The sequence below is a fragment of the Oryctolagus cuniculus genome, chromosome 3, assembly GCF_964237555.1.
Source record: "Oryctolagus cuniculus chromosome 3, mOryCun1.1, whole genome shotgun sequence".
Lineage (NCBI taxonomy): Eukaryota > Metazoa > Chordata > Mammalia > Lagomorpha > Leporidae > Oryctolagus > Oryctolagus cuniculus.
This window is the reverse complement of record NC_091434.1, coordinates 36,171,244-36,459,601: the sequence shown is the minus strand read 5'-3', so window position 1 is coordinate 36,459,601 and position 288,358 is coordinate 36,171,244. Positions and strand designations below refer to the sequence as shown.

At 43.9% G+C, this 288,358-nt stretch overlaps 2 protein-coding genes, 1 long non-coding RNA gene and 1 pseudogene across 7 annotated transcripts in view; 2 read left to right on the top strand and 2 right to left on the bottom strand.

The window, feature by feature from the left end:
* The first annotated feature begins 109,104 nt into the window (after positions 1 to 109,104).
* Positions 109,105 to 141,169, top strand: CD28 (CD28 molecule). Of its 2 annotated transcripts, none has more exons than XM_017342615.3 (4): positions 109,105 to 109,206; positions 127,457 to 127,811; positions 130,593 to 130,717; positions 136,290 to 141,169. In XM_017342615.3, the coding sequence occupies exons 1-4, from the start codon at positions 109,105 to 109,107 to the stop codon at positions 136,416 to 136,418; spliced, it is 711 nt and encodes a 236-aa protein (XP_017198104.1). In that variant the 3' UTR covers positions 136,419 to 141,169.
* On the bottom strand, positions 124,343 to 264,134 carry LOC138848941 (uncharacterized). Of its 3 annotated transcripts, none has more exons than XR_011387154.1 (5): positions 261,997 to 264,134; positions 244,846 to 244,915; positions 142,190 to 142,427; positions 136,149 to 136,283; positions 124,343 to 124,704 (listed from the first exon to the last, which is right to left on the bottom strand). It is a non-coding gene; the product is annotated as an uncharacterized lncRNA (long non-coding RNA). The 3 variants fall into 3 exon arrangements; XR_011387151.1 differs by lacking the exon at positions 124,343 to 124,704 and adding an exon at positions 125,984 to 126,334; XR_011387153.1 differs by lacking the exon at positions 124,343 to 124,704 and adding an exon at positions 126,392 to 126,991.
* On the bottom strand, positions 151,839 to 153,786 carry LOC127491573 (membrane-spanning 4-domains subfamily A member 4A-like; annotated as a pseudogene).
* Positions 264,135 to 287,629: 23,495 nt separating the features above from the next.
* CTLA4 (cytotoxic T-lymphocyte associated protein 4) overlaps positions 287,630 to 288,358 on the top strand; it is a 7,125-nt gene continuing 6,396 nt past the window's right edge. The window contains exon 1 of one of the 2 annotated variants that reach the window (XM_008258924.4): positions 287,630 to 287,891. In XM_008258924.4, coding sequence (XP_008257146.2) covers positions 287,783 to 287,891 — 109 coding nt within the window. In that variant the 5' untranslated portion in view covers positions 287,630 to 287,782. 2 annotated transcript variants of the gene reach the window in all.

The window sequence follows — 288,358 nt, the reverse complement described above, 5'->3', positions numbered from 1 at the left end:
GACCCAAGTCCTTGGGCCCCTGCACCCACATGGGAGACCGGGAGGAAGCTCCTGGCTTCAGATTGGCACAGCTCCGGCCATTGCGGCCATCTGGGGGAGTGAACCAGCAGATGGAAGACCTCTCTCTGTCTCTACCTCTCTCTGTAACCCTTTCAAATAAATAAAATAAATCTTAAAAAATATTAGAGTTTGGGAGAAGGTTGGAAAGAATCTCCTTTTGGGGGAGAAATAAACTGTGTAACTGCAAAGCTTCACTGACTAGAACAGAATAATAGAAATGTGCTAACCAGTAGAATTTTGAAACAAACAAACAAACAAACAAAAGCCCTGCAGAACTGAAGTGTCTTTTGAAAAAGCAATGAATTTATTCAATTTTGCACAACAGTTTTCTGTAACATTTTGGGAAGGAGGAACCTTGCGCTTCCTCTTACTGTGTTAGTTACAGTGTTATGGTTCAAATAGGGAAAAAAAGGCACGGCCACAGGAATGGCTGTTTTGCTACACCTAATCCAGACAGATTTGAATTCTAGTGCTTGCACGGTGGTGTGTGTGTGTCTCTGTGTTATGTTTAATGGCTTAGCAGCTTCTACTGACTATACAGTGACATCACTGTCCCTGTTAAAGCCATCATCTCTTCTGGATCACTGGTTATCACCAGCAGAAATACGGCAGAAGAGTTGGAGGACTTAACTGATGGCTAAGTGAGGTCAGCCCATCGTGGACAAGCCTGCCTATGTCATTCCCCTTCGCACCTCAGTGCCCAGCACCTGTAGACCCTCAATAAAATAATGGGTGAATAAACAGTACTCCTCCTAAAAATGACAATAATTATGATTGTACTCCACTACTGGGGTAACAGCTGTGTGTTGCTACAAGGTGAGTAAAATAAGAACTGACCTCTCTGTGCGGTTTAACTGCATGGAATGCTGTCAGTGGTGATATTTAGAGAATGTCTTTCCTTTATTTCTGAGATCATAAAGCCATGAAGTGCCCCTGGACTTTGAATAGACAGTAGAATAGTTTCTGTTAGCTAGGTGGCCAGGGACTTCCACCTCTGTAAAAAATTTGGAAAAGCAAATATCCCATATGGAGGTTGGCAAGGACACTCTAAGCATTTTGGTTACTTGTAGGGTCTGGAAATAGACCAAGTGTAAAATTTCCACATGGGACTTTCCTGTGGTCTCAGGTTGAGACTCCAAAACAGAGCACTGTAGGGGACAAGTACCTCCACATTCTGCTGAAAGGAGCTACACTTAAAATAGCGCTAGCAAGAGGTGCCCAAAATGGTTTGCACAGTCCGATCCCTCACCCTCCTCCAACAAGAGAGTTCTTGGGAGAATCTTTTTAAAATAACAGTTTTATTGAGATGTACCTCACATATCATCAAAATAACGATTTTGAAGTATACACTTGTGCAACCATCGCTACAATCTAGTTTTATTTATTTTTACTTATCTGGAAATACAGAGAGACAAAAACAGATAGAGATCTCCCATCTGCTGGTTTATGCCCCAAATACCTGCAATAACCAGGGCTGGGTCAGACGGAAGCCAGGAGCTCAGAACGCAGTTTGAGTCCTCCATGTGGGTGGCAGGGACCCAAGTACTTGAGCCATCATCTGCTGCCTCCCGGGGTGCACTTTAGCTAGAAGCTGGAATTGGGAGAACTGGGACCCAAACCCAGGCAGTGTGATATGGGCTATCAGGGTGTCCCAAGCGGCGTATTTAACCACTGCACCAAATGCCGGCCCCCACAATCTATTTTTGAATATTTTTAATCACTCTTGCAAGAAACTGTGCCCGTTCCCAGGCACTCCCTATTCTCTTCTCTCAACCCCTGGTGGTTACTAATCTGCTCTCTGTCTCTATGGATTGGCTTTCTGGGGACATTTTATTTGGCTGGAATCTGTGGTCCTACATGTCTGGCTTCTTTCACTTAGAATAACATTTTCAAGGTTCATGCCTGTCCTACAGTGCTTCACCCCTTCTCACGGCTGAATGAACATTCTCAGTGTGCCCACGCCACGTTTCGGTTATCCAGTCATCTGCTGGTGCGCATTTGGACTACTTCCACTTTCGGACTACAGTAAAGAACGCTGCTGTGTAGAACACATGCGTAGGTTTTCTGTGTGGTCTTGGGGGAATTTGACCTCTGTTCCCTGGAGTTTATAAGCAAAGAATATGGAGTCTGCTCCTTGCCTAGATGAGGAGCTGCCTGGAGGTGCCCCTCAGAGCCAGCAGACTAGTGGGCAAAAGCTACAATTCTATAGTGAGTGAGGTAGAGGTTGTGTTTCATGAAGACGGGCGGAGATACCATGGAAGGTGTAATAACTACCAAGAATATCGTCTGTGTGGAAGACGGAAGAGCTAGGGAATCATCAGTGGTTAACAGGAGGTTGCCATCTACCTGAGGGAACAGGAATGTATTTGGATTCTCATGGAGTTGAGAGCTTTTCTAGAGACCACGCATAATCCCTGACCTAAGAGTCTGTGGGGGCTGGCGCCACAGCTCAATAGGCTAATCCTCCGCCTTGCAGCGCTGGCACACCAGGTTCTAGTCCCAGTCGCGGCGCCGGATTCTGTCCCGGTTGCCCCTCTTCCAGGCCAGCTCTCTGCTGTGGCCAGGGAGTGCAGTGGAGGATGGCCCAAGTGCTTGGGCCCTGCACCTGCCTGGAAGACCAGGAGAAGCACCTGGCTCCTGCCTTCGGATCAGCGCGATGCGCCAGCCGCAACACGCCGGCCGCGGTGGCCATTGGAGGGTGAACCAACAGCAAAGGAACACCTTTCTCTCTGTCTCTCTCTCTCACTGTCCACTCTGCCTGTCAAAGATAAAAAAAAAAATTAAAAAAAAAAAGAGTCTGTGGGTATTTAAACATGTGCTTCACAGAGAACACGATAGCTCCATAAAGCAGCGTTAGCTAAATAACCAAGACCTTTCTGCTTCTTTCCTTCTCTTCTCTCCTTTACCCTTCAACTGGGGTGGAACAACGAACAACAGAGTGACGGGGATGCGGCTGGGGAAGGACTGTGTCCCACCTCCCCACTGTGGGGTACTGGGACCTGGTCTAGAATGTGGGAAAGAAAGATTCAAAGACAAGTATAGAGTGGAATCTGAATGTGAAAGATTGAACCTGTGCAATACCTCGAAATAAGTCTAAAGCGCTTCCCTGATGATACTCTACAGAGTTCAGCCCAATTAATAAATAATAATTTATTAATAAATTAATAAATAAATAATAATAAGCACTCTGGCAGAAGTGCTCTGCAGAAGTGCCAGAGTGCTTAGGGCTTCTTCGGACCCCAGAACCACGGCAGAGGTGCTTTGCTGAGTGGGGCTGCCCATCCAAGGACCTTGCCTCCTTTATCACTAATGTAGGTGTCATCTGTTTGCAGGTGATAGTGTTGGGTCCAGAAGCGAGCACATGACTCACTCAAGCAAGGCCAAAGCATCCTTGTCCACAGAGGACAGGGAGGGCAGAAGATTTCCCTCTCCGGAGATCAGGAACTGTGAACACCATGTGCACCTGCTGCTTCCAGGATTATCTTTCCTTCTATGTGGAGAGAGTCTGCTGGAGAATGAAGCCAACACAGAGAGAAGTGAGCTGAGGGACAGACAAGGACCCACTGAATTTGTGATTACAGAGTTTGATGAAGGGAAAAAAATCCAAAGATTTTTGTTTCTTTTTAAATTCTTGAGCCACTAATACATGGAGTTGAGTTATTCATACTGCTTAGTTCTTGGCATATATAACTAGTTGTCTGTGAAAGAGGCCAAATGAAGTCTATCATTTTAAAAAGTATTATTCCTCAGAAGGGGCCATTAAAGAAGGAGGTACCTTTCTCTGAAGGGAGGAGAGAACTTCCACTTTGATTATGGCCTTGTCTAAATAATGTCAGAGTTTGTGAACTCAAGAGGCTTCTAAAGACTTGGCAGCTCATAACAAGAGCCTTGGGTGATTACTGACATCATAAATAAGAGTGTCAATTGTTAAATCAACAACAATTTAAAAAAATTAAAAAAGAACCAAGAAAATAAAAAAAGAAAAAAGTATTATTCTTCTTTAATTCTCATTTTTTCTTTCATATTTCTTCCACGAAAGGCATCTAGTTAAATGGAATTATGTATCTTCAAAGGAACATACAAATCCAAGAACATAACATTGGCATCACTTTGTGTATGTATGCATTTGTTTTCAAAGTTTATTTATTTTAAAGGCAGAGCATGAGAGAGAGAGAGAGAGAGAGAGAGAGAGAGAGAGAGAAAGTGAGAGAGATATTCTTCCATCTTTTCATTCCTCCCCCAAATGCCTGCAATAGCAGGGGCTGGACCAGGCCAAAGTCAGGAGCTCAGGGCTCCATCTGTGTCTCCCATGTTGGTGGCAGGGACTCAACCAGTTGAGCATCACCTGCTGTCTCCCAGGATCCCGTCAGCAGGAAGCTGGATCTCTGGGACTCAAACCAGGCACTCAGATACAGACTGCGGGCGTCCCCCGCGGCAGCTTACTCTACTTTACTACCATACCCACCCTGTATGAGTTTTTAGTGGAAGTAAATGACACTGTACTGTAGACTTCACTAGGATTCTTCCTTTCTTTTGTTTTTAACCTAATACTGCATTTTGGAGTTCTCACCACATTACTATACATAATTCATTGGCTTGACTATTGAGTTTGTTGGAGTTCCTGTGTTAACTCAACTTCCCTGCTACCATAAAAATGCAGCATTGACATCTCCATGCGTATCTGTGGATACACCCAGAAGTAAAGATGCTGAAATTAACTTCTGGATGTTTTAGTTACTGCAGAAATCAGTGTATTCTCTTTTCTTGCTTAAGCCGCTCAGCAACAGTTTACGACACTTGGAACCAAAGGACTCCTGGGCAAATCTTTGACTGTGGGAGTGAGGGACACCATGTCCCACCTGCTGGGCTGTCACTAACTCGCTTTGGAGAGGCCTCCATCCGTGCTGTTAAACTCAGGAAAGAGTGCCATCACTCCTGTTTTGCGCCACGGATAACGTGAATCTGTAGGTATTGTTTTAGTTAAAAGTATTTTCATAAAAAAAAAATCCAGGGCTGGAATTGTAGTGAAGCAAGTTAAGCCACCACCTGCAAGGCTGGCATCCTGTAAGAGTGCTGGTTCTAGTCCTGGCTGCTCTACTTATGATTCAGCTACCTGATAATACACCTGGAGAAAGCAGTGGAAGATGACCAAGTGCTTGGACCCCTGCCACCCATGTAGGAGACCCTGAGGAGTTCCAGGCTCCTGGCTTCAACCTGGCCCAGCCCTAGCTGTTGTGGACATTTGGGGAGAGAACCAGTGCATGGAAGATCTCTCTCTCTCTCTCTCTCTCTCTCTCTTACTCTCTCGCTCTCTTTCTCTCCCCCATCTCTCTATAAATCTACCTTTCAAATAAATAAATAAATCTTTACACAAAACTTTAAAAATCTATCTCAAATGCTCAGAACACATTGGAACTGCAATTATGTTTGCAACTCTCTAGAAACGGAAATATCTATTAAAGCTAAAAATACTTTACTAGATCAATCATCTTAATAATAACATCTGATTAAAACAATCTTTTCTCACCACAAGAATGCCAGTTATGAAAGCCCGGTTAGGGAGATTTCCTGCTGTGCACAGATCTTTCTCCAAGTGTTTTTGTTTATTGAACATTTGGGGACTTTTCGGAAGCCTTCCAGTGACGTGCTGGCTCTGAAACCCCTAATCCACACACGAGGACCAGTCAGCTGATGCGGCTAAGGTACAATTCTCTATTCCTTGACAATTAGCTGATGGTAATAAGATGAAATTCAGCAGATACAAGTTCAATGAACAGAAAGAAAACTTGTCCTTGATGCTAGCCATGACATTAAATGTTTTCAGGAAAGGGTAGGTCTGCTTTGGTACAGTTCATGTGAAAAAGATGTCGAGGCTATGGGTGTGTTAGGGCAGGGCCCATGGAAAATCTTTCTGCTCAGCTTTGCAGTGAAGGAAAATGCCTCTAACAAAACAAGTCTACTAAAAGAAAAAAACAGAAAACATAGAGAGGTGTTAATTGATCTTAATCTCTAGCAACATCTAAAAAGACCGTGAGAAGCACCAAAGCAATCACAGGGCAGCAAAGGGAGCCATTGCCCTGTGCTCAGCCTGGGGTCTGGAGGGCGTGGATTTTGCCATCTCTGGGGAATTCTTCTGAGCACCAGGCTTGAAAGAGACAAAGGCTTATGAGAAACTTCTAGATATGGACAATTGGCAGGGGAAAAGAAAAATCTAGGAACTTTCATTCCAGCAAAGAACAAAGGAACACCAGTTAGTTATATTCAAATATCTCTGGGACTTACACATAAAGAGTGGTAATGCTGGGGCTGGTGCTGGGGTGCAGTGGGTTCACACCCTGGCCTGAAGCACAGGCATCCCATATGGGTGCAGGTTCTAGTCCCGGCTGCTCCTCTTCTGATCCAGCTCTCTGCTATGGCCTGGGAAGACAGTGGAGGATGGCCCAAGTCCTTGAGCCCCTGCACCCATGTGGGAGATCCAGAAGAAGCTCCTGGCTCCTGGCTTCGGATGAACGCAGCTCTGGCCATTGCAGCTATCTGGGGAGTGAACCAGTGGATGGAAGACCTCTCTACCTCTCTCTGTAACTCTTTCAAATACATAAAATAAATCTTTAAAATAAAAAAAGATTGGTAATGCTTTACCTTATATAGAATCTCATAATGTTAAAAAATGCCTTTATTTTTATTATTTAATTGGATTCTTAAAATGGCCATGGGAGGTAGACCAGGTGGTCATTGCTCTCATTTTATTTATTTATTTATTTATTTTTTAAAGACTTATTTTGGCTGGCGCTGCGGCTCACTAGGCTAATCCTCCGCCTGTGATGCCAGCACTCCAGGTTCTAGTCCTGGTTGGGGCACCGGATTCTGTCCTGGTTGCTCCTCTTCCAGTCCAGCTCTCTGCTGTGGCCCAGGAGTGCAGTGGAGGATGGCCCAAGTGCTTGGGCCCTGTACCTGCGTGGGAGACCAGGAGGAAGCACCTGGCTCCTGGCTTCAGATAGGTACAGCGCACCGGCTGTAACGCGCCAGCCGTAGCAGCCACTTGGGGGGTGAACTAACGGAAAAAGGAAGACCTTCCTCTCTCTCTCTCTCTCTCTCTCTCTCTCTCTCTCTCTCTCACTGTCTAACACTGCCTGTAAAAAAAAAAAAAGAGACTTATTTTATTTAGTTGAAAGACAGAGTTATATAGAGAGGTAGAAGACAGAGAGAGAAAGAGAGAGAGAGAGAGAGAGAGAGAGAGAGAGAGGTCTTCCATCAGCTGGTTCACTCTCCAAATGTCTTTAATGGCCGGAGCTGGGCCATTCTGAAGACAAGAGCCAGGAGCAGCTTCTGGTCTTCCACGTGGGTGCAGGGGCACAAGCACTCGGGCCATCCTCCACTGCTTTCCCAGGCACATTAGCAGGGAGCTGGATTGGAAGTAGAGCAGCTGGGGCTCGAACTGGCGCCCATACCAGTGCTGCAGGGTGGGACTTTAACTTGCTTTGTACCATAGTGCGGGTCCCTGCTCTGATTTTATAAATGAGGAAGTTGAAATTCAAAGTGGTGAATTTCACTTTGCTCAAGTAACATGGCAATCAAAGGGGCTGCTAGCACTGGAGCGCAGATCTCCTGACCTGTGCTTGCTATTCTTTCAATGACCTTATATAGAATCATAGAATCATAGAGCATAGAATCAGATGTTCTATGCTCCTGTGGAAGGCAGACCTAAGGCAATGGGTGTCAGCAAGCAGAAGACAGCAAATTCAATATAAAGAAGATTAAAAAAAAAAAAAAAACAAACCAGTAAGTGTTTTCCAACAATGGAACTGGGTAGCCACCCAAAGTGGTGACCCTGTAGCCATGAGAGGAGGATTTAAGTGAGAGAAGGGCACAGGGTCCCAGGCAGGAAATCTGAAATTGTTCAGCATGTTTTTCAGGGGATGCTTTGGGAAAGCTTATCCCGAGACAGAGCAGGAAGGGGCACCGGACCAAGGAAAGCTGTAGAAACCAGTGTGTGGGTCCGGCGCTGTGGTGTAGTGGGTAAAGCCACTGCGTGTGTGCAATGCTGGCATCCCATATGGGCAACAGCTTGTGTCCTGGCTGCTCCACTTCCAATGCAGCTCCTTGATGGCCCAAGTGCTTGGACCCCTGCCATCCACGAGGGAGAACTGGATGAAGCTCCTGGTGCCTGGCTTTGGCCTGGCTAAGCTCTGGCCCTTGAGATCATTTTGGGAGTGAACCAGCAGATGGAATATCTCTGTATCTCCCTCTCTCTCTGGAACTCTGCCTTTCAAATAAGTAAGTAAGTAAGTAAGTAAATAAATCTTAATCCACCTTGCCATCATCCCAAACACAGCTTTCCTCTCAGCCACTCCCCAAGCACACGGTCCCATCATGGCTGCATGGCCCCTGTGAATGGTGGTCTTCCAGTGGCAGTCAGATAACGGTCCTCCAGGGATACGGTAGACCAGACCCCTGTGTGGAAAAAGACATGAGACAATCCTCTTTGTTTCCTTAACGGGTGCTGTATTTGTCCGGGGCTGAGAGGGAGACAAACATATAAGCATGCTGGGGACCCGCTATGTTTTCATTTGTTGCTTTGCTAGTTGAGATCTGAAAACAGCATTTCATCTGAAAAACTACTGCACAGACTGCCGGCAGGTTAACGGCGCACTGATACATTTATGCCAGTCTTATTTCTGCTTCTCCCCTACTCCTGGTACAACGGTGTTGAAGGCTCTTGCACGTCAGCCATATTCCTTAACACAGGATGCACAGAGAGACAAAGAAGTAGAGAATAATCCTGAGAAATCAGGCTTCGGGAGCTGAGCCTGCTGCACTGAGGGTAAGGCCAGCATCAATTATTGCAGAGACCACAGAATCTGGTGTTTGTGTGGCCTTGGGTATCTTTCTTCTTGCTGTGCCTGGAGCTCAAGAGGCGACCGAGGTTAGTAACTATGGAGACCGGAGTATTCGCCACCGACAGGATCAGAACAGGCTTGCTCAAGCCAGCAGAGCATCTGCTGAACGCACAGGAAGGGGACCTGGGGAATCCAGGAATTAATGAAACTGAGCCATCCGAGGAGCGTCCTTAATGACGGCGACTAAGAGCAAAGCGGAGCGAGAAAGGCTTGCAGAGATCCGGAGCCTGCTGCTGCCTGGCACCTCCTGTCTCCGCTTACCCTGTTTCTGCTTCTGGAATGCCCTTTCACACCTAGGAGGGGCTCACGACGCCAGTCCAAAGCCTACCGCATACACAGAGCTTCCCAGCAAAAGCAGCGTTTCCCTTCTCCCTTTTCTGACTGTGTCAGACAGTTTCCGTGCTGTGCCTGTTTGCAGCGGACTACAGTGGGCTGACCAGTTGAAATACTGCTCCTAGGGCTGTCCCACAAGGCTATGCGTATTGTGTGCTGCTCACGGGCACCGGACTAATGGGTCCAGTGGGGGCCTCAGATGGAACTCATGTTTCTCTTTCCATGCCTGTAGTCCACCTAGAGGAAGCTTCGGGTGCCTTTTCTCACAAAGCACCAAATGGGTCAGTGGAGGCCCTGACTGTCCCCAAGGTACGACCCTTGGGGTCACGATATATCCCCTATGAGTCTGTACAGCCCTTGAGGGCAGGAGCCTGTTGGAGTCTCGTCTCCTGCATTTCCCATGGGGCCTTGGGCTCCTTAAATGGTTGTTCACTTGGCTTGAACACCACAAGGAACAGAAAGCAAAGGTGAAAGCAAAGGAGAGAGAAGGCCTTGGGAAGCAAGCAGAAGCTGCAGAGTTGGAAAAGAGAGACTGTCTATTGACCCTGCTTTTTTCCTGCGTCCCAAGGGCAGATTGGTTTTCCACAGCATTTCTGGGCTCTCAATGTCTAGTTCGGTGCAAGGCAATTGGAAACCATGGAGAAGGTCACCTTGGAAAGCTAAGGGGCTGGGTTTGTGGGGCTATATGCTTAGCAACATCAGATTCCTGCTGGTGGCCAGGCCTAGGTTGGGAGTCTGAGTGGTGACTACAGAGCTCAATGTGACCCTGGGGTTACAGAAGTTACAGTACCATCTTTCGGAGGTGATCCGACCTGTCTCACTGGATCCTGTGGCAAAAATCCCAAGGCCACCCTTCCATTCCTACACAACATCCCCTTCACATTTGAGTGAAGTTTCCCTTTGTCATCACTCGGGCACAGCTTTGTCTCCTGCCGACCACACCTTCCGCTGGGGCCTACCTCAGATGCCTGCGTCAGTCAGGCCTGGCTGACCTCCTCACATTCACTTTCTCTTTTTTTTTTTTTCAGAGTCAAGGTCAACCATGCATGTGATTTAAGAAGAAATCAGACTGCCTCATTGTTTCCTCCCCCAAACTTCCCCTACCTCAAACCCCAAACCAAAAATACCATCAACTCACCACTCTGGAGGAAGTCACTGGGGGAGCCGGAACATGCCTGAGGAGTGACTGCGCAACACCAGTTGCAAAAAGAAAGAATGAAAAACTCATTAGAAGTATGGAAATCTAAGAATTTTTTTTTTCAGTAGGAAAACTGGATCCATTACTGAAGCTAAGACTTATCAGCTGGGGCGGATTCTGGGTGCTCAGAGGAAGTGGAAAGTGTTGCCAATGGAACTGTTCTAAGGAAGAATTCTGTCCCCTCCTTCTTTGACCTGAGCACAGACCTCATTAGTTAATGTCTTTCACATCTGGGTAGAAATAACACAAATCAAACGTGGTAGGAAGCGGCAGAAACAGATGGGGTTTTACTGAGTAGCACAAAAGCTCCGTACCCTCCATTAGATTCTTTAGGTTTAAATACACGTGAGATCCACAGACAACAAAAAGGAAGATGCCTTGAAGTCGACATTGCACAACAACTCAGAATGTCTGGCTTCTGGTGTGGGATGGCAAAGGAATTCTTTCAACTCAGTAGTTTTTCTAAGTAGTAGTTTTTCGACTTTGGAGACTGAAGTAGACTGCTGGGACCTTGGACAAGTCACTCAATGTATCCAAAGTCCAGTTAAATCATTTGTGAAATGGGGAACATAATAACATCATACAGGGTTACTATGAGGCTCAAATGAGATGATCCACATAAAACAGGTGTTTAGCAGAGTGCAGAGAACATGGGCTCAATAAACATTCGCTGTCATTACGGTTTAGCCCAATGATTAAGCTTGCAGATTCCAGTGCCAGCACGTCTGTCTCTGGATCCTGCCTTAGCTACTTACTGGCTCCGCAGCTTTCAGCTAGTTACCTAATTTCTCTGTTCCTCCATTTCCTCAACTGTTAAATGGGGGAGAACTGCCAACTACCTGCATTGTTACTGTGAGAATGAATTAAGCTTGTAGGATTCTGCTAGGCATACAGTGAGTATTATTAACTATTTTCAATATTCTATAATTAGGACTCTGTGGAGCCAATGGTTTCCCTGTCTTTTCCTCTTTCATACCCCAAGTTTTGGAATTTTCAAACCGTATGGGTCATAATCTCTTAAAATTTGAGCTACTAGAAAAGCCTCAATTCACAACACCCTCGAGATACCATTCCCTTCCTTCTGGGGGCACATTCAGTGGGGGAACCAGAAACCTGCTCTGAGCAAGAGTCCTGACAGCTGCTGTCTCCTGGCTGCCCTTTGTCCTGCTTAGCCCTGAGGGCTCAGGGATGGCTCAAGGATCTTGTGGAACCATTGAAATGCCAGGGCCTCTTCTTAACCCAGTCCTTGAGGAAGCCCCACTGGCTCAGAGAGGACTCCAGACCGTAGAACAGAGCAGAGCTCCAGCCCCATTTGCTAACTTCTGACAGCGTTGGTATCTGGAATTGAACTCCATTCTGTCTGATTTTTGATTGAAAGTTTCGTCTTCTTTCGACTTCCTCTTTTCCAGCCATTTCCTATTCCTTATTCTCATCTGTGAAGGTATAATTTTATATGTCAACTAAGGAACACCCAGCTTGCAGGTAAACATTTTCTGGTGTCGTCTCTGAGGGTGCTTCGGGAAGAGATTGGCATGTGGATCAGTAGTCCGAGTGAAGGCCAGCCCTCACTAATGTGTGTGTGTGTGGGGGGTGTCATCCTGTCCATTGAGGGCCAGAATACGCTAGTCCCCTTTATGTACAGTTTCACTGTGGTTTCAGTTACCAACGGTCAGCTGTAGATTAGAAATATGAAATGGAAAGTTCTAGAGATACACAATTCATAAATTCTAAATTACATGCTGTTCTGGGTAGTGGGATGAAATATCACATTATCTCGCTCCATCCTCCCTGGGACAGGAGTCATCCCACCATTTCATTATATCCAGGCTGTATATGCTACCCTTCTGTTGTTAGTATTAGTTATTATTGTTAATCTCTTACTGTACCTACTTTATAAATTAAACCTTATCTTAGGAAAGTATGTGTAATGAGATAAACAGTATCTATAGTGTTTGTCATTTCAGGTATTCACTGGGGTCATAGAATATATTCTCTGCAGATGAGCGAACAAAAAGCCAGAGGAAAGTCAAATTTGCTCTCTCTCTTTTTGAAATAGCAAATCCATCTTCTCTGGCCCTCGGGTCAGAACTCCTGGTTCTCAGACTCAAAGTGAATCATGGCACCAGTTTCCCTAGTTCTGCTTTCAGATGGCACATCCTGGCCTCCACCATCACACGAGCCAATTCCCATGACAGAGCTCCTCTTTTAGATTTATAGCTATCTTACTGGCTTTGTCTCTGAAGAAACTGACAAACACATCATCCTTTTCAAGGCCTCCATCCAGACAGAGTGTTTCGCCTTAAAATGTTTTGCCAACTTGAAAATAAGAGATTTGATTTCTCTGAAGAGATTTGGGGCATTGAGACATTTTGGAAATTCTAATTACAAAATAATCCTGGCAGCAATAATTATAACGATGGTGGCAGCACCCGCTGGCAAGGCATGTGCTATGCCCTTGAGTTACAGAACTGCACTCAACTGTCCCAGCAGCCTTTGCAGGTGGGCACTCCCGTCATTATTTATATATCAGAGACTTGCACAGGAGCCTTCATGGAGGCCGTGTTGGAGCTGGGATTTGACCCTAGGCTGTGTGTCTTCTGACACTGAGCAGGGAGTCAGTCACCTTGCCTACTGTACTGGAGAAAGTCAAGCTTTGGGGAAACCCCTGGGAGCAAAGCCAGGAGTTCTCCTTGCCTTTCTGTCTGCACATTTTCCAGTCCTTCTGCACAGAGGGCCACAAACACAGACCAGGTGGCAGAGGGCCTGGACCGAGGCTCCATGCCACAGAAAGAGCAGTGAAATGACCGTTTCTGGCACCTCAGCGTGAGGACTGCCGGGTCCTGTGATCACCAGGGCCTCTGCTCAATCAGATCCAGCCCTCTGTGGAGTGGGGCTCCCAGGCTCCTTCTCCACCTACGCGGATGATTTATACCAAATGAGTTTTCCAAGGCGAATTAGGCCACAGGTTGTGTTCTGTATGTGTTCAACTAAATGACCCCAGGATGGATTTGAAACAGTATACAACCCAGAGATTTCATAGGATATCAGTCTTCCTTGTTTTTGGCCAGGCACCCAAGATGAGTACTTAAAACACTTAAAATTCATGCTATCCTGCAAAGAGCAATTAGCCCTTGAACTACAAGAGGGCTTCAAAAAGCTCACAGAAAAATGGAAATTAAAAGATAAATTAATTTTGGTACAAAAATGTTGTAATCCATGCACACAAGGAGTCTTCAACATGTTCATGGAAAATATGTATTATGAGAAACTTATGCACAGATTTTAGATGTTTTTTGCACTAAAATAAATTTATCTTTAAATTCCATTTCCATGAATTTTGAAGTACCTTCCTACAAGAAAAAAAAAATTGTGCTCTATTTTGCTGCATCTTGTGATATCCTCCGTGGGTTCTGTTGACAGGTGCAAGAGGTCCAGATGGGAAGCTTATTTGATTTTCCTGTGGAAGAAAGCAAATGGGAAGGGTGAAGCACACAGGAAATGGTGAGACGCAGAGGTGAGCTAGCAGCTTAGGAGAGGTTGTGAAACTTCCAGATGTTAACTTCAGATAATGAATACCGAAACAGAACTCATAAGCCATGTTAAATACACATAATACACATAATAAGCCAGTAATCTGTAAAGCACATTAAAGAAGGAGGCTAAATGAAATATATGATTTTCATGATAAATAAAAAGAGAGAATGTTGCCTACAGATAAAAAGGAATGGAGAGATCAAGTTCTGAATATGCCACATCTGGGCTGATAGCTGTGCCATCCCTAAACTGGCCGTCCATTGGTGACATCCATTCTGGTCTCCCATGTCCTCGCTCCAAGAAATCCACATAAAACCCAGAGCTGTCAGCAGACCAGTGGGGAAGCCACAGCTGTGGGCAGCATACTTGCTCCTGAATTTCTCTGAAACAAGTTTTGGTCATTGGTCCAGGGAACCTTCTCTCTGGAGTTCCTTTGCTGTAGCCTCATCACCTTATCTCTGGTCCACATAACCACTCCCTCAACTTGGAAAGCTGATATGGAGAGATGGGGGGAGAGAGAGAGAGAGAGAGAGAGGTGTGAAATTGCCCACCTTGGGACCAATGTGGTGTGTCCTTCTGCCTACTTACATCTTATTCTAAGTGTGTTCATTTACCTTGTTTCTTGCCCTTTGCTCTTCATGGTGTATTTTACATTGGTGTACTAAGCCATGAAATTGAGGACATTCAGTTTTGAGGCGTTCAACCTTTGCCCCAAGGTAAGTTCCCACTTGGCATCCATTATTGGATCGTTTGCATTTCAGTCTTTACACTAGTGTATTTTCACGAGTGTGAGCGTCTGTTTCCTTGCATAAGACACCAACAGTGGAGGCTTTCACTCCATCCAAGGACCTGGGGAAGAGCTGTGCCAAGAGAGATTGGAATGGAGGCAAAGCTAATTTTGGAGAGCTCCAATGTGTGTTGAAAAAGAAAGCAATCAAATAAATGTGTTGTATCACATCCTGAATGTGGTCTCAGGCCCTCTGCCAGGTAGTCAGTGAGCATTTTTTATGAATTTGATTTTTTTCCATTAGGAAAATTACCAAACCTCTGAATTAACCAGAATAGCACAAGAGAACAGCACGGGCTCTCTCTCATTCATTCAGAGTATAAGTCCAGGGGTTGGCAGGAGGGAGGGAAGAAAGAATGATGGTTTATAAAATGGGTCTATAAATAACAAGTGATATTAATAACTCTGGATGACTTAGTAGCTCACACTGAGTAACCTCCTTGGTATATCATTTATGTCTCATGTGTTTTTGTTAATACAACATATTTTCCCCTCTCTGGTCACAATATTTGACTGCTCATTTACTGGGTTTGGACTACAAACTTCTTGCCACCATGAGTCAGTCACATGGCTCTATACATGAAATATAGATTACAAAAGAAAACACTCCCCACACATTTATAAAATGGTTTCCAGCTGGTCTTAAGAGTGTCTCCAGTTCCCCCTGGATGTAAGCGTTTATCTGCTAATGCCTATCACTTGGGACTTTCCCTGTTCAGTTTTGAAAGTGGAAACATGGGGAGTAAAGCCAATGTCTTAAGAGATGAACGTTTGGGAAACATAAAATTTGGTGGGCTAAACATTGCACTTCTGTAAGGAGGAAGTTGTAAGCACTACATATAGTGCGACTGTGCCTCCCCACCCCACCAAACAAGCATAAAGCAACAGCCGACGTGTGAGGGATTGCAGGGCACGGTCCCTTTGTGATCAGGAGGAATGAGGTTGGGTATTCAGAAGGGTGAAAAGTGTAGGGGTGTGTGTGTGATAAGTCCCCAGTGACACATAAACCGCCACAGAGGCCCTTAGGTTTCTGAGTGGAATCCCATGGGAAATTGTGCGACAAAGAGAAAAGTTCCCATCAGGTAGCGTAGGTACCCCGGGCCCACCGCAGATGCCCCTGTGTGTGAGCGGCTCTGCAGGCATTCGTGCTGTGACAGGTGCCTCGCCCGTGGAGGGGGCTTCCTGGTGGACTTGCCAGTAGGAAAGGAGTTAGCGATTCATCTCTTCCTCACACCTAAAGGAACACGGAGGTCCCTGTGCCTGAATTTCTAGGGTCAGATAAATATTCACTCCTTCCTGTTGCACAACATGGTCTTCCTGCCTGTGGTGCAGAACAGTTACAGGGTTCATTCAAGGCAACCCAACTTTGGACGTCAACAAGAAAAATGGTGGCATTGCCAGAGACGCCTGGTGGCAAATCACCCTCAACATGATACAGCATTGGGTATAAAGCAATGGAGTCTGGAGAAACTCTCCAACCTCTAACTTGGCTTCTAAAAGTCCTCTGAGTTCAGTGTGGCCATCAGTCACAGGACTAGCTTTGCTCTGTTTTAACTGTCTTTGACCAAAATGAGTGAGGTGGGGTTCTTTGAATAGATGGCAGTAGGGGATGTCTCCTGTTTTCTTACTAATGGGCAGTGAAGTAAGATTGGTATCAGGAAGGCTTCCTGAAAAGATTGCATGACCTCCGTGGGTCCCCAGATCCTTAGCAAGAACCTTCCAGCTGCTTCACCACTACTACTCCTCGGTGAACTGCAAATCATGGCAGTATTTCTCAAACAGGGGTCCCGACACACGAGGTGCTTACACTGCTAATAGTTTTGTTTTGTTTTAACCATTGTATATGGCTAAAAAAAAAAAAAAAAAAAAAAGGGAGGGGTGGAAAGTTCTGGGTGAAACAATTTCAAGTAATTTCTAATTTTTTTAACTTTTATTTAGTAAATACAAATTTCCAAAGTACAGTTTATGGATTACAATGGCTTTTCCCCCACCCATAACTTCCCTCCCACCCGCAACCCTCCCATCTCCCGCTCCCTCTCCCATTCCATTCACATCAAGATTCATTTTCAATTATCTTTATATACAGAAGATCAATTTAGTATATATTAAGAAAAGATTTCATCAGTTTGCACCCACACAGAACATAAAGCGTAAAATACTGTTTGAGTACTAGTTATAGCATTAATTCACATTGAACATTAAGGAAAGAGATTCTACATGAGGAGTAAGTGCACAGTAACTCCTGTTGTTGACTTAACAAATTGACACTCTTGTTTATGGCATCAGAAATCTCCCTAGACTCTAGTCATGAGTTGCCAAGGCTATGGAAGCCTTTTGAGTTCGCTGACTTCGATCTTATTTAGACAAGGTCATAGTCAAAGTGGAAGTTCTCTCCTCTCTTCAGAGAAAGGTACCTTCTTCTTCCAAGTAATTTCTAATTTTTAAAAATTTTTTAAAAATGTCCTAATTTTTTATTTATTTGACAGGTAGAGTTATAGACAGTGAGAGAGAGAGACAGAGCAGAGGCCTTCCATCCACTGGTTCACTCCCCAAATGGCCGCTACAGCCTGCGCTGCGCCGATCCGAAGCCAGGAGCCTGGTGCTTCTTCCTGGTCCCCCATGCGGGTGCAGGGGCCAAACACTTGACCCTCCCGGGTCAAGTAATTTCTTTCTGCAGGAAATTTCAGAGTGAACGGTTTGCACAACACAATTTGGGGAACATCAGATAACGGCGAGAAGCTGTACAGAGGTGGCCTGTGCCAGGGCATCTGTGGATACCAGTGGTTAAGCCTTGCCACTGGGTGACCCCAGGTGTTCCTGTGGCTCAGCTGTGAAAAAAAAGGGGGGAGACAAAACTGAAAAAATGCAGGAGTACACAGAAAATAAACATTTGTGCTTCACATCACTCAGAAGTAATAATTTTTAGGTTGTAATGTGTTTCCTTCTGGTCGTTTTACATTGTGGATGTGTATACATACTTTATGATTGTTAACCATATTAATATATCAGGACATTGCATTTTAAACGGAATACTTCATCCGCATGTACTGAAAAGGATAAACTATAGTACTTGCGTACTTTTTTTGCTGTTACTATTTCGATTATTCCAGTTTTTCTCCCCTGTGAAAAAATAACATGTCAGTGGCACATCTAAGAAATCGGACTCACGGGAAATAGTCAGAAGGAAGCCATGTTTTTTATCTTTCAAACTTTGGACCTCTGAAAATTCATCCAGGGGACAAAAGTGTTTCCCTGACACGGAATGAAAACTGAGCGCTAGGACTTTTCTCATTGCAAAGTTGCTCCACGTCTCATGAGCTCCGCTCAGAAATAAAAATGTCTGCTCCAAAATAAGAACCCCTCTGTTCACCTTGGCTTGAGGAGAAGGCTCCTCCCGTGGCGGTGCAGGTGCAGGCTGTGGTCAGCTCCTTGCTTACCTCTCCCCGACTCAGCCGCCACTGATTCCGAGCTGAGGTAGAGCAGGGAGGGGACCGGCGCTCGCGCAATGGGCCGGCCTTTTGCTGCTGAATCCTTCTCAGGCGCGCTCCTGGATGGTGGGTTGGTTGCTCTCCTGCGGGCCGCGTATTTTCCTGCCGCCCATTCTATACAAGTTCTGTCATTGCCAACCACACTGCGTGGGGCAGCATCTCTCTCTCTTTTAAGATGTATTTGTTTATTTGAGAAGCAGCGTTACAGAGAGAGAGGGAGAGGGAGATCTTCCATCCACTGGTTCACTCCCCAAATGACCACAACATCTGGAGCTGAGCCAATCCGAAGCCAGGGGCTTCTTCCCAGTCTCCCACGCAGGTTTAGCAGCCCAAGCAGTTGGGCCATCTTCCACTGCTTTCCCAGGCCACAGCAGAGATGCTGGATCAGACGTGGAGCAGCTGGGACTCCGACCAGGGCCCGTATCAGATGCTGGCGCCGCAGGCAGGGGCTTACCCTACTGTACTACAGTGCTGGCCCCAGGGCAGCATCTCTTTGTAACAGGACCCCAGGCAGGTCGCTCTCCAGGCCCTATAGGGTCCGGACGCAGTTCCTAGGATGTACATACTTCCGGTCCACTAGCTCACTTCCCAGACTGAACCCCCTCTCCTGCTCCCTTTGAATTCCTTTTTTTTTTTTTTTTTTTTTTTTTTTTACAGGCAGAGTGGACAGAGAGAGAGAGAGAGAGAGAGAGAGAGAAAGGTCTTCCTTTGTTGTTGGTTCACCCTCTAATGGCCACCGCGGCCGGCGTGCTGCGTTGATCCGAAGGCAGGAGCCAGGTACTTATCCTGGTCTCCCATGCGGGTGCAGGGCCCAAGCACTTGGGCCATCCTCCACTGCACTCCCAGGCCACAGCAGAGAGCTGGCCTGGAAGAGGGGCAACCGGGACAGAATCTGGAGCCCCGACTGGGACTAGAACCCGGTGTGCCGGCGCCGCAAGGTGGAGGATTAGCCTAGTGAGCCGCTGTGCCGGCCTCCCTTTGAATTCTAATTCTAGGGCTGGAACCCAAAGGGGAGCACAATGCCCCCTTTGTGGAGGGGGAGGCACACACAGAACAGTTTCTTCCCCCCAGATCGTCTCCGAAAGCCCTCTCCTTGGGGTGGGTCCCTGAATCCCACTTCAGAGTGCCTGTGTTTGGTTCTTAACTCTGGATTCCTGCGTCCAGGTCCGGCAAATGCAGATCCTGAGAAGGAGCCCTGATGGCTCCGGTAGCTGGGTTCCTGCCACCCACGTGGGAGACCCAGACTGTGGCTCAGCCCTTGCTACAGTGGGCATTTTGGGAGTGACCAGTAGATAGGAACACCCTCTCTCTGTTTCTTTTTTTTTTTTCTTTTTAAAATATTTATTTATTTATTTGAAAGTCAGAGTTACACAGAGAGAGGAGAGGCAGAGAGAGAGAGAGAGGTCTTTCATCCACTAGTTCACTCCCCACAATAGTCGGAGCTGCTGATCCAAAGCCAGGAACCAGGAGCTTCTTCCGGGTCTCCCACGTGGGTGCTGGGGCGCAATGCCAGGAGATGCTTCCGGGTCTCCCACGTGGGTGCTGGGGCCCAAGGACCTGGGCCATCTTCCACTGCTTTCCCCGGCCATAGCAGAGAGCTGGATCAGAAGTGGGGCAGCAGAGACTCAAACTGGCGTCCATATGGGATGCCGGCACTGCAGGCGGCGGCTTTTCCTGCTACAGCACAGTGCTGGCCCCACCTCTCTCTATTTCTCTCTTTGCCTCTCAAATACATACATACATACATACATACAACCCCTCTTTCTTCCCACTCTCTCTGTCCTTTCATATCTTCAATAGGAGTCAGGAGTGCAAGACTGTGGGAGTTTGGTTTGGTGCTTACGGTGCCATTTGGGATGCTCATATTCCATACTGGAGTGCCTGGTTCAAGTTCGGCTCCGCTTCCAAATCCAGCTTCCTGCTATCATTCACCCTGGAGAGCAGTGGTGGCTGAGCAAGTGGTTGGGGCCCTGCTATCCACATGGGAGATCAGGATTGAGTTCTGAGCTCCTGACTTTGGCCTGGACCAGCTCCAGCTGTGGTGAACATCTGGGGAACCAACCAGTGGATACCTAAGTTCTGTTTCTCTGCCTTTCAAATAAGTAAAGCAAATAAAGCTTAAGAAAAGGAATTAAACCAATTTTCAGTTACAACTTCCAAAATTTTGTATTTGGATTTATGCCTCCTTTCTTTGTTTTTGTACCTCAGTTGAAATTTCAGTTTTAATTCCTGTTACAAAAAAATTAAATATGTCTTTGCATTTCTCTTAGGAGTGTGATTTACCATAGGATGGTGCGCTAGAAGGGGATTCACTGACATGAAGGAGCTGGAAAGAGTATTTTCAGGTTAAACTCAGGGTTGCTTTTCTCAGCCTAGAGACTGAGGGGAACAACAGGTTGTTTTGGAGAAGCTAGACCCTGTGTTCAACGGTGCCAGTCCTGGAGCTTTGCTAGAATTTGCCTACCTGTGTAGTGCTAATAGTTTGAAGCTCTTCACACTATAGTCCTTCTAAGTGACACTTGGATACAAAGGAGCAAGGCCCATGTTTGTAATGGCAATAGGACTCTTCTATGCAGATGGATGCGCTTCCTAATGATATGAGCATGTGCCAGGCTGCACCATAGCTCTGTTAATACATATTAATTCATTTAGACCTCATATCAACTCCAACAAGGCACTATTATTACTTCCATTTTACAGATGAGGAGGTTGAGACACAATGAAGTTGCTTGCTCATCTGCTAAGTGGCACAGCTGAGCGTTGAACCCAGGCAGCCTGTCTCTGGATCTCTCCAGCATGGTGTGTGTCTAACCAGTCCACAGTTCTGCCTGACATTCTCTGTTGGGATTGTCCATAGAGCTTTGTTTCCTTCCCAAAAGGAAGAATGGAAACATATTAAAAAAATCAGCCTGATTTCCAAGGGCAACAGACTTGAATGGACAAAAAACAGCTTGCAATCTGTTTGGGTGGGTACTGGCTTACTCTTGGTAGCTCCCGTGTTTGCTTCTCTTCCCCTTGATGGAGAAGGGGACCCATAGCTCAGCCATGCTTGGTGCATAACCGATGTTCAGTAAATGTCATTGTATGACTGACTGAATGATATAATGTCTATGTAGTGAATGACCGAAATGCCTGCTATGTTTTCTATTTCATTATTGTTTTTAATTATCAAAGCCATAGTCAAAGGCAGTGCCATTGCACCTGTGTTACAAATGCAGAAGCCATACAGCCAGTGAGCCACATCATCTGTTGCAGACCAATGCCTGGCACGCTCTTCTGCTCACCTACTGGCTGCCTCCTCACTGTTCTAAGAATAGCAGTCAGTATTAGCTTATATATTTCCCTTTAAAATAGCCCCTTTCCGAGACTTAGCCAGTTTATTCTCATTTAAAATCCATCTTGCTATTGAAAATATTTACTTGTCTCCCAACTGACTGTTCACGTTCTTTTCATTAAAATTAAGCCAGAGTAATTTCTACATAATTCAGAACACTATTGGCTTTGTTGGAGAACCCGTTCTTGCATTTTTCTCATATGACATCTTTTTGGATTAATTATTCCATTCTCTTATATCTTTTTTCTGAGCACAAGTCCAGCAGCTCTATGAGAATCCTGGGAAGAATTTCTTTCTCATGCCTTCTGGGGATGAAGTCCCACCTCCAGTATTGAAAGAATAAATGTGGCTGGCGCCACGCTCACTAGGCTAATTCTCTGCCTGCGGCGAAGGCACTCCAGGTTCTAGTCCCGGTTGGGGCACCAGATTCTGTCCTGGTTACTCCTCTTCCAGACCAGTTCTCTGCTGTGGCCTGGGAAGGCAGTGGAGGATGGCCCAAGTGCTTGGGCCCTTGCACCCGCATGGGAGATCAGGAGGAAGCACCTGGCTCCTGGCTTCAGATTGGCACAGCGTGCCGGCTGTAGCGGCCATCTGGGGTGTGAACCAATGGAAAGAAGACCTTTCTCTCTGTCTCTCTCTCTCTGTCTAACTCTGCCTGTCAAAAAAAAAAAAAAAAATGCTCTGATCTGGTGTCAGGGACCTAAATCTTCATCCTATCCTGCTTCTCACTAGAGTGGGAAAGTATTCTAATTGCTCCTGACTCCAATTTCTTTTTATATGACTTGGTCAGGGAAAGTGTTAGAGTCGCCCAGGGCAGACATCACTAATCACTCCAGGATCTCTCCCTGCTGACTCAGTGCAGATCTGTTATCGGCTTTGATGGATTCAAAGGAGCTGGCACCTAACTGAAAGTCTGTTGCTGTCTTTGGCAAATATAGCACTCAGCTTCTACCCAGGCCCGCTCTCCACATTGTGGGGTCCAGAACAAGAGTACCAGTGGTACGTATGCAACCCTGAATCCATTGATTGATGGATGATAAGCAAAATATGGTATATAAACACAATGGAATATGATTCAACCTTAAAAAGAAAGGAAATTCTGATATAAGTTACAAAAAGGATGCACTTTAAGGACATCATATTAATTGAAATAAGCCAGTCAAAAAAGGACCAATACTCTATGGTTCCAGTTATCTCAGGTACTTTGAGCAAACTCATAGGGACAGAGAAGAGAAGAGTGGTTACCAGGGGTTGAGGGGAGAAAGGAATGGGAGTTATTATTCAATGGGTAAAGAGTTTCAGTTTTACAAAACGAAAAGAATTCTGTGTTCAGATAGCATAACAGTGTCCACTCAATGACCTTGAACAGTATACCTAAAAATGGCTTATCTGGAATGGGTTATGTTATGTCTATTCTACCACAATTAGAAAAAAGCAAAAAACAAAGTTATATTAAAAACCTGACAATGTTAAACTCTATACTTCTATACTAACATAAAGAAGCCAAAAGAAAGATATTTTTATTCAAAAAGACTATATGTCCACATAACAAGCTGTTAAATACTATGTTTTACTTCCCTACCTTGAAAAATTATATTTTTCATGATAAACTGGATTTCCAGGTTTGAATTTCAAATTATGCTATTACTTAGAGTTCCATGTTGGAGTTCCATGCATGTTGGGATACGACTGCATGTGGACAAACAGTCACTGGCCACAGTCTATCCCATTTGCTTCTTGTACCTGGATGAAGCTCATAGTATGAGGGTCCTCACTGCAAGCTGGTCAACACCTCAACCTGCATGGCAAACCTCTGTCCACACTTCTATGAACAGATACACCTGCCACGTCTTGGGCCTGGGTGTGAGTGCCTGGTGGTGCATTTCACCTGCAGGATTCAGACAAGAGGGCTGTGTAAGGACTCGGAAGGCTTGGGGCCTTTCGGGCAGAGTATCCTGGGGTGCTGGTCTTGAGGATGTTGTATCTGGCCACACAGTCTTTTTTTTTTTTCACAGGCAGAGTGGACAGTGAGAGAGAGAGACAGAGAGAAAGGTCTTCCTTTGCCGTTGGTTCACCCTCCAATGGCCGCTGCAGCTGGCGCGCTGCGGCCAGCGCAGCGCGCTGATCCAAAGGCAGGAGCCAGGTGCTTCTCCTGGTCTCCCATGGGGTGCAGGGCCCAAGCACTTGGGCCATCCTCCACTGCACTCCCTGGCCACAGCAGAGAGCTGGCCTGGAAGAGAGGCAACCTGGACAGAATCCAGCGCCCCAACCGGGACTAGAACCCGGTGTGCCGGCGCCGCTAGGTGGAGGATTAGCCTAGTGAGCCACGGTGCTGGCCCAGGCCACACAGTCCTTGCACACTGCTCACTGGATGAGAACAGGCATACCCAGAAGACAGCTGGAGGAGGCTCCTGATAGCATAAGGTTTCTCTTGTCTGACTGTCCTTCCTTCTCTAGACACTATCAAGGGTGAGCTCAGCATTTTCACTAGTGGCAATTTCAGACCATCTAAATGCTGTCTACCACTGTGTTTGTATTCGTTAAGAAATCAAAGGTGAGTGTGGTGTCAACAACATTTGCAGCAAAAAAGTCTTGTAAATGAAAGACTGGGGAGTGTCCTTTGGAATCGGAAACTGGAGGCCACAGGTGGGATTACATTCAAGAGATTCCCATTGGAGAGGGTTGAGAGGTGATGGTGAAGAAGTGGAGGCAGAGAGAGAGGAGTGTAACTTTTTCTAGAAGCTTAGCTGAGATGGGGAAGCAAGGGAACAGGCAGTGGCTACACTGGGATTTGGAGTCAAGCACTGTTTTCAACAGAAGTCCTTAAAGAATGTTGGGGTTCTTTAAAGACTCATTAAAGAATGCAGAGGGGGAAGGACAGGAAATACAGGACGACGGTGCAAGCAGAGGACTGGGCTGAAGAGCACAGGTGGTGGGATGATTCATTTTCTGAGGCTGGAGATAGTGGCAGATACGGGCGAGACTGTAACTGGGATGCTGAGGCACACTGAGACTTATTTTCCTACGAAGTGACAAAACCACATACTGAGGATGTAGGGAGAAGAACGCAGCTTGGGGATTTAAGGAGAGTATTAATATTTTGGAGGAGCCAAGCGCTTAAGAGAATGAGGGAGATTGCTGATCCACTTGGTCAGAATAATTGTCTAGTGCCACAAGGGCAAAGCTAAGTTTGTTGAGTATAAACATTGAATGGTAAAAATCTACAAGGTTATGTGAATTCTCCCCTTCCCCCCCACCCTAATCCAACTCCAGAAGTTAGCAGCTCGGGTAGTAGACAGAGAAGATCATCTGTGAGAAACAGCCCTGGGTGGGAGTCTTGGTGCTTGTGTGCCAAGTGGTTAGAAGAACAGGTGTGTAAGGCCGGCGCCGCGGCTCACTAGGCTAATCCTCCACCTTGCGGCGCCGGCACATCGGGTTCTAGTCCCGGTCGGGGCGCCGGATTCTGTCCCGGTTGCCCCTCTTCCAGGCCAGCTCTCTGCTGTGGCCAGGGAGTGCAGTGGAGGATGGCCCAGGTGCTTGGGCCCTGCACCCCATGGGAGACCAGGATAAGTACCTGGCTCCTGCCTTCGGATCAGCGCAGCGCGCCGGCCGCGGCGGCCATTGGAGGGTGAACCAACGGCAAAGGAAGACCTTTCTCTCTGTCTCTCTCTCTCACTGTCCACTCTGCCTGTCAAAAAAAAACCCAAAAAAAACAAAAAAACAAACAAGCAAAAAAACAGGTTTGTAAGAGAGTGCAGGTAACACAGTAGAGCAGGGGATCCTATAGCAATGGGCTATAGGCTTGGAGGTTGGATAGGGGTAGAAGTGATGCCAGGAAGGGCTGATTCACTCTGATGGGTTGGAGAGGTCAAGTCAGAGCAGCGGTAACTAGAGGTTGTATAGGAGAGAACTGGATGGAAAGGAGAATCCTGGACATTGTTGCTCAAGATTTCATAGGAGAGCAGTTGCATAACCAGAGTGAGATTTGCGGTGATGAGGCCCTGGGAGTGAGTGACTGAGGGGCGATGGAGGAGGTCATGGATGTTCGCTATCCAGGTTGGTTAGATTTTACACATTGTAGTTAAAGGATAACCCAGGGCTTGCAGAAAAGAGGAAATCTGATAACACCATGGGAGAATAAGCCTCTGGCCATGGCATCCAGGCTGTCTCGGTTTCTGTCACTTTCAGTCTCCTGATCACGTCCTCAGACACTTGGAAGACTCTGATGTGAAAGCAGGAAGTTACAGTTTGGAATAAACTTTGGGGATTTCAGGGAATGCCGATCTGCCTTCCAAATTCAGGAGAGTGAACAGTCTCCCTCAAGAGAGTACCACAGGGGAAGAAACGGTCCTGTAGGGGGAATTGGGTTTCAGCTAAGGCCTGGCAGGGGTGGGAGTGCTGTCCAAGGAGCTGGAAAGAAGCTATTGCCCTTGAGTGTTCCAGAGGGCATTGCAAACATATGGGAGGAGGTGGAAGGTTAACAGTAAGGAATGGAAATGTAGATTAGAGTTGGTGCCAGGTTGATTAGATTTCATACCCAGTAATTAAGGAGAACACAGGGCTTAAAGAAAAGAGAAAACCTGATCACACCATAGAAAACCCTTTTCTTATTTAAGACACAGCCTTCTGGGCATTCTATCAAAATTTCATTTGTAGGGGCCGGCGTTGTGGCACAGCGGGTTAAACTGTGACCTGTGATATCAGCATCCCATATAGGTGCTGTTTGTATCCCGGCTCCTCCACTTCTAATTCAGTTCCCTGATAATGTGCCTGGAAAAACAGCAGACCCGGATGGAGTTTCAGGCTCCTGGCTTCGGCCTGGCCCAGCCCGGGCCATTGCGGCATTTGGGGAATAGACCAGCGGATGGAAGCTCTTTCTCTCTTTCCATGGCTCTGCCTTTCAAATAAATAAATGAATATGTAAAAAAATTTCATTTGTATCATTTCTGGAGGGATGTATATGGTGAGAGTGAGGGAGATGATTACATATTGGCTCATGGTCAAGGTTAGCAGGGATGCATACAGGTTCCAAACGGGACAGTGTGCTGGGTTATACTGCCCTGGAGTTGGTCAGGCTGGGGAGTTGGGCTGGTACTGTCTACAGAGCCTCCACAGCCTGGACATTGGGAATGCTGAGTTGCAAAAGACTCAGCTCGGGGTGGGTATTTGGCCTTGTGGGTAAGATGTAGTTAAGACACCTGCATCTCATATCAGAGTGCCGGGGTTCAAGCCCCAGCTCTCGTCCTGATTCCAGTGTACGCCTAATGAGCACCCAGTAAGGCAGCATGTGATGGCTCAAGTAACTGGGTTCCCACCATCAGTGGGAGACAGGGATTGAGTCCCCAGCTCCTAGCTTTAGCCCTGGCCCAGCCTTGGCCCTTGTGGGCATTTGGGAAGTGAACCAGAGTGTGGGAGCTCTCTGCCTCTCAAATTAAAAAAAAAAAGACTGTTTTATGAGGATGGCTTATTGGCTTATTGCACTGGGAAGAAGGATTGGGGAAAAGGAGAGGGAAGATAACCCGTGTTTATTAAGGATCTGTTTTAGGCACTTTGCATACTCTCATTGGATTTTTTCATTACAATCTTACAAAAGAAAAGTATCATTATCTTCAGTTTACAAACGATGTGTCAACTCACCTGTACCATAATGTGAATTTCTATATATGTGCAGATTTTTCTTCCCAAATTCCCAAACCAGACAGGCATATATAGAAAATAAAAAAATACACAGTAATAAAAAGGCAAGTCAATAAGCATAGAGCCTTCACAGCTGTCTTTTGTTTCTCAATATTTTCTTATACTTTCCTGTTTTCTTTGTTTAATCTTGGCTCAGGCGCCCGTTTTGTCATTTGACAGGATTCAAAGTGCTATTTCTAACCTTCGCTGGTAAAAATATTCAAATCATATGCTGTAAAGAGTAATTCATTTTAGATTGATTCCCTCTGGGGAGGCAGCTTTGATGAACCATATTAGAATCACACGGATTCTGGTTCTGGTCTTTGCTACTGACTAAATATGGGAACCTGGCAACACGCTCCGCTTCTCCGGGTTCTTATCTTGTAAGCGGGAGGAATGATAGACCTGCGCTGCTTACTTTGCAGGATTCATGTGTGAGTCAAAGGGCTATAGGGCTATAAAACACCAGGCAGGGGGTGAGGCCTGGTGTTCTGAGACAGAGAAAATCTGAACCACAAGCCTCCATCTGAAATGTTTAGAGTCAGGTATGTTTGGGAATGATGACCGCTTTCAGAAGGAAGAGTGGTGTCCATGTTGCCTATTATTCAACACGCCATTAAGGTCTGAAACAGCATCCTCTTCTCCCACAAGACATGACTATCCCCATTAAGAGAGCTAAGGATCATAAATAGTCTCATTTTTGGTTACACTGGTATAGTAGATTGAATAATGGCCACCCAAAGATATCAGGTCCCAGTCCCTGGAATGTATAGGAACAGGTGGTTGTGGGGAGCAATCCGGACTAGACTAAGTTACTCGAATTAGGACTTATTCTATGCATCTGCTCTCCCACAATATGGCACTGGGAGAGAAGTAAACAGCTTCCGCACAGCTGCCTCCAGTTCAACCAATTAACTGTAGGACTTGCTCCTGATTGGAGAGCAGCGTACTCGGCGTGTGGGCAGCCGAGTTGGGATTGGCAGAGAAGGACTATAAAGGAGGAGAGAGACGGCATGCACCAGGAACATCTATGGGGAACATCTAAGGGAACCCGTGCAGCCCCCAGAGAGCCGGCCGGCGGTGTGCCGCTCCCCTGCGGAAGTGGGGAATGTGGCCAGGGGGAACTGCCCTTCCACGGAGGTGGAAGGGATAGTAGCCAACCCGGGAAGAACCAGCAGCAAACCCGGGGAGGGCCGAGCAGACTGAAAGAACAGCGCAGGGTCCTGTGTTGCTCCTCCACGAAGAGGGGGAGCGACATAATGGTGCCGTGACTCGGATATGAAGCCTAGGCAGGGTTTAGTGTCGTTCCCCCACGAAGACGGGGAGCGACATAATGGTGCCGTGACTCGGATAGAAAACCTAGGACGGATAGGAAACCTAGCTCGGATAGGAAACCTAGGAGGGAAGAAATGACTCGGATAGGAAACCTAGGACGGATAGGAAACTTAGGAGGGAAGAAACGGGAAGAACTGGGAAATTACCGGAGAGAGAGATTAGCAAACAGCCTAGGGAAAAGCCGGACGAAAAAGGAGCCGGAAGAAGCTATTGAAAGCCTAGGCATAGACTCGGATACGGACTACGGGGGGAAGCTGGGAGGAATCTCTAAGGTCGAAAGCGAAAGTGAAAGCTAGAACAAACAGACTCGGACGCGGACTGTGGGGAGAGGCCAGGAGAAATGAGGGAGGAATATCGTTGGAGGAAAGCTTGGGGAAACATACCGGGTAGAGAAAAATGTTAGGGAAATTGAAGCCGCGGGGGGCAGGCCGAGGCGGAAACGAAAGCCACTTTGGGGTTCTCAAGTTAGCCCGGGAATAGGGGGCGAAAAGTTGAAACCAGAAGCTGAGACGTAAGCCAGATTGGGATCCGTCTGATTAGCCCGGGGAGCAAAGGACGGGAAGCCAAATCGTGGGGCGGAGACGTACGCTGGGTTGAATTCGCCAGGCTAGCCCGGGGAACTTAGATTGAATCCTAGTGGCGGAGACGCAAGCTACGCTGTGTTACTCGCGGAAGCCGCCGCGTGCAGAGAGAGCACGGGGCGTGAATAGATAGGGAACGCTGGCGTAGGCCGTGGTTCAGACGCGAAAGGGTTAAGCGTGGAGACCGCGGACCGCGCAAAGCCGGGAAGCCGCGCAGAGAGGCGCGCGGGCTGAAGCGGCGCAGAGCCGGGAACCCGCCGGCGGGGCGAGGTGCCGGAAAGCCGCAGGGATAAGAGAAACAGAAGTTTGGAAGTGAAGTAAAAGAGAAATGGGAATGCTGGAAGATAGAAGTGAAATGGGAGAGGTAGGAATGCCCGGAGATAGAGAAATAGAGAAAAATAAGGCCTCCCCTCAACATGCCAATTAGAAGGCTTGGATTCGGTCTGCCTGATTTAAGGCGGTAAGCGCCAGCAAAGCTCGACCAGAGTATGAGCTGCAGGTCACCGAAGATAGGCACGAACCAACACTAATAAGTCTCCCCCACAATAAGGCAATGAGAAGGCTTGGATTCGGTTTGCCTGATAGGTTTTGTAAACACCTGCAGGCAGTTCTAGCAGAGCAGAGTATGCGCTGCAGGGCACCGAACACAGGCACGCATCAGCGCCTAAAAACCTCCTCACAACATGGCGAAGAGAGGACCCGGATTCGGTTTTCCTGATTGATAGGACTTGTAAGAGCCTGTGGCATCTCTAGCAAGTAGAGCAGAGTGTGTGCCGCGGGACACCGAAGACAGGCGCGTATCAACGCTAAAAAATAAAAAGAAAGGGGGATCTGTGGGGAGCAATCCGGACTAGACTAAGTTACTCGAATTAGGACTTATTCTATGCATCTGCTCTCCCACAATATGGCGCTGGGAGAGAAGTAAACAGCTTCCGCACAGCTGCCTCCAGTTCAACCAATTAACTGTAGGACTTGCTCCTGATTGGAGAGCAGCGTACTCGGCGTGTGGGCAGCCGAGTTGGGATTGGCAGAGAAGGACTATAAAGGAGGAGAGAGACGGCATGCACCAGGAACATCTATGGGGAACATCTAAGGGAACCCGTGCAGCCCCCAGAGAGCCGGCCGGCGGTGTGCCGCTCCCCTGCGGAAGTGGGGAATGTGGCCAGGGGGAACTGCCCTTCCACGGAGGTGGAAGGGATAGTAGCCAACCCGGGAAGAACCAGCAGCAAACCCGGGGAGGGCCGAGCAGACTGAAAGAACAGCGCAGGGTCCTGTGTTGCTCCTCCACGAAGAGGGGGAGCGACATAATGGTGCCGTGACTCGGATATGAAGCCTAGGCAGGGTTTAGTGTCGTTCCCCCACGAAGACGGGGAGCGACATAATGGTGCCGTGACTCGGATATGAAGCCTAGGCAGGGTTTAGTGTCGTTCCCCCACGAAGACGGGGAGCGACAGGTGGTCTTTGCAGATGTGATTGAGTTAAGGAGGTTGACAGGTGAGGTTATCCCAGATGATAACCTGGGCTATATTGCATATATTCTTACAGCAGGTAGAGATTTGACATATAAAGAAGAGGAAAAAGCAATGTGACCACAGACATAGACTGGAGTGACGTGGCCCCAAGTCAAGGAATGCTGGTAGCCAGCAGAAGCTGGAGGAGGTACGGGCTGGATTCTCCTCTACAGCCTCAAGAGTTAAGGGCATTGTGAAACTGATTTTGGACTTCCGGCCTGCAGGACTATAACAGCATGCATTTCTATCATTTTAAGTCACAAAGTTTGCAGCAATCACTGGAAACTAGCACAGTCAGGTTTTGCTGCCAAACAAGTTATGAAACAAATGTTGTCTTCAGATTTTTTGGACACATATCTAGGACTGGTATCAAAGTGTTTTTTGAAGTGGTGCTTGTGCAATCTTTCTCATTCACAGAGAAAGAGAATGGAGGGTAGGAGCCTAGAACTTCTGCCAGCATTGCTTATGGTGGCAAGATGGACACTGGGTCATGTTGGAAAAGGCAGGTGGGTGGGCCTCCCCAGTAGCAAAATTTGAGCTGGGAGAGTAGGGTGTTTTACCCACAGGGTATAGAAGTATCCAGCCTCCGTGATTCAGGAAGAAGCTGGTTACTCCACAGAGAGGTGACACTCAACAAGAGTACAGGGAAATAACAGGGATCAGGTGAGATTCAGGGCAGGGCCAGGGCATCAGAGGACATTGGCAGTAGATAAGGTTATCACTGTGGATCGAAGGAATTCTTACAATGAATTCTTACATTGGAATTTAAACTCCAAGGTGATGGCATTAACAGCGGGCTTTCAGGAAATGATCAGGCCATGAGCCCGAGGGGTTAATGTCCTTAAAAACAAGGATATGGAGAACAGCTTTGACCCTCCATCTCTTCTGCCATATAAGGACGCTTCAAAATGGCGCCATGTTGGAAGCAGACTGGGCCCACACCAGACACCAAACCTCCTAGTGCCTGTCCTGTATTTCTTAGCCCCTAGAACTATGAGAAAGAAATTTCTGTGGTCTACAAATTAGCTAGTCTATTTTGTTATAGCAGTGTAAACGGACTGAGACAGTACAAAAGAAGCAAAACATAGGAGCTGATACAGAAATGCACTTGTATGACTGTGTGTGTGTGTGTGTGTGTGTGTGCATGTCACTCTGGCTAGGGTGCTTGTATGAGGCAGGTGTTTATTACAGAACATTGAGACGTGAGGTGACAATGATGATTTAGGGAGAATTCAGACTTTGCCAGGATCCTGGACCAGATCAGTAGCAAAACAAACTAGAGGGGGCCCTACAAGGAAGTGAATTGTCAGGACACTGGGAGCTGGGGCCATTATTGAAGCACTTGTCCTGGCTGGAATGACAGGGAGATGTGGCTAATACTCAGCTCAACAAGGGGGGCTGAGCCCCAGAGTTCTTAGTTCTTGACACCTAGCTTGACCAGGTAAGTAGGATATAAGGTGGGAAAATGAATAGGCAGCCACAGGCCAATGAAGGGGAAGTGTGTGTATATGTATATGTGAACTGCTGATATTGTCAAAGCCTTTGTGTTTGTGTTTTGTTTTGTTTTACATCTAACTTTCTGATGATCAAATGGACCTTGTATTGTAGACAGCATGGTGGTGTAGCGAGTAAGCCGCTGCCTGCAATGCTGGCATCCCATATGGGCACCAGTTTGAGTCCTGGCTGCTCTACTTCTGATCCAGTTCCCTGCTAATGGCCTAGGAAAAGCAGCAGAAAATGGCCCAAGTGCTTGGGCCTCTGCCACCCACATGGGAGGTGCTGCAGAAGTTCCTGGCTCCTGGCTTTGGCTTGGCTGAGGTGGCCACCTGGGTGGTGAACCAGTGCACTGAAGTTCTCACTCGCGCTTTCTCTGCAACTCTGCCTTTTAAATCAAATAAATTTTTAAAAATACATGGACCTTATATTGACAACTGTCAATGATGAAACTAGTTTAAATTTTCACTTAAGTTTATTTGAAGGCTATTTTAAAAATGATGACATAACCCAAATAACCCAAGGCCTGGTTGAGTAAACTACAGGCATCGATGCAACCGGATATTTTATAGCCATTAAAATTATGTATATAAAGAGTTTCTAAAGGCCTGAGATGATGTTTATGCTATAATGCGGTGTGAAAAATGCAGGGCACATAAGGAAACAAAATGAAAACTATGCATGAATATATAGAAGGAAATCCATCAAAATGTTAATACAGTGATAGCCTTTGGCTGGTGAGAGAGGCTTTGAATTTTTAAAAATGTAGGGGCTGGTGTTGTGGTATAGCAGGTTAGACTGCTGCCTGCAACACTAGCATCTCATGTGGGCACTGGTTCGAAACCCAGCTGTTTCGCTTCTGCTCCAACTCTCTGTTAAGGTGCCTGGGAAAGCAGCAGCAGATGGCCCAAGTGCTTGGGCCCCTGTCCTCACATGAGGGACCTGGAAGAAGCTCCAGACTCCTGGTTTCGGCCTGGCACAGTCCCAGGTGTGGCCACCTGGGGAGTGAACCAGTGGATGGAAGATCTATGTTTCCCCCTCTCTCTAACTCTGCCTTTAAAATAATAAAATAATCCTTAAATTTTTTTTTAAAAAGCATCTATTGTCTCTGTTTTCCAAATTATCTGTGCATCGCTTTTCTTTTTAGTTATTTTTCCATTTTATATGTATTACATGTCACAGGAAGGACCCAATAAATTCTTTCTGAAAGAGCTTACATTTTCTCAAATTTTATTTATGTATTTTTGTTTATTTGAAAGGCAGAGACACAGAGAGAGGGAGGGGACACACACACACACACACACACTCACATACACTCACACAGATCCATTTTCCATCCCTGGTTTACTCTGCCAACACCAGCAACAGCTGAAGCTGGTCCAGGCTAAGCCAGAAGCCTGTACTTGAACTCAGTCACCCTGATAGGGTATGCAGGCATACCAAGCAGAACCCTAACTATTGGGCCAAATTCCTACTGAACATCTTACTTTAAGATCTGACTACTTGCACCTGCGCTGTGGTGTAACAGGTTAAGCCTCTGCCTGCGGTGCCGGCATCCCATATGGGCACTGGTTCACGTCCCAGCTGTTCCTCTTCTGATCCAGCTCTCTGCTAATAGCCTGGGAAAGCAGTGGAGGATGGCCCAAGTGTTTGGGCCCCTGCACCCACATGGGAGATCCGGAAGGAGCTTTTCTGGCTTCGGATTGGTGCAGCTCCAGCCATTGTGAGCATTTGGGGAGTGAACCAGCAGACGGAAGACCAATCTGACTGTCTGTAACTCTGCCTCTCAAATAAATCAATCTTAAAAAAAAAAAAGTTGGACTTCTCTGCTTCTGATCCAGCTCATGCACACCTTTGGAGGCAGCAGTGATGTTTAAGTGGTTGAGTCTCTGCCACTCATGTGGGAAACCAGGGCTGAGTTCTGGGCTCACGGTTTCACCCCAGCTCATCCCCAGCTGATGCAGGCATTTGTGGAGTGAATTAATGGATAGAAGATCAATCTCTCTCTGTCTTTCAAATAAACAAAAATAAATAAGCATACCATCAAAATGACATTGTAGAGGGAAAAACCAATGATGAGACAAGGAATCTGGATTTAAAACATTTTGTGTTTCAGAGGGCAAAGATATCTACAAAGAAAAATGACATTGCATTAACGGTTGGAAATCTGTGAGCTCTAAATATAATGACAAAAAAGGGAAAAAAACCATATTCCCAACCCACAGAATTCAAGCCCCCGGAGAAACTGACTTAGTATTTTTCTTCTTCCCTGAAGCCAAACTGGCAAGAAAGCCCAGGCTGGGGAACAGTTCGTGGAGGAGATCCCGATGCACTCTGACTCGATTTCATTCTGTGCAGGACCCTGGTGCTGCGGGTGCTTTTAGGGAAGGGTGTGGAGAAGAGACGCCGTGGCTGTTTTCCCAGCCTGCAGAGCTCCTCCCGGGACCGAGTCTGTCAAGACTTCCCCCAGGGGCTAGCTCCTCTCAGAACCCCAAGCTGGAGCAAGTGGCCTCCTGCACCCTGGGGACCCTGTGCAGGCCCCTTCCCTGGGCGTGTTGCATGACGTCACTCCACAGAGAGGTTGCAAGAGCGTCCAAGCAGAGAGACTGTACTTTATTTCAGTGCTCGTCCCAACACCGAGCAGAGCCCCTGGCAGATAGCAGGGCCGAATAAATGTGTAAGGGAGCTGAGTCATTCTCCCGAAGTGTGAGAGAAATTGTTTTAATTGCCACCCAAACAAGTTCTAGCCAGCTCTCTGTAGCCACAGATTTCACATTCACGGGTTCAACCAACCTTGGATTGAAATATTTTTGAAGTGTCTGTGTTGAACATGTGCAGATATTTTTTCTTGTTATTCCCTGCTAATACAGCATAGCAACTATTCACCCAGCATTTATATTGTATTGGGTATTATAAGTAACATAGGGGTGATTTCAGGCACGCTGGAGGATGTGCCTGGGTTGTAGACAAACACTGCGCTATTTTTATCTAAGAGATTTGAGCATCCATGGGTTTCGGTGGCCACAGAGGATCCTGGAACCATACCCCAAACCGAGACTGTGGGACAACTGCTTGAGTCCCTGCCATCCATGTGGGAGGCTGGGTCTGGTTCCGGGCTCATGGTTTTGGCATGGTCCAATCTCAGCTGTTGCAGGCAACTGGGGAGTGAATCAATGGATGGAAGATCTTTATGTCTCTATTTCTCTGCCTTTCAAGGAGGTAAAAATAAATAAGCACCCAGTCAACATACTACTATGTATGTAAAAAAAAAAACTTGAAAAAATGAATCTGGATTTAAAACCTTTTGTGTTTCAAAGGGTAAGAGTGCCTACAAAGAAAAAAATGGCATTGTGTTAACACTTGTGATTCTGTATGGCTTAATAAAAACTTATTCAGTCACAATTCTGGATGCTAGCAGTCCAAAATCAACGTATCGGTAAAGGTGGGTTCCTTCTGGAAGGTTCCAAGGGAGAGGCTTCTCTCAGCTTCTGCTGGTTGTCAGCAATGCTGAGCGTTGCTTGACCTGCAGCTGTACCACCAGACCTTCTCTCTTCACGTGGCATTCTTCCTCCATGTCTATCCACATTCTCCTCCTCTTATAAGCACACTTGCTGTGTTGGATTTGGGGCCCACCCAGATCCAGGTTCACCTTATCTTAGCTTGACTACACCCACAAAGACCTTATTTCCAAATAAGTCTCATCTGCAGGTACCAAGGCTAAGAGGTACACATGTCTTTTTGGGGGGACACAATTCACCCAAACCCACTACAGAAACTAGAGTTATTGATAGATGCTATGTAGTATGGTCTACATCCTGAGTAGGTGGCAACAGCAGGCTGATCACCCTGCATAATAGAATGACTGGCAGGGAGGCCATTTGAGAAGGAATCAGCCCTCCGCGGGCGGGAACAGGTGATTGTTTCAACCTGGGGTACGTGAGGTACAGCTGGGCAGGGATGCGGCGAACGAAGCAGGTAGACACTGAAAACAGGAAGGGAAGAAACTGCATCTCAGAAACTGAGCCCTGGTGCCAGGCATGGGGAGACAGGAATCTGAGCGGAGAAGAAGAACCGTTTGCCAAAGGCTAGGCTATCAAATATTTTCTTTCTTTCTTGTCCTAGTGGTTTTTTTTTTTTTTTTTTTTTTTTTTTTTTTTTTTTTTTTTTGACAGGCAGAGTTAGACAGTGAGAGAGACAGAGATAGAGGTCTTCCTTCCATTGGTTCACCCCCCAAATGGCTGCCATGGCCGGTGCTGCGCTGATCTGAAGCTAGGAGCCAGGTGCTTCTCCTGGTCTCCCATGGGGTGAAGGGCCAAAGCACTTGGGCCATCCTCCACTGCACTCTCGGGCCACAGCAGAGAGCTGGACTGGAAGAGGAGCAACCGGGACAGAACCGGCACCCCAACCGGGACTAGAACCCGGAGTGCCGGCACCGCAGGCGGAGGATTAGCCTAGTGAGCCACGGCGCCAGCCATCCTAGCATGTTTAACAACTGCATTTTTGGTGGTCATTGGTTCACAGCCTGCAACTAATTCCAAATACATATATATCAGGGGTTGGATGTCAAATGAAGCAGGTAGGAAAGAAAGGTAAGGATTTTTCTCTTAGGGAGTGTAAAAATAAATATGTGTTGGTTCTACGTATAAAAGGATTGTTGAGAAACAAACTGAACTACACGATTGTCCTAATGGTCATTAAGCATCTGACAAAGAAAGCCCAGAAGAATTGGTAGAATGTTTGGCAGAGATCCAATTCAGATAAGTGGCTATATGGCAAATTTTATATGTGAAATATGGCCCTGGGGTTGAAGAGTGAAAGAAGACATGCTATCATTTTTCTTTGAAACTAGAATTTTTAAAGCATTTATTACTCATTAGAAAGAGTAATTAATAGTAACAAATTGGAAATTATCTCAGTAAATGAGTGCCCTAAGGTGGAACAGTTCCCATACACTATTCTTTTGTGAGAATAATTTTTCCTGAAATCGCGCGAAAACTGTCCACTGCTTATTGTCAAAGTATGACAGAACCTTCCCATTTCTTTGGGAAGAGACTTCAACTCTTATGTTTGTAATCTCTTACTATAAATTATTTATCCAAGCTGATGACGATTTTCAGACTTGCATATCAGAGGGGCTAAGGAAAAATTAATGAGTTGAAATGCTGTTGCTTTGATTAGGAGCGTGTCATTTGAGTTGTGTCCAGTGAAGTAAGCAAGTTGTAGGCCAAGGAGAAGGCAGCATGCAGGCAGCCTGACCCCACAGATGGGGGAGACCTCGGATATGGAGGCATCAAAATCCAAGGGAAGAATGCTTCCAGGCTCCTGAACAGGAGGAGGTCGGGATTTGCAAAGGCCTAGCTGGGCCTTGTCAAGTGCTGCGATGGTCTCCAGATATTCCATGCATGCCACGGGTATGTTTTGATAACCAAGCATATCTTTTGTAACCCAGGCCAAAAGGAAAACTATGTGTCCTACTGAAGGAGCTGGACTAGATTGTGATATGGACTCAGGGCATTCCAGCCTCCAAGATATTTCAGATCCAAGATGTTTTCCTCTTGAGCAAGAGTTCAGGAAAAGTTTATAGCGACTTCATGATTGGCTTCAACCGAACACTTCAGCACCCTTTTATTCGAGGTATTAACTTACTTGACCTTGCATTTGTACAAGAAACTGGCTGAGGGGAAGGAGGCAGCATGAAAACAGATTTAAAAAATCTGGTTTTGAGCTATGCCTGGCATGCTAAAATATTGAATCCTTCAAAACTTGGCATTTAGTGGTGGGTGGATTTAAATAGAGGATGACCGGCTGGCTAATTACATGTTGCCAACATTTCCCTCTGGCCACTTACTGGATGAGGCCTGTTTATGTCAAAGGCTGACTCTGGACTCTGTCCTCCGGCCCCTTTCAAGATTGAGAAATGGAATGCACGGGCATTTTACATAACACGAACTGTTCTGGCGTGGCCAGGAGCACTAACGGCCTCATTCTCTTGGAGACCCAGGCAAGGCAGGTGGAAAGGGTTCAGGACAGGCTGCAGGTTCCGAACAACTAAAATCCCAGCTTCCCGCCCTCTCCACTTCCTGTTAGAAGATAAGGACTTCTTCTTAATTAAAATCTTGCAAAGCCAAAAGCTGTGGATGGCAAATTGCAAGGCCAGACTTTTCTGCATGACCTCCAGAAGTCAACATCCAGAAGTCCCATCTGCCTTCAACCCTCGTTGAGCTTTTGGTTAAAGCGATGATTGAGCCAGCTGGGGTTGGAGTATGAGGTGAGATCTGGCCCTTCTCATTGGGTGAGCACAAAAACAAAAATCTCCAGGGGCTTGTGTCCAAAAGGAGCCGAGTATGAGGGCAAGTCTTCAAAAAGTTGACAGGAAATGGGTAGTATCTTTCAATTACATTTCCCCACAGACTTTTTGACGTTCCTTTGCATAAACTTGATGGAATCTTGAAGATAATGATGTGCAAAGGTAGAAGGGAGAGGAACATATGTGTGCTAAGATGTATCACCAGAGTCCATCTCTCAGAAGCCTGGTAGACATAGAGGCAAACTCTACAGTAGGAATTGCAAACTCAAATGTGTCCAGGTGGATAGTCTAAGTATGAAGAGCTACGAGATGATGGTGTAAATGTGACGGGGTACAAGACAAAAGGGAACAGTGGGGACTCTGTCAAATTGCAGAGCACATATCCAGTGTAAATGTGTTTAAATAAAAAAAGTAAGAATACTAGGCTGACCAAACAAAATATACTGCAAGCTGTATTTTGATTGAGGGCTACAAATTTGTGCCTGCTATCTTGTAAGAGCTTAAAATTAAAGGTCTGAGTTTTGGGCTATATTTACTTGTCAGAAGTAGTTTACAGGGACAAGTGTTTGGCTCAGTGGTTAAGATGCCACTTGGGCTGCACGCATTCCATATCAGAGTGTCTGTTTTTGTCCTGGCTGTACTTTCAATCCAATTTCCTGTTAATGTGCATCCTGGGAGGCAGCAGGTGATGGCCAAAGTACTTGGGTCCCTGCCACCCACATGGGAGTCCCAGATTAAGTACTTGGCTCTGGACTTCAGCCTGGCCCAGCCCCAGTCCCAACTGTTGCAGTCATCCAGGAAAAGAACCAGTAGATGGAAACTCTCCCTGTGTCTCTCTATCTATCTCTCTGCCCTTCAAATAAAAATACATATGTAAGTAAATAATAGTAGAAAAGTCCTTCTCTTGAAGGCCGAATTCGAGGAAAGAAAAAACGGGGTGGGGGGAGGGGTGTCCAAAAGTGCCTTATACAACGGAAACTATCTTGCAAACTTTGTCATGATCAAAAATTATGTAGATTTTCTTCTTGTCCTTTTCCTATTGTCTTGAAATGAAGGACACGCTCTTGGGAGGAAGATGTTCATCTTGGAAGTTGTCTAGAGGGCTTCCCTTGGCTTCCCCCATGAATGGCAAGGGATAAACACAGGGAGAGGCCCCCTGCAGCCCGGCCCCACCCTGGGGGTTATCAGCCCAGCGCTTTGCGCCTCTCCCCAAACCCAGGCCTGCTAGGCTCCCTGCCACGTCCTCCCCAGGCCCCAGTGGCACCATAAAGGAAGCAAACCATCATAACAGAGAGTTTTAAGTCAGCTTTGTGAATGAGGCCGGAAGTTTTTGCTGATCAAAAGGATAGATTACTTTGTTGCTTTGTATAAATAAATCAGAATAAATTCCTCTTAAAGTAGATGCCACAATAGGAAAAAATTTGCATGGCTAAGATTTACAGCTGGGATAGCATTTATCCAAGTACATGACTACTGTGTTTTAAAAATCCTTTAGGGCTCAAGCCTTATTTTTAGACCTCTCACCTTAGACGCTCTCTCTAAACTCAACAAGATATTATTTAAAAAAAAAAACAGCCTTAATACACAGTATATATATATATGAGAACATCTAAGAAGAAACACAGTGGCCAATCCATGCCACAGATTTGGCTTAACTCTGTTAGTGCTAGTGAGTTTTTCAGGATCTGCTGGGACCAGGTTGGATTTTTTTTTTTTTTAAGATTTATTTATTTATTTGAAAGTCAGAGTTGGAGAGAGGGAGGGAGCCTGCAAATGGCTGCACCAGCCGGTCTGGGCCAGGCCAAAGGCAGGAGCCAGGAGCTTTATCTGGGTCTCCGACATGGGTGGCAGGGGCCCATGCACTTGAGTCATCTGCTGCTGCTTTTCCAGGCACATTAGCAGGGAGCTGGATCTGAAGTGGAGCAGCCGGGACTCTAACCGGCACTGATGTCGTAGGCAGTGGCTTAACCAGCTACGTCACACTGCTGCTCCCAGCCTGGGAATTCTGTGCAAGCCTTTCCTCTGGCTAGACCACACTTACAGGATCCTCCGCCCCAGTCAGACACAGACTTCCATACTCCAGGCTGCCAGAGCAAAAAACAACACTAGCAAACAGTTCCTAATCACTTACGCCATATCTAGTAGCGTGTGCATGGTAAGTGAAATGGAAAACTGTTTCAGGAGGGTAATTGGAAGATTGGAATAATAGCTTAGAACCACTGGAGAAGGAGTTTTTCAGGCTAGACTGAGGAGTTTGGAAGTAGGAGACCACTGAAAGTTTTGAGCGGGAAAGTGAAATGATGAAAGAGACTTTTTGAAAAGCTGAACTTGGCTCTGCAAGGTGGTGCAGAGGAAGGAGAGACTTGAGGTGGAAATCGACGTAGTAAGCCCAAGGGTTAAACCATCTAAACTCTTGAAAGTGACAGCTGGACACCGAGTTATAATGAGGAATGGCTAACGTTAAACGCATGCTCTCTGTGTGCCAGCTACTGTTGGTAAGTGCAGTATATGCATTAATTAATGTTTGCAGCAGCATCTTGAGGTTGATGTTATCAAATATTACTCTTTGTCAGAAAGGGAAATTAAGGTTCAATTTCACTCAAGGTGGTGGAAAATTTTGCTCAGTATTACCTGGGTAGAAAAGTCAGAGCTGGGCTCCAAACGCAGGTAGTTTGGCTCCAAGGCACTGGCCTTCAGCCATGCTCCACACGGCCTTTCAACAACTTGGAGCTCAAAGCATTGGTCCCTCCTCCTCCTCCTCCCTTTGCCATTGTGATAGGGTTGGAACCCAGGCTGAGACTGTAGATACCACCCTGCCTCATCAAATATTATGCTTGTACAGAGGCATCTAAGGAGACTTGTGAGCAAAGAAGTGGATGAAGATGAGGCACAAGCACTGTGAAAATATTCTTCTCCAGTGGGACAGGTGTTTGGCACAGAGGTTAAGATGCTGCTTGAGACTCCATCTCAGAGTGCCTGGGTTCGAATTCTGGCTCCACTCCCGACTGTAACTTCCTGCTAATGCACAGTGTGGGAGGCTGCAGCTGACAGCTCACGTGGTTGTGTTCCTGCCACCCGTGTAGTGTCGCAGATCGGATTCTGGGCTCCTGGCTTCTCCTGGCCTCGCCCTAGCTGTTGCAGACATTTGGGGAGCGAACCAGCAGATGGAAATATCTTTCTCTCTTTGTCTCTGCCTTCCAAATAAATGAAAAATGAAGCGAAGCAATTCCCACGACTGCTCGCCACATTCCAGCAGAGGCAGGAAGGAAATCCAGGTCTTCCTAGCTGCCGCTTTGTGGCGATGGTAATGATGCTACCCACCTGGCCTTGCTGGCCTGGGCTCAGTGGTTTTAGGATGCATTTACTTTCAAAATGGGAGGTTTGGGGCTAACTTGATGTTCAATCCTTTGTGTTTAATTGGCATGCGTTAGTCACCATGAGATGAAGAAAACTTGTGAACTCAAACTGACTCCATATTTTTCTGAAAGCTATTGTGAATGATTCCCAAGTATTCTGAGCTTGTAGATGATACAAACTCATGTAGCTTTGTAAGAAAAAAGCCTAGAGTAGTTGTTTGCTGTTAAAATTTCTTTTAAAACTTGTTCTTACAAATTAAAAGCCCAATGCAGGATCACCCAGAAGGTGGCCTAATTAGATCATGCTTAAATCAAGGTAATTCCTTATAGATTGCAGAGAACAATTTATAGTTCTTTCTCATTATTACACTTCCCTGAACAAAGATTAGCTATTAACTCAGAGAATATTAATTTTGGTTTGGGCTTTAGATTTATAATGTTCACTTTTTTTTTACACTACCTAATAAAAAACATCGTGGTGTTAAAGAAATTCTGTGGCAGACAAACAGAGAATAGCTTAACTGTAGACGTGACCTATTTTTGTGTGGACATCACATCACGCAACAGGGGAACTTAATACACACGTATTTGATCCAACATCAGTTTCAGCAAACATTTCTTGAGGACCTGCATAAAACCAAATCTGTGTGATGAGCTTTTATTTTAGGCTGGATTCTTTATGCTGAATTACATCAGAAGAGGTTGTTTACTGTTTTAGCAGAATGGCCTCTGCTCAGGCCTAGCCATCCCCTACTGCATCAGCAGATCAACCTATTGATTAACTGTTGAGTCTATTTTTAAGTTTAAACTTTGGCCAGGCACTGATTGAGATGGATTTATTTCTGCATGCAAGCAGATTACAGAGACAAGCCGCCTTAAAAAGACTATTGAGAAATCTTGAAACCATTTTGTTTAGAAAGTTCAACAAATGTCTTTATTCCATGAGATGAACATGTCAATCAGAGCAGCTACATAATAAATTTCTCTAGCTGTCAACATCTAAATAGACATGGATAAATGTCTCAAGTGCCTCTAAAAATGTTACTGAGATCTGTAAGGTTAAGGTTATTAGAAAACTCATAACGCAAGTTTTAAAAATCTCAAGTAGTCCTTATTTGATTTAGTATGGGCCTAGCTTTAGTCAGAATTGTAAAAGTAGGACATTTTTTTAACAGTACAGAAAGTTCATCTAATCCTTGAGGAAAAGTTTAACATTTGGGTCACTCTTCCTAATAATATTGGGTTTGTAGGACTGATATTGATTGAGAACTGAACATTCCATTTCTGCTTAAGAGTTTTAAAAATTGATTTCAGAGAATCAATTTTTAAAAGCCAACCTTCTCTAAATGCACATTTCTTATTAAATTTTATTTTATGGTATTTTCCTTAATACTTTGTCCACAGATGGGAGAGTATTTTTTTCCTGTTTAAACCATGTTTCTTTCAAGGTTTTATTGCTAGGTTTTGGGCCCATGAAATATTGAAAACGACCCCTCCTTTTTTTGCTTTTAAATATGCTAATCTCATGTGGTGGACAAACATCTTGCATTAAAAGACACAAATGGTATTGAGAGCCGCACCACGCCCCCCTCACCCCCACCCCTCCGGCAGCAGTTCTGTGGGACCTTCCAGTCCTTTTTCTAGGTGTCTACGTGCACCTGCAGCTCCGTCACCATACGATCATCAATGTGGGGGTAAATTAAGAGGGGAAGCACTGGCCGGCGCCGCGGCTCACTAGGCTAATCCTCCGCCTAGCAGCGCCGGCACGCCGGGTTCTAGTCCCGGTTGGGGCGCCGGATTCTGTCCCGGTTGCCCCTCTTCCAGGCCAGCTCTCTGCTGTGGCCAGGGAGTGCAGTGGAGGATGGCCCAGGTGCTTGGGCTCTGCACCCCATGGGAGACCAGGAGAAGCACCTGGCTCCTGGCTCCTGCCATCGGATCAGCGCGGTGCGCGGGCCGCAGCGCGCCGGCTCTGGCGGCCATTGGAGGGTGAACCAACAGCAAAGGAAGACCTTTCTCTCTGTCTCTCTCTCTCACTGTCTACTCTGCCTGTCAAAAAAAAAAAGAGGGGAAGCACTACCAATTAAACAAATACACCTCATTAGGGGATTTTCTCTGACCGTATTTCTCCTGTCCACCGTTGGATAATTGTTGCTTCGCGTCCAGGAGAATGTAGGAGACGTGTGCTACATTCTGTCAGGACCGCACAATAATTTGTTGCTGTGGTACATTATTACTTTTCCAATCAGGAAGAACAGGGATCTTGAAAAACTCATTACCGTGACCTTGACCTTCAACCACGCCTCATTTTCCTTGCCTTCCTGTTTGCCTTCTCTCCGCTATTCTCTTTTGCTTTTACTCTTTCTTTTCTTCCCTTTGTTTCCTTTCCCAAGTCTGCCAGGCAGCCACGATTGTCGTGGGCTGAGGAGGTAAGCCACAGGGAAGCCCCACAGTCACACGTGCGCGGTGGTGACACGCAAATGCTAGTGAGCACTGGTTTCAGGGCAGTGTGGACAGGACGCTCTGTAGGCAGATACACTCGTGTTTGAATCTCGCACTTGCTCGGTGACCACTGGCAAATTATTTAATCTCCCTTGCGGCGCCGGCACACCGGGTTCTAGTCCCGGACGGGGCGCCGGATTCTGTCCCGGTTGCCCCTCTTCCAGGCCAGCTCTCTGCTGTGGTCAGGGAGTGCAGTGGAGGATGGCCCAAGTGCTTGGGCCCTGCACCCCATGGGAGACCACGAGAAGCACCTGGCTCCTACTTTCGGATCAGCGCGGTGCGCCGGCCACAGCGCGCCAGCCGCGGCGGCCATTGGAGGGTGAACCAACGGTAAAGGAAGACCTTTCTCTCTGTTTCTCTCTCTCACTGTCCACTCTGCCTGTCAAAAAAAAAAAAAAAAAATAATAAAATAAAATTATTTAATCTCAGGATTTTAATAAAATGGGAATAAGAAGATCCTATTATTATGGCTCCCATGGCTGCTGTGAGAAATAATAAAAGGACGTCACATTTCCCAGCACTATCTTCCCAATAAACCATGGTGGTTCTCACCGTAGTGTCCGCAACACTCGCCTTGTGGCTGGTGTGGGGCGACAGGGAGCGTGTCAGTACCCTTGATGGGTGGAGTGGCTTCTGGGAGGGCGCATCCCGCCATGGTGAAACTTCTGGGAGAAAGCAGAGAAAGGAGGGATGAAATATGAAGAGCCCCAGACAATGCATCGGGTAAGTAAGACATCTTGAATTAGACGAAAAGCTCAAAAGCATAAGCGCAAAAAAGGCGACGGGACAACATCAACATGCTGAGACACAAGGTGGGGAAAGCTGCACTTCAACTTGGACCCGGCAGCCATGATAGAATTAGTTCAGTAAGGGCCGTGTATTTCTAAAGCTAATAAAGTCGTGGGACATACAGAAGGCAAGCGGCAGGAAGTGGTCTGTCAGCTTTTCCCCGCACTGGTCTCACCCCAGCCGTGGCTACTTTGTGTCTCCCCTTTAAGGAATATGTGGGGAGCTGGCAGAGCTCCAGAGAAGAGCAGAAATGTAATTATGGCTTGGAAAAGAAGGACGGTGAAGAAGGGCCAAAAAGATGTGGGGTCATTTAGCTTAGCGAATATAGGCCCAGCTGATCTGAAGGGTCACTGTAAGAAATCATTGGTTGTTTCCCATCCCCACACGTAAGGGGAGCACAGCAAAGGAAGCTGCTTGCATCACCCTGGAGAAGGGAAGGCTCTGGACTGCGGGAACTGGGGACAAGGATGTCTCAAGGCTCATGCTGGTACCTGAGAAAGAAAAAGTATGGGGCCCTCATAGTGGCACAGAGGTTAAACCGCTGCCTGTGATGCCAGCTTCCCAGATGTGCACCAGTTCAAGTCCTTGCTGCTCCACGGCTCCCTGCTAATGCACCTGGGAAAGCAGAGGAAGGCGGCCCAAGTACTTGGGCCCCTGACACCAATGTGGGAGACGGAGATCAAGTTCCAGGATCCTGGCTTCAGCCAGGCCCAGCCCCAGCCATTGTGGCCATTTGGGGAGTGAATCAGCAGATGGAAGGTCACTTTCTCCCTCTCGCTCTGTAACTCTGCCTTTCAAATAAATAAAATAAATCCTTCAAAAAAGAGGGTTAAAGTACAGCCACCACTTGCCCACCCATTGACGTTTACCCACAAAGGAAGAATGGAGTTGATACTCAAATATCAGCTTTTATATTATTTGGAAAACAAGCCTATTACTCTTTGAAATAATAACAATAAATAATAAAAATTAGTTCGAAGATATACAGGCAAATTTAGTAGGGACAGAAATTTCTGAGAGCAGGCCTTGCTCCCTTTGCCTGGTTTTGGCCGGTTGCCAGGTAAAGTCACCCGGCTCTCTGAAGCTGCACTCACCCACTGCATATCCGCGGAGACCACCTCTGATTATGGCTTTTAGGATAGACTACAGAGCTGGCATCCATATGATTGCACGGCAAGGCTGTAATAATCTGAAGCCACAGGGCTCCCTGCCTTTCATTGCAGCTCTCTGGCTGCAGGTAGGGACGGTGGGGCCCTCGTGGATCAGGAGGAGGAGTTTCAGCTCAGGATGGGGAGAGGAAGCAGGTGGTCCCTCAGCGCTTCCCACTGGGATTCTAGTTTTGGTGGCCGGAGATGGACTTCAATTTATTTTCTTCCTTTGCCAAGTGAGGACCCCTTTGACTCAAAGACAAAGAGCTGTACCTACGATATTCTTCTTCCTCTTCTTTCCCTTTCCCATCTCTCTATTATCATTTCTGTCATTGATTCTCAATTACATCAGTAACACAGAACAATTTATCAGGAATTTTCCGCGTTAGTGTATACAGCAGTCTCTCCCTTATTGCTTTTTTTTTTTTAATTTCAATTACCTGCAGTCAACTAGGGTCCAAAAATATTGAATGGAAAACTCCAGAAATAAAGTTGGAAGTCTTAAGTTGCAGGCAGGGAATAACTCTCATGCTAGCTTGCCCCATCCTTCCCTGGGAATGTGACTCATCCCTTTAATAGTGATCCATGCTATGTGTTCCCCACCCTTTAGTCACTTAGTAGTCAATCATAGTTATCAGGTCCAATGTCAAGCTATCACCATGTTTGCCTATAAGTTCAGAACCATCCACAGTTTGAGGCATTACTGGAGGTGTGGAACATATCCCCCACTGGGGGTCTTGAAATGTATATCCCACATATAATACGGAATTATTATACAACTCTACTTAGTTCAACTACTGATTTTTTTATTCCTTGGAACAGATATACTGTCATTTCCTTGTCATATAATTTAAAAATACTTCAGAGTAGTGTTAATGGTGGAAGTCAGATTAATGGCGACTCTCGAAGGGTAGTGATTGGAGGTGGCCTGCAGGAATATTCTGGGTGCTGTAAATGTTCTATACTGTGTCTCTGAGCAGTGAATACAAAAAAAAAAAAAATGGTTTCATCTGTTTCCTTTACTGAATGCAAACTACACTGCAATTCAAAAGTTTTAAAAAGTGAATGAAAATCATTGAACTCAAAAGATATTATAAAGTAGTGGGCTCTGTTTCTTTATTATGAATGACTCTATGAAATGGATGCTTTTATCCTATTTTAGAAAATGAGACAGACTCAAATACAAAGAAAGAAAACTGCTCAGATCTCCCCACACTCGGTAAGTAACTGGGATGGGATTTAAAATGAGATCATTCTGACCCTCATGTTCTAACTCTGATTCTGAAGACAGACTGTTGAAAAAAGTGACGTCCAGAGGTTGTCTGAAGCGATCAAGCTCATGCTCTGGACAAGCGGCTCCCAGGCCACCAGGCTCCCGTCCACTGTTCTGCTCAACAACCCACTTCCCCTCCACTTAATTTTCAAGATATTCAACAAAGTCATTCTTTCCTACATCCCAGAATATAAGTGAGGGTTTACTGTTGGAGAAACTTCTAGAAATTTCCTGCAATGAGTCATATATTTAACTTGCACTAAAGGGTGAAATATTTGAGAGTCCGAGAACATTTTTTTTTCCATTTTGACTCTGGGCAACATGAAAATTACATGCTTTTATAGGAAATGATTTGGTTTCTAACCTCAGATATGTGTATGAGGTTTAAGGATTTTCTTTATTTTGGAAATTGTGAATGATATATCATTGATTTGAAGGGTGGTAAGAATGGTTCAAGTTGCCAGAGAGGCGGCTCTGGGACGATTTAGGAAAATTCATGATAAAAGTATGAGTTGCACAAACCTCTCTCTAGTTTTTCTTATAAAGACTGGCCTTCCCTTTTCTGGCTATTTCCCCTCAATTTAACTTATAAGAAAAGTCTCAAGTCCCTGTTTTCTACAGTTTCTATTAAAAAAAAATTTTTTTCTTTCATTTCACCTCCCCCCCCGCCCCAACCCCACGATGCTCTTTTTTCCACTTCTCGTTGCCGAGTTGTATATATTTTCATGACATCTCCACTCCTGGCATGAGACTGTTTACATCAAATCCATTTAAGCATATTTTAGAAAATGATAATTGTGCTCTCTTAGGAATGACAGGAATGCAGCAAGAACCCATACTCCTGACCTAATCAGTTCGCTCCCATAATTGGAATAAATTCTGTTCTGAAATATCCACTATTGAGGACTGCACAACTTTCCAGCCCTCAAGAGCATACTTCCTGGAAGTGCAAATAATAGAACTGTAGATGGGAGCCGTAGAATACAACTAATTTTGTATTTGTAGCAGAGGAAGTCATATTTTGTAGCAGAGGAAATCATATCCCAAGCATCTTTTGCAAATTGGTTTCTTCCATCAATGAGCAGTGATGCATGTCTTTCTATTCTTAATTAAATGAATTTGTAATAGCTATGTCCTTAGTTGAACTGGGTTTAGAAGTATGTATTAGAAGGCATGCAAAGCTGGGAGTGCTTTCTGGACTTTCTTGGTATTTAGTTTGTAAACACAGAATCACTACTCAAGAAAGAAGAAAAGGAGAACAAAAGTTCAGCATGTTTTTTTCAGCTGCTTGGGCTCTTTGGCATGAAACCAGGTTAAACGTTAGCAGAATCATCATAGAAAAGCCCTAGGAGTGAATGATATTTTATTCCTTGTTGCCGCTAGGGTAGATCTAAATAAAAAGCAAAGACTGACATTTTCCTTGCTGGAGTATGCATTATGTGTTAAAGGAAACCTTTTGCTCTTTGACTGTTGGTTTGCATGGAAGAGTAAGATAGCCAAGCCTAACTTCATGTCTCAAACTTTGAGGTGGTTGTGAATTTCTGACAATGACAAATGCACAAAGCAAGTTCGAATCTATTATCTGATGAAGAAAATGCTTTGTTCAAGGTGAGTTACTGCTAATTCAATAGAAATATATTTTGAAATTTTATTTCTGGAATATATCACTTTATAATATGCAAGTCTAAAAGGAAGTATGTTCCCTTTCCTCAACAAATTTATGCTGTTTTCTTGTTTTTCTGTCCAGATTACAAAAATAATAGATTGGTACAGAAGATGCAAGCAATACAGAAAAGTATTTAAAAAGTAAGTTATATTCCAATATGGCGGAATAGGGAGGGAGCTTGCTGCTCTAGACTAGGGGAAGATAGTTAGGAAAAAGTGGAGAGGGTGCAACCTCAGGGAAGAGCTAGTTCCTCTGCAAACGGCAGAGGAAACTCCATGCAAATTAGAGGGACACTGTGGATCTATGTGGAGGATGTGAACACGCACAGTTCAGGACCCCAGCAGCTGAGAGCCTCAGCACCAGCTTTGGAGAGTGAGTTGAGACCAGACTGCAGCAGCCCAAGCCACTGGTGATAAAATTGCAGGAAGAGCCTGGCATAGGTCCGACTTGGAGCCTTGTAGGGGATGGTGTACCTTGCCAACCTAGAGGAAAAAAACAGGGGCATGTTTCTCTCTCCCCGACCACCCAGCACCAGCATCCTGTCATTAGCCGAGAGAGGGAAGCCACCATTTTGGACTTATGTAACAGCTGCACCAGCTTGTGTCTGAGAGCCCAGCAACCAGCTGAGAGGAGTTGCCTGAGTCTGGCTGGGAGAACTGACAGGGGGCTGGGTGCTCATGACTGTGGGAGCCTTGTGTGCTAAGGACTGTGGCTGCATGGGAGGGCACAGGGTGTGGCTTGGTCTCTGGACAGTCACTGTGGGTGGCTCCATACACTCAAGGCTCCCTGATTTCCTGGTGAGGGTAATTGCTTTGGGATCCGTGCTCACACTGAGGTATGCAGGGATCCTTTGTATGGTTCTTGTGGCAGCACAGATGCATATTGTACCCACTGGAGCTAGTGCCCAGACATTGGTCTCCTTGGAGGAGAGGGGGTGGACATGAGACTATGCCAACAGAGCAGATCAAACTTCTCTGATTAAAAAAAAAAAAGAAGAGGTTTACCATGCCCAACTTGGGTGTCACCTTGGACACTCTCCTCACCCTGGAGCACTGAGCAGAATTCTCTGGCTACACCCAGTTCATGCCTCTGGGTATTTACTGAAAGAGTGGACACTCAACTAAGCCACAGAGGCATAGTCTAAATATAAAAGCCATCAAAGGGAAAAAAAAAATACCAGCAAGTATTTCCACAAACGCCTAAAAATAGATGTACCAATTCAAGAAACAAGAATAAGGAAGACAACATGATGCCCCCAAAGGAACACTACAACACTTCAGTACTAGAATGTGAAGATGAGAGATTGAAGAAATGCCAGAAACAGAATTTAAAAAAAATTATCAAAGGATTACTTAGAAGTAATCATTAGCAAATCCATGAATTAGAGAAATTCATACATGAAACATATGAAAATTTTCCAATGAAATTGAGATTTTAAAGATAAATCAAGGGGCCAGTGCTGTGGTGTAGTGGGTAAAGCCTCCACCTGCAGTGCTGGCATCCCATATGGGTGCCAGTTCCAGTTCCAGCTGCTCCACATCCAATCCAGCTCTCAGCTATGGCCTGGGAAAGCAGTGGAGGATGGCCCAAGTCCTTGGACCACTGAAATCATGTGGGAAACCTGGCACAAGCTCCTTGCTGCTGGCTTCGGATTGGCTCAGCTCTAGCCATTGCAGCCATCTGGGAGAGTGAACCAGCTCATGGAAGACCTCTCTCTCTATCTCTCTTTCTCTCTCGGTCTCTGGCTCACTGAAACTCTGCCTTTCAAAGAAAATAAATCAATCTTTTAAAAAAGAGATCAAAATGAAATATTGGAAATGAAGAATTCAATAGATCAAATAAAAACTGTGGTGAAAAACCTTAACAACTGACTTGGTGAATAGGAAGAAAGAAGATCCAAGTTAGAAGACAAATCTCTGGAAATTTTATAGTTAGAGCAAAAGAAAGAAGATATTAGAAAACTAAAAAACTGTGTTGGAGATTTATGGGATACTATCAAGCGACCCAGCATATAGGTCTTAGAGGAGTTCCTGAAGGTGTGGAAATAGGGAATGTGTTAGAAGGCCTTTTTAGTGAAATAATAACAGAAAATTTCCCTAATTTGGAGAATGAAAGGGACATCCAAACACAGGAAGCACATAAAATTAATAGACATGATCAGAAAAGATCTTCACCATGACACACTGTAGTCAAACTCACTACAGTAAAACATAAAGAAAAGATTCTATAATGTGCGTGACAGAAATGTCAGATTACTTTCAGAGATCGATCTTCAATTAGAGTCACAGCAGGTTTTTCATCAGAAACCCTACAGGCTAGGAGAGAATGGGAGATATATTCCAAGTCTTAAGAGAAAAAAACTGTCAATCCAGAATATGTATCCTGCAAAACTCTCATTTATGAATGAAGATGAAATAAAGACCTTCCATAACAGAAATTGAAGGAACTTGTCACCACTCATTCAGCCTTACAAAAGATGCTTAAGGATGTGCTACACACAGAAACACAGAAACACATAAACATGGTCATCTTTATAAAAGAATATGAAGACAGAAAATCTCCCAGTAAAAGTACAAAGGAAATCCAAAGTAACAATAGGAATACTTATGGAAAAATGGCAGGGCAAAATCGTTACTTACCAATAGTCACCTTGAATGTAAATGGCCTCAACTCTCCAGTTAAAAGATAGACTGGCCAGCCGGCACCGTGGCTCACTTTGTTAATCCTCTGCCTGTGGCACCAGCATTCCATATGGGCGTTGGTTCTAGTCCCAGCTGTTCCTCTTCCAGTCCAGCTCTCTCCTGTGGCCTGGGAGGGCAGTGGAGGGCGTGGGAGACCAGCAGGAAGCACCTGGCTCCTGGCTTCGGATCAGCTCAGTGCTGGCCGTAGCAGCCATTTGGGGAGTGAACCAATGGAAGGAAGACCTTTCGCTCTGTCTGTCTCACTGTCTGTAACTCTACCTGTCAAATAAATAAATAAATAAAACATAAAAAAAAGACTGAATGGATTAAAAAACAAGACCTGGGGCCAGTGCTATGGCATAGTGGGTAAAGGTGTTGCTTGTAGTGCCAACATCCCACGTGGGTGCTGGTTCGAGTCCTGGCTGTTCCACTTCCCATCCAGCTCTCTTCTATGGCCTGGGAAAGCAGTAGAAGATGGCCCAAGTCCTTGGGTTCCTGCACCTGTGTGGGAGACCCAGAAGAATCTCCTGGCTCTTGGCTTCGGACTGGCACAACTCTGGCCATTGTGGCCAATTGGGGGAGTGAACCATCAGATAGAAGACCTCTCTCTCTCTCTCTCTCTCTCTGCCTTTCCTTCTCTCTGTGTGTAACTCTGAATTTCAAATAATAAATAAATCTTTAAAAAAAGATCCATCTATTTGCTGCCTACAAGAAACACATCTCACCAACAAAGATACACACAGACCTGAAAGTGAAAGGATGGAAAAAGATATTCAATACTAACAGAAACCAAAATAGAGCTGGTGTAGCCATCCTAATATCAGGCAAAATAGACTTTATCACAAAAGCTGCTGAAAGAGACAAAGAAGGGCACTAATACTGATTAAGGGATCAACTTAATAGGAAGAAGTGACTATAATAAACGTATATGCACCCAATTATAGGGCACCTGGCTATTGAAAAGAAGTGTTAATGGATCTAAAGGGAAACATAGACTTCAATACAACAGTAATAGGGGACTTCAATACCCCACTTTCAGCAATGGACAGATCAACCAGACAGAAAGTTATCACGGAAACAACAGTTAATCAATACTATAGACCAAATGGATACCTACAAAAGATACCTACAAAACTTTTTTATCCTACAGTTACAGAATATACATTCCTCTCCCCAGTGCCTGGAACTTTCTCTATAATAGACCACATGCTAGGCCATAAAAAGAAGAAATCCTGTCGTTTGCAACAAAATGGATGAAACTGGAAAACAACATACTTAGTCAAATAAGCCAGTCCCCAAAGGACAATACTATATGTTCTCCCTGATCTATGGTAACTAGTAGAACACCTAAAAGGTAAACTATAGAAGTGAAATTGACCCTTTGAGATGTGAAGACTTTGAACAACTTTTGTCTTGACTGTTGAGGAACAGTTTTTTTTTCATACTATTTGTTGACTTCTTTACTTAGTATAGAGTTAATCTTATGTATACAAAGTTAATTAAAAACAGATCTTAGTAAAAAATCAGGATGGGAATAGGAGAGGGAGGAGGAAGGAAGGTAGGAGTATGGGTAAGGTGGGAAGAATCACTATGTTCCTAAAAGTTGTATTTATTAAATGAATGAAATTTGTTTACCTTAAATAAAAGGTTTCTGGTAAAAAAAAGTTATCCTGCTTCCTGACCAGTGTTAACTCTTTGGAAACCATCTTTCCAGATCTCTCTTCACGCATTTAGTGTACATTTAGTACATACATACTAGAGTTCTTCAAAAAGCTTGTGGAGCGGCCAGTGCTGTGGTGTAGTGGGCTAAGCCTTTGCTTAGCATCCCATATGGGTGCTGGTTTGTGTCTGGGCTCCTCCTCTTCTGATCCAGCTCTCTGCTAATGGCCCCGGGAAAGCAGTGGAAAATGACCCAAGTGCTTAGGCCCCTGCACTTATGTGGGAGACCTGGAAGAAGCTCCTGGCTCCTGACTTTGGAAGGGCTCAGCTCCTGCCATTGTGGCCATTTGGGGAGTGAACCAGTGGATGGAAGACTTTTTTCTCTGCCTTTCCCTCTCTCAGTCTGTAATTCTACTTCTTAAATAAACAAAATCTTAAAAACAAAGTTCATGGAAATATACTTATCTTTTTTCTTAAAATTTAAATATTTTGACATATAAAAATTGTACATATTTATGGAGTAGCATGTGATGCTTGGATATATATATATATATATATATATACATTGTGTAAAATTCAATCAGTGTAAATATATCCATCTCCTCAAACATTTAATCTTTTTTTTAAGATTTATTTATTTATTTGGAAATCAAAATTACACAGAGAGAAGAGAGGGAGGAAGGGAGGGAGAGAGAGAGCAAGGGAGAGAGAGGTCTTCTATCTGCTGGTTCACTCCCCAATTGGCCACATGGCCAGAGCTGTGCCGATCCGAAGCCAGCAGCAAGGAGCTTCTTCCAGATCTTCCATGAGGGTGCAGGGGCCCAAGGACTTGGGCCATCCTCTACTGCTTTCCCAGGCCATAGCAGAGAGCTGGATGGGAAGTGGAGCTGCTGAGTCTCGAATCAGTGCCCATATGGGATGCTGACGCTTCAGGCCAGGGCATTAACTTGCTGCGCCACAGCACCAGCCCCATATTTAATGTTTCTTGATGGTAAAACACTCAAAATTCTTTTAGTTTTGTTTAGATAGGAAATATACAGCACATTATTTACATCAACCTACCGTGTAAATGAATCCTCGAATTTTTTACTCTTGAGATAACTTAGTGTCTATTAATCAATCTCACATTATATTAAAAAATTTGTAATCTATTTTTATGTATTTGAAAGGCAGAGAGAGAGAGAGAGGGAGAGATTTTCTATCTAAAAGTTCATTCCCAAATACCTGCAACAACTAGGATGGGCCAAGCCAGGCCAGGCCAGAGCCAGGAGTCTGGAACTCAGTAGAGGTCTCCATCACGGAAGGCAGCGACCTAATGCCTGAGCCATCACCAGATGTCTCCCGGGATGTGCATTAGTAGGAAGCCTGAATTGAAGCGGAGCAGGACGCAAACCCAGGCACTGCAGGATGGAATGCTGCCGTCCCAAGCGACATCTTAACTGCTGTACAAGTATCTGTCCTTCATATTGACTTGAAATTCCATTTTTCTTCCAACTTTTGGAAATAGCTTCATATATATTTTTTCATGTAAGACATCATACTCTTTGGTACTTTTTTTAAAAAAAGATTTATTTATTTACTTGAAATTCAGAGTTACACAGAAGCAGAAAGAGAGAGAGAGAGAGAGGTCTTCCATCTGCTGGTTCACTCCCCAGATTGCTGCAACGGCTGGAACTGCGCCAATCTGAAGCCAGGAGCCAGGAGATTCTTCCAGGTCTCCCACACAGGTGCAGTTCTTGGGCCATCTCCTACTGCTTTCCCAGGCATAGCAGAGAGCTGGATCAGAAGAGGAGCAGCCAGGTCTTGAACTGGCGTCCATATGGGATGCTGGCACCATAGGCGGCAACTTTACCCACTATGCCACAGTGCCGGCCCCTGGTATTTTTTTATTCAACAATCTACAATGGAGAGTTTATTTCCTTTAATGAGTATTCTGTTCAACAGTTGCAAATGAGCCCATTTTATGAATGTACCAGAATTTATGTAACCCTCAACTGGTAGACATTGATTGTCCTCCATTTATTGTAATAAGTGAAGACTGAATTAACAATTCCTATACATAAATCTGCACCTCAAGAGCTTACCAGTTAAGTAGATAAATTCCTATAAATCTATGTGATTGGTTTGTTTTCCAAAAACTTAACTTTACTCATTTTTATTGTTACCAACATTTCAGAATACAGAAGTAGATTTTTTTCACTGACTTGAAAATCGTCAAATATTCAAAATTAATATACAGTGCATTAATTTTGGAAAACACTATTAAATGTTCTTGGTGAGATTAAAATTGATGCCATATTAATGATTAATAGGTAAAACAATCTTTCCAGCTGTTTGTTAAGCAATTGGAATAAAATTCCCTCTTGCTCTGTGTTCTTACATACAATACTTTGGGTCTATTTCTCTTGTGGCACTTATTTTTAATTACATTCTTAGGTGCCTCCAATGAAAGCATTAGCTCCCAGAAGGCACGACTACACGGCACCCCTGCAAAGATTTCACAGATTGTATTTGTCCCTCAGCAAAGTTGGTGGGTGAAGAAATAGTCACAAAATTTTCCATTTGCTTCTCTCCTTTTAGCAGTTTCCACCGCTATTTTCCTTAGCTTTTGGAATATTTAAGTATAATATTTGCTCAGAGCAAACAAACTCGGAGCCTGGGAGGGCGTGTTGTGTAATGGATGTTAAATCTGCCTGATTTAACTCCTGGCTTTCTGATTTATTATATCAGTGAAGCTGGACAAATTGTTTGATTCCTTTAAGTCCTAATATCCTCCAATGTGAAATGAAAATAGAGATTCTACATCAGACAGTGTTGTACAGAGTAGAGGAGATCATGTTTTCAAGCCTCTAGCAAGGTACCTACTGTAACCCTTGATAAATGATAGCTGCGACTTATTTCCTCAAAGGTACAGACATCCTAATGTGACTATTTCTTGCCTTCCATTCTGGTTAACACGTCAACTTCTCGATTGAAGGCAAGAAGCAGCTAAAAGTTCATAGATATAAGGGGCTGGCGCTCTCAATCAAAGCAATTTGGAACATACGTCAATTGATAAACATTAGGTCTTTGAGCTTTCAAAACTGAAAGAAGTACTCAGGGTTTTGAAACAGGTGAAGAATAGAATTGGACTAGGTTGTTGTAACCATTAACAGACTTCATTAGGGTAAAAAATTACTTTTAGGCAGCCTCTACCCTAAAGTATGACCTTGTGGAAATCCATGGAATAAAAACAAGTAAAAATGTTCGAAGTTGTAGCGAAGTGACCTTGGTGTTCGGTCTCCAATCTTTAGCCTGTTGTGTCCCATGTTTGCTTTTGTACTGAAGCATACATGCCCAAGGTGATTTTTGGGGGGGTAAGGACAGAGTTTTAAACATGTGAGCCCATCTTGTGGACCAGCTAGCTGTTTGCAGCAGGTTTCTGAATTTGAGCTGGCCATGGCTCCGAGAAATGCAACAGCACCTGTGTGTCTTGCCGCCAAGACTGGCTTTCCTCTTCTTGAATTGCTTGCCCATCAAGCCAGGTATAAGCAACAAGCGCTCTTGTAAAAACCTGCAGAGCAGGAGATAATGACGAGTTCTGCACACAAGTGTTTTCATACGTGGGTCATAGACAGACTTTCCCATAGTCTGGGAAAGGCAGAATTTTTCAGAAGAGGAGCAAACTGTGAATAATATCTTCCTCGTGAGAACAAAACTACACTTCACTCCTTTCCTCCACGGACACCAGCTCCTGCTTCATTTCTTGGTCAGCCCCAGCAGAAGCACAATGCTATTTTATGGAGGCCAATGACAAATACGGCAGCCCTACAGTTGCCATCAGTGTGAAGGCCTGCACTCGGCTCTGGCTCTTGGCAGGCGAAGGTCTGTGTCATTGAGCGTATCTAACTTCTGACACAGGCCCCTTCGCGTTTAGGCATTCTGTATGCTTTCAGGACACCTTTTCAAAACGTTGTTTTTGCAGCTCGGCCTTAGATGCGGCAGTTGGCTTTTGTATGTAGCCAGTTTTCTTAACAGGGTGTGGACGTTCAGAGTGTCTAGGAGCCACTGCAAGTGGAAGTACCACCCACCGCCGAGGCCAAGCTCTTACCCAAGCTCTCGTAAAAGCAGTTTGGCATGCAGAAGGCCCTTTGGTTCCTTTGTCAAAGGAAACCTGTAATTGTAAAATTCCTCCTTGATTTCAGTGTTCACATGGACCTAAACAAAGTTCTCTGATTTTTTTTTTTCTGGTTATGTGGTATGTGGTCATTCTGATGTTGTTTTGAAGAAGTTATGGGTAGTTAAGCGAACAACCAAGGGAAATGTCTAAGATCTAAACATTTGCACACTTCAGATTGTTGTCTACTAAAAAAGAAATGATTTTTTTTTTCCAGAACCTTCTGACCCTATGCCTCCCGCCTGTCTCTTGTTACTATCATGGACTTTTGCCCCAGGAGACTGTGTCTCTCCATAAAGCTTTTGCAATCCTTACTTCCTGAATGGGAACCACCCAGGTGCTTCCACGTGCTGCCTGCCACGTGCACAGGTGTGCTAGCTGCTGTGTGCTGTAGTTCTGCAGCCCAGATAGGGACGTGCTAGGAGCAGAGAGGGAAGGAATCTGTCGCTACAGGTGCAGCGGTGTAGCAGGCCTTTGGTCTAGCGGCAAAGCTGAGCCTAGCAAGTTCAAGTCCACTCATTCTCCTTCAGCAAACTGACAGGACAGACATGCTGCTGAGACTGCCCTCCTTTCTGCCGAGACTAGGGGTGGATGATGATGGAAGAAGGGAGTATTTGGTTATGCAAACATCTTTTAAGTGCTCCGTGAGTCAGTACTGTGCCAAGTGTCCCACATGCATTACCTCTCTTCATCTTGCAATAACCAACAGGTAGACACATCTCAATCTCCATTTTGCAACGGAGGAAAACTGAGCCTTTGGGGAGGTTAAGCAATCTGCCCAAAGTCACGAAGGAGTTAAGAGGTCAAGCTTGCACTTTATCCTGATGTGACTAAGCCTGGCTCTTAATCACTGCGCTATACTGCCTCCCTGTGTTGGTGTATCTTTTATCTTCCACACCATGGAAGGGCAGAAGTAGAAGAGAAGAAACCTGCTATGTGCCTGGAATAACTTGTGTGCTTGTCATTATACTTGCATTAAATTGGGGGCACATTGGATTGCCGAGCTATAGATGAACCAACGAGGGAACTGAACTAGGCTCAAACAAACGTAATTCAAGCTGCTTGATCTCTGAGGTATGACGTAATTTATCACTTGCCGCTGGCTGCTCTGGCTCTGGCTTGCTGAAGCGATCTTTTGTTTTGCAGGAACAGTTGTCACTGAGGACTACCAGCTGCAGGCTACAATCCCCAACATTACCTTCTCCCCACAATTTCCCGGCCTGGCAAGTACTGTACTTTTGAATGAATATGATTGACAGAGATGAGTGCTCACATTTATTTCTCTTATAAAATTTATTGAAGCAGAAACTTCTCTGAGACAGGCCCTAGTGTTGTCCTTTGGCTCAGATCCAAACCTTCAGAGGAAAAGAACGCTGCCAATAATGTTTGGTTGAAACAGAGGCAAAGTGACAGGAACACTTCTAGGAATTTTGGGCATTCTCATGCCCGTAGTCTTCTGTTTTTGGCACTCCAAGGGATCACTACATCTCAAAGCAAGGTCTACAGAGAATTCTGGGACCCTATAATGTCTCTGATAGAGAGCTCAGATTTAAGGTTGGTCTGATTTGCTTTCAGGATGCAGAGTCCATCCTTAAACTAAGCCTTCTCCTGATTCCATATTCCATATGCAGGAGTACCCTCAGGTAACCACAACCAGAATAAATCTGTGTCTACTCCCCAGGTCTTCCATGAAAGTACGTAGCTTCCTGTTATACCAGAGCAGCTCCATGTTCTGTGTTTGTATCAAGCTTTCAAGTGCTGTAACTGCTGGCCACATGATGGAAAGACCTCACAGAATCAACACTACACCAGCTCCATTATGATAAACCGGCATCTCACAGTGCCCAGAAAAGTAGCTGTAGCAAGGGCCTGGCCCACATGCTCGCCTTTCATTTATACATTCACAAAACCAAAGGTTTACGTGTTTCAGGAACCACACACTCCTTCAGTGTCGCTGGTCTACCATTATGCCACATGTCTTTCTCTTTTGCCAGATGAATTCTGACAGACCTTATGTGACAGCATGTATTCTCAGTTGCAGCAAAAACACATTTTATGGAATTTGTTTTGTAAAGGGGTGCCAGGGAGTACTGTGTGAAAACCACTGCTACACCTGAACAGTAAATCACAAGAAAAAGAAGAGCAGGATGGGAAAAGGAGAAACGCAGCTGAGCGTGCTTGCTCCAGGGTCCTATGGCAGCATCTCAGAGTGGACCTTTACCCTTGACCTTGTGGGCTGACAACACCGGGTCGCTTTCCCTTTTGGTGACCCTCAGAGGTGGCTGCTTTGGGGGAGATATGGACATGGTAGCTTGGGGAAGCCTGGATTGTATGCCATTAATTTCAGGGGATTCTTATAATCTGGCAATCTAGAGGTGAATATGAGGAAAACAGCACTGAATCCACCTACTGAAAAGCTAGCTCCAGTTTGGCATTAAAGGATCAGGTTAGCAAGTTCCTGCCTTACCTTTGGAGAACTTTGTGGTATTATTATTCCATGTTCAGAATTGCCCAAGTGGTTCCAGGGAGATTAGGCAAGTCTATTTGTTCTCATGCACATTAATTTAGGAATTTGGCAACTTTCTTTCCTTTTTTTTTAAAGCAAATATCTAAAGCTGATCCCTTTAAAATAATGCAGAAGTCATTTTCCTTAAGTCTCTTAGAATCTCAGGCAAATGTAAATCCTGAGCAGTTTTGAGAAATGGGCCAGAAAGAGAAAGATGAGTAAAACCCAACAAATTTAATTTGGGTTTATCTTGTGCCTAATGCTTACAGGTAGTAGGTCACAGCCCACCTGAATCAAATATTTGTTGCTATCGATGGAATTAACCTTCTAGTCTCTGGGGACAAAACAGACATGACCAATCCAGTCCTACTGATACTGATTGAAATTCTAGTGGGAGGGAAAATGATAAGTTTACAAATCAATACACCACATGCCAGATGGGGAGGAAACAGAGGGACGGGGTGAGGAGGGAGCCAGGAGTGCTAACTCATAACACGGATTTAGCGAAGGATTTCTGGTGAGCTGACTTTTGATCAGGGAATTACTGAGCCTGTGGCATCTGCGACAAGTATATTCCAGGCTGCAGAATACCACAGGCAAAGAAACTGAGGGGGCAGCGTGGTGGCATTACTCCAGGGCAGCAAGAAGATCATCGTGGCAAAGGGAACTGGTAGGTGAGAAGATGGGTGGGGGAAGGGCAGCACAAGGATGTAGTGGGTAAAGCTGCCACCTGCCATGTGTCCTGGCTGCTCCACCTCCAATCCAGCTCCCTGCTAACGGCCTGACAAAAAGCAACAGAAGATGGCCCAAGTGTTTGGGTCCCTGCTACGCATGTGGCAAACTGGATAAAGCTGCTGGCTTTGGCCTGGCTCAGTCCCAGCTGTTAGGGTCATGTGGGGAGTGAATGAGTGGACGGCAGATCCCTCTCTCCCTCTGTCTCTGTAACTCTCTCAAATAAAGAAAACCGTAAAGATAAGAGAGAGAGATGGGGAGCAAATCATGTTGGTCCTTGGAGACCACTGTAAGAACTTGGCACAATGGGGCTGGTGCTGTGGCACAGCGGGTTAAAGCCCTGGCCTGAAGCACTGGCATCCCACATGGGCGCTGGTTCTAGTCCCGGCAGCTCCTCTTCCAATCCAGCTCTCTGCTGTGGCCTGGGATAGCGGTGGAAGATGCCCAAGTCCTTGGGCCCCTGTGGGAGACCCAGAGGAAGCTCCTGGCTTCGGATCAGCGCAGCTCCGGCCATTGCGGCCATCTGGGGAGTGAACCAGCGGATGGAAGACCTATCTCTCTCCATCTCTACCTCTCTCTCTGTAACTCTGACTTTCAAATAAACAAAATAAATCTTTTATCCTGAACAGGAGGAATCCGCTGGGGAGTCTGAAGCCGAGGAGTGACACGATCAGGCTTACTGTGCAGGAACACAGCAGCAGGGAGGGTGGGTAGGAGGCTGCTTGATAACCCAGGTGAGAGCTGATAGCGGTCTGGGCCACGGTACTAGAGGTGGCGGTGATGAGAAGAGGTCAGGCACTAGCTGTGCTTTGAAGACAGAATTGACAAGATTTGCTACTGGACTGAATGTGGAATGTGAAAGACAGGGGTCCAAGATGACTAAAGGGGCTTCACCACCTGACGCCAGCAGAAAGACTACTTCTAGGAGAGGACTCCTTTTATGAACATTTAATTATGTGAAACACAGAGAGACTGATCTTACGTCGGTTGACTCACAATCCAAATGCCTAAAACAGCAAGATCTGGGCCAGGCCAGAGGAGTGTGTCCTGTGAGTGGTATACAGACTTGAGTCCTTGAATCATCACTTGCTGCCCTCCAGGATGTGAATTAACAGGAAGCTGGAACTGGAGTGGAGCTGGAATGCAAATTCAGGCACCTTGCTATGGGAGGCAGGTGTCCCAAGTGGTGTCTTAACCACTGTGCCAAATGCTCCGCCTTGGGAATAATTTCTATGTGGGAATTGCCGTTGGGCTCATGGGGAGCAGGAGTGATGGCGTAAGGAGGCAGGATATGCACAGAACAGAGATCTATTTGTTAAATTATGAAGTGTTGGGGGGAAATAAAATCTATGTATTTGTTCACCCTCCCTTTCAAAGTTAGAATTAGCCTGGCCAAATAAATGTAAAGGAAGTGGTGTTTAGGCAGGAAAAAGGAGTTGCTATTTTACATAACAATCGTATAGAACTGTGCATTAGAAGGTGAAATAGATGGAAAATACATTTAGCAGTGAAGAGGGTTTAGGAAACGCAGAGCTGGTATAGATCTGGCTACACACACACACACACACACACACATTTACATACCTTATTATTATGTAAATTAGGGACTAAGTTACGTGCTACCAAACTTGATTACCGACCTTATTATGTTAATGGCTAGTGGGAATTTAATAATACATAAGAGATAACTCCCACACTCAAGAGTTTACAGTCAGCAGAAAGAACAACATGCGTAAGCCCAAAAATTCAGAGTTTATAGGGCACTACGGTAAATGGATGGTGTGGACAGCCCTTCCCAGTTTCCACAGCTTGTGTCCTGTCCCTCTTTGTAACTCCCTTCCGCTCTGGCCCTGGGCTCATCTGCGTGACTTGTGTTGGCCCCCGGAATGCTAGCGAATGGGGGACAAACGGAGGCTTGAAAGCACATGCTTTTTCCCCTGAGCTCGGCATGACTGGGCGTGTTCTCTTTCTCATCTCGCTCCTGTCACCAGAACGTGCCTGTGCTGACCTCCAGAAGACGCACGAGAGACAAGTGGGGAGGATGCAGGGACACCCTGAGTGCGTTGACAGCCAGCTGCCTCCCAAACACGGGAGCAGTCGGCCGGGATGAGAATGCACACTGACTGCACACCCATCTTCGCCTGGACAACTCTCCTTCTCTCCAGACCCTGCTCTGGGCTTGCTCCTGGAGAAAGTCATCCTGGTGTCCCAGGCTGGGGGCCGTGCTCCTACCCTGTGCTGCTGTGAGCATCCCAAGCTCAGATTCCAATGAACTGTGTGTTTAGCATTGCCTCTCTCTCTCTCTCTCTCTCTCTCTCTCTCTCTCTCTCGTGCAGAAACTTCTAGAAGGCAGGGACTGTGTTGTGTGTTCTCTATATCCTGAACATGGTATTTGGCACAAAATAGAATATCCACACACACCTGTGAGCTTATTAAAATATTTCTTTACCAAAATGTCACAGAGTTCAAAGTCTAATCGAGAAGGAAGAAATTCCTAAGAAAATGGGGAAAGCTTCATAGAAAAGGCAGAATCTGAAATGCACCTTACTTTTAATGGGTGAAGAGGATTTGAGAGGGAGAACATTTCAAGAAGTAGCAGCCCTGAACAATGGCAAGGGGGTACTCTGGGGGTTGAAGCATCCAGGTTTATGGTAGTGAAGGATCTATGAGCAGGTGCAATAGGAGACAGGGCCATTTCGTGGGGCTTGCTAAGGTATCTGGCATCATGTTACAGAGGGGTGACAGTGAATCAGAAAGTCTGTCATTTCAAGGGTTACTTTGGAAGCCGGATGTAGGGGTCAGAAAGGAGACTGGATATGTAGAATCATTTCTTGGCGGTGGTGAGAGTGGAAACATGTAAGAAGAATACACAGGACATATTCGCTAAATGTAGGAGTCAGAAAATGGAAGATGATTGAAGCTTTTTTCTCCTTGAGTCTGGGAAAGAGGATCAGGCTAGAGAGGAAAGTTGAATCTGGACATACTGAAATGAGATGTGTATTCACGGAGACCTCTAGCAGGCAGTGAGAAATACAGAGCTGAAACTGAGGTCAGGACTGGCGTATTTGTACATCATTGCTTAGAGAGAAAATGCAGAGGAACAGGGCCCAGGGACACGAGAAGCCAAGATAGTTCCATGCATAATACCTCTACTTCCAGAACAAGAAGACAAAGTGGAGCTTGCAAGGAAAACAGTGGTAGGAAAAACTGGAGTCAGGAGGAAGCAGTGGTTAGTGCAAAGGAGTTTTTTAGAATGGGATGTGGCATGAGTTCCAGGTAGAAAGAGAAGCTGATGGGTTGAGGAGGGGATGGTGGATTTGACCATGAAGGCTCAGGATGGGTGTTTGGTGTAGGGGTTAAGATGACACTTGGGGTACCCACATCCCATCTTGGAATGTCCGTGTTTGAGTCCTGGCTCTACTCCCAATTCCAACTCCCTCCTAACATAGACCTGGAGAGTCAGCAGGTGATGGCTCAAGCAAGTGAGTCCCTGCTACCCACCTGGGAGGTGTGGATTGAGTTCCAGGCTCCTGGCTTTCACCTGGCCCAGCCCTGGCTGTCATGGGCATTTGAGGCATGAACCAGTAGATGGGAGATGTCTTTCTGTGTCTCTAGTACATTTAAAAATTTTACAAAGATGTCAGTGTCTTAGAGAAAGGAATCTTCAGGTATATAGTTAATGGACTTTGAAGCCAAATTTCAAGGATTTGGGATAAATGAGGAAGCAGAGGCAGAGAATATAGATTCTAAGAGATTCATAAAGAGGAGGAGAGCTTACGTAGTAGCTGAAGTTGAGTGGAGACATTTGTAGGATTTGGGCATGTGTGTAGATAAATGGGAAGTGAAGGTGAGACTCTAAAGCTCCCAGGGATCAGGGCCGCCTCCTCAGTGCCATCATCCTACATGGGCGCGTGTTCGAGACCCAGCTGCTCCACTTCCCATCCAGCTCTCTGCTATGACCTGAGGAAGCAGCGGAAGATGGTCCAAGTCCTTGGGACCCTGCACCCACGTGGGAGAATGGGAAGAAGTTCCTGGCTTTGGATCAGCCCAGCTCCTGCCATTGAGGCCATTTGGGGAGTTAACCAGCAGATGGAAGACCTCTGACCTCTGTTTCTGTTTCCGCCTCTCTGTAACTTTGCCTTTCAAATAAATCAATTTTTTTTTTTTTTTTTAAATCAAGCTCCCAGGGATGCTGAGAGAAGGTGGAAGTAAGAGCATGGAAGAAAGGGGTTTGCTTTTAGGAGGCAGAACTGCACTTTTCCTCCAAGGTGGGAAGTAGGTAGGAGCATTTATCTTTTACCATCTCATGGAGGCCCCATGGTGTCACAGGTCCATATTTGGACTGTAGTCAAAAGGGATCACACTAGATGATCAACCACTTGACATGGCTTGGCAATTGACATTTTAAAATTTTTTATCTTAGAGGTGAAAATCATCTACCATCAATGTGAGGATACTTCAAGAACCTACTTGTTTATATGGCCAAGAAATGTTAAACGGCTAAGAAATAAGGCCCCAAGCTGATGGCCACAGTTTTCTGAAGGACGCGAAACCAGGCAGATGATATCTATGAAATGCTTGTTTCAGCTTTTCTTCTGTCTCCAAAATTTGGAGGTAACGGGATTGAGTAGTACTTGTAGCGTAATGCAGACACAATCTTTCTGTGCTCTTTCGGCTTTATTTGGCATTAGTACTTCATAAAATAGAAGAACATTTCCCAGCTGGTTTAAAAAATAGACCCACTATGAATATAAATATTTACTTGCTCATGTAATTGTCTGTGGTAAATGCAAACACATGGAACTATTTGTGCTAAGATGGTAGAAATTCACAGAAAATTTAAAAGTGGATCCATCAAATTTCTCTTCAGTGTAATGTTTTTACAATAAGCAAAAGAATCGCCAGAACTGCTCTTTGAACCAAGTCTTTATGTAAGGACCAGTTGAACAGGGATTTCATACACTGCTCTGCTGGTTTGGTTTAAGCTCGCTCCCGCGCGCTAAGTGTGCCTTAGGAAAGTCACACTACAGTATTCGGGTGTCCTAATATTACTTTGACGGGAGATTGCCAAGATGTGGATGCAAGAGGTTAGGGCCAACAGGGCGCTTGCAGGTGGCCAGACGTTCTTGGGGTGCTTGCACGTCCTCTGGGCAGGAAGTGCACGGCCATCCCCGCCTCCTCCCGTCCTTTTCTCTTCCGCCCTGCACAGACTGCTGCTGCTGTTCCACAGGGACCCGCCAGAGCCCCGGCTGGCTCCTGAGAACCTACTTTGATCGCTGCCGGGCCAAGTGACCCCACTCTCTTGGGTCACGTCTCGCTTTGAGGGTGTCCAGTTCCCAGCGGCGTCTGGACAAAGCGGAAACGTGTCCCTGCACTCACGGTCCCGGTGCCTCATGGGTTCCAACGCACCCCATTGAAGAGGAGGCCTTACAAGTCAGAGCTTTGAAAGCATTTTCTTTTGAATGGTTTGTGCTTTACAAACCCCTCAAGGCAAACGCCTTTACTCCTGGAGCCCCAATAAAGAACTGAAGAAGAGACGGCTTCTTTGATGAGGAAATACCTTGATGCCTAAAGCAGATGACACAAGTAACCTGTCCCCCTAAATACCACGACTTCATCTGTTTAACTTCAAATCCTTTGTAGAATCAGCAAAATGAGGAGAGAAGGGAGAGAGAGGTGGGTTTATTTTGTGTGTGTGTGTGTGTGTGTGTGCCCCCGCTGCACTGTCTTCAAAACACATGAAGGTATGGAAATTCTTCCTGGGGCATCTGCAATTCCTAGTAAAAAATCTCAAGGAAATCTACTTTTTATTTAAATGTGTATTTTATTTGAAATGCAGCGATACAGAGGGACAAAGACAGATAACTCCCATCCATAGGTTTACTCCCCAAATGCTTTCAACAGCTGGGGCGAGGCCAGGCCAAAGCCAGGACTGTGGAACTCCATCTGGCTCTCCCAGGTGGGGGCAGGGACCCAAGAATTTAGACCACCGATCTGCTGCCTTCCCAGTCGCATGAGCAGGAGGCTGGATCAGAAGTTGAGTAGCTGAGACTCCTACTGGCACTCCAACATGGGACGCAGGCATCTGTACAGCCCACTGCCCCACAATGCCTGCTCCAGGATGTGGGTGTCTTAACAGGCTTTTGTTTTTAGAAAACTTTTATTTAATAAATATAAATTTCAAAAGTACAACTTTTGGATTATAGTGGTTTTTCCCACCATAACCTCCCTCCCACCTGCAAACCATCCCATCTCCTACTCCCTCTCCCATCCCATTCTTCATCAAGATTCATCTTTAATTATCTTTATATACAGAAGATCAACTTAGTATATACTAAGTAAAGATTTCAACAGTTTGCACCCACACAGACACACAAAGTATAAAGTACTGTTTGAAGACTATTTTTACCGTTAATTCTCATAGCACAACACATTAAGGACAGAGGGGCAGTAAGTGCACAGTGACTCCTTTAACTGCTGAGATAAATGATCACCCTGGAAATCTACTTTTTAGTAAAAAGACAGTACTCATGAAGCTAAGGCAGATAGAAATTCTACTTCCTGGGGAATTCTGAGGGGCAGACTTCTTAATGGGGTGTCACTTAGGTGTTGAAAGAAAAATTGGTGCATCACTCAAATATAATGTATCCACTCTTCTGTACTTTTTTAAAAAGTTTATTTATTTGAAAGTTACAGAGAGGGGTAGAGACATAGAGAGAAAGGTCTTCCATCGGCTTGTTTACTTCCCAAATGACCTCAATGGCCGGAGTTGGGCTGATCTGAAGCCAGGAGCCAGGAACTTCCTCTGGGTCTCCCACAATGGTGCAGGGGCCCAGGGATTTTGGACTTCCTCTGCTGCTTTCCAAGGTGCAATAGCAGAGAACTGGATGAGAAGTGGGGCAGACGGGACCTGAACCGGCGCCCATATGAGATGCCGGCGCTGCAGGACAGGGCTTTAGCTCACTGCGCCACAGTGCCGGCCCTTTTTGTACCTCTTTTGAAGAGCCGATTCTGACACTAAAGGAGGGACTTCCCATTTTTCTCTGAAGGTTCCCAGCCCTAGGCCTCTGTTTCCACCAGTTCTTATGGGCCCTGTTATTCCTGCAGACAATCGTGGCCATTAAGCCCTTTCTCCCCATGTCCAGGTACAGGGAGGTGAGACCTCCGTCATGACCCACGCCTTCAGGTACTGTGACAGAGTATGATCACCAATAAGCTAATCCTGATGGCTTCTTTTCCATCATCAAGTTCTGATGGCTTTGGGGGTACGCATTCTTGGTATTTTGACTTTTTTGTGTGTTGAACGATGTATACCCACATCCACACCTATCAGAGTCTGTTACTCCGTTAGATACGTGAATGATTCTTCGACACCCTTGGATAAAGCTCCAGCTCTTCGCATGCCTGCAATCCTTTTGCCCTCTTCTTTGGCTGATCTTTTCTCTCTTTATGGGTGCTGCTCAGCACCCATCATCTACAGGAAGTGTCTGAGGTCCCAGAATGTACACAGGACATTTCATTTCTGTTCCCGTATCACTTAAAATAGAATCATTCATGGATTCCACAAATATTTATTGTGCACTTATACTTATTAAAGTAACTCTATGAGCTTCACCGTGTCAGGGCTTTCTGCTATAAAAGAGACCTTGATAAATATTTGTTCAATTAAATATATATTTAGTTTTAGGAAAAGGTTTATTTGGTTACTCATGAATGAAATTGCTTTTGGAGAGGCAAAGCGATGTGACAAAAGAATAAAGACCCCACTGGCATTACAATAACTTCAGAATAACTTATTATAGCTGGTGGCCAAGAGCCCATATTTCAGTCAAACTGGCCAAGTTATTACGCTGGCTCCTGTGTTGGCTGGCTTAGTGCCATCTGGTCCAATATCCACTCTTGTGTCTCATAGCTAAGACAGAGATCGTAACACTGGCTGGATTCCAAGGTTATTGAGAGGATTAAATGAGGAAAGTCCAAGAGTGTGCTGTAAATTTCACAGTGCCATACATATTTATTCAGATTATTAGCCCTCAATTTCACCATCCATTGAGCTTCTCAAACTTTAGTGTACATAGAAATCACCTGGGGACCTTGTTTCAAATGCAGTTCCTGATGTGGTGGGGCTGGGGTGGAGCCCAGATTCTGCATTGCTAACTAATGTCATCAGGAGTGCTAATGTCATGGCCCACAGACTTCACTTTGGTCTCGGCTAGAGTTGTGGTTCTCAGATCTTTCAGATCATCACCGTCTCCTGGCAGGCTTGTTAAAACATGATTGCTGGGCCCTGCACCTGCAGCTCCTGCTGTCAGAGGTGGGAGTGGGGCTGAGAACGTTCCTTGCCAGCAAGCTCCCAGGTGATGCTAATGTTGCGGATCTGGGAACCACTGATCTAGAAAACAGAAGATTTGTTTTACTTGGAGAGTAAATTACATTGCTGTTCTACAGGAAACAGGAATTGGAGGCTTAAGACTTGGCCTCTGACTCAGATTTTAGTTCTGGTGCCTAAACACATTTAATATAATTATTTTTAATTGCCTTATTTCAGAGGCAGAGAGAGAAAGGGAGTTAGACAGAGACAGCCAGCCAGTTTCCCTTTGCTGGCTCAGTCCCCAAGTGCCTACAATGGCTGGGACTCAGCCAGGCTTTCAATCCAGGTCTCCCACCAAGGTGGCAAGGACCCAGCTGATGTGGGCAATGCATATATTAATTTCCACTCCAGGTTCTTGTCTCCTGCAGAGGTAAAAATACTATGCAGAGGTTGGTATTGTATGCAAATAGGAACAGAATGTATTTAACAGTGAGGGAATAAACACACATTCACACGTAAGTGTGGGCTGCCTCCCCACACTGAGAAATTCCCAACAGGAGTGGGCCAAACAGTTGCCCTTAAGAGAGAGAGAGAGGAAAAAAACCCCTTGAAAACAGTACCTCTGAGTGAGGACAGGAGCGATCCTTCCAAGACCAGCCTGTGGAAAGAGAAAAGGAGGGCTGCACCTCAACCGCATCCATGGCAGAAGTTCTCCCGCCATCCGCCTCTTTTTTGTAAGGAAGGGGGTGGCACCCTAACGGAATAAACAACCAGGGTGGGGTCTGAGCATGTGCCCTGGGCCTGAATGTGACAGGTGCATCCTGGGAAGGTGGGCATACCAACCTGGCAGTTAAAGAGATAGCATCACTTTCAGGGATGCAAGAGTTCCAGCTTGCCTAAGTTTTAACTAACTGCCTAGTTACACCAGGTCACACCTACTTGAGCCATCACCTGCTGCGTGCCAGGGTGTGCATTAGCAGGAAGCTGGAATCAGGAGTGGAGCACTTGGATATGGGACCTGAGCATGCTAAATTGCCTCTTAACTGCTTGGCCAAATACCTGCTCCTAATTATCATTTTTAACAATAATGGGCTCTACTGTGTCCTTTATGGGCTTTGGTTGGTTTACAGTTTACAGCTGCAGTCACAATCTAACCCTTATCTGGGACTCTGGCAAGGATTACCCTGACAGTCAATGAGATTTTGGCTCTTGAACAGGTAATTTTTATCATTTGAAGGCAAAGAAGAGAAGGAAAATATCTTGGTAAGGTTCTCATTAAGTATATTGAACTTTGGCCCATATTTTGATAGCTTTTGCCATAAGAAATAAGCACACTAGAATAATTCTCTTCATGGACTACATGTTGGTACATTTCTGGGTTGGTATAGAAACACTTGGGTGACCGGCATGGATTATGTGACTCCTCAAGGGCTTAGAGCAAATCATTAAAAATAAGGACAGGAGGTCCAATGGTTCTGTAATTAAATCAAACATCAAAAAGAGGCAATATCAAACTATGCCAAACTGAATCTTCCTAGGCTTATTGGTAGTCTCCACTCTCTAGAGGGAGAGACATTGGCACATTCTGGAAGATCAGTCATCCTCCTTGTCAGCCTGGGACTCCTTCATTTGACAGGAGAAAAGTGAAGCGCGGATGGAAAAAGCACACTTTATCCTAAAAATGGATCAACTGTTTGTATTCAATGTTTACTGCCATTGCTCCCCTGTAGAACCACGCGCTATGCTTTGGAAGTGAATTCAAGGGTGGTTCTTAGCCCCAGGATATTCCTATTTTAAGAGAGGAGAGGATTTCTGTCGATAGTTGTACTAGAATCTGAACAGAATAACTGACCCATTAACCACGAACACTACCATGTGAGGAGGGAATACAGAGGAAATAGTGACTGGTTTTGCTGGAAGACATTGGAGAAGGCTTGAGGAGGATGTGGCATGTGGGATGAGACTTTAAAAATGAAAAGGATTTCACAGGTGGGCGTTCGACACCGCTTGGACACCTGCATCCCAGACTGGAGTGCCTGAGTTCACGTTCGGGACTCCAGTGTCCTGCTTAGGCACACCCTGCAGTGAAGCAGGTGATGGCTCGGATACTTGGGTTCCTGCCACCCACGTGGGAGATCCAGATGGAGCTCCTGGTTCCTGGCTGCAGCCTGGTCTAGCCTGAGCTGTTGTGGGCATTTGGGAGGTGAACTAGCAGGTGGAAGATCTCTCTCTCTATCTTTTGAATGAATAAAATAAAAAAAAATGAAAGGATTTCAGTAGATGCAGGCCCACTAAGGAGTTTATAGTCATTATTGTACTGAACCTGAAATTAAAGTTTGCATTAATGTGCCTTTATAACATTGTAAGGATTATGGCCCCTCAACTTAGTGGTGTAGGATGTGGAAATATAGAAATGGAGTTTGCCAAAGGAAATATTATTACGTTTTGTTACATGAAAGGTCAATGGTTGCTTAGATGTTTTTAGATTTCTGTGCTCTGACTGTCCTGAGAGCCAGTACAACTTTAGTTGCTGATCAGATGTCTCATCTGTTGATTGCCACCCCCCACCTGCATATTTCAAAAATAGAATTCAAGGGCAACTATAAAGACTGGCAACTTCTGTAGATACATGTCTACATGTGACATCACTGTGAATTATTTCTTTACATCTTGCAGAGCTCTCTAGATTCTTTAAGAGTTGGACAAGATAAAACAAAGAAATAATAACTCATTTAAATGTACATATAAATTTGATGGACCCAAGCTTATTTCTTTGCTCTCAGTGCCGACATACTTGCTTTAGGGCTCTACCGGACTGTTATGAACTTGACCGTTCCATTTCCTCACCTGAGCTAACCTAGGCCTGTAACCTATCCTTTTGACCTTTCTCTCCCTTTTAGTTTCCTGACCTTTCGTCCTTTTTTGCACTCATGCACTAAGACTTCCACCCTACGTCAACCCAACATCCAAGTCAACAGATTTGATCCCTTGACTACAAATATGTGTTATCATGTTTAGGTACATTTCTTGTATGTCAGCTGTGGGGAGCAACTGGGAGCAACTCGGACTAGACTAAGTTACTGGAATTAAGACTTATTCTATGCATCTGCTCTCCCACAATATGGCGCTGAGAAGGGAAACAGCTTCTACACAGCTGCCTCCAGTTCAACCAATAAACTGTAGGACTTGCTCCTGATTGGAGGAGAGCAGCGTACTCGGCGTGTGGGTAGCAGAGTTGGGATTGGAGGAGGAGGACTATAAAGGAGGAGAGAGACGGCATGCACGAGGAACATCTAAGGGGAACATCCAGCTGAAGGAACACCTGTGCAGCCCCCGAGAGAGCCGGCCGGCGGTGTGCCGCTCCCCCGCGGAAGTGGGGAAAGTGGCAGGGGGAACCGCCCTTCCACGGAGGTGGAAGGGATGGTAGCCAACCCGGGAAGGACCAGCAGCAAACCCTGGGAGGGCCGAGCAGACAGAAGAACAGCGCAGGGTCCTGTGTCATTCCTCCACGAAGAGGGGGAGCGACAGTCAGCATTTAATTTTTTTAATCCAATATGAAGATAACTGATTTTTAAATCGATGAATGTAACTTGTTTATACTTATTGTGATTACTGATTTATTTGGGCATATTTTATCACCTTTTTGGGGGAGTGATTTTAGGTTTTTCTGTGTTTTTTTTTCCCACCTTCTTACTTAGCATAATGAATTTTTCTTTAGAAATGTTTCTTCTCCTTTCACAGTAGTACATTATTTTTCATGCTCCCTTGGCTACCTTTCCATTTTTAAGATACCTGTTTAACAAGGTTTAACACTAACAAACATTTTTGTTTTCCCTCACAATGTAAGTACTATAGAATACTTGAACTATTGACAACCCCAACCCACATTTCACACACTGCTGTCTAGAATTTTAGTTCCACCTTGCTTTTAGCCCCAATTAGTTATTATTATTTAAGTACAATTTTAATTTCACATACATGCATAGAAAACACACAAATTGTAATTATGTAACACAGAATATTTTCAAAAAGGGAACGTAAGTCATCTAACAATCACCCGGATAGAGAAATAGTACCCGTGCCTGTGGGGAGCAACTGGGAGCAACTCGGACTAGACTAAGTTACTGGAATTAAGACTTATTCTATGCATCTGCTCTCCCACAATATGGCGCTGGGAGAGGAGGAAACAGCTTCTACACAGCTGCCTCCAGTTCAACCAATAAACAGCAGGACCTGCTCCTGATTGGAGGAGAGCAGCGTACTCGGCGTGTGGGTAGCAGAGTTGGGATTGGCGGAGGAGGACTATAAAGGAGGAGAGAGACGGCATGCACGAGGAACATCTAAGGGGAACATCCAGCTGAAGGAACACCTGTGCAGCCCCCGAGAGAGCCGGCCGGCGGTGTGCCGCTCCCCCGCGGAAGTGGGGAAAGTGGTAGGGGGAACCGCCCTTCCACGGAGGTGGAAGGGACGGTAGCCAACCCGGGAAGTGTGGGGAGCAACTTGGACTAGACTAAGTTACTGGAATTAAGGCTTATTCTATGCATCTGCTCTCCCACAATATGGCGCTGAGAAGGGAGTAACCAGCTTCTATACAGCTGCCTCTCGCCAACTTGATTGACTGAGCTGCAGGAGCTGATCTTGCTCCTGATTGGAGGAGAGCAGCGTACTCGGTGTGTGGGTAGCAGAGTTGGGATTGGTGGAAGAGGACTATAAAGGAGGAGAGAGAGAACATGCACCAGGAACATCTAAGGGGAACACCTGTGCAGCCCCCGAGAGAGCCGGCCGGCGGTGTGCCGCTCCCCTGCGGAAGTGGGGAATGTGGCCAGGGGGAACCGCCCTTCCACGGAGGTGGAAGGGACAGTAGCCAACCCGGGAAGAACCAGCAGCAAACCCGGGGAGGGCCGAGCAGACGAAAGAACAGCGCAGGGTCCAGTGTCGTTCCTCCACGAAGAGGGGGAGCGACAGGGAAGAACCAGCAGCAAACCCTGGGAGGGCCGAGCAGACAAAAGAACAGCGCAGGGTCCTGTGTCGTTCCTCCGCAAAGACGGGGAGTGACAGTGCCTTTGACGCTCTGCTTATGACCCATCTCAGTCACTATGCCTCCCTAAAGTAACCATTACCCTAATTTCTCCCATGTTTTGAACCTTATATGGATTCTTATGTTTGGCTTCTTTTCCTCAACATTATTTTTGTGAGATTAAGCCACATGTTTGGCATTACAGTAGTTTGTTCATTACCATTGCTAGAAAACATGCTGTTGTATGAATATATTCAAATATACCTTATTTATTTTTTTTAAAAAAGTTTTATTTGAGGGGGCTGGCGCTGTGGTGCAGTGGATTAAGGCCCTGACCCGAAGCGCCAGCATCCCATATGGGCGTTGGTACTAGTCCCAGCGCTCCTCTTCTCTTCCAGCTCTCTGCTATGGCCTGGGATAGAAGTAGAAGATGGCCCAAGTCCTTGGGCCCCTTCACCCGCGTGGGAGACCCAGAGGAAGCTCCTGGCTCCTGGCTTTGGATTGGCACAGCTCCGGCCATTGCGGCCATCTGGGGAGTGAACCATCGGACAGAAGACCTCTCTCTCTGGCTCTCCTCTCTCTGTGTAACTCTGAATTTCAAATAAATAAGTAAATCTTTATAAAAAAAAAGATTTATAAGATTGCATGTACCAATGCCATCTCACTAGTCCAAGTGATCAATTTGAGTTCACAATTGATCACACTGATAGGTCTAAGAGTCAAAGGGATCACACAAACAAGACTAGTGTCCTTGAATACTAACTGATAGAATAAAAAAGGGAGAGAACGATCCAACATGGGAAGTGGGATACACAGCAGACTCATAGAATGGCAGATGTCCTAAACAGCACTCTGGCCTCAGAATCAGCCCTTAAGGCATTTGGATCTGGCTGAAGAGCCCATGAGAGTATTTTAGGCATGGAAAGCCAAGATACTCTGGCAAAAAAAAAAAATAAAATAAAATAAAATAAAATAAAACAAACCCACCACCACCACCACCACCAAAAAACAACAAAAAAACACACACCTAAATGAAAGATCTCCGTGAGTGAGATCCCAGTAGAAAGAATGGGTCATCAAAGAAGGAGGTACCTTTCTCTGAAGGGAGGAGAGAACTTCCACTTTGACTATGACCTTGTCTACCTTGTCTAAATAAGATCAAAGTCAGCGAACTCAAGAGGCTTCCATAGCCTTGCCAACTCATGACTAGAACCTAGAGAGATTTTTGACGCCATAAACAAGAGTGTCAAATTATTAAGTCAACAACAGGAGTCACTGTGCACTTACTTCTCATGTGGGATCTGTCCTTAATGTGTTGTCCAATGTGAAGTAATGCTATAACTAGTACTGAAACAGTATTTTACACTTTATGTTCTGTGTGGGTGCAAACTGATGAACTCTTTACTTAATATATACTAAATCGATCTTCTGTATATAAAGAGAATTGAAAATGAATCTTGATGTGAATGGAATGGGAGAGGGAGCAGGAGATGGGAGGGGTGCAGTGTGGGAGGGAAGTTATGGGGGGAAAAGCCATTGTAATCCATAAACTGTACTTTGGAAAATTATATTTACTAAATAAAAGTTTTAAAAAAAGATTTATTTGAAAGAGTTGCAGAAATACACACACACACACAGACTTATCTTCCATCTCCTTGTTTACTTCCCAAATGGCTGCAATTGGCATGGCTGTGCCAGGCCAAAGAAACTCATCTAGGTCTCCCATCTGGGTGCAGGGGCCCAAGTACTTGGGCTATTCTTCTGCTTTCCTAGGCACATTAGCAGGGAGCTGGATCAGAAGTGGAGCAGTCAGAATTTGAACTGGCATCCATATGAGGTGCTAGTGTAGCAGGCGGTGGCTTAACCCACTGTGCCATAACACCAGCCACTCTATTCTTCAATTGATGGACATTTAACTTGACTGTAGTTTGTCTATTAAAAATAGTCTATGATGATCATATTGAATGTGTCTTTTGTACTCTTTCTGGGCACATGCTTTTAGGCACACGTTCATATGTACCCATTTCCGTTGGGTATACCTAGGGGTGGAATTGCTGTATCGTAAGACACAACCATTTATATCTTACCAATAGTGCATGAGAATTTCTGCTTTGTGAAATACCTGATCAAATTCTTTCAGTGGTTTTTACTTGCTAAGCATTAGCTCATTTTTAGATAGGACTCATTTTTCCTGTGGAAATCCGTGTGTCTTGAGTCGTGATAAAGTACTAATGACTTCTGCACTTGCTTTTTTGGGAACTCGAAGTGTCAAGAATTTGGGCTTGGGATTCACAGTCACGGCACATAGCGACTGTACAGTTTGGACCTCATGCCTGGAAAGGACACAGACCAGGTAAATTCATTTCTCACTGGAGGAGTTTTTTCACCTTCCCCCAAAGATTGAGGCGGACAGCGCCCTTGCCTGTTGTGTCTTTGCGACAGTTTCTAGAGCTCGTCTTGATCCATACTTCGCTGTGGAAGGAAGTGTTTGATGTCCATGCTGTCCCATGGGGTAGCCTCTGGTGCTCTGTGACCCACATGTGATTCCTGAGTACTTGAAATGTAAGACTGAGAAACTGAATTTTAAGGTTTAATAGGTAACATATACTTATGTAGTCATAGAAAGCTAGCGGCTGTCATACTGCATAGCAGTTCCAGGCTGGTTTTAATAGACTGTGTAATTCATTGAGGATCCAGGCTCCATACAGCAGCGGTAGTCACAGCCTTTCTCTTTGAGCAGCCTTGGCCATGTCTCCTTCCTGAAACTCCCAACTCCAGCCCCAGCAAGGTAGCTTTATACCCCGACCGCCACAGCGTCTCTCAGAGTTGGCCTTACTTTCGTTGTTCTCTAAGCTGAGCTATGTATTGAATACTTATTCTTTTTCTTTGTAGTGTGAACTTTGGTCTGTTTTTCAAGTGGATAATAAGAAGCATAAATAGTACCAGAAGCAAGTCATTCAGAGATGCTCTAACTCCTGCCATAACATGAAACTCCTCCCTTAAATGGGAGTTATATTAACTTTAAGAAACTAAGAGAAACACCCATTTCTCTCTCTTTCTTTTTTTGAGAATACAAATACAAGCACTTTATTTTAAAAAGCAAACGCAAAAGATCAGTGTAAATCCAGAAGTGTTTAAATGCTTCCATTTTGGAAAATTCAGTTAAGAACCTATTTAAGTTTGGTTCCTGAAGCTAATGCCTCACTAGTCTCCACTAAGGAAAACAAATCCTAAAAATTAACATGGTTTTCAGTAGAGAAATACCTATTTCTTTTTTTTCTAAAGATGTATTAATTTATTTGAAAGGCAGAGTTACAGAGAGGCAGAGGCAGAGGGAGAGACAGAGATCCTCCATCTGCTAGTTCAGTTCCCAAATCGCCACAACGGCCAGAGGTGGGCCGGTCCAAAGCCAGGAGGCAGGAGCCTCTTGCAGGTCCCCCTTTGAGGGTGCAGGGGCCCAAGGACTTGGGCCATCTTCCACTTTCTCGGGCACATTAGCAGGAAGCTGGATTGGAACTGGTGCCCATATGGGATGCCCGCACTGTAGGAGGTAGCGTTACCTGCTACACCACAGTGCTGGCCCCAAGAAATCCCTATTTCTACATGGAATAAGAACCAACAGAGCAGTCCAAGACATCTCAGTTATATTCGTTGTACAATTAGTATTTAATGGCATACCATCTTACCTATTTATTGCAACTAAAATACCAAATACATATTTAACATACTTTTAAAAATTTCCACTTTCACTTTTAGTAATCATTTCAGTTGTATCTGTGTGTGTCTATGTGTGTGTGAAAAGGGTACTAAGAGAGACTGAAACTTTCCCCCACTAATCCCGTGTCTACTTCCGGCCAATATTATGAGGACCATCACTAGCCCTCCTAACTGTATTTTCCTATTTCCTCCAAGGGTCATGTGAAAGACTGTGGGTAATTCGGGAAAGATATTTCTACAATGAGAAAAAATAAAAAACCAATCCCATATTTAAATCCATTCAAGTCTCTTCCTGACATCCAGGCTGTATCTAGGACACATCTGGACATTTGGAAACATCCAGATTTGATTGACTTTTATGGTTTTCAGTAAAATATTCAGTAAGTAAAAAAATAAGGGACGTATACCCATCAAGCAAACTTCCTAAAGAGTCAACAGCATTTCAGTGGGGCTGCCATCCCCATGGCACAGCCTCTGTTTCTTGCCCCAAGTCAGACTTGTCCCATGTTGGTGGGGGAGGCTGACATTCAAAGGCTGTGGTCTCTGAGGCTGCGACAAGCAATGCTGTGACTTAAAATATCTCTCTCTCTCTCTCTGGCTGCCAGATGGCCGTGGGAAGCCCCAGACACAGGCTCCATTGACTTCAGAACTTGGTGCCGTGGGACTGCAGGCTCTTTCAGGGATTTTCCTAAATTTGTTTGTAAATATATGAAGCGCTTCCAGCCTTAAACTAGACTCTTGCTCTCCGCTGCCCCCTCCCTTTAGGGAAAGCAGAGGGTAACAATTCATCTTGGGTACAGAAAGTAGAGAACATTAATATTTACTCTCTGAAAGAAATCTCCTCTCTCAGCCTGAATTCTTTAGAAATTGCGTGCCTATGAAATCCCATAGGGAAGAAAACCCATAGAGAAGCTACTCTGGGAGTTTACACGTAGGTTCAGCTCCTGGGACATTCTAAGGAAGCAGCCTCAGATACACTTTTTAGGTCCAATCTCCCTACGTACAGATGCAAAAAAAAAAAAAAATGCAATTGACTTCTACTGACTGAATGATAATATCTTGAAAAGTTAGAAGAAAGATAATCATGAAGGAAAAGGCAAATGACATTATTTAAGGAGGGGAATTTCTTTTCCACTTGTAGAATGGAAAATGCAACAAATTGGCTTGAAAACAGAAAAATAGATACATTGAAAGGGAGACTTAATTCATAAAATATTTATCTAGAACCTGGTATGTGCCAGAGAAAGCTCTAGGCTCTGGCGAGAGAAGAGCCAGTGGACTAGACAGACATGTTCTGTGACCTCACAGACTTCCTAGTGCAGTGGTAAGGCACAGCAGGGGACACAGCCCAATGTGTGCATGTGTGTGATCAGAGATTTCGCTGAAGGAGTGATGTTTAAAGCAAGATCTGAATGGGGTTAGATGGGCAAAGTTTCCAACCTAGCTTGGTTTCATTTGCAATGATCTTGTAAATAAAACAAAACAAAACAAAATTCAGTTCTAAGTCATTTATTTTTCCCTTCCCTTAGATACTTGTTTACTTGAGATAGAATTCTGACTTCAACAGGAGACAACTGGACTGCTAGCTCTCTCCTTTCCCCTTGTGTAGGTGTTTATCATTTCTTGTATTTTGCTGTATTATGTTTTAATAATTGTTTATGTCTGTGTCTCTCTATGGATTGTGAACCACTTAAATTCAGGGACTATTCTTACTAGTTTCTCTTCAGGTACAACATAGCTCTAGGATGAATAAATAAAGTAATCAAGATAGATGAATAAAAGCAACAGATGTTTTCACAACCTCCTTTTGCATTGAGAAAACTGTCACATCAAAATAGCTTTCCTGGGCCGGGGCTGTGGTGCGGCGGGTTAATGCCCTGTCCTGAAGTGCCAGCATCCCACATGGGTGTCGGTTCTAGTCCCAGCTGCTCCTCTTCCAATCCAGCTCTCTGCTATGGCCTGGGAAAGCAGTAAAAGATGGCCCAAGTCCTTGGGCCCCTGCACCCACGTGAGAGACCCAGAAGAAGCTCCTGGCTCCTGGCTTAGGATCGGTGCAGTTCCGGCCATCTGGGGAGTGAACCAGTTGATGGAAGACCTCTCTCTCTCTGTGTCTCTACCTCTTTCTGTAACTCTTTCAAATAAATAAAATAAATCTTAAAAAAAAAACAGCCTTCCTTCCATCCAATCTGGTCCATCCTTCAACACAGGTGTAGAGCATTTACTGTGTACAGGTCCTTGGTTTGTCACAGGATGGAATAGAGAGCAAAATACACACGACCCTGTTTCTTGTGGAGTGTATGGTCTGATGAAGAAAGATTGACATTACGTAAATTATCATTCAAGAACAGGATTCTCAATTCTAACAATGGAAATAATGTAGGTAAAAATGGAAATAAAAGATTTGAGCTAAAACGGCAGGAAAATGTAAAGTTTTCCCAGATTTTTGGATGGCCATAAGAAATGCATCTGGCATTTTCCTCTTATGTCCCCTGTTATCCTCCAGCAATGAATGCTTTCATTTAAGAAACACGCATTTACAATTAAAATTTAAATTTAAAACATTTAAGAGTTCTGTAGGGAAACAGCCTAAAATAATATTTATCCCTGATTTTTAACTGCTTGGTTTGGCTTGATTGCCTTTTTTTTTTTTTTTTTTTTTTTTTTAAGCACCAAATAATCATCAGTGGTGCTTGGATTTCCCTCTAAGTTGTTTCCCTGTTGTCAACGTATTATCTGGTGAGTCCGAATCCAATTTTACATGAAAGTTTTGGAGCTCTGAAACATTACCAACATCCATAATCAGGGGTGTGTATCTTTGCTCATTAAGAATATGAAATGATTGATAGGTAGAAAAGAAAAGCAACAAATGTCAGGAAGCCTACTTTTTTGGAAATTATGAAATAATTGTACAGAACACACCAATTTTTTTTTCTTGATCCAGATCTCAGAAAATCACTTACTATGACTTTTCACTTGAAGGCAAACACTGACAGAGCAAACTGATGTTAGTATAGCAGAGTAGTCCACTGCGATTGGTGTCTTGTGGCTCCCTGTGGAATGGCTGAAGTTTCCTTCCCCTCCATATCGGTTTCTCCCCTTTCCTTCCTTTCTTCTGAATGCTATCAAGTGGACCTCTGAGCTGTACTGCTAATATTAATGACAAACATGCTATTGCCAGCAAACAAGTATGGAGGTGAGAGGGTGCACGGAACGGTGTGATAACACTGGATCGTGTTATTCACAGATGTTGTATTTCTTAGGTCAAACAAGCTGCCAATAATTGAAAAGGGCAAGGCTTATTTGCTACTGTTCCAATTTTGCTTATTTGCTGATCATGTGGTCCCTTATATCTTAGACTGATGTTGAATTGCTTATCATTTTAATAAAAATGAGAGCTGCACTGGTCAGAATAAAGATAGCAAGTTAAGAAAGATGGAATAAAAAACCCAAACCCAGAAGTATGGTCACTATTGATAGCTTTACCACTCAAATAAACTACTTTTGCAAATGAATGTCCCATCTGTCTTTACTTTGTCAGCCAGAGAGAAACAGCCAAAACAGAAACGTGTAGCTTCTGATCCAGCTCCCTGCTAATGTGCCTGGAAAAGCAGCGCAAGATGACCTGTGTACTTGGGCCCCTGCAAGACACATAAGAGGCCTGGGTGGAGTTCCATGCTCCCGCTTTCAGCCTGACCCAGTACTAGCCGTTGCAGCCAGCTGGGGAGTGCACCAGTGGGTGGAAGATCCCATCCTCTGTCTCTCCCTTGCTCTCTGCCACTCTGCCTTTCAAACAAGTAATAAAGTAAACATTAGAAAATAGATATAATAAAAAGAAATATGATACTTCATATATACTTCATATACTTTAAATTATGCATTCTCAATAGGGGAGACATTACCCCAAAGAGGTGAAAATTGTGTGTGTGCCATCTTATTTTTAATATTTAAAGCACAGATATATGTACAACACATAGATATGTAGCATATCTATCATATTTAAAAAATGTATGGGAGTTCAATTAGCAAAAAAATATTTGAAGAGATTTTTTTAGGAGGAGGGCAATAATGAAAACAAATGAGTGAGAAATGCTCCACTTAATGATATTTTTGTGCTGTGTAGAGGAGATCACTGACTTCTGGGTAAAGCTACTTAATCTTTAAGCGCTTGGTATTTGTGGGCACCACCAAGTAGGAAAGGACCATGGTGGGGTGAAGCCAAAAGAACAGCATGGCTACGAAACAATGGAGGGTTGAGGCAAACTGGCAGACTTCTGAAAAGTTTTATTGTAAATACAATAAACATAGGCCCAAGCAAATTATTTATTGTGGAAATAAAGAAATGCTAGGAGGTAATTTTTTTGCTTACTCAGAGATTTTAATTTACAGAATCTATAGTTATCAGGTATACACGTACAATAGACATTTTCTTAACTGCCTTGCTAGATTAAAAGAGGTTCTTTATAGCTTCTGGCATTCATCCTGGCTGTGTTCCAGGGCATTTGAAATGCTCGCGCCTAGTAGGCCGCTCACCAAGGTAATCCATGCTCCTGTTCTCTCCAGTTGAGTTCCATGCTTACCAAAAAATTACCTTGGTTTGTTCCCCAGCCTGTCTATACTAGCTGTGTTTGTTATTGTGCTTGGTCATTATTTAATGAAACAGCAGGTAAGTCTATGAATGCAAAAGAGGTTTTTCATTTTACAAAATCCAAATTGAAGCCTTTAGAAAGAGACAATAAAGCGAAAAGTGAAAAAGCAAGCAAACGAACCTAAATCCTTGGTCCTCCAATAAAGTGGGGTCACTATTTACATTGAGAGTAGTGGCTGTGTGTTTGTCCCTCACATTGAAGCACACACAGGGAGCACGGAGAGCTTTGGATTTAGCTGGGCTTGGGGTCTTCTGGAGGAGCAGGGAAGAGACATGGAAGGGACGGGGTGTTAAGGTGTGTACCAGCTGGAGAACGTAGTGATGGATATCGGACTTCAGGCTGGGTGGAGAGGATGACAACACCACAAGGGTGTGAGTGAGAAGATGGGAGGCTTAGCTGACTGGAGGTAACAGTCATTAGAAATACTGGAGGTGGTGGTTAGAGATTGGAATCCTTGAAATTACGATTCTGAGGGGGTGCAGTTACTGGTAATGACAGAATGGGATGGGGTGATTGAAACTGTTGTGGACACCTCCGTAGGGGTGAGTGAAGGACATGAGAGGACAGGCTACTGGAAGGATATTGAAGTCACTGAGAATGAGCCCAGGAATAGGGTTGGAAGGAGACAGGGTGAAATGGCTCAAAGAACAGTGTCTTGCTGTTCAGTAAGTGGCAAGTCGGTGAGTTGCGGAGGTCCGCGGAGGACAAAGGACAGAGTGTGCTGGCGTGGTTGGGGAAAGTGTTTTGGAGGAAATGGGATTCCTCCGAGTGCTGAAGGCTGAAGGGTCAGGTTGGGACAGAAGGAGAGGACGGGGCTTTCACACTGTGGATCAGAGAATGAGCAAAGGACAAGTGGCAGGATGAGGCGCGGGTGTGCTTCTGTTGCCAGTGAGTTTATGTGAGGTATGCCAGTGAGGTATGGCAGGTCTGTATTGTGAAAAGTGTGGGATGCTGGACTGAGGGGTTTGTTTTTTGTTTTTCTCTCTTTTTTTTTTTTTTCCCTGTAGAAAATCTTGTTTAGTTGCTGTCTTCCGTAATTCTCTCAATGTGCTATCTTGACTGATGCTATCCTTTGAGCCTATGAAAAGTTTCAGGCTGTGAGAAACTGCCAATATTTGTAAACATAGGTAAATAGTCAAACACATTACATTGCAAAAGGGCAGATGGAAACAGATTAGAAAGTTAGGAGACAAACATTGAGTCTGCACCCAACTTCACTTAGAGGCTGCATTCTCAGAAACTGGTGTCTTGTAGACCTCTGATGTCGCGGAACCCTGATCTTTCATCCCTTCATCTTAGAATGTCACTCCTTCAAACGTGCGATTACCCCCTCCACCCCGAGAGAACTAAAAGTTAACTGAGTTAATTCTGCCACTTTTCACTTCCTTTTAACTTTCCATTTACTATTTACTGACCCAGGAAGAGATACAGCACTAGAACCTGCTGCTAGGGACCGTTTGACCAGGGTCTTCTATCTAGTTGGCTAGAACAATGTGAAAAGCCAGGTTATCAGAAGGCTGCTAGGGGAGGTGTAATTAGAACAGGGGCAACTTTTTGGGATGTGAAAAATGTTACCTGACATCAGGCTACATATGCCTGACGTGACCGTCTTGAAAAGAGTCTTCCTGTTAGATTTTAATAGTCATGTAAAAATTGTACATGTTTATGGGGTATTGTGCAATATTTTTGTACATGGATATATTGTGTAATGTCTAACCTGGGCAAATATGTTTGTTTCTTCATACATTTAGTGTTTCTTTATGGTGAAAGTAACCAAAATCCTACTTTCTAGTTTTTTTTCCTTAAATAGAGAAAAACACATTACACTATCTATAGTTACCCAACTGTGCAACAGGACCCCAGAGCGTCTTATTTATGTCTAATGGTAACCTAGAGCCTGTTAATCAACCAGTTACTCCTCCACTCTTTCAACAAGGCTCTGGCTGGGAGAGATGGCTCACTCAGAGCTTTCCTTGCAGAGACTTTAGCAGAGACTTTTCACAGGAGTGTGGCCAGGGATAGGGAGCTAGCAAAGATGATGGAGTGCCTAGGAGACTAGCGATACCAGAAAGCTGTCATTGTCCATAGGAGAAGGGCCTGTGTTAGAGAATACAGCAAGATCCATAGCCATGGGAAGTGGCCATCCGACAGGAGCGTGGCCCCAAGTAGTAGAATGCAGCTACTGCCCAAATCTAGCCAGTCAGAGGAAGAACACACAGAATAAGTACTCAGGTCTTTCTTCCACCCTCCAGTCTCTTCCAGGTGGGTTCTACCAACGGGGCAAGAGAGCCCAGATGGTGCAGTCCAAAATGGTCAACTCCAAAGGCATAGCAGAGTGGAGGAAAGCAGAACAGATCTAGAGAGGTAAAAAGAGAACAACCAGTACCCTCCTTCAGAATTCCACATACATCCCCGTTCCCAAGATCAGCACTTCATTAAAATTCTGAAAAACTGAAAATCTGAAAAAATTCTTGTTGCTGCTAAGCTAGTGTCAGAGGTTTGGAGAGAGCCTGATAAATATAACATACTGGGAATAATTCAATTGAAGGCAGGTAGTTGCCTAAGTATCATATTCATGGTTGATCAGGTTAGAATGGCAGGGATAGCTTTGTGTGAGGGTTTACCAATCTACCAACTGAGCCCAGAACTGCTGTCTTTTGTCTCAGATGGCACAGCCTCAGAGCTTGCTTCTGGAGGCAAGCAGAGAATGTTTGCTGTCTATGGGCAAACTGCTTCCTGCCCCAACAAGACGGGGAGGAAACAAGCAGGTGTACCCACCAGGGCAAGGCAGGACATGTAGACTGCGGCTCATGTCAAATGAGGACAGTTTATGCCCAAGAGAAGATGGGTGAGGCCAGGTCTCAGTGGCCTGGTTACGAGGCAGAGAAGTCTTTCCCCTGTTTCAGAGCAGAGTGAATTTGGGGCAACAGAGGGCAAACGGTCTTTTCCTCCAGCACAGGTTTTTATTCTTCGGTTTACTGAACTTTTACACTTTGAGGAGCGAGGCACACGATGGATGCTGGGAACACAGAGGAATAGGTTGCCACTGATCTCTCGATGGAGTGAGGAAGAACAGCTAAGAGTTCCTGAAGGTGTTCCTTATGCTGGAATGTGTTTCCCATTCGTTTGTCACAAAGTATTCACAGCCAGCAGCATAGACAGACACTGTTAGAGCAGAGGAAGAAACTGAGGCCTGGCAAGGTTAAGAGACTTGCGCCAGGTCAGAGACTAGCGAGTGGCAGAGCTGGGACCCAATCCCAGCAGTGGGCTCCAGAGCTAGAGTTCTTAACTCCTTCCCAGGTCATAGGCCAGTGCTGGAGGCAGGCCAGCGAGCAGACAAGGACGGTGTAACACACGAGGTAAGTGCTAACGGAGGGCCAAGGGAGCAGAGGGAGGAGTGACTTAACAGTCTGTGTGTGTTTGCGGAGGTTCCCTTGCCTGCTGCCAGAAAGGAACATAGCCGAGTCTCTTTATTATTACTATACATGGATTCAGATATAGAGGTCAACTCGTGTTGCCCTGCTGTCCCTCCCAAACATAACAACCCTTTAAATAATTTCTTCCTGACATCCTGGACCCTCTCCAAGTGTTCTGTTCCAGCTTTTGGATAAGGCAGAAACAGGAAGAGGATGTCCTAATGTTCCCCATTGAGAGACCCAAGTTGGCACTTGTAATAGATTTTTAAAGAAAATTATTGTTAAGATTTTCTTGTCCTATGTGTGTGTGGGTGTATGAATGTGTACTGACTATACTTGCATATAATCACAAAATAGACTGCTTAACTGGTTAAATCATAGCATTTCTATAGTTTGCTTTTCTATGTCAAAAGATGATTTTGTTTTTTCTTAAAGTAGAATTAATATTTCTTACTTCAAATGCTTTTTTTTGCTGTGACTTAGTCATCATTTAATAGTAATATATCACTGTTTCTACTAATAGCACAAAACAACCTCCCTTCTCCATTTCATCTGTTTAGGTAGAAATTATTTCAATTTGGTTCCCTTCAATGACTCATGTGTCAGCTTACCCTAGAGAGGGTGTACTGTCAAACCTTCAGTTTTTATATGACTTAGTGTCAGAGTATCATTGAGCTTGTTTGGCCAGACTGGACACTGTAAACAGGTGCTTTCTGCCACTGCCAAGGGATGGCCTATTCATGCCAGGATATTGAGCACATCCTGCGGCTTGGTGTAAACACCAGGTGGGATTCTAATCCATTCAGCACAGAGTCCTTCATTCTTTATTGCGTAGTGAATGAAAATCTCTGGGAAGTCCCTGCTCAGGAATTAGTTATAGCTTTCGGTGTCCGCGAGTCTCACTCCAAAATGACCCAGAAGAGGGCTGGATCAAATATTTCAAGCTTCCTCTAGATACAACCTACTTCTTGGAGTGACTTGAGAAACTCACAGAGTCCCAAGCTGGCCCACAGCTCCTTTCTTGGATCAGGTTACTCGTGGAGGGTTTCACGGTTGGAGAAATTTGCCCTTTGTTTTCCAAACTGAAACCACCTAGGAACTTTGAGTCTCCCACCTGTTATTAGATCATTCTTCTCCTACAGTGAAGAGAAGACAAAGTGATTCCTGCCACCTGGGGCTAACCTCTGGGTCTCCTTTGGTCTGCGGGATAAAAGGTGACACTTTCAGCCCCAAGCAGAGCCATCATTAGGAGCGTTTCCCAGGAGGAGGGACAGCCCTGCCTGCTGAGCTGGTCAGGTGCTGCCACACAGAGGTGCAGTGTCTGTGGCTCTGTCTCCCAGCCTTTCTTTCCGTAGGCATATCAGTGTGTCCTGCCGGCAGGGATGGTCAGAGAAGTGGACTGATTACTGCAAAATCTTTGCAGGAAAATAGGCCACGTCTTCCAAAAACTTAATCCATCATTCAAAGGCATCATCTGTAGCTAACTCCTGGCTGTCCCCCAGTATTGGTTCCCCCTCTCTCACTTTTTCCTGAAGTAATGGAATTCCCCAAGTGCCACTGTGAACAGCCATGAAGTTCTGTTGTGCACGCGACTACGTTTTGGCCAAGGAGATACAAACAGACATGATGCCATTGTGCCTTTAAAGGGATGAGGAGGGCGATATGGGTCCTGGCCCCGTACAGGTCCAAGCATGGTAGAGCTACCTGCCAGAAGGCACCTGGGTTCCTGACGCTCAAGCTGCCACAACAGCATAATTCTAGATTACGAGCCAGGAAGAATCATCCGTTGTGTTTAAACTCCATGCTCCAGGGCATCCACCTAGATGCCGCCTTTGGGGGACTCCACAGGGAAAGAAAGGGCTGGGACACTAGGCCTCAGCCAGAACAGGGAGCAGATAGCTGGACTTTCCATCGAGACTGGAAACTCCTGTGCCCAACTGCCACCTCCTCCCTTGGACGCTGGCGCTCTTCTCTGGCAGGCCCCATAATTGACGTTTGGAAGAGCCGGAGCTTCTTTCTCAGACATGACTACAGTGTTTGAATTTGTTGCTATGGAATTTCCATATTCTATCTTAGGAAAGAAACTGAATTTTAATTTGATGCTGCATTCTTCTTTAGCCAGAAACACAGGGAAACCACTGTTTGCTATGGCATTTTGGCAGAAGCCTGGAGTGTGGCCTGGCTCTGGGAACCCACAATCCAAGAATAAGGCACCATTTACGTCCGAAATTGTTGCATTTGGATCGAAACTAGGTTCAGCTAGGCTTGTGAAGCCACTGTCCTACAGGGTCAAAAAGAGCTTATTTTTCAAGTCAGTGTGTTTCACTGTTTACTGGCGACTACCAAAATAATTATTTCCTGTGCGGGTCAGTAGGAGTGAGGTAATCCTAAGAAAAATGTTCCATTGTGCTTACTGGGCAGGGCAGTGCAAGCGCTCCGGACCTCGCCTTAAAGCAACAGCAATTGCGTTCAATGGTCAAGTCTGCTTCATTTGCCCCTGGGAGGGAGTCATTTTCCAGTTGATATTTTCAGGATCTTTTGAGAGACAGCCCGTGTGAATGTCTGTGCACACACACACACACCACATTATTTATGCGTGCCCTCACCGTGTTGGTCCATTGACACAATTCTGCAGAAATTTTAGAAAGGTAATTCCATGTGAGGCAAGATAATGCTCTCTGCTTATGTCAATGTCAAAGTAGAAACTTACTTTGCTCAGATGGGTACTGGTTTACTTGTCTGTCTTGAGCCACTTGAAGGTCTGCTTTATTTGCCTTTGTCTTGCCTGCCTATATTAACAGGCTGATCACCAAGTGTCATTCTCACTAATCATTCATTCAATGAATGAATGGCTTGTGGAGAAAGTGAATTCCAGGGAGATGAGTACTCCCCCCAGATTGACTTTTCTTGGTATCACAACACTGAGATGAGAGAGTTTGCCAGAAGGAACCCTAGCCAACCAGGGCTGGACCATCCCTCAGGTGCCAAACTCCACGGTTCTGGAGATGAAATACCTCTGTTTCATCGCACCAGCCTCTGTGGAATTAGCAGGCCTCGAATGATCCACACCAGCTGTTAGATACTGGCACAGTAAGGTAGAGCGAATTGTGGCAGCTGGATCAACAGGTGACAGACAATCGAACTAGGCCAAATGGGCTACCACGTGTGGCCCACACAACAGGGAGATGCTTTTGACCATACACTGTCTGATTCTCCACCTTGCTCATTTTCCACAACTGCTCTGGGCCAGAACCTAGAAGTGTACATTTCAGATTACACAGCTGTTTATTATAAAATGGAACGTTCATTACTGATTATTCTACTAACCAGATTTTTACTGAGTGCCTGCTAGGTGCCAGGCAGCCAATGGTGCTGGAACGCAGAGGTGAATAAGCCAGTCTGGGTTCCTACGCTTCCAATGGAGGAGAGAAATACAAATAAACACAGAAAATAATGACAAATTTGAGCCAGTTATGAAAAAGAAACTGGTGATTGAGGTAAGGAGCGAATGGAAGCATATGGGAGTAACTGTTGGAGGAGGAGCAGGTCTCAGGAAGAGGGAAGGGACCGAAGTTCCAGGCAGAGGAAAGAACTCGTGCTAAAGACGAGGCCTGAAAGAAATTGGTGGTGCAGGGCATGGAGCAAAGGCTCATGCGTCAGTGGCCAAGTGAACGAGGGACAGAGTGCCCTCCGTGTCCTCCGGGAAATCCACCATCAAGGATGGATGGGTGGTGGATGCGGCGTGTTTGCAGAGCACCAGGGGGCTTGGCACTGTCTCCCACAGCAAGAGGCCTCGCTCTGGCCAGGGTCCGCCCTCTGTAAGTTTAAGGTCTCCTCCCAGGCACTACGCGGCCTCCTCTGCAGAGTAACAGGGAGCAGCCCGGAGAGTCGGACTCCATCTAAAATGCAGCAGGAACACAAGACCTGGAGAGGTGACACTGTAGGCTTCTGATTCTGGCCCAAGCATCAGGAGGAAGAGAGGAAACTGGGGTTGGGAGTGGCCGTCCACACCCAGCCAGTACCTGGAACTGGAGGCTAAGACCTCCCATTGAGGTCGACAGTGCTATTCGTGCTTTCTACCCTTTTATCTTCCAGGATATAAACCATCTGGGAAGTGCCTTCCTTTATGGCTGTCATTAAGATGCTGTCAGATTCCAGCGCAGAGACAGGTGCAGTGCAGTGGTGTGTGTGTCTGTGTTTGTGATCTACATGGAGGTAGATGAGACACGGTTGGCAGCCAGATGCACTGACTTACTCAGCGGTGCCTAGTGTGGGGTCATAGACTTGGCTGGGAAACAATTACATCTTCATCCTCACTGTCCTCTCTAATTGAAATGCCATATTATTTAAGCGACAAAACAGTCATTTTAACAGCACGAGTGACTTTGTCATCAATAGAAATCACAGACATGTTCATATCGCATTATAATTGCTGCAGGCATCTGAAGATATTTCTTGGGTTTACCACTGTTTCACAATTACAGTAGTGATCACACCACCACTGGATCTTGCTATTTAATATAATAAAATATACTCATTTCCGCGTCATGGATATTTGTTGTTAAAAAGTATTTGGGGGCCTGCACCATGGCACAGTAGGTTAATCCTCCACCTGCGGTGCTGGCATCCCATAAGAGGGCCAGTTCTAGTCCCGGCTTCTCCTCTTCTGATCCAGTTCTCTGCTATGGCCTGGGAAAGCAGTAGATGGCTCAAGCACTTGGGCCCCTGCACCCACGTGGGAGACCTGGAAGAAGCTCCTAGCTCCTGGCTTCGGATAGGCTCAGCTCTGGCCGTTGCGTCCATTTGGGGAGTGCACCAGCAGATGGAAGACCTTTCTCTCTGTCTCTCTCTCTCACTCTCTGTAATTCGACCTCTCAAATAAATAAGATCTTTAAAAATATATATTTGAAGACTGCATTTCAATACTTTTGATTTTCTTTGAAATCTCACATGTCGCTCCCCCTCTTCGCGGAGGAACGACACAGGACACTGCGCTGTTCTTTTGTCTGCTCGGCCCTCCCCGGGTTTGCTGCTGGTTCTTCCCGGGTTGGCTGCCGATCCTTCCACCTCCGTGGAAGGGCGGCTCCCCCTGCCACTTTCCCCACTTCCGCGGGGGAGCGGCACACCGCCGGCCGGCTCTCTCGGGGGCTGCTCAGGTGTTCCTTCAGGTGTTCCCTTTAGATGTTCCTGGTGCATGTTGTCTCTCTCCTCCTTTATAGTCCTCTTCCACCAATCCCAACTCTGCTACCCACACGCCAAGTATGCTGCCCTCCTCCAATCAGGAGCAGGATCAGCTCCTGCAGGTCATCACTCAAGTTGGCGAGAGGCAGCTGCGTAGAAGTTGTTTACTCCCTTCTCAGCGCCATATTGTGGGAGAGCAGATGCATAGAATAAGTCTTAATTCCAGTAACTTAGTCTAGTCCGAGTTGCTCCCCACAATTCCCCCTTTCTTTTTATTTTTTGGCGTTGATACGCGCCTGTCTTCTGTGCCCCGCGGCGCACACTCTGCTCTGCTTGCTAGAGTTGCCCACAGGTGCTTACAAGCCCTACCAATCAAGCAAACCGAATCCGGGTCCTCTCTTCGCCATGTTGTGAGGAGGTTTTTAGGCGCTGATGCGTGCCTGTGTTCGGTGCCCTGCAGTGCATGCTCTGCTCGAGCTGCCTGCAAGTGCTTATCGCCTTAATCAGGCAGACCGAATCCGAGCTCTCTCATTGCCGTATTGTGGGGAGACTTATTGGTGTTGATAACGTGCCTGTCTTTGGTGACCTGCGGCGCATAAGCTGCTAGCCACCCGCAGGTGCTCACCGCCTCACTAATCAGGCAGACCGAATCCGAGCTCTCTCATTGCCATGTTGTGGGGAGACTTATTGGTGTTGATAACGTGCCTGTCTTCGGTGACCTGCAGCGGATAAGCTGCTAGCCGCCTGCAGGTGCTCATCACCTTACTAATCAGGCAGACCGAATCCGAGCCCTCTCATTGCCATGTTGTGGGGAGGCCTTATTTTTCTCTATTTCTCTATCTCTGGGCATTCCTATTTCTCCTATTTTACTTCTATCTGCCAGCATTCCTATTTCTCTCATTTTATTTCTAAATTTCTGTTTCTCTTATCCCCGTGGCTTCCCGGCGCCTGCCCCGAGGCTGCTTCTTGGCGCCTCGCCCTGCGGCAGCTTCCTGGCTCTGCGCGGCTTCAGCCTGCACTTCTCTCATCTGCACGGCTTCCTGGCTTTGCGCGCGCTCCGGTGGTCTCAGCGCCCTTCGAGCCCGCACCATGACCTCCGTGCCAGCCCCGCACTTCCTATCTACTCGCGCCCCGTGCGCTCTCTCCGTTTGTGCCCCACGCGCTTTCTGTGTGCTCGGTGGCTTCCGTGAATCACAGCCTAGCTCACGTTTCCGCCATCGGTTGGTTTAGTTTTCAGTCTAAGTTCCCCGGGCTAACCTGACGAAATCCAACCTAGCTTACGTCTCCGCCTTTCGGTTTGGCTTCCCGTCTTTTGCTCCCCGGGCTAATCTGACGGATTCCAACCTAGCTTACGTCTCCGCTTCTGGTTTTAGCTTTTCGCCTTTTGCTCCCCGGGCTGACTTGACGAATCCCAACCTAGCTTACGTCTCCGCTTCGGCCTGCCCCCGCGACTTCATCCTCCCTAACATTTTTCTCTACCCGGTATATTTCCTAACTTTTCTTCCAACAATATTCCCCTCTCATTTCTCCTGGCTTCTCCCCACAGTCCGTATCCGAGTCTAAGTTTCTTCTAGCTTTCACTTTCGCTTTCAACCATAGATTTCTCCTAACTTCCCCGCCATAGTCCGTATCCGAGTCTGTTTCTTCCAGCTTCACTTTCGCTTTCAATCTAACTTCTTCTGGCACTTTTTCCATCTGGCTTTTCCCTAGGCTCTTCCCTAGTCTCTCTCTCCGCTATTTTCCCACTTCTTCCCGCTTCTTCCCTCCTAGGTTTCCTATCCGAGTCACGGCACCATTATCCCTCCTAGGCTTCATATCCGAGTCACGGCACCATTATCCCTCCTAGGCTTCATATCAGAGTCACGGCACCATTATGTCGCTCCCCCTCTTCGCGGAGGAATGACACAGGACCCTGTGCTGTTCTTTTGTCTGCTTGGCCCTCCCCGGGTTGGCTGCTGGTCCTTCCCGGGTTGGCTGCCGATCCTTCCACCTCCGTGGAAGGGCGGCTCCCCCTGCCACTTTCCCCACTTCCGCGGGGGAGCGGCACACCGCCGGCCGGCTCTCTCGGGGGCTGCTCAGGTGTTCCTTCAGGTGTTCCCTTTAGATGTTCCTGGTGCATGTTGTCTCTCTCCTCCTTTATAGTCCTCTTCCACCAATCCCAACTCTGCTACCCACACGCCAAGTATGCTGCCCTCCTCCAATCAGGAGCAGGATCAGCTCCTGCAGGTCATCACTCAAGTTGGCGAGAGGCAGCTGCGTAGAAGTTGTTTACTCCCTTCTCAGCGCCATATTGTGGGAGAGCAGATGCATAGAATAAGTCTTAATTCCAGTAACTTAGTCTAGTCTCAGTTGCTCCCCACACTCACATACTTTGTTTTATGCATTTTAAAACATAGTTGTGAGAAAGACTCGTTAGGCCTCCTGATCATCAGAGTGTCCCTGATACAAGAAAGAGGAAGGACTGTCAGACTTACTGCACAGCCTTGCCGGTTGGATAGAACAGGGGCACTGGGGACAAAATGCCAACACATCTGCTTTCACATTCTGAGTAGCAAAAGGAAAATGCAATAAAAACTTGTTAATCCCTGCTTTGCACAGGACCATGTACATATTTTTGACCGCTTCATAGGTCAGTTCAAAGACTGAATTCCTGAGAGATAAAATGTGAGTGACGGATCTAAAGAGATTGGAAAGAGATCTGAGAGTACAAGCCCACACTCTTGGGTACCAATTGTGCATCTCCTCCAACTTCCCCTAAGGAGAGATTTGGGGAAGGAAAGAGCATCAGTTTCTAGAAACGCTGCACTGCAGGGCCTGGAAAAAGTGCACCCAACCAGCCTGAGCCCTCCCTCTACCCCTGGGGAGGGGGGAGCCCTCTGGGAGGGCATCTGCAAGCACCATTCAAATCCTCAGCCAGTGTGCACCCCTCGGCTCCTCACCCAGTCACCTTAGGGATGCTCTTTCCAGGAAGCCTGCCTGTCTCAGTGGGGACACAGCACCAACAGCAAGCCCCGAGAAGCTGAGCCGGGTTCCCAAATGCATGGGGCACATGCTGAGACCAGCACTGTACCTTCACTGGCCTAGGCTGAAACGAAAGGGCTCCCATTTCCTCATCTTGCAGGGAAGGAGGTGAGAAAGGGAGAAGAGATGTTCGTGCAGTTCTTCAAAGGTTTTACAAATTGAATTTGAAGCTTAAAAGGCCATTCGCTCACGCCTGGCAGCCTCCATCACACAAATCAAATGATGGTTTCTGACAACACTTCTCCCAGTGGCTCACGGGGCCGAGTGGAAGCTCATTCTGAAGCCATGGTTTCATGGCAAACAGAAAAGAAGTTGTCAGCTTTCCCAAGATCACAATCTCAGAGCCAGGATAAGTGTGCTTGGCTCCTTTTCTGCTACTTACCAGGTCCCCTTGTCTATAAAATGGACACATACCCGTGGTTCCTACATAGCGCTTTTATGAGATGTTGTGTTGAATTGAAAAATGCCTGATCAGGGAGGGACTTCAGCCTAGCCATTAAGACACCTGGCTCCCACATTGGAGCACAGGGGTTTGACTCCAAGCCCTGGCTCCTAACTCCAGACCCTGGGAGGCAGTGGTGATGGTAAAGTAGTCGGGTTCCTGCTGCTCACAAGGGAGACCTGCGTTGAATTTCTGTGAATCAGCAGATGGGATGCTCTCTCTGTCTTTTGTCTTTTTCTATCTCTTGCAAAAACAAACAAACAAACAAACAAAAACAAAACAAACACAAGAACCAAAAATGACTAAAAAATGTACCTGATGAATGTTAGTTCGTGACTGCTGTTAACTTCTGTTTTCCAAAACAGAAGGGTGATGGTCTCAGAGGAAGATTCCGTTTGTTGAATGAATGCTAAAGTGTCACTCTGTGTCCTGGGCCGCTTCTCATCTGCTCTGTTTTTCCCTTGCAGATGTTCAGCCTTTCTCTGGATGACTTATCCAGTGCCCGAGCGTGAAGATACGCTTGCATCTCTCCCACCTTGACAACAACCCTCTCCCCTCGGCCTCATGTCTTTTTCCGGCTTCTGCTGCCTCCTGTCTCCACCTTTGGGACTTGCCTTCCTACAGAGTGCCAGGGTTGTGCTCTGAGCCATGTGGTAGCTTTGTGGTAAAGACTCTGTCCCCACAGGTGGGGGCTGTGGTTTCCCAGCAATGCCTGTGCCTGGTGGGTAAGTCTACCTAATTCTGGGGTGCTCATGTGGCCACGTGTCTTAGCCAAATTCTCCCCACATCCTCTACCAGTGATGGTCTCATTGCCATCAGCTTGACTCCTCTTTCTTAGTCTCTCTTACGTGATTTAGAACTGAATTAGCAAGTAGAAAGGAGTAATTTATTGACCTCCTCAAACCCACGCAATGGAGCAATGCCAAGATTTAAGGGACAAGTGGCGCAGAGCAGCCGGCCATCTGACCTGGATTTATGGTTTCACCATAATCCTGATCTACAGTCGTCCCCCGAGTGCCATTTCCTAAGCCCCCCATCCTCTTCCCAGGCTCCCATTTAACTGCTGTGAGATCTCGGGAATCCTGGTGAACGCAGCGGTTCAGGCAGCTGAGATCAATCATCGGAGCTGCGAGGTGAGATTAAGCCCTTTGGGAACTCCAGCTCTGCTCTTCTGCTGTGTCTGGAATCTGTGGCAGCAGCCTGGACCCGGGTGCTGCGCTGTGGGGAGCAGCTCGGACTAGACTGTTACTGGAATTAAGACTTATTCTATGCATCTGCTCTCCCACAATATGGCGCTGGGAGAGAAGTAAACAGCTTCCGCACAGCTGCCTCCAGTTCAACCAATTAACTGTAGGACTTGCTCCTGATTGGAGGAGAGCAGCGTACTCGGCGTGTGGGCAGCCGAGTTGGGATTGGCGGAGGAGGACTATAAAGGAGGAGAGAGACGGAATGCACCAGGAACATCTATGGGGAACATCTAGCTGAGGGAACACCTGTGCAGCCCCCGAGAAGAGCCGGCCGGTGGTGTGCCGCTCCCCTGCGGAAGTGGGGAATGCGGCCAGGGGGAACTGCCCTTCCACGGAGGTGGAAGGGATAGTAGCCAACCCGGGAAGAACCAGCAGCAAACCTGGGGAGGGCCGAGCAGACGAAAGAACAGCGCAGGGTCCTGTGTCGTTCCTCCACGAAGAGGGGGAGCGACACTGCGCCACATTGTGAGGCTCCTCCTCGGGCTCACTGCAGAGAGCGCACCGTTTTGTGTGGCATCCAAGGCTCTTCATCTCCAGCCCCCGACTACCCGTCACCTCCTGCACCTTTTCCTCAGTGTCCTATCTCTTCCAGCCACACGGGGAGCCTTGCGGTTCCCTGAGCAAATGCTGTGCTTGCAGGCTTTTGTAAGCAGCGTCTACTTTGCCGGGAAGGGAAGTCCTTTTCTTCCCGCCATGGCTGGCCTGGCTAGTTTTGCTACTCATAGCGTCCCTGTCCTGAGAAGCTTCTCGGACAAGTTCTTCCTCAGTGTGTCTTCCAGGAATGAGCTCCCTGGGTCAAGGGGCCTGCCTTAGTACCCGCTGCAAGCTCATGGTGAAGCATCACCTTCTGGGCAAGGTCACGGTCACTGAACACAGGTTTGTCGGGTGAACGAGTGCTATTTGCCCTTACCCTTGTTAGAAGCAAGTGAAACAATTCGACTTTTCTAGAAGACTCCTAGAAAGCACAGGGCTTAGCAAATCTACGTTTATTTCACACAGTGATCAACAATGTAAGAAGCTAGCATAGATTAGATTCTTGAAGGAGATGAGATTTTCCTGTGTCCCCAGTCCCCCATTCTGGCCCCTCAGTGAAGAGAAGGGTGAGCCAGACTTTTGTCACTCTAGTAAAGACTTGTAGTATAGACGAAGCTGAATTTGGTAAGAACAAGGTTAGTCTGGGATTTTCCTCAAGACCATGTGCACAACATATCATATGTACTGTGGTGTTGTGGGCTATTTCTCAGTGGATCCTTAGACAAATCCTAGCTGTGTCATGACCTTGCCTTGCTGTCGTCTCTTTGTTCTTACTCTTTGCTGTTATTGTGACTATAAAGTCTCAGCTTCGGTTCTGTGTTGTATCTGCCCAAGTTCCTTCCCGCAACCCTCTAATATTTCTGGGAGAAAGCACACATTCTTCAGTTTTATCACCCGTTCCTAGGGGACATTAGGAAAGGTTTTGTGTACCTGTGTATATGTTCAGATGTGGAAGAATGGCCACTTAGGGAGAAAGAAAAGTATTGCTTTTTCTAAAATTAAAAGGAAAAATAAAGGATTAAAAAAAGTGGCCCTGTATCTGGCACATAAAAAAATGCCTACTAAATGTCATTCAATAATTATTAGCATTATTGTTAGCCACAGTAGGATCCGGTGCTTGAAAGTGGATTGGATTTCTACCAGGACCAAAGAAAATGTGAGGCCTTCACACTTCTGGCTCTACCTTCCCCATAGGAAGCAGAGATTGTACATATATTAGCTGGAGTTCACCCAAGTTACTTTCGGGACAAACAGGATAAAGCGGTTGGAACAGGGGTCAACAGCTGTTCCTCCTCTGTGACATTCCAGAGATGTGGACAGATGGATTCAGATTGACCTTCCTTAGACAGCGAGTGTGGGAACTGGTGCAGAAGGAGAGGGGGAAGGGAGACTCAGCAAGGGGGAGGACAAGAGGGTTCCCAGGAGGGCCCAGTAACATGAGAAACCAGGAGAGCAATGTGGAAGTTAGCAGTTCTGTTTCCTGGAGGTGCTGCCCTGAACAGCATGTGAGCGAATGAAGGCCCTGAAAATTCTTCCAGCAGGAGGAAACCAAGGATGACAGTTTTCCCAAGGCTGGGACAAGACTGCAGTCCCTGAAGGGGTCAGGGGTTGCCTCCTTACCATTCCAATGATTGCACAGTTGGGAATAGAAGAAGGTCAAATCAGGTTCAATACAAGATGTGGAGTGAGATACATTCCTTACCTTGCCCTCCCCAAATTCAGTCATATTTAATTAACATTCCCATTTCCAGAAAATATCCAAGTGTCCCAGGGGTTAAAAAAAGATCTCTTGGACATAGGGCCCTTAAAACCTTTGTGTCATGCCAGCAACAAGCAGGCAGCTGGTCTTCTGTAGGACAAGAAGAACATGACTCAGGGAAGCCATTAGGTTTTCAGAAAAAATTATAAGGACTGTAGACTTTGCTGATAATAATCTCTGTGGGCCCTAAGACCCTATCATAATGACTTGGCTGGGCTCTGCCTGGTAGTCTTTCTTGATCTTTAATGCTGATGGTCCTGCAATTGCCACTCCCTTTCTGCCTTTTTTCAGATGATCAAGTGAGTGCATCTTTTGTTAGGGAAGCATCCTAAAGCTCAGATCAGCATTGCTTGGCTGCATGATATAGTCTTTCTGCTGACAGCACACAAATTTCTGGTCTGCTCAGGATTAATTCCTCTACAATGATGTCAAGAATACACAAACTCTGCTTCTTCTCTTGATTGAGTCTGCAGGAATATGAGGCCAGCAGAGAGATAATGAGAACTACATTTCCCCTTAAAGGAAGGCTTTGCAATTCACATGTAGAATTCTAGCCAAATCATTACGAAGACTTTTATGAAGGTTTTGGTGACCTTCAGTTGAAGCTGGAGGTCAGATGTACCAATAAAGAAGATGTATGTCTCTTTAAAAACCCTGCTCCTATTCACTGTACTATTGTTCATATAGCTAAGCTGACACTCATGTCTAGAGCTTACTTTTCCATGTCAGACCTAGTTGAGTTCAAAGCCCTGCTTTGCTATTTACTAAGTCATTGTGGGCAACTTATTTAATCTCTCTAAGCTTTAGTTGCCTTATCTGTAAAATGAAGATAGTAATAGCATCAACCTCCCAGGGTTGCAGTGAGGGTTAAATGAGATATGCACAATCTGGGAGCAGGAAGCATATAACAAGTATTAACTATTGCTGTTATAACTTGTGAGTGACAGACCTGCCTCTCTAAGTGGTCAAAGGTTTTTAGATCTTAAGATCTGAAAGTTTGAATCTACTAGAAGAAAACACAGGGCAGATGTTTCAGGACATTGAGGTGGGCAAAGATTTTTTGGCTCAGACCATAAGAGCACAAGAAATGAAAGCAAAAAATAGACAAATGGAGCTTCGTCAGACTAGGGAGTTTTTGCACAGCTAATGAAACAATCAACAGAGTGAAGACACAACCTACAGAATGGGAAAAAATAAAGGCAAATTATGTACCTAACAAGGGATTAATAAGCAAGATGTAAAAGGAACTCAAACAACTCAATAGCAAAAACACCAAATGATAAATTAAAAAATGGGCAGTAGATTTAAACAGACATTTTCCAAAGGAAGACCTATGGATGGCCAACAGGTGCATGAGAAGAACTCAGTATCACCAGTTGTCAGGGAGATGCAAATCAAAACCACAGTGAGATAGCACTTCATTCAGTTGGAACGGCTGTTACCAAAAAGAATATAGTAAGTGTTCATGCGGATGTGAAGAAAAGGGAACCTCTGTAGACTGTTGGTGAGGGTGTAAACTAGTATGGCCATCGTGGAAAACAGCATGGCAGCCCGCCCTCCTCAATAAAGGTAGAACAACCATCTGATCCAGCAGTCTCACTGATGAATATATAAATTCACTCTGTTGAAGAGACACCTGCTCTCCCATGTTTATTGCAGCTCTATTCAGAATGGCCCAGAAATAGAAAGAACCCAAGTATCTATCCACTGATGAATGGACAAAGAAACTGTGGTACAAATAAAGGATGGAATACTATTCAGCCATAAAAAGGATCAAATGTTGTCATGTGCAGCAGCACGGAATGGAACTGAAGGACATTATGTTAACTGAAATAAACCAAGTACAGAAATACAAATACTGAAAATCTCACTCATATGTGGAGCATAAGAAAGTTAATCACACAAAAATTGAGTGTCTAGTGGTGGTTTCGGAGGCTGGGGTGGGCAGGAGAGGAGAAGGATGGGGGGGAAGTTATTTAACAGGTGTAAGTTACAAATAGATATGAGTAAGAACTTCTGGGGCTCTAATGCACAGCAGGGAAACTATAGATAGTGACAATGTATACTATATTCTTCTCAAAAATTAGAAGAAAGTCTTTGAATGTTTCACCATAAAGAAATGTTAAATGTTTGAGGAGACAGATAAATTTACCCTGGTTGGACATTACACAGTGTATACCCATAGAGAAACATTGCATGGTACCTCATAAATATGTACAATTTTTATGTCAAAAAATAAGAAGGAACAAAACTGAAAAAATATCTTAAAGTAATTGTTTTAAATTCCTTTTCATCAAATTTTTCATGTCATCCTTGATAAAGCTCCACTGTTTGTTTTTTGTAACACTTGTTTACTCAGTGGGATTAGTCAATTGATACAGCAGTTTCTTCTTTTTATTTCTTTTAGGCTTAGCATAATTTTTTGTCTCAGGTTCTGGACTTGCTGGTTTGTGACAATATATACCATGTTTTTTTTTTTGAATAAATTTTTCATACCAACATCTGGTTCAGTGAGAGAATTTCAGAAGTCTTTATTTTTCCACATTCATCATGCAAGCATTTGAACCTCTGTAAGGAAGAGCTTTGGGGAAAATCAGAAATGAAAATGAAAAGCACATTTCTAGGTGGAATTTAGATCAAAGAAGATAGCATCCTGGTTACCTGGGAGATAGCCACAGGGCTTGTTGTCGATTAGCTTGACAACTATAATTCTGGAATATTCTTCAGTGAAACTTGTAGTTTACACTGGTAAATATTGTTGAAGGACCATGTATCAAGGAGGAATACTATGTTAATGTCTAAATCAGTGTTTGGTGGCACTGAAGCTGTAAAGTGAAATCAATCCACATAAATATATTCAGTGACTCATTCTTATCAAGCCAACAAACATTTATTCAGTCTCTACAAGAAGTGTGAAATGGAGATTCATTCAGTCTTATTTCTGTCTTATGGGTGAGGGAGATTCACACATATGTGGGATAAGAACAACGTACTCAGTGAGTTATTTTCATTTCTATTTTGTGCACAAGGAACTGAGGCTATGAGTTCCTGAGATCACATAGCTAAAAACTGGCCCAAGTAGGATTAATCTTTAGGACTTCTCGTCCTGTGATTTTAGCCACTGGAATTCCCAAGTCAATGACCTGGCCTCTTCTGCATTTAAAGTAGTGGACTGAGTCTTGGTTTGCACTCAGTGTAGGAAACACCATCATCTCCCAAGGGCCAGGTGTGAGAGCTGGAGGGGTCAGGAGAGAGAGAAGTGAGCCATTAGGCTTGGCTCTGGCCTTGGCTGAAAGAAGAATGGGTGGTAAAGACCCATTTGAGTCTCCTACATTGTTGAGCCTGGCTCAGGGCAGGGGAACAGACAGCAATACAGACTTGAAGTCCTAGCTCGTGACAAGATGTGTTCTGAACTGTGTCCTCTCCTTGGAAAGTCAGGCACAGCAAGATTACCCTGGTTGGAGTGTCAGGAAAAGAAACCTACGCTTGCAGCCATATAGCTTGGGGGCGGGGCTGGAGAGCCAACAGAGGAGTATTGCATTCCTTTAGTAAATACTGAGCACTCACTACGTGCTAGGCACAGGGAATGTAGCTATAAAAGAAAAAGACATGGATTCTACCCTCATCCTGTCTGTAGGCCACGGGGGAGGGGCACAGACATTGAGCTGGTGATGGCACAGACACGTCTCTAGTTAGCTTTCTAGACTGCTGTACGGACTGCAGAGAGACCTGCTTCCAATAGGTCAGAAGTGGAGAGTGGGGCCGGCGCAGTGGGTAAAGCTGCCTCTTGGGACACCTGCATCCCACATGGGAAGTGGACTGAGTCCAGTCTGCTCCACTTCTGATCCAGCTCCCTACCAATGTGCCTGGGAAGGCAGCAGAAGATGCCCCAAGAGCTTGGGCCCCTGCACTCTCTCCAATGGGAGACCCAGATGAAGCTACTGACTCCTGGCTTTGGCCTGACCCAGCCCTGGCTGTTGTGGCCATATGGGGAGTGAACCAGCAGATGGAAGACCTCTCCCCACCCCCTTTCTCTGTAGCTCTTTCAAATAAATAAATATTAAAACAAAAGAGGCCAGTAGTGATGGTGGCTGGTGACAGCATCTCTAAGGAGGGTTTATTCACTAATACTGACAAGATGAGTGGCATTTACTGAGATGACATAGAAACTTCTTCCCATCCACAGGGAACTAGTGTGGAGTCCTGAGATGCATTTTCACTGACTAGTGTCTTATGTCCAGGCTTACTCCCTATTATGTTTGCAACAGCCGACAGAATTTGGTCATTTGTATATTTTCTCCAACAAGTCATGGAGTTGGGATTTTGTGTTTTGTGGTAGATTAAGGTTGGTTGTTTCATCATGATGCATGTGGTCTTGAATTTCTGGAACACGTGTGGATTTAAGGAATCTGGAATTTCTCCAGAAAAATAAAAGGTATATTTTTAGGAAGTACAGTTTAATTATGCCTTCCAGGTGTCATTTGGGCCACATCTCCTTTTCCTAAGTGGCTCCAGTCTCTTGGGCTCTAATGAGATGCTGTGCTAAGATGTCGTGGGGCCCGGCGCCGTGGCTCGCTTGGCTAATCCTCCACCTGCGGCGCTGGCATCCCATATGAGCACCGGGTTCTAGTCCTGATTGCTCCTCTCCCAGTCCAGCTCTTTGCTGTGGCCCAGGAGGGAAGTGAAGGATGGTTCAAGTGCTTGGGCTCCTGCACCCGCATGGAGACCAGGAGGAAGTGCCTGGCTCCTGGCTTCGCATCGGTGCAGCACGCCGGCCCTGGCGGCCATTTGGGAGTGAACCAATGGAAGGAAGACCTTTCTCTCTCTCTCTTTCTCACTGTCTGTAACTCTACCTGTCAAATAAATAAATAAATAAATCTTTAAAAAAAAATGTCGTGTAATGGTGGGGCCAGCATTGTGGTAAAGCCTCCATCTGCAGTGCTGGCATCCTATATGGGCGCCAGTTCAAGTCCCAGCTGCTCCTCTTCTGATCCAGCTCTCTGCTATGGCCTGGGAGAGCAGTGGAGGATGGCCCAGGTACTTGGGCTCCCGTACCCACGTAGGAGACCCAGAGGAAGCTCCTGATTCCTGACTTGGATCGATGCAGCGCTGGCTGTTGTGGCCATGTGGGGAATGAACCAGCAGACGGAATACCTTTCTGTGTCTCCCTCTCTCTGTAACTCTACCTCTCAAATAAATATTGAAAACGAGAAAGTTCTAGATTTAGGCTTCCTGCCTTCTCTGCTTTGTAAGACTTCTTAACCCTCACTTGAAATCAGTTTTCTCATCTGCAAACTGGGGATAACAACAGCATCTTCCTCCCAGAATGTGCGGATATTCACTGAGATTTGGATTACAAAGCACTTGGCACGTAGATGTTACAGTTATTTTGATACATAAATTAGAACATAAATACATATATTAGTACATAAAATACTTTTTTTTTAATAATTGGCGGTATAGGATGGCACCAGTACCCTGTGCACTGGGGCTTAACTTTCCTTATTTCATCTCTGTCATTTCCACTCCTTAGCATGTGTGAATATTATTGACTTTCAAGAGCAAATGTGAAAGGACTCAAATAAAATAACTTGCTTCTTTGGTGTAATATACATTTTTTTTAAAGGAAGACAAATGGCAAAGTTTAGGTAGTGGGGTTGGTCAAACAACGAAAACAATTACACTTAATTATTGTTTTGTGGATTTATCTAAGGAGGAGGAACAGCTTCCTTCTCTGCAAGATAAAGAGCTAGGTCATGGGGCCAGCGCTGTGGCGTAGTGGGTAAAGCCGCTGCCTGCAGTGCCAGCGACACATATGGGTGCCAGTTCAAGACCCGGCTGCTCCACTTCCGATCCAGTTCTCTGCTATGGCCTTGGAAAACAGTAGAAGATGACCCAAGTGCTTGGGCCCATGCACCCATGTGGGAGACCCAGAAGAAGCTCCTGGCTCTTGGCTTCGGATTGGCATAGTTCTGGCCGTGTGGCCAATTGGGGAGTGAACCAGTGGATGGAAGACCTCGCTCTCTCTCTCTCTCTGCCTCTCCTTCTCTCTCTGTGTAACTTTGACTTTCAAGTAAAATAAATAAATCTTTTTAAAAAAAGAGGCCAAGTAACTGTACTTTTTCTTTTCCATCCAAGTTTGATTCAGGTAAGCATTATCACACACAAATGCTTTTCAAAAAGTTCATTGGAAATGCATGGATTTCAATTTTTTGCCCGCCAAAATAAACTTTTCTTTTCATTCCATTTCCCATAAACCTTTTTGAAACACCCTCTTACATAATATTAATTAGATGCTATACAATCTTCTTTAATATGCATGAAGGCAGTGTTTAAAATATTTACTTACTTATTTGGGGGAAGAGAGATAAAGACAGAGAACGTGCTGCCATCCACTGATTCACTCCCCAAATGCCCATAACAGCTGGTGGGCTGAAGCTGGGAGCCTGGCACTCAAACCAGGTCTCTCATGTGGATGGCAGGAACTCAGTTACCTGAACCCTCACTCAAGTTGTCTCTTAAGGACTTCACTAGCAGGAAACTGGAGTTAGGAACCAGGAGTGGGTATCAAATATGGGCGCTCCAACAGAGGATGCAGGTGTCTTAACTGCATGTCCAAATGCCGTCCCTGGAGATGGTTATTAACTCAGTCCTTACCCTTGTGCTATCAGTCACAGGAAATTGTGGGAAGTCTTTGCTTCTACAGTCCAGGTTCTCAGGTTATATAATGAGTCTCAGAGCCTCTCACGCTAGAAGTGGGTATTCTGGTAGCTCTAGAAGAGAAGCGACCTTTTAAGGTCACCCTGCCATCTTCAAATTGACCTGAAGTCCAGCATTATGGCACAGGTGGTTAATCTCCCACTTCTCATGCTGGCATCCTATATTGGCTTCTCTGCTTCTGATCTATCTCCCTGCTAATGCACCTGGGAAACCAGCAGAGGATGGCCCAAAACATGGGCCCCTGTCACTCATGTGGGAGACCCAGGTGGAGGTCCTAGTTCCTGACTTCAGCCTGGACCACACATGGTTGTTGTGCCCATTTGGAGAGTGAATCAGTGCATGGGAGATCTCTCATTATCTCTCTCCCTCTCTCTTGCTGTCACTCTGCCTTTCAAATAGAGAAATAAATCTTCAAATAATTTTGTAAACAAAAATATAGATTTCCCCACTGGACAGAAGGTCTGAACGGGGAATGCTCAGTCAAGTTCTAGAAGTGGATCTTCTCCAGGACTGGAGGCACAACTTGGTTACCTATCTGTAGTTCAACTGTACAAGTAAATCATTGGCAAGAACAAATTACTCCAAAGAGCAAAAGGATATGTTAGTAGGGGACGGTCACAGAGACAGTGTTTGTGAGGAAACTGAAATGTGGACAAAACAAATCTTGCAGGAGAGAAATACTTTTGATCCATCATTTATGAGATCAGGAGAAAGGGACATGAAGGCCAGTCTCACCGATAGCTAAGTCATCAAGGATGCTCATTATAGCATTTTAAACAGAACAAATAGGTAACACACTGAGCAATTGCTAGATGATTTATAAGATGGGAACATGGAATAATATGCATCAATTATACATCATGTTTATAAAGAATGCTTAAATTAGTGGGAAATGTTCAAGATACAACAGATAATAGTATATGTTATTTAAAGCTAGAAGTAAAATACGATATTAAATATGTAAAAATTGGGGCTGGCGCCGTGTCTCACTTGCCTAATCCTCTGCCTGTGGGGCCGGCATCCCATATGGGCGCTGGGTTCTAGTCCCAGTTGCTCCTCCTCCAGTCCAGCTCTCTGCTGTGGCCCCGGAAGGCAGTGGAGGATGGCCCAAGTGCTTGGGCCCTGCACCCCATGGGAGACCAGGAAGAAGCACCTGGCTCCTGGCTTCGGATCGGCACAGTGCCAGCCGTGGCGGCGATTTGGGGAGTGAACTAATGGAAGGAAGACCTTCTCTCTCTGTCTCTCTCTTACTGTCTATAACTCTACCTGCCAAATTAAAAAAAAATAAGTAAAAATATTGGTAGAGAAACATGGAAGTCACTGGACAGGAATATTGACAGTGTTACTATTGGGATTGTAAGATTATGGATGATTTTTTTTTTCATTTTTTAAACCTTTATTTATTAAATATAAATTTCGAAAGTACAACTTTTGGATTATAGCAGCTTTTGCCCCCATAACCTCCCTCCCACATGCAACCATCCCATCTCCCACTCTCTCTCCCTTCCCATTCTTCATCAGGATTCATTTTCAATTATCTTTATAAACAGATCAATTTGGTATATACTAACTAAAGATTTCAACAGTTTGCACCCACACAGATATATAAAGTACTATTTGAGTATTATTTTTACTGTTAATTTGTATAGTACAACACATTGAGGACAGAGATCCTACATGGGAAGCAAGTGTACAGTGACTCCCATTGTTGATTTAACAATTGAAACTCTTATTTATGGATGAATCTTTTTTTTTAATTTTTTTTGACAGAGTGGACAGTGAGAGAGTGAGAGACAGAGAGATAGAGAGACAGAGAGAAAGGTCTTCCTTTGCCGTTGGTTCACCCTCCAATAGCCGCCGCGGCTGGCGCGCTGCAGCCGGCACACCGCGCTGATCCGAAGGCAGGAGCCAGGTGCTTCTCCTGGTCTCCCATGGGGTGCAGGGCCCAAGGACTTGGGCCATCCTCCACTGCACTCCCAGGCCATAGCAGAGAGCTGGCCTGGAAGAGGGGCAACCGGGACAGAATCCGGCACCCCATCCGGGACTAGAACCTGGTGTGCCAGCACCGCTAGGTGGAGGATTAGCCTGTTGAGCCGCGGCGCCGGCCTGAATCTTGTTTTAATGTTTATACTTGTCTATCTAAAATTTCTTTTTTTTTTTTAAGATTTTTTATTTATTTGAAAGAGTTAAACAGAGAGAGGAGAGGCAGAGAGAGAGAGAGAGAGGGATAGAGAGAGGTCTTCCATCTGATGGTTCACTCCCCAATTGGCTGCAATGGCTGGAGCTGCACCAATCTGAAGCCAGGAGCCAGGAGCTTCTGGGTTTTCCATGCAGGTGCAGGGGCCCAAGGACTTGGGCCATCTTCTGCTTTCCCAGGCCATAGCAGAGAGCTGGATTGGAAGAGGAGCAGCCAGGTCTCAAACCGGCACCCATGTGGGGATGCCAGCGCTTCAGGCCAGGGCGTTAACCCACTGCACCACAGTGACAGCCCCTAAAATTTCTATATTAAATATGTTTTGTGTTTATAGTTGGAGTAAAAAGTAATACAGGTTATCTTTTAAACAGGACATCACAAAACCTCAAATGAGTGTAATTTTATAAATTTTAGATTATCAGGAATGGAGAAAAAAATTGGGGGAAAAGTTTGAGAAAGGCATCAAGTACAAAACTCTGACCCTGGTTGCCCAAAGAGGAGAGTGGAGTTGGCCATGTCAGTGGAATGGCATCATTAGCAAGGGCTTTGAGGTGGAGAGGGATGCAGAGCAGGGGTGCAGAGGAGAGTTCTGGGAGTTCCTGCTATGGAGCCTCTTTTCATGGTTCATTAACCTTAGACAATTCCCTGAGGGACATGAGATGGTGGGGGGCTGGGTTGTCCTATTGTCCCTGAAGAACAATGACGCTGCTATATTAATTAATTAATTAATTTGAAAGGCAGAGTTCCAGAGAGGCAGAGGCCGAGAAAGAGAAATGTCTTCCATTCACTGGTTCACTCCCCAAATGGCCACAACAGCCAGAACTGGGCCGATCCAAAGCCAGGAGCCTGGATTTTCTTCTGGATCTCCCATGTGGGTACAGGAGCCTAAGCACTTGGGCCATCTTCTGCTGCTTTGCAAGACACACTAGCAGAGAGTTGGAGTGGAAGTGGAGAAGCAGGGACTGGAATGGGTGCCCATATGGGATGCCATATACTTTTTGAAGCTTTTTTTTATGCTTTTTGACCTTCCCATCGCTTAAAGAAGTTCCTCTAGACACTCAGACAGCTGTATGCTTGCAGGTGGGATGTGTTTTGCAAAGTTCTTAGAACTGAGTTGGAGGAGTCTTGGCATAAACTGAACACTGTGGGCTCTGTGCTCCATAAGACCACTTAATGGTCGGTCCCGAGGCTCAACAGGCTAATCCTCCACCTAGCGGCGCCGGCACACCAGGTTCTAGTCCCGGTCGGGGCGCTGGATTCTGTCCCGGTTGCCCCTCTTCCAGGCCAGCTCTCTGCTGTGGCCAGGGAGTGCGGTGGAGGTTGGCCCAAGTGCTTGGGCCCTGCACCCCATGGGAGACCAGGAGAAGCACCTGGCTCCTGCCTTGGATCAGCGCGGTGCGCCGGCTGCAGCGCGCCAGCCGTGGCGGCCATTGGAGGGAAGACCTTTCTCTCTGTCTCTCTCTCTCACTGTCCACTCTGCCTGTCAAAAAAAAAAAAAAACAAAAACCAAAAAACAAAAAACAAAAAAAAACAAAAACACACACACACACACATTCGACTCCTACTATTTCTGTCTCCTTCAAACATTTTTGCAGATCTCTCCACACTGCTCAGTATCATTCTCATTGTTGTCTTTGTGACCAAGTCTATCATCACCCTATGAAAATCTCTCCTTTGCAGAGGCTTTGTCCTTCTTAGAACACCCTGTGCGTCTGCTCTTAAGCACCCATTTTTCACATCTCTGAAAACCATCATCCACAGGGAATAATTCTCATGAGCCCATCACATAGTAAATGACACCCTCTTTTAGTGATAAGAAAAGGCTTGACTTAAAAGAAGAAATAAAAGTCTACAGTCATCAAAACAATGTAATATCCTGTGTGAAAAGTTGCAGTCACGATGCCTTGTGGTTTGAGTCCCTTGATCATGTGCCCTAAGGGAAGTAGGTTGGTGGTGGCCCTGGATGACCGAGATTCTCAGGCTGTGGCGGGCACGTCTTCAGTTCACCTCACACTTTGGGTTCCTCGGGAAGGAGGGGCTGGAGCCCTGGCCCACCGTTAGGACGATGATTGTCAGGCTGCTCTTGGCTTTCAACTTCTTCCCCTCAATTCAAGGAACAGGTAAACAACTTGGATTTGTCTTCTCCTCTAAGTTTTTCTCTGTAGGGCTTGTGATCCATGTGCTTTACTTTAAAGTTCAGATGGCCTGTGAAATGTGGACATTTGAAGTGTGGTTCTGCTCTAATACGGTAACTTGTTATTTAGAGACCCGTTGATTCTCAGACCACAGCATAGTATTTTTAATAGAAATCCCTTAGAAATAAATAACATTTATTTTGCTACTAGTTGATAGTGTTTCAGGACTTTTGACTTATATACCACATTTTTTTTTTTTTTTTAATTTAAGAAAACTGCTCTAAGTAGGTTGGTTCTGAAAGCTCTGAATTTAGACTGCTTGGGTTCATATCACAGATCCAATTCTTACTAGCCCGGTCTTAGGTGAGTATTCAAACTCTTTAAATCTCAATTTTTTTAATCTTTAAAATGGGAATGATAATAAGTTCATTTCAACAACACTGCAAGGATAAAACAAAACAATCTATGTGAAATGCTTAGCTCGGTAAGTGCTTGGTTAGCATTATAAACGTTAGTTGTAATTACAATGTTTATCTTAATTTAATACGTATACAAATAAATCCTGGTGTCTCCATGGACGCTATTACAAATACTAATAAATTAGCTTTCATTTACTATTGGCTGAAATATATCATCTCGGATTAAAATTCTTTAAGTTCCCAAAGTTGATGAGGAGGAGGAAGGTGCATTTACACTTACAGAGCACTTGATTTGAGTTGCATTCAGTTTCCACAATTAGGAGGTAGGTATTCCAGCCAATCCCATTTTGGATGAATCAAGAGAGCAGGAAAATTAAATATTTTGCTCAAGGATATAGCGGTACCAGTTATTGGTCCCAACTGCCTGTCTGCTGTCTCTCTTAACTATTATGCTATTTCACCTAATGTGATGTGGTTTGTAATTCCATAGGCCCAGAGAAATCCAAGGTTAAATCATCTTCAGAAAATCAATTTATAAGAGAAGAGCTTGTTCCTTTCGGGGCAGGAATAAGACGTTTGGTCAACTTGTTCTCAGAGTGAGAAACGGGTCCCACTTGGCTCAAAACTTGGACTGATAGGGTCAAAGGCATGTTTAAATAAGAATAGTTATTTCCCTCTGAAAGACTTGTTAAAAAGTAGGTATCCTCAATGTTCTTTCTTATTTGTAGTTTGGTGGTGCAGAGTGTGTTATTATTTGCTTTTGTCCTTGGAATTAGGTGCATATACTGCAGTCAGTATAACTTCCCAACGTGGTACAATGGTTACATATGAGAGCACTTCAGGCAGTTCTTGGGAGTATGACATTAAAAGATGAGTTTATTTGGTGCAAAGTTTTTTGAAATCCATGCATTCAAAGGGCTCTCAAAGAGTTCACAAAAAATGTGGACTATGAGCAAATTATGCATGGTTTTCAAAATTATTTTGCACCAACATATATTTATTATTAATTCAATTTTCCACGAACTTTGAAATACCCTCATATATATCAATTTATTTTGCTGTGTGATGTGCCGATGAATATAAATTCGCGTATATTTATAAAAGGTGTTGATCCAATGAAAGACATGAGGTGGTGATGAGATAAGTTATGCCCCAAGATCTGGAACCAAGCACTTAGAATTACTCGATGCATTTTTTAAAAAAATTAAAATTTATTTTAAAGGGTCCTTAAGCTTTAGAGATCTTTAAAAATCCCTTTTAAAGCATATTTAACATTTTATAATTATTAGACTACAGAGGGAAACTTCACTCTGGCTAAAAACTATTTAAGATTGGTAATTATAGCAAAATGCCTTTCTGATATGTTATCTGCCATTGGTCCCTTCACTCTCTTTTGAAGATTTCTTGTATAAGACTCAAAGCTTTATATTTCTCCTTTAAAGTGCTTATTAAAAGAGAGGTAGCTACTAAGGCAATTGGAGAGCTCACACAGGCAGAACATTTGTTTTCGACTTTGAGATGTTTACTTTTCAAAGGCCAACCCTTGTCTAATAGCACTTCGGACCCGAGGTTAAGTGGCCATTTATGAACTGGGAAAGGAACAGGGGTCGGGGGGCGATGTGGAACTGCCTCTTCCAGGGGGCAGGCATTTGGCACAGCGTTTAAGACGCCACTTGGAACCCTCGCGTCCGTATCAGAGTGGCTGCGTTCATGTTCCAGCCTCGCTCCCGATTCCAGCTTCCTGCTGATGTGCATGCTGGGAAGCGGCAGGTGAAGGGTCAAGTTGTGCGGCCCTTGCCACCCACGTGGGGACCCAGTTTGAGTTCCAGGCTCCTGGCTTCAGTTGGGCCCAGCCTTTCAAATACATTAATTATACCAAAATGTCTTTCACAGTAAGAAAACTGTGAGAAAGAAAATCATTACAACACACAAAAATGCATAATCCATTCTAACCCAATAGTGCCAAGGCAACCATGTGCTACTCAGTCCTCTCTCTGTATTCACCTGCTGTGAAGATAAGGAAATTGTCCTCCCTAGGACTGTGACAAACAATTACTGTGCCCGTGTTGAGATGTGTGCGTTATGTCTGTGTGTGCATGGAGAACCATCTCGTTTCCACTCATTTAATACTTTTAACCTACTGGCTCACAACATAGCTTAAAATTCTTATTCTGTGAAGCCTAGCCTGATTCTTCATGATTTGGATTATGCCATAAAAAGTTCTTTATGGTTCCATTAAAGAAATACAATTTAGGAAGAGTGAGGAAACGCTATCTTGGACAAGTTATTTTTTTTCTTGAAGTTTTCCTGGTCTATAAATTTATTTTATTTTTCAGAGTTTTTTTTTTTTAAGATTTATTTATGTATAAGTCAGAATTAGAGCGAGGGAAAGACAGTGAGAGAGAGAGAGAGAGATCTTCCATCTCCTGGTTCACTCCCCAAATGGAAGCAATGGTTGGAGCCAGGCCATGTTGAAGCCAGAAGCCTAGAGCTTTTTCCAGGCCTCCCACATAGATGCAGGGGCCCAACCGCTTGGACCACCTTTTGCTGCTTTCCCCAGCACATTAGGAGAGAGCTATACAGAAGTGGAGCAGCCAGGACTCAAACCAGTGCCCATATGGGATACCAGCACTGCAGGCAGTGGCTTAACTCACTGTGCCACAGAGCCGGCCCCACAGTCATTTTCAAACCAGTAATCTAATCTGTCTTTTCTCCTCATGAGTAAATAAAATCTGTAGCATGTATTCTTTATTTTATGAGTATTATTATTTTGCTTTTGTTTTTGAAAACTATCGTGTAACAGTTTTTCACTGAGATGCCCAATGAATTCATGAACAATCAGGTAAACTTTTTTTATGATTCACTTTTTTCCCCAAAGAAACCTTTTATTTAAGGAGTACAAGTTTCCTAAGTACAACTTTAGGAATACAGTGATTCTTCCCACCATACCCCCCTCCCCACCTCTCCTCCCTCACATTCCCAGTTGGACAAGTTCTTTGCTAACATTGTGTGCCTTCAACTGGATTAAATACTAGTAGAACCGATATCCACAGAAAGGACTTGGTTGGATTTTGGAATCTGAATTCAGACTGGAACTGTGGACTCTTGAAAGGGAAGCAATTTGTGACTGATGACAGAAGGAGTATGCACATAACACATGGGCTTCATCAGACACGTTTTTTCAGTCCATACGGGGTATTTTTCAGTAAGCAAATCCTGTAGTACAAAGATAAAAATGCAGGCCATAGCATTCATTTTTCCTCGCGAGCATGTCTTCTCCTTCCTCCCCGAACCTCAGCAAGCAGACTGTCAGCATGGCCACTTTGGGCACGACTGATTTCTCCAATGCTGCTGCATCCCCCTGAGCACTTTGGAGAGCAGTACAGCAGGCAGGAAAACGATGGGCATTTAATAAAACGTCATCAGCAAAGCAAAGCAATTAAAAACCTGATTTTTATTTCAGCCTTTAGCAAATGACTCCTCTGCGGTAGCTGTATACAGAGAGAAGCAATTTACTTCCCTGGCTAAGTGTTGTTCAGGAGCTGGGTTTGGGGCAGTAAGGTGAGAAGATGAATATTGAAAAATGCGATGTAACCCATAGGAAGTATTTATGTGGCTTCTTAGGCATTGCAGCCAAGTTACTAGCTGTTAAAGTATCGACTGGATGTTTTGTCACTTCAAGCAAAGTTGATAGATATTTAAAAAATATAGACATTGCTTAAGAATTTGCTTAATTCCACATGCCCTCAGTTGCATGTGCTAATGCATATATATATAGTTACATAGTTGTAACACACTTCTATGCTCTAAGCTAAAAACTTCTTTGCAAAGCAACCATTGCAGCAAGGACTTTACAGCAAGCACTGTAACATCAATATCAATATATCAATTCCAGGAAGCACAATGAGTCATTGCTACAAAAAGGTTAAAATTAGGAATGAGTGTGTGGTCGCAACTCGGAGGCTCTCACATCCAGAGCTCTTCTCTAGGTGGGGAGGAGTTCTTGCTGCCTCCCCTCCTTTAGAAAAGGCCACCCTCCTTTTTAATGTCTTCTTTTTCTCATGAGTGGAGAAACGTCATATGATTGCCATTTGGCTTTTATCTCGTGTGGCTATCATCCTCCAAGTATTTCCTGCATGCAGTGTGCTGACATTTGCAAAATGAAATTTTTTATGTCACCAACATCCCAGAAGAAAATTCCATTTGTGGTTTATCATCTCTAAGACAATAGCTTTTTGCTGATGAGCACAGGCATTGACGAGGCTACAGACTCCCCTTCTGACTCTTGTCTAAAACTCGGAGGGCAGGCACTCCCGCAAAAAGCACGACTATTTCACAGCAGGTCACTGCAAAGGATAAACTATTTTTCTCCTTTTCATCTTAGCCAACGCTTTGTTTTCCTTTTTCTTTGAGAAGTGCACTTACAGAGGCTGGAACTTTTCTTCTCAGTAGATAGTTTTGCTGAACAGTGGGGAAAAACATGACATCTGGCTGGCTTTGTGATCGCCTGAAGGGGCCTCTCATTTTCTAAGCCGTGTTAATGTATCTCTGTCTCTTTCATGGTGGTTTCTTGGACATGTTTTGGTCAATGGAATGGTTTTAGCACCAAAAATAAATAAATAAATAAATAAAAACCACATTCAGAATTTTCAGAGTGAGAAACATTAATGAAAATTATTCCTTGAAGCTGCAGGAAAGGTAACCCAGGCCCATGGAGAACTGATTGCAAAGTGGGTGTCTAACTCTTCCTTGTGGCTCACTTTGCTGGTCTGAGCACCTGAAGAGAGGTGTGCTGGGGGGGATGAACAACTTCTGAATCACTTGGCAGAGGCTCTGCAAAAGAGTCTGGACTTTTTTTGGCCTTAGCATTTCAGTGTTAGTTTAGTCTGTGTGCCATCAGGCAGTTTCTGTGTGTTTTCTGTTTTCATGGTTGGAAGCCAGCCTGCAACGTGGTGGAGAATTTCTTACGAAACTTCGAATTGCTCCTTTATCTAGGCATCACCATCACTGTCATCTTTTTCTCTGTTATCATCTTCATCATGTAGGGTTAATGGTTCCTGGTGATGTCATTCAGAACAATCCACTCACAGTTCACTTTGGCCACTGATCTACTCATGAGCCCCTTTCTGCAGCATCTAAGTCACAAAGAAATCTGAATCGTTGACACGTCCTCGTGTTAACACTGATGCAGATTTCCTTATTGAGAACTTAGGTAGGTGTTTGAATTTTTTTTTTTTCTTCACTTGCTGAGAAGATGCAAGGTTGTACTTTTCATAGCTTAGGGATTCTTGGCACTTGGTGGAGTCTCAGCCTAGGTGTATTTGCAGCTTCTGTGTGACCTGATGCCATTCTTTGATACTGAGCACGCACAGTAATGAGGCCACCTCATTTCAGATCAGCTGGCTTTCATTCCTGACCCACCGACTCTATCCCACGGCCAGTGGGTGAGGATGGGCATACGTGATGAGAATGCTTCCTTTTACCATGAGACATGTAGGGCACTGAAAGTGGGTGTTAGCAGGTTCCGGTCACTTGCTCCTTGCTTGTGCTTCAGTAAGACAGGTCCTCATGTGTATACTCATTCAACGGGTATCTATTAACTATTTTCTATGATTTCTATTTTCTAGATTCTGTGATGGCTAAAAAAAACCCACTTTGAACTTTTAGACAAAAAATGTTGAGAATTGTGAAGTCTTCCTATAAATCTATTTTTTAAATTCAGGACATTATAAATACTACTCTATCCACACAAGTTAATTTTTGGAAAGCAGTTATAAGCAGAAGCATCTACAGAATTGTTGACTGCAACCACAGATGTTCAGAGATAAGAAGGAAACTCAGACCTCTGTCAATTTACAATGAGGAAATTGTGTTGATGTTTCCTAGAAGCTGATAGAATGATGACATTGAACCTGTCTCAGAATTTTGCATAAGATGAAGCATCTCTGACTTTCCATTTCTCAAGAACCAAGTACTTCAGGTGCCATGATTTATTTGCTGAATGAGTGCATGAGTGTGACGGGAGAAGTGAGAATATCAAAGAACGATTATCTGACATCCCAAAAGTTCTTTTAGAAAGTACTCATTGATCACTTTGGTAACTCTTGTCTCTTGGAAACTAAAGTCTTGGATGTTTGCTAACATGGGACTTCTTGCTAGGGAACTGCTTGACCTCTGAGTTGCTTTCTGTCAGGCTGCATGTAGCACTATATTTTATAACAGGGCAAGGACAAGTGTCCTCTACACTACAGTGACTGCCAAGGTTAAGGGCAGTGCTTACGGCTCGTGTAGGCCCAAAGCCACTGGTTTAGTAAGTCATTAGTCAGGCCTCCACATACATTGTTACTTATAATCATTTGTCCTTATTTGAACAAAAGCCTCCTTACATTTTAACATCATACTTTCTTGAAAAGAATGAGTGTGCATGGTCTAATGGGCAACTGTGATACAGTCTTGGATGGTGGTCATCGCTTAGCCTGTCTCTCTAGGCAGAAGTTGTGCTTTTGTCATGTGGTCTCTATTATACAACCCTTTCCTCTGGTTCTGGTAGCTTCCTGTCCCTTCCCCGCCTCAGACCTAAGAGTGGTCATAACTCTGCCGCCACAAGCCACTGCCTATGCTGCCTGTGGTTTTGCTATCTTCACACCTCTGTCAATAAACCCTCCTACGATTGCCCAATAATGAGTGCTCCATACGCTTTCTCTTGGGATCCTGAATGAGACATCAGACTTGTATATGCATGCATTTTTTTTTGAGAGAGAGATGTTCCTAAAATTTTCATTCCTTGTGAAAACGGGGGAATTTCAAGACAACAAGCAACCAGAAAACTAGATGAAGTGGCCACACGGCTATCTAGAAACTGTAACCTGCATTTTATTTTCTTTATTTTAATGTGAGTTTCTAAGAGAGTCTGGGACCAAAGTGTAATAGCTTTGTTTTTATTTTACTAGTAGCTCAAAGAGGATGGTGAAGGGTGCTACCAGGGGCTTCAAAAAGTTCCAGGAAAAGTAGGATGAAGAGAGAAGCTTATTTTGTTCCAAACCAATTTTGAAATGCATGCATTTTAAAAAATCATACTCATTTTCCCCAAACTTTTTGATGAGACCTCATAGAGTCTTATGTGTATTTCTCTTTCCCATATCCACATGAAGCCAAACCGCCAGAGGGAACCTCCAGCATGACAGACCGTGGACCTGCCCTGCCCAAATCCTGGCAGCGCGGTTCATCTTGAAGGATCTGCTGGCTGTAGAGCCCGAGCAGGAGCAAGTGGTCAGAGGGACACATGCTGAGGGTATCCTGGGCCCAAACAGGAAATGTACTCAGAGGAAAGTTACAGTAACTTAACCAGCTCTGTGGTCAGGAGGGAGGTGTTCTTCTGTGCCAGGGACACCAGCGTCACCTTCACAACACGCTCACATACATCACAGGGCAAGATGGCTGAAAACACAAAGCTTTCATTTTTGTTCGTTCATATCCAACAAGTTCAGTTCTGTTCAGTTGGAATTTTAAAAAGGAAACCATTTGGTTAGGATCATCCAACCTGAGTTTTCCACTACAAAAGAAACTCTGATGGGCATAAATGGAGCCCAAGAAAGTTCTTCAAGGTTTTGAAAGAAAATCACATTGCTAATTAAACAGGCATGGTGTCTCTAATTGCTTCTTTAGCTTCCCAATGCACACTTCAATCTTGAGTGCTGCGTATTCTATTCTCTGGTTCAGCAGTCTCTGTCTACCACTTTACTTCTCTATGGTATGATGATATAGAAAAGAAAAGAGGATATTACAAATATAAACATGTCAAACAATGCAATTCGCAAAAGCTTGAAGCTAAGGAATTGTCTGGTGAGACTGAGATGGAAAAGTGATTGCATGTATTGACCAATGTCCCTTTTGTACACTCAGGCAAGCAGGTACAGTTGTTTCTTGTGCATTGGGAATACTTTATAGGAGATGTTTTATGTGACCCTATTTGTAGCCCTTATCTTGGATCCACCTGGGATATTAAGGAAGTCTTTGAAATTGTAAGCACAATGTTTTGACAGTAGTACCCCTTTAACTGAGGAAGTTACACTCCAAGATCACCAGTGCATGCCTGAAACTGCAGATAGTACCAAACTTTACAAGGTAGCACCTCTTCCACCTTGACAAACCACTCAATAGGGACAGAGGCCACAGCTTTTCCAGTTTCAGGTGGGATATCTAAACTAGTACAGAATTTGTTCTCCTTCACAGTTTCCTGAATAGATTGGTTCTTCATGTAGATCTTAGCAACCTGCTGACTTTTTTCTTTCCTTATTTAGTCAAGAACTTGCTCTTTTTCACTTAAAGGAAGCACTGTACAGCGACTCTGGCGAGTTCAAATTTCCAGCATCACCACTCCTGTGCTTTGGGCCACTGTTAAGTACACTGAGAGTTAGTTGACTACGAGGAGTGCAATGTCGTGCCAGTCGATCTGATGACTAACAGGTGGGAAATGCGTCAGCGTGGATATGCTGCACAAAGGCATGCTCCGCATCTGGGGTAGAACAGCATGAGACTTCATCATGCTACTCAGAACAACTAAGAATGTAAAGTTGATGAATTATGTATTTCTGGAATTTTCCATTTAATGGGTCTGCATCACAACTGACTAAGTAAAACTGTAGAAGGCAAAGTCATGGATAAGGAGACAGGAAACTACAGCACGTGTTCTAGTTGCCAAACATTTTCCAGATATGGGTACAGTGTCAATTCAATCTTGATGAGTGACCAAAGTTGTTTTTCTACTCATTCATGACTTAAACATTACTTCTACGTGCCTAAGTAAATGAATTATGCCTTGGCCCTTCCGGCATGTGACTCTGTTTAAAGTCATCGGCTTCTTTTGTTCTTAATTGCCTCTTCTGTAAAATGAGAGGTTGGCTTAGCTCATCTCCAAGTTTCCTCCCAGCTGAGAATTCTTGCAGGCTGGGTCTCCAGCAAAATGTTAGCGACAATGAAGTTCATCTTGATTTGTTCCTTTTCCCATCCTACTCCCCTGCTCAGTGCTATCCTCCCAGCTCTCATAGCAGACACCTGGTACCATCCCCTCCACCAAGGCCCAGCTGTAAGTGATCCAGAATGACTCCCTGAAATAGTGTTGAAATTTTGATACAACACGGCAGAAGGAAGAAAGTGACAGATAAGACCTCACAGGACACGAACTCAAGCTTCAAGAGTCACTAACTTGTCCTGAAACCTCGGGCTACTCACTGGCCTCTTGGACCTCATTTCTATGTCTGTAAAATGGGCTAAAGGATGATCGTCCTGCCTCTTTACCTCACAGGTTGATATGGAGTTCAGATGTGATAAAATAAGACCATGTATTTTATAGCCCTATGAATGTAGGCCATGGTTACTAATTTAAGTCAACTTGTTTACCACATTGTATTTTAGGCTTCATCTATGGAAATCTAACCATTAAATGAGCTTTTGGGGAGGGTCCTTTTAAAGTCAAGGTTCTTTGATGCTTAAGGCCACACCTTAGATGTGGTTATCCACTCTACCTATGGGGAGGGCTGACCTAAATATAATAATTGACCCATTTACAACAGGGGAAATGGGAAGGACTCTTTTTCAAGTTATCTGTACCTCAGCCCATTCTCATGGAAGTACAGGCAACTTCCGAGCTTCCTGAGTCAGCTATGTGACAAGACTCACAGATTATTGTGGGAAATCTTTCAGCTCTCACTGCCTTGCTCAGAAGCAGCAGACAGCGCCTTCTCACCTCCCATTGTACTCTTCATGTTGCCTGTTGTCAAGCAGGAGTCATGAGGGAAAGAGGTTTGAGGTTACTGCTTCCTGTCTCCACACCTTTTGCTGGTTTAGCTGCTAGGAAAGGCTTTGAAAAGCAAAGCACTAAATTCAACATCAAAACAACTTGTCAATTCAGTTAGAGACATGTCAGTCAAGCCAATCCTGTGATACTGTGAGCAAATACATTTGAACGGGTTAACAAATGGATTCACTTTTAATCCAGCAGGTTTGACCTAGGTAGACATTGCATAACCACTCACAAGGAGGAAAATCAAATATCTATAGGGCACGGGCTAGGTTTGTAAATACCAAAGCAGCCTAGAAGGATAATTTCCATTCCTAGAGCGAACTACAAAGCAAAATGGCATCAACCTGAAGTTAGTATGGGAAAGTTGAATATTTCTGCCACTTCCTCTGAGTCTAGACATGTCCTTAAATTTTACAGTATGTCCTTAAATGATTTTAAATACTTCAGATTTCCCAAAAACCCAGAGAGTCAAACTATATATCAAAGCAAAATGTTTTCTGATGCCCTGCTCATCAGCTGTTCATGTTATCAAGCCAGTGCCATGGAGTGTGTATTTTCACAGTGCTTCATTTCAACAGAAAGCAAGAGGTATCAGAATCATCGCACCTAACTGGCTATCTTTTTCTACCACCAAAAGGAAGCAATTGTCTTTTATCTAGTGTCTCTCCAAAGCAGATGTGGATTATGAGATGGTTATTCACTGAGGCTTTTTTGAATTATCAACTTGAGTCAAGATGGGATCAAGTACAAGGATACAAAATACTGAAAACCAAGAAGTTCTATTAGCCAATCCTGATCGCAACTTGAACCCCAGACCAGGAGGCTGTTAGCCACATACTGACAAAGGAAGCCAACTATTTCTAGCATAGTATCTATGTTTAAAGGTCAGCTAATTAAAAAATTATTTATTTATTTATTTATTTGAAAGCAGAGTGATGGGGAGGAAGGGAGGAAGAGAAAGGAAGAAGGAGGGAGGAAGGGAGGTGGGGAAAGAGACAGACAGATGCATCTTCCATCTGCTGGTTCATTCCCCAAATGTCTGCAACAGTCAGGGCTGGTCAGGGCCAGGCCAAAGCCAGGAGCCAGGAGCCAGGAGCCAGGAATTCCATCTGGGTGTCCCACATAGGTGGCAGGGAACCAAGTACTTGGGCCATTCTGTTTCCTCCCAGGTACATTAGCAGGAAGTAGAACTGGAAGCAGAGGTGCCCCCCCTCCCCCATTTCAGGCACTCTGATATGAGATGCAGGTATCCCAAGCAACAGCCTAATAAGCTGGACTATAAATCCTACCCAAAGGGTCAGGTCAGCCAATTTAAAAATTATCTGTGTGGTGGCTGGTACTGTGATGCAGTAGATTAAGCCTCTGCCTGAGACGCCAGCATCCCGTATAGGTGTCGGTTCCTGTCCCAGCTGCTCCTCTTCTGATCCAGCTCTCTGTTTATGGCCTGGGAAAGCAGTAGAAGATGGCCCCAGTGCTTGGGCCCTTGCACTCATGTGGGAGGCCTGGAAGAAGCTCCTGGCTCCTGGCTTCAGATTGGCCCAGCTCTAGCCATTGTGGCCATTCGGGGAGTGAACTGGCACGTGGAAGACCTCTTTCTCTGTCTCTCCCTCTTTCTGTACCCCTACCTCTCAAATAAATACATACATAAAATCTTTAAAAAATGATCTATGTGGACATAGAAGAGAGGAAAGTAAGCCCTGATAAAGTGAACATCCACTTTTTGCCAAATAGCCATTTAACAAATAGCTTTCAAGATTTTGCCCTCAACATAATCTTAGGACAAAAGAATCCCAAAATATTACTTCTTCCCTTGCTCAGTTGGTGAATATGCCATCACCCAAGAATATTGAACATGCTAGATACTGGGGTCTTGGGTTACTCATCCCTGAGAAAGTCCTCAATTAGTAGTGGTTGGGGAGTGTGGACCCAGCACCCGTCATGTCTCGACAGTGCTGAAGTTTAAATTTGGAGGCCTGTGATGGACAGGAGAAAAATCTGTCTTCTGGTTACTTCACTGTATCATGCCTTGTGAAGGAAAAACAGTTTCAGGAGAGAAAGCCCATTGTCCCCACCTTCTAAAAAAAAAAACAGCAAACACTGAAGCCAGCTCCAGGGGGCCCACTAGGTTCCCGGTAGCCTTTGAAGTAATTTGTGTTTTCTTTGCCATGAGCCTCAGTCTTCTGCACATCTCAGGTGACTAAGCTTCACCTCAGTGGCTGAGCTGTCTAGTCTGGTAATGCAATGAAGACAAGATGAGTGAAGCAAAGATGTGGGCAAAAGGAAAATGATGATTTACTGGTGGGTCTGTGTGGCCTGGGGACTGTTGCTAACTCCTCCGTCCTTCTCACTGGCTACCCTTAAGCCAATGCTGAGTTTTGCAAATTTTAATCTAGAAATACTTCTCGATTTATCTACTTCTTTCAAATTTTATTTCAGTCTCTTACCACCTCTTGCCTAGACTAACTTATCTGTATCCTCACTGGGCTCTGTGCTTTCACTCCTGTAACCTTCACATCTATCTTCCACATTTTTGCTAAAATGATTGATGAACAATGAAACGTAAGTTGTGCACACCACTTGTCTGCTTCCAAGCCTTCAGTAGGTTCCCACCACCTGCAGGAGAGAGCCCAAGCTCCCTAATGTGCTGAATGATGCCTGCTCTGCCAGCCTTGTCTTCCTCCACTTGTGGGCCAGCGATGACCTCCTTCACCTTCCATACTGCTTCCCACCTTCTCCTTGGCAACATACCCTGCCCCTCCCCACACCCTCCCCCTCTCTTCTAAAACAAAGGCCTCTCTTAGCCAGGCTAACTTTCACTTTGTCAGAATTTGCTGAAGCAATCAGTGCATAATCCTGCACGGCGCAAGTCAGTCCTTGTGTCCCCCAGGGACCCTTCGCTGATTCCCCAGGGGGCCTGAGAAGCTGGGCAGATCCCCGCTCCACCACTTTTTAGTTCCCTGTGTTTATGTATCTTTCTCCCCCACAAGACTAGGAGCTGCCCGAGGACAGACGGTGGCTGTTCTTCATTTTTTTGGGAGATCATCTTTTCTCTCCTGTGTGTGCCTGGGAAAGGTGTCCCACTCTGAGTTAGAAAACAAAAAAGGCATACTACGCAACCTACTGAAGACACATGCTGGAGCTTCTCACTCTCCCTCCCCTCTTGCTCCCTGCCTCCCTCTGGGTGCTGGGAGGAGGAAGCCAAACTGGGGTCCATCTAGGGTTCCTTTCCAGCCTCACTCAGCTTCCCCCCTTGTACTCCTCTCTGCCTGGTTCCTCACGAAGTCCCATTCTCATCATTTTTTTCCTTATTATCAGCTTTCAAAAACAGATCAGGACAGATCTGAATACTCATTAAGATAGAATTAAAGTAATTAGCAACAGTAGAGTTCAGTAAGCAGCAACATAAATGCCTGACCTGCACTGCCTGAACAGCATGGTTGATGCTGGCGTTCCCTGCTGGGGTTGGTTGCCCATTCAGTCAGCAATGGCCCCATGACGCCCAGGTAAACAAAGAAAGAAGCCAAACAAAATAAAACAAAAACCAAAAAATGGGCGGGGTTTTCACATCAAGACATGTTGAACTTTTTAATTTTTTAAAAAATATTTATTTATTTTACTTATTTGAAAGGCAGAGTTGCAAACAGAGAGTTCTCCATCAAATGGCCACAACAGCTAGGCTGGGCCAGACCAAAGCCAGGAGCTTCTTCCAGGCCTCCCATGTGGGTGCAGGGGCCCAGACACTTGGGCCATCTTGCACTGCTTTCCCAGGAGCATTAGCAGGGAGCTGGATTAGAAGTGGAACAGCTGGGACTTGAACTGGTGCCAAACGGAATGCTGGCATTGTTGGTAGTGGCTTTACCTGCTGTGCCACAATGCTGGTCCCGGTGGACTTTCTGATTTACATGCTTACATTTCAGTACTTTTATAAAGTATTTGTTGAGTGAATGATAAACGAAGCTAAAGTTGTCAAAATACAAGTTTTGAATGAAGATTTTTCTTTAAAAAGATATATTTATTTGAAAGGCAGAGTTATAGAGTGAGAAAGGGAGAGATAATGAGAGTGTTCTTCCATCAACTGGTTCACTCCCCAAATGGGCATTGTGGTGTAGCAGATTAAGCTGCTGCCTACAATGCCAACATCCCATATGGGTGCTGATTCATGTCCCAGCTACTCCACTTCCAATTCAGCTCCCTGCTAATGTGCCTGGGAAAAGCAGTGGAGGATGGTTCAAGTACTTGGGCCCCTGCATCCATGTGGGAGACTCAGATGAAGTTCCTGGCTCCTGTCTTTTTTTCTTTTCTTTTAAGATTTATTTTATTTATTTGAAAGACAGAGTTACAGAGAGATAGAGACAGAAAGGTCTTCCATCCGCTGGTTCACTCCCCAGATGGCCGCAATGGCCAGAGCTGCCCCCATCCAAAGGCAGGAGCCAAGAGCTTCTTCCAGGTCTCCCACATGGGTGCAGGGGCCCAAGAACTTGGGTCATCTTCTACTGCTTTCCCAGGCCATAGCAGGGAGCTGGGTCAGAAGAGGAGCAGTTGGGACTAGAACCGGTGCCTATATGAAATGCCAGCACTTCAGGCAAGGGTTTTAACCCACTGTGTCACAGCGCTGGCCCCTGGCCCCTGTCTTTAGCCTGTCCCAGCCCTGGCCAGTGAAGCCATTTGGGGAGTGAACCAGCAGATGGAAAACCTGTCTGTCTCTCCTTCTCTCTAACTCTACCTTTCAAATAAATAAATAAACCTTAAAAAAAAAAAAAAAAGAAACAATACTAGGGGATTAGAGGAAACACACATGAATCAAAAGTTAAAGAAATTGAAGCATATAAAAAAAGAGATAGATGTTTATATGGGAGAACCTGAGTCAATGGCAAAATAGTGACATAAACGAGCTTTGTTGGAGGCCTGAGAAGGAAGTGGTACTCTGGCCTCAGGGTTACTGAACAAAGTATGGAGGTGGGAATGCTCGCGGTGTGTTCCCGGGTTGCTGACGTAAATGATCTGGCGACTAAGGAGGGTTTTGTTTTGAGGAAATGAGACTGGAAAGCCTGCAGAGGTCTACGAATCTGAGGGTAAGAAGTGAGGTTTCATCTGTCACCATATGTTTCAAGAACTCCACTCGCAGTGAATACCTAAGAGAGAACTGAAAACACATGTCCATGTAAACACCTGAAGACAAATGTTCACAGCAGCAGCGTTGACCTTAGCCAAAAAGTGATGAGTGGAAAGCAAAACGGAATGCCTCCATACAATGCAATATTATTCAGTCAGAGAGAGTAATGAAGTTCTTTTTTTTTTTTTGACAGGAAGAGTGGACAGTGAGAGAGAGAGAGAGAGAGAGAGAGAGAGAGGAAGGTCTTCCTTTGCTGTTGGTTCACCCTCCAATGGCCACCGCGGCCGGTGCACCACGCTGATCCGAAGCCAGGAGCCAGGTGCTTCTCCTGGTCTCCCATGCAGGTGCAGGGCCCAAGTACTTGGGCCATCCTCCACTGCCTTCCCGGGCCACAGCAGAGAGCTGGCCTGGAAGAGGAGCAACCGGGACAGAATCTGGCGCCCCAACTGGGACCAGAACCCGGGGTGCCGGCGCCGCAAGGTGGAGGATTAGCCTAGTGAGCTGCGGTGCCGGCCCAGTAATGAAGTTCTGATCCATGTTACAACATGGATGAACCTTGGAAACACTATACTAACTGAAAGAATCCAGGCAGAAAAAGGCCATGTGTTGCATGAATCCCTTTACACAAAATAATAATAATAATTAAAAAAAAGCCAATCCATGGAAACAAAAAGTAGATTAGTGGTTGCCAGGGGTTGAAGGGAGGGAGGAATGGGAAGTGACTACTAAAGGGCACAGGGTGGGGACCCTTGTTGTGGCTCTATGGGTTAAGCTGCCTCCCGCAACAGGAGCATCCCACAGAGCTGCCAGTACGAGTCCCGGCTGCCTCACTTCCAATCCAGCTCTCTCCTAATGCACCCAGGAAAGCAGCAGAGGATGACCCAAGTAGCTGGGTCCCTTCCATTCACAAAGGAAACCTGGATGAATCTCCTGTCTTTAGCCTGGCCCAGCCTCAGCCGTCGTGACCATTTGTGAAGTGAACCAGCAGACGGAAGATCTCTCTCTCTCTCTCTCTCTCTCTCTCTCTCTGTCTCTGTCTCTCTCTATCTCTCCCTCTCTCTCTGTAACTCTGCTTTTCACATAAATAAATAAAAAATAATGAAAGGTATGGGGTTTCTGGGATCATTAATCCTCAGTCTGGGAGTAGAACACCTGACCATAGATCTTCTTTTTAAATTTCTTGATGTACAGCTAGCATTGCTTAAGTATATAAGAGACAAACACCTTCAGTTTAGTTCTGTGCAGCTTCCTTCTACTCAAAGCAAAACCAAAACAGTTGAACACACAAACTCAAATCCAGGCTAAATGGTAAATTTCATTTTTACAGACTCTGCTTTTATTTGGGTCTTCAGTGTGAGTACATGAGGTGTTGCCTCAAATGAGTATTTTAAAAATGCAAAGGATAGACAATTATTAACACATCCCCATGACAACAACAAAAAAATGTTTTGGCTTGCATTGAAATTTGAATCAAAGACACATAGTGATTCGCTACTTTAGGAAAAGTCTGGAGTCTTTTGCTGGCAAAATGGATCCTTCAATGACGAAAGATGGTGCTTCGGTGGTCTGTTTCTCAGGTGGTGCTGGCTGACTTGGGCCTTAGTTCTGGCTCTGCTCACCATTTGCTGACTTCAGACTAAGCCATGTGTTGTTTCCAGCCCTCATGCAATATTTGGAAAAAAAATATATTGTCGGCCGGCGCCGCGGCTCACTAGGCTAATCCTCCGCCTAGCGGCGCCGGCACACCGGGTTCTAGTCCCAGTCGGGGTGCTGGATTCTGTCCCGGTTGCCCCTCTTCCAGGCCAGCTCTCTGCTGTGGCCAGGGAGTGCAGTGGAGGATGGCCCAGGTGCTTGGGCCCTGCACCTGCATGGGAGACCAGGAGAAGCACCTGGCTCCTGCCATCGGATCAGCGCGGTGCGCCGGCCGCAGCGCGCCGGCCGCGGCGGCCATTGGAGGGTGAACCAAAGGCAAAGGAAGACCTTTCTCTCTGTCTCTCTCTCTCACTGTCCACTCTGCCTGTCAAAAAAAAAATAAAATAAAAAAAATATATATATTGTCATGTGGCAGCCAATGGGAATACAGTGCAAAACAAGACAGATGTGTTCCCTGTTCTCATGAGGTGGAAAATCAAGCTTCAGTTTATTGCTTTTGAAGTGCAGAGTCTGAACTAAATGGAGTCCAAGGTCTGTGGTACTTTGCTAAGATGGCTTAGAGGTAGAACATGGACCAGAGTGGTAACTAGTGGGAGTCTTCCCGCCTCTGTGATTTAAAGGAACACATATGCAAATTTCTTGGGCAGCCTGTTCTCCACATTTGCTGTGGAAGGGAAACAAAAGCGAACTCTTCGGCTTACATTGTTTTCTGACCTCTTTATTCCACTCTTAGAATGGCCAACACTGAAAGTCAAAATGTTTAAAAACATTTTCATGCCTTCACACAAGCCTGTATCACAACTCACAACCAATCTGTTTATGCATGTGTCAAGCATTGAAGGCACTTCCAAATTTGTCACTCAGTCAGAAAATCAGCCCAAACCTGACTGACATTGTAGGAATCTCCATACAGATTCACAAAGTCTGAGAGCCTGGCTGTGGTGCTCAGTGCCAACACAAGACCATATTCCTGCCTTCCAGGTGAAAATGTGTCCCTTCAAAGGAGGATGAAAATAAGCTCAGATGTAAACTATTGAACTCTTTCCATGTGGTTAATTAATACATCTTAATTTCTGGAAAAAAAATATCCTTATACTCTTGTTCTAAGCAAATTATTTTTCTTCCAGAGAACAAGATTTTGGTGAAGCAGTCTCCCATGCTTGTGGTGAATAACAACGAGGTCAACCTGAGCTGCAAGTATACCTACAACCTCTTCTCCAAGGAGTTCCGGGCATCCCTCTATAAGGGAGCTGACAGTGCTGTGGAGGTCTGTGTCGTGAATGGGAACTTCTCCCATCCACATCAGTTTCATTCAACTACAGGGTTCAACTGTGATGGAAAATTGGGCAATGAAACAGTGACTTTCTACCTCAAGAATCTGTACGTTAACCAAACAGATATTTACTTCTGCAAAATCGAGGTCATGTACCCTCCTCCTTATCTAGACAACGAGAAGAGCAACGGAACCATTATCCACGTGAAAGGTAACACCCGACTCTACCAACAGAGTATCCTAAAGTAATGCTTTGCAATTGCAGTCCTGAAAACCAGCTCATGTTTAGGGGTGAGGCTGGGTAAGTCCCGTGTGATTGGAGGCTAATAAAAGCAAATTATGTTTCCAAAAATTATTATCTTCCATTTTAGAAGAGATTCAAGGTTATGTTTTGAATATTTTTACGTTCTCTGACAATGAGTGGCAAGTTATAGTCCACGGTCATGAATCATTCACAAGATTGTTCTTCATTCAAATGGGTCATGGCAGAAAAATGGTTTCCATCAAAATCTAAGCCCAGGTACACAGAGGAAGGAGCTGCATCTAATGGATCAGGACTTAAGAAGAACAGGTTCTATTTCTAATTAATTCTCTCTTTATGTTCCATGGTCTTCGTCAGTAAAACTACTTTTCCATTTTCTAAAACATACAAAGGTAGGCCAGCGCCACGGCTCACTTGGCTAATCCTCCGCCTGTGGCGCCGTCACCCCTGGTTCTAGTCCTGGTTGGGGCGCCAGTTATGTCCCAGTTGCTCCTCTTCCAGTCCAGCTCTCTGCTGTGGCCCAGGAAGGCAGTGGAGGATGGCCCAAGTGCTTGGGCCCTGCACCCGCATGGGAGACCAGGAGGAAGACCTGGCTCCTGGCTTCGGATTGGTGCAGTGCCGGCCGTGGAGGCCATTTGTGGGGTGAACCAATGGAAGGAAGACCTTTCTCTCTGTCTCTCTCTCACTGTCTAACTCTGCCAGTCAAAATAAATAAATAAATAAAACCTACAAATGTCTAGAAACCAGGGGACATAAAATTTGCGTTCAGCCAACTCTGTGAGCTTGGATAAATCATCCATTATATTCATGGCCCAAAACTCCACTATAAAAGCACCTCAAAAAGTTTATAGAAAAATTAAAAAGTTTATATTGGTGTAAAAATTTTTTTGAATCCATGCAGTTTTTTTATAATGCCTATTTCCATGTACTTTATAAAGACCTCTCATATATCTGATTTCAAAAATTTTTTTACACTAAAAATATTGTTTTTACAAGATTTATTTATTTATTTGAGAGGCAGAGTTACAGATAGGGAGAGAGACAGAGAGAGGTCTTCTGTCTTCTGGTTCACTCCCCAAATGGCCATGATGGCTGGGTCTGGACCAGGCCAAAGCCAGGAGCCAGGAGCTTCTTCCAGGTCCTCCATGTGGTACAGGGTCTCAAGCACTTGGGCCCTCCTCTACTGCTTTCCCAGGCCACAGCAGAGAGCTGGATCAGAAGAGGAACACTGATATGGGCTGCTAGCATCGCAGGCAGAGGCTTAATCTACTACATCACAGTGCTGGCCCCTAAACTTATTTTTTAATTCTATTTTTCCATGAAATTTTTGAACTCTTAGATTAAGCAGTACTCATAAATTTGTAAAAATCCATCTACTTAGCTTATTTTGAGATTATGTTCTTTTTAAATATTAGGTAGTAAAATCATAAGATTCCCAAACTGAGAAGAATATCATTTATTGGTGGAAACAAGTAAAATTGAGAGAGATCATATAGAATTATGGAAATACTATGGTTTTTCCTATCTGTAGAATGATAAATAAGAAAGTGCATGCTCACTTTTATATTTAGTGCTAGTGTAATTTCTTTCCTTTTTTCTCTTCAAAATTTAAGTTATACAAATTTCATATATACAGATTTAGAGTAAAATTTCAATAAGTGGCTTTTCTCCTCCTTTGTGGTGACAGAGCTGTGCTGGTGAAAAGCCTAAGGAAAGAGCTATTAATTTAACGTAGCAGAGTAGTTTTCGTGTTCTTGTAGAATAGAGGCAGTCCATGTGTGGATGCTCTGCTTGCTGACTCTCATTCAGATTTCTAGTATCTAGTATGTCTAGAGAGAATACTTTAATTGGATCAGGTCCAAAGTTAAAAAAGTATGCTTTCGGAAGCTGAATGAAACACATTTTCTCATGGAACTGATACACTATATTGGAATAGTGTTTTTATATACTTTACATACTTATATATATGTACACATATATTTTAATATCCCATATTATACATATGGGATATCACTGATATTAGAACTCAGAGGAAACCAATGATCCTACACTCAATAATTTTCAGTCCTGTCTGCATATTATAAACCTGGGTAGGCTTAAAAACACGCTGATGCCTGGGCTCAACCCTGAGACGCTGATGTAATCTGCTGGAAGTTTTTTTATTTTCAAACTTCCTCAGATAATTCTAATGCGCAGCTGTGATTAAAAATCAAATGGGTAGATGGTTTATGGTAGCCTCTCTCATTCTGTTTCCCTCTGGTTTTGAATAGAACCCTGGGTTCCTTCTCCTGCTCTTCCTGGGACCCACCATCATATAATCTATTCGACAGAGGCGAAGCCCTATGACACTGATGATTTTCTTAAGGCTGGAAACCATGTCTGTCATTTCACTTACGGCAGGGATAGCGTTTAGACACTGGATGAACTGGTTTCTGATGTAGGCAAGGGGTTGGAGCTGTATTAAAGCCATTAGCGAGCACTGTTTTTGAGTCATACTGTGGATTCAAAAAGGCGAATGCAACTCTTCCTGTATCACTTCAGAGCAATGGCTTCCACTTGCAGTCTTGAAAACTGACCAGGCTGGGGTGAGTGGTGGGCATGAAGAAGCTCTAAATAGTAACATTTTGCATATTTCTATTTCTTTTCCATTCTTCTCTGATGTTCAGAAGGAAGAAAAGGTATTTAGCTGCCATTCCCATATCATTTAACCCACTCTATTTTATTTTTCAGAGCAACATTTTTGCCCAGCTCACCCATCTCCAAAATCATCGACGCTCTTTTGGGTTCTGGTGGTGGTTGGCGCAGTCCTGGCTTTCTATAGCATGCTGGTGACAGTGGCCCTTTTTTCTTGCTGGGTAAGAGAAGCAGCCCTGTCTTTATGTAACTTTTCCACTGCACATGCAATTTGAACCTATTCAAGGATGTTGCCTAGGTGATTTCTGTTTAACATATGCAATTATTATTTTGTTTTTCTGCTAGGTTTGGGTAGGTTCTCTTTCAACCTTTTCAACCTTATCTCAGATAAAAATCAACACTAATTCTCTCTTTCAGAAGACAATGAATCAGAAGCTAAATGGGCAAAGGGGTGAGGGGTTATGGACAGTTACCTTTCTTCTTCCCATTTTGCAACAAAATTGTGAAAAGTATAAAAATCCAGTCAACTCAGGAAGCGAGGCAACTGAATCCAACGAACAACTGTGCTTCAGGGACAAAAATCATGAGACACTTGCCTACTAAAATTGTGTATTCAAATCTGCAAGAAACTAGGTCTGTTTATCTGAGTCATATTTTTGTCTCCTCTGAAGCAGTTGAATTCTGTGAGGCCAAGTCTGGTGTTATCATTATGAAACTGTAATGGGAGCTAAGCTTTTCTTAGCTCTCACCACTGAATTGGAGTTTAACAATTTTTGCAAATGATCATGCAATAAACTTGGTATACTTTTCGTGATCTTCCTTAACGCTGAATTTTTGGCCGAGGGTTTTAACACATTTTTATGACCATATTTACTGTTGAGAAGGGACCTTTGTAGCAAAGATCTTTTCTTTCCTTTCTTTCTTTCTTTTTTTTTTTTTTTAGAAAACTTGTTCTTTTGTGCACAACATGACACAGAACTTCATGACTGATTCCATGTTGTCTCCCCCCCCCCCTCCCCGGAAATTCAATGTATACACAAGTCGTTTCTTGAATGAGAAACGCATGCTTCCCAAGGCAAGGAGTATTTCTCTTGATGTTCTCCATTCATTTGGTATTAGGTACATTAAATGCGAAATATATGCATGCTTATTGGGTTGACAAACTGGCAACCCCTACACCAAATTAAGGACTTAACTGAGTCTGCCTGAAGTATGGCATTCATCTTTAAAGAATAATCCAGAACTTTAACTAAGCCACATGTGGGTCAGTGATTTCTGAAATTCAAGCCATGTGAAGCCATCCTGCTTGCTAGAGCCTGGGTGCTGAGGGCATGGCCCTGGATTCACAGTCTTGCTATTCTATCATTCAGCTTTACATCCTTAGACTCTTGATGGTCTATTGCCAAGGGTTGCCTCTGGATTGTTTACCCACATGCCCCGTGTGGTTCATTTAAGGTCCGTGTGGCCCTTGGAGGGCAGGTGAACATTTGTCAGGCTGACATTAACTAATCTGTATCTTCTTCAGGGTAGGGAAATAAAGTGGTTCCTTGTCCCTGGGAATTCTTTATATGAGATTTTTTTTTAAAGATTTATCTTTATTTACTTGAAAGGGAGAGTTAGAGAGAGAGAGAGAGAGAGAGTCAGAGAGATATTCCCTCTGCTGGTTTACTCCCCAAACAGCTGCAACAACCAGGGCTAGGTCAGGCCACAGCCAGGAGCCAGGAGCTTTATCCGGATCTCCTACATGGGTGGCAGGAGCCCACGCATCTGGGCCATCTTCTGCTGCTTTCCCAGGCATTATCAGCATGGAGCTGGATTGGACGTGGCACAGCTGGGAGTCAAACTGGTACCCACATGGCATGCTGGCATTGCAGGCAGCAGCTTAACCCATTATGCCACGATGCTGGCCTCACGAGATATCAATTTGGGAATTTGCCTGGCTTGTCCTTTGTAGGCTGTTCAATTCTGATGGGGGTGCTTTAGCACAAAAAAAAAAAAATCCCTAAGTTCTGTTTCTGATGTTAGCCAAGTACTTGCATCTTTCTGGGGCTTGGTGTCCTCATCCCAAATACCTTTTCACTTTAATCCTCTGTGGTATTTGCCAATGATTTTAGAATTCTTAGTTCTGATTATTCCCTAATGCCTTTTATGGATTTTCTGCCTGCTATATGATTTTCCAATCCTCTCACTGGAAATCTCAACTTCTTAACATAAAGGCCAGGTACAATGGCCCCTTGGCTATCCTTCCTGGAAAGGTGCTTCCCTGTGATATGCTGACCTAGGTCAAAGTAATTAACTAGCTTTGAAGTTGATTTGGGAATTGCTTTAACCTTCAGTGGCCATAAGGGTACTGCTCACCATTTAAAATTTATCATAAATATGAACTAGAATGTTAGATATTATAATGAGGCATTAATTTGCTGAGTGATTCGAATCACCCAAAAGGACAAAAGCAACTTAACACTTTCAATGAGTTAAACAGTTCACTTTCAACTCAGACAGGCTGTAGACACTACAGCTTTGTCTTTGATGACACCCCTAATTCTTGGGGAGGTTTACCTCGCTTGAGAAAACTTATTTTGGTTTTATTCTGTCTCACTGGATCCCTATGAATTGGGAAGTTGCAGGGCTTAGTGTGTCTTGTCACCTGTGGCCTCTGATAGTCAATCATATAGCTCAGTAAGATCTAGCCTTTAATTGCATGATGAGCCTCGGTTTTCATATTCTTTGACCAAAAGTGTGTACATACACTTTCATCGATAATTCACAAAACAGCATTTTTTGCCCTGGGCTTATCTTTCACTGTTGCTGCAACAAGCACCATGTTGCATCTAGGCCATTAGGGATCCCCAGAGTTTAACCTTTCCTGGGCTCCTGTTTTGGGCTGGTCTGCAGTGTGCTCTGGTGTAAGTTACCATTTTGGGGAACTTCCTTAGGGCCTGTGAGTTCTAGGCTGAGTGGGTTTCTGGGAGCAGCTGCAGATTCTATCTCAGTTCTTGACCTGATGTTGACATTTGAGTAGATAAAGAGCTCTCTTGGGGAGCCTGCCATAGACTAGCACCTGTTACTGTCCCTCAATTCTTCACCCACTCAGTTGAACTGGTAAACCAGTTCCCTTTCCAAATCTAAAAGAGCCTTTTTAAAAAACAATCCTTCCTACTGTAGATCACAATGTAGGGAATGTGGATGGTACATGTACAGGTGGTATGTACCTTTAAGTTCGGTAGAGTCTTGAAGATTGTCTTTAAATAGATTGCCTTATATCTGCCCTGTGTATTGCTGTTGTTCCCAGGAAACAAGTGGGTAACACTGGAGTGGAGGGAAAGGCAAAGTGGGAGTGTGGTTCTCAGATTACACATCTTTAACAGACACTGACTATGAAGGGGTGGAATAAGTGACACAGTCACGTGGACATATAAAGTGGGTACTCCCTGCACACGCGCGCGCACACACATACACACACACGCATATGCTAGATGCACCTTGGCACTGGGGGTTCTGTATGGTGTTCCAAAGCCGTGCATGTGTCATTTCCCCTTATGACTGTGTTTACAGCTAGACTGATAATAACTAAATCTACCATCTGACACTAGCAGGAGGATAAGTCTGGGAGAGGACTGCAGCAAGTCCTTCACTATCTTGGTGTGCAGACTGGAAAACCTCAGAGTCAAAACTTCTTTGTTAGGGGGGCTTCTCTTCCCACTGTAGTGTTCGGGGTTTCTGGAAGCAGACTCTAACTTGGGGGCTTGGTGAAAGGAGTCCTCAGGGCTGGAGTAAGTACTAAAAATACTTCCCAGGGTATCACTAGCAGTTATTTGGGGGAAAACACTTCCTTGTCCTCACCCCTGCCCTGTGGCAACACTATTCCCAAGAGAGGTCTAGTATTTCATTCATAGAAAAACTAAAGAACCAAGATGTTTATTGAACAACTTAATTCATATACTTGGTTTCCATGAGCCCTTCTATTTGAATGAATTCCTCAATTATGCATATATAATGTTATCCTTTCTGCTTAGTTCCAGATAGATAACCCAACTAGCCATCTCACATTCCATATGATCCAAGCTGAATTTATAATATTTTCTTTCAAATCTATGTCTCCTACTGTCTTGCCTTACATCTGTGGATGAAGATAATCCTAATAAACCCACACTCAAATAATTGGTCATTCAGTTTGAGCAAGGAAGACTCAAGCCATCTGATGACAGTCATTCTAAGTTCATAACATTTTACTTTCCTTCCTTTTCATACCATTCTTGTTCATGACCACTCTTTAAATCAGGATTTCCCAGTCTTGGCACTGTTGAAAATTTTGGGGGCTCAGTACTTCTTTGTTGTAGGGGACTCCCCTTTGTATGGGAGGATGATTAGCAGTATCTCTGGCTTCTTCCCATTAGATGCCAGAAGAATCATCATGGTGACAAAACAGAGTATCTGTTACAAAACACAAGTATAATCAATAGGAGAGTGCTGCTGAGAGCCCATGAAGCTAAGGACTGAATCCACATTGGCTGTGCAGAATGACATGGAGATCAGTGTTTTTCACACTGTTCTATAGCACTTACTCATGCCCATTGCAAAGGAGGTGTGCAGGTTTTGGGAGTGCCTGGACACAAAGTCAGGGCAGAAGTCATTCACCTCTTTGTTTATTTGGGTATTTCTGTCTCTCATGTCCAGTGGATCTACTGCTGTATTGGGCCTATATACTGTAAATATGTGTTTTTTTCCCCATAATAGAGACTTTGGAACCCAGAAATCTAGATGACTTTCTAGAATTTTTAAAATTTTTATGGGCCTTTAGTTTTAAGTGGAAGTTTTATCATCAAATTGATCAAGAAATGAAACTTTGCCAAGATTCATGGTGAGGGTAACTCTTGCTTCAGTTCAGTATCACTCCTAACTCCCTCACTCCTGCCAGAAATTCATGCTGACAGTGCTGAATGACACGATTTATGAAAATACAAACACAGAATGGAATAAGAATGTGACTAGTTGTCCAGAACTGTAAATCCTCATTAATTTGGACTCCACCATCATGAATTTATGAATTTTCCAGGCCATGGTGAGTTACGGAAAAACAGTTAAGCAAACGACTGATGTAAGATTACAATGAGGGGCCGGTGCTGTGGCATAGTAAGTTAAGCCTCCCTCTACAGTGCTGGGATGCTGGTTTGCTTCCCAGCTGCTCCTCTTCAGAGCCAGCTCTCTGCTATGGCCTGGGAAAGGAGTAGAGATGGCCCAAGTTCTGGGGTTCCTGCATCCATGTAGGAGACCCGGAAGAAGCTCCTGGATTCTGGCTTTGGATCTGCCCAGCTCTGACCATTGAGGTCATTTGGGGAGTGAACCAGCAGATGTAAGACCTCTTTATCTGTCTCACCCACTCTCTGTCTCTAACTCTGCCTCTCTAATAAATAAAATAAAAATAAATATTTTTAAAAAAGATTACAATGGGGATGCTTAGCCTAGTCCAACAGGAAGGGCCTTAGTCCACTTAAATATATACATTGCATATGTTAATTAGATAAGTTTTCAGAATTCAGACCGAATGACAGCATTGAGAGTAATATGGATAAGTTTCTCTAAACTATTTCCTTCATTTGAGATTTCTCAAGTGAATTTAGAATAGCCAGTATTTGATTAACCAATCCTTACCCAGGCCCCAGGGACTCATGGGATGCTGGTGTCCGTAGGTACCTACAGTTGGCGTTCTGAATAGTTGTGTGCAAAGTCCTAGAACTCTTCCCATGATGTGTCCTCTGCACCCCTCCACACTGACACTCTTCTCTCCTGCAGATGAAGAGTAAGAAGAACAGGCTCCTTCAGAGTGACTACATGAATATGACTCCCCGGAGGCCTGGGCCCACCCGCAAGCACTACCAGCCCTACGCTCCAGCACGAGACTTCGCAGCCTACCGCTCCTGACACGGACGCCTATCCAGAAGCCAGCCGGCTGGCACCCCTCCACCTGCTCAACAACACTGCTCTGGATAGGAAAGAACCGCCTCATTTTCAGCCGGCCGCCTTGGGTCCCTGTTAGGCCACCAATGCCAACTTTTCCTGAGTGACTGGACCAAGGATTGAGAACATTTTGAAACTCTACAATGAAATCAAGGAAATTTCCGGTGGTACACTGTGTCTTGCAGTGCCATGTCCAAATTCAAGTTTACCGTGTATTTATTGATGATGGAGAAGATAGGGTAGCTTCTGTTAGCCTTGAAATCGGCTTCCCAGCTGCTGACTGAGCCCAATTCCTTCCTCGCTCACCCGAGCATCTCAGTCAAGCAAAATGGCACACTCAAGGACATGTTAGATGGAGAAGAAAGGCTAGAAAATCATTCCCTTTGGTTAAATGGGTGTTTAGGGTGGGGATAGGTTAGAGTGGGGGTGTGGGAGAATGAAATATTTTAAAACCGTTAAAACACTGTCTCTTGTTCATGAAATGAGCCACTTAGTTCCTATTTGATGCTTTTTTTCTTTTTAGTTTAGAAATATGTAGACCTTGCTTTTGATGAGATCTGACCGCATTTAGTAACTTTGGCCAGTGGAATCATTTAAAGGCAGTATTAGGCAAAGCAACTTGCCTTCCTCACCCCCTGAGATGGGGATCCAGTGTTCATGTTCACGACATGATTCCAAATGAATAAATTAACCCTCCCACTCCAAGGAGAGTGTGGCAGGAAATAAGGTCACTTTATGTCAAAAATATGTGAATACTATGAAGGATGATTTGATTGCCAGCTCATTCCAGCCAAATCATACAGCGACTTCTGTGTTTCACACCTTTCATGTGTGCACAGTTAGTCTCTTTATTGTCGGGGTAGAGATCTGAGGTGCGATGACAAGAGAGTGTCCCCTGGGGAAGCGACGATCCTGTGAAAAAGAGGTGTTAGCATTCACTGGGGCACAGGAGAGCGTTCTGAGAGGCTTCTGGTGAAACAGAGATTAAAAGGGAATGATGCGATTTGCTGAGGAGGTGGCCGGTATTGGGTGGACGTTTTCCAGAAGATATTAGGCAGAAGGAGCTGTGGTGAGAATTCCTTTACAGGGAGTTTATGTGCTTTAGGGCTCAGAGCTTCAGAACTCTGTGGGCTCCGTTGCCTCCGCACCCTGGATGACCACTGACATGGAAACACACTCTGGAGTGTGTCTTTTGAGATGGCATCGAAGTTCTCAAGAGACTCTGTAAGGCTTAACCCTGGAATGACCGTTGTGTTTCCTCTAGTTTGGGTCAACTAGAGGGATGACTTGCGGACCTTGAGGGCTGGTTGTACTGCTGCCTTTACAGCTCGTGCAGTGCTCTGCTTTATTCAAGCTTTGAGGAGTGTAGGTTTCAGAGGCAGACAGACAAGGTTCAAGTCCCAGTGCTAGGTCAACGTCCTCAGGAAAGTCACTAGAGTCTACAATGATAAAATGGAGATAAATGATCACAAATGTCTGTTCCTAGACTATAACCTCCATGAGGGCACAGCCCAAGTCTGTCTTTGACTTTGCTTGTCACTGGCGTTTAGCATCATGTCCAACATATAATGTTAGCTATCAATATTTTTGCCATGTAGAGAAACTGTGTATAAAAATTAAACTAGGCAATGACCTAAGAAGGGAAGGAAGACTGTAACACACATTTAAACCCACTACGCAGGCATGAGGTGCTACAAAAATATGAGAACCTCTTATTTTCCATCATTTTCCTGGAATATTTCATCTTAGAACAAATTATAGGGCATTTATTCCTCACTTTTATGTATATAAAGAAGCTTTAGTACATTTTTGTTGTTGTTGTTGACAGGCAGAATTAGACAGTGAGAGAGAGAGACAGAGAGAAAGGTCTTCCTTCCATTGGTTCACACCCCAAATGGCCACCATGGCCAGCGTGCTGTGCCAATCCGAAGTCAGGAGCCAGGTGCTTCCTCCTGGTCTCCCATGCGGGTGCAGGGTCCAAGGACTTGGGCCATCCTCCACTGCCTTCCCGGGCCACAGCAGAGAGCTGGACTGGAAGAGGAGCAACCGGGACAGAACCGGCGCCCCAACTGGGACTAGAACCCGGGGTGCCAGCGCCAGGTGGATTAGCCTAGCGAGCTGTGGCGCCGGCCCATTTTTCTAAATGTAGGGAAGAAGGGATGGGTTGGAATCTTATTATTCCAGATAGAAAATGCTCTACTCGGTTGATTTTCACATGGGCTTCCAGTTCAAGAATTTGATGAATCCAGAGAAAGTCAAATTCAGCAGCACATAGGAGATGAAGGACTTGAATTTCCACCAACACGTGTGCTGCTTGCCAGCCTCTTGGCTCACAGTTCTTCAAGACAAGTTATCAGATTGTATTTTAAAATGACAGAGCTGGAGAGTTTTTAGAAAGGACAGTGTCAAATAAATAAATAAACCTGAAAAAAAAAAATGGAAAGATTTGATCTTTGGCAATAAATGGTTGTATTGTCTAACTGGAAAAGTAGGCTTCCTGAAGGTGAATCACACTTGAGATTTTTCTTACTCACTCTGAACAGGACCAAAGTAGAAATGTTATCTAGGGAAGTCCATTTTCACTATTAGTGTGAAGCAAGAAATGGTTTAAAAACAGTGGTTACGGCAATGCTTTTACAGTTTCAGATATAGTAATTATGAAGAAAACAATGTCATTTGCTGCTATTATTATTATAAGAGTCTTACAATTAATGGTATTCCTGTAATTTTTGATTGTGAGCTCAACTATTTTGGGCCAAGCATGCTAAGTTAAGGAGACAAAGTGTACGTTATGATCTGTGTATTCAGTGATAAAATTGCTAAACTATGGTGTGTCTGTTTTTCAAAATTTGTGCTTGAATGTTATCTTTCAGAGCAAGTATGCTTCACTTTAGTAATGAATCTGGAGAAAACTTGCTATTTAAAAGAGGTGTGCTATAAATCCTTTTATAAATCTCTGGTTTAGGTTCTTCTGAGAAAAAAAAAAAATCCCAGATTTCCAAATGTAACTTTACTTTAAGCAAGCTATATTTTTGTTTTGTTTGCTTGGCTTCAAACTTTCTCATCAGACCACTGGTTTTCTTTTCTGAGGCATCAGGCTGGGCTTCCCTGTGCGTTCTGTGTGATGTGAATACTTCGACATTGACTCCATCAGTCCCATGGGTTAATTAATTGAGATGCCAGTCCTCATGGCTATTTTAAAGAGAGTGTTGATCGTTGATGGTCAAATGGCTGTCTGGTCCATTTGGCACAAACTTTTGCATTGCCAAATGGGAACAACCATGGTTCTGGGGAACAATCTCAAAGTGTTAAATTTACCTCCATGCTGGAGGCTGGAGATGGTGCCCATGATGGGCCTAGAACCAGGCTCATTCCTGCCACAGACCTTTAACCCACATCAAAGTCAGTGGCATATACTCTCAAGATCTGGGGCAAAAGACTCTATAGTATCTGCAAGGCCACTGAGGCTCAGAAAATCTCTTCCCTCCATACTTCTCTCCAAGCATCACAGGTATGCTCCCATTGCAAGACCTTCACAGTGTTATTTCCTTTGTCTGGAATATTCTTCCTGAGATATCTGCCTGTCTTGCTCCCACACATCTTTCAGGTCACTACTCAAGTGTCACCTTCTATTCTAGCTGGTTTTTCCCATGCCATCTGCTTTCTTTGCTTATTTTTTTTCATAGCATTTTACCACCTCCTACAATAGATGTTTCACTTATTTATTTATATACTGTTGGTTTCCCCAAATTGTAGGCTAAGTTCCATAAGGGAAGGAACTGTTTTATTTTTTGGTGTATCTCCAGTGCCTAGAAAAGTGCTTACTATGTAAAGATTATTTATTGATGGAATGATTTTCATGTGGTCTTACAAATTAATGGTCAATTTTAACGTTCCAATCACACTCTGAGAAGGAGGGAGCCAGTTCTATTTTCCATTTCCTGTTACTAAGTTCAAAAATTCACTTTATTAGAGAAATAGGAGGTACAACATACATGCTGCTCAATTTGCTTTAATAAAATCCAATGTTCACTTACATTTTAGGAATTTTTGTGCAGTGAGGAGAACCAATACTTGGAAACAAACTAAAAAGTCTTGCCAAATAAGCCACAGTCAGGAGTAAGCTAACTTTCCACTGAGGTCCCAAAATTCCCTCTTAATGGAGTACTGACTTGGTCTTAGACATTTCTGTAGATTAAGACTTCTGAAAATGTTTCCTTTGTAGTTGAAATCCCATCCTACGTAACTGCAGCTCTTTCCTAGGGAGTGATTTTACCCAATGAATTTTATAAACACCCTGCCTGACTCTGATTCAAAACTGGCTGAAAAACATGGGAATAGTGGGGACAGAAAACTTCAGGTTCATCTGTCATGCTCATGTCATAATTGAGCACTCTAGTAGCTTGCAATAGTTTAAAACGAAAACAACAACAAACAAAATTTTTGGCATTTGGAGCAAGTTGAAAACTCAAATCAGACATAGTAGACATGTGCTCACTGCTATCCTCTATGGGTAGGGGAGGGCCTTTGAACAACAGACACAAGAGCTGCACTGATAGTCCGTGTAGCAGTCTCTATTTCATTTGTTGTCAGTTTTACTTTGAGGGTGGCCTGGAGTCAAATAGGCGTGCAATGAATTTAATGCCCAACTGACATTTTTTGTGTTGTTATAATGGATCTCATTACACTTAATAAAGGTAACTACAACTCGAAAAGGATGAGTTTACATGTTTCCTACGACTCCAAGAAAGACTGAACTCAGCTGGTTATTCATGAATAGTTCAATTAAGACTAATTAACCAGAAGAGACAAGATGGATAAAATATTGGCCATTAAATGATTCTGTTCAACAAGCACTCATTTGTTATGCTGATAAATATAATGGAACCTAGCTCTGTGAAAAGATACTAGTACCTTGCAACTCAAGTTCCAAACAAAATGAGACCCAAACTTCATGACTTCGCCTGTCAGACCTCACACCACATTCTAGCTATACAATTGTGTGGCCAGAGTTAACTGACCACAACCCTGAATTCACATTTCCCCTCCAGCATGATAACAATGGATTGATTTATTTTAAAGAAGAACCTTTTCTCCTCTATCATCTTGTCTGGAACAGAGGTAATAGACGGATGAGAAAAATCAAAGAAACTTCTAGATCCATCAGAATAGGGGCCTGACAGCCCTACTAAGCAGCAGCCAAGAGGATGGCCTGGGAACCATGCCAGCAAACTTGATGGGTAGTTTGCCTCTCTCAGGTCTCTTGATGAATCCCCAACGGAGGCACTGCTTAACTTTTGACTTTTCAAAGTGGTTCTTCAGGAATGCACCAGAGCAAATGGACTTTTCCACTTCTCTGATTGACAACCCAAAGCAATGTATGCTTTCCCTTTGGAGCTTTGACTCCCAGCGCTTAGAAATCCAGGCCAGTGGCCAGGGTGGAGCGTGGCGCACTCTCTCTGCATGCGCTTGGTTCATTTCAGGGAGTGGACACTACACCGAAAACACTTGCAAGGCACTTCAGATGACCTCTGGGTGATCCAAGGACGTATCAGCTTTTCCAGGAAGCGCATCTCATCTTCCACGTAATGCTGAGGGCCAGCACATATTCTTCCCAATGCCTACTTCCCTATCCATTTTGCCTATTTAAACTCTGAAAGGGCTTGGAGGGCCAGGAATTTGAGGCAACAGGGGAGAACTGATCTCAGGGTAGGGGTGGGTTGGATTTTACTTACACTTCACCAAGCAGAGCTATCTCAGTGACAGATTTAAACACTCCTCTGGCTCCAAAGAACAAATTGTGAGCTGGGTGGAAATGTCAGTTGAGACAGAAGAGCAGCAAACAGCTTTGTTTTCCTATAGTTGTGGTTTTACACGGTGATGACACACGAAGATGAAAATGTGCAGCATGAACTCCAGTTGTTATCTGAGTGAGCATCTCTACCAACACCGAAGGATATGTGTGGGTGTCACCTGCAAGCAGAGAGAGAGAAAGATGGGGCCCTGTTTCGGAAAGAAGAGCCAGTTAATCAGAGATCAACAGTGACAAGTGATGCTGTTTATTTCATAAGTTTTAGGTTCTGTTTCCTTCCCCTCACCAATCTCTGTATCTGCATTTAGTCTGGAGATTAAATAAATCAGCCTCTGGTGACTGAGGAAGGGAGGAAGGGAGTGGGAAAGGTGGACTTGAACAGACATCAGGGAAATTACCAGGAATTGAGTCATTTCTTCGGCTCCTGTGCGTGCACTTAACATTCGCTCTTGAGCTTCTGAAGTGGGGAATCTGCTAACTTTTGGGAACCTGTGACCCATCACAGGGCAGACAAACTTCGGGACAGTACTGGGGACTCTCTTTCACTCCCAACCCTGTGTGACTCTTTATTTCATGGCCTTTATGTTTCTTCCTCCTTTCTCGTACTTCATTCATTTGATAACTATTTAAGGAACACCTACGCAGGCCTACCAAGTGGGCTAGATACTGGGGATGTGGTAACGAGCAACATGGCCATGATTATCTCTGTCCTCATCAAGTGCAGAGTGCATAGTTTGCATATACATTGTTTTGTTTTTCCTGCTCTTTGCACCCTGCTCCTGAGGGTAACCACTTATTGCTGATTGTGAGACTTAAACCTTAATGTGTCTACCTGATTGTCTTTACCTTGTGGGTTTGCCCGAAGTTTATTTCTTCGAGATGTGTTTATTTAACTTCTCTTAATGCTTTTAATATCTTAGAGCAGGAATTGGCAAGATTTTATCTGTAAAGGGTCAGATAGTAAAACATTGTAGGCTTTATGATGATACGGTCTGTTACACTTACTCAACTCTGAGGACTGCAGTGTGAAAGCAGACTCCAATGATAACACGTACAGGAGTCTTAATAACCAAGTTCAGTAGCCACATAGCAGAAAGGCAAAATATTTCTTTTGTAGAATGTACAGCTATTGTGTACATTAATGTACTTTCCTGGCATCCCATATGGGTGCTGGTTTGTGTCCTGGTTGATCCACTTCTGATCCAGCTTCCTGCTAATAGCCTGGGAAAGCAGTGGAAGATGGCTCAAGTGTTGGGCCCCTGCCACCCACACAGGAGATCCAGATGAAGCTCCTGGCTCCTGGGTTTGGCCTGGCCCAGCCCTGGCTGTTGTGGCCATGGAGGGAGTGAACCAGCAGATGGAAGAGCTCTCTCCTTACTCTCCCTGTAATTCTGATTTTCAAATAAGTAAATCAATATTGAAGAAAAGAAGAACCTATTTCATTCATGCAATCCCAGGGACGAATTTAAATGTTACTTAGTTTTTCTTTTCCTTTGCTGAAGAGTTTCTGCCACTCAATCCTCCCCAAACTTGGAAGCGTGGTCTGTGTCTGATAAAGAAAGGAGGCAACCCTGAGATCTAGAAGGAGTTGCTGAGAAGAAGGCAACAGAAGGAGAACTGCTAGGTCAAACCAGAAGAAACTGCAGACATTAATGTTTACAGAAATGTTAATAGACTTAATTTTAGAGCAATTTAGGCTCACTGCAAAATTGAGTGGAAAGTACAGAGAGTTCTCATGTGTTCTCCCACTTCAACAGCCTCCTCTTCCAACATCCTGTACTTGTTCAACAGAAGAACCACAACTGGCACATCACTTTCAACCAAAGTCTATTTTCACATTAGGGTTCACTCTCGGTGTTGTACGTTGTGTGAATTTGGAAAAATCCATAGCAGTGTAATCTCCCACTGGAGTGTCAGAAAGAATAGTGCCTACGTTCCACTATTCATCCCTCTCCCCCTGAATAGTTGTAGGAACTGCTACTTCACATAAAAGGACCACATTTACTCTGAAGGGGAAGGAGCTGCCAAGTCTGAGGTGCAGGGTTACCAGCGCCCATTAGGTTAAGGAAGATGCGGGATAAATTCAGTTCTTTAGATGTAGCAACTGGAGACCTGGGCAAGACTAGGTACCATGGGACGGTGGTGTTCAAAGTGGGATCTTAGCAGGGATGCTGTGAACAGTGAAGAAGAGGAGGCCAAGAGAGTGGAACTTATGGCAAGCTGTTTCCCTGTGAGGAGAGTTTTCTTGGCACCTGAGTTTCTATGGGTCTCACCACCGTCCAGCATACTACGTAGTGGGCCATGGTAGGTTGTGTTTGTTCACTGAGAGCAAAAGAAAATAGGAGGTAAAAGCAGTCTGTTGTTAATAAAGCCAAAGATCCACGTTGTTTATATGTTAAAGAAGAGGGAGTCCATAGAAAGGAAGACGGAAAAGTGGAAGGAAGAAGAGAAACCAGTGATGGTGGAAAGATCCTTGAGGAACGAGGTGGGTGGTGTTGAGGAGGGTGGGAGAATGGTAGGTAGTGCTAGGGAGGCCTGGGGTTGGGTGGAGCAGTGAATCTTGGCCTAACAGGGCCTGGTCCTCTACACACACACACACACACACACACACACACACACACGTGTCCAGAGCACGCTGAGCACCCACTCTCAGAGCCTGGACAAAGGTCATTTTGACGAGCTAGTCCTGACTTGCTTGCTGCAGTGTGTGTTAGATGGAAAGGGTTGGACTTTGGGGGATTTATTTTCTGCAGAGTAAACTCTTTTATTCTTCCCTTGTTCAGAGGTACAGAAAGAAATCACCAGTGCTTGCACTATGTTCCCTTTCTACGTTGCCAGAGCTGTTGATCTTTCCCTAGGTGCCCCTCTGCTCCAAAGGGAGCTCAGCTGGTTCTGCAGGAATTATCATCTACACTTTCAAATAATGCCCAAAGGTATGGGAGCTACTGATATGTAGCAAACACCCGAAACTTAATAGCGCAAACAACAACAACCACTTACTACTATTATCTCTTACACTTTGGGGGGTGGTAGGGCTCAGCTTGGTGATCCTTACTTGGGCTCTCTGGGGTCATTCTGAAAGCTGCCTCACACATTCTGGCAGCTGATGGTGGCTGCCAGCCAGGATTTCAGGAAGGAAAGGCTGTTAGCTGGAGGTTGTTGGCCTACAGCATGGGTGGGGAACCTTTTTTTTCTGCCAAGAGCTATTTGGATATTTATAACATCATTTGTGGGGCATACAAAATGATCAACTTAAAAATTAGCCTGCTTCAGATTTATTGAATTTCCAGTCCTGCCTGTGGTTATATTGGCAGGGCCAGACCAAAAGAGTTTGCAGGCGTTATATGGCCCATGGGCTGGACGCTCCCCACCCCTGGCCTACACAGAGCCTCTATATACATCCTGGGATTTCTCATAGTATGACAGTGGGGTTCCAAGGGCAAGGATTCTGTAAAGGAGAAAGGCAGAATCTGTTTGCCTTGGAAGTTAGAAGTGAGTCACTATGACTAGCCCACACTCAAGGGCAAGAGAATTAGACCCTTCCTTAAGATAGAAGAAGAGTCAAAGAATTTTCAAACAACCGTATCTCAGATCAAAAGCGTTGCTATGAAACAAGCATGGCAAAGTGGAAAAGGTATAGGATTGGGAATCAGGAGACAAGACTTGATGACTAATTGATGACTAATGATGGCTATATAAGAACACTTTAACACTTTTCTTATAAGCTTGGAGGTGGAGACATTAAAACACAATATTGGTTGGTGCTGTGGCATATCGGGTAAAGCCACCACCTGCAGTGCTGGCATCCCATATGGCTGCCAGTTCTAGTCCTGGCTGCTCCACTTCCAATCCAGATCTCTGCTATGGCCTGGGAAAGCAGTAGAGGATAGCCTAAGTCCTTGGGTCCCTGTACCCATGTGGGAGACCTGGAAGAAGCTCCTGGCTCCTGGCTTCGGAATGGCCCAGCTTTGGTTGTTGTGGCCATTTGGGGAGTGAACCAGCAGATGGAAGACCTTTCTCTCTCTCTCTCTCTCTCTCTCTCTCTCTCTCTCTCTCTTTCTCTGCCTCTCTGCCTTTCACACAATATCAGGGTCTTCCTTCATGTGCATTCAGCATCTCTGTGGTCAGTAACACCCCGGATTTCTTATGAGTACCATGCATATATGTTTAGCTCCCATGTACTGACATTCAAGGAACTACAATTTACACATTCAATCGTAATAATAATTATGGCCAATGTTTAGAGGATTTGTGTAAGTCAGGCACTATGGCAGGTATATTATTCATATAGTCTTAGTCTTTGGAAATCTTTTGGGCATTTGATTTTCTCATTACATTAGTAATTTTATAAGCAGGGAAACTGAGACTTAGAGAATTTAAATGACCTGTCTAAACGTAGACCAAGGATTCAAACCCACAGAATGTATTTCTGTAGTCCATATGCTTTTCTTGTAAATTACTGATTGTTTGAAAAGGAGGAGGGCAATGGAAGCAGGGAGAGAGAGACCTCCCATCCACTGCATCACTCTCCAAGTACCTGTCACCCCTGTGGTGGCAGTAGGGGGTAACACTGGGCCAGGTGAAAGCCTGGAGCAGGAAACTCAATTCAGGTCGGCCATGTGGGTGACATGGACCCAACTACTTGAAAGCCAGCACATGGTGTCTCCCAGGGTGCGTATCAGCAGGAATCTGGGATTGGGAGCAAGGCTGGGAACTGAACCCACGCAATGTGGTATGGGATGTGGGTGCCTCAGCCGGCCTCTGTTCCAAATGCCTAACCCCCAAACCACATCCTTAATCATTTTGTTTTATATAATCTCTTTCAATTTGTTGACAGCCACAAAACCCATAATTTATGGCCATTTGTAATTTTCATAGGTATGAATATGAAATGTCATCTTCTTCCAGTGAGGCTCTTGTGTGCAAGGAAGCACTTCTCTGGAGAATGAGCTGTGCTGAGAGGCCAGGACAGATGGCCTCCTCTTACAAGGTAGCTTCTATAGTATTTATTGTGATATGACAGAAAACATTTGATGATATCTGCTACATCCAATGCTGAATATAGAGATCAGGACTCTTTTGGTTTCAAGTGACAGAAACATGACTTGAACTAGCTCAGGTAGAAAAGGGAATGAGGATTAGTTCATGTATCTGTGATACAGAAGAGATGATGGAACAAGGGCCCCCATATCATTAGACTCTCTCCATCCCTTGCTTCTGCTTCCTACTGGATAGAAGCTCCGTTCTCCCCTCCTCTCTTCTCCGTAAGACGAGACACTGCACAGTCACACTGCCTGTTTTGCTCCCATCATTTCAGGAGATTAAGCAAAGGAAAAGAAGATTCTCTCAGCTTCTGCCTGAAAAACCTCAGTAAATTATTCTGACTTGTTCAATTTGATCAAGTACCCAAAGGAAGGAGTCTTTTGTTGGAAGGAGAGAGGCAGAGTACAGGCATGGTTTCTGGAGAAATTTTGTTAGCTAAGCAGCCATCCACTTTGCATCTAACATGAGTTTAAACAATGCCTGGTTCCTTATAAGAAAATAGAGATCTTGGAAGGTCACACCATCTCATTCACTGGCAAAGTTTCATGAATCCTGCTCCACGTTTGTTGGTTTTTTTTTCCATACAGGGAATGTTGTGTGTGGACTTTTTCTTATTATATATCTGAGCCACTGCCAAATTCAAGTGTTTGGACTCTTTTTTTAAAAAAAAGATTTTATTTATTTATTTGCAAGTAAGAGATAGAGGGGTGGGGTGAAGAAAGAGAAAGCGAGAGAGAGAGAGAGAAAGAATATGAATGAATGAGGATGAATCTTCCATCTACTGGTTCACCCCCCCTTCAAGTGGTTGCAACAGCTAAGGCTGGGCCAGCCCAAAGCCAGGAGCTTCTTCTGAATCTCCCACATGGAAGGCAGGGACCCAAGCACTTGGGCCATATTCCACTTCTTTCCCAGGCATATTAGCAAGGAGCTGGATCAGATATGGGGCCGCTGGGACGTTAAGCAATGCCATTTGGGATGCTGACATCACAGGCAGTGGCTTTACCCACTATACACAATACCAACCCCAAGCGTTTGGACCATTTAATGGAGTGTGGATTCTTTTGGGAATCATCTAAATGTCATAGGAGGGGAACAGGTATTCCTCCCAGTGGTTAAGATTTCCATACCCCACACTGGAGCCCCTGGATGTGATTCCCAGCTCCAATTCCTAACTCCAGCTTCCTGCCAATGCAGACCCTGGGAAGCAGTAATGATAGCTCAATTGGGTTCCTGCCACCCATGTGGGAGACCTAGATTGCATTCCTGGATCCTGGCTCTGGCTCCGTCCCAACCCTGGCTGTTGTGGGCATTTGGGGAGTGAACCAGCTAATAGGATCTCTGTCTACTTCCCCCACCTTTGCCAAAGTCATGAAACTTCTTCCCAGGAAAAAAAAAAAAAACACAAATTTGTACATTTTTTTCTTATTATCTTATAGTATTATAGTTCAGAGACTTGTGGGGAAGTACTCTTGAACAAGCCAACATGAAATCTGCATTTAAAAAATGTTTGTTTTCGGGGCTGGTGCCCTGGCTCACTTGGTTAATCCTCTGCCTGTGGTGCCGGCACCCCATGTGGGCACTGGGTTATGGTCCCGGTTGCTCCTCTTCCAGGCCAGCTCTCTGCTGTGGCCTGGGAGGGCAGTGGAGGATGGCCCAAGTGCTTGGGCCCCTGCATCCACATGGGAGACCAGGAGGGGTACCTGGCTCCTGTCTTCGGATTGGTGCAGCACCGGCCATGGTGGCCATTTGGGGAGTGGACCAACGGAGGGAAGACCTTTCTCTCTGTCTCTCTCTCTCTCACTGTCTATAACTCTACCTGTCAAATAAATTTTAAAAAAAGTTTGTTTTCATTTATTTGAAATGCAGAGCTGCAGATGGTGGTGGGGAGATATTTCCATCCTCTGGCTCACTGAACCAATAGAAAGCTGCATTGGAAGTGCAAATGGGACGGATCCCAGGCACTCTGACATGGGATGTGGGCATCCTAAGTGGTTGCTTCACCACTGTGCCATAAAACCTGCACCTTGCTGCATTTTTCAGAAGAAAAATTGTGTGCCATTATGATGTTTCAAATTTGGACATCTTAACAAATGTAAAAGGATCTATCATTGTAGATCCATTATTTTGAACCAATTCACAGGAAGATACACAAGTCTGAAGACATTTTCATTCAAACAAAAGGAAAAACTCAGTTAGTGGCTTATGTATTTCCAGACAGCATGTGTTTGATACACTACAGACAAAAACAAACAACAACAACAACAACAAAAAACAAAAAACAAAAACTCCGATATCATATTTGACTGTTAACTTATTCTCACTGTTGGAAACCTTCTGGGTAAAAAAGAGACAGACGATTTTATAAGGTCCAAAGATAGAGAATGAGGACCAATGACTTGAAATCTGGAAAAATCAATTTAAGATTGTTGAAGTCCCTCTATTTTTCCTTCAAAATTGTAAGAAAGATATATTTAAGGAAGAATAAGTTGCTGTGGTTAGACTCAAGAGTGAGTTGTTTAAAATATGGGACCAGGTGGTGCTTGTGCTGTGGTGTAGTGGTTAACACCCTGGCCTGAAGCTTTGGCATCCCATATGGACTCTGGTTTGAGACCCGGCTGCCCCACTTCCAATCCAGCTCTCTGCTAGGCCCTGGGAAAGCAGTAGAAGTGGCCCAAGTGCTTGGGCCCCTGCACCCACGTGGGAGACCCAGAAGAAGCTCCTGGCTCCTGCTTCGGATCGGCGCAGCTCCAGCCGTTGCAGCCATCTGAGGAGTGAACCAGAGGATGGAAGACCTCTCTCTCTCTCTCTCTCTCTCTCTCTCTCTCTCTCTCTGCCTCTCCTCTCTCTGTGTAACTCTTTCAAATAAATAAATAAATCTTTAAAAAATAAATAAAATAAAATATGGGACCAAGGTGTTCTGTCCACAAATTCCTCACTCCAGGTCTAAGAGGGAAGGAGGGAGGGGCCTGGTTGTTTAATGGGCACGTGGTCCCTACAACGCACTCCGTTACCGACATCAGGGCCCTGAGTAGCAACTTGTTTCTTGCAAGAGTGACGCAGGCAGCCACTCCTTCGCCCCACTTCCAAACTTCCCAAGATGGCAGTGTGGGGAAATGATGATCCCTGATGATCCCTTGCTTCAGTTCACACTATTTCCCTCCCATCTACTCAAGAAACAGCAGAAGAGTGAACTCCCAGTAGAGCTGGCACTTTTTACATATCACGATGAAGTAATTATCCTTGTCACATTATAAACTCTGATATCAGAGCTGACGACACGCATGCCCTGAACATCTTTTATGCATCACTTGAAATCTTCTCAACCTTGCCTGTCTATTTCCACCTGCTCTGTTGAGGCAGGCAGCTTCGTGCTGCTCCAACTTGCCCGCCTGCCATCTCAGATGCCCTCAGAGTGCCTCTGGTCTGCGCTGGGGCTCCTGTGCTGATACCTTGGTGTAAATTCCTCAGAAACACATGCGGAGCCCACACATGCCTGGGAGATTAGATTATGGCCCTTGATCTTCTCTCCCACCCCTTGGTAGAATTGTACGTTGAAACTCATTGTCAAGTAGTTTTATTTTTAGTGCCTCCCAGTAGAACAGATGAAGATTTTATCTCTGTCTTGTTGACTTTACTTTGGCTATGTGATCTACTTTGGCGAATGGAATGTGAATACATGGGATGAAGGCAGAGGCTTTAAACTTTTATGTAGTTTGACTTGGTCTCATTTTCCAGTATTCACCATGAGAGAGCATGTGCCAGGAAGTTTCTGGTCCACAAAGGAGACATATAGTGCACACTTGAACTCAATCCACTTACAGCCTAAAGCAGGGCATGGCCAGCTGACCTACAGATCCATGAATGCGAAAAATGAGTATTTCTTTCACAAATCCCTGAAATTTTGGAACTGTTTTGCAGCATTGGTGCAGCAACAGTTGACTGATACATGGCCAACCTTTAAGTGTGAGGTGCCGTGGGATAAGTTTTCAACCAATGAGAATTGGGAGACAATGGTTAAATTCTTCCTCATTTCTACTCCCAGTATTTATGCAATGTCCCAAATAGTCCTGTGGGATAAAGCAACTGGACACATACAGTGGTAAGTTAGTAACTCATCCTTGAATTGGGTTTCCACACTTTGCAGTTTTATGTCACTTGGCCACCACTCCTGCTTCCTGGATCCCACTCCCCAGTAAAATATTCATATGGAAGTCTTAGTTTCCCACTTTGCTTTCTGTGGAAACCAAGCTAATATATTCTACATCTACTTTTAATTTTCATTGATTATAGGCTTATATACATTGTTCAGACACTTTGACACTTTTTCCAAAGTGTTCACCATCTCCAACCTTCACACTTTTGCTAGCAACTAGACAGATTATTTCAATATTTTCTAAACCAGCCCATGGGACTTGAGGAAAGGGTGTGCATGTGTAGGAATGAGTCGATGTTGACCTGAATTTTTATTTATCATTCCCGTCTATCTGAATCCATAGCATCTTCTATCAGTCATTAATAGAGCCCTTGATATTATCCACCTCCAGCATCTTACTCCTTGCACAATTGGAACGCCCAACAATAAGGATACACTTTGTAACTTCTGGGAGGCTTTCCAAAGATGGACTGGTCTGACTACGGAAGCAATGTATTATCACTGAAGAGGAGTCGCTACAGCTGCGTGATCACTTTTCAGGAATATAGGAAGTAAGTCAACCCATAAATAAGATCATGGCTACCATCTGTCTGGTGCTAGGGATAATGTCAAGCATCTTAGATACATTACCTCGTATCTTTATGATAACCATGTGTATTGTCTTCTCAGTTTTTACTGTGTGATTTGAGATTCAGAAGGTAACATGTTTAAGATGGTGTGACCAGGAAGTTGAAAAGCCATCCTAATTTGTCCTGCTTCAAAGGCTGATCTCTTTTCCCCTGTATATATCCAATTTAATTCTGGGGCAGATGCTTAAGTCATCTTGAGCTTAAGAATCCTTTTGTTTTCTGGATGTATTTTACAGATATGTCTAAACTGGAGTCTTTTCAAAGTGGGAATCTTGCATTACAATCAGGGTAGATAATCTGGAAAATTTTTCTGTTGCTGGCACCAAATCCCCCTTTAAATGGTGCAGGGGATACCACTTCTGCTACATGTGAATTTGTTGGCATAATGAGTACAACCCCACCAAGATTACAACAGATTACTTTACATCCAAAGGCAGGGAGGGACACAGCAATGCAGAACTCCAGCACACTTAAAGGAGGGTAGTATCATCCATACCCATTAAAGCAGAAATGGCCATGAATCAAGTGTCTTGTCCCCTATTACAGTTACAGTAAGGATGATGGAATGAACAAATACTCAAGCTCAATGCACTAAGATCTGGGATGCAGCCAAGACATAACTGGCAATGTTAAATTCTAGGCTACCTCATACCAGACCTTTTGTTGTTCTAGTTCCTGCTGCAACTGAGAAGGGTCCTGACAAAATAAACATCACTGACCCCCAAACTGTGTAACATATGAACACCGCACTGGGACATGGCTTCCAAAATGGCAATATGACACAGCAGAGTTATTCCAATGCTCATGTTCATCACAATAATCGTAATCTACACAACTCCAAGAGTTTTGGGCTCCCCCTTCAGGAACTTTTCTGATATCCCTTTCCACACATATGAGCATAGATTAGCCTGCTGTCCTTGCTGGGCCAGAGCAGAGCCAGCCTCTGCTATGGTTTGCTCCATTGCTTGTGCTATGGTTATGGCAGTAGAAATGGTGCTTTTTTCCAACCTGCAGTGTCTGCTTTGTCTGTGATTCCTTTTAATTCAGAGATTCTATACATCTTTTGCTTCAAGGCATGGTAGCAAAAGAGGATGAGCTAATATTGCGTGAGGTTTCCTTCTCAGCTGTTTTTGTCCCCCCCCCCTTTTTTTGGCGGGGTTCCAGAAATAGAAGAATAATATATTACAACTCTTTCAACACACTAGGGGGCATGGTGGTTTTCACACTCAAATCAAACCCAAGATTGTTTTCTGATCCTAGGCCTGCCTTTGCAGAATGTAGTCATTTATAAATTAGGTGGAGCTTGTGTGTGGATGTTCTAGCTGGAGTGGAGAAAATGAGCCAGGCTCCACTGTGGGAGTGTGGGGGTCGCCCTGCGGGAGGGTGAGCTGGTGGTTAGAAAGGCAGCTAGCACAGGCAGAAGTAGCCTACACCTGCGTGGCCCCCTGGGTGTTTGGGGAGGATTGTGAGAAAGGAAAAAAAGAGGGGCAAGGGAGCTGAATTTAGCCCAAGAACTTGTGGTGTGACTCATAGAGATGTGAAAACACTGACAAGAGGAGGAAGGTGTAGATTTCAGGATGATGTGAGCACACATCCATGACAGCAAATATGAGCTTTTGAGACTGCACTGGAGATTTTCAGAACCCAGATGAGGAAGCTAGTGCCACCTAGGTCCCAAATATGCCAGGTCAAAAAGCTGACTCTGTGCTCTATTTTATAATAGCACACAAGTCAATGAAGGTTTAGTCCCATTTTATATGAGGGTACTTCAAAAAGTTTGTGAAATATGAAATTAAAGATAAGCTTATTTTGGTAAGCAAAATGAAATCCATTCATACTGAGAGCCTTCAAAAAGTTCATGAAAAAATGTGTGTGATGAAAAAACATGCAGATTCCAATTTTTCTGCACCAAAATAAATTTATCTTCTTCTTCTTCTTCTTTTTCTTTTTTTTTGACAGGCCGAGTGGACAGTGAGAGAGAGAGACAGAGAGAAAGGTCTTCCTTTGCTGTTGGTTCACCCTCCAATGGCCGCCAGAGCCGGCGCGCTGTGGCCGGCGCACTGCGCTGATCCGAAGGCAGGAGCCAGGTGCTTCTCTTGGTCTCCCATGGGGTGCAGGGCCCAAGCACTTGGGCCACAGCAGAGAGCTGGACTGGAAGAGGGGCAACCGGGACAGAATCCAGCACCCTGACCGGGACTAGAACCCGGTGTGCCGGCGCCGCAAGGCGGAGGATTAGCCTAGTGAGCTGCAGCGCCGGCCGAATTTATCTTCTAATTCAATTTTCCATTAAATTTTTAAAAGTACCTTTATACAGACCACCAACACCTAAAACTACTATGCAACTTGAAAATATGTAGTTCAAATGTTAGTTTTTTTTTTTTTTTTTTAAGATTTATTACTTGAAAGGCAGAGTTACAGAGAGAAGAAAGGAGAGACAGAGACAAAGTAAGTAGATTAGGGATGGTTACACACTGCAGATTCTCTTCAGATTGTCACCGTGCACCTGAGCACACGGAAGATCCTGAAAAGTCCTATAACTAAGAAACTCGTTCAACCTTGTTAAATCAATAGTTTCCAACTCACCTCTTCCTTTCTTAAATTTTAATTTTTTTCCATGACATCTATTAGTAACTCATGGACCTAGTATTCTGTATCACAGTTTGGGAAGTTGCTAGAGACCCTTCTTTGTTAAACTCTTGACCTCTACTGAAGGCTGCTAATACTTACCCAATTTGAAGCTAAGAATGAACATAATGATAAAAAAGTTTATTTTTTAAATATTTATTTATTTATTTGAAAGTCAGAATTAGAGAGAGAGAGCGACAGAGGGAGACACACACACACGGAGGGGGCAGCAAATGGTGGCAATGGCCAGAGATGCATCAGGTAGAATCCAGGAGCTTCATCTGGGTCTCCCACGTGGGTGCAGGGGCCCAAGCACTTGGATCATCTTCCGTTACCTTCCTAAGTGCATTAGTAGGGAACTGATTAGAGGTGGGGCAGCTGTGACTCCAATCGGCACCCATATGGGATGCCGGCACTGCAGATGGCAGCTTAACCTGTTACCTCACAGTACTGGCTCCTGTACAGCTTATTTTTAAATATGATTTACTTATTTATAAGGCATGGTGACAGAAATGGAGAAGGAGAGACAGGGGCAGAGATAGACACACACACATACACAGATATCTTCCATCTGTTGGTTCACCTCCCCAATACTTGCAAAAGCTGGGGCTGGACCTGGGTGAGACTGGACTTGGAAACCCATGCACATCTCCTAGATGGGTAGCAGGGACCCAAACACTTTTACTATCATATATTGCCTTCCCAGATGCATTATTGGGAAGCTGGATGGGAAGCAGAGGAGCTGGGACTTGAACCAGAGCTCCAACATGTGATCTGGGTGCCCCAAGCAGAGATTTAACCTGCTGTGCCACAACACTGCCTCATGTAAAGTTTATGAAATACTATAACATATACTTTCTTTGTTGATCTTAATGGCAGTGCTCTGAGGTAGACATTATTATTCTCATTTCACAGAAAAGGAAATCAAGACAGAGTTTAAGTGGTCGTGGTGGCAACACATAAAGAAGATAATGGCAGTAAACCCTAGACTGCTGCATCTAAATGGCAAACCTACATTGGTAGAACTGTTGAAAGTGTTTTTGTGTGAAGTTATGCATGTACAAGGGATCTTCAAAAAGTTCATGAAAAATGCACATTATCTCTTAACTCCACATTTCCACAAGGTTTTTGGCTGGGCTATTCTCCTTAGGCTAGTATCCAGGCCCAGGAATTGCCCTAAAGATCAAAGTAGCCCAAGGATGGAAGGGTAGGTGGGCTACCCTGAAATAACTGATCACACACAGGCTGCACAACCTCATTATCTTCAAGATCTCTGAAGGACAATAGAAAAAATATTTCATTTTGTTTATTTACTTGGATTCCACCATAACTAAATTTTTTAATCATGATTTAAATTATTCAGTTAAAAGTTTTTTTTTTAAAAGGGACTGGCGCTGTGGTATAGTGAGTGAAGTACCACCTGCAATGCTAGCATCCTATATGGGTGCTGATTTGAGATGTGGATGCTCCTCTTCTGCTCCAGTTTCCTGCTAATGTGCCTGGGAAAGCAGCAGAAGCACCCAGATGGGAGGTGTGGAAGAAGCTCCTGGCTCCTGGCTTCGGTCTGGCCCAGCCCCAGCTGTTGTGTTCATTTGGGGAGTGAACCAGCAGATGGAAGATCTCTCTCCCTATCTCTCCCTTTCTGTAACTCTGCATTTCAAATAAATAAAAATAAATCTTTAAAAATAGTTTAAAAATATAAACACTTCAAGAAGAAAGAACACACACAAAAGTTACTGAAATGCAGTTATTTTATCCTTGTATTTGCTAATTAGACCCCTGACAAAACATAGGCAGCAAAACTTGATAATTCTCCAAAGGATTTCTAAATAATCATAACCAAAACTTCTAAACAATAATTCTAATGTTCCTATCATGTGATTTAAAATTCGACAGTAATGTTCCCAATAAGAGGTTTAATCTCTAATACACATGTGTGTATAGATTTATGAAGCCTAGCATAATAACACTACAAGACCTTGATGAGTCAAGAAACACTATTTTTAAGTCAAGCCTTTGAATTCAAGGATAGATTTTCATTGGGTGATTTTAAAAAACAACCATAGGGGCCAGTGTTATGGTGCAGAGGGTTAAGCTCCTGCTTGTGACACTGGCACCCCATACACATGTGCTGGTTTGAATCCTGGCTGCTTCATTTCCAATCCAGCTTCCTACTTACGCACCTGGGAAGGCAGAGGATTATGGCTTAAGTGCTTGGGCTGCTGACCCCCAAGTTAGAGGGCTGGCTGAAGTCCCTGACTCCTGGCTTTGTCCTAGCCTAGTTCCAGCCATCACAGGTTTTCGGGGGAGAGAACCAGAGATGGAAGAGCACTCGTGCACTCTCTCCAGATCTCTTTCCTCCTCTGTCTCTCTGCCTTTCAAATAAATAAATCACTTTAAAAAAACTAGCCAAAAAAAAAAAAAAAAGAAAAGACTTATGCGTAATGGAGGGGAGAAATTCAGGTCATTCTCTGTCCAGAAGCCATACATTTTTGCTGCCTCACGAAAGGAGATCTCTTGGGGCCTGTGCTAGGCTGCTATCTGCTGTGCTGGCATCCCATATGGGCTCTGGTTCAAGTCCTGGCTGCTCCACTTTCAATCCAGTGCCCTGCTAATGCACGTGGGAAAGCAGCGGAAGATGTCCCAAGTCCATGAGCTCTGCACCCATGTGGGAGACCTGGAAGAAACTCTTGGCTTCAAATTGGCCCAGCTCCAGCCATTGTGGCCATTTTGGGGGGTGAACCAATGATGGAAAATCTCTCTCTTTCTCTCTCCATAGATGTGCCTTTCAAATAAATAAATAAATCTTTTTAAAAAAGGAAGGCAATCTCTAAAAATGCATTCTTCATAGACAGTCTTCTGTAAGAGACATTTACAGATAGCATTCTAGAACACATTTCCCTAGAGGACCTTTGCATTTCTTCAATTTCAGCACTGGCATGGATCTATATACTAATAGATAGGAGCACAATGAGCTACAGTGGTATTTGGTTAGTGGAACACGTGGTTGAATTAGAAAGTGTGCTTTGCAGTGGGACTTCTAGGAGCAGAGTCAAGTACTTTGGAGTTGGCCTGTTGCTGTTGGGTCTCATACCAGAATGGGATGTGGATCAACATATCACATTGACACAAATCAGGAAATTTTGACAGTAGAATGTAGTTGGGACTAGCCTCCTAAGATTTTCATTGATACCTTATCTTTAAAGGTTTCATTTATATGAGAGTAAGAGACAGCAGTACTGAGGCAACAAATTGCTCCCATCACAAGCAGTGCGGTAGGCTGTCCAGGGCTGATTACAGGGCTCAACACATGGATCAAAACCCAAGTGTCTCCTGTATTCCCATGTCAACATCCTCAGCAGATGGCTGCTCTCAGAGCTGGCATATTGTCTGCCTCATTTCTGGGAATCCTATCTATGTAACACTGAAGAAGGCGGAAGGGTGAGAAGACTGCATGAGCTTCTGTATTTTTTCCTCATTTTTTTTACCATATTTTTCACAAACAAAAGAGTCTAAATACTATACATATTTGTATGTATACATGTGTAATAATGTGGTTCAAAGTGAAATAATAGAATGCGAACCTGAGTCTGCCTGCCAGAGTAAGAAATGGATCCTGATCAGTAACCTAGAAGGTCCCTTGTGCCACTCATCTATTCCTTCTCCCTCTCTCCTCACCAGAGAAAAGCACTGTTTTTCAACCACTTTCTGGCTTTTCTTTAATTTTATCACATATTTATAAATCTTTATTTTAAAAAGCAGGGGGACAAAGATAGAGACAAGCAGAGAGATCTTCCATCCACGGGTTCACCCCCCAAATGTCCACAACAGTCAGGACTCGGCCAGGTAGAAGCCAGGGGCTGAGAACTCAACCCCAGATCTCCCACATCTGTGGCAGGGACCCAAGTACATGCTGCCTCCCAGGCTGCACATTAGCAGAGAGCTAGAATTAGAAGTAGAACCAGGAATCGAACTCAGGCATTCAGATGTGGGTGTAGATATGCCAAGTGATGTCTTTTACTTTTTCCTTAAGATTTATTTATTTATTTATTTGAAAGGCAGAGTTGGAGACAGAAAGAGAGCAAGCCAGAGTGACAGCGTCCACTTCCATCAGTTGGTTCACTCCCCAAATGGCTGCAACGGCAGGGGCTGGATCAAGCCAATGCCAGGACTTCTTCTGGGTCTCCCACATGGGTCCAGGGCACCAAGCACTTGGGCCATCCTCCGCTACTTTCCCAGGTACATAAGCATGGGGCTGGATAGGAAGTGGAGCAGCCTGGACTCAAACCAGTGTCCATATGGATTGCGGGTATTGCAGGTGGTGGCTTATCCTGCTCTGCCTCAGCACCAGTCCCCCAAGTGGTATCTTAAAATGGCGAAAATCACTTGCCATATGAATCTCCAAGCACTATATTTTGTTACATATGGATGTTTTTTGACTCTTATATAAAGAGTCATAGTGAATGTTTCCATCGGCAACCTGCTTTTCATTCAATACTAGATTTGAGATATTTATCCACATTGATGGTATTTATTTTCAGTAAGTCATGATTTTCCCTTATTTGAATATATACCAGTCCTGTATCCAATTTGAGCTTATTTTATGATTTTTTCTCCCCATTTTGAGCGGTGAGACCGCTATATACCTCTTTCTGCTTGCGTGGAAGATTTTCTTTAAAAGACATATACACTGCATTGTAGGTTATATTAATTCTCAACTTTCTGGAGAATGACAAATTTTTTTTCTAGCTATTGCATCAATTTTCTTTCTAATCAGAGACATTTAATATTACCCACAAGTGGAAAATTCCTAGAAAACATAGGAGGAAAGCTTCTTGATATTGGCCTTGACAATGATTTCTTGGCTACCACATCAAAAACATTGCCAACAAAGCGAAATAGCAAAGTGGGACTACATCAAGCTACCCAGCTTATGCACAGAATTGGCAGGATGAAAACACAAGCAACAGAATGGGATAAAATATTGGCAAACCATCTATCTTACAAGGAGTTAATTTCCAAAATATTATAAATAATTCTAATGCAAGAGCAAAAATAAAAATAGACAACCCAATTAAAAATTGTGGGCAAGGGACTTGAACAGATATTTTTACAGAGAAGATATACAAATGGCCAATATATGAAAAGATGTTCAACATCAGTAATTTACCAGAGAAATGTAAACAAAAATTATGATGAGATATCACATCATACCTGTTAGAATGACTTTCATAAAAAACAACACAAAAGACAATGAGTGTTGGCAGGGATGTGGAAAAACCAGAATGTTTGTACATGGTTGGTACAGCCACTATGGAAAATAGTATGGATGTTCCTTCAAAAGATTAAAAATAGAACTAACCCCTACATGATCTAGCAATCCCATTCCTGTGCATAGACCCAAAAGAACTGGAATCAGGATCTGAAAGAAACATCTGCACTCCCATGTTCATTGCAGCACTCAGCACACGAGCCAAAATATGGAAAGAACCCAAATGTCTGTAGATGAAGGTAAAAGGAAATGAACAAAAACAGGGACACAAGGAAGCTCTGGGGAGCTGGCGAAGTCTTGTCACTTCACTGGGGTGATGTATCAAGGTATATTTCCATGTCCAAACTCCAGCTATCCACATTAAATATGTATAGTTTTTTATATGCCAATTGTATGTAATTTTTGAATGTCTGATGAGTGTAAAATAAAATACAATTTTTTTCAGGTTACAAATGAAGTTTGTGTGTACTTTCTTTTGGCTACTTATATTGTCTGTGAAATATCTGTATAAGTCTTATACCAGTTTTGTCTTTCTTATTGGTTGTTTAGGGACTTCTCTTTATTCTCTGAATTCCAGTTATTTGTTATTTATATGTGTTACAAACATATATTATTCTTTTGTGAATTACTTTTATAGAAACCTTGTTCAGTCATCTACAGAACCTAAGACAAAATTAACAATTTCTATTCAGATATTTTTCCCTTTGGGGTTTGTGTGTTTTATGTCTCAAAAATCTTTCACTTGATATCATAAACATATTTTCTTCTGAAGGTTTTTAAATTTTACCATTCACATTTGAGTCTACAAAATTTCTGAAATTGAATACTGAACATAATATGATGTTGAGATATAGTGCCCCCACCCCACATAGATCTTCATTTGTTCTACCATCTCACCAATACTTGGTGCCAATTTTTTGGTGTGATTCTATTTCTGGGAAGTCTATTTTGTTTCAATTGTTTAGCTGTTTATTAAAACTGGCTTCTCCTAATTTCTATGGTTTTATAATAAATCTTGATTGCTAGTTTTCTTCATCAGGAGCATCTTGGCTATCTGTTTTTTTGCTGTGAATTTCATTTTATTAATTTTTAATGAATATTTATTTGAAAAGGAGAGAGAGTTAGAGAGAGAGAGACAGAGAGAGAGAGAATCTTCCATCTGCTGGTTCACTTCCCAAATGGATGCAACAGCCAGAACTGCGCCAGGTTGAAGCAAGGAGCTTAGAGCTCCACCCAGGTCTCCCATGTGGGTGGCAGGGGCCCAAGCACTTGGGCTTTTTTTTTTTTTTTTTTTTTTTTTTTTTTTGACAGGCAGAGTTAGAGAGAGAGAGACAGAGAGAAAGGTCTTCCTTCCGTTGATTCAGGTGCTTTTCCTGGTCTCCCATGCGGGTACAGGGCCCAAGGACTTGGGCCATCCTCCACTGTCTTCCTGGGCCACAGCAGAGAGCTAGAGTGGAAGAGGAGCAACAGGGACAGAACCGGCACCCCAACCGGGACTAGAACCTGAGTGCCAGCGCCACAGGCAGAGGATTAGCCTAGTGAGCCGCGGCGCTGGCCTTGGGCCATCTTTCGTTGCTTCCTCAGCCAAATTAGCATGGAGCTGAATGGGAAATGGAGCAGCCAGGACGTGAACTTAACCAGTGCCAGGAATTGGTGCCGACAGGGGATGCTTGCGTTGCAGGCAGTGGCTTTGTGCCACAATGCCAGTCCCACTTTGCATAATTTTAGACTTCAGTTACCAAGTTCTAAGAAAAAAAAATCATGCTGGCATTTGGGTTGGAGTTTCATTGAATTTGAAGGTCATTTCGGGGGAGAATTAACATATTTAAACATGGTTAAATACATGGCATATATCAGCATTGACTTCATCCTCTAAAATATGCCACTTTAAAAACAACATAAAGGGGCCGATGTTGTGACGTAGTGGGTAAAGCCACCGCCTGCAGTGCTAGCATCCCATATGGGTGCCAGTTCGAGTTCTGGCTGCTCCACCTCTGATCCAGCTCTCTGCTATGGCTTGGGAAAGCAGTAAAAAATGGCTCAGGTCCTTGGGCCCCTGCACCCATGTGGGAGTCCTGGAAGAAGCTCCAGGCTCCTGGCTTCAGATTGGCCCAGTTCTAGCAGTTGCAGCTATTTGGGGAGTGAATCAGCAGATGGAAGGCCTTTCTTTCCCTCTGCTTCTGCAACTCTGCCTTTCAAATAAATAAATAAATCCTTTAAAAATAATATCAAGGACTATATATAGTATCTATAGATAGTATATCTATATATAGTATCTAAGGAAAACTGGAAAATATTTGCAATAACGAAGAAGAAAACGAATTTTATTAGATATTTTTCTTATATTTTGTTAATGGTGTACAGTCATGTAATTGCCTTTTTTTTTTTTTTTGAGATGCATTGAGAGAGGGAGACAGATAAACAGAATGAATTTTCATCTACTTGTTCACTCCCCAAATTCCTGCAATGGCCAAGACTGGACTGAAGCCAGAAGCAAGGTCTCTCACGTGGGTGCCGGGTACTCAATTACTTGAGCCATTGCTGCTACCTCCCAGGTTCCACGTTCGCAGGAAGCTGGAATCAGGAGGCAAGGGATTGTATAAAGGCGCTCTGATGTGGAACACGGGCTTCCCAACCATGAAGCCAAACACCCACCCCATCCCCATCATTCCCTTTTTCATTGTCTTTATATCCGACAATCTCAACAAACCCTCTTTGTAACTGTGGTAAACTTTCCTGACTATTCTTTTGTGTTATTTAGGTAGATGATCATATCACATGTGAGCAATGACAGCTTCTTTTTCCTTTTTAATCCTAATTGCTTCATTTCTTTGTCCTAACTTTTGCTGTAACTAGGAGATTCGATATAATATTGAATAGAAGTGATGAGAACAGGTATTCCTGTCTTGGTCCTTATTTAAAAGGAAATGGCCTCTACATTCACCATTAAATTTGAGATTTTCTCTAGTATGTTCAATTATTTTGCTAAGGATTGTCTTAAAAATCACAAATGCACATCGACTGAAGCAAGTTCTTTTTCCTCAAATCTTAAAATTAACGTTATAGCTTTTTCAGTTTTCGTCCATGGCCATGAAAATGTGGTATTCAGATTTCCTGTTACAGGGAACATAACTGGCCGATAGCCCCACATGCTGCTCTACTTGATCCAGCGTTATGTTCCTGTGTTCATGGCAAGGCCAAAGTTCTCTTGGGCTGCTTTTCACAGTGTGAGAATACAAATGCAGGACTACTTCCACAAGATACAGGACTCCCTGATGGGCAGGTGTGAGAACTCCACACTGGCATGTTCCTTAGGTCATTATTTATCATCAGGTATGTATCTGTTTACTTTAATGCATGCAATAGCACCACTGGACTTTGGCTGGAAGTCGCAGGGTCCTTAAAAAAAACTGAAATGTTGTCTTTTTTCAAAAACATGCTTTACTGCTGACTCAATCCTTCCGGGGACAAAGAATAAAATGAGAAGAATCAGAACCCTGGAATAATTGATCAGCACTGAAAAAAACAGTGAAAGTCAAGCCAACATTGGATTAAAAATGATTGTGTCCCATGTTTGAGTGACTGTATGCCATTTTAGAGCTCATACAATGGTCATTAAAGAAAATACTGGGTTTATTCTAGGATATGAAAACTGATTTAAACTATTTGGGAGCTTTTCCCATGTCCACCAAAAAAGGGGACAACACGAAGCTGGTAGGCAGCTCTTAAAAAGAAACATTGAGGCCGGCGCCGCGGCTCACTAGGCTAATCCTCCGCCTAGCGGCGCCGGCACACCGGGTTCTAGTCCCGGTCGGGGCACCGGATTCTGTCCCGGTTGCCCCTCTTCCAGGCCAGCCCTCTGCTGTGGCCAGGGAGTGCAGTGGAGGATGGCCCAGGTGCTTGGGCCCTGCACCCCATGGGAGACCAGGAAAAGCACCTGGCTCCTGGCTCCTGCCATCGGATCAGCGCGGTGCGCCGGCCGCAGCGCGCCGGCCGCGGCGGCCATTGGAGGGTAAACCAACGGCAAAGGAAGACCTTTCTCTCTGTCTCTCTCTCTCACTGTCCACTCTGCCTGTCAAAAAAAAAAAAAAAAAAAAAAAAGAAAAAAGAAACATTGAGACTGCTGTAAAATGATTACAATGAGAAGTGAAAACAACTAACAGAATCGATGATTTTCAGGGCCTTGCTGAGGAGCTCAGAGTTAAAAAGCCACACTCAGATCAGAGAGGAGCAAACAGCCATAGACAAGGGTACTTCAAAAAGTTCTTAGAAAATGCCTACTATGAAAAAACTATGCATGGATTTCAAAATTTTTTGCACCAATAGACTTCTCTTTAAATTGAAATTTTCCATGATTTTTTTAAGCACCTTTGTATACTTTGGCCGTATTTTGAGATACTAATTTTTATCCCCATTTTTTTTGTTTGTTTTTCATTCTCCTCTCTCTCTTCAAGAAAGTGACTCTGTATTTTGTTGTCTGAAAAGAAATTTGCGGTACGGTAGAATATCTGAAAGACTCTCTGGCTTTTGTTCCCAAGGGTTTGAGTCCCTAAGCAAAAAGGAGGAGAGCTTTCCTGGGTGACCGCCGAGTGTCTGGGGAGGGTGTGACTTTCCTAGGTTAGGAAGTGCTCGCCCCAGGGTGGCAGAAGGACCGGTGGTTCGTAGAGGTGATCCGTCTACTGCTCTCTGCCTGTGCTCATCCAAGACGATATCCCATGATTCTCTAGCATGGAGCTTGCTACCTGGAAAGGCTAACTACGTGGGGGGGGGGGGGGTCTGAAACGCAAGGCGCGCTCTCTTGTGAGGAATTCAGGGATAACAAAAAGAATTGTCTGAAGTTTCCTAATCGAAAGGAGGAAAAGGAAGACAGAACCATTTGGCCAGTTTGTGCATCGGACGCCACTAAGAAGACAGAATTACTATATCAACGTAGGCAAGAGGATTCCCCAGGGTAATGCACTGGTTAGTTTTCATCTCTGCTCTGCACCACACAAGTCCCCTTGCTAACTGACTCTGTGTTGGGTTTGCCCAGGGGAGGCACTGGTGAGAAGCTGAGAGCTGGAGGAGAGAGTGGGGCACCTCTTCCCTACGCCTTCCTCTCTCTGCTTCCTTCCTTCCCAACAGCGGCTTTCCTCCGGGAGGTCCCTCCCTCCTCTCCAGTTCTAGACTGCAGAGGGCTCCAGCAGTCACGTTTCTTCCTCTTGCCCTCTGGGCTTACCTTTCTGTACTGGTGTATTTTACTCTTCTGGATCTACTCACTCCCAACCTCCACCTTGCACAAATCAGGAGGCTAACTCTACTGACTTCACCAGAGAACTCAGTTTCCTCTGGCTTCCAGGTGGGGTCGCCTCACGAGATACATCAGCAGGATGTCAGAGAGCTGGAGTGGAGAGAGTGAGCTTGGAGCATTTGCTGTCCCCCTCTCTCTCCCTACCCCCACCCTCCCACCCTCCACCACGATGGGTTGGCTGTAGGCCTTATCAAAGTCACACACAGCTGCTATGAGGGCTACCTCCTACTACAGTCTCTCTGGGTTCTAGCAAAAGCTCCCTCCACTTACTAATTCAGGCTCAGGGGTATTCCCCTCCTCTACTCTTACCAGCCCCAAGATATTGTACTCTAGCTTCTTATTTATGCTAAATATCACCTGCAGCTTTGTAAGTGGTTTCTTTCCACAGTCACCTCATTTAACTGTATCATCTAATTGCTGCTAGTATCTTGACTAATTCAGGGTCTTACCAGCTTCCCACTGCTTCACCATCCCTGTCTGTTTATATAACTCTGCCCATATCCCTGTGAGTACTTCTTCTATTAAAATATCTATTAAAGGGGCCAGTGCTGTGGTATAGTGGGTAAAGCCGCTGCCTGCAGTGCGGGCATCCCATATGGGCACCAGTTTGAGTCCTGGCTGCTCTACTTCCAATCCAGCTCTTTGCTATGGCCAGGGAAAGCAGTAGAAGATGGCCCAAGTCCTTGGGCCCCTGCGTCCACAGAGGAAACCTGGAAGATGCTCTTGGCTCCTGGCTTTGGACCCACCCAGTTCCGGTTGTGTAGCCATTTGGGGAGTGAAACAGAGGATGGAAGGTCTTTCTCTCTCTTTCTCTCTCTCTCTCTCTCTCTCTCTCTGCCTCTCTATAACTCTGCCTTTCAAATAAATAAGTCTTTTTAAAAATCTCTATTAAAGTTCTTCTGTTGAAGTCTCATCCCTCTGGGTAAGGAGGGGACTCTGTCCTGCCAGGACTCTGATTTATAAAGTGAGGCTACCATAAGACATCTCTCCTTGCTGTTCAACCACTCACTGAGAGAGTATAATGCATAGAACTGAGGTCATTTGCTTTAGCATGGAGTCACTAATTTTTTAAAAATTGTGGTTGAAAGAGGAATGATAGAAACTAGACCAGTCATAGCCCTTGAAGTTCCAAGGACAGAAAATTGGCTTCCAGAAAATTTGTATCCATGAAAACACAGGCTCCCATTTGAAAGCTGGAATGAATTCTTAAAAAAGATATTTCATGATTACTTAAAAAGAGAACTGGACTCCCTAAGGAACCAGCATAGATTGGATAAAGAGCTAAGCTTTTTACATTTTACATGGAATCTTCAGTCTACAGAGACAGATAACTGTTGGTCCACAACATATATGGATTTTCAGTAAAATCTGACAAAATATCTTGTTTTATTCTAGTGAAGAGATGTAGCTGGCTGACACATCTTTAGGTGGGTCAAATGCTAGTTTGAATAGATGCATCCAAAGAGTACTATATCATAGTTAGTGTCAACTGGAAAATGAGTCTCCTAGGGGATAAGCCTGGCTTTGTTTTTCAGCTTTTTGTAGTTAACAAATGTCTATTGGACACTGATTTGAATGAGTACACGGAATGCATGTTTCTCATCAACAAATTTGATAAATTTCTGGAGAAGCAGATAATATTCTGTTACAAAATCATGATTAGAAATTATCTCAACCAGCTAGAATTTTAGACTTAAAAATGAAAGATAAAATGCAACAGATATAGGCATTAACATTAGAAAAAATAAAGTGTTATTATTCAAAGATAACATGATTACATATGTATAAAGTCCAAAAGAATCTATAAACTGTGTTGATACGTGAATTCCTCAAGACCTGTGGATACAAGATATACATGAGAATAAAATAAGAAAGATGTCATTTGCAGTAAAGCAAAACAAAACAAAAACTATGCAGGAATAAATTTAACAAAAATATGCAAGACTTTCACCCTAAACTCCACAAAATGTTGTTGAGAGAAATGTAAAAGCACCTGAAAAAGTGAAAGAAAAGAACAGGCTAATGTAATAGAAGATTCAATATTGTAATGCAGACAGTTTTACACAAATTAATGTACAGATTCGATAAAATTCTCAAAGAAAAGATAAGGCTAGTTGCCTGTTCTGATCTATACTATGTATATGTGTTGAAATATTGTACAATGCCCCAGAAAAATGTCTTACAGCTAAGCAGACATTTTAAAATAAAATAGCATATAAAAATAAACAAAAACCCAATAGATTGTTATTTGGATATTGTCTAGAGAATTCTAAAATACACTTGGAAGGGTGGACCTTTAGCTTAGGAGTCAAAATACCAGTTAAGATGATTGCATCCCATTCTGGCTCTCAATCAAGCTTCATGCTAACACAGACTCAGGGAGGCAGCAATTATAGCTCAAGAAATTGTTCCCGCCAACCATGAAGGAGACCTGGATTGTGTTCCTGGTTCCTGGATTCAGCCTCCATCCAGTTCCAGACATTTGGTGAGAGAACCAGCAGATGGAGAGCCGCCCCCCTCCCCACCATAAATGAATAAAAATAAATATACATGGATGCCCAAAGAATCAAGAATTGTAAAGGCATTTCAGAAACAGAAGAACAAAGTTGGAGGATACATATCAGCAGATATGCTAAGGTTGATTAAAAGTGTGGAACTGGTAAAAGAGAGGCCAACTGACCAAAGACACAAAATAGAAAGTCTAGAAACAGGAACCACATGTACATAATACCCGATTCATGACAAAGGAGTCATTCGCTGCAATACAGAAAGAACAGGCCTTTCAGTAAGTAGTGTTGAGTCAGATGAATACTCAAATGGAAAAAGCATATCTCGATCCCTGCCTCATACCATAAGTTAATTCTAGATGAGTTGCCAATCTAAATTTGAAAAAACAGACAACAAAAATTTTAAAGGGAAATGTAATGGAACAATCTCATCATTCTGGAGTAGGCAAGAATTTCTTAAACAAAACACAAAATGTACTAAGCATGAAGGAAAAATTGGTTAATTGTACTATATTAAAATCAAGAAATTGCTTCATCAACTATACCATCAAGAGGATGAAGAAGACTATGTTTACATAATGGAGTATCATCTAGCAATAAGATGGAATCACCAGTATCCAACACAACAGCATGGATGAACCTCACAAATATAATACTGGACAAAAAAGTATACTTTATATGATTCCATTTCTATAAAACATGAAAACACAAATATTCATTAATTTGTGCTTTTAGAAACCAGGGTGCTGGTTACACTCTTAGGTAAGTAGTGGCTCAAAGGAGACCTGAAGGGTCTTCTGAGGTTCTGGTAATATTCTCTTTTTGGTTATTTACACATGGGAATTCAGTTTTTGAAAAGTCATTGAATTTTTAATTCACTTATGGTACTTCATTATAGTTGAATTATTCATGAACAAAATTTTGGAAATTTAACAGAAATATAAAGTTCTGAATTAAAGTGTAAACAGGGGAATTACACAAGCACCAGACTGAGGAGTCAGGTTAATTACACTTAGATGTCACAACAGACAAACCGAGGGATTTTAACACAGTGCGTGTTTGGTTCTTACTTATGCAAAATTTAATGAGATGGCTGCTTTCATGTAGACTGTGTCCTGCAAGCTCTCTACAGCAGAGGAAGTGAGGAATGACGAGGCTTTCTGGCTCTTGACTGCCTCAGCCCAGGAGTGACACACATTATTTCTGTTCCCAGCAATGTAGACATGGCGCCAATCAAAGTATGAGGGAGGCCGAGTGGCATATTTGCTGAATGACCCCATGGTGCTATTTCTATGCATGAGGGTTTGGCTATTACCTTGATACAGCCACTGCCAGGAATTGTGTATACTGGGCTTTTAGTTGAATGCTTAATATCTCCCCCTACTGGGCTTAGAGATGCCAAACCTAAACTGGAGTAATTGTAGTTCACACTCAGTCACTTAGAAGTAAGCTTTGGAAACTTTAGTAATTTTGTCACATAGCTGGGGAGACACTGTGTTGCTTCAGAAATTCATAGCTTACAAAGAGGGAATGGGTTTTGAAAGCATCAGGAGTACATCATAACTCCCTGTCTCTGGTTTGCATTTGTCTAAGAATTTGAGTAAAGCAAATACAAGTGGACCTAAGGATCCAAAACAATTAAGAGACTCAACTGGACAAAATACAGTACTAAGAGTCACACACCCTATAACAAGCAAGTTTTTAATCTTGATTTAATTGGCCATTTAGAATTGTTGTATGCTAAGAATTAAACGTTGCAAGAAAATATACATTCTCCAGTTTAAAAAAAAAAAATGTATACCCTGTCTAAAGTGGTTCAGAGGTCACCATAGACCACAATGGTTACAATACATCATTTAAATGTAAAACAAAACACCTAAAAGAAGGAAAAAGAGTAAATATATTTATCCCATTGAGCTGAATTGACTGCCAAAATCAGGCAAGAAAATGGCTATATGGTTTCTAGTTGCTAAAGCTATAAGAGAAAACCAGTTACATATTTTTTATTTTCTGACAACAGGAAGCAAATCAATCCATCAAACAGACCTCCCCCACCCCAAACAAATCATGAATGAATGGCATTCTTGTATAAAACAGACATGTATAAAACACAAAGACTTATCAACTGAACAGAATCTAAACTTTAGAATAAAAGATACTGAAATGAGACCTTGGGTGGTTCTTTTGAACAGTCACCCAATATAGAGGGCATAATTTTAAGAAGTAATAATGAATGCATGTTTGCAATAGGCTCTGCTGATATAGTACAAAAATTATTTTTCCTGGGTCTAAGTTAATAAACTGTGAATCTACCAGGAACTCTTAAGCTTCAGAGAATCACCTTAAAAGCTTGGTTAAAATATGGTTTCTTAGGCCCTTTTCTTGGAGTTTCGATAGAGTAGGTCTGACAGATGGCCCAAAGCTCTGCATTTTAGCCTTCATCCCACCAACTGTGTGAGATGGAGGCTGTCTCTGGATTTGCTTTTGAGAAACATGGAAGGGTGACATAAGTGGACTTTCGGCACATGCGGGACCATGGGCTGTTCACCCTGGGTGGGAAACCAGCTGCAGGCTAGGGACATTGACCCTCACCTCGAAGGGGAAGGTTTTAAGATCTAATGTGGGCCAGGGACTGTGCTAGATGCCTTGTGCATATATTGATTTATTTAAGAATCAAGGGGCCACAGACAGTGTTGCTCTTTATAAAAACATTAGATGTCTGGTTAAAGTACCTGTCATGAATTGCTTCTAGCAAAAAGCCTACTCAACCATTCTAGCTACAGAATTAATGTGAGCATGGTGGTAGGTCCAGAGTCCGAAAAATGTTAAGTATATCCTTAAGTGGTTCCATGTTTTTCTACTGCTCACAATTATACAACACAGTGTCAATCCTGTGTCCCTGAAAAGAATTCATGCTTTTAAGTTCTTTCTACATCCACTAACTCTAGGCATGCCAGAGCTCATCACCCTACTCCTGTGGGCCTGCAGCCGGTCGGGGAGGGACAGGGAGGCTTGGGGCGAGATCAGGGTGCTCCCGCTGCTCTTCTCATTGCTGTCACCCACAGGTGGAGTCCAGTTTTGAAAATATAAACAAAACAAACAAGCAAAGACCCACATGGTTCTTTCTGTCAACAGTGATTAACTTTAGGGCTGGTTTTGATGTTCACGGTTATTCTCGATGGGGTGTGAGAAATCCACACACGCTTCTGGGCGTCTGAGCCCAGGACACATCCTAGCAACAGTGGGATGCTTGAAAAGCTCTGAAGGCGCATAGAAGACATTCCCGAGTCATGAATCTTTTTCACTAATTTTTCAATGCTTTCCCTTTGCCACCGTTCAGGACAGTATCCTGGGGGCCAAGTTAGAGAAACACAGAAAAAGCCTGCCCAAAGGCTGCCCAGTGGCAGTCCGTGCACCATACGCTCCCACTCCCCTATGTGAAAAGTCAGATTATCTTACCAGCCATTTGTTTTATCTGATACTTATTTTGTCACAGCAGGAAGCAATTGGAATAATTTTTTACTTCACTAAATGGCTGATTAAACAGCTGTTTCAACTCAACAGTCTTTGATTATTTGTTTTTTAACATTTGACTCTGATAATATTATCAATTCAAAAATGCTAATATGTTTAAATCAATTAAAATAATTTGGGGCTGTCCTTGTGGCATAGTAGGTAAAGCCACTGCCTGTGATTCTGGCATCCCATATGGGTGCTGGTTCAAGTCCCAGCTGCTCTACTTTCAATGCAGCTTCCTGCTAACGGCCTGGGAAAAGCAGCAGAAGATGGTCCAAGAGGTTGGACCCCTGCACCCATGTGGGGACCAAGAAGCTCCTGGCTCCTAGCTTCAGCCTGGCCAGCCCTGGCTGTTGCAGCCATCTGGGGAGTGAACCAGTGGGTGGAAGATCAATTTCTCTCTCTCTTTCTCTGTAACTCTTTCAAATAAATAAACAAATCTTTAAAATAGTTCAGTTATGCTTTATTCAGAGGACTTTTCCCTCTGCTTGTCATTTAAGCTCCTAAAAGCAAGCAGCCAAATTCTTAGCTCATCTATTTTGGCAGAATAAAACAATGAATGGTTTTAAAAAGCTTGGAAAATGAAAAACTTCAGAGAAATCATAATTCTCTCCAGCTTATCGTGGTGTTTATGGACTTGCTATAGGATGTGTAGCTCCATCCTGGGGAAGGATTTCCTGCAGTTTGAATCCCCCAAGGCCTCTGACCGATTTCCCCCTTCCTTTGGCACGGTTTGTGTTTAACAAATAATGCCCGAGAGGAAGATAACCATCTTTCTGTTGCTTGGTGGACACATGCACTCTCCGACAATTTCTCTTCCCTCTTCCTTCTAAGTGATGAGCTGGGGAACTCTGTAGGCACATCATCAGAACCGCACAGTAAGTGGTCAGAAGTCTTTCAAATGGCCCTGAGAGGGGAGGCTGAATTACCAGTGAGGACAGCGCAGCTGGAGTGGGATGTTGCGGCATCTGGCCTTCCTCTGCTGAACAAAGAAAATCATTTTGCAAAGTATTTACAGATGCGCTTCTGTCAAGTGACATAATACATTTGTTTCAATGGAGGTTTTCAATCTGCCGCTTTGAAACTTTCTTTGGCATGGAAAGCCCCATGGCAATTCATGGTGCTCTGGGATGTATCTGAGAGAAAATAGTTGAATTCTAAACCAGCAGTTTGGATCAACTTAGAGGATGATTTCTCTGGCATGTTTCCATTTTATATTACAACACAGTGTTACTGCGTTTGTGTCAAAAGGGAAGACCCATAAAAGGCTTTTTGTAGACCGTGACTCTAGTCACGCTCTGCAATTTTACATCTGTTTTGGATATTACTCATAATTCAAACTGATATTTTTAGGAATTGTGTATGTTTTCAGGAAGTCGAGCCCCAACATGGGCCTCTAAAGTTAAATCAATTATGAACATATACTGATGACTAACAGGTTGAGGCTTCCTTCAAAAACCCCATTTTATGCAGAACAACAAAGGTGAATGACAATGTAAACACGCTCACGTTTAATCTAAAGATCAAGGACAAATATGTCATTTGTTATTTTATGACCTTGAACCAATTGCTCAGGAGCTAACTCCCTCCCTGTTTCAAGAGAGGAAAATAAGAGGCTCTCTGTGAGCCAGTTGGAAGTCATGGGTGTGCCATCGCCCTCCTCAGGTAGGAAAGGAGAGACTGACTGCACATTGAGTAAACAGTCCAAGGAATGGGTGCAGAGGTGTGGACTGAGGGCACTGGTGTCTTTCTGATTCAGAATCTTCTGACAATTTCTCTGGGTAACTCACATCCTTTACTTGACAGGCCCAAATAAACAGACTAGGAAGAACTGGTTTAGATTTTTTAGCTTCAGTTCCCCTGTTTCTCAGAATTGAAGGCCAACACTGTTTCCTCCACACCATGACTCACTTCTGTACCCCTCCTCTTTAGCTTCATTTCTTATTTGAGTGAGTGAGCGTCTGCTAACATACACTTCCTCTGCAATCAGGTTGACTCAGTGAAGCAACCAGACTTTATTTATTACCTGCTCATAACAGGTCCTGAGCTGGGTACCGTGGGGATCGACTGGATGTGTAGACTCTGACCTTCTGCAATAAGGAACCTGGAGCTTTGTACGCTTCAGCAGGGTTTTTCTGCTTTAGCCCAGCCAATTCACTCGCTTCCCATACCCAGGAAGGAAATTCTTCCCTCTGGAAATCTGCTTATGCTTTCTACCCGAACGCTTCCCCCATACCACCAGGTGTACCATGTGTTGGGCAAAGGTTTTACGTATATTATGTCGTTTAGCTTTTTTATCTCCAGGAAGTAGGTTCTATAAATACTAATGTTCTTCTTCTTTTTGTATGTATGTCAGTCTGAATATAATTCTCTTATTTCCATTTTACTGGCTGACCTTCAGTCTGCAGTTCTAGCAGTTGCTAAAAATCAAAAACCAGTCCAGTGCTTATTTCTGTCCAATGCCAACACCAAGGGTTGAGAACACTTTTATCAGGCTTATGATTATGATCAAAGTAAGTTTTTCCCTTAGGTTGTCTCACAGAAACAGGAAGGCAGGCTGGGTTTCGCATAATTAGCAGTGCCCAGGTTTTCTGATAGGAATGGTTTGTTTTTTTTTTTTTGGGGGGGGGGATATTTCTCTCTTGCACTAAGATGGCTTTTATTTCTCCTCTTTGGGGTGTGTGTGTGTGTGTGTGTGTGTATGTATCTGTATACTTCAGATCATGATCTGTTTCCTTCTTCTGTTCCCAAAACACACTTGGAGCTCTTTGCACAGAGGTAATTTCAACATTTGGAGCCATGCTCTGGATATCCTGGGGGCAAAGGTTATACTTTCCAAACGTAGGAACTGCAGGCAGTGTTAAAACTCATTTTCCTGACAACTGCCCTTTGGCCCAGGCGTTAGGGCAGCCAAGGCTAGTGTACCTTGGATTCCACCTGCTATTCTTTACGAGAAGACAGTAATAATTTATGAATCATAGGGCAAGTCAATAAATAACATCTTTGACTGACTATACCCTTGACACAATCTGTAAGTATAATAACAAGTTTCATAAGGCCAGTCTTTACAACACACTTTAATATTTAACTATGACATAATGCTGTAGTTCATATCCGTAAAACTAATTCTGTAAGCCAAGTTTCTTATGATTTGATTTAATCTGAGGATAAACTTTTAGTGTAGTCCATGCAATAAAGCAGCCCTTCACAAATATTACTTCTGGAATAGCAGTGAATTCTAGGTTATCTACTTGGGTAAGTGGAGATATTTTATGCTGGTCATTGTCTTTAATGCATTACAAGAAGACCTATATCGAACAGAGTCATCCTCATTTGCCAGTTATGTGCTGAGGGAGAATACTGGTCAGCAGAGAAAGTTCTAGACGCTCTTGTGCAACTCGCAGAGGTTGACTGCAGTACAGAAAGAACTGATGACTATAAAACTAAAAGAGCATGTTCCAAATTCATTGATTCAGCCTTGACTAAAATCAGGCTGAAATCAGAAATTGGAAATAGTCAGCAATGGGCAATTTGAAATAGAAAATCGTTGATAAGTGTATTCTGGGAAGAAAAAAAAAACTCTGATCTGGTTTCCTAATATCTATGAAAGCTAAGAAAAGCTAACAAAGCTAAGAAAAAAAGAAAATGTTTGAATATCAGGTACTATAAATTTGGGGCTAATATAATCTATATTCTGTTTCTGTCTATGGCTCTTTGATAAAAAAGAGCCAAGGCTTTCTCTAAACATTAATATTTTAACAGTTTTAATACTTTCAAAGACTGCTAATTTATAATCTCAAGGCTTTGAATGTTTGTCATAAAAACTACACTCAAACTTTTCAGTGTAGAAAGCTGCTAAAAATAGGAAACTATTTTCCATAGGAAGTAGATTTTATCCATCAACTCTGGTGAGATTTCTGTTGTACCAATATTTATTCAATCCTTCCATAGCAACAGAATTTTTAGCTGGGTGCAGAACTGGCGGAATGCAGGCAGTGAGGAATAACCATGTGACTAATTATGGCCAGTAAGATGTGAGCAGAAGCAATTTATAAACTTGCTTTTTAAAAGACTTATTTATTTATTTGAAAGGCAGAGTTAAAGAGAGAGAGAAATCAAGATCTCCCATTCTCTGGTTTACTCCCCAAATGACTGCAGTAGTTGGTGCCATAAACCCTAGCGTTACTTAGGCTTGCCAGTAGGACAAGGTGGACAATACCCTTGTCTCCCTAGGCAACAAGAACAAGGCCCTGGCTGTCACATTTGCCAGGCTGACTGACACTGAACTCTCTGTAGACCAAAGATACACACCCAAGGAAACCCTTATTCATCTCAAAGCCATACTTCCATACCTATGAACTGCAGCAGACTAGGCCACTGCGCCACTGACAGTCGACACAGCTGACATTGGTTAAGACAAAAGAAATCACTCAGAGACTACTCTTCTGGGCTCACCAAGAACCAAAGCAACAAGCCAAGTGACACCTTGCATTCCCGCTAAACCAACAACTCTTTTACACTAAAACCTACTCGATAAAGAAGGGGCAAATACACCAGAAGGGCAGACACCAATGTAGGGACCCATGAAGAAGCAAGGTAGCATGACGCCTCCAAAAGAACACAATACTCCTCCAAAACTAGATCCTGACTGAAGGAAATCTGTGAAATGGCAGATACAAAATTCAAAAATAATGATTGTAAGGAAACTCAATGAAATGCAGGAGAACTATGAAAATACTACTAAGGAGAGAGAATTCATTAAGAAGAACCAAATAGGAATTTTGGAGATGAAATCTTCAATCAATGAAATAAAAAATACAGTTGAGAGCATTGACAGCAGATTAGACCAAGTGGAACAAAGAATTTCTTACTGTGAGGACAAGATTATTGATATAACCCAATTAGACAAAAATAAAGAGAAAAGAATGAAAAAGAATGAAGAAAATTTACACAAAATATGGAAAACTATTAAATGACCAAATATTCACATTATAGGTATTCCTGAGGGAAAAGAAAAGGAAAAAGGGCATTGAGAAGTTGCTAAACGAAATAATAGCTGAAAATTTCCCAGGTCAGGCCCAGCACTGTGGCAAAGCAGGTAAAGCTGCTACTGCCTGCAGCACCAGCATCCCACATGGGTGTTGGTTTGAGTTCCAACAACTCCACTTTCGGTCCAGATCCCTGCTAATGCACCTGGGAAAGCAGCAGAAGTTGGCCCAATTATTTGGGCCCCTGAATCCATGTGGGAGACAGGGAAGAAGCTCCTGGCTTCAGCCTGGCCCATATACAGCCATTGCAGCCATTTGCAGAGTGAACCAGTGGATGGAAGTTACACCCCCCACCTCTAACTCTTTCAAATAAATAATGTTTAAAAATAAGAGAAAATTTCCTAGGTCTTGAAATAGACATGGATATCCAGATACAAGAAGCACAAATAACCCAATAATCTCTTCAACAAAAGGTGCTGACAAAACAGGATATATATATATATATGAATGAAATTAGAATCTTATCACTCAATATATAAAAAATTAACCCAATATGGATAAAAGCTGTAAAGTTAAGACCTAAGACTATGAACTTATTAGAAGAAAATGTAGAGGAAACACTCTAAGACATTGTTACAAAGAATGATTTCTTGAACAAGACTCCCAAAGCACAGGCAACAAAAACAAAACTAAACAAATTGGACTATATCAAACTCAGAAGCTTTTGCACAGCAAAGGAAATGATCAGTAGAGTGAAGAGAACATCTAATAGTATGGGAAAATTTATTTGCAAACCATCTATCTGACAAAGGATTGATATCCCGAACATATCAGCAACTCAAAAAATTTAACAACAAGAAAACAACCAATACAGTTAAGAAATGGACAAAGGACTTCAATAGACACTTCTGAAAAGATTACAAGTGGCCAGCAAATATATGAAAAAATACTCAACATCACTAGTCATCAGGGACATGCAAATCGAATCTACAATGAGATATCACCTCACCCCTTTTCAGAATGGCTAAAATCCAAAACACAGAGAGTAACAAATGCTTTCTGGATCATCATGTGATTCTTTCTGTGCACGCACTCCACTATTGCTGTCTACCCTCTCATAAGAGACCTGATTTTGGAGCTGAATCTCCAAGACACTGAACTAAATCATCCTTTGCTTTCTATAAAATTACTTGCATCAGATATTCCATTATCATAATCAAAAACGAATACTCTAACTAGCTTGACTTGCTTTGTAAGGTTGTTAGTCAATCTGTTGAATACTGGGGAAAGAGCAGTCATCTACCAGCTAATGATGATTTTTTGATTTGGTATAAACTTAGTCTTACTTTGGAACAGCAATTGAAAAATATTTCCAATGATTGATTGAGGCCTTTCCTAGATTATCACAATGAAGCCAAGTAATTAAATAAATGAGGATGCTCACTTTTTGTCCTTTCTGCTGGGAATGTTAAGTCTCCAGCTCAGGCAAAAGTGTTAACATGCACAGTGATTAAAAGCCCAGATGCAGTTATGCCAAGATTCTAGTCCCAGTTCAAGTAACTTACTATGTGACCTTGGGCAATTGCTTAATTATCAGTTTCAGACCATTGCCTACAAAATTAAAAACTGGGGTCAACGCTGTGGCATAGTAGGCTAAGCCTCTGCCTGCATCCTATGTGGGTGCTGGTTTGTGTCCTGGCTGTTCCTCTTCAGATCCAGCTCTCTGCTGATGGCCTGGGAAAGCAGTGCAAGGTGGCTCCAGTCCTTGGGCCCCCACACCCATGTTGGAGACCCAGGAAGAAGCTCCTGGCTTCAAATTGGCCCAGATGTGACCACTGTGACCATTTGGGGAGTGAACCAGCAGATCAAAGGCTTCTCTCTCTGTCTCTCCCTCTGTCTGTCTAACTCTCTCAAATAAATAAGTCAAATCTTTTTTTAAAAGGAAATAACATTCTAAAAAAAATTAAAACCCAACAATAGTTACCTAATAGATTTGTGAGGCTCACATGATAAAATTTGCATCAAGTACTTTGTACAGCATCAGGATCAGAGTTAACACCTGATTCTTACACAAAGACAAGTTATGATCTGGTTCTACAACCCAAGGATGAAAATGAAAAAGATAAAGGAGGAGAAATATTCTGCAAGAGGCAGGTGTGGCCACCAATGGGAATGCACCCATCCTGAAAATGCTTTGGGAGACTTCTTGTAGAGGCAGAGGTAGAATAGAGAAAAGTTAAAAGATTGTCAAATAATTATCATGTATTCAGAAAAATAGACTATGATTTAACAGAGGTGATATAACTGTTAAGAAAAATACTAGCTACTTTTCCAGGAAGCCAAAATAGAACAAGAGCTTTCTATCATTTTAGCCAGAAAACTTAAAGGCAGTCCCATGAGGTTGACAAAGATAAAGTTTGGTCAAATTTACCCTGATTGTTGATTTATCTGTCACCCTGAAAGCCATAACAGATTGAAGGTCAACAACCAGCACAGATGGAAAACTGGATATTCTATAATCCATGTATTTTATAGGTATATAATTAGAAAACAGAATATACTTCATATGCCCTAATCAAGTTAAACATCTTTAGGGAAGCTAATTCTTTTGGTTTATGTTGTTGTGATGTAGGATGAGAAACCTAACATACAAAATTAACAAATTCACTAACTCTCACTTTCTAACACTTTTGGGGCTGAGATATTTTTGCTTGATATCTGCTATTTTCTTAGCATAGGTTTATATGGGGAGAAAACACAACTCTGTTGGGAGTGAATGAATTATGGTCTTAATAGCAGGAGACAAGTCCCCCCCCCCCCCCAAATTTTGTGGACCAAATGAAATTTTTTCTTACTAATACAGTGACTTCTAACAACATCTATCAGATTGCTTTATCCAGTTTCAACCTGAATTTTTATTATCTTAATATGGTGTTTATCCCAAATGGTGTCCTCACAAAACCATATGATCCTCATCTTAAAATAGAAATATGGGCAAAATTGGGGTTGGTTTTTGGTGTAGCAGTTATGAAACTGCTTGCGAGGCCCACAAGCCATATTGAAATGTCAGCTTGGGTCTTGGCTCTGTTTCCTACTTAGCTCCCTGCTAATATGCACTCTAGGAGGCAGCAGGGGATAGCTTTAGCGCTTGAGTCCCCGCCACTCACATGCGAAACCCAGATTAAGTTCCTGGCTCCTGGTTTTAGCCTGGCCCAGCCCTGGCTATTGCGGGCACTTGGGGAGTGAACCAGTGCACGGAAGATTTCTTTATAAATGTGTCCATCTCTGACTTTCAAATAAATATCAATAAGTAAATTTTTAAAAAAATTGACTCCAGTTAATTGAAAGAAAAAGAAACTGCCAGCCAACCTTACAGAATGGGTGATCTGAGGCCGGCGCTGTGGAGCAGTGGGTTAATCCTCCGCCTGCAGTACTGGCATCCTATATGGGCACTGGTTTGAGTCCTGGCTGCTCCACTTCCAATCCAGCTCTCTGCTATGGCTGGGAAAGCAGTGGAAGATGGCCCAAGTGCTTGGGCCTCTGCGCCCACCTGGGAGACCTGGAAGAAGCTCCTGGCTCCTGGCTTTAGATCGGCCCAGCTCTGGTCATGGATGAAAAACCTCTCTCTCTCTCTTTCTGTAACTCTACCTCTCAAATAAATCAAATCTTTTTAAAAAATTTAAAAAACAAAAAATTAATGGGTGATTGGAAGAATTAGGCTTGGAAAATAGACAGGAATCAAGGATGCTTCGGCTACAGCAAACACGGCCAGGATTTCACCACCTCTCACATCATTTTCACTAGACTCACGAGCTGGTGCAGTCACAAGTACAATTTCTTAGTCATCCCTAGATCTTTTTGTTACTACCAGAAGAGTCAAAGTCCCCGATTAAAGTGTCAGAGTGGCCAAACCTGTATCCTTTACGTTTTAGGGTGGTGGCAAATCATTGGGTCCTTTTGGCTTCTACTTCAAAATCCAGACAGTGGAGAGTTATATGTGAGAGAAAATAGGTTCAAACTAAAAAAGTCCAGGAGGCTTTTTGGACCAGGTCTGCTGAAGTTAGGTTTACTGGTGCATCAACCAAGAAGGATGCTTTTCAATGAGGTGGAGCTGGATAATGCAAAAGGCACATATCCTATTGGTGAATGACAACTTTAAATCTTTGTAATGCATAATCAAAGTGTGTATTAAATGTGGAATGAGACATGATGGGAAGATGATGGGTCACAAAGTCATACCTTCTTTTCTCTTTTTTTATTTTTTTAATTTTTATTTGACAGGTAGAGTTATAGACAGTGAGAGAGACAGAGAGAAAGGTCTTCCTTCCATTGGTTGACCCCTCAAATGGCCGCTATGGCCGGCGCTGTGCCGATCCGAGGCCAGGAGCCAGGTGCTTCTTCCTGGTCTCCCATGTGGGTGCAGGGGCTCAAGCACTTGGGCCATCCTCCACTGCGCTCCCGGGCCACAGCAGAGAGCTGGACTGGAAGAGGAGCAACTGGGACTAAAGCTCAGCACCCATATGGGATGCTGGTGCCTCACGCGGAGGATTAACCAAGTGAGCCATGGCGCCGGCCCCCTTTCTTTTCTCTTTAATCACTGGTAACTCCATTCCCAAACCTCACAGGGGTAAGCAGGTGCCGGGAATGGGAAGTGGGTAGGCCAGAGACCTGCTGGTTCCTTCCCCTTCCTATGCTAAGGCAGATAAAATCCAGATAAAGCTTGGGGAAAATTTTGAATGCAGTTTCTGAGGGCTTTGCCCATGAACATCCCAGAGTACTCACAGAGGCTGACATTGGACAGCATGAATGTACTTGCTTTTTGGCCTCTACGAAGCTGAAAGGGAAGGCTGGGTCCTCTTCGCCTTTTTTTTTTAAATATTAATTTGTTTATTTGAAAGGCGGAGTTATAGAGAGGCAGAGGCAGAGAGAGAGAGAGAGGTCTTTCCTCCACTGATTCACTCCCCAGATGGCTGCAATGGCAAGAGCTGGGCCGATCTAAGGCCAGGAGCTTCTTCCAGGACTTGGGCCACCTTCCACTTCTTTCCCAGGTCACAGCAGAGAGCCGAATCAGAAGTGGAGCAGCCGACACTTGAACTGGTGCCCATACGGGATGCCAGCACTGCAGGTAGTGGTTTTACCCGCTACGCCACAGTGCTGGCCCCTCCTCTTCACTTTTGAGATTAAGAGAGCATCAGACACCCATGGAGAACAGAGACATCCTCCCAATTTCTCTGGAAGACATTGGAAGTCTGTTTACCAGAGTAATGTGCTGCCACCACTATCAACACTGCTACTGTCAACCTCATCTTCAGGAGCAGACAAAGAAAAACACCACCACTCTTCAGAGGCCAGAGCCCATGGAGAAGAGTAGAACAATGAGAGCAGACCTTAACAAAACCTGAGGAATTCTCCTGAGGAAAGATTTTAAGCAAACAATAAAGACCTCCAGATAGGGGAAGATATTCAAGGGGGAAAGCAGTGGTACAAAAGGAACCTTGCAATATGTATGAGGAGTCTTCAGAAAGTTTGTGGGAAATGCACAACATACCAAAACTTATGGGACGCAGCAAAAAGCAGTGTTAAGAGGAAAGTTTATATCAATAGGTGCCTACATCAAGAAATTGGAAAGGCACCAAATAGATGAGCTTTCACTGCATCTCAAGGATCTAGAAAATCTGCAGCAAACCAGACCCAAATCTAGTAGGAGAAGAGAAATAATTAAAATCAGAGAAGAAATCAACAGGATTGAATCCAAAAAAACATTACAAAAAATCAGCCAAACGAGGAGCTGGTTTTTTGAAAAAATAAACAAAATTGACACCCCATTGGCCCAACTAACTAAAAAAAGAAGAGAAAAGACCCAAATCAATAAAATCAAAGATGAAAAAGGAAATGTAACAACAGACACCACAGAAATAAAAAGAATCATCAGAAATTACTACAAGGACTTGTATGCCAGCAAACAGGGAAACCTATCAGAAATGGATAGATTCCTGGACACATGCAACCTACCTAAATTGAACCAGAAAGACATAGAAAACCTAAACAGACCCATAACTGAGACAGAAATTGAAACAGTAATAAAGGCCCTCCCAACAAAGAAAAGCCCAGGACCAGACAGATTCACTGCTGAATTCTATCAGACATTTAAAGAAGAACTAACTGCAATTCTTCTCAAACTATTCAGAACAATCAAAAAAGAGGGAATCCTCCTAAATTCTTTCTATGAAGCCACCATCACCTTAATTCCTAAGCCGGAAAAAGATGCAGCATTGAAAGAGAATTACAGACCAATATCCCTGATGAACATAGATGCAAAAATCCTCAATAAAATTCTGGCCAATAGAATGCAACAACACATCAGAAAGATCATCCATCCAGACCACGTGGGATTTATCCCTGGTATGCAGGGATGGCTCAACATTCGCAAATCAATCAATGTGATATACCACATTAACAGACTGCACAAGAAAAACCATATGATTATCTCAATAGATGCAGAGAAAGCACTTGATAAAATACAACACCCTTTCATGATGAAAACTCTAAGCAAACTGGGTTTGGAAGGAACATTCCTCAATACAATCAAAGCAATTTATGAAAAACCCACGGCCAACATTCTATTGAATGGGGAAACGTTGGAAGCATTTCCACTGAGATCTGGTACCAGACAGGGATGCCCACTCTCACCACTGCTATTCAATATAGTTCTGGAAGTTTTAGCCAGAGCTATTAGGCAAGAAAAAGAAATTAAAGGGATACAAATTGGGAAGGAAGAACTCAAACTATCCCTCTTTGCAGATGATATAATTCTTTACTTAGGGGACCCAAAGAACTCTACTAAGAGACTATTGGAACTCATAGAAGAGTTTGGCAAAGTAGCAGGATATAAAATCAATGCACAAAAATCAACAGCCTTTGTATACACAGGCAATACCATAGCTGAGAAAGAACTTCTAAGATCAATCCCATTCACAATAGCTACAAAAACAATCAAATACCTTGGAATAAACTTAACCAAGGACGTCAAGGAACTCTACGATGAAAATTACAAAACCTTAAAGAAAGAAATAGAAGAGGATACCAAGAAATGGAAAAATCTTCCATGCTCATGGATTGGAAGAATCAATATCATCAAAATGTCCATTCTCCCAAAAGCAATTTACAGATTCAATGTGATACCAATCAAGATACCGAAAACCTTCTTCTCAGATCTGGAAAAAATGATGCTGAAATTCATATGGAGACACAGGAGACCTCGAATAGCTAAAGCAATCTTGTACAACAAAAACAAAGCCGGAGGCATCACAATACCAGATTTCAGGACATACTACAGGGCAGTTGTAATCAAAACAGCATGGTACTGGTACAGAAACAGATGGATAGACCAATGGAACAGAATTGAAACACCAGAAATCAATCCAAACATCTACAGCCAACTCATATTTGATCAAGGATACAAAACCAATCCCTGGAGTAAGGACAGTCTATTCAATAAATGGTGCTGGGAAAATTGGATTTCCACGTGCAGAATCATGAAGCAAGACCCCTACCTTTCACCTTACACAAAAATTCACTCAACATGGATTAAAGACTTAAATCTACGACCCGACACCATCAAATTACTAGAGAGCATTGGAAAAACCCTGAAAGATATAGGTACCGGCAAAGACTTCTTGGAAAATACCCCAGAAGCACAGGTAGTCAAAGCCAAAATTAACATTTGGGATTGCATCAAATTGAGAAGTTTCTGTACTTCAAAAGAAACAGTCAGGAAAGTGAAGAGGCAACCGACAGAATGGGAAAAAATATTTGCAAACTATGCAACAGATAAAGGGTTCATAATCAGAATCTACAAAGAAAGCAAGAAACTCCACAACATCAAAACAAACAACCCACTTAAGAGATGGGCCAAGGACCTCAATAGACATTTTTCAAAAGAGGAAATCCAAAGGGCCAACAGACACATGAAAAAATGTTCAAGATCACTAGCAATCAGGGAAATGCAAATCAAAACCACAATGAGGTTTCACCTCCCCCGGTTAGAATGGCTCACATTCAGAAATCTACCAACAACAGATGCTGGAGAGGATGTGGGGAAAAAGGGACACTAACCCACTGTTGGTGGGAATGCAAACTGGTTAAGCCACTATGGAAGTCAGTCTGAAGATTCCTCAGAAACCTGAATATAACCCCACCATTCAACCCAGCCATCCCACTCCTTGGAATTTACCCAAAGGAAATTAAATTGGCAAACAAAAAAGCTGTCTGCACCTTAATGTTTATTGCAGCTCAATTCACAATAGCTAAGACCTGGAACTAACCCAAATGCCCACCAACAGTAGACTGGATAAAGAAATTATGGGACATGTACTCTATAGAATACTATACAGCATTCAAAAACAATGAAACCCGGTCATTTGCAACAAGATGGAGGAATTTGGAAAACATCATGCTGAGTGAATTAAGCCAGTCCCAAAGGGACAAATATCACATGTTCTCCCTGATCAGCGACAACTAACTGAGCACCAAAGGGGAAACTTGTTGAAGTGAAATTGACACTATGAGAAACAGTGACTTGATCAGCTCTTGTCCTGACTGTTGATGTACAATGTAATACTTTATCCATTTTAGTATTTTTTTTTGTTCTAGTACTATTGGTTGAACTCTAATTAACACACAATTATTCTTAGGTGTTTAAATTTTAACTGAAAAGTGATCCCTGTTAGGAATTTGGAAAGCATTATGCTGACTGAAATAAGCCAGTCCCAAAGGGACAAATACCACTTGTTCTCCCTGATCGGTGACAACTAACTGAGCACCAAAAAGGAAACCTGTTAAAGTGAAATGAACACTATGAGAAACGGTGACTTGATCAGCCCTTGCCCTGACTGTTGATGAACAACTTAATACGTTATCCCTCTTAGTATTTTTTTGTTTGTTTGTTCTACTTAATACTTTTGGTTGAATACTGTAATCAATACACAGTTAGTCTCAAGTGTTGAAACAACTGAAAAGTGATCACTGTTAAATATAAGAGTGGGAATAAGAGAGGGAAGAGATGTGCAATTCGGGACATGCTCAAGCTGACTTACCTCAAACGGTAGAGTTAGAAACATACCAGGGGATTCCATTTCAATCCCATCAAGGTGGCATGTACCAATGCCATCTCACTAGTCCAAGTGATCAATTTCTGTTCACAATTGATCATAATGATAGGACTAAGAGCCAAAGGGATCACATAAACAAGACTAGTGTCTGCAAATACTAACTGATAGAATAAAAAAGGGAGAGAACAATCCAACATGGGAAGCGAGATACACAGCAGACTCATAGAATGGCAGATGTCCTAAAGAGCACTCTGGCCTCAGAATCAGCCCTTAAGACATGCAGATCTGGCTGAAAAAGCCCATGAGAGTATTACAGGCATGGAAAGCCAAAACACTCTGGCAAAAAAAAAAAAAAAAAAAAAAAAAAAAAAAAAAAAAAACCAAAAAACCTAAATGAAAGATCTCCGCGAGTGAGATCCCAGTGAAAAGAATGGGCCATCAAAGAAGGAGGTACCTTTCTCTGAAGGGAGGAGAGAACTTCCACTCTGACTACGACCTTGTCTAAATATGATCAGAGTTGGTGAACTCAAAAGGCTTCCATAGCCTCGGCAACTCACAACAAGAGCCTAGGGTGATTACTGATGCCATAAACAAGAGTGTCAATTTGTTACATCAACAACAGGAGTCACTGTGCACTTACTCCTCATGTAGGATCTCTGTCCTTAATGTGCCGTACATTGTGATTTAATGCTATAACTAGTACTCAAACAGTATTTTTCACTTTGTGTTTCTATGTGGGTGCAAACTGTTGAAATCTTTACTTAATATATGCTAAACTGATCTTCTGTATATAAAGAGAAACGAAAATGAATCTTGATGTGAATGGAAGGGCGGAGGGAGAGGGAAAGGGGAGGGTTGTGGGTGGGAGGGAAGTTATGGGGGGGGCAAACCATTGTAATCCATATTCTGTACTTTGGAAATTTATATTCATTAAATAAAAGTTTAAAAAATGTAATAATATACTATCTCCATATAGAAGTTACTCCATGTTTTAAAAATTATTTAAAAACAAGTCTGTATCAGCACTATTTGTTTCATCAATACATTGAAAATTAAAACTCATGATCAATAGATGCCAAAGAGATTTGATAACACTGAATAGTCATTCCTAATTAAAAACTATAATATGAAAAATGAAATTTAGACAAAATCTGCTTTTAAAAGATAATAGCAGATATAAGTAGCAATATGCCTACATTTTCCATCAAAATAAGGAATCATACAGAGATGCCAATTATAATTTTTTTAAAAAAGATTTATTTATTTATTTGAAAGTCACAATTAGAGAGAAAGAGGGAGAAAAAGAGAGAGACAGATTTTCCATCTGCTGTTCACTTCCCAGGTAGTTGCAGTAGCCAGCATTGGGCCAGGCCAAAGCCAGGAGCTAGGAGCTTCTTGCAGGTCTCCCACAAGGGTATCAGGGTCCCAAGCACTTGAGCCATCTTCTGCTGCTTTTCCCAGGCTCTTAGCAGGGAGCTGGATTGGAAGTAGAGCAGCCAGGACAGTGCCCAAATGGGATGCTGGCATTGCAGACAGCAGCTTTACCTGCTACACCAGAATGCTGGCCCCATGATTATTATTATTTTTTAAAACATTTTTATTTGTTTGGAAGAGAGAGAAAGAGACATAGACAAAGAGATCTCTGTCTGCTGGTTCACTCCCTAAATGCCCTGAACTCCATCCACATAAAGGCCCCAACTCCATCCACACTGGAGGCAGGGATCCAATTGCTTGAGCCATCACTTGTTGCCTCCCAGGATGTGCATTTAGCGGGGGTTGGATTGGAAGTGGAGCAGGGAGTCAAACCTAGGCACTCCCATATGGATTGCTGGCACATCAAGAGGCTTCTTAACCACTGAGCCAAATGGCATTATTCTTACTTAACATTATCTTAGACTTCTAGCAAATGTAATAAGATTTGAAAAACTAAAACCAAACATTATTAGAAAAGCAGATAAAGCATATCAAATTTTGCTGATGAGATAATCATATACTTAGAAAACCCAAAAGCTTTTATAAAAATAAGCAACCAGTAGAATTATGGAGATAATTTAGTAAACTAATGGCAAAGGATAAATATAAAAAGCATAATTTCCCTATATATTTCTTTTTCAATTTTTTTTTATTTTTTATTTTTGACAGAGTGGACAGTGAGAGAGAGAGAGAGAGAGAGACAGAGAGAAAGGTTTTCCTTTGCCATTGGTTCACCTTCCAATGGCTGCTGCGGCCAGCGCGCTGCAGCCGGCGCACCGTGCTGATCCAAAGCCGGGAGCCAGGTGCTTCTCCTGGTCTCCCATACGGGTGCAGGGCCAAAGCACTTGCACCATCCTCCACTGCCTTCCCTGGCCACAGCAGAGGGCTGGCCTGGAAGAGGGGCAACCGGGACAGAATCCGGCGCCCCGACCGGGACTAGAACCCGGTGTGCCAGCGCTGCAAGGTGGAGGATTAGCCTATTGAGCCGCGGTGCCGGCCTATATATTTCAATACATATTTAAAAATGGAATTGAGAAGAAAGGCTCCACTTACTACAGAAAAAAATCTATAAGACTCCTAGGAATAAATAACAACAGAAGCACAGGATCTCCACAAATGACTAAAATCTTACTGGCTTGTGTAAAACAAGATCTGAATAAATGGAAAGACATCATAATTCTGAGTGTAAAATCAAGTAGCCCAAAACTACACATATAAATTTGTGGATATAATGCAATTCCAACTATAACACCTATAAGTTTTTATAAAATTGTGTGAAATACTTAAGAAAATCTATGGAAGAGTGAAATTTTAAGTGTAGTTCAGCATACTGTTGAAATCCTTCTTAGTATATACTAAATTGATCTTCTATTTATGAAAATAATTGAAAATGAATCTTGATGAAGAATGGGATGGAAGAGGGAGTGGGAGGTAGGATGGCTGTGGGTGGGAAGGAAGTTATGGGGGGAAAAAGCTGTACTTTTAAAATTTATATTTATTAAATATAAGTTTAAAAAATAAAACAGTAACTCCTATTAATTGAGCACTATGTAAGCACTTTACATGCATTAACTTGGCTAATTTTCATACAATTCTATGAAGTTGGTTTTAGTTTTCTATTTCACAGATGGGGAAACTGAAGCTAAGAGATATCACTGTTCTTGCAATATTGGGCAGCTGCTAAATGGTAGAGCTGTGATTTGAACCCAAGTAGTCTGACTCCAAAGCCACCATTCTTAATCACTATGCACTGGTCTTATTTCCAGATAGTAGAATTTGCTACACAAGAGAAATTGTCAGCGTGATTTTGATGTTTGAATGACAAATCGATCAATGAAATAGAATAGATCATATATGACAGAAATGATATTTCAGTTCAGTAAAACAGAAAAAGTTATTTAACAAAAGTATCTGGGAGAAAATAAGGTTAAGTATCTATCTCGCAATGCGAACAAAAATAAACTGCAGTTGAATTGAAGATGTAAAAGTAAAAAAATTAAAAAGCAATAAATGTTAGAAAAATCTAGGAGCCTTAGCTTTGAAACTTAGAAGATGGGGGAGACTTAACAAGACAGCACAGAAGCTACAAAAAAAAAAAAAAAAAAAAAAAAAAAACAGAAATAATTGACAGTATAAAAATTAGAAAATCTCTATGCAAGGCAAAGGATACAATATACAAACTCAAAAGGCAAATGACAAAGTTGGAAAAATATTTGCAATTCAGATGGCTAATATCTACAACTCACCGAAAAAAAATGAGCACATGATATGAATAAAGATTTCTTAAAAGAGTAAATCTAAATAGACATAGAATGTGAAAAAATGTTCACACCAGCTAGCAGGAAATGCAAATTAAAGTGAAAATAAGAGATCTTTCTCTTGAACTAACATCAGTTAGTATAAAGGGTGTGAAAACACCCACCATTGATGGAGACACAGGATAAACAAATGTTCATCCACTGTGGTGAGTTCTTACAGCCTTTGAAGAGAGCAATTTGGATACATATTTTAAAACCAAAAATTCATATGCCCTTCAACTCAGCAATCCCCTTATAGAGAACTTACATTATAGATTTAAAAGTGGCAATAGGTAAGAATATGAGCACAAGATATTTAGTGCTCTATTGCTGTAGTGACAAAAAACTGGAAATAAAGTAAATGCCTAAAGGTAAGGAAATAGAGTATAGTCACACCATGGAATATCAGTTTCTAAAATAAATGAAAACAATCCATTTGCAGGGACTGCCATGAAGTGCTGTCAAAGATGAAAAGTAAGATATGCACACTGTGGCCCTATTTTATAAAGCAAACAATGCCAAAGAAACCACTACACCTGAATATATGTACTTATGTATATAAACATATATAGTGGGGCCGGCACTGGATAAAGTGGATAAAGATGCCATCTGCAGTGCCCATATCCCAAATGGGCGCTGGTTCGAGACCTGGCTGCTCCACTTTCAATCCAGCTCTCTGCTATGGCCTGGGAAAGCAGTAGAAGATGGCCTAAGTCTTTGGGCCCCTGCACCCACGTGGGAGACCCAGAAGAAGCTCCTGGCTCCTGGTTTTGGATTGGCCCAGCTCTGGCTGTTGCGGCTATTTGGGGAGTTAACCAGCAGATGGAAGACCTCTGTCTTTCTCTCTCTCTGCTTCTGCCTCTCTGTAACTCTGCCTTTCAAATAAATAATCTTTAAAAAAAATATATATACAAAATGTACACACATGTGAAAGTTTATAAATACATACTTACATATATGCAAAAATATGTTTTTATGTGCATGCTAGAAGTAGAAAAAGGCACATATTGGTTGTTGGCAGAGGATACAGGGTAGAGAGGTCAGGGTGACTAAAGTGGGCATGGAGGTGAGAGAGAAGTACATAAAAATTAGACTGGCTTTTTTTTACAAGAATCCAGCATATACATTATAATCTTATTTACGTCAAAGTGTCTACTTTTGCAAATTTTAAGCCAACAATATTAAACAAATAAAAATTTCAGTGAATCCCAAATACTATACAATTTATCTGGAAGCATCTCCATAAGAATTTCCAGCATCTATCTTTGTGGATGGGGACCAGTACTATGAACCAATAAAAATAGAAAAGGTTGCACACACATGTTAGATTGTTAGTACTGGCCACCTCAGCAGGTGGAAGTGGAAGGAGAGATATAATTAGCTTTGCCTTTATATATTTTTAAACTGTATTGTTTCACTCATTGCAACAGAATTGGAAAATGGCAATTTGATTATTTAGTGGACCTTGGAATTGGATGAGCGTTCAGTAATATTTGTGATCTTTTCTCTTGTACTCAAGCCTTCATGCTTAAGCAGTTATAAAGATGAAAGTTAAATAGCAAACAACTAGTGAGGAAATAAATGGACAGCTCTTTAGAAAACCTGTTAAAGATAATATTTAACAGTCCAAAGCACCACAAAGCAACAGTGGAAAGAGCTTATGAATTTCGGTGTGAAGAATTTTATGTACCTATCTCCATATCCTAAGGAATGGAATCTAAATTTTAAAAATACTTTGCACTAAATGCTTTCAAGTAGATAAATTCTAACTGTTCCACAATTTTTGGATGTACAGATTATTTCCTAATCATGCAATAAACCATGGTATCATTAAAAATATTTCAAAGGACCATAGCATAGCTGATGGAGCAAGGACATAAGCCTCAACCATTTTAGGTTCTCGTTAGCTCCGCCTTCTTTGGAGAGACCAGTTCAGTCTCACATCCTGCCTTCTTCCCCAGGTTTGGGAGCCAGGGGGCCAAACTTAAAAAACCAGTATGGAGAAGCCCATCTCTGCCTACTGCCCGACCCCCACCCCTAGCCCACCTAAGATATAAAAGGGCCCAGCCTGCTGGGGTCTGGGCCTCTGCCACTGTTCTTTTGGTCTGTGTACATGCTGGCAGTTGGTCGACCTCTCCAAGTTTCTTTTCTCTGAATAACTTTGGTCTGGCTGTAAATTTGCACCTGCCTCCTCTCTGTTCTGTGCCTCATTTCCTTATATTTTGGTGCCTGATGTGAGGCGGCACCAATTTGCACTCTTTTCCTTACATTTTGGCCTCCTGTGTGTGAGGAGGGGAGTGGAGGACCCGTTTCTGGGTAAGAGCTGTGCCACCCCACCCCTCCTCCCAACTCTCTTTTCCTCTCTGAACTCCTTCCAGTTTTTACTGTCTCTGTCCATCCTTCTCTTTCCTACAGTCTTTCTCTTCTGACCTGGATAGCCATCTCTCCAGAAAACTTTCTCACTCCCACTCGCACTTCTCATTACCCAACGAATTCACAGCCAGATTCTTTGCCAGATTGGTAAGAGAGGTCTCTGTCACCTCCAGCGCACTGGGGCAATGCTCAGGACTGGTTTGTCCCCTCTCGGTCAGTTTCCCTCACTGTGGGGCGGTGTGTAGAATCAGAATCAAAATGGAGTTAATGTGGCTAAAAGCTAAGTGCAGATCTCTTGCTTCTGTACATATTAGCTTTGCTTGTTAACGGCTAAGGGTGTATCTTGTAAAACTACGTGGGCCCAAATTCCCAGGAACTAGGTTGACCAAAATGTGTCCTTCAGTGTTATCTTACAACCGTATCTTGGATCTGTTATTGGGTTTGTTATTGTTATCTTACAACCATATCCTGGTTTTCCTCTTTATTGTTCACTGCATACCAGGGGTCTGGTTCGAAATTGTGAGCCCTAGTGGACAGAATACTATAAAAAGCTGTTGTAACCCACCGTTGGGGGCCGCACTCTGGTAAGGAGTGTTGGTCCCGATCGGTTACCTTGCCTCTCATTTGTCTCTCATTTGCTTCTCATTTTCAATAAAATTCATGTGTGGCTGTCACTAGTTCTTGTAACATTTTGTTTTAGCTGATGAGTGGATGCAACAGGTGGAATGCTCATCTGCCACAGATCAGAACCGGGACGCTGGTCCAAGCATGGGGAATCTTGGTCTCTCCTCTTAGAGGACTCAGAACTTAGGTTCTTGGTTGAGATGATTCTTTCCCGGGGGATTCCCTGTGAAAGGACCCTCTTCCCTCACGCTGAATTTTGCTTAATCCATGGATTCCAAATTTCAACACCTCTCTCGCCTGCCTCTTAAAAGACTTGCGCAAGCTGGGCCTAAAGGGGGAAGTAAAGCAGAGGGGATTCATCTATCTCTGCACTAAAACATGGCCTCAATATAAAGTGGACAATGACTCTAATTTGGTATTTTCCTTTCAAAATTCTCTAAGATTTTAATACACAGAGAAATGGCAAGTGGTCAGAGGTCCCCTGTTCCAAGCCCTTTTCTTCCTCCAGGGTCAACTTCCCACACTCCAAGTTCTCACGGAAGAAGAAAGTCTGGCGGAAGGAAGTCTGGCGCCGCCCCTTAGATCTTCTACCTCCCCACCTCTCCCTTCTCCGGCTCCACCCAAGAAGCCAGCATCTAAGGAACCCATAGCCCTCCACTCACTCCACCCCCCCCCCCCAGCACCTGGCCAGCATCAGCAGGGGCAGCTGCCACCCCTCCACACTCTCCTCCCCTGAACCCTCTCTACCCTGTGCCCTCCAAGGAGGAAAAAGCTCTCTGCAGGCCCTCTGCCCCAGCACTCTCCCCTCACCCCACTCCCTCTGTGACACTGACCTTCCTGAGCCTCTATCTGGTGATTCCGCACTGGCAGACCCACCTACTTCCCCTACCTAAGCCTTCATCTTCGGAGGTCAACTTTCTTCATTCCAAGCCCTCGGCCAGGAGAAAGGCTTGGGGCTTCCTCTTGAACCCTCGACTTTCCCTTCTTCCACTCTCCCTCTTTCCTCAGGGGTGCTTGCTGCCTCTGGAACAGGACTGGCCCTGCCCCTCTGTCTGGCTCTTCCCCACTCCCTCTCACTGCCTCTCTCCTCTTGGGGGGGGGGGGGTCCCACCTCCCCCCACCACCCTGCCACTCTCTCCTCCTGGGTGCAGAAAGATAGTGTAAAGGCTAGCAGGATGTTTATCGCACCTGGGACATTCCAAACTCCTGAGACAATGCGACTTTACAAAGTTCACCCAGGAGCCTTTCTCACATCTTCCAGCCTGCCCACCTTATCAGGGTCCCTGCGGTGCTCTGCACCTCCCCTAACCAGCAGCTCCAGAAAGGACTCTGCCTGCTGTTCAAACGCAGTGAAGCCTGACTTCAACACCCCCAGCCCCACCCCCACCCACTGTCCGGGTGAGCTCAGCCCCTACTCTCCCTTTACCTTCCCATCCATTCTGCCTTGTCTTCTTTAGCCACCTCCTCTTCTTCTACGAACACTAAAATCCTAAAATTTAACCTAATGGAACCACATCTCACATGAAGATGAAATCGCTGTTCCAGCCATCTCCAGTCATATATTGGGCAGGGCTAGCAAAGAAAAACCAGAACAGTGGTTAAGTCCTGAGCAACTTCACTCCAAAGAATGCTCCATGCCCAGCTGTCTCCTACCTTTCCCCCTGCCTTGTGTAGTGGCAGCCAAAATCTCTTTGCTAATCACTGAAATTGTTTTCTTGTTCTCCTGTAATGTACTATACATGCGTACATACTGTGTGTCTACATGGGAAAATTTATTACAGCTCTGTTTTAACTGGCTTACACTTGGGTTAGATATTCAAGAGACATTTCCACTGACATGCACTCTTAAAACTTACACAAGGCATTGGACCTTTTGGTCAATGTTTTTGTAGGTTATTTCACAGTTAAAATTGTTTACTAAGTTTTCACTTGATATATTTTTTTTATTAGACAGGTAGAGTTATAGACAGTGAGAGAGAGACAGAGAGAAAGGTCTTCCTTCTGTTGGTTCACTCCCCAAATGGCTGCTACAGCTGGTGCTGCGCCGATCCAAAGCCAGGAGCCAGGTGCTTCTCCTAGTCTCCCATGCGGGTACAGGGCCCAAGCACTTGGGCCATCCTCCATTGCCCTCCTGGGCCACAGCAGAGAGCTGGACTGGAAGAGGAGCGACTGGGACTAAAGCTCAGCACCCATATGGGATGCTGGTGCCTCGGGCGGAAGATTAACCAAGTAAGCGACGGCACCAGCCCTTCACTTGATATTAAGCAATCTGCTAAGCCTGACTTATTCCCTTGTTTCTCTATTCTCATCAAGATGGAAAATTCACTCTGTTCTGAAGGACTCTCCATCAGGATGTACATTTTAATCTTTATACCTTACATAAAACAGTTTGGATAAGGTAGTCTTAATGTTTGATCTTACATGAAAGTACACAGCTTTCCTCGTGGGCATTGTCTTACTTCACAGGAAGAATTCTGTCATAACATGCCTGTGACTACAGATTGCTAGCTCAGGCCACCAAGATTAGTGATGAAATGGAGCGCCCCCTTGGCTAACATTTCTAAAGGCTTCCCTCTGTGTTCTACTTTAATAGGGACCAGGAGAAAGAGCAGTGAGGCAGCAGCAGCAATGCAGGGATAGGTGGCAGGCCCAGTGATGGCTGCTTTACATGGTGATCTGCCATCAAGGAGACCCAACAAGGCCAGTCCACCTGCAAATGGCACCTGTTTTCAATATGAGGAGTCTGAGCACTGGGAAAGCAGCTGTCAGCTCTGTCAGCTCTGCCAAGAGCCAGGCCACTGGAAATGGAACTGAAGGACTCCTGGGTTAGAACCGCAGACTCTGTTGGCCCCAAGCTAAAAACACCCTTCCAAAGTAACCAGCGTCATCAGGGGGGGCAGCCCAGGGTCAGTAACAATCCAGGCAGAGCTGTAGACTTGCTTTTAGAGATGCCACCTACTCAATACTAACCTCCTGTGCAAGCCAGATCTCCTCCGAGGCCAGCTGAGTAACAGAAGTCGACAGGTGCCTCCCCTAAGAAGTTCACACCTCCCTTAGGACGTCTCATCCATGTGAAGAGATAGATAGTTCTGGACCTCATATATACCTGGCCAGGCTTTAATGCCCACCTGATTATTATCAAGCCCCTCCTGTCAGTTTCTGTTTGCCTCTCAATGGAAAAACTCCCTCCTGGCTTGGACAGCACCTTTCTTAGATTCTCTAATGACTCTTTCCTTAGCTTCGGAAACAAAACAGAAGTGTTCTTCCTCTGTGGCAACCATGCATACACCTGTCTTACTGATAACTGGACAGGACTCTTGCTTTCTTATTTTTCCCCTCTGTCCTCCTCATCTTTTTCCACCATGGGTAATGTCTCTAATATCTCCTTTTACTCTCATAATCATAGTGGTAGCTTTGGGATCCACAAGGAGGGAAGGCCTACACTTCCGGAATGGAGAGTCCCTACCCGCACTTCCGGGGAAGAAAAGTCCTTGTCAAGGTCCCCGGGGGTACCTAAAGGTCAACCAGTGAGGATCAGACCTGCCTCAATCTTTAACCCCCTCGCCCTGTATCTATAAAAGGAGCCATCCCAACCTCTGACGCGTGACTTCCCTGGTCCCCACTCTGTTGGGACCGGGGAACCTCACCTGGGAGTGGAATCCCAATAAAAGCTTGTGAATTAATTGATTCATCTGACTTGGAAAATGTGTTAGGCACCAGACACCTTCCACATAGTGCTCATATTTCTACCACGTATAATTAACTTATTCCAAAAGTTCTTGCAGGAACAAATGACGGCTGTATCCCAAGCCATCTTGCAGGATCAACACATGACCGCTTTTCAATCAATCCACTCCAGAGTATAGATACCCTGCTCTGTGTCAATGTCCCATATCAGCAGGAAGTGGCCAGAAAGAAACTGGTGCCCCATCTCCTTTTCAATACTCAGAGTCAGGATTGATGGAACAAGAGCAGAAGCCTCAACCATTTTAGGTTCTTGTTAGCTCTGCCTTCTTTCAAGAGACCAGTTCAGTCTCACATCCTGCCTTCTTCCCCAGGTTTGGGAGCCAGGGGGCCAAACTTGAAGAACCAGTATGGAGAAGCCCATCTCTGCCTACTGCCCCCACCCCCACCCCTAGCCCACCTAAGATGTAAAAGGGCCCAGCCTGCTGGGGTCTGGGCCTCTGCCACTGTTCTTTTGGTCTGTGCACATGCTGGCAGTTGGTCGACCTCTCCAAGTTTCTTTTCTCTGAATAACTTTGGTCTGGCTGTAAATTTGCACCTGCCTCCTCTCTGTTCTGTGCCTCTTTTTCTTACATTTTTTCCCTGTGAGGAGCCACCAATCTGCACCCCCTTTTTCCTTACAATAGTCAACTCCTTTTTTAAGACTAAAGGTTAAGAGAAACAAATGATAGGTATAAAAATACTCCCCATCTCAAAGAACAATACATAGGAAGAAGACAGGAAGAAAATGTAGTAACAATAACACGACCAACTGGTTTTTTTTTTTTCAAAAATGGTATCATATGTCTTTATAAATACTCCATTCTACTATTTTATGTCTTGTCAAACTTTCTGTAATGAGTATATTTTTGTAAAGGAAAGCAAAGCCAATGAACTTTAAAAAGAAGCCATTAAAATTAAAAAATTCAAATTTGTTTTGACAAAAAGCATTTGTAAGCATGTTCTAGAGGTTTTTTAATTTTTAAAGTCCTTCTTTCTACCATTCTGTCATTACATAGATATGTGAACTATTAAGGGCAGAAATACACACTATATTTTTAATTAGGTCAAGACTCTCTGTATTCAAAAATCAGTAGGGAAGATGCTGCAGAAAGGGAAATACCAAAATGCTGTGAAAGCACCATTTTGGAACCATTATTAAGAAGATACCAACCTGGCATGAGGTATGGAAAAGCAGCAAAATTTCAAAAAAGAAATGAGAGGAGGAAGAGGAAGAGGGAGGTGAGAAAGGTAATAAAAAAAAAGAGGAGGAAGAAAAGGAGGACTAAGAGGACAAAGAAGAGGAGGAGGATGAGAAGGATGAGGAAGGAGAGGAGGAGGAGGAAGAGAGGGAGGAGGAAGAAGAGACGTTTCATTACTAGTATGAGAAAAGCAGAAGCATTAACAGACCCAGTCTGGAAGAATTTAACTTCTTCTGTTCATCATTCTCATTTATTTTTGCCTACTAATACTCATTCAACCAAATATCACATAAGCCAGGTGAGTTACCATCTCTGAATGGCAATTTCCTGGTGTATAAACTGGGGACAATTTGGGCACATGAGCTACCTTACTTTCAGGGTGCTTCTGAAGGTAGGGAAAAGGGATGTGAAGTCCCTAGACCTAATAGGTACTCAAAATTTAGAACCTATTGTTGTTGTTGTTATTATTATGCATTATTATTATTATTATTATTATGTGCCCTGTTCCGTGCTAACCATTTTTGGCAAAGGGTTTCACAATTATGCTAGTGAGGATGAATTTGTGCCATAGTGTGTCAGATGCTATCAGAGTGATTAACAGTATGGAAAACTGGATGTGTTTTACCCCATAAAGTAGATTTAATACTTCTCTATAATTTTAAAACTAGTTTTTTGTTGTTTGTGTTGAAAACTTAATTGAACGGCCGGCGCCGCGGCTCACTAGGCTAATCCTCTGCCTAGCGGCGCCGGCACACCGGGTTCTAGTCCCGGTCGGGGCACCGGATTCTGTCCCGGTTGCCCCTCTTCCAGGCCAGCCCTCTGCTGTGGCCAGGGAGTGCAGTGGAGGATGGCCCAAGTGCTTGGGCCCTGCACCCCATGGGAGACCAGGAAGAGCACCTGGCTCCTGGCTCCTGCCATCGGATCAGCGCGGTGCGCCGGCCGCAGTGCGCCGGCTGCGGCGGCCATTGGAGGGTGAACCAACGGCAAAGGAAGACCTTTCTCTCTGTCTCTCTCTTTCACTGTCCACTCTGCCTGTCAAAAAAAATAAAAAATAAATAAATAAATAAAAATAAAATAAAATAAATAAATAAAAAAAAACTTAATTGAAAGATGCCTTTGGGTCCATGTATCATGATCAACATTTTCATTGGCTCTGCCACTGAGACAGGCCATAATTCTTGTCCAGTAACAGCTGAAAGCCTCCTTGCTTGTAGGCGAGTCACCTGCTTCCTTAGATGTGAGGCAATGACATGCACCCCTTGGATCCTTCCAGGCTTCTTGGTAGAAACTGCGAGGTGCCAGTTTTCTGTGAAAACTTGGTAACAGTAACCATGCATCCCAGCGGCAAATGCATCTAAGGCTGCTTGGAATAGCAACAAGATCTGCTGATGGGAGGATGCTGCAAATGAGGTTTTATATAGTTAAGAGAACATTTGGGAATCTGACGAGTCTCACGCACCTTATGTAAATTCAAATTCAATTCAGACAAACATCATGGTCTTCTGGCACCTGCTAAAGGAAGGCAACTCAGCTGCATGTTCCCATCAGGTGGTAACTCATTAGCTGGAGTAGTCCTAAGTTTCAAGTGGCTGTGCTGAGGGCTTGGTGAGAAAAATGCATGCAAAGTGCCTAGTGTGGTCATCAGTCAATAATGCTAACTATTGCTCCTGTTGTTGTTATACCCTAAGTCATCATTATCACTGCCCTGAGGGCTCACCTAAAAAGCTCTTGCCTCATTTTAATTGACTGCAGGATGAACTTGGTACAAAGAGACTGCTTTTGTAGTTACCAAATCTGCTTTAGGGAGCACAGGGATTATACCATGCAAAGATATACTGTCCCTGCCACCAACTCTATGTGCCAGTAGTTCTTTTTCTGTCCTGGAAATCATAGTGTTTTGGAACATCTCTTCCTAATGCCCAAAACACAGGACATTTATCAATAATAAAAAAAGAGGCAATTTTTTAAAATGTTGCATTATCTGAGACACCATTGCAAATTCAGGTTAAAAAGAGACTGATTTGTAAACTTAAGAGGAAATATTGGGTGAACTGGATGTCTACAGGGTATTCTGAAAAGTTTGCGATATTTCCACAAATTTAGAAGGCTATATGCATGCCCAGGGCTGTGCACATGCTCAGGAGGGACCTAGAAGGTGCCCCCCCCCACCTTTGCTGACCTTAACGCTCTGTATAAACGAGACATAAAGACAAAGGCAAAGAGTTGGAAGAAGCCTGCTGGAGTGTTGAAGGTGTGTCCCAACACATGTTGAATCCACGAGCAAAGGCTGGGAGACTCATGGATTCAAGGTATTTAAAGGAATCTCTGTCCAATTATTAGCTGACCACATAGCTAACAAAGCAGAGATTCCCTATCGAGGTGTTGGACTTAACTTGCCAAGGTAGAGCACCAACTGACCTCTCCTGGACAGGCAGCTGGCTCCAGGAATGCCCCAGCTCTCTCCATGGACGCAGAGGCTTGCAGACCTGAGAGTGGATCTTCTGCTCCCTGTGACTGTGGGAGCCCTGTGCTCCGTGACTGCGGGAATCCAGTCACTGTGCAATAGGTTGTGAGGTGTGGCTCGATATTTGGGCAGTCACTGGGTTTGGTTCCAGAAGCTCAGAGTTCCCTGAGTGCAAGGGTGGAACATTGCTGAGGACTCCAAGCTCACATTGAGGACTGGCATAGATCCTTTGTGCGGTTCATGCACCTGAGTGGGTGGGCCCTGCAGACACTCAGGACTAACCCTGAGCAGCTGGTTTACCTTGGTACAGAGTGGCTGAGGCTGCGAACATGCCAGTTGGCATGATCACACCCTCCCCCATACTGACAATAGATGAGATCTATCTAACTTGGGTGTCACTCTGGACTCTTGTTCCACCCTTGAGCACTGGCCAGAGCTCCCTGGGCCAACCCAGCACATACTTCTAGGTATTCACTGAAGGAGCAGACATTCCACTAAGCCACAGAGGTATATTTCAAAAATAAAAGCCCTTGGAGGGGAAAACCAAGTGTTTCCACAGATGCCTAAAAATAAATACAAGAAACATGAACAAAAAATATGACTCCCCAAAAGTAACACAACACTCAGTATTAGAATGTGAAGACAGGGTATAGCACTGTTGTGTAGTAAGCTAAGCCTCTGCCTATGGCACTGGCATTGCATAGGGGTGCCAGTTTACGTCCCAGCTGCTCCTCTTCCGATCCAGCTCTCTGCTATGGCCTGGAAAAGCAGCAAAAGACGGTCCAAGTCCTTGGACCCCTGCAACCATGTGGGAAACCCAGAAGAAGCTCTTGGCTCCGCACTGGTGCAGCTCTGGCCGTTGTGGCCATTTGGGAAGTGAACCAGTGGATGGAAGACCTTTCTCTATCTGTAACTCTACTTCTCAAATAATTAAATAAAATAATTTAAAAAAAAACAATGTGAAGATGAAGAGGTTGATGAAATGCCTGAAAAAGAATTCAAAAGAATTCTCAAAAGATTACTCAAAAACAGAGAAGCAAATACATGAATTAAATCCATACATGATATGGATGATAAATTATGGCAGGATAGAGAGATATTGAAGAAAAATCAAACTGAAATATTAGAAATGAAGAATTCAGTATGTCAAATAAAAATACAGTGGGAAGCTTTAACAACAGGCTTGGTGAGGCAGAAGAAAAACTATCTGAGCTGAAAGACAAATCTTCCACACTATCTCACTGAGACAAAAAAAAAAAACACCTAGAAAAACTGAAAATAGTGTTCAATATTTATGGGATACCACTGAACGACCAACACACTTGTCTTTGGAATTATTGAGGGTATGGAAAGACAGAAGAGATTATAACACTTACTCAATGAAATACTAGGAGAAAATTTCCCTAATTTGGAGAAAGATACAAACAACGGACATCCAAGTACATATAACTCCTAATAGACATGATCAGAAAAGATCCTCACCAGGACACATCATAGCCCAACTTTCAAAAGCAAAACAAAGAAAAGATCCTAAAATGTGCATAAGAGAAATGCCAGATTACTTTCAAAGGATTTCCAATTAGATTGACAGATCTAATTTCTCACCAGAAACCCTAAAGGACATGGGAGAATGGAGAGATATAGTCCAAGCCCTAAAAGAAAAAAACCCTTCAACCCAGAATACTGTACCTAGTGAAGCTCTCATATATAAATGAAGGTGAAATAAAGACCTTTCAAAACAAATAGAAATTAAAAGAATTTGTCAGGGCCAGCATTCTGGCATAGAGAGTAAAGCTGCCACCTGCAATGCCAGCACTCACATGGGTACTCGTTTGAGTCCTGGCTACTCCATTTTTGATCCAGTTCTCTGCTAATGGCTTTGTAAAAGCAGCAAAAGATGGCCCAAGCGCTTGGGCCCCTGCACTTCTTATGAGAGACTCATAAGAAGCTCCTGGCTCCAGCTTGGCCCAGCCCTGGTTGGTGAGGTCATTTGGGGAGTGAACCAGCAGACGGAAGACCTCTCCTTCTCTCTCTAACTCTGTCTTTCAAATAAAATAAATCCTAAAAAAAAAAAAAAAGAATTTGTCACCACTCATCCCACCTTAAAGACAGTCAGCAACAAGAAAGAAAGAGAAGGCAGAAAATCTCCTAGTAAAAGTACAAAGGAAATCCAAAACAAATGATAGAAATATTTATGGGAAAATAGCAGGAGCAATATTTATGGAAAAAATGGCAAAATTATCAATAATAACTTTGAATGTAAATGGCCTAAATCATTCAATTAAAAGATACAGACTGATCAAATGGGTTTAAAAACAAACTCATTTATTTGTTGCTTACAAGATATGCAGAGTGAAAGAGAAAAGATGGAAAAAGATATTCCATGCTAATGGAAATAAAAAACGAGCAGGAGTAGCCATCCTAATATCAGACAAAATAGAATTTAACACAAAAACTATTAAAAGAGACAAAGAAGGACATTATGCATTGATTAAGCGATCAATTCAATAGAAAGATGTGATTATAGAAAAATGTATATGCATCCAATATAGCACAGAGCTATCAAAAGAAATGTTAATGGATCTAAAGGGAGACAAAGGTTTCTTTCTTTTTTTTACAATTTAATTATTTATTTGAAAGTCAGAGTTACACAGAAAGAGGAGAGGCAGAGAGAGAGAGAGAGGTCTTCCATCCGCTGGTTCACTCCCCAATTGACTGCAATGGCTGGAGCTGCGCTGATCCAGAGCCAGGAGCTTCTTCTGGGTCTCCCATGTGGGTGCAGGTTCCCAAGGACTTGGGTCACCTTTTACTGCTCTCCCAGGCCATAGCAGAGAGCTGGATCTGAAGTGGAGCAGCTGGGACTCAAACTGGCACCTATATGGTATGCCAGCACTTCAGGCAAGGGCATTAACCCACTGCGCCACAGTACTGGCCCCAAGACATAGATTTCAATACAATAATAATAGAGGACTTCAACATTCCACTTTCATCAGTGGACAGATCAACTAGACAAAAAATCAACAAAGAAACAACAGAGGTAATCTACACTATTGACCAAATGGATCTAACTGATAATTTATAGAACATTACATCTCATAGCTATAAGATACATGGTATTTCCATCAATGCATGGAACTTTCTTTATGATAAACCATATGCTAGGTCATAAAATAAGTCTCAACAAATCCAAAAGAGTGAAATCATACCATGTATTTTTTCTGAACACAATGGAATGAAGCTGGACATTAACAACTTAAGAAACTCTAAAAAATATGTGAACACATGGAGATTGAACAATATGCTCCTGATTAAACAGTGAGTCATAGTAGAAATCAGAAGAAATAAAAAAACTCTTAGAAACAAATGAAGATGGCAATAAAACATATGAACAAGTATGGGGTACTGTAAAACCAGTTTTAAGAGGAAAGTTTATAGCAATTAGTGCCTACATCAAGAAAATGGAGGCTGGCACTGCGGCTCACTAGGCTAATCCTCTGCCTGCAGTGCTGGTAACCCGGGTCTAGTCCCAGTAGGGGCACCGGTTCTATCCTGGTTGTTCCTCTTCCAGTCTAGCTTTCTGCTGTGGCCCAGGAAGGCAGTAGAGGATGGTCCAGGTGCTTGGTCCCTGCACCTGCGTGGGAGACCAGGAAGAAGCACCTGGCTCCTGGCTTGGGATAGGCTCAACACGCTGGCCAAAGCGGCCATTTGGGGGGTGAACCAACAGAAATGTGTGTGTCTCTCTCTCTCTAACTGTCTAACTCCACCTGTCAAAAAAAAAAAAAAAATGGAAAGGCATAAAATAAATGATGTAACAATGTGTCTCAAGGATCTAGAAAAACAAGAAGGAAACCAAACTCAAAATTAGTAGGAGAGGGGGGCCGAGCTGTGGCATAGTGGGTGGGGCAGCCGCCTGCAGTGCCAGCATCCCATATGGATGCTGATTTAAGTTCTGGCTGCTCCACTTCCCACCCAGCTCTCTGTTATGGCCTGGGAAAGCAGTGGAGGATGGTCTAAGTCCTTGGGCCCCTGTACCAGCATGGGAGACCCGGAAGAAGCTCCTGGCTCCTGGCTTCAGATCGGCGCAGCTCCAGCCATTGTGGCCAATTGGGGAGTGAACCAGCGGATGGAAGACTGACTCTCTCTTTCTCTGCCTTTGTGTCTCTGTAGCTCTGACTTTCAAAGAGATAGAAAATGTTAAAGAAAAATTAGTAGGAAGAAATAAATAATAAAAATCAGGGAACAAAACTGAAGCAAACAAGAAAAACAAAACCAAAAAAATCCCACATTAGATCACTGAGGTGAAAAAAGTTTTTTTTTTTTTTTAGAAAAAAAAATTGATATACCATTAGCCCAACTAACCAAAAAAAAAAGGGGGGGGGGGAGGGGTGGGAGGAGAGATTGAAATTAACAAAATCAGAGATGAAAAAGATGTTACAATGGATATCACAGAAATAAAAAGAATCTTCAGGAATTACTACAAACAGCTATATACTACCAAATTGGAAATTTTAGAAGAAATAGATACATATCTGAACACATACAATTTACAAAAATTGAGTCATGGACACATAGAAAACATAAATAGACCAATAAAGAAAACAGAGATTAAATTTGTAATTAAGACCCTCCCCAACAAAGAAAAGCCCAGGACCAAATAACTTCACTGCTGAATTCTACCAGACTTTTAAAGAACTAATTCCAATTCTTCTTAAGCTACTCAAAACAATTGAAAGGGAGGGACCTTCCCAAACTGTTTCTATGATACCGGTATCACCTTAATTCCAAAACTAGAAAGAGATACAGGAAAGAAAACTATAGACCAATATCCTTGATGAACATAGATACAAAAATCCTCAATAAAATATTAATCAAATCCAACAACACAGGAAAAATATCATTCACTCAGACCAAATTAGATTTAACCCTAGTATGCAGGGATGGTTCAACATATGCAAATAAATAAACATGACAACTCACACTAAGAAACTGAAGAGTAAAAACTGTATGATTATTTTAACAGGTGCAGAGAAAGCATTTTAATAATACAACACCCTTTCACGATAAAAACCTTAAGCAAATTGGGTATTGAAGGAACATACCTCAACATAATCCAGGCAATTTATGACAAACCCACAGCCAACATCATAGTGAATGGAGAGAAGCAGGAAGCATTTGCAATAGGATCTGGAACCAGACAAGGATGTCCACTCTCAACATCACTATTTAATATAGCTCTAGAAGTTTTAGTCAGAGCCATTAGACAGGAGAAAGAAACCCAAGGGATACAAATGGGAAAGGAGGAACTCAAATTACCCGTTTGCAGATGACAGAATCCTTTACATAAGGCAATCAAAAGATTCTACCATGAGGTTATTGGAGCTCATAAGAGAGCTTGGCAAAATTGCAAGGTATAAAATTAGTACACAAAAATCAATAGCCTTTATACATACACAAACAATGCCATGGTGATAAAGAACTTGTAAGATCAGTTCCATTCACAATAGCTACAAACAATTTAAATACCTTGGGATAAATTTAACCCATAACATGAAAAATCTCTACAATGAAAATCACAAAACATGGGGCCGGCACCGTGGCTCAATAGGCTAATCCTCCGCCTTGCGGCGCCGGCACACTGGGTTCTAGTCCTGGTCAGGGTGCTGGATTCTGTCCCGGTTGCCCCTCTTCCAGGCCAGCTCTCTGCTATGGCCCGGGAGTGCAGTGGAGGATGGCCCAAGTGCTTGGGCCCTGCACCCGCATGGGAGACCAGGAGAAGCACCTGGCTCTTGGCTTCGGATCAGCGCGGTACGCCGGTGACAGTGTGCCGGTGGAAGCGGCCATTGGAGGGTGAACCAACAGCAAAAAGGAAGATCTTTCTCTCTGTCTCTCTCACTGTCCACTCTGCCTGTCAAAAATAAAAAAAATAAATTAAAAGAAAATTACAAAACACTAAAGAAAGAAAAAGAAGACACAAAAAATGGAAAATCTTCCATGTTCATGGATTGGAAGAATTAATAACAACAAAATGTCCATACTACACAAAGAAATGTACAGATTCAATGTGATCCCAAACAAAATACCTAAGTTCTTCTCAGATCTAGAAAAAATGACCCTAAATTTATTAAAATGGAATTACAAGATAAAGCATCCTATATAATAAAGCTGGAAGCATCACAATACCAGATTTCAAGACATGGCACTTATAATCAAAACAACCCAGTACTGTCACAAGAATAGATGTGTGGACTAATGGAACATATCAGAGACCCCATAAATTAATTCACACATCTACAACCAACTAATCTTTGACAAACAAGCTAAAATCACTCTCCGGAGAAAGGACAGGCTCTTCAACAAATGATGTTGAGAAAATTGGATCTCTGCATGCAGAAGTATGAGACAAGACCCCTACCTTACACTCTATAAAAAATCAACTCACAGTGGATCAGGGATCTAAAACTAAGACCTGAAATTATCAAATTACTAGTGGAAAACACAGGGAAACGCTGTAAGACATTGGCATAGGCAAGAGCTTTTGGATTGGACCCAAATTGCACAGGCAATAAATGCAAAAATAGAAAAATGAGATTAAATCAAACTAAGAAGCTTTTGCCTGGCAAAGGAAATACACAACAAAAAGTGAAAAGGTAACTGACAGAATGGAGAAAAATATTTGTAAACTATATATCACATAAAAGATTAATATCCAGGATATATAAGGAGCTCAAAAAACTCAACAATAATATAAACAACCCAGTTAGGAAATATGCTAAGGATATGAACAGGCGTTTTTCAAAGGATGAAATACAAATGGCCAACAGGCACATGAAAAGATGCTCTGGATCATTAGCATAGAGGGGAATACAAATAAAAAACACCATGTGGCTTCGTCTCACCCCAGTTAGAATGGCTATCATTCAAAAATAAAAAAATAACAAATGCTGGTGAGGATGTAAGGGAAAAGGTACCCTAATACACTGCTGATGGGAATGTAAGGTAGTACAACCATTATGGAAGACAGTATGGAGACTTCTCCCAAATTTGAAAATAGATCTACCACATGACCCTGCCATTCCACTCCTGGGAATTTATGCAAGGAAATGAAATCAGCAAATGAAAGAGTTATCTGTACCCACATGTTTATAGCAGCTCAATTCATAATAGCTAAGATATGGAATCAACCCAGATTTCCACTAACTGATGACTGGATAAAAAATTATGGCACATATTCATTGCAGAATACTACTTACCCATAAAAAAAGAATGAAATCCTGTCTTTTACAACAAAATAGGTACAACTGGAGACTCATTATGCTTAGTGAAATAAGCTAGTCCCCAAAAGACAAGTACCATATTTTCCCTGACCTGTGGTAATACACAGAGTACAAGAAATGTAATATATATGAATGAAATTGACATTTTAGATTTGATTATTACTTATAGCCCTTGTCTGTATTCCCGAGGAATAGTGGTTTTTCTACTTACTGCTTTCTATGTTCTTTATTTAGTGGAATGTTAATCTTGTGATTATAAAGTGAATTGAAAATATCTCATTGCAAAAATTAAAAGAAAAACAAGAAAGCAAGGAGAAAGGAGGGTGGGAATAAGTAAGAAAGGGAGGGTAGGGTGGGAAGTATCATTATATTCTTAAAGTTGTATATATGAAATACATGAAATTTGTTCCCTCTACATAAATAAAGCATTTACAAAACAAACAAAACAACAAAAGGAAAAACAGCAATGAAGTGGAAATTGAATATTCAAAATAATTGTGAAGTACATCCTATTTCTAGTTCAGGAAAAATCCTGGTATATTTCTGTGCTTTTGTAATATTAGGAAAATATATCCAAATTATGGGGCCAGGGTTGTAACAAACAGGTTAAGATGATGTCTGCCACACTGGCAACGATACAGGTGCTGGTTTGAGTTCTAGGGGCTCCACTTCTGATCCAGCTCCCTGCTAAAGTGACTGGGAAAGATGGGGCCCTCCATACTCATGTAGGAGACCCAGATGAAGCTGCTTTGGGCCCCCAACCCATGTAGGAGACCCAGATGAAGCTGCTGCCTTCAGCCTGGCTCAACCCTAGCCATTGTGGCCATCTGGGTATTGAACTAGCAAATGGAAAATTTCTCTCTCTCCCCCTCTTTCTGAAACTCTTTAAATTAAATATTCAAAAATAAACTACAAAGGAAAATTAATGAATGTTTCTTTGTGACCCATCTCATGATGGTACTTAGAAGTATGTGGTAAGAATATGGTGAAGATCATCTATTTCAGTGGATCCCAAATTTTGGTAAGCACAACACTTACTTTAAAATCTATCAAGAAATGTTGACTCTGGATCCCCCGTACTCTCTAAACTTCCTTCTCATTCCTCCACAGAAGAGTGTGATTCAGTAGGACAGAAGAGGGTCCCACGTGTCTGCCTCAGTGGGAGCAGGCTTTTGGTGCAAAGGTCAAGACAGTCCTTGTGATGCCTGCATCTCATTCTAGCTTTCCATTGTTCTAGCTCAGCTCCTGATTCCAGCTTCTTGTTATCATGCACGGTGGAAGACGGCAGGTGATGGGTCAAGTACTTGAGCCTCTGTCATCTATGTGGGAAACCTGGTGCTCCTGCCTTTAATCTGGCCCAGCCCCAGGCAGTGTGGGCATTTGGGGAGTGAATGAGTGGACAGAAGAAATCTGTCTCTTAAATAAAAATAGAAAGCAGCCCTGTGGATTCTAATGTGGGCAAGTCTAAGGTGCCAGTTGGAAAAACACTGGTTTTGCTCAACTTACTAGTTGTAGATGAGATCTCAGACAGAAAGAGTAGAAGTGACTTGAGGTTACATGATAGAAGCAGAGGAATAGAGTAGAAATTTAAATTTGGGTCTCATCATTGGCAATCTTACGTTCTTTCTACTAACTCATAGTCTTTCTCATATACATGGGTGAGAACAGATCAGGTGTTCCCAGGGAAGCAGTAGACCATATATCAGGGAGCATTAAACCAACCCAAACACTTGCCCATGGCGCAGACCACCCAAATACGCACTGTTGCTGCACAGAGTTTTTATCTGCCTCTTGTGCAGAGCACCAGCATGGGAACGAATACATGGTCACTGCAGGAAGACCAGTGAGTGAGGATGGATTTGCAAGCATCTGGAGATTTCAGGGAGTAGTCACCCAAGGTCACACGAATTAATCTTTTTAGACCAGAGCTACAAAGTGTTAAGCATTCAAATATTTTCAAACACGTGGATCCCCACTGTAAGTGTTCAGTTTCCTGCTGGCATCTGACAACATGATTCCACACAGCAGAGCATTCCAAATCCCAGTCAGTATAGTTATAAATCTACTTGGGCGCAATGACAGAGACGGTGCAAGGTCTGAGATGGAGTGCTATGTGCACTCTTCAGGTATAAAAGATTTGCCTGGAAACCATATTATAATTTTATACCATTGGTCTGGGTTGAGGGGGAAGGGGGTTCTAGACAGAGAAGGCCTCATATGGTCACATAAGAAAGCCCAGCCTGGTGTATTAGGGCGACTGGGAGATAGGAGTTTGGGGTTAAGGAGTATGTGAGAGAGAATGTGTGTGTGTGGGGGGGGGGGGTTTGCCTGAACATTGATAAATGAGGTCAGAGTGGGAGAGGCAGATTCCAGAACACCAAGGGCCCCCAATACTATTGTCAGGAACTTGGACATCATTTTACTGACCATGGGGAAGCACTGGGGGTGCGGTGCTGACCCACTGTGATTTAGGAGCATCATCACTCAGGTTCGGGTATGAAGAACAGTGGGAAAGGGGTGCAGGAACAGAGCCCAGTTAGGAAGGAGAAGGCCTGAAGGAAGTCATGGTTAGAGCTCTTCCCAAGCTTGAGGACAACCAGTTTCAGTTTCTGCCACCAGGCAAGTCCTCCAGAAGCCCCATCCTTGGGGCTGTTTAGCCTACTATCTCTTTACTTCTTGGGAGGTGTGTCTTTGAATAAATTTGAGGATCAGATTTCACACACAAGCTTGGATGACAAGTGTAATTGTTACAAGAAAAATTGGTAAGAGGAGGAGAGAGGTGAGAAAAAGGGGAGTGGGGAAGAAAAAACACACACACAAACATCTAAAACTTAAGAGAATTATCAAGAGATCATTCTTTGCTTGGAAAAATAATCCATAAGGATTGCTTTTAGAAAACACCCAGAATCAAGATGGGAGGGGTGCGAGTGGGAGGGAAATTATGGGGTGGGGGGAGCCAATGTAATCCATAAACTGTACTTTGGAAATTTATATTTACTAAATAAAAAAAGAAAAGAAAAAAGAAAACACCCAGAATCTTCAAGCTGGATTTCTTCTTTAGTGATTCATTTATTTCTAAATGCATTTAAAAGAGCTCATTATTAAAATAAATGAACTATCTCATACTGATCTCATACATATACACCATGCCAACGAGGTGAAAGGTTGTTGAACCTCGCAAAGGAAGCTGATCAGCGCCCTGGGGTTTGACAACATGTACCCTGAGCAAGGGCCAGGGCCTCACGTCAGCACATCTCGGAGTAGTTCAGATTTTCTGAGAAGGAGATTTCTGAAAAATGTGCCTTCCTTGGGGGTGATGGAGGCGGCCAGGGCTGGAAGCCAGTTTACCAAATCCCTGTCTGGAATATGTGGGCAGATGTGAAAAGTGGGAGAAATGATCAGACCACACCCTTTCCTAGTGAGAATGCCACTGCAAACTTGCAACCATAGCAACGTCACAGCCCTGTTAAAACACAAATATCTGGGTCAACTGCACTTAACTGACAAAATCATACTTTTTGGCCAATGTTATGTATTTATTTGCTTTTTAATCCATTTGATTAAGAACACCTTCTTAAAAGATTTCAATTCCTTTGCTAACTCTTTCTAGTAGAGAGAGGTCAGCATTTTAAGGTATTCTGCCCTTGATGAAGATTACTCCCTTATGATGCTAGGTGGGACGGATGTGGGAACTCTTTACAAAGAGTAGGGTTGGGATTGAGGACAGGGAAGTAAGTCATGTACATACAGGGTCAGATCCTGTCTGTCTGTGATCAGATTGTTGACATTTCATTAGTCATGAGTTTTGTTTTAAAAATTATTTTTATTTTAGAGGGAGAGTGTGAGTGTTAGAGTAAGAGATAGATAGACTCTGCTGATTCACTTCTCAGATGCCTGTGGTACTGGGAACTTAATCCAGATCTCTCATGTGGGTAGCAGAAACCTCATTCCTTGACCCATCACTGCTGCCTCCCAGGTTCCACATAAGAGAAGGCTGGAATCAGAAACCAGATCCAGGATTTCAACTAAGGTACTCTCATGGAGGACACAGGCTTTTTAACCTCTAAGCCAAAGGCCTGCCCTTACTCATGGGTTTTCCTGCATTCATTTTGACTCTTAAAAATATTACAAAAATATTACTTATCTTAATTACTAAGTTTTTGTCATCCCTTAAAGCTGATATCTGGTGTGTTGCTTCATCTTAGTTCCTGCCCAGCTAAGGAGAAACATTAGTATACAGGGAAAAAATTCATTGTGCACAATGGAAATTCTTTTTGCATTATAAACTCTACTTGAGATGTAAAGCAATGTTCTCTAGATCTAGAAGTCCCAGAGCTCTACTTCCTGGACATTTCTATGACTATGTCTTCAAGTTCACTAATTCTATTTTATATAGTGTCTAATATACTCTTTATCCTATCTAGTACATTTTTAATCTCAGTCATTGAAGTTTTCGTCTCTATGACTCTGCCTTCAAGTTCACTAATTCTATTTTACTTAGTGTCTAGTTTACTCTTTATCCTATCTACACTTGATCTTAGCCAAAAGGCCGAGAAGCAATCTTTATCCTATCTAATACATTTTTAATTCAACATTGAAGTTTTCATTTCTGAAAGTTCTATTTGGGTCATTTTTATATATTTTACGGCTTTGAAAAATATGCTTAATGTTTCTTCCATGTTCTTGAATATATGTAATATAGTTACAATAACTCATGTTCTTATCTACTAATTCTAATATCTGTTAAAATTTTAAAAAGAATATTAAAATAAGGCTTAGTAATTTTAAAGACAGGATGACAGAGAGAGTGATAGAGAGATCTTCCATCTGCTGGATTACTCCCCAGATACCTGCGCTAGCCAGGTCTGTGTCAGGCTGAAGTGAAACCAGAAGCCAGGAACTCTATTCTAGTCTCTCACATAGATGCCAGGAACCCAAATACTTTAGTCTCCATGTGTTGTCTTTCCAGGTGCATTAGCAGGAAGCTGGATCAGAACCAGAGTAACTGGGACTTGAACTGGCAATCCAATATGAGACTCTAGCATCACAAGCAGTGGCTTAACCTGCTAGTCCACAGTGCCAACCCTTTGCCATTCCTGGGCCTATTTCTATCGATTCACTTTTCTCATTCATATGGATTGCATTTTCCTACTTCTTTATGTGCCTGGTAATTTTGGATTATATGCCAGATATTGTGAATTTTACCATGATGGTGTTGGTTATTTTTATATTCATATAATTATCAATGTTGGCTCTAGGATACAGTAAACTACTTGCAAACAGTTGATTCTTCTAAAATTTTTCATTAAACTTTGTTAAGTAGAGCCAGAGCAATCTTTTGGGCTCATTTTTCCTCACTATTGAATCTCTGTCCAAAGGGCCATGAAGTATGAAGCTTTCCACTCTGGCTGATAGCAACAGGAGCTATTTTCATTCCTCTGTGAGCAACAGGTACTATTCCCCTTCGTTCTTTCCTGGCCTCAGGTGGTCCCCTCCCATGTGTATACTGATGTTTCCCAGCTAAAGATTCAAGGGGGTGTCCCTCAGAAGTCTGTAGGCCTCCCTGTGCAGCTCTGTTCTCTCTTATGTATTAACCTGTAAATTCTAACTGCCTTGGTCTCCCAGACTTGTCCTCAACTTTGGGGGTTCAGCTCCATGCATTGTGTCTCATAAACTTTCCAACCATATAATTCACCCCATTTATTTCCTTTCTCAGGGATCATTGTCCCATGCTGCCTGCTATCTAATACCTAAAACCTGCAATTTCATATACTTTGCCATTTATTTTTAGTTTTTCTCCCCCCAAGGGCGATGGTCAATTAGGTTCTTGTCACTGAAGTAAAAGTCTCCAACTGTGTGGCTTCTAAAGGTCGCTGAGTGACATATTTAGAGAACTGAATAAATTACACTTTGAATGATCACTTAAAGCTTTCTGAATGATTAAAGACACCCTAGTAAAACTGCTATGACTTTCAAGTGTCAAACATAATTGTCCAAATTTTATCTTCATAGTTTTCACATAAATAACAGTTTCAAAGTTTTATTCCTCATTGATGAGGTAAACTGAGAATATTAAAGTCAATGAGGAAGCAGAGATAAAACAAAGCAAATGGCTTATAGAAGAAGAAATGGAGGGAGAAAGAGAGTGGGAGAGACAGGGGGAAAATATGTTCAAATAAGATTAATAAATTAGATACAAAACGGGTTAACATCTCACAGAGCAATAAAATCATAAACTTTGGGGTTATCTTTTCAGCTGAACAGAAATAGTTTTATCTACAATTTGCATCATATTTGCTTTCTGTAAATTAACATTTAACCTTTACAGACTTAAAAATGTCTGGACCTTAATGATAATAGCAAGAAAAATAAAAGTTGCTTTCCCTAAGAGTCAGATGGCCCTTGAGCGGGTTTACGACAGTGTTCTAATGAGGCCTGAAGTGTACTCAAGTCCTCTTTCTGCCTTATTTCCAACTTGTGCAACATTTTGCTCAACACGCAAATTCCTCATAAGTCAATGAGATCTGCCATTACCTAACTGGCCACTCCAGGCCTACTCCCTGAAAAGGTTAAACCAGAGTAGTTTTTTAAACCATGCCCATGTTTTAGAATCATCAGAGGGAGCTTTTCAAAAACACCAAAGCCAGGATCTCTTACCAGACTAAGTAAATCAGATTCTCGGAGGGTGAAGCTTGGGTATCAGTCATTTTCTTTAAAAGCCTCCTAAGTACTCTGATGAGAAGCTGAGACTGAAGACCATGGGTCCGGCCTGGGTTGTCCAGACCCCTTTCAGTAATAATGCGCGATGATTCTACGGCTGAAAACACAGGCAAATGACTTTCACACTGAAGAAAGTGGGCAGAAATACAAGCTCTGCTGACTGCACTGCATTTCCAGCCACTTGGAAATGATTCAGGGCTGCCAGCATCTGCTCGGCGATTTGGAAGCAGCGGGAAAGGCCGGGACGGGAGGGCTGAATGACTGGTCTTTGTGTTCCAGTTAGACGTGTCAGTTGGAGTTGTCAGGAAGAGATAGGAATGTTTGCAATCAGTTTCTTACATGTGAAAAATACAGCCATAAATTCATGTTGTGCATCTGCCTCTAGTCTGCTGAGCGCAGCCCTACTTCCAGAGCAGGTTTTCTTTCACGCAGTTATTAACTGAAGACGGCATTTCTGATTTAAGACACTGTATTAATAAATTAAGTCCATAATTAATAATATTCACAAAAAGGAAACAGCACAACAGGTCTTAAAATTACTTCAAAGAAAAGGAGCCAGCGTTGTGGTATAGGGGTAAGCCTGTGGTGCTGGTAGCCCATATGAGTGAGGATTTGAGTCCTAGCTGCTCCATTTCCACTCCAGCCCCTTGCTACTGAGCCTGGGAAACCAGCAGAAGATGGCCCAAGTGCTTGGGCCCCTGCACCCCACATGGGAGGCTCGGATAAAGCTCCTGGCTTCAGACCAGTTCATCTCCAGCTACTGCAGCCATTTGGGGAGTGGACTGGCAGATGGACGGGATCTCTATGTCTCCCTCCCTCTCTCTCAATCTCTCTTTAACTCCAACTTTCAAATAAATAAATAAATTTTAAAATTGAAAAAGCCTTTTTAAAAGCCAGGGTGTTTGAAAGTCTTTATCCTACAACAACGTCTACATGCAGCCAATGTAACTAAGGCAGAAATTAAAAGAAAAACTGTTGGATTTGATAGTCTTTTAAACCATACATTAATGTTGAATTATTCAAAAGGTTTTTAGGCATCTTTCTCAATGACTGTACTATTTATTTGTTCTGTTAATGTGGTGAGTGATATTCAATCCAAATACCAAATTACCTGTTTACTTTTTGTCTAAGTGATGCATGATCATGATGGACTGTTTTTTTTTTTTATTATTCTATTTGATTCTATCTAGTTCCTCCCTAATAATTTTGGTGATAATCTTTCCTTTTCAGCCCTGTGAGTTGGGTAGGGATGGTATTAATTTTCACAGCCATTTGACAGATTAGAAGACTGAGACAGAGATGATAAATGACCTGCTGTTCAAGAACAAACGGCAAATAAGCAGAAAGCTAAGATGTAAATGTTTGGCTCCTGTTTCGACATTTTTTTCTCTATTCTCCTCTAGGATATCTGTGTTTTCATTAAGTGAATATCCCACCACTATTTTAGATAACCTCACAATATTTCACATAACCTAAGAATAATGTCTTGAAAACAGGATTTTCTATTTTAGCTACATTACTAATGCTATTTAATATCCAATCCTTTTTTTTTTAAGTTCCCCCAGTGACAGTTTCATTACTATTTTTAACAGCTGTGGAGTTTGGAGAACTATGTGAGGTGGGAGTGAGAGGAAGTGAGAGCTGGGGCGGTCAGAGGGAGGCTGGAATCACTGACCGAGCTGGAGGTGCCATTAGGATTAGATCTGAGGGTTGGCCTGGCAAGCATGGGCTTAGACAGGCTTGGACACATTGGCTTGCATTTTTAGGTATGAAATTTACATGGCAGGTGGAAATTCAGTTCTGGGGTTCTGGAGACAGGTGGGCTGGGCATGCACATTTGATTCAGATTGGCATACAGGGGATACCAGAGTCTCACACTGCATAAAATCACCCCAAAGCATGGAGAACTAGGTGAAAGGCACGCAAAATGCCAGCACTTCTGTAGAAGAGGAGCCAAGGAGTGCAGAAAGAAGAGCCAGAGAGAGAGAGAGAGAGAGAGAGGCGCTAGGGAGAGCAGTATCCTCAAAGCCAAAGGAAGGAACAGATTTTCCTACACAGTTTCAGTTTAATTGTGAAAGGCAAAGAGACAGACACAGAACACAGAAAGATCTTCCAACCAGTGGTTCATTTCCCAAATACCCAAGCTCCGCCTGGGTCTCCAAGTGGTTGGCGGGGATCTAACTACATGAGACATTACCTGCTGCCTCCCAGGGTGTGTCTTAACAGGAAGCTGGATTGGAAGTGGGGGAGCCAGGACTGTGAAAACCAGGCACCCCAAATGGGATGCAGGCATCCTTAGTGTCTTCTTAATGTCCTGACAGCTGCATCAAATGCTTGCCCCTCTCCTCCCTTCTGACCCCAACCTGTCTTCTCCAGGTTTCAGGTCACCCCCTCCCCCACCTCAGCAAATCTTATCTACCCAGCTCCTAATTCTATTTGCACATACTCACTTGTTTCACTTTCCACTGCTCCCTCCCCTGCCACTGACCCTGGGGCCCGGACGCCAAGACCTCGCCCTTGGATGACTGCAGTGGGTTCGCTGCTTCCATCCCTGTTCCAGCTACCTGGGCCACTTGCTATTGAACAGATGGTGCTTAAAATCTTCCGATGCTTTCTCATAGCAATTTGGCTAAAATTTGAGCTTTTGACCACAGCCTACATGGACCCATGTGGCTCCTGCCAAGTTCTCAAGCCTTGCCGGCACCATTCACCCCCTTATTCTTTGAACAAACTGAAGCCATTCCCCTCCAAGCTTCCTCTGGCGAAAATGGTTGCCCCAGGCTTCCCAGGGCTGGTCTCAGCTTCAAAATGACCTTCTCAGAGAGGCCATCCCTGACCATCCCAGCTAATTAGCAGCCACCCACTCTATCAGCCTGCTAGGGCCACTGTAACAAAATATCATACACTGACTGGCTGACAGGCTCACGGCTCAGGAGGCTGGCAATCTGGGAGGACAGGGTCGTTAGGTACGGCTGCCTCTAGGGGCTGGAGAGGGATCAGTGCCAGGCCCCTCTCCTTGGTGTGCAGAGGGCCAGCAGTGTGTAGATGGTCTTCACCTATGCACATCTGTGTCCCAATTTCCCCTTTTGGATGAGGACATCAGTCGCGCTGCATTAGGGCCCACCTCAGTGATGCTCCTCTCCCTTGATTATCTCCATAAGGAAGCTATCTCCAAAGAAGGCCGTGCATGCTCTGAGGTCTTGGGGGTTAGGACTTTGACATGGCGGAGGGTGGGGGCACAACACAACCCATTACATCCTCAACCACCATCACATCACTTGGTTTCATCTCCTACCGTGTGGATCCCCATCTGACATCACATTGTTCAGTTTTTGATGGCATCTTATTTGTCTCTGGAAGCTCCGTGGAACAGAACCGTACTTGTCCCTGCCAGGGTCCCTGACATATCCCCCGTTACCATGGATACCAGCAGCCTCTCACTGCAGCTTCTGCAATTTGCTCTCTGATGCTCTGGTTAGCATGCTCACTCTCACGGGATGCCAGCTGAGAGATGATGGAGGAATACCCCAGCCTCCTCACCCCTGGGGGGAGACTGCTGAGGTCTGCTTCCTACCATGTCTGAGACTTGCTCAGCAGGACTGGGCCAAGTTACCCTAGTGGTCAGGAAGCTGTCCTTACTGGTCTCCTACTCCCTCTTCTCCACTTGCCCACTTCCTTCCTAGTGCCTCTAGGGATTAATTCCCAAATAAAATCTGTCCCTGGGTCTGCTTCATGGGAGAACCCAATATAAGAAAATCTGTCGCTGTATTCCTGGTGTCTATGACAGTACATAAAGCAGCATTTTTAGAAGATGCTCGATAAATCATGATGAGTGAATCAACAGAGAGAGGCAGTCATTGACACTGTCAAATGCTACAGGAAAAGATCCAGAAGAAGAGAATTTTAAAAAGAGAACCAATTGGTAATGACGTGGTCATGGGATGCCATTGTTAGAAGAATTTATCAGAATGGTAAGGGTGAAAGTCTCATTTGGGTGGCTAGTAAGAGAAAGGTAGACAGCAAGAAGAGCGAAATAAGAAAAGAGTTAACTTTACATGACAGCAGGATAGAAGAATGCTTTTGTTTTTGGTGAGAAATATTTGAGGCTGATTCAGTGGAAAGTGAAAGACTGAAGACAGAAGGGAGAGTCAATAGTTCAGTCTTAGTGGCTAGGTTAGTGAGTTCAGATGGAGGAAGCAGCCAAGGGAAAGAGGGCTCTTGTTTTCCAAGAAAGGAGGCAACAGTTCAGAACTGCAAAACAGAAATATGAACACATGCATATACATATAATCCTTTTTTGCTTCTAAAAATAGCAAGTATTGTAGAACATTTGGAAAACCCGTGAAACTACTAACACTGAGCATCTACGATCCTTCAGGCTCTGGCGTAGCTGCTTTACATGAATTAATTGATTCACTCTTGAAACCACTGTGTAAGGCAGGGACCATTGCCATCTTTCTGTCATAGATGAGCGAGATTCACTCAATCATCCGTGGTCCGAAGACTAGTGAGTGGTGGAGACAGGACATGGACCCCGTTGTCTGGTTATAGAGTCATTCTGTATCGTGCACAAAAGAAATGCTCCAAGTGGAAAACTTGCCCCAGAAAACAAGTAAGCACTCAGGGAAGCTCAGAGATGCAGAAGTCACCAGGAGTTTCCTTTCCGAGTGAGACTAGATGGTGACTGAAGAGGGACAGAGGACACTGGATTTGAGCTGCACGGTGACAGTTTGAAAGTGCAGCTTGAGGAAAGGAGAAAGGGGCAGATTAGAATTTTGAGAAGCACTGAAAAGTTAGTGTAAGATTGCAAACGCTAAATTTGAGGAGGATGAATTGGCATGCTAAGTGGTTTTTCCTCTAAGGTCATAGGCTCTCGTAATAGTGTATGTGTGTTGAAATATAGGGACAGACCTGTTCTTTCCACTGGGATCTCACTCACAGAGATCTTTTGCCAGAGTGTCTTGGCTTTCCATGCCTGAAATACTCTCATGGGCTTTTCAGCCAGATCCGAATGCCTTTAGGGCTGATTCTGAGGCCAGAGTGCTATTTAGGACATCTGCCATTCTATGAGTCTGCTGAGTATCTCACTTCCCATGTTGGATCACTCTCCCCTTTATTTATTCTATCGGTTAGTGTTAGCAGGTACTAGACTTGTTTATGTGCTCCCTTTGACTCTTAGTCCTTTCATTATGATCAATTGTGAACTGAAATTGATCACTTGGAATAGTGAGATGGCATTGGTACATGCCACCTTGATGGGATTGAATTGGAATCCCCTGGTATGTTTCTAACTCTACCATTTGGGGCAAGTCAGCCTGAGCATGTCCCAAATTATACATCTCTTCCCTCTCTTATTCCCACTCTTATGTTTAACAGGGATCACATTTCAGTTAATTTTCAACACTTAAGAATAACTGTGTGATAATTACAGAATGAAACCAGTCATATTAAGTAGAACAGACAAAAAAACTACTAAGAGGGATAATGTATTAAGTTGTTCATTAACAGTCAGGGCTATGCTGATCAAGTCACCGTTTCCCATAGTGTCCATTTCACTTCAGGAGGTTTCCTTTTTGGTGTTCAGTCAGTTGTCACTGATCAGGGAGAACATATGGTATTTGTCCCTTTGGGATTGGCTTATTTCACTCAGCATGATGTGTTCCAGATTCCTCCATTTTGTTGCAAATGACTGGATTTCGTTGTTTCTTACTGCGGTATAGTATTCTAAAGAGTACATATCCCATAATTTCTTTATCCAGTCTACCATTGATGGGCATTTAGGTTGGTTCCAGGTCTTAGCTATTGTGAATTGAGCTGCAATAAACATTAGGCTGCAGACCGCTTTTTTGTTTGCCAATTTAAATTCCTTTGGGTAAATTCCAAGGAGTGGGATGGCTGGGTCGAACGGTAGGGTTATCTTCAGGTTTCTGAGGAATCTCCAGACTGACTTCCATAGTGGCTTGACCAGTTTGCATTCCCACCAACAGTGGGTTAGTGTCCCTTTTTCCCCACATCCTCGCCAGCATCTGTTGTTGGTAGATTTCTGCATGTGAGCCATTCTAACCGGGGTGAGGTGAAACCTCATTGTGGTTTTGATTTGCATTTCCCTGATTGCTAATGACCTTGAACATTTTTTCATGTGCCTGTTGGCCATTTGGATTTCCTCTTTTGAAAAATGTCTATTGAGGTCCTTGGCCCATCTCTTAATTGGGTTGTTGGATTTGTTTTTGTGGAGTTTCTTGATTTCTTTGTAGATTCTGGTTATTAACCCTTTATCTGTTGCATAGTTTGCAAATATTTTTTCCCATTCTGTCGGTTGTCTCTTCACTCTCCTGACTGTTTCTTTTGCAGTACAGAAACTTCTCAATTTGATGCAATCCCAAATGTTAATTTTGGCTTTGACTGCCTGTGCCTCCCGGGTCTTTTCCAGAAATTCTTTGCCTGTGCCAATATCTTGAAGGGTTTCTCCAATGTTCTCTAGTAACTTGATGGTGTCAGGTCGTAGATTTAGGTCTTTAATCCATGTTGAATGGATTTTTGTGTAAGGTGTCCTTGTCTAAACAAGATAAGAATCGGAGAATTCAGAGGGCTTCCATAGCCTTGGAAACTCATGACTGGAGCATAGGGAGACTACTGATGCCATAGACAGGAGTGTCAATTGGTAAAGTCAACAACAGGAGTCACTGTGCACTTACTCCTCATGTAGGATCTCTGTCCTTAATGTGCTGTGCATTGAGATTTAATGCTATAACGAGTACTCAAACAATATATTTCACTTTGTGTTTCTATGTGGGTGCAAACTGTTGAAATCTTTACTTAATGTATACTAAACTGATCCTCTGTAAAAAAAAAAAAAAAAAAAAAAAAAGAAATTATCAACTCCCAACTTGACTCTCACTGGGATTAAACATGACAATAGGTCTGATCTGATTTCATCATCATTTAAAAAAAATCATCTATTATTTTTCACTTTATGTTTCTGTGTGGGAGCAAACTGTTGAAATCCTTACTTAATGTATACTAAGCTGATCTTCTGTATATTAAGATAATCGAAAATGAATCTTGATGTGAATGGAAGGGGAGAGGGAGTGGGAAAGGGGAGGGTTTTGAGTGGGAGTGACGGTATGGGGGGGAAGCCATTGTAATCCATAAATCGTACTTTGGAAATTTATATTCATTAAATAAAAGTTAAAAAAAAAAGAAATATAGGGACAGGTATATAGGGTGCTTCAAGAAGCTTATAGGAAATGGAAATAAAATAATTTATTTTGATGCAAAAAATAGAAATCCATACGTGAGTTTTTCCTAATACACACTTTCACAAACTTTTCCAATATCCCTATTTATATATGAATACACAATAGGCATAGATATTTTGCATATGTATACACATTAAAGGTATAATGCATGTACATGTCCATATGTGTTTCCAAATGTGTGTATGTATTTATAATCAACTTATTTTGCCCCCTTTACAAGTGTATATTGGGAAAGATTTTATATAACTGGGTATGGATTTGCCTCAGTTTTTTTTAACTGGCCACATGACATTCAATTTTGTGGCTGTCCTACAATTTATGAAATGAGTCTGATGCAGGCAGGGAGGGAGGTGGTGAAGAGGAGCTGAGGATCCCCGCACAGGTCCCAGAGCCCCGCGTGCAGCGCCCAAACTCCACCCCCTTTCGTGCAGAACTCAGCTGTCGGGGTTTTACCGCCTAGAACTGGCGCCAGCTAGGCATAGCCAATATGGCTGCAGACTGTCCCTGTGATGTCGTTATAAGATGACAATGGCTGGCACAGCCATCCCGCACCTGACACCTTGGCACGTCTGAGATTTCCAATAAAGGCCATGGAAACTCAAGTCCCCTCTCACATTTCCCCCCACTTGAATATTTAATTAAGCCTTGTCCCAGGCACCACCCCCTATGCCTCCAGACCATATAAAAGGCTGGCCCCAAACCTCGTGGAGGGCAACTCATTTACTCCTCAAGTGTGTACTTGTACTTGAAATAAATCTTGCTTCGCTGCTTGCCTTCATCTATCTCTTCCCGAATTCTTCCTCATTTGGAGGCAAGCACCCGGACCAAACCTAGCCAGGGGCAAATCCCCACAATATGTCCTTTGCAGTTTTCAAAATTTTTTTCCCCCTGAACTAAGTATTCTCGCATGGGTGCTAGTGAGCACACTCCGGCATCCGTAGGGCAAAAGCCTAGGGAGCGGACGACTGGGTCAAAAGGCACGTGCTTCCACGGCCCACTGCCACTCCCCGGTGACTGGCCATCACGTGGAGGCCACCGAGCCCAGGTGGCGCGGGCAGCAGGCTGCTGGGGGGTGGGGCAGCCAGCAGGGACACATCCGGTGGGTGTGGCTGCGTCCGGAAGTTGTTGGCAGGGGCGGGGGCGGGCAGAGGTCAAGGGAGCACAGGAAGCTGAGGCGCCCTGAGGTGGTGGGGTGACTCACCCGGATGACGAATGCGCGGGCCAGTGTCTGGGCATCTGAACTTGTGACTCGCGTCTACAGAAGCCGGCTCTGCCCTTTAAATCCCACACAGGGGAGGAGCCGCGGCGTCCCTGGTCCCTTTAACTCCGTGGAGCGAAAACTTCCCACCTGAGGAGCCAGCCGATCAATCAACATGGCGGCCTCAGGGGCCAGCACTGGGCTTTTGGGAAAGACAGGGCTGTTGGCCCAGATCCTGCGGCTCAGGAGGAAATCCGCGAGGCCGGTGGAGAAATCGCTTTCCACGGCTAGTCCTCTCAGTGTTTCTGACGTGGCCTGGGGCCCCCTCGCTTGATAGTAAAAGCAATGGCAGCAGCAATCACAGTGAATGTTCTTGGGAAAAGACAAAGCCTTAAGAAGTCTAATTTTTGCAGATCTTACTCGGCTTTTTTTTGCACTTTTAGCATGGGGCAGCGGTCTGCACAAACATGTTCCAGAATGTTCCACCTCACTACCCAATGAGTTGGAGACAAATTACAACAGTGCTTTTACTTACTTCATGCATCGGTTGTAGAAAGGCGCCTACACCCCGCAGGTTGTATTTGCAACCGGAGGAAGAGAACATTGGTATACAGTACCTGAGTCCCTACTTTCAAGGCTTTGGGGTACAAAGTTACGAGTGGAGATGCTGGCTTGTGTGGAAATCCTATACCTAACTTTTGAAGGGGCTGCCAGCGTCTCTCACTTTTGTCTTATTTTACCTTCGCAGACTTGGAACCACTGACACCAAACATCACCACTGGGGCAGGGGAGAGGTCCTCACCTCCTCAGCCGCCTGATGCTGCCCATGGGTTCTGCAGGGGATTCCTGTTTTCTATGTGCTGAGCTGAGCACACCAGACTGATCCCCATTTTAGAAATGAGAAGCCCGGCGCCGCGGCTCACTAGGCTAATCCTCTGCCTGCGGCGCTGGCACCCCAGGTTCTAGTCCCAGTCAGGGCACTGGATTCTGACTCGGTTGCCCCTCTTCCAGGCCAGCTCTGCTGTGGCCCGGGAAGGCAGTGGAGGATGGCCCAAGTGCTTGGGCCCTGCACCCACATGGGAGACCAGGAGGAAGCACCTGGCTCCTGGCTTCGGATCAGCATAAGCGCCGGCCGTAGCGGCCAGTTTGGGGGTGAAGTAACGGAAGGAAGACCTTTCTCTCTGTCTCTCTCTCTAACTCTGCCTGTCAAAAAAAAAAAAAAAAAAAAAAGAGAGAGAGAGAAACAAATGTGACAGGCATGGTCAGTGAGACACCCCTTCTTCTCTCTTGGTAATCGGAACTCTGCTCCTGAACTCCCCGGCTCTGCCCTCTGCTGTGGGCAGCCGTACTGGGGTCTACCCTGGGTCCCTTTGGCCAATCTGGCCTCTCAAAGACCACCTGAGGCGGTGGTAGCAGGTGCTGCTTCCACCGCTACACTCACTGTGAAACTAGCTGTTGCAAAGTTAGTGGGGACAGGAAAGAGGAATTCAGTTCGTCTGTGCTTGTGAGCCTTAGGATAGCAGTTATCTGGGAGTCAGGTGCTTTATTGGAATTGTTGAACTTGGCTGTGCCTCAGCTTCCTCATCTGTGAATTGGAGATGAGTAACAACACTTTTATTTACTTCCTGTGATTGTTGTAGGGGGAATCTCGTGCATTGACAGGTGTAAGGAGTTGCCATAGAAAGGCGCCTACAGCCCATAGTGCTCTGTAATTGGGACAGGGCCAGTGGTTTGGACATTAGGATTCTACCTAAGAAGTGTGAATTATGCCTACAATTGCTAATAGCAAACTGACTGTAGGTCACCACTGTAACTCTGAAGAAAACAAAATGGAACACTGTTATGAACCAAGTATGGAGATACAAAGTCAGAAGGGTTGAAAATTGCCTGGATTTTATCTTTGTTTCAGTGCCCTAAGGTTAGAAAATGCTAACCTCTTGAGTTTTCAAATTCCTCACTTCCAAACTGGGGATAATTCTACCAAGTTCATTGCATCATTGTGAGGACTTACTGAGACAAGGTCAGGTTTGATAAACCACTATCATTAAACAGATAAATCAAGACTTAGCCCACAGCCTGCAGCAGCCCTTCAGCTCTGATTGTCACTGTCGGGACAGTGCTGGGTGTTTAGGGGCAGGTGTTGGCAAGCAGATGAAGGACAATGTGGAAAAGATCTGGAAGGTTCACAGACCATGGACAGACTGGAATGGTCAGAATTCCTAAGTGGTGTCTGTGCCAGTACTGGCCACTGGAGATGGGAATGGGACGACCAACACTCATGCCGGAGGACCTGGGCTGCTTTTCATCAGCCTGGAATTTAAAATGCCAGAAAGGGCTCTTGGAAATTGGGGGATGTGAGTCCTCTTCCATGATTGTAAGAGACGTGCAAGCTACTGCAGCAGCGGTGTGTGTGTGTGTGTGTGGTGGGTGGGGTGTGTCTGTATGTCTGTGGTGCGCCGAGGCCAGTGTGTGTGTGTGTGTGTGGTGGGGTGGGGTGTGTCTGTATGTCTGTGGTGCGCCAAGGCCACACTGCTGGTTTAGACCTGACTTTGAAGGTGGGCCTTAGGTATTTATTTAGCAGTCACCTTGCGCCATCTATGGACCAGTGTGTTTCATTGCAATTACAGGAGCATAGACTGACAAGCTCAGATGCAGTGCTGCTGTTCCCCCCCTCCCCCTTTTGTCCATGAATGCTGTTTTCATTTTTTTTAATTGTCTTGTTTTTGGTAGATGCAGTGTTTTTTTTATGATTATCAGAAACTCTCTCTTTGATATAAGGGGGGATTTTGCATTGAGATACAGGCATGCCTGAGGGAGGACCTTGATGCCTGGATTCCATTCGCTGATGCATTTTTGATAGTCCAGAAATTCTTCGCTCTGCATTAAATGACCAAGATGTCATTAAGAATAATCCCATGAGGCTTGCATTTTCCCACAGTTTTCTGGAAAAGGGGGACCAGAAGTTGGCGCGATGTCTGCTTCCTGTTGTCCTAATGGTTTATTCTTAGCCCCAGCTGGGACAGGGAAAGCCCTGATTTAGACAAAGGGAATCTGGAAGTGATGGGGAGGGCAGGGCTGGCAGGTGGGCAAAAGGTATGGGCAGTCGGGGAACTTTCTGGAGGGGATGAGCGGGTTCCAGGTTTTCAAAGAAATGTGGGTTGCAGGACAGGGGGCTGGGCTGGCAGACAAGACACCCTGTGCTCTCTGTTCTCCAGGAGCGCCCTCGCAGAGTGGACACAGGGCCTCTGCAGGCCCAGGCCGCTTCCTGCGGGGCTGCTCGCCTCTGCATCGCCCAGTCTGTGCCTCCTGCCTACCTGTTTCTGTGCTGAACTCCCTCTCCCTTCTGATCCAGCCCCGCCAGTCACTGAGTTTCTGACAAGCACCGTGATGCCCATTCCTTGGGGCCTTGGCTTCTGGGGCCCACTCAGCCAGAAACTCTCCTTATTCTGGCAGCTACTCTTTGTGTTCAGCATTGGAGCTTAAAATCCACTTGGTCCAGGAGGCCTTGCCTGATCCCGTGGCCTGGGACATATCTCCTTGTCTGTGCCATGTGTCACATTTGTCCTTTTTTTTTTTTTTTTAACAGGCAGAGTGGACAGTGAGAGAGAGAGACAGAGAGAAAGGTCTTCCTTTTGCCATTGGTTCACCCTCCAATGGCCGCCGTGGCTGGCGCGCTGCGGCCGGCGCACTGCGCTGATCCGATGGCAGGAGCCAGGAGCCAGGTGCTTTTCCTGGTCTCCCATGGGGTGCAGGGCCCAAGCACTTGGGCCATCCTCCACTGCACTCCCTGGCCACAACAGAGAGCTGGCCTGGAAGAGGGGCAACCGGGACAGAATCCGGCGCCCCAACCGGGACTAGAACCTGGTGTGCCGGCGCCGCTAGGCAGAGGATTAGCCTAGTGAGCTGCGGCGCCGGCCACATTTGTCCTTCTGCCCAGGAACGCTCAGCACTCTGTGGGACTCCATGCCCAGCATCTTTCTGTCTGTCTCTCTTGCTCTCACTCTCGCTCTCATGTGCTCTTGCAAGCGTGGGAGCTTGTCTGTGTCCCCAGGGTCCAGTTAGAGGCATGCAGAGCAATCAGGAGGAGAAAACAGCAGCAAAACTCGATGTAGTCCGTGATAAAGTTTTCTTTGGAGGTTACTTTTAGAAGCCAAGTTAAAGGTGACCAATGTACCCCACCTCATGGCAGGGCAGGGGAGAGAATTTGCTCAGCACATCAGTGGAATGGGCTCCTATGTTCCGACCTGCCCTTGTCCAGGGGGGAGAGGAGGGACAGCACGCTGGGCCAGATGCTCTGTCTTCCCTTCCGCCACTGGTTGGAGCAAGATGGTGTCTGTGTGGAAACGCCACTGGTTGGAGCACGCCACGATCGCCGAATCTGGAAGAGGGGCAGTCTTTTCCCCTTCCTTTGATGGAGAAAAGCTGTCTCCCAGAGTACAGGGCAGAACTGAAAAGCTTAATTATGGCCACACTGCAATCCTTACTTTTCTTTCAACTCTGAAGGTGAACAACGGATGAATAAAATGTGGTGTATCTACATGCCCTGGAATATTACTTGGCCAGAGAAAGAATGAAATCCTGACATCCACAACACAATGGATGGAATTGGAGGTTATCATGTAAGTGAAATAAGCCAGGACACATACATCAATGACCATATGTTTTCTGTCATACATGGAAGTTTATATATATATAAAATGTGTGGAGGCCATATTATTTGTTGTATAGATATTTATGAATGTTGTTTTCATCGAATTGTAACCCCTGTACCATAAGGTACCTTTCTGTCCCCATTCATGATCTTTGTAATGAGTCCCACATTATGTGTTAATATATCCACCCTTGTTTGAAAAATATGCATGTGTGTGTGTATAAAGTATTTACACATGAGGCAAATATGGCAAAATGTTAAAAATCCTTAAGTCTGTGTGTGCTCAGCAAACTCTTCTCTATACTTTTCTGTATGATTGGGATATTTTAAAATAAGAAGGGAAAAAATGTTTTTCAAAGTAAGAAAGAAAAAATGTATTCTGGGAGGCTGGTTAGGCTGCAGTGTGTGGGGCCAGCTGGGGATGGGGCCAGGAGAAAGACTGGAGCAGCATCCCCGAGGCAGGTCTGGAGGAAGACCTGGGGCTCAGAGTGTGCAGAGCGCCGAGGGTCCTCTGTGGAGGAGCTGAGCTATCAGGGCCCCCGCTCAGCCGCCGCTGTCAAGAAGGTACTGGAAAACTGTTCGCAGAGTTATTCAGAAAACTGTTGCTTCATATGTTCCAGGCCCCCGTGAGTGTCCCGTCAGCATTATTTGTGGCTTGTAAGAGAAACAGCAGGAAGCACCTGGCTCTACAGAGCTGGGACACAAACAGGTGCAGGCATTCGTGGGCGTACCTGGTCATTTAGGGCCCTGTGGCTGTGGCTGTACCAAGGGAGAAGTCAGGTTCCTGAGGATTGGGGTCCAGGAAGTTGTAGAAGACCCTCACTGGCTCACAGCACGTTGCTTGTGCTGAACTCACAGAGTCGGCTGCAATCTTTGCAACCAGGCTGGCTGACACCATGACCCTTATACCCACAGGAGCAAACCCCCCTGTGGTGTGGGCATTCAGGGCCACGTGCTGGGATTTTTCTGGCTGTACCGCATTCTGTGGCTCCCTGCAGCAGATAATAGTCTAAGGACATCCCTTGCCAATAACTCAAAAGTAAGGCCCCCAGAACTGTCTTCTCTCAAGAGCTGTCTGCAGGAGGCTGCCCGAGGCAGAGGAGAGCGCTGGCCAGGCAGGAGAGAGAGAGCCTGGTTCCACTCCCAGCCTCCCGGGCTGGAACTGTCCACAAGCAAGACCCTTCTCCTGTCTGGAAGCCCACTTCCTCCCCATGAGATGCAGGAGCTAATGCTCCTCCTATCTTGAACATCCTGTGGTCTTGGTGGTGGCAAACACACAGAAGCTCACCTCCTGCTACAGACAGGATCGTGTTTCCCCCAAATTCCTACACTGAAACCACGTATCCCCAAGTATCTGTGTTTGGAGATCTGGCCTGTGAGGAAGAGATCAAGGTTAAATGAGATTACGCGGGTGGAGGCCTAGTCCGATAGCACTGGTGTCCCTTTAAGAAGAGAGAGCAGATTCTCTCTCTCCCTCCCTCCCTTCCCCCCACACCCTCTCCCTCTCCCCTTACCCCTCCCCCCTACTGTCTTCACAAAGGAGAGTCCATGTGAGGACACAGGAAGAACGTGGCTGTTACAACGCATGGAGAGAACCGTCACCAACCCCACTGGCTCCTTGATCTTGAACTTCAGCTTCCAGATTGTGAAGAAGTAAAACTGCTGTTGAAGCCCCTAGCCTATGGAGTTCTGCTACAGCAGCCCGAGCAGACCAGTACACCTCCTCATCCCTCAAGAGCGAGACTATGACTTACTGGTCTGTGTCTGCTGGGGCAGTCTGCCTCTCACATTTTCATTGGCAAAAGAACAGTACAGTAAACTGGATCCTGGAAAAGAAGGCCCTCCCTGCTTGGGGAGTGTCAGGGCTGTGTCTGTTAAGCCCCAGTGGCCAGGTCTTTGCCAGGGCAGGGTTGTGGGTGTCTCTGCAGCCTTATCTGCCCCCCAACCAATTCTCTGACACCACTGTATGTCCAGCCATTCAGCTTAGTTCTGAAACCACCTACCTGGAGCTAGCGTGTGCGCCCACAAGGCAAAGGCTCAGTGCCACCTGGCTTGCCCCGCCTCAGATGCCAATCACATGTTTGTCCCAGCTCCGCTGTACTTCATAGCCCTTAAAGCTATAAAGTGTGGGTTCCCACGGCCTCCTCATCAAGTTTAGTAATTTTCTGGAATGGCTCACGGAACCAAGGGGAACATACTTCTTATGTTCGCTTGTGTGTTATAAAGGGTCCGACTCAGGAACAATCAACTGGGAGAGGTGCACAGGCCACGGGATGGGTGTGTGGCATGGAGCTGCCAGGCCCTGCCCGGGTGTGCCTGGCCCCAGCGCCTCACGCGCCCACCAACCCGGCAAGCTCAGTGTGCCTCCTTGTTCAAGAGGTTTCATATCCCGATCTCCAGCCCCATCCCTTCGCCCAGGTTGATGGGTGGGGCTGAAATGGCCAACCCTCTAATCACTTGGCCTTTCTGCAACTGGCTCCACCCTGAGGTTACCAAGTGGCCCCGTCCGTCCTAGTCACCTTATAGCAAATCAGAAGGGGCTGATCATGACTAATGAAAGCAATTCCCACCACTCGGGGAGTGCTGGGGGCTTCAGGAGCTCTGTGCCAGGAAAAGCAGACAATGACCAAGTGTCTTTCTTTCTTTCTTTCTTTCTTTCTTTCTTTCTTTCTTTCTTTCTTTCTTTCTTTCTTTCTTTCTTTTTTTAAGATTTACTTATTTGAAAGACAGAATTACAGAGAGAGGTAGAGACACAGAGGTCGTATATCCACTGGTTCACTCCTCAGATGGCTGCACCGGCTGGAGCTGTGCCGATCTGAAGCCAGGAGCTTCTTCCAGGTCTCCCACGTGGGTGCAGGGACCCAAGGACTTGGGCCATCTTCTACTGCTTTCCCAGGCCATAGCAGAGAGCTGGATGGGAAATGGAGCAGCCGAGACTAGAACTGGCGCCCATATGCGATGCCAGCGCTTCAGGCCAGGGCTTTAACCCGCTGTGCCGCTGTGCCACAGTGCCGGTCCCATCCAACCGTGTTTCTTGTTGCACCTCACTGGCCCACATGGGTCACTTTTCAGTCTTGGGTGTGGAGGATCCAGTGGGCCGCTCTCTGAGCAAGCCCTGGCCTTGGAAACCTTGCAAAGGTATTGTTACAGACTAAGGGAGTTGTCTGGGGCATCTGCTGATCCACCTTGATTGTGAGGGCGCTGGGCAGATTGGGCCACTGTGGGACAAGTGGACTGCAAGCCACGCCTCTCCGGAAGGGAAGGTCTGCACTGTCACTCAGAGACCTAGATAGAGGACAAAGAGCTGGGAGGTGAGCAGAGCATGCTCTGAGGGTCTTTTAGGAGTTTCCTGTTTGGGGCCTGGCAGCGCTCAGACAGCGGTGGTCTCTCATGACTGACCTGTCCCAAGGAGCCATGGGCAGGGAGCAAGCCAGGTGCCGAAGATCCAGACACCAGAAACACAGGAACAGCAAGGGTGAGGGTCAGGGGACTTGATCGGGACTCTCAGATTCCTGTGAGGCTGCGGTCGATCTTGTCCAGGATTTCCTGGTGGGAACAAGGCACTGACGTTACGTGGCAGTGTGGAGAACGCAGGGCCAAAGCCAGCTGTAGGTTCCTGTGGCTGCACTGTGCCTGTCCCGCTGGGAGGGTCCCCTGTGTGCCAGGCTGACACCAGAACCAGCCGGCCACACTCCCATAGCTTGCAGTGCCATCTTGTTTACTCTCACCCCCATGGTTGGAGCACACAGTGTGTAATCTGCAACTCCGACTTCATGCTGTCCTCTCGGGGTGTTGTATTAAGCACATAGAATGAATGATTTCATTGTCTTCTTCTGGCATTGACACATCTTCTTCAGAGTCTGTTATGTCACCCCAGAGGCACTCCCTGAGGAGTCTTGAAGGCAGACGTTTTTTCTAATTCCTCTAAGAAACACATATTTTAAGGGATAGCACATTTTATTATTTTCTGTTTTGGAAAGTTTGTAAACTATAGGCCAGATAGAGATTTTCTAAATCCAGAATACTTGATTTGTTCAGAATGTCTGGAACTTTATTGTCTAAGTTCATACAAGATTGCACGGGTGTATTTTACCTGTGTATGAGAATAAACACTTTGGGGGCTGGCACTGTGGCTCACTTGGTTAATCCTTCACCTTTGGTGCCAGCATACCATATGGGCGCTGGGTTCTAGTCCCTGCTGCTCCTCTTCCAGTCCAGCTCTCTGCTGTGGCCTGGGAGTGCAGTGGAGGATGGCCCAGGTGCAGTGCTTGGGCCCTGAACCTGCGTGGGAGACCAGGAAGAAGCACCTGGCTCCTGGCTCCTGGCTTCAGATCGGTGTAGTTTCGGCCGTGGTGGCCATTTGGGGGGTGAACCAACAGAAGGAAGACCTTTCTCTCTGTCTCTCTCACTGTCTAACTCTGTCAAATAAAAAAAATTCTAAAAGAGAATAAACACTTATTATGCACTTAGTGTTTTAAAGAACAAAAAAAGACTACTTGGTAGCCAGCACCGTGGCTCAATAGGTTAATCCTCCCCCTTGTGGCGCCGGCACACCAGGTTCTAGTCCCGGTCGGGGAGCCGGATTCTGTCCCGGTTGCCCCTCTTCCAGGCCAGCTCTCTGCTGTGGCCAGGGAGTGCAGTGGAGGATGGCCCAAGTGCTTGGGCTCTGCACCCCATGGGAGACCAGGATAAGCACCTGACTCCTGCCATCGGATCAGCGCGGTGCGCCGGCCGCAGTGCACTGGCCGTGGCGGCCATTGGAGGGTGAACCAACGGCAAAAAAAGACCTTTCTCTCTGTCTCTCTCTCTCACTGTCCACTCTGCCTGTAAAAAAACAAAAAAAAAACAAACAAACAAACAAAAAGACTACTTGGTGAATTTGAAATGCTGTAGGAAACAGCAAAAGAATGTAACACGGAGTTAACTGGAGCACATAACAACATTTTTGTAAATATACAGATACTGAGGCTTGCATTTAATTCACATACGGATACTAACCAACTACGCTTGTACTCTGTAGGTGACATCTCTTTGTTAAAATTCTGTTGAATTAATTTCTTAAAAGTAAATAGTATAAACCACTTATTTGAACATCCGTGGAGTTCTATGGACAGAAATGGGAGCCTTACTCAAAACAGACTGAGAGAAAGACCCAGGGGATCGTGGATTTTCAATCTGTGGCTTCAAACATCCCCACTTCCGGGTGCCTGTTGCTTGCTTTCCCTTGACTCGTCCATGTTCAGGATGGCGCGGAGCATGGCTTCATCTGTCTGCTTTTGTGCTTCACTTAGCACGTGGATGTACGCACCCACACATCCTAACCATTCACTTGGCTCCCACTGCTTCGTCTGGCGACAGAGGTGTTTCAGGTCCCCCATACACAGCCCGCTCTCTGATGGTGGTGGTGGGGGTTGGGTGAGGAGGGCGTGTCACTACTGGCCCTAGACTTCTCTGAAGTGGGAACAGCCTGGCTCCAGTTTTCTGAATTTCCTGTGGCAGCACAGCCTCCAGCTGATTCACACTTATTCATGAAAAGAACCCTGGGGTGCTCCTAAGATTGCTAGGAGAGTGTGGGAACCAGGCTTGGAGCTTCAGTCGCAGGGCGAGTATCCCAAGTTACACCGCACAGGGCTTTGGTGACAATGCCACCCCCACTGTCCGTGCCAGGTGCTGTACCCTGCCGTTGACACAACAGAATAACCACTCCAGGTGCAGATGGGCACAGCATTGCAGCTGCCACCGCCATAGAAACAGGATCTGGCTTTGCTGCAACTGCCACCACCTCTACAGTGGGTCTCACAGTCACTGCTGCTTTGGTCACCAGTGGCCGCTTCAGATTCCAGAATGGGTGCTTCTGATCGGTGGATCCCGGCTCCTGTGTCTGTAACTACTTGCAAGGGATACTGGGAAAGGTAGTATCTGGCATGTTAGCTTTTGTGGTGGAAAATGGGTTCCGCCTCCTATGAAGACTCCTAATAGAGGCGATTGTCCACAGAGGCAGGAGGTTCAAATGGCAGGCAGCCAGAGGAATGACAGCTGCCCATGGTGTGGACTGAACCAGCTCTTGCCCCCAGAAAGGGGGTTAAAAACCTTGCTGCACACCAGTGATTCAGAACCGAACCAAACCACGCAGAAAACTGACAGTAGTAACCATGGTAGCAAACAGATATCTCATCCCCTTTTTGCTTACTTCTGAAAATCCTCAATACTCTAAGAGTTATTTCAAATGTAATTGTTTAAAGTTTACTGGACTAGAGTTTCAGTTCACCCAAATGCCTTCTTGAAAGGACTTTTTCTCTGCCCTTGTCTCCAGAAGCTTACATTATTGGCATGATATGGTACTGGGTGGGAACGGAATATTTTCCATTTGTGATGATTTCTAATTTGCACATTGAGGTTAAGTTTCTAGAAATATCCAAACCACAGAGCTTTCATCCTTAACACAACTGTGAGGATATTTCTACCTTAACTCAATTTAACAAACACCTTCTTTTTTTTATTAAAAACTGGGTCACTTTGTAGGAGAAAAAAGGTGTCGTATTTCACTAGATTTGCATTGTGTCATTTTGTCACCCATGGCTTCCAATTCACTTTTACACAGAGGTGCAGTCTCAGAGGACAGGGCACGTGCCATAGTGGTGAGGAGAGAAGAGAGTGATGTGGTAGGGGGAGTGAGAAGGCAGGGAATAGAACTTCCTGAGCCGTACTGTACAGGCCATTTTGCCCTTAGAGAGCAGTCTCCCAGCCTAAGCCTGATGATAATGGCCTAGCTATTTCTGACAGCAGTTCCACCTCGCCCAACACTGTTGCAACAACTGCATCGAGGGTCATTGCAATATCCCCTCTTCCCACCACCATCGCCTGTTCTGACCCAGGAAGCTTAGGAAGAAGAAAATTACCCCATATACTTACCGCACAGCACTGTTAAATTAATTCATTAATTGATTGATTCATAGCTATTTACTAAGACCCTGTTGTGTACTAAGCTCTGTGCTAAGTGCTTTGCATTTATTACCTTATGCAGTAATTCCTCCTTTGTGGGCTGCTGTTATGGTGCAGCAGGTTAAACCGCCTCTTTCGACACAAGCATCCCGTATCGGAGCTCCGATTTGAATCCCAGTTGCTCTGCTTCTGATCCAGTTCCCTGCTAATGCGCCTGGGAAAGTAGCAGATCATGGCCCAAATACTTGGGCCCAGGTACCTGTGTGGGAAACCCTGATGGAGTCCCTGGCACCTGGCTTCAGCTTAACCCAGCCTTGCTGTTGAGGCCATTTGGGGAGTGAACAAGTAGATGAAAGGTCTCTCATTCTCTCCCCCAAGCTTCACTGTTACTCTGCCTTTCAAATAAATAAATAAATAAATAAATAATTCTTTTTGAAAAGTATTGCATATTTTTTTCAAAGTTAAATGGTTTAGTCTTTTTTTTTTTTTTTTTTTTTTTTTTAGATTTATTTATTTATTTGAAAGGCAGAGTTACAGAGAGGCAGAGGCAGAGGGAGAGAGGTCTCACCCACTGGTTCATACTCCAATTGGCTGCAACAGCTGGGGCTGCACCGATCCAAAGCCAGGAGCCAGGAGCTTCTTCTGGTCTCCCATGCGCGTGCAGGGGGCCAAGGACTTGGACCATCTTCCACTGCTTTCCCAGGCCATAGCAGAGAGCTGGATCGGAAGTGGAGCAGCCAGGTCTCGAACTGGCACCCACATGGGATGCCGGCACTGCAGGTGGTGACTTTACCTGCTATGCCACAGCACCGGCCTCCCCCCACCATCTATGTTTTCTCTGATTTTTGGTAGCTGATACACAGAGTACCAAAATAAAACCAAATCCTGATTATATGAGTGAAGTTAACATCTTGAGATCTGATTATAGACCTTGGCTATATACCTGTGGAACACTGGTCTTTCTACTTTTTACTTGGTGAACACTATATTTAGTGGAGTACTAAGCTTGTGATTATAAAGTAAATTGAACATATGTTATCATAAAAATTAAAAGAAAAAAGAAAAGGAGAGAGGGAAGGAAGTATCGTTACGCTTATAGAATTGTATCTTTGAAATACATGAAATCTATTATTTTTTTATTAATAAAAATATATACTAAAAAGTAATTCCACCTGTGAGGTATATTTAATTGCCACCCTGCTCTCCATTTGAGAGGTAGGAAAACTGAAGCTCAAAGATCTTAAGAGGCAGAACTAGAATTTGAACCCACAACTCTTTGACTCCAAAGTCTGTGATTCCAGCCCCTGTCTCTAAAGTCTGTGAACACTGAGATGGCTGATGGACAGTTTCTAGCCTCAGTGGTGGCAGGCCATCAGACGAGAAAAGTGACATTAGTCTGTAGTGCGATCCCTCCTACAGTCTGGGTGCCCAAAGGAGCGGTATCCAACCTGGCCTAAGATCTGCGTGGAAGAGGCCCTGGCAGCCTTCTTTTCAGAGGTAAAACTTGAGTTGAGTGATGAAGGATGGGCAAGTTGTGCACATCAAGACTATATGTACAGGCAAAAAGGTGTGAGGATCTGTTGGCATGGCTGATATGTAGGGTAAGTATGGAGAGAGAGAGGGAGGGAGAGGAAGAGAGAGAGAGGGAGAGGGAGAGGGAGAGGGAGAGGGAGAGGGAGGGGCATGTTGTACGGATGTTGAAAAAGTTACTCAAGGATAGACTCAATAGAATTTGGTAACTGATCAGATTTGGGGGATGAAGGATGCATTCATCCTTCATTTATGGTAGTTACTGAGTACCTGCTTTTTTAAAAAAAATATTTAGTTATTTGAAAGGCAGAGTTACAGAGAGGCACAGAGAAACAGAGGGAGAGAAAAAGAATCTTCCATCTGCTGGTTCACTTCCCAATGGCTGCAGCACCTGGAGCTGGGCCCATCTGAAGCCAGGAGCCAGGAGCTTCTTCCAGGTCTCTCACATGGGTTCACGGGCCCAAGCACTTGGGCCATCTTCCATTGCTTTTTAAAGGCCATAGCAGGGAGCTGAATTGTAAGTGGAACAGCCAGGACTCGAATCAGTGCCCATATGGGGTGCCGGCACTGCAGGTGGTGCCTTTACCCGCTATGCCACAGCACGGGCCCCTTGAGTACTTGCTTTAAGCCAAGTACTGTAAGTACCAAGTAAGTGCTGGAAGCACAGGGCACAGTCATCTCTACTCATGGAACATAGATTGAGTGTATACAGAGGAACGAATCAGAGATAACTCTGAGTTTCTAGTTTAGATAATGAGAACTGGAAACAGCAGAAGCAGTAGGCTCATGTGACGAGATGTCCGGTCTTGGGAATTGTTGAGTTTGACATTTCTGTGGGATACTCTGCTGGACAGCCACCAGGTCACTGGATTTGCAGACCTGGAACCAGGAGAGACATGCGAGTTGGAGACAGAGATCTGGATGTTATCTCTACGGATGTGGTAGTGAAAACTGTGCACGTGGATGCGATTGTTCTGGGAAGGTCTATCCGGGAAGTGGAAGGGAGGAAGTCAGAATGAGACTCTGGAATCCCGTGATGACAGGAAGAAGAAGCAGAAGGCTGTCTTTCAGCGCACACAGAGAAAAGGCCAAGTGAGAACGTAGCAAAAGGCACCAGCAAGAGAACCCTCACAGACACCATCCCTGCTGGCAATTTTGGACTTCAGCCTCCAGAACCAGGAGAGAATCAGTTACTATGGTTTGAAGCCACCAGTGTGGAGCCTGGTTATGGCAGCCTGAGCAGATGTACACCAAGAGATGAGAGAGTTTCGAAGACTATTTAAAAAAAAAATCAATGTCAACAAAGATAAAGGGCCCCTGAATCCGGCAACCTCATGACCTTGGCAAGAGCAAGAGCAAGGAGGTGCTGAGGCTAGAGGTCAGACCGGAGTGAGTTCAAGGTTTGCACGCACACATGGGACGAGGAGGGACCCTGTTTCACAGCCCAGCATGGCCTCTAGCCCCTGCCATTTGTGTCTGTAATCCCAGGGGAACTCCTTGGTGCACACACCCTCAGGGATCAGCACAGCAGGGGACACACAGTCAGTTCCCAATAACGCCTGCTGAATGGTCTGACTCTGTTAAGCACTGTCTCAAGTGCTGAGTTAGATGGAGTAATGAAGCTGTACGATATGGTAATGTCAGCAGCGTTTGTCTAGTGTTTTCTAGGTGCCTGGCATTGTGCTAAATCTTATATTTTATATATATATATATACACACACATATGTATATATATTTAAATATTTTAATTCACTATTTATTTAAAAGGTAGAGTTACAGAGAGAGACAGACAGACAGACAGACACAGAGAAAAGTCTTCCATTCACTGGTTCACTCCCCACTTGGCTGCAACGGCCGGAGCTGAGCAGATCCAAAACCAGGAACCAGGAGCTTCTTCTGGGTCTTCCAGTTGGTGCTGGGGCCCAAGGACTTGGGCCATCTTCTACTACTTCCCCAGGCCATAGTGGAGAGCTGGGTCAAAAGAGGAGCAGCCAGGACATGAACTGGCACCCTTATGGGATGCTGGCACCACATGCAGAGGCTTAGTCCACTAGCCACAGCACCAACCATTTTGTATATATATAATATATACATAAAACCATATAGTTTTCCTCACAAATTAGGTACTATTATGCTCATTTTTTTTCATGGGGAAAGTGAGACAGAGGTTCAAGCACAGGTGATCTGACTCCAGAGCTGATGCCCCCACGCATGTGTTCTGTGACTCCTGTACCTGTATCTGCTAGGGCTGGGCACAGACGCCTGGATACGACCTGCGAGACATGAGGAATCCATTTGTGCTCCCTGGGCTGCCGGGTTCTAATGTGCAAAATGTGGTATTTGGAGAAGATTCTCTAAGGGACTTTTTGGCTCTAGCGTTTTCTGATCTGACGCCTGAATTTGGATTGAATTAGGCTCCATCAGTTGGGTGTAGCATTCACCTCCACATGAAAGTCAGCCAGAAGTTGCCACTCCCTGTTTATGTAGGCAGGGGGCATGGGGAACCTCAAGCTACATGTAGTTGATGGTGAGTGGGGCCAGAGAAGCTGGAGCTGAACAATTTGTCTATCTACTCCCTCAACCAAAGCCGGGTTGGGAGGTGGGGGGTTGGGAGAGGCCGAATGGCTTCCACTCATTGACCAGGGCATGAGAATCCTGGTTGAGGGTTTGCCATCAATATGTCACTAAGAACAACCAGATGGCCACCACCACAGCTGCTGAAAGGTTTCCCAGCGTCAAGGCCGCTTCTCAGTATGCAGGATCCTAAGCATTTTCTGCTGGGCCCCTGTCTATGTAAGATACTTGATAAAAATATACTAAAAAATTCATGGGCCCATCTTGGGCTCAATTTGTTAATGAAGATGTAGAACAATGTAGAGAAGACGTAGGCATGCATTCATTTGTCGTCCAGTTAGTGCACGTGAAGATTCCTGTTCAGCTCTGGGAACCATCAGTTTGCCACCTTTATCACCGGATACTCTGTTGCTGGTTAACTGTGCAACTTCCACCATGAGGAAAAGTTAACAACCCTGTCATTCACTCACAGTGCCACAGCCCCTGAGAACCTGTTTGCATTGACGCAACCGAGCCCTCCCTAAGTGCATTTATTTTAATGTTGATTTCAGCATCGTTCCTGATCCTGCTTCATCTATTAGGCTGAGTGTGAGTACTGACTTCCGATGCACGTGCTTCGCGCGTGACCACAGCCTCAAGCCTTCTCCAGAGCACGTGGGAAGCATGAATGCCACTTTGTTTTCTGGCCACGTTCAGAGTTTTACGACACTTGTGATGTAAGGTATCTTCCCACTGTGTCTTCTTTTGACATTGTTAAGGTAGGAATCTCTGCATTCCTAGAATGTGAACCTTCAGGGATGATTTCATCCCTACCCTTTACTCACAGCCACGAGTAGGGAGGATAGGCGGGGGTCTCATCTGCATAAAGAATGTGGCTACCGTGTGAAGCACAGCTTAACATTGACGGGGGAGAGCATGATGTCACCCCATCAATGACAGCGAGAGGACATCAATTAGAAGGGCTTGTTGGTGGTGGGGGTGTTAGTGATGGGGCAGGAGGTAGAGTGCCTGGCGCTGCTCCTGCTTCCCTCGGTGCTGTAACCAGAGCTGGCCCTGAGGTCGGAGCACAGACAGGTTAGACCCAGGCATGGGCCTGCACACACGGGCTCAGGCCTTAGGGGCACGGTGGAGTCTCTAGGGTTTCTACTGCTGCCAGGGAAGTCGGAAGTCCAGCACTCATGGCTCATCTGGCTCTCTGCTCCAAGTTTCAGCAGATCAAATCATGGTATGGACAGGGCTACGTTCCTTTCTGGAGCCTCCGAGGATGAATCCATTGTCAAGGTCATTCAGGTTGTTGGAAGAATTCTGTTCCATGCAGCTGTAAGAATGAAGTTCCTGTCTCCTCGCTGGCTGTCTTCCAGGGTTTGTTCTCTGCTTGCAGAGGCCCCCATGTTCCTTGGACCCCCTTTCTCCATCTTCAAAGCCAGCAGCATTGGCTCAAAATCTTCTCATGCTTTGAATTTCTCTGATTTTTTTTTACCTCTGCTCAATTTCTCTTTTGCTTCTAGTTGGAGAAAGTTCTTTGCTTTGTAAGGATGGGAAAACTTTTTTCTGCCAAGGGCCATATGGGTATTTTTAATATCATTTGCAGGCCATATGAAGTTATTAACTTAAAAATCAGCCTGCTGTGGACTTATTGAATTTTAAGTCCTGCCTGTGGCTGCCTTGGCAGGACCACACGAAGTGATTTCAGGGGCCTTGTACGGCCCATGGGCTGGACATTCCCCACTCCTGTTTGAAGGGATCACACGATGATATTGGGCCCACCAGGATAATCTAGGCTAATCTCTCTATGTGGTCTGTGTTACGCTACTTATAAAGGAAGGTGGTCTATTTTGTCACAGAGTTTTAGAGATTGACGTTCCAGGACCGGGTGGCCCCACTGGCCGAACATCTGCTGCTGCTGGACTCCTCCTGGCAGAGTCCCGAGTGGCTGCAGAGGAGCACATGCACATGTTCTAGGTCCCTACTTATAACACCACCACAATTTGATCATGAGAGCTCCACCTAAAAACCAAGTCCAATCTGATTGCTTTTGCAGGGCCCTGCCTTTAAAAGGATTTGGGATGAGATGCTAACAACTGGCTCTCCTGAGCAGGGACAAGCTGGCTTTAGCCATCATTTACAGAGCTTTTCTTATGGCCATACCCAGTGCTCTGCATTGGAGAGACAGTGATGAGTATGAATGGAGCTTACAGTCTCCTCTCTCTACGCTTTCTCCCCTCCCCGACCAAAAGTGTGAGTCTCCAAAGTGTGTAGCAAGTAAGATGTGGTTCCAGGTAGAGAAGCTTAAACCCAATAACCTCTCAAGTGTCTCTCAGCTTTGGCCTGAAGCAGTAGCGGAAGTGTGATTTCTGGCTTCTTTGCAAGCCAGCAGTCTTGTTTCCATAGAACTGAGTGGGGTATGAATAAGGCCAGAAATGCTGCTCCTCTCGCTGGTTTGGGCTTTGATGTCGGTGGAGACGTTTCATTTCCTGGAGGCCCACTCAGCAACACCAGAAGTGGAAGGTGCTGGCTCATCCATTAATTGTCATAGGGACCAGTGACCCTGCTGACAACAGGAGTCATTTCCCCGTTGTGCGAGGTCACATCTCCTAACCGTGGCCACACTTTGTTCTCACAGGGCACTTTGATGACACTGGGGATTCCATTTTGACTGACATCTAGTATTCTTAATAGGAAAGCATTTGAAATGTTATAAAGTAAGAAAACGCTTTTTTTAAAGGCTGTCAAAGGAAGCAGGTTGAGAAATTTCTGTGCACAGTATTTGCAAATGTGTAAACTGGTAAAACTAACACGTAAGAGAAGCAGGTTGTCTGCCTCGCTGTCTTGAGTCACTGAACTGTAAGTTGCTTCATATCACTTCTGAGAAGGCAGTCTTTTCTCTCAGGTTATGTCTCTATATTAGATGATATTAAGGGGGAAAAGAGCACAATTCAAGCACTGTCGTGCCTAGGGTGTAACAAGTCCCACTGAAGATGCAGGTAATATACACCTGCTTGACACTGTACCCGAATGGAATCTAATTTAAAAGCTGGGACTGATGGCATTTTTCGTGGTGGATAAACTTCCACAATTTACTTGGGATAACTGAGATTATTTTATTAATTCATTCTTTAACCACACTTCCACATTTGGAAAATTAAAACATGTATTTAATGTGAATTCAAGTGAAATACCGCATGCTTTGCAATAAAGGACGAACTCTAAAATTTCAAAATGACTCTAAAATAGAAACAGAAAGAACAAGATAAGAGTCAAGGATAGTAGGAAAACAACTGCAGTGTATTTTTGGAGCCAGCACAAGTATGGGGGACTGCACTCATTTCATTAATGCATAGGAGCCTGGAATTTTCTTCTAAGTTTATACATTCTAGACAACTCTAACTGGTTTCTCATGTGTCAAGGATTTAGCATTGTTAGTTACCACAATAACTTTAACATAAGTTATCTATATCTTTCCCTAGGCTGGAGCCTTTGGGTTCAAGACAGCAAATGTGCAAGAAGAATTTGATCAATATTTTTCTTTCTTCCACTTTCTTTTAAAAAACTTTTTATTTATTTATTTATTTGAAAGGCAGAGGGAGGGAGGGAGGGAGAGAGAGAGAGAGAGATCTCCAGTCTATTGGTTTACTTCCCAAATGCCTGCAACAGCTAGGACTAGGCCAACCTGAAACCAGGAGCCCAGACCTAAATCCTGGTCTTCCACGTGGGTGGTAAGGAACCAAGTATTTGAGCCATCATCTGCTACCTCCCAGGGTATGCGTTAGTAGGAAGCTGGAATTGGAAGTAGAGCTAGGACACCAGCCCAGGAACTCTGATATGGGATATGGGCATCCCAGGCCATGTCCCAACCACTATGCCCAGTGCCTACCTCTACTTTTTTTTTTTTTTTTTTGGCTTGAAGTCTGAAAATACTGCTGAGTGGTTAAGAAACCCAAATCCCGGGCCGGCGCCGCAGCTCAATAGGCTAATCCTCCACCATGCAGCGCCGGCACACCGGGTTCTAGTCCCAGTCGGGGCACCGGATTCTGTCCCGGTTGCCCCTCTTCCAGGCCAGCTCTCTGCTGTGGCCCGAGAGTGCAGTGGAGGATGGCCCAAGTCCTTGGGCCCTGCACCCTATGGGAGATGAGGATAAGTACCTGGCTCCTGCCTTTGGATCAGCGCGCTGCGCCGGCCACAGCGCGCCAGCCGTGGCGGCCATTGGAGTATGAACCAACATCAAAAGGAAGACCTTTCTCTCTGTCTCTCTCTCTCACTGTCCACTCTGCCTGTCCAAAAGAAAAAAAAAAAAACCCAAATCCCATATTGGAGTGGCTGGGTTGGAGTCCCAGCTCTACTTCTAATTCAGCTTTTTTGTTAATGCCCACCCTGGGAGGCAGCAGGTGATGGCTCAAGTAGTTGGGTCTTGCCACTCATGTGGGAGACCCAGATTGAGTTCCCAGATCCTTGCTTTGCCCTGGCCCAGTCCCAGCTATTGTGAGCATTTGGGTAGTGAACTGGAGGATCAAAGATTCTCTCTCTCTAGCCTGCAAATAAACTTAAAAAAAATAAAAATATAAATAAACACAAAATGCTTTCTGTATAGATATTATTTCTCTTTCTGATGCAGACCTATAAGCATGCTGCTGCTTGGGATGCCTGCATCCCATAATGGAGTGCCTGGATTTGAGTTCCTGCTCCACTTCCAATTCCAGCTTCCTGCTAATGCCTTCCTCAGAATCAGCAGGTGATGGTTGGCCATGTACTTGGCCATGCATAGGAGACCTGAATTGAGTTCTTGGTTCCTGGTTTTGGCCTGGCCCAGCTCTGTAAGCTGTGGGCATTTGGGGAGTGAACCAGTGGATGAAAGAGCCCTCTCTGATTCTCTCTCTCTCTCTTTCTTTCAAATAGATAAATTAATATAAAAGAAGAAAATATGTCCTAGAAGTTGTTGTATGTGGACAAGAAAGGAAAGCATGGGCTGAGCAATACTGTCGGTGAATGGTAGAAAATCATGAGATTGATTAAGTGAAAATGTCCAGTGGTATTTTAGGAGGTTTTGTGATAACCTTGAATGCTAGGACATGGTACATGTATTTTAAAATCATCAATGATTTTCCTTTGCCTGCCTGACAAATTAGAAGCAGGTACAGGGTTGTAGTGATGGTGTGGTATGATCAGAAGTGTAGTTTTCAGATATATGTGGAAATATAGGAAGGCCAGATTTGAACAAAGAGAGGATAAAGACATAAGTTGGAGTAGCCGTGCCAAGTGAAATACAGGCAGCCTAATGAAATTTGAATTTTAGATAAACAACAAGTCCATTTTGGGGGTTATAATATGTCCCCTGCAGTGTTTGGGACATACACTAAAAAGGTATCTGTAGGTCATCTGAAATTTTATTTGAGTGTGCTACATTTTTATTTGCTAAATCTCAAAATTCTAGTTAGAAAGCCCCAGTGGTCCAAGTAAGGGACTAACCAGAGTGATGTAGGGGAAATTGATAGAAGAGTATGGATGCAAAAGAATTGAAAAGGTAAAATTAATAAGAGTTGACATCTAATAAGAAAAAAATTACATGTCCTAAAATGCAATAATATGGGAAGATGGGCCAGAGTCTATTAGGCTAATTGTCAAATAGAAAATTCACATATTTCAAGAGAAAACAATTCACTAGCTGGACATAGAGTAGTGGTTCTATGAATTGATTGCCTGGATTAGTACAGTGAAACAAACATTAAAAGACATTATTATAATTTTAAGTTTAATTAAAAAGTTAATGAAAGTTACATTCTTTGAAAAATAATGAATACTTCTTATAGATTTATTGAGCAGTTAAAGTCTTTTATTAATAGCACTGGGGATGTAAGTCTGCTTTTTTATAACCCAGATAAATGGAAGCTCATGGCTTTTATTCTCCCAAGACATTTAGAGTTGTATCCTAAAGTCAGACAGCAGCTGTGTGTTTCAGTGCAGTTGGGGAAAGAATCTATGAAAGTGAGTCTGTTGTCAAGCTGGGAAAAATCCCTTTACCTTGTATTAACCAGTACAGTTAAAGAACATTTTGTAAAACTGTGAATTAAAATTATTAGCTAATACACCCATGTTATCTTAGCACAGTGGACTGAGTTCTTATATCTTACAAGACTTTGATTCCAGGGCTGGCACTGTGGCATAGCGGGTAAAGCTGCTGCCTGCACAGTCAGCATCTCATATGGGTGCCGGTTCAAGTCCTGGTTGCTCCACTTCTGATCCAGTTCTTTACTATGGCCTGAGAAAGCAGTAGAAGATGGCCCAGGTCCTTGGACCTCTGCAACCGTGTGGGAGACCTGGAAGAATCTCCTGGCTCCTGGCTTTGGATCAGTGCAGCTCAGGCTGTTGTGGCTAATTAGGAAGTGGACCAGCAGATGGAAGACCTCTCTCTCTCTCTCTCTCTCTCTCTCTCTGCCTCTCCTTCTCTCTCTGTGTAACTCTTTCAAATAAATAAATAAATCTTTAAAAAAAAGACTTTGATTCCTAGATAGATATACCTATCTCTAAACATATGTGGGTATATATTATGTTTCAAGATGGTAGAATAAATTATAAATTATAAATATGTCTCTTAAGACTCTAAGTTTTGTAGAGCTCATTTTAATTTATTTAACAAATATTTATTAGGTATATGTTATGGACTCAGTTTTTACCAATTACTCATCAAACAGTCTTTTTTTGTAATCTTTTAAAAAAATTTTACTTATTTATTTGAGAGAGAGAGAGAGAGAAAGAGAGAGAGAGAGTAAGCGAGTGAGTCAGCTACCATTTACTGGTTCACTCCCGAAATGCCTGCAAGAGCTGGGGCCTGGCTGAGCCAGGAGCCAGGAGCCAGGATTGCAATCCAGGCCTCCTTTGAAGGTGGCAGGAACCCAATACTTGAGCCATCACTGTTGCCTCCCAGGGTCTGCAGTCATTAAGAAGTCAGAGTCAGGAATTGGAGCAGGGTACTTCAGTGTGGGACAAGGATGTCTTAACTGCTAGGCTAAATGCCCACTCTCCCCTTCTTCACAGTCTCAAAGAACAAATTAATTAATTATGGAATATAATTAATTTCAAATAGAAACTTCAGACAAACAAACAAACAAACAAACTCTACTTCCTCATTTTCCCAACCACCTCTATACCTGTTTGCTGTGGTGCCATGATGCTACCTGTATTTGCCAGGATCAAGTCAGGAGACAGAAACCACACCACCTATTTAAAGAGAGAGAGATTTTAACATCAAGAATTGTTAACAAGGAGTGAGCATTTTCTGCAGCAGTTAAAATGCTACTGGTCATCCCATTTCAGAGCAAGTGGATTCGAGTTCTGCTTCTGCTTCTGCTTCTAGCTCCCTGCTAATGGGTACCTTGGGAAGCAGCAAGTGATGGCTTGAGTAGTTTGGTTCCTGCTATGCACATGGGAGACCCAGATTGAGTTCTTGGCTCCTGCTTTGACCTGACCCAGCCCTTGCTGTTGGGGGTAGATCTCTCTCTTGCTATTTTTCAAGTAAAATATAAAAGGGGGGGCAGGAATTACTACAAGGGATAACACAAGTGATTGGGGTATTGAGATACAAGAGAAGAATTCTCGGAGGTCACCCCTCAGATTAGAGGACTACAAGGAGGAGTCAGAATTACTAAGCTTTAGAAACATACAAGAGGAGTCTTGTATGCTGGACCCAGACCTCTGAGGAGGGGTCTCTTGTGGACTAATGCTGATGTCACTGGAAAGTGGGATAGAGATCAATGAAGTGGCCTCTGCAGTGTTGTTAATGGATGGAACAGCTGCCACCAGGGTAAAGAAGCGAGACTGGGGTGACATGCACACAGACATGGGACAGACAGGAAAGGGCACAAACCTTCCAACATCAGCCTTGCAGTCTCCTTCTAGAACCTTCTACTGGCAGAGCCTAACATCTAGTTAAGGCAGTGCATATACACAATGGAATATTATTCAGCCATGAAAAGGATGAAATCCCATCATTTGTGGCAACATGGGTGGAACTGGGAGACACCATGTTAAGTGAAATAAGGCAGTCACTGAAAGACAAATACTGCATGTTCTCAATCTTATGTAGAAGTGAACAAAGTTGATCTCAAAGAAGAAGAATGTAGAATAGTTATTACTAGAGGTTGGGAAGAGTAGGGAGGAGGGGAAAAGGGGGAGGGTTGGGTAAAGGTGACAAGCACATACAGTACATAGGAGAAATAAGCACTAGTATTTCATGGCCCTGTAGGGTTGATATGATTTTCAACAATCTATTATGTATGTTATTTATCAACAAATAGAAGAATTCAAAGACTCCAAACACAAAGAAGTCATAAGGAGTTGAAAATGCTAATTATCATTATTTGGTCATTTTTCCTTGTGAACATGGATAGAATTATCACACTGTACTCCATACCTCTATACAATTATTATGTGTCAGCTTACAAGGAAAAAATAGGAATTTTTTTTAAAAGGGAGAAATGTAGTTCATGGATTTCTGGTGCCAGCATCAGAAAGTATAGTTTAGAAGTGTCAATCCGAGTGGAGAAGACCATAACCAGATAACTGGCACACCTCTTACATATGTCCTGAATCACTGCTTGCCTTTTCTAGTGGGTGCTCCACTTGGAACCAGAATGTTCTTTCCAAAGCCCTTCAAAGCTTCTCACAACTCTTAGACTAAAGGCCCAGAGCTTTCATACAACCTCCAAGCCCAGTGTTGTTTTAGCCCTGCTCACATTTCAGTCTGCATCCTGGACATCTGCCTCTCTCTCCATAGCCTTCTTGGCCTCCTTTCCAGTCCTTGAATGTGTCCTGTTCCCTTCCCCTTCAAGACTTTTTAAATTTAATTTATTTTATTTTATATAGATTTATTTATTTGAAAGTCAGAGTTACACAGAGAGAAGAGAGGCAGAGATAGAGAAAGAGGTCTTCCATCCGATGGTTCACTCCCCATTTGGCCGCAATGGCTGGAGCTGCGCCGATCTGAAGCCAGGAACCAGGAGCCAGGAGCCAGGAGCCAGGAGCCAGGATCTTCTTCTGGGTCTCCCATGCAGGTGCAGGGACCCAAGAACTTGGGCCATGCTCCACTGCTTTCCCAGGGCACAGCAGAGAGCTGGATGGGAAGTAGAACAGCCAGGTCTCGAACCAGTGCTCATATGGGATGCCGGTGCTTCAGGCCAGGGCGTTAACCCACTGCGCCACAGCGCCATCCCCCACTTCAAGACTTCTGCACCTGTTGCTCTCTGTTCCTGGAATGGTCTTCCCCTCTCTAGGCCTAGCTTAGTCCTATTCATTGTTGAGATCTTGACTCAAGAGTAATTACTTCTTCAGGACAGCTTCCTTTACTCCCTAGACTAGATGATGCCTCTTTGACAAATGTTCTCATGACTCCCTTGCACTCTTCATCATTTGTAATTGTATTGTTGTATTTGATTGGTATTTGTTTCCCAGCTGTTCTGCGAGTAACACGGGTGTTTGGCTCCCCTCTGTCTCCTTAGTGCCTACAAAGTGTGGCATGTGGTAGGTGCTTAGCAAATATTTATCACATGACGTAGTAGCTGGCCAAATTATTTTGTGAGAGTGTGTTAGGATGCTATTGTCGTAAGTACTGCCAGTTTACTAAAAGGAATTAGTTTGTTAGGAGCATTCTGAGAACATGCTGAGTTTTCAAGATCCAGGTCCAAGACAGTGAGTCCCTGCATAGCGGTAGACATTTCCTTTGCCACTCATTCCAAGGCCCAGTTTTCCAGTGCTCTTTTTCCTTCCCATATTGGACTATTTCTGGGATGCTTACCCCTGTCCAGATCACTGCTTACAGATGACTACAACAAAATGTAATAAAGCCAGTACTGGTATAGACAAGGTCCATACAGAGGTATTTGGATGTAAATGAGTGCTTGTGGAGCGCATATGTGAGGTCTTACACGTTCCCATTCTAAATTACAAAAGTAAATGTTAGCTTTATTTATGTATTAATTCATTTATTTGTACCTTTTCCCAAAGTCTGAGTTACTCAGATTTCAATAGCACTGCAAGCAGGGTGCTAATGGCAGAGACTTGCTCCTAAGCCCAGGTCTGTCCACTTTCACATGATACAGAATCAAGTCTGTATATCTTGTAATTTCAAGATCTTAGCAACAGATTTGCTGCAGGCCTCCCCTCATACAAAACACTGCTCCATGGGAACCCACGCAGGTATGCGGGTACAGCACCATCCGAGTTCATTCTTAGAAAAGAAACATTTCTTCAAAGGAAGCATGATCTTCCCACCCTACAGAGAGCTTTCTACATTCTCAGAAGAGGAGTTTGCTTTCCTGGAGTGCCACTGTCTCAGATATCTGTATTCATAATTAGGGTCTCTGCTGTATGAACGAAAGGCCTACTCCAGCGATTTTCCTGGAATGACAGATTGACTGGTACCAAAGATTCATTTGAGATTCCACCTCACAAGATGGAAAATGGTTTGCAGCCTTGAAGAGATGGTTCCAGTTTTTACCCTTTCCATCCAGGCTTCAAAGATATGAAGGATAAGTTACAGTCAGGGCTTATGCTTGACATATCATGAGTAACATATTCCACAAGCAGTGTCATCAAAAAGAAAGTTTCTTACATGTGTGTTTATCTGTGTAGTCACATGCCTATTCAACTCAAATTTACTGAGAGTGTATTCTGTGTGAAGCATTTTTTCTGGTACTGGAATTATTGAGTTGATACTGAGAGAGAGAGAGATCACAAATAAACAAGATAATGTCAGATGAGAAGCACCATGAGGAAAATAGGGAGTGACCGGTGAGGCTGGTATTGAGATGAGTGGTCAGTGGTGTCTTTGATAGATGATGTTTAAGTGGAATTGGATTGCCATGAAGGAACCCGTCTTATGGGCAAAAGACATTGCAGACAGAAGGGACAAGGTATGTTAAAGCTCATTTGTGGGAAAGAATTCAGTAAAGGGTGGCTGCAGAGTTGGGATGGAGTGCTGTGGGAAGAGGAGCCCAGTCCTGAGATAATGGCATGGAAGGCTGGCTTGCCTCTTCTACACTGTGCACCATGTTGTCCCGTCCCTGTGGAAGGGCTAATAGCATTTTCTCCTCTCTATGTGACTGACACTTAGGTACAGTTGGAGCACACAGTTTTGCTATTACTATACACCAACAGTGAAACTTAAATTACAGTTGGGAATGCTCACTCGGACTTACCCCTAATGGTACAGCTAGAAACGTGCCATGGGATTCTAAATCCCATGAAGGTGACATGTACCAATGCCATCTTACTAGTCAAAGTAATCAGTTTAAGTTCATAATAGTTTAAGTTCATAATTGATCATAAAGATAGGATTAAGTGTTAAAGGGATCACACAAACAAGACCAGTGTATGCTAATAATAACTGATAGAAATAAAAAGGAGAGAACAATCCAACATGGGAAATGGGATACAGAGCAGACTCATATAGAATGGCAGATGCCCTAAACAGCACTCTGGCCTCAGAATCAGCCCTTAAAGCATTCGGATCGGCTAAAAAGCCCATGAGAATTTCTCAGGCATAGAAAGCCAAGATACTGTGGCAAAAAAATGACCTAAATGAAAGATCTCTGTGAGATCCCAATGGAAAGAATGGGCCATCGAAGAAGGAGGTACCTTTCTCTGAAGGGAGGAGAGAACTTCCACTTTGATTATGGCCTTGTCTAAATAAGGTTGGAGTCTGTGAACTCAACAGGCTTCCACAGCCTTGGCAGCTCATGACAGGAGCCTCGGGTGATTACTGACATCATAAATAAGAGTGTCGATTGTTAAATTAATAACGAGAGTCACTGTGCACTTACTCCCCATGGAGGATCTCTGTACTTAATGTGTTGTACTATGCAAAGTAATGGTAAAACTAGTATTCAAACAGTACTTTATACTTTGTGTGTCTATGTGGGTGCAAACTGTTGAAATCTTTACTTAGTATATACTAGGTTGATTTTCTGTATATAAAGATAATTAAAAATGAATCTTAGTGAAGAATAGGATGGGAGAGGAAGTGGGAGATGGGATGGTTTGCAGGTGGGAGGGAGGTTATGGGGGAAAAAGCCGCTATAATCCAAAAGTTGTACTTTCAAATGTTATATTTATTAAGTAAAAATTTTAAAAAGATTACAATTGGGAAAATAATGATATGGTCTTAGCTCAACCATGGGTGTTTTACAAAGCAATGACTTCATTACACCTTTGGAGATGTTGGAAAAATCATACATGGAATGTGACTATGGGACCATATGCTGTGGACAATACTATCCCCAACTTTGATAGAGTTGTCTCATTTATAAATGTCATCAAAACCTAAACAACAATGTGATATAACTACACATCCTTAGAATGACTAAAATAGGGGTCAGTGCTGTGGCATAGAGGGTAAAGCTACTACCTGCTAGTGCTAGCATCCCATGTGGGTGCCAGTTCAAGTCTTGGCTGCTCCACTTCCCATCCAGCTCTCTGTTATGGCCTGGGAAAGCAGTAGAAAATAGCCCAAGTGCTTGGCCCCTGCACCTGTGTGGGAGACCTGGAAGAAGCTCCTGACTCCTGGCTTTGGATCAGCCCAGCTCTGGCCATTGCAGCCATTTGGGGAGTGAACCAGTGGATGGAAGACCTCTCTCTCTCTCTCTCTCTCTCTCTGCCTCTCTGTAACTCTGTGTTTCAAATAAATTTTTAAAAAATGTATCTGACTAATGTAAATATTTTAAAAAAAGAATGGCTAAAAAAAATACAATACCAAGTGCTGATGAGGATGAAAAGCAAGGATAACTTGCCTGTGTTGATTGTAACAAAGCAAAATGACACCGTTTGACAGTTTCTTTTGAAGTTCAATACAAATGTACCATATGACCTCACAACCTGAATTCTGTGTTTTTACCCTAAGATAGTGAAACTTATGTTCACACAAAATCTGTACAAAAATTTTCACAGCAGCTCAATTCATAACCACCAAAAACTAGAAACAATTTAAATGCCCACTAGTAGCTACATGAATACAATGTAAATCCATCCAAATGGATTACCATTTAGCAATTACATATAACAACTTGGATGAATTTCAAAGGCATTATGCTATTAAAAGAAGCCAATTTTGAAAGGTTAAATATTATATGATGCCACTTAATTGGCAGTCTCCAAAAAAACAAAACTCTAGTGACAGAGAAAGTGTTGACAGTGACTAAGTTTAGGACTCAAGGGTAGTTAAAAAAGGATAGTATGGGTGAGTTTGGGGGATGATGGAATTGTTTTATGTTCTTATAGTGACAGGCAGATGTCTCTACACATGTGTTAAAATTCACAGAACTGGGGGCCAGCATTGTGGCCCAGCGGGTTAAGCCACCACTTATAACACCATCATCTCATATCAGAGTGTCTGCTTCCAATCCAGCTCCCTGCTCATGTGCCTGGGAAATCAGGGGAAGATGACCCAAATCCTTGGGCTCCCAGCCACCCACGTTGGAAACCAAGATGGAATTCATGGCTCTATGCCAGGAATGGTTGTTGCAGCCATTTGGGGAGTAAAAGGCAGATGGAGGATCTCTCTCTCTCTCTCTCTCTCTCTCTCACTGCGCCTTATCTCTCTGTCGTGTCTTTCAAATAATGTCTTAAAATAAATAATCATGTTTTAAAAGATTTTTCTGTGCATTTATTTAAAAATAAAATTAAAAACCTAGTAACAGTCAAACATGCTGGTGTGTCTCTGGGAAAAAAAGCAAATATTTACATTGATAAACAGTAAAAAAAAAACCTTGAAATCTTGGTTCTGATGATTTTTGCATGTGGTAAGTTTTTAATCTTTCCATACTGGGAGTTCATCATATTGAATATGAATTCAGAAAATACTAAGTATCATCAAGAAATTCTAATCTATTCATGAAATATAATCAGATTTACATAAATTAAACACTATAATATAGCAAGGCTTTGAGTTGTTCAGCTGAGTCTCACCTACTTCGCAATGCAGATGATGCCACAAGGAATTAGGGACAAGCTATCACTTCCGTTCCCAAGGAGCTTACCATATCCTAGGGGGACCAAGGGCATGACAGGAAGACAAATAACAATCATACTGACAGTGGAGGGATGCTAAGAAAAGCACAAAATATCCCTGGGTGTTGAACAGAAGGAGAGTTTAATATCAGATTGGGAATCTGAAGTGCAATTGAACTCTTGATTTACTGATCTTATTTTTTGTAGTCTGCCTCTGGGAAGAAGAGATAAAATTAAGAGAACAAGTTAATTTTAGACATTTTATTAAAAATAAAAAAAGAATTATTCATAGGCTGTCTCATAGTCCTCATAGAGTAAACACCATCTCCAGGGAAGAATGCTTTCATGGAATGTCTAGTGGGCCTACAACCACTCTGGGAAATGTTGCACAGGGCTCAGAGAACTCTCAAAAGTGGTTTTCTGAACCAGTCTTGGTCTAGCATCAGAAGATAGAGAGGGGTTTGGGCTGAGGACTGGTCCTTGAAAGAGTGAGGTTTCAGAAAGGGAGGAAATAGAAAGTGAGTCACGGGCTCCTATCCAGAAGAGGAGACCCAACAGGGCCTGTGCTCTTTTGTTTACTCCCTCCTCTGGTTTGGTACATGGACTGTAGGCTGCTAATCCTCCCTAGATTTTACATCACATAAGAAAAATCTCTGTGTTTATGAAGCTGCTCATTCACTGAATTCACTGCATACCCTCAAATCACTCTGAATTGCAACAAGTTTTAGAGGTCATCTAATGATTTACAACAAACTCCCTCTAATTCAGGTATTTTTTTGGGTGATAAATGATTTTCCTGCCTTTGCTTGAACTTATCTGTTGATGCTTTCCAAGTTTTGAGGTAACTTATTTCACTGTTGGATACCTCTCATTATTGATGCGACATGCCATGTTCCAAATTGAGCTCCGCTTTCCCTGTGACTTCCACCCCTGGGGCCTCTTAACATCTCCACAGTCCTCACAGATGTCTGTTCTGTTTTATGTGACCATAGTTGAATTGCTTCATTTCTTGAGCCTACTTATTTTGTAAAACCAGAGCAATAATAACTGCTCTTCAGGGGTGTTGCAAATATTAATGAGATAATATACATTAACCATCTGGCATAGTGGCTCAACATTAGGCATTCAACGTGTTTTCATTTCCTCTCCCTTTCTTTAAATAACAGCTTTCTAATAGTGATGAGAAACAGGTATTCCTGTTTTCTCTAACAAAGCTTTCCTTGTACATTCATTCATTAATCTATTTTTAATTTTTTTTAAAAATCATTTTTACTTTACTTGAAATGGAGAGAGAGATCAATCTTCTATCCACTGGTTCACTCCCCAGATACCTGCAACAGCTAGGGCTGGACCAGCTTGAAGCTAGCAGCTGGAACTCAATCTCCCACATGGGTGGCAGGGACCCAAGTACTTGAGTCATCGTCTGTGGCTTCCTAGGGTTTGTGTTAACAAGACTGGATCAGAAGCAGAAAAGACAGGACTTGAGCCAGGAGCTCCCATATGGGATGTGGGTGTCCTAAGTGGTGACTTGATGTGTCAAATGTCTGCTCCTCATTCTTCCTATAGATAGTCACTCATTGATTGATTCTCCCAATATTTGTTGAGCATTGTGTGAAAAGCCCTGTGCTAGGCACTGAGACTGCTGTCCTTCAATCCCAACCTCATGGAGTCTACAGTGAAATAAGCAGAGGACAACAGTCCAGTTGTACAAAAGTCCTGGGTGAAGGGGAAAAGGAGGCATTGCTCCAGGTTGAAGCTTGTGCTCCTTTCCTGAGGCTGGGAACTCATAACTACAAGCATGCTGCCTTAAAACAACAAAATGTATTCTCTTACAGTTCCAGATGCTGGAAATCTGGAAGACCCACCCTCCTCCTGGGGGCTGTGAGGAGAATCAGTACCTTCCTCTCTGGCTTCAGGCGGCTGCCCCAGCAGTCCTGGGTTTATGGCCACATTACTCCAATCTCTGCCTCTAGCTTCCCATCACCTTCTCCTCTGTGTGCCCTTCTGTTATCTCGCTTTGCCTCCTCTCATGAGAACACTTCTGATGGCATTCAGGGTCCCCAGCTAGATAACCCAGGGTGAGCTTCTCATTTCAAGATCCTTAATTATATTTGCAAAGTCCCTTTTTCCAAGTAAGGTCATCTTTACAAGTTCCAGGGATTAAGACATAATATTTATTGGGTTACCATTGTTCAATCTACGTAAGGATGAAGGAAGTAGTCCAGAACGTTCTATACTGAGGAATCAATGTGTGGCCAAGCAATGGGGTAGAAAGGCTGTGGTGAATTTGAAAATCTGAATGGAGTGTGGCCAAGACCTAAGTGTGTGTGTGTGAATGTGTGTGTGTGTGTGTGCACGCGCGCAAACACATGCTGTGCAGGAGGGCTGTCAGGAAGAGAGGGAGAGGTCAAGACACTGGCTAGAGGATGAGGGACCATGACAGGCAGTCTCATTTGGATCTTATTTGGCGAGCCACGAAAGGGTTTTAAGAAGCATCTCAGGTGATCAGATCTGCACCAGCCTCTGAAAAAGAGGTGGAGGGCTTATGGAAGGCAGCCGTCCATTGAAGGGTTACTGGGCTGTGCCAGGGGAAGTGGTGGTAGCCAGAGCTAGCTGGTTGCTACTCCCCCTGTCCCAGGATTCCAGCTCCATCACTATTCTTGTTACAGAGATCAGATTTCTCTTCTTCCATCCTATTTCCTGCTAACACCCATAAGGTACAAATTAACACAGGGATTTTTTGTTCACAAAATGCTGGGAGAATTAGTTGTTATTTGACTTCCACTAAGCCCTGGGATTCCAAGCCTAACTGTGAAAGAGGAACCTACTTAAAGACTTTATTGTAAGTGACATGGCAGCCCCTTGCTTTCCAATACTGAGACAACAGTGATAGGCAGTGATGGAGGGTCAGGTAAGATATGAGAGGATATGTCAGTGAGACAAGCGACAGAGGATGCTTTATGGTCTTTCTGGATGCTATGGTCTTTCTGGATTTTTCTGTGGACCAATCAAGGATAAAGTATCATTGAACAAACACACTTCCAAAAGCTTTTTATTTTATCAGGATCCTGGGAAGGGTCCCTCTCTCACTGGTTTGTCTCAAATGCTTGCTGCTTTCAGAAGCAGCAGGGGTGGTAAGACTGTGTGCTTCTGGCTGACTATATATGTGGCTTATCCTGTGGCTAAGACTATGTAAGTCTTTTATTTTGGATCTCTGGGATCTGGGATCTTCATGTTATACATGAAGGCTTAAAAAATTCATGGAAGAAAGTGAAATTAAGAGATAATGCACATTTTCCATGAACTTTAAAAGTTTTGTATTTTAAAATAATTATTTGAGAGACAAGAGAGAGGAACACAGAACTCCCACTTCTGGCACACTCTCCAAATGCCCAAGACAGCTGAGACAGGGTCAAGGCTAACGCAGGAGCTGGGACTCAATTCAGATCTTCCACATGGTGGCAGGACCACAACGAGTTGAGGCATCATTGCTGCATTAGCAGGGAGTGGAAGTCAGGAGTGGAGCTGGCCACTGAATGCAGGTACTCTGATGCCCTCTGATATGAGATGCAGCATCCTAAGTGACAGTGTAATTGCCAGGCCACCTGTCCTCCATGAGCTATTTGAAGCTCTTTTGTAATTCCTCTCAGAAATGGGTCAAGGCTTCTTGAGGATGGAGGGCTGCAAATAGTGAGAAGGAGGGAAAATATGTCCACAATCTTTTAAAGTTCAAGAAAATGGTGATTCACACAGTGGTCTCCCCACCCCTGTGCAGGTCCTTTTTTAAGTTTTTAAATCACTTGGGATACTTTTTAAGAAATACAGTTTTCCATGACCTACCTCAAGCAAATGAACTCAGTTTTGGGGTGGGGCTCAGAAATTTGACTCTTTAACAAGTTCTTCAGGAAACTGTGATTCTCATGACAGTTAGAGAATGCTTCTGAGAGCTTTAATAAAAAGGAGGGACAGAGGAGAGAGTGGTAGTCCTGATAGTGAATGAGGACAGAAGAAAGGTCTCCTACCAGTGGGCCCAGACACAGGAGGAATCAGTCAGGTAAATTATGGAATGTTCATGCCCTAAGACAACAATCAAATCCTGTAGATGGATATATATTGAGATAGAAATATATGTAGATATATGATGCTCTCAAATGCAAAATAATGTATATGGAATAATACACACCATTTTGGATGTATAAATGCATAGAAAAATATCTTGAATTCACTCATCAAGATAATATTCATTGATTTAACCATGGTGAACAAGACTGATAGGGTCCTTTGCTCAAGATCTAGTACACATACATATATCTTTATGATAGCACATTATTTATGGATATAGACATTCTATAGCTTATATGAGTTTTCCCATTCTGTAGTTAACATACAAAGATTTTCACAATTAAAATAATAAGAAATGAATATACACTCTCTTCCCTACATATTTGATTGTGTGAATCACATTCCTTGCAGGTACTTAAAAAAAAAAACAGTTTTCTGTCCCCATTTTTTTTTTACATTGTTTTCTTTTGGTCATGGTCTGCCCTTTCTTTTTCTATATCCATCAGTCTTATCCCACTATCTTTGTATGAAGAAGAATCAATTTCACTTAATTCATTTCTATTGGGCATTGCCTAAAATAGTCCCTAACAACATGGTGCCTGGTGGATATTTGGGGGGCGTGTCTGCGGCTACTGCGGTTAAACCACGTGAGATCGGACCACCTGCAGGGATAGGTCCGATTTAGTTCCAGACACGTGGACAGTGCATGATCCCTATACCTTGTTTAAGATGCTCCTGTGCGTGGTCCACCCATGCCTGCATGACCTTTTTGCTGATTGGCTCCCCTACTGCGCATGTCTTTCTTAAGCTTTATAAACCTGTACACTTCCTCAATAAAGTATTTCCTGCTTCAACAGAACTCACGGGTGCTTGCTGCAGTGTGCTTGACCCGTCGACCTTACCTCTCCCGTTTACCTTGTTGGGGATTACTTGCCTGCTGGTCAGGGGCCAGTCTCAGGCTTAAGATCCCAACAAGTGGCACCCAACATGGGGCCCGACGGACTCGAACGAGCCCTAAAGAAGGACTGACTCCGGCCTGAGAGAAGGACTGACTCCGGCCAAAGTGAAAGTACTGGTGGACATGGCTAAGCGAGGCTCTCAAGGTAAGGTATCCCCGAAAGGATGGGGCAATCTCATACTAAGTTTGATGACCCAGCACCTAAAAGAATTAAAAAAGGCTGTTTCTGAAGGTGGGCCAAATTCTCCATGGGCCGAGACTATTCTCCAGGGTCTCACTCATCAACGATGTACTACCCAAGACTGGAAAAATTTGGCTAAAGCTGTACTCCCTGGTCCTCTATACATAAAGTGGTGCACCTTTTTTAATGACGAGTGTCATATGCAGGCAGAAAGAAACCAGGCCACTAATTCTCCTATAGCAGTAACTTTCGGGATGCTTTCTGGATCTAGTGACCAATATGCTACTGGCCTGCAACAGGCTGCCATTCCTGCTCCTTACCATGAGCAAGTAAGGGCCATAGGACTGGCTGCCTGGAAAAAGCTGGAGGAAAGCCTCTCTGAACCACCTGTAGCTGGGATCACTCAAAGGTCATCTGAGGACCTGGCCACCTTTATAGAGCGGGTTGAAAAGAGCCTCCAGAGGAAGTTCCCCCCCAGGACCCCTGAGAGATCAATTTGTTAAGATGTTAGTATGGGAGGGCATGATCACAGATCATAAACTTGCTTGTGCAGGGATGAAAGACAGGTCAACGGGTAGATGAGTCGTGACCACCAAGGATGTGGGGACACAAGCCCATCAATCTCAGTCCTTGGCAGCTGCCTTACAAACCCAGGCAACCTTACTGCCTGAGGCCTCTGCTAATGCCCTCACTCTGGCCACTGGGAGAAAAGGGGGAACTTGCTTTGGATGTGGTCAATTGGGTCACTTTAAGAGGGAATGTCCCAATAGCCACCTTGCTGCTCAAGCGCCACCCCGTTCTCTGCTCTCTGGAGGAAAATGAGGCATTAAACCTAAGACTCCATGTCCCTGCTGTCGCAAAGGTTTCCATTGGCTAAAGGACTGTAAATCAAAGTTTGATATTGAAGGGAAGCCTTTAAACTAGGCACCCTCCAGTCCTGTCACATAAAGGAGGCATCTCCTCAGGCTCTACCTTGACCTCGCCAGCCGCAGGAGATTATAGGTCTAGGTTTACTCCCAAAGGTCCCCCCACTGTGCCCATTGGACTGTCCCCATTATTCCAGGAATTAGGCCCAAGATGGATATTTTCATAGCCAAAAAGAAATTCCGCTGTCTGATCGACACTGGGGCCGACCGTATGGTTTTAAGAAAAGAAGAAGTTCCTCCACAGTGGCAACTAGTCCCAGGGCCCCATCTGATGGGAGGTGGGGGAAATACCAGGTCAGAAGAAACTAAAGATTTCCTAAAATGGGAGGATGTGGATGGTAGCCAAGGGTAAGTGCACCCCCTGTGGCCACTGGTCTATCTGCTAACCTGCTGGGACAAGATATACTGGGAGAAACTGAGGTATATATTACTACAGATCATAAGGCATTCTATGAGGATCTCCTAGAGGAGGAAGAACATCAACAGCAATTTAAGTCACCAGGCTCCCCAAGCAACTACAGGGGTGACCCATTCTTCGAGGCTTCTAGGACTGGTGTTCCAGCCCCCCAGGTCAGACCTCACCCCCAATCCTAGAGGCCACTGTTCCATTGGTCCCTGCAATTCAATGGCTCCCGGGACCACCTATATGGGTGGAACAGTGGCCACTGCCTCTAAACAAATTGTCAATATTAAAAGAAATCATAGCAGAACAATTACAACTGGGACATATTAGGCCCTCTATGAGTCCATGGAATAGCCCTGTTTTTGTTATTCGAAAGGCTTCTGGAAAATGGAGAATGCTACAAGACCTTAGAAAGATCAATGACTGCATAACCCAGGTGGGAACTCCCCTCCAAGGGCTGCCTTGGATCCCTTCTATACCCTCCAATTTGACACTTATAGTAGTAGACATCAAAGATTGTTTCTTTTCTGTCCCTTTAAATCCTAATGATTGTGAAAAATTTGCCTTCTCCATACTCTCCACAAACTTTCAGGGTCCGGATGAAAGATATGAATGGGTAGTTCTTCCCCAAGGGATGGCCAATAGTCCTGCCTTTCGCCAACATTTTGTCTCCCAGATTTTGCACCCCTTATATATATATGGATGACATTATTATTGGATCTGCTAACCCAGAACAATTAGGGCCCACTTTCAGACAGTTACAAAAACTCCTAGCTCAAGCTGGTCTCCATATTTCCAGCAATAAGGTCCAGACCGTCCCCCCATTCAAAACCTTGGGGACGCATCTCAATACAGACTCTGTCTCCCCCTTAAACCTCAGCTATCAATACAGCCCAAATATTCATTAGCGGAATTACAAAAACTGCTGGGAGAGCTATATTGGCTGAGGCCCTGGCTCCATATTTCTACTGAGGATCTCCTCCCTCTCTTTGATTTATTAAAAGACAAGGACTTTACTGAGACTATCAGTCTAAATGTAACACACCTCAAAATACTACAAGAGGTCCAATCGGCCCTTGATAATGTCCAACCAGCTAGATATAATCCTAAGTATCCCGTGAGCCTTTGGATCCTTTCAGGAGCCAAACTGCCCATGGCTGTAATCACCCAAAAAGGAAATCTTCTCCAATGGATACACACCTCCATTGGAGGAGTCCCTAGAGTGTATTCACATCTTGACCATTGGCTAACCTCATCATTAAGGGGAGGGACACCTCTATTAGACATTACGGCAAAGATTTTGAGATGTTTGTTGTCCCCTACAGGTCCTCAGACTTTGAGTGGATACAAAGAAACAACCCTAGGGTGTCCTTAGGTCTAGAGGGTTTTCTAGGAAAAATTGACTGCCATTACCGTCCAACTAGGTGGGTAACTTCCTTTTCCCGCCTGTCATGGATACCTCCCACCCTCTTTTCTACCAGGCCCCTAAAGGAGGCTGTCAATGTGTTTACGGATGGGGGACAAGCTGGTTCTGCAGTAGTAATTTACCCTCCTACATCAAGTTCCCTAAAAAGGTTGCCTCAACTATATTTTGAGTCTGTTGAGGGATCTGCCCAATTTAAGGAACTGTATGCTGTAGCCATGGCCATGTCCCATATTAGAGAGCCACTAAATCTATTCTCAGATAGTCTCTATGTGGTCAATCTTCTGCCCTCTCTAATTTTGTCCCATATTAGGTTAGATAACAATCCTATCACCCCATTAATGATCCAGGTAAGGTCCTTATTGAGACAAAGAAGTCAACCTTTCTTTTGAGAGGACATCAAAATTTGCCAGGTTTCTTGTCACAAGGCAATAAAATGGCCGATCAATTTGCTATGCATGGGGTCTTGACAGCCCCAATTCAAACCATTTCTGATGTACAGCTTGCTCAAGGTCTTCATGACCTTACACATCTAAATTGGAGAGGGTTACATCATAGATTTCCTTCCGTTCCCATTAAAGACTTAAACGGATTATAAAAACCTGCAAATCATGTCTTCCCCTGTTACAAGTCCCACCTCTCCAAACACCTGGAGTATATCATAGAGGACTAAAGCCCAGCATACTATGGCAAACTGATGTTACACACTATGCACCATTTGGCAAGCTTAAATATGTCTTTATGTCTATTGACACATTCTCCCATGCCTGTTGGGCCGCTGCTCACTCCAGTGAAAAGGCCAAACATGCTATTAGTCATTTTCTACAATATTTTGCTATTTTGGGGCTACCAGTAATAGTTAAGACTGATAATGGCCCCTTTTCATTAGTAAGACAACATAAGAATTCTTCAACAGATGGCATATTCAAGACTCTACTGGAATTCCTCACAACCCACAAGGACAAGCAATCATTGAAAGACAAAATAAGATTTTAAAAGACCAACTTATAAAACAAACAGGGGGAATCATACCCCCCACAAGACCAGCTACGAATGGTCATGCTCACCTTAAATATTTTAAATTTTCCAAACATCAGCCCTTGTCAGCCTTTCACAAACAATGGTCCCTCCAAGTACCCTACCTTTCGGTTAGGGTAAAATGGAGGGACCCACTAACGGGATGCTGGCAAGGACCAGACCCACTGGTGAGTGCTGGTAGAGGATTTGGATGTGTCTTCCCTCAGGGGAATTCCAATCCCATATGGGTACCTGCGAGAAACCTTAAATATCTCCCCTTTGCCAAAGAAGGTCACCCAGGAGGACCCCCTCCTGAGGAGTAATTTTTCTTTTCTCTTACAGGGATGAAAAGACCATATTGGACTCTGCCTCATTGTGACTGGATCAGCCGTCCAGGACAAGATCAAGACCCTCCAGGAAGCTCTAGTTACCTGTGGTCAGGCCTTGGGGGATGGCTTCCTTATCTCCTCCACCTTGTGGGCCCCTTGGTCTCCCTTGTCCTCATAAATTTGTCCAAGATCGCATCACTGCAGTCCAGTTAATAGTGGTCTGACAACAATACACCACTTTTCAAGAACCGGGTTATGCCGCTCTTTAAGTGCCAGATTGGGAACCCTATACATCCGCCCATGGCCACTGCCAAGATGTAGAGGTATAATACATCATACCCTGAATTGCTGAGGTGGTAGCCAATGATGGGTAAGATCCCCTAACAGCTGGAGTAGTAGTCAAAGATGGGTAAGCTCCCCAGAGGGGGATGACCTAAGACAGACATGCTCCCTAAAAGGCTGATCCCAGAGGGGACAACCTAAGACAGGCACACTCTCCACTCAGTTCCTCTTTCTCTCTTTAATATAAAACAAAAAGGGGGAAATATTGGGCATTGCCTAAATTAGTCCCTAACAATAAGGCGCCTGGTGGATGATTGGGGGCCGTGTCTGCACCACTGCGGTTAAACCACATGAGATTGGGCCACCTGCAGGGATAGGTCCGATTTAGTTCCAGACACGTGGACAGTGCATGATCCCTATACCTCGCTTAAGATGCCCCTGTTCATGGTCCACCCATGCCTGCATGACCTTTTTGTTGATTGGCTCCCCTACTGCACATGTCTTTCTTAAGCTTTATAAACCTGTACACTTCCTCAATAAAGTATTTCCTGCTTCGACAGAACTCACGGGTGCTTGCTGCAGTGTGCTTGACCCATCGACCTTACCTCTCCTGTTCACCTTGTCGGGGAGTGCTTGTACTGTCCCCTGCTGGTCAGGGGCCAGTCTCAGGCTTAAGACCCCAACACATTTCTCATATATTAGGCATGAGTGTACAAATACCTGTTTTCATACGTGTTGTTCATGACTATCTTTCCTTCTGTCTCCTCTCCTAAACATTTTGGGTAATGTCTTCCACTCCAATGCTGCTTTCTAGTTCACACTTACTGGTACATAAGTAATAACTCCTGGTAAAGAAAGCAAGAGTCAGTGACAATACTTCCAAGTGTATTTCAGGTATTAAATGTAGTGTGTGAGTGTGCCCTGCAATTTTATGTCGTTTTGACTGGTTCCTCTTCTAGCACTAAACAAAGCCGGATGGGAATTAAAGTCAGTCAAGTGACTTCCACAGAGACACGTCGTGAACTCAGCTGTATTTTCTGAGGGAGGAGCTGTTGGGCAAGAGGGGAGCAGCAGGGATTTCATTCAGCAATTTTCCTACCTTCCTCTTCTCCCTTGACTGGACTTGACTTCCAGACTCTCTTCTGCCTTATAGGTGTATAACTTTATAAATGGTGAGAAGAATGAGCAGGTACAACTTCTTTTAAATTCAACTTTATTTTTATTAGGTGGAGCCTGAGACCCAAGGAGGTCGACTGGGAAATATTCAGTTACTCCAGGTGATGCAAATCTAGAAATGAGAAACGTGTTCTCTTTTTTCCTTCTTTATGAATTAGCAAAGCCACAGAAACTCTAGGTAAATTATGTTTTCAATGTATTTGTAGCTCAGAAACATTTTTGCTTCATTTCTTCCCGGGAGATCTAATGCCCCATGTATTTCTAGTGTTAAGGAAGGTCCACATCGAGGCACAGGAGAAGCCTTCATTTCTTCCAGACCAATGTGAGGGTTTACAGCCTCAGGAGAACCAATTAAATGGTGATACATATATGGCACGGATACACCTTGAAAGGGTTATGCCAAGAGTAGGAGGGAAGAAGGGTGAAGGTCTTCTCATTGGGACCTGCCTTCCTCTTTCCATGCTCTCTGTTAAGCCACTACTATCCCAGGCATGAGAGAGAACATGACTAAAGTCTTTTCTGTGTGTGACCAGGGCTGTGTGTGTTCATGATGGTTATAACTTCACCTAAAGCAAAAGAGGCTGTAATGAATGAATCCTAAGAATAGCATTTTATTGTTGGTTACTCTACTTCTCAGCCCAAAGCCACTGAAAGTGTCTTTCATGGACATCTGGAAATCATTTAAAACCCTCCTTGGACATCTGGAGGCTCACCAAGTACTGTCGACTATAATGCAGTTTGGGAGTCACAAATTCATAAAAGCAACGGTGAGTGTTAACAACATTCCTTCTAGCTTCCTAATAAGGAAAGGGCTATATTTAAATTAAAATGGGAAGTTCTGATCTGGTATCCAAATTTTTCAATTTAACACTACATAGTTGGATTTAAAAAGATATCTAAGTGCTTACTGAAATTATTCTTATCTTTTTTTATTTTACAAAAACACAGCTTTGTTGAGATAGCCACATATCACATAACTCACATATTTAAGATGTGGAATCCACCATGGGCTTTTAATATACTCAACAGAGTTGTACGTTATCACAAAATAAATTTTAAAACATTTTAGTATCCCAAAAGGAATCCTTGCCTTTCAAGCTGTCATCTTCCAATTCTTTCATCCCCTTATCTGCCCTAATTCTAGAAAAACCAGTCTACTTTCTCTCTGCATCAATTTTCTTATTCTGAGAATTGCGTGTCAATGGAATCATGCAGAATGTGATCCTTTGAGATGCGTTTCTTTCACACTGCACAACACTTTCAAGGTTTATCTGTGTCATACATGTATTAATATTTTATTTAACATTCCAGCAGTCAATGGGGCTCCATTCTCTACATCTTCACCAACACTTGTTATTAATCTGCCTTTCTGACTGACTTTTGGAGTTTTCCTTGTGATTTTCGACACCCATCTGGAACCTCCAAAACTTAAGAACTCAGAATGTTTACACTTTTAGGAAAGTTTTGTTGTTCCCTTGGAGAAGCCATCACAACGGCAGGTGGCCCAGGTGAATGAGTGTGCTGAACGGCTGAAGAAAAGAAATGCAGAAAGGGCAGACAGCGCAAAAGAACACTCTGGCCTCAGAATCAGCCCTTAAGGCATGTGGATCCGGCTGAAAAGCCCATGAGAGTATTTCAGGCATGGAAAGCCAAGACACTCTGGGAAAACAAAACAAAACAAAACAAAACAAAACAAAATCTGAATGAAAGATCTCTGCGAGTGAGATCCCAGTGGAAAGAATGGGTCATCAAAGAAGGAGGTACCTTTCTCTGAAGGGAGGAGAGAACTTCTACTTTGACCATGGCCTTGTGTAAATATAATCAGAGTCAGTGAACTCAGGGGGCTTCCATAGCCTTGGCAGCTCATGACAAGAGCCTAGGGTGATTACTGAGGTCATAAACAAGAGTGTCAATTTATTAAGTCAACAACAGGAGTCACTGTGCACTTACTCCTCATGTAGGATCTTTGTCCTTAGTGTGCTGTACATTGAGATTTAATGCTATAACTAGTACTCAAACCTGCCACAGAGGCAGGTAGAAACTGCCGGACGCGGACGTCTCTGCACCTGAATGTCCCGGCATGCCAACACTGTACAAAGGTTCCCGCTTCCAGGCTTCCACACCTCCATCTACTGGAACATCACTGACCCAGGCCTCCAGACGCTGCATTCTGAAGTCCATTACTGTGATTTTACCAAATTTGCAATCTTTGATGCTTGCCCCAGGCTGCTTCCTCCCCCTGACTGAGTGCAGCAGGGTACTGGATTCTCCTTTGACGGCAGTTTGTAGATGAGGATTCCTCCAGCAGCCTTACAGACAGACCCTCCCTGATACCACTTGGCAGTTGGGGCCACTTCCACCCAGCCTTCGTCCCTTCTCAATTTAGCTCAGGTTAGACTTGCACAGTAGTCGGATGGTTCACCTCGCTTCCCCCAACTCCTTCATAATTTTATCTCAAGACATCTCCCCTAATAACATTCTTACATGTTCAGTCTCATTTTGGTATTTATTCTTCAAAGAAAACAGGCTGTAAGCTGTCACAACTGACTTTCCTACCAACCAGCAGGTGAAAAGGACACAGTCCTGGCTGTAGATGAGCACAAATACTCCATGGCACAATGTGGAGGCTCAGTTGCTAAATATTTCAGTAGTAGCCTGGGAAAATGTCCAGACAGAAGAAACGCTAAATAAGATATGATGACCCAAGCTACTGAAAAATATGGAAGTGGTGGGGGGTTAATGCATATGAGCCTGTGGGATTGACTGGTTACTCTTAAGTGATATTAATACCCTACAGAAGGATATTGACAGACTGGAGAGTATTCGTGAACCATTTATTACAAAGTACAAGAACCTTAGAATGGCTGTGGTATCTCTCAAATAGACCCACCTAACCCTAATCCCAGTCCTAACCCAATTCCCTGTGGTGGGAAAGATACAGCTTGGGGGTAGATCGAGTATCTGTTAGAATTACAAAGCTCCAGAGATGTTTGAATGCTCAGCCAAAGCATTTCTATTATGCAAAGCTTAGAGACCTGGTGGACAAATACAGAATACAGAAACATGAGACTGGGCTAGCTGGATGCTGCCTGGGGATGTTGATTTTTCAGCCTCTCCAAGTCGCCTGGACCTGAAGAGATAACCTACCTTCCATGTCAGGGCTGGAAGTTCTACAGTGCTGCATGATGTAGAAATCTCAAGCCCATAACAGGTGCAACCTTCAGGACATGTTCCCACCTCCCGTCCTGCCTGCTAAATCATTAAACAGGGCTAACCCCCGGTATACCATGACTGAGGAGATGCTAGACCTGGTAGGTTTAAAAAGAAACTCTATGTCCAAAATATTGCAGTAATTAGCTAACATGTACTGGCAGAAGCTGAGAGAATACTCCTGGGATTGGTTTTTGAGGGTGATTGAATAAGGAGGCTAGAATGTAAGACCGGATATTCAAGACATGGTATTTAACATCATAGCCAAGTTGTTAGGTGGTGGGACAAACTCACTGCTGGCTGATTCTTAGAAGGCTGGACAGATAACAGCCAACACTCATGAAAAGAAAATGCCTGAGTTGTTCTGGAATATGGTAGAGGGGGCAACAAGGGAACTGAAGAAGTGAATATGTTGAAGTGGATGTCCTGGGTAAGACCAGAAAGCCCAATAAAGATGTTCCATTCACCGCTGGTCTAACAGACAAGCTAATGAGAGGGGAATTAGCATCTCAGTGGTTTCCACCTTTGTGGGTCAGGGACTATGATGGAGAGGCGGCTACAGAGCTGGGTTTGTTAACATCCATGAGCATGCTGGAGCTCTAGGAAACCAGGAGATTGACTGCAAGAATAAAACAAATGTAACAGCCACACATCAGAAGGCTGAGGACAACTGCCCCATTAAAATCTCACCATCTCAGGGCTTACATTGTGGTATAGTGAGTGAAGCCACCACCTGCAATGCTGGCATACCACATGGCGTTGGTTCAAGTCCCAGCTGCTCCACTTCAGATCCAACTCCTTGCTAATGTGCTTGGGAAAGCAGTGGAAGATGGTCCAAGTCCTTTGGCCCTTGCACCCATCTGGCTCCTGCCTTCAGCCTGACCCAACCCTGATCGTTGTGGCCATCTGTGGATGGAAGATCTCACTCTCTCTCTGCCTCTCCTTCTCTGTAACTCTTTCAAATAAATAAAAAATCTTAAAAAGAAAGGAGAGATGTGGCCCATACTTAGGAGTGAGGACTCTTCAGCACCATGGTAAGAATGTACTTTGACAAGTCCCTCAGTCCTTCCCCAAAGGAAATATGACCACTTACTCAGATGTGAGAGAATAAAAGCCAGGATCAGTGGACACAAAACTGACATCACTACTTCCAGACCCAAAGTATCACCACAGCACCCTCTGTTAGCGTGAGAGTCTATGGGAGCCAGTTAATAAATGGAATCCTGAAAGACCCACCAAGAGGTAGCCATTTTCCCAGTCCCACATGCACAATTAGGACTGATATACTTGGAAACTATAGTAATCTCTTTATAGGTTTCCTGCTTTGTGGAATAAGAGCTGTCATAAAAGGGAAGGCCAAATGGAAACCTTTGATATTCTCCAGACTCCCTCTTTCCCGATCTAAGATAATAAATTAAAATAATCATACCTTGGAGTGAGAGGAGATCAATGTCATCATTAAAGTTCTCAAAAAGGGGTTGCTGGGGCAAGCACCATGGCATAGTGGGTAAAGCTGCCGCCTGCAGTGCCAGCATCCCATATGGGCACAAGTTCAAATCCTTGCTGCTCCTCTTCTGATCCAGCTCTCTGCTATGGCCTGGGAAAGCAGTAGAAGATGGCCCAAGTCTTTGGGCCCCTGCACCTGTGTGTGAGACCTGGTTGGATCAGCCCAGTTTCAGCTGTTGCGGCCATCTGGGGAGTGAACCAGAGATGGAAGACGTGTCTCTCTCCCTCTCTCTCCCTTTTGGACCTATGGCTGAATGGATATTTCAGTATAATCCTCTGATGAGGAAGGAAAATCCAGAAGTGTTTTTCTTTAAAGCTGACTCAGCTTTGCACTTGGGTACAAGTTGAAAGTTGATGGTGGTTGCATTATATCCACATTCATGTGTGGTCCTGGACAGAGGGGAGGAAACATCCTACCGATGGGCAGAGCTGTGCGTCATGCATACAGTCATCCATTGGAGAGGGAGAAGAGGTAGCCTGAAAAGAGAATATGGGGTCCGGCGCTGTGGCTCACTTGGTTAATCCTCCGCCTGTGGCACCAGCATCCCATATGGGCGCCAGTTCTAGTCCTGGTTGTTCCTCTTCCAATCCAGCTCACTCCTGTGGCCTGGGGAGGCAGTGGAGGATGGCCCAGGTGCTTGGGCCCCTTCACCCGTATGGGAGACCAGGAGGAAGTACCTGGTTCCTGGCTTCGGATTGGAGCAGCTCTGGCCGTTTCAGCCATTTGGGGAGTGAACCAACGGAGGGAAGACCTGTCTCTTTGTCTCTCTCTCTCACTATCTGTAACTCTACCTGTCAAATAAATAAATAAAATATTTTAAAAAAAGAGAGAGAGAAAATGGATCCTGGGAGGTGTCCAATGGCTGTCAATTTGGTCAAAGATCTGGAAGGAAAAGGATGGGAATATTAGAGAAAAGGAGGTCTAGGATAGTCTTTTGGATGGACATTTAGAAGTGAGCACAAAGTGCAAAGATTTTGTATGTCATATTAATGCTCACCAGAAACTGCCAAGTGTAGAAGAAGCACTAACCAACCAAATGAATACAATTATTTGATCAGTTGATATTGGCCAGGCTTCATCACTGGTCACTCTAGAACTAGTGCCATTGACAGTGAATGTAGCAGAAGGGATGGAGATGACATATTGGCCCAGTAGTCTGATCTTTCACTTAGCAAGCTAGATCTAGTTACTGCTATTATGACTCTGATCAAGGTAAAGTAGGGCTACTTCTACACAATGGGGACAGCAAGGAATACAGGTCATCCACTCGGGTGTTTCCTGGTATTCTTGCCCCTTTGTAATTGTAAACAAACATGGATATCAATCAAGACTATGAAAAGTATGAATTACCAAGGGCTCGGACCTCAGAAATTATGGTTTCGGTCAAACTATCAGGTAAGCCTCCAAGACCTGCTGAAGTGGTAGCTATGGATGAGGGTGAGGGATTTAGAATGGACAGTGGAGGAGGAAGAGGAGGATGAGAACAATCACTGTGACAGAGACTGCTGTTCACTTCATTAGCCTCCCTCTCCTGAGTTTTCCTTTAGGTAGAAAGATCCACCAGAATTGTGAAAAGGCAGCTGCTTGAATCTATGAGAAGTGGATCCACATGGCACAAGGGACATTCGTGAGAACGAGCCTCACAGATCTCCTACTGTAAGGAGTATAAGGGACCTAAGGCACAAGCTGTTGCACTGTGACATTCATTTCTCTGTTTTAGTCCCTTCTGGATGCACCAACAAAATGCAACAGATTGGGTGGTTTATAAATACTGAATATTTATTTCTTGTAGTTCTAGAGACTCAGAGGTTCAAGATTAAAGCACTGGCTGACTTAGTATCTGGTGTGGTCTCATTTCCTGATTCATAGGTGACCAGTTCCCCCGCTGTGTTCTCATATGGTGGAAGGGGCAAAGGAAGTCTCAGGGGCCCCATTTATTAGGGCACTAATCCCATTTATAAGGCCTTTGCCCTTAAGACCTAATAGTCTCCCAAAAGCCCTGCCTCCAAATACATTGGGAATTAGATTTTGAAATACAAATTTGGGGGCCCATTTAGTCTATGGCACCCTATTCATGCTGAAGTTCTGCTTCCCATGGGCTGCTCCCAGCCAATGACTGAGTAGGGTAGGAATTTTAAAGTAAGCCTGTTCCAGATGGCCCATTCAGCTCAAGGACCCCAACAGAGTTGCCAAACCTTCCATTCTGCACTGGGGCCTAGAATGCTTCCACCCAAACTTCCTCCCCTCCATCCTTGACTTGGAGGTCCAATTTGCAACATGACCTGATGGTTCCACCTTTCCCCATCTGCCTCCCAATCTTCTTTCACAGACTTTTCCCCAACAAAATTCTTTCAAGTTTAATCCCATTTTGGCCCCATTTGTTAATTGCTATGAAGTTGAGAAATCCTGGCCTAGAGAGAGAATAACAGTGAGAGTTGGTTTTAAATATTGACTTAGCTACTCTGTGATTCCCTGGAGACAGAGCTCTCTGGGACTGGTCCAGAAGGGAGATGCTTACCACGGAAAATGAGACATCTGAGAGGTATTTATAATAAGGCTACCAGTACCCTGTTAGTCACAAGTACTTGTTCTGAGAATCAGTCAGTGTAATCACTGTATTCTCTCCTTTCTTCCTTCACTCTCTTCCCTACCTCCTTACTCCTCCTCCCCCTAACTCTCCTGTTTCTTCTTCTTTCTCTTGGACCCAATGACATTTTGTCTCTTGCCTTAATATCGTAGTTAGTAATTGACAATGGTTACTCTATAGTTCCATTGTGAAAATATAATTCTTCTCATGCAAGCAGTTTACAATGACTTTTAGTTTTAGATTTCTCATGGTTCATTTCAAATAAAAGATGAATGTTCTTGGAAAGTTTGAACTTAATCAGAAGAGTTATTTTAGAATTATGACCTTAGAGTAATTTCTGGGTTTTTAGACCTGGAAATATTTTCTTACCATCTGTCCACTCATTGCTCAGAGATTTGCATTAATAAATTTATCACATAATAATAATTTTTTCCTTCTCTTCAGTTCTTACACATTTAGTTTCATTTCTGCTAGCACAGCCCCCTAAATTAAAAGCTGGATTCCATTCAACTTTGGGTTCTAACTGGGTCAGGTTTGCTAAGAATCAAGCCCAGTTTTATCAGCTTTTTTTTTTTTTTTCATAAAATTGATTTGGGTTTCAAGAGCGTAATGAAACCAGAATGTGGGGGAAGTCAGAATCTAGTCTGCTCTCAGTTTATCTGCTCTTTGAAAACCACGGTCTGGTTTCAACTCCACTAAAATTGGTTAGCTAAATTAAAAAAAAAAAAAAAAAAGACTGGCAAATCCAAGGAATCCATGGAATACAAAGCACCCTTTTAAGGGTGACAAGCTCAGGAGGAAAGGAAGTACAGCATTTTCCATGTGAGTTTTGCCAATAGATTAAAGTGACAGATATTCTGAAAAAACATATCAGGGTGCCGGTCTCTTCAGAGAGGTCATGGGCATCCAAGCAGACCTTATTTATGCTTCTTATCTCTGTCTTCATCCCTTTCTTTCATCTGTGTTCCCAAATATCTCAGCTCCCCCACATTTCTTGCCTCACCCACAGGCTCAGTTTCACTTCTGTCCTAGTTGCAAGTTATGAGTTCTGAATGTCTTGGTCCTTCAATAAATGAGTCTTAGCCTTAGACACTGTCCAGTGAGTTTCAGATCGCTGGACACTCATACAGCTCCTGGCCTTGGGAATGGCCACTGGACCCCCTCCAGACTCAGAGAGGGCCTGGCTTTCCACAAAAAAAAAAGCCCAGCATTTTTATCTGAGGCCAGAAGCCCTGACCTGAACTCTATCTTCCCATCCCAGGGCCCCAGGCTCATTAGTCTGCGGGAAGACCTTTTGAAGGGGAAGGATCTGGCTTCTACCTGCCTGGATTCCTACTTCTTGCATGCTTCTAACCTGCCTATATGTGATTTTTCCTTGGGTCCCAAGGCTGTTACTTGGACTACACCTTGTGAAGTTTTGATGTAACTCCCAGTCTGAGCTCCTGGCAGCCCGATGCTCAGCTGTGCTGCTATACAAGTGGCAGTAACACGAGGATGTCCATCCTCCCCTCCTTCACATTCGGTGTGGCTCTGGGGCAGGATTGCATGTCCTGCTGAAATCCAAGATGTGATTTCTTACTCCTTATTCTACTGATGTTGCCATTACTGAAAATGTTCTTGGTATTCAAAAGCCTATTGCCCAATCTTTGCAACATTTTCAAAGGCAAAACTTGTTTGTTGTTTGAATATGAATTTGACTTCCTCTCCAACAATTATCTAATTAACTGAGGAAGGTTGATCATTTTGTGTCAAAACGAGACATGATCACAAAGTAATAAGAGACCGAAGATACTGCATTTTTCCTTCTCCATAAATGTATAGTTCCAAAATGGTATCCTAAGGATTCTCCAAACAATGACAGCATCACTGAAAAAATACAGTCCTCCAAAAATGATGTGTTTGAAGGACTGTGGTCACTTGGATTTGCAGCTTTATGCTCACGTTCCTAGGAAGATGAGGAAGTTGAGCCTTTCATCACGGAGGGATGTTGGAGTCCTGCTGAGCTGTGGGCAGCCGGCCGGCCTTCTTGACATTTCCATGGGAGTCTCCTTGACTGTTGCATTATGCTGTGAAGCTTAGGTCATTGAAAGGGCTCCACGTGCTAAGGAAAGATGAGTCTCTTGTCAGAAAGAGACTGGCATGGTTGGAAGCCTCAAACTACACCCCTATATTTTAAAAAATATACAGGAATCAGAAAATCATTCTAAAATTGTTTAATATTGGGTCTCCCAATTTTCAATCCTTGGTATGCCTAAGGTCATGTCCAATTGATATTACCGAATGTGGGAATTTCTAGGAATCCTCTGGTATCCGATTGTGACAATTTTTATCTCTAACACCTCAGGGACCCCAATCTAAATGAAGGTAATCTGTTTGACCTGCTGAGTGCATCTTGTTTGATTTCCGTAAATTTAGAAACCAATGACACACACTCAAAACATAAAGTCTTCAGCTGATATGAAGCCACTCTTACCTGTCTGCCTGTGAGGCTCAGTGTTGGTTTTTTTTTTTTTTTTTTTTTTTTTTTAATCACAGCCATTAAAGGATCTGAAAATTCTGGTTCTGGGGCAGATGTTTGGCATAGCAGTTAACCCACCAGTTAGGACATCTGTGGTCCCTTACCAGAGTCCTTGGGTTAGATACCAGGCTCCAGTATTGCTTTGGTTTGGCCCAGCCCTGGATGTTGTGGATATTTGGGGAGTGAACCAGCAGATGAAAGCTCTCTCTCTCTCTCTCTCTTTCTCTTTCTCTCTGTGGTGTGTGTGTGTGTGTGTGTGTGTGTGTGAGTGTCTCCACCTCTCAATTTTTTAAAAAGGATTTTTTTATTTATTTGAAAGACAGAGTTATGGAGATGTGGGGAGACAGTGAGAGAGAGAAAATCTTCTACCCACTGATTCAATCCCCAAATGGCCATACCAGCCAGAGCTAGACCGATCTGAAGTCAGGAACAGGAGCTTCTTCTAGGTCTCCCATGTTTGTGCAGGGGCCCAGGTACTTGGGCCATCTTCCATTGCTTTCCTCGGTGCATTAGCAGGGAGCTGGATTGGAAGTAGAGTAGCTGGGTCTTGAACCAGCATCCATATGGGATACTGGCACTGCAGGCAACAGCCTTACCTGCTATGCCACAATGCTGGCCCCTCAAATAAACTTTTTTAAAAACTAAAAAAAAATTCTAAAAACATTTTGGGTCCTATATTCAAGTTTTCAGTGAATTAGGACCCGAATAGCTAAGCCTACATTAAATGAATTTACCACCTTTTTCTAAAACTTTCTCCCCATAATGCATGTTTAATACCTGGTTATACATGTGCCCAAATTCATCAAGATGTATATATTAATTGAATACAGCTTTTTGGTATACCAATTATATATTAAGAAAACATAACTACATTTTACCTCCACTACTATCTTGTTCCTATAGTGTTTACACAATTCTTTTATTTGGCCTGTTCAGTTGACCATATTCAATAATGTTATTTATCTTTGGGGGGAAAGAATGTGTTTCTTAATGTGTATATTATCTTTTGTAGTGTTCTGGCAAAATTAACAGAAGAAATACTTTCAGATTATAATGATGATGATGGGGCAATGACAGTAGAGAAGCTGGGACCAGGGTTGTGGCACAGCAGGTTAGGGTACCATCTGCAACACTGGCACCCCATATCAGAGTGCTGGTTCAAGTCTCAGCTGCTCTGCTTCTAATCCCACTCCCTGCTAATGTGCCTGAGAAAGCAGTGGGAGACAGCCCCCATGTCCCTGGGTCCCTGCCACCCATGTTGGGGACTCAGATAGAGTTCCTGGCTTCTGGCTGTCCTGGCCCAGTCCTGTCTGTTGTGGCCATTTGGGGAGTGAACCAGTAAATGGAAGATATCTCTCTGACGATCCCTCTCTCTCTCTCTCTTCTTTCTGTGTCACTCTGCATTTCAAACAAATCATTAATCTTTCTAAAAAGTAGAGAATCTGATGGTACAGTATGTTGTGCTGGACAAACTGCTCCTTTAGTTGATATTCTAGAAATTGGAGTTCTCATGTAGAACCATCTTGGACTGTGTATCTCTTCAAGAAAGAGCAACTAAATCTATCTTATGTCCTTCAAACTTTTCCAAAAACAGAATACTTATTGATCTTTAAATGTTAAAATGATTTAATGTTTTGTTTATAAAATGCTTTCTATTTTTCTGACCAAAAATACATATATACTCACAAAACAGAAAATATACACATATAAAATGAGAATAAAACTTTTATGTAAAAATTATATACTCACCATTAACATGTTGCTGTAATCATTTACTCACTTGAAAGAGTTACAGAAGGAGAGGGAAGGAGAGAGACCAATCTTTCATTTGTTGGTTTACTCCCCAAGTGGTTGCAATGGCCAGGGCTGGGCTAACCTAAACCAGGAGTCAGGAGCTTCATCTGAGTCTCCCACCTGGATGGCAGGGGCCCAAGCACTTGCCCCATCTTCTGCTACTTTGCCCAGGCCATTAGAGGAGAGCTAGATTGGAAGTTAAGCAGCCAGGACATGAACTGATGCCCAAATGGGATGCTGGCATCACAGGTGGTGGCTTTACCTGCTATGCTACAACACTGGCCCCTTTATATAATTCTGAATACATTTTCACTTTAGTTTTACAAATAGTCTATTTTCTAACTTGCTTCACTTACATATCATGAATGGAAAATATAAATTGAATTAAAAATAATTTAGAGGTGAAAGTTAGAGGTCCTTCTTATTTATTTATTTATTTATTTATTTATTTTTTGACAGGCAGAGTAGACAGTGAGAGAGAGAGAGACAGGGAGAAAGGTCTTCCTTTTGCCGTTGGTTCACCCTCCAATGGCTGCCGCGGCTGGCACGCTGCGGCTGGCGCAACGCGCTGATCCGATGGCAGGAGCCAGGTACTTCTCATGGTCTCCCATGCAGGTGCAGGGCCCAAGCACTTGGGCCATCCTCCACTGCACTCTCTGGCCACAGCAGAGAGCTGGACAAGAAGAGGAGCAACCGGGACAGAATCTGGCGCCCCGACCGGGACTAGAACCCGGTGTGCCAGTGCCGCAAGGCGGAGGATTAGCCTAGTGAGCCACAGCGCCAGCCAGAGGTCCTTCTAAATTGAGTCTCCTTACTTCACAGGTAAGAAAATTAAACTCTACAAAGAATATATAAATAAAATGATTCCATTTAGGTAGCATCAGAGTTGGCCTGTCACTAAAAATTCTTAAATCCCAGGGAAAAACATTATACCTTTTGCATGTTATTTTACTTACACTCTGTATTATAGCTTAATCTGACATGATTAATTGAGATTAGAATTTGTGCAGCCACTGTGGAAGACAGTATGGAGATACCTCAGAAATCTGAATATAGACCTACCATTTGACCCAGCTTTCCCACTGCTGGGAATTTACCCAAATGAAATGAAATCAGCATATGAAAGAGTGATCTGTACCCCCAAGTTCATTGCAGTTCAACTCACAATAGCTAAGATATGGAATCAACCCAGATGTCCATCAACTGAAGACTAGATAAAGAAATTATAGTATATATATATATATACTATAGAATACTGTATGAATGAAATCCTGTCTTTTGCAACAAAATGGATGGAACTGTAAACCATTATACTTAGTGAAATAAGCCAGTTCCCAAAAGACAAATACCATATATTTTCCCTGATCTGTGGTAACTAAAAGAGTACCTAAAAGGTAAATAGGTGTGAAATTGACATTTTGAGACTCAATTGTTTATGGCCTTTGTCTCCACTGTTGAGGAAATTAAAAAACAGATCTTCGTAAAAATTAAGAATGGGAATAAGAGAGGGAGGAGGAATAAGGGTGGGAATGTGGGCAGGAGGGAGGGTAGGGTGGGAAGTAGCACTATGATCCAGAATATGTATATAGGAATTATATGAAATTTGTATACCTTAAATAAAATTAAAAAAAAATTGGGATTAGAGAGCAAAAGGAGTTCTTATCTTCTGCTCATGTATTAGCTTGGCCAAATGGTTGCTGGGAAACACACTGGGAAAGACCAATTAATTCAGAATTTATTGAAAGTATTTTATAGAAAATAATGTGTGAATTTCACTGATTGCTTTTTAAAGTTTCAAACAGGTCTCTTTGCTGGAACAATAGAATTTGAGGCACTGCATGTTGGTGACATCTCAAATAGTGATAAATCTCAAAAAATTATTATATAAACCAATATCAACTGACATATGGTTAAATATAAGTAATAGCTTGGGTTTGGGACTTACAGAAAACATTTGTGCTGCCGTAATTTCAGTTAAAGACTCTCTAAAATGTTCTGACTCTTGTCAATTATAATCCTATTTGTTAACTTTAGCACGAAAGTGACATCGTCCTTGCATTCTTTGTGTAAAAACCTCTAACAGGCCACCTTTGGGAGGTGTTGTGATGGCAAAAGGTTTTTGGAATTTTATCAAAGTTCCACCCACAATCAAAACCAATGTTCTCTTATCTTTGATTAATTCTGTCAGATGGATCAGAATGGCCACTTCTTTGACTACAGGCATATTATATTTCATTTAAGGTTTTGTTGTTCTTCCATTTGCTTCTCATTTCTCTTATTTGTCTCATTTTCATCTTTACTCCTCAAGACAGATCTTGAGGGTTTTATGTTTTTTAGTTTTCTTTGCTACAAGAGATACTGAAATCATGGCATATACTTAGATTACACAAATGGTATTCAGTTACACAGACATATTATGATGCTAATTAAATGAAGAACTGGATATCTGAACAGAGAGCCAGAGAATTTGGGAATGATTTATTTTCTCAAATGAAGACAGTGGTTCCAAATGATAAGAAAAAAAAATTGCAGTTACTCAACAGTATTACTTGGCTACTGAATTTATTCTATAAATCAGGATAATAAATTCCAGGATCAAACACTAAATTTTTAAATATAGTAATTTCCTTTAACCACTTTTTTATATCATGAATTAAAAATTCCTAATAATCTTATTTTTTTCTTAAGCTCATGGTTGTCTGTCTTTTCCAAAGGGTAAAATGCAGAGGAAGCAGTTGACTGAAGTTTCTTGACCTGCTTATTTTTTAAGAGGACAGGAAACAAACATTTCTGGTATATTCTACTTGTCAGCATTTCTTAAACAATGGAACAGAGGTGGCCAACACGGCAAAATTCAGACTTGACGTGTGGCAAGAACTTTATGTGGTCAGACTGACTTTGAATAATATTGAGAAATAAAAACATAAGCAATGCATTCCTAAATAGACAGTGCCATTGCAGTAATATGATCCTATTAGGGGAGTACAGATAACAGGTTGTGTACATGTGCCAGGCAAAACCTAAAGACTTTGGGTTTTAGTTCTAGTGCATTACTCTTATTGCCTTCAGCAGGCCCTGATGTGACCATGTAAGTGCAATGATTTAGTTTCCTACTTATGGATGAAGCCCTGGGCTAGAGATTTAATCCACGACAGAGGGCCTGCTTAGGAAAGCTGCTAAGTGCAATTAGTTCTTCTAAATTATATTTTCCAAAAGCACACTTGATTAATAGAGTTCACTGAAGCACAGTTGTCTAACATGGCCTCCCTCCATCTCATTTAGTTACTGCACACCTGAGTAACCTGTTTGAAAACTGTCCAGGGGAAGGCAGAGCCAAATGATCCATATCTCAGACTCTCATTCTGGCTGCTGGTGGTTTAGTGCAATGTGTGGTTAGAATTACAGATGTTGAGAAACAGAATCTTTTTCCCTGGCCTCAGTACGTTAAGGATGTATCTACCAGTTCATTCTCCTTACATTTGGGAAGGAGAACAGAAAGCCAGAGAAAGGAGTGGAACTCGGCTTCAGATTCTGTTCAGATTGCCTTCAGAGAACAGAACATATGATCAAAATGTAGTGAAAGACTAGTTGTATGCTTTTGAAGATGGTGAATGTCTAAGAGTGTGTCAGTATGAATATATATTAAATATGTATGTTTATATATTATCTATAACACTTTTTTTTTGGTCTGGCAAAGTGTATGTAACATATAATTTAACATTTTAATCATATTAAAGTGTACCATTCGGTGGCATTTAGTACATTCCCAATATCAGGCAAATATCAGCATTTTATCTAGTTTCAGAATGTTCTCATTTCCATCACTTAGTCATCCACCATTCTCCTTCTCCCCAGTCCCTGGGTATCAGCAATCTGCTCTGCTTTATGTCTCTGTGGACGCCTGTCTTGGATATTTCATATAAATAGAAGCACACAATATGAGCTCTGTTGTGCCTGGCCTCCTTCACTCAGCATAATGTTTTCCAGGTTTACCTATGTTGTAGCATGCAATTCCATCACTTGTTATGGCTGAATATTATTTTGTTGTATGGCTAGATCATGGTTTGTCTATCCATTCATCAACTGATGGATGCTGGGATTATTTCACTTTGGATTGTCTGTGATGAGTGCTGCTATGAAGTTTTTAAGAGATTTATCTATTTTATTTATTTGAGAGGCAAAGTTACAGACAGAAAGAGGTAGAGACAGAGAGAGGTCTTCTATCTGCTGGTTTACTCCCCAAATGGCCATGATGGCTGGGTCTAGGCCAGGCCAAAGCCAGAAGCCAGGAGCTTCCTCCAGGTCTCCCACACGGGTGTAGCAGCCCAAGCACTTGGAGCATCTTCTGTTGCCTTCCCAGGCCATAGCAGTGAGCTGGATTGGAAGTGGAGCAGCTGGGACGCAAACCCGCACTGCAGGCTTAACCTACTATGCCACAGCGCCAGCCCCGTGAGATCGTTTTTTAAACTTAAATAAAATCTAACCTGCTGATTTGTATTTGTGGTACTGAAGACCTAGCAGGCTGTTTCGAGTTGCAACCTGACAGGAAATTGCAGCCAGCAGCCATGACAGTTCAGAGGGTTCTTGGAAAGATGCTGAATGATGGCAAAGGCAAAGTGAAAACAGAAACTAGAGTCAAGGGCCCTGGGGTGCTCATCTTGGTTCTGCTGCCTCCAGGCTATGGGTGTGAAGTTAGGCGGAGTGTTTCTCCCCTGGCCATCTGAGAGAGTAGAGCTCACCAGCACTCATTCTAGCTCCGGGAATGCCTGCAACAGGCTCAGCAGATACATCATAGTCCTCACCACCTCAGAGCTTTCCCACCACCACAGCTGCTTCTGCTCACGCTGCAGAGTGCTCAGGGTGCTTCTTCCCATGCCCAGGGTGTGAACACAACAGCTCCCTAGACACTGGGAGCGTGAAGGAGGTCAGGGCCCCCAAATCATTACAATGCTCCAGCTGGCAGCAGGGTCCTACACAACCCAGGGCAGAGTAAGAAGAGAGTGACTGTTTCTGTGACTAAGGAACTGAAGTCGTTCTTGGGAACAGGGCTGGCATTACAGCAGCCGGAAGTGTCACATGAGAAATGGGTTCCACCAAAGATCTGGCACTGCCAACGTCTCTCTCTACAGACAACGTGCAGCTTTTTTGGGGGTAGGTGGCTGAGTGATGTATTTACCATTAACAAAAACATTTGAGTCACACTCAAAGGTTTCCTCCTCCTTGCACTAAGGCAAGAAAATATTAGTGACTTGTAAAGTTTCCTTTTTTGGTGAAATGGAAGTGGTTCTAGGTAATCTGTACTTGTTCTAAATGGGAGTCAGGTATACTCTGAGTGTACCATTCATGTGGGGTGAATTGGCTGCAAATGTGGGACTATTTATCCTTTCTTTGTGTCTGTTTCTCCTTTTTTGTTTTAAAGATTTATTCATTATTTTGAAAGTCAGAGTCACAGAGAGAGAGAGAGAGAAAGAGAGAGAGATCTTCCTATCTGTTGGCTCATTCTCCACATGGCCACAACAGCCACAAGAGCCACAAGGTCTCCCACATGGATATGGGGGCCCAAGGACTTGGGCCATCTTCCACTGCTTTCCCAAGCCACAGCAGAGAGCTGGATCGGAAGTGGAGCAGCTGGGACTTGAACTTGAGCCCATATGGGATGCTTGTACTGCAGGTGGCGGCTTTACCTGCTATGCCACAGCACCAGCCCCCCATTTCTCCATGATGATGAGGGAGTAAGCTCTAAATGTATGACCTAGAGCAAGTCCATTGGCATCAGTTTTCCAATTTGTAAAATGACAGGGTTGCCTATTTTAAAAGTATCTATTGACTTTTGAGAAAGTCACTTACTGGGGCCGGCGCCGTGGCTCACTTGGTTAATCCTCTGCCTGTGGCGCCGGCATCCCATATGGGCACCGGTTCTAGTCCCGGTTGCTCCTCTTCCAGTCCAGCTCTCTGCTGTGGCCCGGGAGGGCAGTGGAAGATGGCCCAAATCCTTGGGCCCTACACCCACATGGGAGACCAGGAAGAAGCACCTGGCTCCTGGCTTCAGATCGGCGCAGCACCAGCCGTGGCAGCCATTTGGGAAGTGAACCAATGGAAGGAAGACCTTTCTCTCTGTCTCTCTGTCTCTCTCTCTCTTTCTCTCTCTCTCACTATCTATATCTCTACCTGTCAAATAAATAAAAAATAAATAAATAAAAAAAGAGAAAGTCACTTACTTAAATTTATCCATTGTTGGTTGTGTTGTAACAGGGCTGAAGGATTGAGAGAAAAACATACAACAATTTTAGTTTTAGGAGTGAGAAGTTAGGAGATTGGGACAGTCAGAGTTGATAATGGCTATAACTGGAAATCCAGAAACAGACCATCATCCATAAATGGGAAAAGATATTGGAAAAGATTTTATCCTATAAAGCAAGGAGCTTGGGCAACTAGAACACAGATTCTTCCAGGACATTGCTATGTGACTGCAGTTGACATTGCTTTCTTATTCAGAATACTTGTTTTTATTTTTATATAAGTAGAGCTCTGACAGGCAAGAAATAAACTGAAGCAAGCTCTGCAGGGCATTAATACTTTGCTTCACTAACAACCCTTTCTACTTTATCACCAGCCCAGGACAACGGGAAGATCATCAGGAATCTACTCTATGTCCCCATTTGAGGACTGCCCAAAAGCCCACAGCTCAGACGCAGCCATTTTTACCTGATGTTAGGATGTGGATTAAAGTTCCTTTGGGACTGAAAATTAATCTATTACATTTACTGAAGTGGGTTCTTGCCCAGCCCATATTTTCACCCTTTAATGGTAATGAAGCTGACATTTCTTTCCAGTCACTTTGCATATCATTTCCTTTCTCTTTAACTCTCTTTCGAAGTGAGATGATTGATAGATTATTCTTCAGCAATCACTTACTTTGGTTGATGATTTTCTTTTTCCTTTGAAGTTGATTTTGAAAGGAGCTGTATGGTGATGAGCTAATTAGTACAAAAACACAGAGACTATAACCTTAATTGGCATGATTATAGGCTCAACGTCACGGGATGTCCTGAAACTGCACGCTATGCAAATATTAGATTTTTCATTCTTCCCATTACATCTGAAACCATCAAGCAAAGGATGTTTTGCAGAATATACCACAGTCAATGCCAGGTGCACATCTTTTAACAAAAGTTGGTTTTTTGAGTGTGCTTATTGGGGAAAGGCTAGGAAGAAAGGGTTTAGAAATGAGAAAAAAAGTCCAAAATCTGAAAAATTGCATTAAGGGCAGATGAGCTTTAAAACTTGAGAAATTTCACAATTAATTGAAACAACCCGTGTACCCCTCCCAGACGATATCTTATCTGGAATTCTGAAGACACTTCACTGTAGGTACTACTGTGAATTATGCAAATCGTGAGAGGCCTTTCAAATCCACTACCACTGGGAGTCCTATAAAAGCAATCTGGGTTTTACTCAGGCTGTTGGGATATAGAAAGATAGTATGTGAATGAAATCACAGTGTATCTCAGAGTCCTCATTTTAGCCAATTTTTTTCCTTTCCTCTACCATCAACCTTTTTAAAGAACTGGAGTGGTGAAAGTAAGTAATAAAATTAATTTTCCCTTTCCTAATATAAATTGCAAATATCCAAAAATGTGGCATTTTCAGACATCTGAATATGCACCACTGAATAACTGATAGCTCACACTAGATGAAATCTAGAGTTGGGAGTTTTCAGACTCACACATGTGAAACAACAGTAAGCTATTTGGTTCTGGATACTGATGGAAACAAGGCTGGGCAGAGATTCAGCAGGCATATGAGTATTCAAATAGTTACTACCTGATTTTAACAGTGCATCATCCATTTACTACAGATTACAGCAAGAGAAGGATTTAACAGCTGAAGTTTGAAATCCTCAGCTTCTCTGTTTAATATATAAACTAACATTTACTGGGTGTTTAGTATATTACAGGCACAGCGTTCACCGATGTATTGGCATAGTTCATTGAATCATTATAATAACACCGCAAAATAGCTACCATAGTCAGCCATATAAAGGTGCTTCAAAAAGTTCATGGAAGGGTGGTGTTGGCATTGCAGTTAAGGCTCTGCTTAGGACACCCACATCCCATACTGGTTTGGCTCTTCTACTTCCAATGCACCTTCCTGCTAATGTGCACCCCAGGAGGTAGCAGACGATGGCTCAGGCATTTGGGTCCCTGCTACCCAGATGGGAGACTGGGATTAAGTTTCAGTCTCCGGACTTTGGCCTAGTCCAGCCTTGGCTACTGCCAGCATTTGGGGAGTGAACCAGCAGACGAGATAGCTTGCTCACTCTCTCTCTCTACCCTCCCCCCCTTCCTTTCTCTCCCCCACTCTATTTTTCCAATCAATCAATCAATCAATCAATCTTTAAAACAATCAAGTCCTACTCTTCTCACTATTCTGGAGACTGGGAAGTCCAAGGCCGAGGGGCTGCATCTTTTGTGTGCCTTCTTGCTGGGGGGGCCTCTGTTCAGAGACGGGAGGTCGCACAGGGCGTCACATGATGAGAGGAGCACCTATAGGAGACTAGCTTTTATAACAGAACTGCTCTTGAGATAATGCATTCTACTATTCCACTGATCCTCGGATGGATGCATCCACTCACAAAGGCAGAGCCCTTGTTACCTAATCACCTCTTAAAGGTCCCACTTGAGGCCGGTGCCGTGGCTCACTAGGTTAATCCTCTGCCTGCGGCTCCAGCACCCCAGGTTCTAGTCCCGGTTGGGGTGCCGGGTACTATTCCTGGTTGCTCCTCTTCCAGTCCAGCTCTCTGCTGTGGCCCGGGAAGGCAGTGGAGGATGACCCAAGTGCTTGGGTCCCTGCACCCACATGAGAGACCAGGAGGAAGCACCTGGCTCCTGGCTTTGGATCAGTGCATCTCCGACCATAGCGGCCATTTGGGGAGTGAACTCTCTGTCTATAACTCTACCTGTCAAATAAAAAAAAAAAAAAAAAAAAAAAAAAAAAGAAGGAAAAAAAAAAAAGGTCCCACTTGATCCTACCTCTTTTTTAATTTCATTTTTCCTTTATTTATTTTATTTGCAAGACAGAGACATGGGGGTGGGGTGGGGGACAGAGAGAGAAAGAGAGAATGAATATGAATGAATCTGGCTCACTGCTCAAATGCCTAGAAGCCAGGAAATCAATCCTGTACTGCCATGTGGGTGGTTGACCCCAACAACCTGAGCCTTAACCTGCTGCCTCCTCCCAAGGTGGACGTTAATAGGAAGTTGGGACTCAAACACAGGAACTTAGGGGATGGGTGTGTTCCAGGTGGCATCCTAACTGCTACACCAAACACCTGTTCCTGATCCCACCTCTTAATACCTCACAATGGGGATTAGGTTGCCCCGTGAGATTTTGTGAGGGGCATTCAAAGCCTAACAGCAGCCCTAGGACTGAAAGGATAGAGAAAGGAAAAGAGTGTTATCAGATCTCAGTGAGAACTGGTATCGTAGAATGGTGGTGGTGGGGGTATTTATAATGGCAGTACTTGTGGAGAGGTATTATGGCTACTAGATTTGGAGCCTCGAATCTGGGAGAAGGAAAGAAAGCAATACCCTGACTTCCATCCCTGTGCTTTCTGATTTGCTGCTGATCCAGCTAAGCCCTCCCAGAAGTCACCATTCCAGGGAATGCAGGAGAGGTTGTCTAAGGGGCTGTGTCTCCCAAGAGAACATGGGTGTGAGGATAAGTGATGTAGAACAACCTTGAGCAAGTCAATTTCCCTCCCTAAATTTCCATTTGCTGATCTGTGGAATGGTGCCACCATAGTAATAACTGGCCTTATTGTTTTCACTTCCAACTTTTTCTTTTTAGATGCTTCAAACTTCAAAGAATTTGTAATAGTACCATACACACTCAATATTCTTCACTAGTTTCACCAACTGTTGACATTTTGTCACTGTTGCTTTATTCTTTTCCTCTTTCTTTACTAACACAAATATACGCATAATTTTTTCCTTAGCCATTTGAGAATTATTTGCTGACATCCTGAGATTTAAACTCTGAATATTTAAGTATCACTTGAAAAACCAAGGCCATTTTTCTATAGAACTCCAATCAATAATCACACTCAGGAAATCTGACATTAAGACTTAGGTTTTCCTCACTGTCTCAATGTGCCTTTTTTTTCTAGTCAGGAGTACACATTGGCTCTCATTGTCATATCTCCTTCTTCTTTAATGTAGAATGGCTTTCCTGGCTTTTCCTTGTTTACTCTTTGGTGATTTTAATACTTCTTGAAGAATCGTAGCAAATTTCTCAGAATATGGATTTGTCTGATTATTTCTTCATGATTGATTCAGTTTAGGCAATTTTGGCACTAAGACTACAGAAGTGTTTTTCCTTCTCAATTCACGGTATCTGGAAGTGCATGATATCAGCATACTCCCTGTGGGTGATCTTCAGTTGGATTACTTGTTTAAGGAAGTATCTTCTAGACTTATCAATTATCTTTTCATTTTTATAATTATCAAGTAAACTGTGGGGTGACTTACAGGAATATGTATTTTTTTCACCAGCATTCTTTCACCCAGTGGCTTTTACAATCATTGAATTTTCTTGTGATGACAGAAATAGTTTCATAAAAGCATAATTTCATAAAAGAACCTGGTGAGACCTCCTTGAAAGTTCCTATTATAATCCTCCTATCTTCTTGTGTTAACCTGTTTTCATTGATTTGACAAATGTTTCTGGACTGCTCAATTGGTGCCTTGGCCTGGGAGATTTTCATGAGTGGCATCATGGTGGCATAAAAAAAATGCCTTCAGATGCTATCCCTCTCCTGTGCTCCAGATTCCTACTAGCTACTGCTTTCAGGTGTCTCCACACTAATGTCCATGGCTACTATAAACTCAGCATGTCCACATGGGAGTCTACATCTTTGCTTCCTGACCTGCCTGCCCTTCCAATTCTTTTATTTCCGGTAAATTGCATTTGTCTTCTAGGTGACACTGAAAAAAAAAAAAAAAAAAAGGACTCCTATTTATTTTTTGAGTGGCCAACCATCATAATGCAGATTTTATGCACATTACATGCATTCATTATATCAATCCTTGCAATAACCTTGAGAATCAGATGCCATTATCTAGAGGATATTAAGTTCTCAGCACCAGGTCAACAGTTCGCAAGTCTTCATTTTAGGATCCAAATCCAGTGGCTTCAAATCCATAAAGCTTTGCCTGAGTGTAGTGATTAAGAGTATCACTGGCTTGAAATCTTGGCTCTAGTACTAACTTTGCCTTAGTTTTATCCCTTATAAAATGGGAAAAATAATAACCCCTGCCTTATAGGATTGTTGGGAGACTTGAATAAGATGAAACTTGACAAACCTTTGAACAGTTCTTGGAAGCACAACACTATCTCCCAAGCCACAAATTTGGTGTCATTCTAATCTGCCTCCATGTGCTGATTGTGGAGTGGGTCCTTAGGGTCTTTGTCTCTACAACTGTCATTACCTTATTCTAGACCATGGACAGGCAAACTGTGGCTGGACAAATCCAGCTTCCACCTGTTTTTGCAAATGAAGTTTTATTCAAACCTAGTCATAACCATTTGTTTTATAATCTATTGCTGTTTTCACCCTAAAGTGGTATTATTGAGTAGGGTCAATAAAGATTTGTTAGTCTACAAATCCAAATGTATTTATTATCTGACCTTCCACAGAAAAAAACTTTCCAATTCCTGATGCCTGGGGTATTATAATAGTCTCTGTCCAGGTTTTCCTGGTTATATCTTGTCCCTCATTGAACCCATGCTCCCCAGTCTTTTTTTTTTTCTGTGTAAGGAGGAATTTCCATCAAAAGTGAACTCATGTCGATCTCCTCCTTATGCTTCGCTGGCCCTCACTGGTAAGAGCATCAGCTTCCACCTGCTGCTGAAACCCAGACTAGCCTCCTCTGGCCATAATGAGCTTCTCATGTCCTTTTTAAAAACCCTTGACACACACTGTTCTTTCTGTCTGAATATCCACCCCTTGCTCTTGTACTCAATAATAATCCCAAGTTTCCCTTCTTCTGAGAAGGTTGAACCAGGGGCTCTGTTCCCCCGTGGCTTCAAATAAACTTCTATCCCAGCATTTATCTCACTCTATCAGGATCAAGGGGTTATCTGTCTGTCCTTGCCACTTTTGTGGACTCCTCTGAGAGGCAGGAACATATGTTTTTCATTTTTTAAAACCCTCCAGTGCCCAGTCTGAGATCTGTACCATAGTAAGTGCCCATTAGGCAGTTATTGCCTGCTGAGCTGTGGGCTGAGGGTCTCTGTAAGGTGCTATACGGCAGCTCAGGGGAGGCTCCCTGGAGAAGCTGACAACTTAGTTCAGTCCTGGAAGAGAAGGACAAGAAAGATAAAATGAGATAACGGGAGGAAAAAGGCAGTAGGAAGTCTGGGTAAAGGTGGTAAGACCTGAGAGAGGCACGTTAGAGAAATGACAAAAAGGAGCACATGAAGGAGTGCTGAAGACAGGCTGCAAAGGGAAGCCTAGGGCCACATCCGCAGAGCCTCCTTTGCTGTGCTGAGATGCATGGACAAAGGGATACCAGGAGGGACTGGAGTAGGCAAACACTACTCTCTGCTCACATTCCTGACACGTCAGCGCTCTAGAAGCGTTTTAAGGCATCACTTATGTTTTTGTCTCGTCCTCATTAACTCCCAAGTACACAGAATTCCTGATATAATATAGATTCTCAACAAATATTTCCTTCATTGTTTGAACACTCTCCAGATTGAAGAAATTCCTTGAGGTTTAGTGTTCTTTTATTGAATAAACATTCATCCCATCTATAGCTTCCATAAATTTAAGAACTCTAATCATCTTTAACTGTAGCTTTTGGAGTTTTCTGTCTCAAAATTTTCTATTAGGAGACAAATATGTCTTCTTATGGAAGTTTTGACTCTCTTGGATCATTTTGGCTGACTTTTCCTGGACCATCTCCAACTCTGTTTTGTCTTTGTTGAGTTGAGTCTTTTTAAGAATGTTTGCTTCTTTCCTAATCTGCGAAGCCAGATGCAAATTTTCTTGCTCATTTTTTTTCGGTTTATTTATTGGAATTTTTGTGTTTCCTTTCAACAAAATGCTGAATGAATTAGCAGAAATAAACTGTTCTTTGTAAAGCATGCCAAGGGACCCTTAGAAGCATGGTGCCTCAGAACACAGAACTTTTAATAATGATGTCCATGGATTAATTTTGTCTTTAGCCCAAGGGATCAGAGAGCTGGCAGTTCAGCTGTTTTGGGGATGTCAACAAAATGAATTGGGTGGGTAAAGATGCCCAGACATTTGGATAAAACTGAGATCTAGGGGGACCCCTGTACTCCAGGAAATTCTCCAAGTCTCCACTTAGTTATCCAGATCTTCAAAATGAACACGAATCTTCAGTTTCAAATTGAGTACATTTTCCATCCATGGATTGGCTTGTTTTGTTCAGTTTTACTTTGAGTGTTTGAGGTTGTCTTTTCGACGTAACAGCTAAACCCACGGCTTCCTTTCTCGTAAAACCAAAACAAAAAGGCTTTCTATTCAGGTACCTTCTGTGTGTGCACATGTGTAGTACCTATCTGGGATCAAAGCCGACTATATAAAGTCCTTGGTTCTGTGTGGGTTCAAACACATTTCAAAGCTTCAGGATCCTGAAAGGTTTCGCTCTGCTTCCTGAAGACCCAATACGGCGCCCATAAAGCCATGGCTTGCCTTGGATTCCAGAGGCAGGGGACTCAGCTGGATCTGGCTTCCAGGACTTGGTCCTGCGCTGCCCTGTTTTCTCTTCTCTTCCTCCCGGTCTTCTCTAAAGGTGAGTGAGACTCTTGGAGCATGAAGGTGGAGGAGGTGTTTCTCCCACCTGGGTTTCATTTCTTTCAGCAGTCAAGGACAGTGATTTAGAGGATGCCAGAAATTAAAGGTAAGACTCCAGTCTCCTAGCTTGGGTGACTGTCTTCCAAGGCAAGCAGGGAGCAGCTGGCAGCAGTAAATGCGTGGAGACCTAGCTCACTGCACAGTGCTAGGTATTTAGCAGCAGTATAATGAATATGTGTGAGTTGGATTGGGAGACACAGGCAATTTCAGACACTTTAATAAAACTGGAAGCAAACACTGTAAAGGTAAGAGATTTAAAAGGGAAAAGACATCTGCAGTCCTGAATAATAATTTTGATCCTGATATCAAGATTTTACTTTTAAAAACATTGATTTACAGAAATCATAGAAAGAGTTCCTTTCCTATACAGTTCAAGGTTTTAACATCCTCTAATTCATTTTATAA

Bases quoted from the DNA above. Each gene is read 5' to 3' on its own strand.
- CD28 (XM_017342615.3), top strand. From the start codon at position 109,105: ATGCCTTGTGGTTTGAGTCCCTTGATCATGTGCCCTAAGGGAAGTAGG. The intron at 109,207-127,456 runs GTTCACCTCACA...TTTCTTCCAGAG, and splicing joins CTGTGGCGGGCACGTCTTCA to AACAAGATTTTGGTGAAGCA. The intron at 130,718-136,289 runs GTAAGAGAAGCA...TCTCTCCTGCAG, and splicing joins TGGCCCTTTTTTCTTGCTGG to ATGAAGAGTAAGAAGAACAG.